The sequence below is a fragment of the Mesocricetus auratus genome, unplaced genomic scaffold (assembly GCF_017639785.1).
Source record: "Mesocricetus auratus isolate SY011 unplaced genomic scaffold, BCM_Maur_2.0 Super-Scaffold_100001, whole genome shotgun sequence".
Lineage (NCBI taxonomy): Eukaryota > Metazoa > Chordata > Mammalia > Rodentia > Cricetidae > Mesocricetus > Mesocricetus auratus.
The window spans coordinates 17,111,450-17,399,807 of record NW_024429187.1 but is presented as its reverse complement, the minus strand read 5'-3'; the positions used below and the strand labels follow the sequence as shown (position 1 = coordinate 17,399,807).

Below are 288,358 nucleotides of genomic sequence, written 5' to 3'. Positions count from 1 at the left end.
GATACATACAACAAATGAAATAAACAGATCAACTCTATATAACCTAGCTAAGCACTTTCTAAATCCCCCTAGACAAAGAGAAGTTTTCAGGATCAGCCCAAGAATTCATATTATAACCTCTCTGATCTTCATCCATCAGGTTGTCTCCTTCTCTGACCCAGAGATAGTGAATCTTACATGACAAGTGGGGTTTTTTTTTTTTTATTCTTTCCAGACAGAGTCTTGAGGAATTGAATGTTTCCACTTGCTAGAAGCATGAACAAAAAGAATGAATTCGTAAAGGGTCAATTCCAATTTCATCAAACCAAAGTATATTCTCTTGGTCATGACATTATCGGGTAATGGAACCTCCTCATGACTTCACCCTGTCAATTACCAAAACAAAATTAAGGGATTCCTTGAATTTGTAAGTATCACAACCACTAGAAGCTGACATTTCCTTTACTGGCTTCTCCTTCACAGTATTTTAATTAGTTCACAAATATGGACCCTTGTCCTGAACAGACTCACTACTCTTAGGACTCTAAATTGTGACAAAGTTTTATTTATACTTGTAATTTAAAAAATCAGGACAGGGCCGGGCATTGGTGGCGCACGCCTTTAATCCCAGCACTTGGGAGGCAGAGGCAGGCGGATCTCTGTGAGTTCGAGGCCAGCCTGGTCTACAGAGTGAGTTCCAGGACAGCCTCCAAAGCCACAGAGAAACCCTGTCTCGAAAAACCAAAAAAAAAAAAATCAGGACAAACATTAGAGATTTTAACACAGTGGACACCAGAGAGCCGTGGTTTATTGTATCTTCTTGAGAACGGGTGTGAGAACAAGAGACTTTGGCCAGAGGCCCACTTCCCCATCAGCCTGGGAGCAGGCAGCTGTAACCAGTGTCTGCAACTGCAGAGAAAAACAAATTTACTAAAAACAATCTGGTGTTGGTAATCACAAAGAAAAACATGTTTACCGGAGCAATAGGTTCCTGATATTGTCAGAAGGTCTCGCCCACAGGAACACCCTGATCCTGGGCTTTCTGATGACTAACCACCTCTTCCTGGCCCCCAACCCCTGCCTCTGGTGTCAGGGTATATAACCAGCCAGGGTAAGAATAAAGCAAGCCTTCTTTCACCACCGACTGGTCTCTGTCATCAATCCCAACACCCTTTGCAGATTCTCGGCCCCAGGCTGCGCAGGCGCGGCAAATGGGTTCCAAATGTATAAGAACAAGCCCAAAAAAAAGTGTGGGAACAACAGACCTTGGCCGGAGACCCACTTCCCCATCAGCCTGGGAGCAGGCAGCTGTAACCGCCCACAGAGAAAACATGTTTACTAAAAACAATCCAGTGCCCATAAGAAAGATGCTTTCTTGAGGTTTTCTTGGGGCCTTCTCGAAGCTTTTTTTGCACCACTGACTGGTCTCTGTGTCATCAATCCCGACACCCTCCGCACATTCTCGGACACAGGTGATGCAGCGGGCACAAGAAAAAGACTCTTCAGCTCAGTGAAAATTTGTGGTATGAGACAGTGGTCAACTAAGTCATTCTGACCAGCATGCTGTTTCTGCCAAGTCCTTGGCATCTTTTAAAATCCATTTCCCATACATGTCAGCTTGTTCCTAGAACATCTAATGTAAGTGAACCATGGCAAATCAGCAATCTCCCCGGCACACACATATTTTTGTTTATGTGTGAGTGTGGTGCATTGTTGGCACCCTCCCCCCATGGGGGTCTGCTGCCCAGTTTTGTGACTAGGAGCTTCTAGCAAAATACCTCGTGTCCCCTCCTCCCAGTATAGTCTGAATGCAAGTTCCTGTTTTTCACCCATCCTAATTGTCTAAATTCAAGTTCCTGTTGTCCGCCCCTCCTGTGCCAGAGAGCCTGGGAATGTGAGCTCCTGACCTTGGTAGTTTTCCACCATGCCTGCTATTGGCATGTAATGCTCCACTCTTGTTAAAATAAATGCCATTCTCCTTGCAAGAATGAGCCGCTGTCTTTGTCTTCATTTGAATCCTTAGCCCTTCACAGTTGTGATGTGTTATATCCCCAAAGCACCAAAGCACCAAAACACCGTAACAGTGAACCTGTCGCTACAGTGCATGGCACAGCATGCATGTAGAGATCCAAGGGCAACTTGCAGGAATCTGTTCTCTTTCCACTACGTGGATTCTAGGGATTGAATTCAAATGGTTACATTTGACACCAAGCACCTTTACCCACTGAACTATCTTGCCAGCCCAATTTCTTTTTAACCAAGGTAACTGTCTAAAATGACTTGCTACTGAAAGACCCTGGCCCAGTCTAACAGGCAGCTGAGGCTTATGGAAAATTCCGCTCCTCCACAGCTGCATAATCATTGCCTTTCAGAAGGGAGCTCAGCCCAAGGACGCAGGCTGCCTGGTGCCAAACAAGATATCTGCGGGCGGCCAGATGGCCAGCTCAGCAAGGTTAAACAAACACAGAGATATCTGCGGGCGGCCAGATGGCCAGCTCAGCAGGGTTGAGCAAACACAGAAACCGATTGTTCCTCAGACAGGGCCAAGACTTGAGTTCCAAGAAAAACCTCAATTGCCCGCGCTCTGAACCCTAGCCTCATTTGAATTGTCCAATCAGGGTCCTGTTACTAAGCTTCTCGATTCTGTCCCGCGCTTTTTGCTATAAAAGAACCCGAGTCCCCAGCTCGGCGGGCTCTCAGTTCCCCGAGACTGAGACGCCCGGGTACCCGCGTGTTACCAATAAAAGCCTCTTGCTGTTGCATCCAAGTTCGTGGTCTCGCTGTTCCTTGGGTACGGGTCTCCCTTCCGTGAAAGTATCCCTTTTGGGGTCTTTCACTACAATGCAACCACAAGCTCTTTTTGAAAACAGCCTCACAGGCACCATTTTGGAGCTCTTATCCTATACAGCTAGAAGACATGGTGCCCGAGTGGCCATCGTTATCGAAATAAACATTTTGTTTGCAGTCAGTATGCTTCAACTTGCCTTTTAAGTTGACATTGTCATTTGAACCCTTACAAAAAAGCCTTACCTTTTTGTTTGGGTGCAATGGCAATAGCCACAAGAAGCCAAGATCTCTGCCATATCACCATTCGACCTCATGGTTGGTAACGCCACCAAAATACCACTAGACTGACTTTAAAAAAAAAGTGGGTAGGATCCCCTCCTTTTCACAAATTGTCTACATTGCAGAAATATGCTAGATCCCACCACTCACACTCCTTGACACAAAAGGTCCAGTTGAGATCTGGGACCTCTTTCCTACTGAGAGGTCCCCTAAACCCTGCCTAGAACAAAAAGACAGTTTTGAGGTTGTGCTGGCAAATTGTCCTGTGATATTTAAGCTCACTGAGAAGCTGGGTATGGAGATGGGATTTGGTCAATTTACTTCAGATTCAAGCATGTTTGTCTCAAAATATCCTCCAAATCCCTGTCCTGGGTCAAGCTGGCCTCTTGACTCTGTAACAGGGAAAAGAAAAACAAAACAATTCAGTAGGTAAAGACATGATGCCATAAGGACAGCTATGGGTAAACTATTTTCACCAGAGGTTACTATTATTTATAGAGAGATGTCCACAGTAAAAACAACTACTGTAAAAGGATGCAAAAAGTAAAGCTAGTCCCCTGACTCTGTGACGGGGAGAAAGCTCACAGTGACTGTTAAACTGCTGCTGGAACTGGACCGGTGACATTCCTTAGGGAGATTTGGAAAGTTATTCACCACCTGGAGACAAACAGGGTTCTGAGTTGGATTGTTTTATTTTCTAAAATCACCTTTATCTCTTCCTCTTTCCCTTGTCTCTTCTTCGAGTGAAAGAGCTCAAGCTGTGAAACTAGTTAGCTATATACTGACTCTGCTTCCTTGAGCTGAGATCACCAGATTCCTTCCTCTATTTATTTTGCTGTTTTAGGCCTACGTGTGTAGAGCATAGGTACAATCTCCTCATATATCCATACTGTGATGGAAAATTAATAACTAAGAGATATAAACATTTAGACTATGACAAAGGAAGAGAGAGAAAGAAAATCTAGCTAGTAGAGATCCCCCTGACCACAGAGTGACTAGAGACCACAGGCTGTTCCCAGAAGAAAACGAGGGAGCCTAAGCCCATCACCAGTTGTATCAACACCTGCCCTTGCCCCATGGTCTCTTAACCCAGGTGGTAAAACCCTTAGACCACAGGATGTGTTAATCAATCTTACCTAAGTGATTGACAGTTACTGCTTTCTTTGTTCAATACCCTTTGTTTCATGATAACCTTGTATGGAAACTTTGTAGGCTAAGAAATCTCTGTAGCCATGGAAACCTTGTGAACTGGTCTCATGACTCCATTCCCCCTTTTCCCTTTAAAAACTGTTGCAATTGTAAGACAGGGCCCTACTCTCCAGATAGAGTGAGGTCCCAACAGGTTTGGTTTCTGATAAAAAACCTTTTACTCTTGCAAATGGGTATCTGTGGCTCCTTGGAGTTTGGGGGTCTCTCGGTGGGCACAACCCGTACCAACCTAAGTGTCTTTTTTTTTTTTTAAAGAAAAGTGTGAAACTATCTACATTTACTGGGTGAAACAGTTGATTCACACAGGTTTGCACCCTGAAGGGGATGGGTTCACTTTATCATGGAGCTGAACTCACCTTAAGCAAAAAGCAACGGGGTGTTTTGCAGCGCTTTGCCCTCTTTAAGGTAGAAACAGCCATGTGACTTGACCATTATCTTGTAAATTAAATCATAAAAAAGGAAATGCCTATGTGACTTTACCTCCATCTTGGTTAATATAACCACAAGGCCTAAGCCAAAACAGAGACATCCATGAAGCTTCCTAGTCCCACTGAACCCTCAAGAGAATGACAAACCCTTTTTATATTAGACTAAGGGAAAAAAAATCAAACATCACAAGTGTTCATTTTGTATCTTTAATGTTTGGTTTTATTTTGACTATTACACAGCTGTCCTGAAATTAGCTCTGTAGACCAGTCTGGCTTTGAACTCACAGAGATCCACCTGCCTCTGCCTCCTGAATGCTGGGATCAAAGGTGTGCGCCAACACTGCTTAGCCATTTACTGACTTCTAAGGGAGACCTGGCAATAAAGGAGTAAATTGCTAAATGCTAGACAAGCTGCTGCCAGCAGATGCCTACTATTTTTGCCTGGTATCTCCAGGCCTATTTTCTCTAACTGATAAAATTCCCCCAACCCCTACATATTCCTTTGACCCACACTTGTTTTGTTGTTCTTAAGACAATCAAGACAACCACATAGCCAGTAACCGATGCAAATACACAGAGGTATATTGATTACAAACTTGAGCTTGGACCCTCAACCAGCACTCCAACACAGAGTGGGGAAGGAGAATGCTTAAGGTAAGGAGCTTTTACACCATCTTTTTAAAAATATTTTACTTATTTATTGTGTATACAGTCTTCTGCCTGCATGCCAGCAGAGGGCACCAGATTTCACTCAAGGTGGTTGTGAGCCACCATGTGGTTGCTGGGAATTGAACTCAGGACCTCTGGAAGAACAGTCAGTGCTCTTAACCTCTGAGCCATCTCTCGAGCACAGGTAAGGAGCTTTTAAAGGGGAAAACCACAACAGGGTGGCATATGCTTTGGAGTTTCAGGATTGGGTAAATGTTTGTGACCTTTAAATTCATTGGCTGGGGTCTAGGGGAATTCTAAAACTGTTACTAACAGTTGCCCACAGGGACATCTGGGGCAAGCAGATGTTGTTTACCAAAGTTAGTCATTGGCTGACCACCTGAGTGGGGTCACTTTGACTGGGGCAGGCACAGTTTGTGGTTTTTCTTAGAACTGTTTATAGTTCCTTCTCTGGAGTTGAGTCAGTCCTGGGCCACGTGTGAAAATGGAGGGTTTTTTTTTTTCTCAAAATGGAGTTTTCTCTGTTCCTTCAGTTTGCCTTTCTTACTTGCCTGACCTTCAATATGTTTAATAAATATCTTTGTCAAGTTTCTCTTTTGCTGGGTCCAAAGGGTACCTCACCCACCACCACCAATAAAAGGCAGACCCACTAACTGCTCCAAAATTGAGTCTAGACCCATCTCAACCTGGACTTTTGGAGGGTTTCTGGTACTTAGACAAAAGCCAGCATTCCTCAGGAACTTGTGAATCCATTGCCAGCTATCAAAAAGAGTCATTTCCCTTACCTCTGTCAAAAGGGATGTGTGGCTTTCCAACTAACATGTAACTGTGGCACCTATCATCAGATCAAGATCCATGCTAGCCTGTAGGCCAGTGGTTCTCAACCTTCCTAATGGTGCAATCCTTTAATACAGTTTCTCATGTTGTGGTGACCTCAACTATAAAATTATTTTTGTTTCTACTTCATAAATGTAATTACTGTTATGAGCCATAATATAAATATCTGTGTTTTCCAATGGTCTTAGGCTACCTCTGTGAAAGAGTTGTTTTGACCTACAAAGGGTCATGACCCACAGATTGAGAACTGCTCTAGGCTCTCTCAGGCTCTACTCACAAATATTTACTATACATTTCAAAGGGCCCCTCCAGCTGACAGGCTCCCCTTCTCCCAGATTCTCCTTATAACCCTTGAGATGCAACCCCCACTCCCCCAGTGAAACTTCTTGTCGCACCTGCTGTGCGGCCTGCATCCAAGAATGTAGCGAGGTGGTCGGGATAGATGACACAGAGACCGGTCGGTTGCTTTAAGAAAACTTTATGCTTCCCAAGTCAGTTTAGGAGGAGACCCCAGTCCGCTTAGGAGAGCTCTCAGGAGAAGTCTCTGGCGAAATCTCTGGAGAAGTCTCTCCAAGAAAAAAGAGCTTCCCTTTTTAAGGACTTTTGCCATCCATTTACATACCATTCTTTCCACTTCTCACCCTCCTGGCTGGTGGTTTAATCTCCGGCCCCAGAATCGGGGAGACACCACAGGGGGCAGGGACAGGAAGAGGCATCTAGCCATAGGAGGTGTGAAAGGCATGGTATTTCAGTGAGCCAGCCCTTATCTGAGCCCTATCAAGCTTTAAAGCACTGAATTGTTTTCAGTAAACATTACATAGATGCCTGCTCCCAGGCCGAAGGGGAAGTGGGTTTCTGCTCAAGGTCTGGTGTCCCCACAACTACTCTCTGCTTTCCACAGCCAGGGCAGTGTTCCACCCACATAGTAGTCGTTTTAGTTTCTTTACTGTGTCTATCAAATATAACTTTCACAACAAGAATGATAAAAATCATAATCAGAATAAGCAAAACATTCAAAATCTTGGTATATTAAAATATATCTGATATATGATTATGTATATATAGAGTATCTGTGTGTGATTTTTTAATGTACTTAGTACCTAGTTAACTTATAATAAGTAAGTACTCATATAAACTACAGTTGATAACTTGACCCAACTTCATTGTGTTCACATTTAAACTAAAATTTTAAAAAACAAAAGAGCAATAGACAAATATACATTAAATTAATGTGACAATATAGATAAAATAAGCAGAGACAGTGGTTAATGATCCTAAAAAATTTCATTGGACAATGAACATAATTCTTTGCATTTTAAATTTGCTTTTAAAGACAAGACATTCACAGTCATACAATTCTGGTCAAAATGTTATCTCTTTGACCCTTATCCCAATTCTGGATCTACAACATGGTCCCATTGCTTGAGGGTAAAAATTAACTTTAAGAAATGATCACTCCTACTTCGGGACACTTTTGTCCTATTGTATTATATGTGTGCTTTTAAATATTTTATAAATAGATGAATGTATATATAAATATAAGCATCTTAAAGTTTTTTTTCTTTTTGATGACTACAGCCTCTATTAAAATGAAATGTTAAAAAATTATAATATATATATCAAAAGACAAAAAATGGGGCCCAAAGACTTAGGGAGCAGACAAAAATTTTCAATGACAAGGCTCTTCTTATGAATGGGCTTCTTATGTCATAGATTTATGGAATAATTTTAAAGCCTCAAGGGAGCTGAGAAACTTTAGACAGGAAAGTTGACACAATGATAACATCTTCTACAGAAGGGTAGGATCTGGGAAGCTCCTGGGAAGCAGGACAACATATCAACCTCCACTGGTATTTACAACTTTGAGACTGCAAGAGAGCAAATCTACAGATGGAATCTTCCACTCTGAAAATCACCTCTTTGTAATAAGGAAATTAAAAAGATCTTAACCAAGCAAGAAACCTCTGACCAAGCAGTTCCCAAAAAGAGAAAAGGAAACTTCAGCACATCACCAACTGTGTAAACACCTGCCCCTAGCCCATTGTCTCTAAGAAAACTAGGAACTATATGGCATAAATCCCCCAGACCACAGGACTGTCAATCAGCCCATGTAGTATTTGCTCAATACCTATTTTCTTGTGATAACCTTGTATAAAAACTTTGTATCTTTGCATGAAACTTTGAGACATGAGATCATGGGTCTCCTGACTCCGCCCTTTTTTTTACTTCCCCTTTTGTCCTTTAAAAATACCTAGCATTTATGGTTCTAGGTTCCATCACTCCTGACAGAGTGAAGCCCCAGCTAGCTGGTTTTCCTTGGAAATAAACAAACCTTCTTGTACTTGCATTCAGGTGTCATTAAGCTCCTTGAAGCCTTGGGGTCCCTCTATTGGTGGGCACAACACTCTTCTGCCTTAGAAAACCACCAAACCCCTTATACCTTGGCACAGTCTCTACCCACTCCCCACCCCATAGATGACTGCACTTCCCTTTTCTAATTAAAGACCACTCTACTTCTGCAGAGGCTCTTTCTCTCTCTCCCTGACTTTCTTTTTAAGACAGGGTTTCTCTGTATGTTCCCAGCTGTCCTGGAACTAACCCTATAGACCAGGCTGGCCACGAACTGGGCTTGCTGAGTGTTGGGATTAAAGGTGTGTGCAGACTATGCCTGGCTCCTCTTTCTTGTAGTTTTATGTTACCTTCATCAATCCTGATCTATCAGTAAGCTATTTCTGTTCAGGGCTGGTTTCTCTTTGTGCATTAGCCAGAACCAAATGAATGATAGTTTTTAAATATTTTGACCCCCTAATTCTCTCTAGTGATTAGAGTAAATTCTCACTGGTTGGTATAATTTGATAGAAACAATCTTGCCATTTCATTGTACACTTATTCCATGATCATTCTAATGGGCTGTGGGTTCTCTCAGCTTTACTATAATACCATCAGTCAAAGTAAGTCACAAGGTGAAGGCAGATGAATTTAAAAGCAGTAGTCTCCAAATGGCAATAACAGTGTGCTTGCATGGAGGAAGGGCATTTACACTGGTCATCTTTTGGAATGTCTACCACCATGCCATTTTGTGTCATCAGCAACCACATTCATCTTGTGTCTACCACTTTTTTTTTTGTATCTCTTTTGCCCACTGTAAGTGCTGACCCTCACAATATGTGTTTGTATAAGCAAACTCTATAAAGAGAGAAATCACTTAATGATGCATTTGCCAAAAACATTCTCTTCATTAAGCACCACTGTATCTAAAACAAAATGATTAGGGGAGTAGAAGAGACAAGGCAAACCTAGACAAGACTCTCCATGCCCTAAGTCATGTCCAGCCACCCATCTGCAATAAGACAATTAAAAGAGCCACATTAAAAATAGAAAGCAGAAAAAAGATATTTATTCAATGTGGCCACATTGGGAAAAGAGACAAAAAGACCAACCAAACTCCTCAAGCATACCTTTGGTCCCAGCACTTGGGTGGCAGAGGTAAGCTTATCTCTGAGTTCAAGGCCAGCCTGGTCTAGAGTGAGTTCCAGGGCTGCCAGGGCTATACAGAGAAAACCCTGTCTTGAAAACCCAGGTTTGGAGGGAGAGGCGTATTTATCTTGATTTAGCAGGAGAGACCAAGAGATATAATTACCCTAATCCAGTACATCTTCAGGGTCCCTAAATAAGTTCAATGTTTAAATAAAGGGCCAAAGATTTGCTCATCTAAGCAGTTCAGGTCTATGTATGTGATGGAACCTCCAACTAACTCCCACCTGATCTGGAAAGCCCCAATCCTCTTTCTTTAAACCCCACCCTCTCTGAGAATCTCCAAGAAAGTAAAGGCACCAAAAAGCCCAGCTCCTCCCCTAAAGTTGCTAGTAGCCCCAGTTCTTACCTAAAGCACTCAGCTTTTGACCATACTTGGGCACAAACCCGGTTTGTGACCTTCCCATCACCATCTCTTGCCTACAGGTATGAGCTCCTTGCTTTTATTCTGCCTTATGACTTCTCCTGTCTGGATCTCTGGGGCTGGAGGAATCACCCAGAAGCTGCTCCAATAAACCTGTTCTTTTAATTTTTCAGTTTGACTTGATCTAGCTTACTGCATCAGTGACAGAGAAACCTATTATCAAGTTAGAGAAATCCTATCAGTGTGGTCCTACCTTTCATTGTTGGTACTGAGTGAAATCATTTTCTGGGAGACAAAATTCCTTTTCTGATTGATGCCTTTCCTTTTTCTCAGCATGAGATTTTAAGGACTCAGGCATTATGCTGGCCTTCCTCTGTTACCTGACAGAATGCACACAGGTGCAAAGGACCCCTTTAAAAGAAAGACCCCCACCCACTTAGGCTCTCTTTACCGGCTCCTCTCTTTCCTCCTTTCTTTCCCAGCAGTTCCCCTGGGGCAGACAGGACTTTTCCTGTCTCCTTCTTCTCTTCTGTCCTCACTCTGTCTCTGTCTCTTTACCTCCTTTCTCTTTCCTTCCCCCTTCCCTCCCCTTTCTAATAAAACTTCTCCCTTAAGCTCTGTCTGCCTGGCATGTTTGTCCCTCTGCCTAGGTCACTCTCACCCCCTCACCTGCCATGGACTCCACCAAGGTCCCCCACATGCTTTATCATAACAAGGTTCATGGAGAATTCCCATGTAATAGGGGTCCATTATTTCAATAGACTGATAAAGTGAGAGATTCAAGTGTCTCTTTAGAATATCTTCATTTTTAGCAGGCCTATTATAGAAATCTCAGAAAAGTATTGAATGATATTGCCAACTGGAAAGCATAAACCTAGTTAATAAATTGTGTTTCTCTTTCTACAGAAAGGAATACTTTTAATGAACAGTCTTAAACTGATCTTTGGGGCATTTTTAAAGGATTATTTTAAGAAATTCTCTTTGAGGTGGGCTGGGAATGCAGTTGCAGTTCAGTTTGAGAGTGTTTGTCTGGAGTGCACAAGACTCTGGTTCAATTTCCAGGAACATGAACACACACACACACACACACACACACACACACACTGTATGTAAAGAAGAAAATTGTATTCCTGCTTCACTTGATCAAGAACTGATAGTGTTGGGAATAGTGATACACACCTGTAATCTCACGGATCAGGAATCCAAAGTCATTATTGACTACAAACTGAACTTGAGGCCAACCTGGCATTCAGGATAATATGCTATTTCAAAATAAACAAAGAAAGAACTGGGCCCCCAACTCCAGCAGGCATTCCCTAGGAATCCATAGGTCACTCTAGCCAAGGAAGCAGAGAAGCTAACTGCAGATCTTCACCTTTTCCTCTGCCCCTCCAAACCCAATTTCCCAGTCTCAAGTCCAGCTCTGCAGTGATCTCCTTTCTACCCTGCACTGATCTCCAGGGGATCATATTTCACTCCAAACTCTACCCCACCCCCACACCCATTACTTTGTCCCAGGCCCCAACTTTAACAGGCACTTCCTAGAAACCCCCAGGCCACTCTGACCGAGAAACAGGATAACTGTAGCTCTTCACCTCCCCCTCCATCCCTCTCTTGCCAACAAAGCTTCAAGGACTGGGTTACATCTAACTGAGCTGATGGTCAAAGAGGTCCCATGGGAATCCCCAAATAACTCAGGCCGTTGCTAAGATGTAGGTTTCTCTCCACAAACTGACAGCAAGATCCCATTGCTCCCTGAAATTTGAGTTACAGCAATTTCCCATGAATCACCGTTAGTCATTGCTATGATTTCTTAATGGCTAGCTCTGACTTAATTATTAACCCAGAATTACCAATATATATTTTATACAGTCTTATCTTACCGAGGATGCAGCCTCATGTGTCCTCTCTTCCAGGGATCACATGGCGACTTTCTACTCTTGACTACATTTCCCATAATCCTCTTCAACTCCTAGTCCCACCTATCTTGCTTTCCTATTGGCCAACAGTGCTTTATTTATCAACCAATAGGACAACATATTCACAGAAGGACTTCCCCCATCAATTAATTTTCCATCACAGTCTCAAGTCAGAGATTTACCTCCTGAGTGCTGGAATTAAAGGGGTATACCACTATCTCCCAACAATTTTATTCTTACTGCTAAGAGAAGGACAACAGCCTTAGAGCCAAAGGGGACTAAAGGATGATTTATGTAGATGGGCATCAAAGGAAGGAATCACAATTACCTCATACCCTATTGAATCCACAGCTGGGAGAGAAACTTGCTTTACTCTCTTCCCTTGTTTCTCATTCCCATTACACAGCCATAAAGAGACTGTCTCATCCCTGTCCCACAGCAGTAAGTGAATTTCCAAAAAACAGACCTAGTGGTTAATTACATCACAGTAGTAACACCATTTTTCCTATTCTTATCTCACAACCATAATACCTGCAGGCCAGTAGGATCTCACAGGCATTTCAAAACAAAGGTCAATAGCTATTAAGTGGTGTCTGGTACCAAGTTAAGTTCCTTAGTCATCATAGAAGAGTCATATATAAATTGTCACACAAACCAGACCACTCAGGAAAAACATTTTTAAAAATTTCATTAATGAATAAGGTAAGAGTGTCCTCCATCCCCCAACCCCCACCCCCGGGGCAAGCAATAACACAGTGCCATCAAGTTAGGACTGACTGTCACATTCCCACACTATCAAAAGAGAAAAGTAAACACCAAGCCAGCCACAAACCCTTTGATTTACAATGGTGTCCTGCCTTCAAGATATGCTAGTGAAATGGGGTTACAACACTTATGGGAGTATTCAATCAATGTCTGATTTGACTTAAGACCCACTCCATGAGATGGAGCTCATACCCAATACTGCTTGGGTGACCAAGAACCACAGACTAAATAGCACAGTAGTGGTAAAATGACTTCTAATAATACGATATACTGCTGTACTCACAGACAGGGCCTTGCTTATCCATCGTTAGAGAAGCTTCCTCCTGCAGCAGATGGGAACAAATACAGAAACCTGCATCCAGGCATTATGCAGAGAGTGAGAGTACTTGGAACACTCCGATCTAAGCAGGATTCTCTATCAAATCTCTTCCCTCAGGGCTCAGAGAACCTTGCAGAAAAGGAGGCAGAAAGAGTGTAGGAACCAGAAGGGGTGGAGGCCACCAAGAAAACCCTTTAAATCAACATGATCAAAGAGACTGAAGCAGCTTGCATAGTGCCAGCATGAGTCTGCACTAGGTACTCTGCATATATATTATGGCTCCCAGTTTAGTGTTTGTATGGGATCCTGAGTATTCAAACCAGTGGGTCTCTGATTCTTGTACCTTCTCTTGGACTCTTTTTCTTCTTTTTGTCTTGTCCAACTCCAATGTCATAGGTTTTATTTATCTTACTATATTTTTTAGTTATATTTTATTATTATCTGTTAGAAGTCTGTTCTTTTTTAATGAGAGAAAGGGAGTGGATCTGTATAGGAGGGGAGGTGGGAAGGAACTGGGAAGAGTAGAGAGAGGGGAACTTATAATCATATATTATATGAGAAAATAATCTACTTTCAATACAAGGAAAAAACATGCAAAGGACTGATTCTAGACGATGAGGATCCTGTCACAGGGGAAACAAGAATGAGGCCATGTCTCACATTCAGAACAAAACAGATAATGTTCATTTATGGAATTTCAATCCTCAGCCAACTCAAGAGGAAGAAATTAAGTACTCTCAGAGTTTTAGGAAGGGCATGAGTCCCAACAGAAGCAGCCTGATCTCTGTGAGTTTGAAGCCAGTCTAGTTGACATATGTTGAAACCAAAACAGTAAAAATATACCTTGCAGGTAAAGGGTTCTGTTTGCAGTTAAGACAGCTAAGAATAAGTTCCTGTTTGTCCTGTGTTAAGTCCTTGCAAGTTAAGATTTTTATTTGTGATTAAGAAGAAGTTTCTGTTTCTTAGATTGATGTAAATTGCAAAACATGTTTTTCAACCTACACTAAACATGTAACTTCATTGGCATGATGCATAACCCTACCCTTGGTCCTTCCCTTTCACTGTATTTTTCTAACAATGTGTGACAGCCAACTCTCTCCCGCTTGTAAACACTTTATCTCTCCCATAAAAGGGACCTCAGAGGCCAGCAGGGCTGCTCTTTAAAATCCTAACTTAGGGAGAGGCAGTCAGAATGACCAGTCCTGGATGCATTCCAAAATACAGCTTGCGGTATGGAGAGATGGCTCAGCCGTTAAAGACTAGGCTCACAACCAAAATACAGCTTGCTTTAATTGGACAATTGTGTATTTGGTCTTTCTCCTCCCAATTTTCAGGTTAACAATAGTAATTCCAGGTAAACCAAGGTTGCCTAGTGAGGCCTTGTCTAAAAGAAAGCCGAGGAGAGAGGGGAATTAAATTGATTTGGAAATGGAGTGGGGAAATGTTTGGTAATTGTCCCTTAACCACATAATTTTATTATTTATTTGTATGTTTGTTTTTCTAGACAGGGTTTCTCTGTGTAGCTTTAGAGCCTGTCCTGGAACTAGCTCAGTAAGTCAGACTGACCTAGAACTCACAGAGACCTGCCTGCCTCTGCCTCCCAAAGGCTGGGATTAAAGGTATGTGTCACCACTACCACCTAGAAACTGCATAATTTCAGAGGAGCTTTTGTTTGACAGGTTTTTGAAACAACGTCCCATTCTGTAACTCAAATTGGTCCTAAACTTGAACCAATCCTCCTGCCTCAGCTTCTTCAATGCTGGAATTACAGAAATGTACTATTATATCTCTCTTTAAATAGAACATCTTGTGTGCAAACATCCTGGCCTTGTACTTGGTAAGCTAATGGGTCGACATCATCATCTTGTATAAATGCACTTATTTGTAGTAAGAGAAATTTAAAGAGAAAGCTGGCACATATATTTCCTAAGTCATTCCTAAATTTTTTTTAAAGATTTATTTATTACGAATACAACACCTTGCCTCCATGTACACATCAGAAGAGGGCACCAGATCTCGTTACAGATGGTTGTGAGCCACCATGTGGTTGCTGGGAATTGAACTCATGACCTCTGGAAGAGCAGTCAGTGCTCTTAACCTCTGAGCCATCTCTCCAGCCCTCATTCCTAAATTTAATGTTGTTTATGAAGTCTCCTGTAAGTCCAAACTGAGCATTGGATATTTCCAATACCGAAATCAGGGTAGGGGGAGAGAGCTGAGATAGAAGGATCTCAAATTTCAGGCCAGTGAAATATATAGCAAGGCCCTGCCTCAAGTGCTGGAGATACAGCTCAGTGGTAGAGTGTTACCTAGTATGTAACTGAATTTGATTCTTTAGCACTAGATAAAAGGAAGAAAAAAAAAGAGAAGAAAGAAGAAAAAAGGAAGAATTGATTTTGTGTGTTAGATAGGCAAAGGATTTTATTACCTAATCTTCTGACCTACATAATGCTATTAAAACTAATTGTCCTGGGTATGGTGTCTAACACTTGTAATCTCATCCCAGGAGGATCTGAAATTACGTTACTCTCAACTACACAGTGAATTGAAATGATGCCATGACAGTCATAGATAGGCATTTGGAAGAGTCCAGAGCAGGGGGAGAAAGTTGTAGTGGTATCTCCTCTGTGAGCCTGTAACAATGGCCACACCTTTTGGGCATGGTTACAAGTTCAAAGCTGGGGATGGAAGCCTCTTGGGTCTTGGAGAGCATCCGGGAGGGGGGAAGGCAGGGACTGCATCCTTGGAGCAGGAATACCACTGTGACATTTATTTATTGTTATCTGTGTAAGTTCATCCCCAATAAACACCTATTTATCATTCATCTTGGATTAGGTGAACTGATTATAATCCCTTGCCTTCAGAGAGAAGTAGACTAAGCTTGGCCATCAGACTGAACTGGGTCAAGAGGACCAAGAGTGGGTGGTCAAAATGCCAGGTTTTGAAAGGAAAGAGAACTGGGAGAAGGGAAGCAAAGCCCATGGGCTGGAGAGGTTTATGGTAGGAGGCAGGGTGGGAAGTGGTAAGGAGCCAGGATAGACTCTGTGAGGCCAGCATGCACTTTGTATGCTAATAGGCACCAGAGTTAACCATTTGTTCTGCGTTTCTTCAGCACTTGACATTGCAAGTTCAGAGCCAGTCTGGGCTTTATAAGAGTCTATTTAAAAATAAATAAATAGATAAATAAATAAATTAGATAATTTGGGCTAGACTTGGAGGTTCCCATCTATAATCCCACCACTTAAGGGATCAATATGATTTACTGGAAATGTGCCAAGAAAAGGGCAAAAGGGGCAGGGAACAATTGAAATTGGTAAATGGACTGAATGTTCATTATTGTAGAGAGCTGCGAAGTACCACACACTTAAGACGGCACTGGCTTCCGCCTTCTGCTAGCCTGACAGCAGGTGCTATCTGTGATAAACAACTCCTTAAGAGCCCCACCTGTATTTGGTTAAGGCTGGATATCAGGCTTGCTTCCGCGTACATGGACCTATCTGCATGTTCCACGTGGCATACTGGGGTTGGCCACCCAAGGGCTTTTAAGCTGTGGGTTGGCGCTCCCCGGGAAAAGAAGATTGTTCAAGGTTTCCTGAATAAACTGCGTAAAGAGTCTGGGTGTTGCGTCTTCCTTGCTGGTCGAGGCAGGTGCAACACATTATGATTTACGTTATTGAATTGTAGTTTTGAAGGATTTTTTTGTTTTTGTATGCATGTGTATGTCTGTGCGTGCGTGTGTGTGTGTGTGTGTGTGTGTGTGTGTGTGTGTGTGTGTGTGTGTGTGTGTGTGTGTGTGTGTGTGCGCCTGCCTGAAGAAGTCAGAAGAGGGCATCAGATACTCTGGAGCAAGAGTTGCAGGTAGTTGTGAACTTCCCAACATGTTTGCTGGAACCTGGGAACTGAACTCGGGAAATCTAACAAGAGCAGGAAGTACTCTTAAATGCTAAGCCATCTCTCCACTTCCTGTATTTATTTCTTCATTATTTTATGCTTTTATGTATATGCTATCTTGCCTACTTATATGTCTGTACACCGCATGCACATCTAGAAACTAGAGAAGGGCATCAGATCTTCTGGAACTGGAGTTACAAACAATTGTGAGTCACTCTGTGGGCGCTGAGAATTGACTCCAGGTCCTCCACAGAACATTCAGTGCTCTTAACCCTGAGTCATCTCTCTAGCTGCCTGAGGTAAGGTCTCAGGCATGCTAGGTAAACACTGAACTCTTTATGTAGCTGAGAAGGATCTTGAACTCCTGACTGCGGGTGCTGTAATTGCAGGTATGTACCACCATTCCTTTTATTATTGTTTTGAGACAGAGTCCCACTTTGTATCCTTGATGGGCCTGGAACTTGCTACGTAGATTAGGCTGGCCTCAAACTCACAGAGATCCCTCTGCTCTGATTCCCCAGGGCTGAGATTAAAGATATGCACCACTATGTCCAGCCTGTACCACCATTCCATTTTATGTGGTGACAGGACTTGAACCCAGAGCCTTGTGCATACTTGGCAAGTACTGTACTAACTGAGGTACATCTCCAGCCAAGCATATAAATTTCGTAAAGCTTTTTTGGAGAAAGAGTTAGTCAACAGATATTTTTTGGGGGGGGAGTTATCAAGATTGTTAGGAGGGACAGGAAGGAAGGGTGGGGTTGGGGCAGGAAATAGTGTCAAAATTTCCTTGATAGGCAAGTCTGTTGAGAAAAAAAAAAAGAAAAAGCTGTGGTTTTATCTCTCCTGAACACAAGGGCTGTTGCGGAAAGACATCATGTTTTGCAATTTATAAGTTATTTTCCATTTTTCAATGCTGAGAGAGATGAGAAGAAATTGTGTTCTTAAAAGAAGAATGGGAGGTTATTTTAGTAAAAAGATAAGCATCCAAAATAAACAAACAAAAAATGAAAAAAATATAAACAGCCAGAAATGTTCACTGTTTTTTGTTTGTTTTGAAATAGGGGCTCCTATGTATTCCTGGCTGGCTTCCAACTTAAAGAAAACCTCTCTATTTGGCCCAGCTGGACTTCTATTCCGCTCTAATCTTTCCTGTCTCTAAAAACAGGATGCCTTCGTTAGATGGACCAGTTGAAACTGGCTGGATATAAGATGTCTTCCAGAATTATTCTATATATTCTAACTTCACTATAATGAGTCCCTATATATGCTAAATGACAGACTAATACCATGACAGTTGACAATAACCATAATAGCAACTGAAAAGGCGTGAAAGGAAGGAGCATTTGAATCCCCATAAAATATCCTTTTATTCCCCTACTCCCTGAAAAAAGAGAATGTGTGCACACTCTTTCCATTTATCAGCTCTTCCTTTAGTCTCTTTTATTTAAGCCTGTAACCTCTCCAGCTCCAGTGTATTGAGAAGTTGATTCATGAGAGTGTTTCCCATTTCTGTTATTGGCCAAAAATAAAAATCTCCTTTACTGAACAATTAGTACTCTTCAGTTCTGTTACTTTTTCTATAAATCCGAGGAAGGAAAATGGTCCAGGTAGAGGTCAAGACATAGCATAGTTTCCTTCAAAGCAGAGGTCATATATTGTTCAAATTTTTAACTCCAAAGGCTCCTGTAGTTATTTCTACACAGGAAATATTCAATGAGCTCTGGATAAATAAAAAATGAGTGAGTGAAAAATGATCTTAAGATCACTTTCAATTCATGTCAAAAGTAAGACCCATACTAATATAGCTTTCTATTATAGTTTACTATCATAATTGTTCTATTTTATTATTACTTTATGTTGTTATCTTATTGTGCCTAATTTATAAATAAAGCTTTATCATAGGTACATATGCATAGGAACACAAAGCAAATAGAGGACACAGTCCTCCCAGTAGCATGAATTCTAATTGGTATTAATAATAAGCACCCAGAGACAGATATTGGGTTAAAGCAGAAGATCAGAAAAGCAAAGCAGCCAGCCGCTAGAGGGTTCTCACCTCTACCAATATTCAGACCAAAAGGGCAAACCTGTCCTCAGATTGCATTTCCAGACTGCACTGAACCCCTGTCACCTCCCACCTTGTATTCCTCTCTAGTACTAGGATTAAAGACAGGGGATTCCGAGTGCTGAGATCACCTTTGTGTGAGCTCTGTTTCTCTTTCAGACTGGATAAAGTTTGCGTAGCTCAGGGTGGCCTTGAACTCACAGAGATCCATCTGCCTCTGTCTCCTAAGTGCTGGGATTAAAGGTGTGGCTACCACCCCTGCCTGGCCTCTGCAGCTAACTAGTGTGGCTGGCTCTGCACTCTGATCTTCAGGCAAGCCTTATTTGTTAGATCATAAATAAAATATCATTGCACTTTCCAGTCAGTCCGTCATTGAGGGACTAGGGATGTGGCCAAATTTAATTACAGAAATCCTCTGTGTGTGTGTGTGTGTGTGTGTGTGTGTGTGTGTGTGTGTGTGTGTGTGTGTGTGAGTGAGTGATCATTGGAGTTGGTCCTCACCTTTCGCTCTGTTTGAGACAGGTTCTCTTTGTTGTTGTCCACTGCATACACCATGATAGCTGCTTCCTGAACTTCCTAAGAATTTTCCTATCTAATTCCCATTTCCCAATAGGAGTATTGGAATTATAGACATTTGTGCTACATGTCCATCTTTTATGTGTGTTCTAGAGATTCGAACTTAGGTCCTCACGCTTTTGCAGGAAGAGTGCTACCTCACTGAGCCATCTGCCTAACCCACTGGAGGTATAGTGGTTTTTAAAGAAAATGGCTCCCAGGAGGGGGTAAGGTGGAGGGAGAGGGAGAGGGAGAGGGAGCTGGGACTGACATGTGAAGCAACATTGTTTCTAATTTATATTTAAAAATAAAAAAAAATACTTTAAAAAACAAGAAAGAAAATGGCCCCCAAAGGGGGGTGACACTATTAGGAAGTACGGCTTTATTGGAGTAGGTATGGTCTTGTTGGAAGTGTGTCACTGTGAGGGTGGGCTTTGAGGTCTCTTTTTCTCAAGTTCCCTCAATCAATCCACTTCCTGTTCCTTGCAAGTTGTAGTTCTCAGATCCAGCCACACATCTGCCTTCAAGCTGTGATGCTCCCTGCCATGATGTTAATGGACTGGACCTTCAAAACTATAAGTGAGCCACCCTCAATTAAATGTTTCCTTTATAAGAGTTGCCATGGTCATGGCGTCTTTTCACAGTAATAAAACCCTAACTAAGACAGGAGATAGTACCAAGGACAGGGGTATTGTGATAGGCATGACCATGCTTTCATTTGGAGGAATTTGGATTTTTGGTACTTTGGGTTAGGAAACCTGTGGAATGCTTTTTTTTTTTTTTCTTGCTGTTTTGTTTTCCACACAGGGTTTCTCTGTGTAACAGCTCTGGCTGTCCTGGAACTAGCTCTATAAACCAGGCTGGTCTCAAACTCACAGTGATCTGTCTGCCTCTGCCTCCCAAGTGCTGGGAATAAAGGGCATGTGTCACCACCACCTGGCTAGCAGTGGAATGCTTTAAGGGCTGCTTAATGGGTCATACTAGTAGGAGCATTGAAGACAGTGGTGCTAGATGTGATTTGAACTATCGGGAGCTTTTCAAAAGCATATATTACAGTTGACAGGTGTAAACTTTTGTGGTCAGGTTGCTAAGGGTAATGACCTATTGATTCAGCTATCTCTCCTTTCTGCTTTAGAGCCCCTTTCCAGGTCATTGTGTTCCAGGTAGCAAGGTGAAGTCATGTTTGGCAGTAAGCAGTATAAGTAGTACTTACATAAATCAGTAAATAATAAATCATTGTGTTAGTCAGGGTTCTCTAGAAAAACATCTGATAGAATGAATATACATATACATACATATATACATACTGGAGTGGCTTACAGGTTATGATCCGACTATTCCAAAAACAGCTGTCCCCTGATGGAAAGTCCAAGAATCCAGTAGTTGTCCAGTCTATAGCTGTCTGAGCTGGTCTTCAGTATACCCTGCACTCTCAGAAAAGTAGCCTCTAATACAAGTCAGTGAAGGAATGAACTTGCCAGCTACAGTGAGGACAAGCAGGCAAAGAGCAAGTGCTTCCTTTATCTATGTCCTTTATATAGGGTACCACTAGAAGATGTGGCCTAGGTTTAATGTGGCTCTTCATACCTCAAGAGATCCAGATTTAGGGTGGGTCTTCCCACTTCAAATAATTCAGTCAAGAAAAATCCCTCACAGGTGTACCCAGTAGTTTGTGTTAATTCCAGATGTAGCCAACCAAGTTAACAAACAAGGACAGCCATCACAATCAGTATCTAATAACTGGTCTCTTCTACATTACTCTACTACAACAACTTTGTACATTCATCTAAAGCCATCTTTGCTTCTGTTTATATGGCTTTGTCAAGGGTGGAACTACCATTCAGTGTCTAAAACTAAAAAGATGAGTTTGGAATTTGCTAAGGAAGAACTCAACTTATCAGGCATGATATTCTAGAGGAAAGCAAACCACTGTCTTGCAACGTTTCAGAACTTGTTTGTTGAGTGACTATGTTGATTGTAGAGATGCAAGTAGATCCACATGAGCTTTCAAAATGTGGCTGTATTTCTGACAAGACTGTTTCTGGATATTGACTTTCACATACTGGGGGATCTAACCAGTTTGTTTTGGAGGCTCTTTCTGTCTCTGTCTTTCTTTCTGTCTTCCTTCCTTCCTTCCTTCTTCTTTCTTTCTATCATTTTTTTCTTTTCTTATGGAATTTTGAGACAGTGTTTCATGGAGCCCAGATTGGCCTTGAATCTATAATCCTTGTGCCTCAGTCTCATTGATATTGTGTTATAGATGTATACTACTACGCTTGTCTTAGACCTGAACTTTTAAACAAAACTAATTCTCTTGGGCAATAAATTTCTATCACATTTTATTTGAATAATCCTCCACTTTTTTTGGTATTAATTCGGTGAACTGGCAGTATTGAAGTTTTTGTTTTGTTTTGTTTTTGTGAAAATCATAGTAAACTAAGATGGCTTAATTGCAAAAACTGGCCACATAAAAAGAGTCCCTAACAAGTGAACTTGATAAATCCCAGAAGAGAGTCAGAAACATGAGGACCCAGGTGGTAGCTTTACTTAAAAAGTTATTTGTGAACTTAGTAGACAAAAATAACTGTAATTAGCATGCTTATTCCAGGGGAGTTGCCACAGGTGCATAAATCCCCAAGATATATATATATATAGGATACCCTAAGGGTAATCAAATCAAAGCTGAGAAATCTGGAGTAGGAGCTTAAGCCGGAACTGAAACAGAAACCATGAAGGAATGCTGCCCAATAGCTTGTTCTCGCTCTGACTTCCTCGGCTAGCTCTCTTTTACAGCTCAGGCCCACATGCCTAGGGATGACCCTGCCCCAAGTGGACTAGGCTCTCCCCATCAATTAGCAATTAAGAAAATGCCTCACAGGTGTGACTACAGGTCAATCAGAAGAAGGAGACAATTTAATCAAAGTTCTCTGTTCTCAGGTATGTCAAGTTGACTCCCAAGATTATTCAACACACAGGGCACAAGTTAAAATGAGACAAGTGGTAAGAAACACATGCTTGGAAGAGTGTCTTAGTGTTCTGTTGCTGTGAAGAGACACTATAACTCCTTCCCCCATCACATCCGCACCTGTGACCATGCCCAAACGGGTGGGTAAGAACATACACCATTAAGCAACAGGAGCAAATGGCAAGAACTACATATCCAGTCCTAGGGCAAAAGAATAACAGATTGCTATAGAGTTGTCCTATCTAGGAAGAGAGAACAATAGTTGTGACAGTCTAATCTTCAACCTCATCAAAGACCTGAGAAGGAAGACAACAATACCAGGGTAGGCGGAAGTGCAGGCGAGTAACTTCCAAAAGGTGCAGCAAAGACAGAAATAGCAGGCTACCTGGACAGTCACCCAGAGTCTCACAGCAGTGTAGGGGCAACCAGGCTGTCTTACCCTGACTTGGAAAGGTTCAGCAGTTTTCTAAGTTTATCTCCTGCAAGCACAGTAAGACAGCATGTCCAAAGTCATCAGTGGAGGTGGAGGCAGTTCTTTGCCCAAGAGGCCATGAGCCAAGGAGGTAGGAGCATTTTTTTTTTGCCCAAGAGGCTATCAGCCAAGTAGAGGATGGACTCCAGGAGTGCCATCAGTGTCCAACATACATTCAGGAATAGCTTGGTGCTGTCAGGAGCAATTGTGTCTCGTGTCAATGGAGTACTAATAGTAAAACATTTAAATGCCATATTCTGCAGGTTTGTAAAGTGTTTGAAGATTAAACATCAATGTCTGACTAAACTCATAGGTATAAGAAACATGGGTGATGATAATCTGTAATATACTCAGGATCATAGCTGTACAAATAGCTGAAACTTCCCAAAATAATTTTAGCAAGGACCATGATTTCAGCAATATAACTACACACACACACACACACACACACGTAAATCTCTAAAACAGAGGTAGAATTAAAATGTCTTGACCAAAGGTAGAACTGTATAATGCAACACGATAAAAACACCCTAAATTGTGTCAATATACAATGTGGCGTCTGTGCCACGAACAAGTCCAAAGTATCAGGAAATGAAAGACAAGACATCCAACTGTTTGTGCTGAGAGAATGTGTCTGCCACCTTTATTGCCAGGAGAGTATGTGTGTGTATATGCCATACCTGTGTGTCTTTATTGCAAGTGCCAAGATGTCTCTCTCCCCTTTCTGCCCCCCACTTTCTCTCTCAGAGAGGGAACAGCTTTATATACAGGCTTACAGGACAGTGGAAAAACCCCAGGTGGAAGAGATCGTGTTTTCCTCGTGCTAGATGTTGATGTCAGTGGGACAATGCGGGGACAGTAAGCCAGGACTAGAAAACAGGATGCACCTGTGGCTATCAGCTGACAAACAACTCAGAGACCCTGTTGGGGCTAGGGCCTGACAATACAAAATATCTTAAACATATGTAAAAGCATACATACATAGAATATAATAAGGATATTTGCGCACAAAACATTGTAAACAGAAAGAAGACCTTACACAATATGAAAAAATATCTCACTACACTCCCCCATCAATCAGTAATTTTAAAAATGCCTACAGACTTATCTACAGCCAGATCTTATGGACATGTTTTCTCAACTGAGACTGTCTCCTCTCCAATGACTAGTTTGTGTCAAGTTGACATAAAACTAGCCAGCACACCTCTTCTACAGATCAGAACCTGAATCCGTCCCAAACTCCCAGTCTCACTGGCTTTGGTCTCAAAGCCTCGTATAATCAAAAGTTTGAGGCTTGAGGCTACCCCTCCCCACTTCAAATATTTGGCTCAGTCATGTAGAACTTTCTAGCTCTCAGGGTCCTGAGACAAGCAAAAGTCAGCTAGAGGGGACCTAGTGCCTCCTGTAACTCCAGTAAATTCTAAACCCATTTTGTGATGGTTTCAATGAGAATGACTCCCATAAGTTCATATATTTAAATTCTTGTTCCCCAGGTAATAGAATTATTTTGGGGAAGATTAGGAGGTGTGGCTTTGTTAAAGACTAAAAATGGAGTTCTTAATTGGTCTAGATAATAAAAACCTGGAGTCAGATATAGAGAGAAATGCTACAAGATCAGAGAGAAGGAGCAAGCCACAGCACACTTTACCTCCTTAGTATCTCAGCAGACGAGAGAGCAATTTCCTGTTTTTCTCTGCTTATACCTTGTTTCTGCCCAGCTATATCACTTCCAGACCTCCAGACCTCTATGGTTAGCTAGTGGCAAACTTCATTCTCTGACCCACCCCCACACACACAGGCTTTATTTGTACAAGCAAGATATCACCACAAAAGACCACTGGAGGTAAGCTTTGAGGTTTTAAAAGCTCAAGTCAAGCCAAGTCTTTCTCTCTGCCTCCAACTTGTAGATCAGGATATAAGTATTTGGTTGCTGCTCTAAGGCCAAGTCTACCTGCCTGCTGTCATATTTCATGCCATGATGATCATGAACTCTAACCTTCTGAACTGTAATCAAATCCCCAGTTAAATTCTTTCTTTTATAAGTTGCCTTGTTCATGGTATCTCTTCACAGCAATAGAAAAGTAGCTAAGACATACCTCATATAGAAAATTAATCATAGTAATCTACTTCTTACAGCTTAAGTTTGTTTCCACAGCCAAATGCTCTTTACATTCCTGAAACGAATGACATTTGTGCCCTTTCATATTATCTTTGCACTTCTTCCCAATTATATTTCTTGGCATCTGAACTCTGGCCCTTCTCAAACCACTGAGTGTGGTTAATGTCTACTGGTATCAACTCTTTGCATTCATCCAAGTGTCACTTAAGCTGGAAAGATAACTCAGACCAAATATAACACTAAGAATATGCTTTCTGTCATATGGAATACTAAAATTATCCATGCAACCTCCCAGTCTCTATTGATTTCTTATGACCTGAGGACAGCAGGCAATATGGGTATGGTGGCACACAAATGTAATCTTATCACACAGAGGCAGGAGCAGGAGGTGAAATACTCAACTAGTAATTTACAGACTACCAGGGATATAAGGCCAAATAAAAGTCTTTTATTTAAACCAGTAACCAAGAGTGAGCTCCCACCGCAAAGAACTCTTTGTCACAAAGCAAAGCAATGCAAGGTTTAGAAAGGTAAAAAAACAAGCCTGGTCTACAGAGCGAGTTCCAGGACAGCCTCCAAATCAATACAGAGAAACCCTGTCTCAACACCCCCCCCCCCAAAAAAAGAAAGGTAAAAAAACCAGGTAAGGGCTGTTGTGCCCACTCAGAGAGAACCCCAAGGCTTCAAGGAGCTTAACAACGCCAAATGAAAGTACAAGAAGGTCCATTTATTTCCGGAAAACCAGCTAGCTAGGGCTCAACTCGGTTGGGAGAGTTGAAGTCCCTGCAGCAAAAGCAAGGCACTTTTAAAGAAAAAAAAAGAAGGGGAGAGGGGAGTCCCAAGTCTGCAAGTCCCAGTCTGCTGGGTTCCCATAGTTACAGAGATTACTTAGCATACCAAAGGTTATCAGAAGAGAAGGCCTTGAGAAGAAGGGAGGAAAAGTCCTGAGGCTGCAAGTCTCAGTAGGGTTCCCATAGTTACAGTGATTATTTAGCACAGTAAGTCTTTATACATAGTTATAGCATACCACATTTTCATACAAAGTTATCATCAGATAAGTTATAGCATAGAACGTTTTCATACAAAGTTATCATCAGACAAGGGCCTTGAGATGACAATAACTGGCTTTGGTTAGGTAGAATTAATTGGCATATCTGTGCTCTGGGATTCCACGGCCAGAGCACATCATATGATTTTTGGGCTAAGCTAAGGGAGTAGCTGCTGATGCTTTTGCAGCTGCTCGTGGGTCTGGGTTTCTGGCCACATAACCTCACATAAACCCCCTCACTTAGTTGGGAACTTTTATTCTCCTTTGTTTTTTCCTATCCATTTTCCTTAGTGACCCAGAACACATCAGGGCTAGGGGAAATTTACAAGTACCCTTTCTCTGCAATGAAGGAGGAATTCTTTGTCCTGTCAAACATTTAACAGGCATCATTTTTCAGAAGGAAGGAGGGACCATTTGTTCTTGTCAAGAAGGAAGGAGGCATGAAGTCAGTTACGGGTTCAGGAACAGCCTGACTTCTCCTAAGCCATTTCAGAAGATTTGTGAACATTTAAGACAGGCTGGTTTATACTACATGGTTTTCGTAGGATTTTTCCTAGAGAGATGGGAACAAATGTCTGTCCATCCCAGATATGGCACTAGTTACAAATCATGTAAATGATCCCATCCAAGTCTAGTTCAGTGAACCAGTGAGTTTATTGGAATTACTTACAGGAATATGGGCAACTCAAAGGCCACTGCATCAAAGACTATCCTTGCATGCATGGGTGACCATTCACAAAAGCTGCGTCCCAGGAATTTCCTGAAAGGCTTGTAAGGAGTTGCACCAGCTGGTAAATTTTTTCTTCCTCATAATTGTTACTGCTTATACAACTTCAGGGAAGGCCTTATGAATCTTGTAACTTTCAAAATCTTCCTAAACTCGTGTACATGTATGCACCTACATACCATGGTGCACATGTGGAGGTCAGAGGACAACTTGTGAGAGTCAGTTCTCTCCTTCTACCATATGGGTCCCAATGATTGAACTCAGTTGGTAGCAAGCACCTTTACCCGTTGAGCCATCTTGCTGGTTTCATGACTTTTCTGAGTCTTATGGGCCTTCTTCCTTCCTTAAGGAAAGAATGTTTCAATTTGGAGGAAAGGGCTATACAACAGTAAGGAGGCCGGTCTTGATAAATTAATAAATGAAGAAAGACTTTAGAATATCATGAACCAAAGGTGGTCAGTTAAAAGGTTAGGGGAAAAAAATGAGGAAAAAGACAAAAATAGCACTCTGTCCACTTTGTTGGGCTTATATTCCATCAGTCTTTTAGAGCAGATCACAAAGCTGAGGGAAAGACCTGAATTCCATTTGTTGCTTTATAATAAAGGATACACATAAAGAGCTACAGAGGATAAGTTATACCCAAATATATCCTTACTAGACACCCTACCTTCCAAGAACTTCCATGTGTTCTGCCACTTGGGGTTTCTTGGAACTCTAGTTCTTGTGTGTTTTTATGAAATCCTTATTACATAGATATTACTAAAGAAATATCTGACCAAATTTAATCAACAGCCTCTCTCTTTTTGGGGGGAGGCCAAGAAGTAGGTCAGAAAGATTCTAACCCATTACCCTGTTTTAGTCTTTCTTGTGAGCAGCTCATCCTGTGGCTCTGCGGGGTCTGTCAGCCATCAGCCCAATGAATAGCACTGTGGTGGCTATTTTTGTACCAGGCATCCATTTTAGTAGTCCACTGACCTAAATTCCTGAAAGATAAACTCCCAGAAACTGGTCCTCTCCCTAAAATGGTGTAACTGTTATGAAGTGATTAACCGCTTACTCTGGGTTTTTTTTGTTTTTTTTTTTTTGTTTTGTTTTGTTTTTTTGTTTTTTGGTTTTTCGAGACAGGGTTTCTCTGTATTGTTTTGGAGCCTGTCCTGGAACTCACTCGGTAGACCAGGCTGGTCTCGAACTCACAGTGATCCGCCTGTCTCTGCCTCCCGAGTGCTGGGATTAAAGGCGTGCGCCACCAACGCCCGGCTTTACTCTGGTTTTTGTAAACCTGTCTATCACTGTGGGCAGTGGGAGCGAGTCAATCCTTCATATAGCTGTAAATTCCCCAGAAATGAAATAGTTGTGGTTTTTGATTTTAAAATTCCTTCCCTCAACTCCTTCTGTGAGTAATGCCTTCAATTTGCCATAAGGTTGTTATTCTGCTACCAATAATTCATCTGATTATACTTGAATTTATATTGGTCTTTTTCCCAATGGTCTTGAACTCTGTAACAGCACACACACAAAAACATATCATTGTGAAAAGTGCAAAGAGCTGGGGAATTATATGTGTGGAAACAGGGAAGAAGGCCCAAATATATATTATACAAAACCACTGTAGACAAGTATCTTAGTCAGTGTTCTGTTGCTGTGAACACCATGAGCACAACAGTTCTTATAAAAGAAAGTGCTTAAGTGGGGCTGGCTCACAGTTTCAGAGGTTTAGTCCATTGTCATCATGTCAGGGAGCACAGGAGAATGCAGACAGACATGGTGCTGTGGAAATAGCTGAGATTTCTACATCCAGATCCACAGGCAGCAGGAAGAGAGAAAAACTGGACCTGACTTGAGGTTTGGATACTCCAAAGCCCACCCCAGTGACACCTACTCCAACAAGGCCATACCTCCTAATCCCTCTCAAGTAGTGCCACTCACTGATGACCAAACATCCAAATATATGATTCCATGAGGACCATTCTTATTCAAACCACCAAAACATATGTGGGAGTCTGTGCAAGGAAGCTATGAACTATGAGTGGGTCAGAGTACAAAATGTTCTTCCCATGAGGTGTTCTTCTAGAAAGAATTGCATCATTTACGATAGTTAAATGCACTTGAAAGCAAGGACATGAAAGGGAATGACCTGACATATTCACATTATTTCTATGGGAAAGGTGAAGTCCTGGGAGGAGTGCTCTTAGCTCTTTCACATGACCAAAGATAATATTATAAGGCATAATGCCAGGTGTATTCCTTCACTGTGCTTGTATTTGCTTAAGCTAACTGTAAGTATCACCTCATGTATTGCTTGCTTTAATAATGAAAATGAGAATTGTTCTATTTGAGCTTCTTTTGTGTTCAAATGACTTAAGCCCACTGATACCCTGCTCCCGTTCAGATCATAGACTTGGTGGCAAGGGTAGGTAGACAGACACGGAATAAAAAAAGAAGGAACAAAGAGTTTAGCCAAGGGTGGGGCTATATGATTTCAGTCTCAACACTCAAGAGTGCAGGATGCCACAAATTCCAGCTTACCCTGGCCTATTAGGTGAGACCCTGTCTTACATCCCATCTCCAAACATACACAGAATAAAAAGGGAGTAATGGAACAAGGGGAGAGAAAGAAAGAGAGAATATTAAGTATCCTAATGTTAGAAGTATAAATGAACCAAATTGAAGACCCAGACATAAATCCATACACCTATGGACACCTGATTTTTTTTTAAATAAGAAAACCAGAAATAGACAATGGAAAAAAGAAAACATCTTCAACAAATGGTACTGGTCTGACTGCATGCCTGCGTGTAGAAGAATGCAAATAGACCCATATTTATCACCCTGTACAAAACTCAAGTCCAAGTCAATCAAAGACCTCAACACTGAACCTGATAGATGAAAAAACAGGGAATAGCGTTGAACTTATTGACACAGGAGACAACTTCCTAAATGGAACCCTGATAGTGCAGACACTACAACAGACAATAATAGGGCCTCTTGAGACTGAAATGTTTCTGTAAGGCAAAGAACACTGTCAATAGGACAAAATAGCAGCCTACAGATTGGGAAAAGGTTTTTACCAATTCTACATCTGCCAGAGAGCTAATATCCAAATATATAAAGAATTCAAGATACCAGACATCAACAAAGCAAATAATAATATTTAAAAATAGGGTACCTGGAAACAGGGAGATTCCCAAGAGAGATGCATAATACCCCAGAGAAGTGGAATGAGGCAAGATCTCCTGAGCAGATTGGGAACATGGGGGGGGGGGAGAGGGAACCTGGAAAAAGAGAGGGGGATAAGAGAAGGGGAGAAGAAGGCATGGGGGAGCAGGAAGGTTGAGTCGAAGTAAGAACAGAGGAGAGCAGGATGAGAGATACCATAATAGATGGAGTCATTATAGGCTTGAGGAGAGAGCTGACACTAGTGAGATCTCCAGAGATCTACAAGGATAACACCAACTGGCAAACTAAGCAATCGTGGAAAGACTACATTAATAGTCCCTCCTTGATGATAAGGTTGATGACTACCTTATATGCCATCCTAGAACCTTTATCCAGTGACTGATAGAAGCAGAGACAGATACCCACAGCTAAACACTGAACTGAACTTCTGGAACCCACTGACAAAGATGGAAGAGTGATGAGCAAAGGGGTCAAGACCATGATGGTGAAACCCACAAAGACAGCTGACTGGATAAGGAGGAGCTCTTGAATCCCAGACTGATGGCTGAGAGGCCAACTGGGGACTGATCCAGACTCCATGAATGTCAGTGAGGAGGCCACAGAAATCACTGGGGCCTTGGGTCGTAGATCAGTGTTTACCATGGTGTATGAATGATCTTTAGGAGCCCATTCCAAATAGAGGGGTGCTCTCTCAACCTGGACACATGGGAAAGGTGCCCTGGATGAAATAACAGACTTTGGAGATCCCCCAAGGAGGGCCTCACCCTCCCTGGGGAATGATGTGGGGGTTGGGTGGGGGGCTGGGGAGGCTAGTGAAGGGGCAAGGGAGGAGGGTTGGGAGAGGGAGCTGGGATTGACATGTGAAGCATTCATGTTTCTAATTTAAATAAAAACATATATTGAGGAAAAAATAGGGTACAGATTTAAACAGAGAATTTTCTATAGAGGAATCTCAAATGGCTGAGAAATACTTAAAGAAATATTCAACTCCTTTGCCATCAGGGAAACGCATATCAAAACTGCTTTGAGATTCCATCATACACCTGTCAGATGGCTAAGATCTATAACACAAGTGACAGCTCATGGTTATGGTTCTGCAGGAAGCAACAACTCTTGCTCCTGCAAAAGCTCCATTTCTCTCTCCAAACCTGTCACGACCACCTCGACCAGCAAGGAAGACGCGACTCAGGAATCCTTCTCACAAGCAGTTTATTCAGGACCTTGAACAAATCTTCTGACCCCAGGGAGTGCCCGCCCACAGCTTAAAAAGGCCCTTGGGCGGCCAACCCCGGTAAGCCATGTGGCGACAGCAGATAGGTCCACATACGAGGAAGCAAGCCTGATATCCAGCCTTGACCAAATAAGGAGTTGTTTATCACAGAGAGCACTTGCTATCGGGCTAGCAGAGGCGGAAGCCAGCACCATCTTAAGGGTGCGGCATTTCGCAGCTCTCTACACAAACCCTGCCCTCTCAGAGAATCTCCATTGGAGAAAAGCTGCCAAAAACCCCAGTACGGCATTCTTGGTGGCTAGCAGCCCCTCCCTTGAATTTGCCAGCAGCCCAAGATAGCACCTAAAAGCATACCATACTTGGACACAAACCTCCTCACCTACAGGGTACATAAGCACCCCACCTTAGATGGGCCATGTAGTTTTCTCCTGCCCCTTTCCTTGCCTCCATCTCTGGGTGCTGGTAGGATGACCCAGGAGTCGCTTTGCTCAAAAGGTACCTGTTCTTTTAATTTCCCATTCTGCTTGATCTGACTTACTGTGTCAGCTGAGAAACCTATTATTGGAGCACAGAAAACCTATCAGTTCCAAAGATATGGAGTCAGGGGAAACACTCCTCGTTTGCTGGTGGGAGTGCAAACTTGTATAGCCACTACGAAAATGAATATGACAGTTCCTCAGAAAACTGAGAACTGATCTACCTCAAGACCCAGCTATACTACTATTGTGCACATACCCGAAAGACACTCCACCCTACTTAGGGGGGTCCCTGCAGGTTTCATATCAGAAAGCAAACCATGTGAAGAGATAAGAATGAGAAATTGGTGCAGACTGACTTTGTCTACCTGGATCAGACTTTGGAGAGTCTAACAACAGGTGGTTTATTCCCAATGTATTAAGCCCAATATGATTTAGAAAAAAAGTTTCCTGGTAAAATACAATCCCTGTTGCACAAGGGAGTATAATTACATTGCAAATCAACTCAGGGTATACAGCATTTCTTCCAAGAAGATGGTTTCTAGAGATTGGCTATCTGTACTACCTTAAGAGCCTAAGGGCCTAAGGTTCTGGCCTGGCTGTTAGCCACTTCTGGCCTGGTTATGGGAGCTTGGATGAGCCTCTGGCTATAAGGGTCATTTAGATTACTAGTTACCTCCAGTCTTGGTTGTAAGAACTTGATATAGTGTAGCCCAACAGATAATACTGATCACCAGCCAATCATTTCCAATTCTCAGCTTTCTGGATGGAAGAACTGATTTTTTCATCTTTCTCATTGGAAAGACAATCCTGTGTGTTTAACATTCCTGGTTTCTCTGGAGATCTGTATGCACTAGGACCTTTGTGCTATGCTCCCAACACCCTACTACAAGGGCACTTGCTCAAATATATTCATGACAGCTTTATTCATAGTAGAGAGAAACTAGAAATAATCTAGATATCCCTCAACCAAAGAATAGATTTTTAAAATGTGGTACATTTACACATTGGAGTATTACTCCACTATAACAACAACAAAATGACATTTGCAGCAAATGGGTAGAACTAGAAAAAAAAACCATCCTGAGTAAGGTAACCCAGACCCAGAAAAACAAACATAATGTGTACTCACTTATAAGGGAAGGGGAAATAGTATAGATTTTGTGGATGGACTGGGATCTGGTAGGGATGGGAACAGGAGGGATCAATTGGGGGATGGAGGGAGGGAGAGAGTATGGGGAGAGGTGATTGGAATAGGGGGTAATTTAGAGGTGCTATGGAAACAGTGCAGTGGAAACTTCCTGGAACATATTAAAGTACGGACTAGCAAGGACTCCTAGTCATGGAGTCTGTACCAGCCATCTTCTGTACCAGGCAAGGCTTCCATTGGTGACACTAGAACACCAATCCAGCCACAAAACCTTTGACCCACAGTCTGTCCTGCCTGCAAGATGTGCTAGGGAGAAGGTCGCTCAGAGGTTGTGGAAGTGGCCAACCAATAACTGGTCTAACTTGAGGCCCAAGCCACAAGGGGGAGCCCATGTCTGATCGTGCCCTGATGGCTAGGAACAGGAGGGAAACTGGCTAGCCCAGAGGCCTAGGGTAGAACCAAATATGACAAAACAACCAAACAAACAAAGAACCAAAACCAACAACAACAAAAATGAGATGTTTCCTAATGATGTTCTGCTATACTCGTAGATCAGTGCCTAACCCAATTGTCTTCAGAGAGACTTCCTCCAGCAGCTGATGGGAACAGATATAGAGACCATAGCCTGTTAATCCTGAAATTTTCTAGAGAAAAACAATCCCACCATGTTGAACCATATTTGAAGCAAGCCTTATTAAAATACTAAAAATTGACCAAGATGGACATTTATCAGGACCACTCCCCTGGAGCTTCCCACTTTAGTGGCGCTACAGAATTACTTAAGGAAAAACCCACATGGCCACTGTATTTTCCCATGAGGCTTTGTTATTATTTTCCAAGAACTACAACTCTCAAAATCTCAGGACGTTATCTGGTTCCTGGACAGGTGGGGCTTACAGGTTAACTTGTGGTATTACAAGTCAAACATTAGGCAGAGCTCAGGGAACCCCAAGAAAGGAAAGGAGGAAGGATTGTAGGATCCTGAGGGGTGGAGGACACCATGAGAACACAGCAGGTAGATCATGGAGCCTGCACGGGTTTGTTGGACCCCATGCCCCATGGGGTCTCTGTGAGTTGCTTGTCAGCCAATCACCACAGGTGCATCCTATTTTCTAGTCCTGGCTTATAGCCCCAGCCTTGCCCCACTGGCGTCAACCTCTAATTATGAAAACAAGAACTCTTACACCTGGGGTTTCTCTACAGTGCTGTAAGTTTGTCTATAAGGCTGCTCCCCGCTTGCAATAAACACACACACACACACACACACACACACATTCTCTTAGCACAAACATCTTGTCTTCCATTTAAATCTCCAGGCTTTTGCCCAATACATTAGACTTGCTCGTGGTGCGGGCGCCACACTAGGCCCTCTGTATACCTGCTGTGGTTGTTTAGTTTTTTGGGGTTTTTGTTTGTTTGTTTGTTTTGTGGGATTGAGAGTGTCACTGTCTTTTTTGCTTGCTTGTAGGACCCTTTTCCTCCTGCTGGGATGCCTCATCCTGACAAGGGAGGTCAATGCAATATGGAATATAATATATTTATTTACCAGAGAAAGAACTTACACACAAGCTGAAAGGTCAGAAGCATGGCAGGCTTCCAATAGAGAGCTTACTTTTTCTTTCACTTCCTTTCATTCTCACCTTTGTCTACGCCCCAAAAGAGGGCATGGACTATATTGTGAGCTCACTCCTACATTGTCCAGCCTTGATCTCAGGGATTGTGCCTGGTCTTGTTGCATCTTGTTATGCTGTGCTCAGTTGATGTCCCAGGGAGACCCTGATCTTTTCTGAAGGGAAATGGAGGAACAGAGGACCTGGGGCAAAGGGGAGGTAATGGGGGAGGCTGGGAGGAGTGGATGGAGGGGAAGCTGTAGTTGGTATGTATTAAATGAGAGAAGAATAAGTAAAAAAGAAGAAAAAGAAACTTAAGTGTGAAAGACCCCCAGAGTGGGGAGAACCTCACTCAAGTCTCGGGATAAGCCGATGCCCCAATAATTCAAGAGAGACTGTTCTTGTTGCAAGCACACGAGGTTTATTCGGGGAACCAGTGCACTGGGGCCGAGCTCATTACCCTCACAGGGGCAGAGGAGTTAGACCCCTAGTAACTGCAGTTGGGGTTTTTTTAAAAGAGAAAACACCCAATGGGGGAGTTAGGTAAACAAGATAAACATAAAGGATGAGGAAGTTAAATGATAGCTTATGTCTTAACAGGAAGGTTATCTCAAGCAAGCATTCTTTGGGCATTGTACAGTTAAACATGGAGCAGGAATGTGGTGAGCTAGTTCCTGGATAAGGGAGGGTTATCTTTTAAGTTTATCTTGAGGTCTCCGATTTCTCAGGAGAGGGCAGAAGGGCAAGTCACTCTGTGATGGGCTAGTCACTAGGGGTCTAAAAATGTTGAGTTGGGATCTCTCAAGTGAAACTATTTTATGTGAAAACCACCCTGTGTTACTTGGAATAATGTAATGCTTGGGAGATATGTTAATGAGCCAGCCTCAAGGTGGCTCTGACATGTTTGATATATTAATGAACCAACCCTAAGTTGTGAACCTTGATATCACAAAACTAATGCCCACTAGACAATACAAAAGGAGGGCGCTGCTGTGCTCCCAAGATAGAGCATCTCAAGCCTCTTACTGAGTTCACACATGCCTGCTTGTCAGCACTAGCATCTGCCTGATGACCTCAAGAACCTTCTGGAACTTCCAAAGAAAACTCTAATTCCCCAAACTTCAAAAGGCAGTGAATATGTCCAGAAATGACAGTCTTGACATTGCTAAAACTGCCCTGCAGAAGGACTGCTAAAAACCAACAGCCAGCAAAATGGGTTTCTGCCTACCAGAGAGGGCCATTTCCCTTGGCATTTATCTGTGGTTGCATATCAAAGCTCATGCTGGCCTCTAGGCTCATTCAGTCCCTGTTCACACATACTTGTTATACATTTCAAAGTTCATGCTAGCCTCCTGGCCCTTTTCATCTCCCAGACTCTACTTCTACTATGCTAGCTCCAAGGCTGTTGCAGTTCACAGGCTTTCCTCCTCCCAGATACCTATTGATTCTCTATATAACATCAAGGGGTTTCCAAATCTGATATTTCACTTCTTTTGAAAGACCCCGGCCCAGCACAGGTGGCTGAGGCCTATGGAAAATTCCTTTCCCCCACAGCTCAGCCGAATAGTCATTTTTTTGATCAGAAGGAAGCTCAGCTCAAGGTCTTTACAGCTGCATAGTCACTACTATCTCTGTCCAGATAGGGGCCCAGGTGTCTATGGTCTGCACAGCCATCCCAGAAAGATTGGGCAGGCACAGAAACCTTTGTTCTTCAGATAGGGCCAAGGCCGAGAATTGAGTTCTGAGAGAAACCTTAATTGCCTCTCTGTCCAGATGAGAGAAACCTTAATTGCCTCTCTGTCCAGATGAGAGAAATCTCGTTCTGAGCCCCAGCCTCATTTAAATTACCCAATCAGGGTCCCGTAACTAGGCTTCTCGCTTCTGTACTGCGCTTTTTGCTATAAAAGAACCCCTGAGTCCCCAGCTCGGGGCTCTCAGTTCCCGAGACTGAGACGCCCCGGGTACCCGTGTATTATCAATAAAGCCTCTTGCTGTTTGCATCCAAGCTCGTGGTTTTGGTGTTCCTTGGGTTCGGGTCTCCCTCCCGTGAAAGTCCCCCGCTTGGGGTCTTTCACTTTCATAGACAGTCCTGGCCATGTCCAGACTGTTTTTTTCCCCCCCTCTATTGTACTCTTCCAGATGGCTCTGGATATTCTCTCTCTTCTCTACAATCAAAACTCTCCACAAATCTTGGAGCTACCACCTCCATGATTTCTTACTGCACCCTCACTAACATTCCCAGCTGCCACAGATAAAAGACCTTATAGTGGATGCACATTGCTCCCAAAGCATCCTCACTAAAAAAGGTTCCCCAGAAGCCTGCAGCATTTCTTGCCATTCCCTGCTCTGGTTAGAGGTCTGTTTAGATGAGATTGCCATAACCTTTAGGATAGTGTGGTATTTTAAGGAATGTTTTTGTGAATAAACCAAGAATATTCAGAAGGCAGATATCATGTGGACATCCTAGTTGCCAAGATCCTCAAAGCCCACCAGTCAAGCTCACAACCTAACATATATGAAGCCCAAAGTTTGATCCTTGGCAAGCATGGTGGTGGGGAACCAAATAGCCTAGAAATAAAAAGGCATACTGTCTTAGTCTCTGTTCTGTTGCTATTAAGAGACACCATGACCACAGCAACTCTTGTAAAAGAAAGCATTTAACTGGGACTTGTTTATAGTTTCAGAAGTTTAGTTCATTATCATCATGGCAGAGAACATGGCACACAGGCAGAGATGGCGCTGGAGAAGCAGCTGAGAGTTCTACAGTCAGATCCACAGGCAGCAGGAAGCGATACTGGGTGTGACTTGGGCTTTTGAAACTTCAAAGCCCATCCCCAATGGCATACTTTCTCCAACAAGGCCACACCTCCTAGTTCCTCTCAAACCATAGTGGCTTACCCTGATGACTAATCATTCAGATATATGAACCTATGAGAGCTATATTAGTCAGCATTCTCTAGAGTAACAGAATTTATGGAATGAATCTCTCTCTCTCTCTTTACACACATACACACACACACACACACACACACACACACACGAATTTACTGGAAAGACCTACAGGCTATCCTACAGACTATAGTCCAACAATGGCCAGCTGTGAATGGAAAATCCAAGAATCTAGTAGTTGCTCAGTTCCATGAGGCTGGGTGTCTCAGCTGGAATCCCAAAGCAGGCTCCAATGCCAGTGCAGGAATGGATGTTCTGACAAGGTAAGGGAAGCAGGTGAAGAAGAACCCTTCTTTCTTCCATTGTCCTTATATAGACTTCCATCAGAAGGCATGGCCCACATTAAAGGTGTGCCTTTCTGCCTCAAGATCTGGATCACAAGTGGGCCCTCTATTTCTGGATTGTAGTTCATTCCAGATATAACCAACTTGACAACCAAGAATAGCCATCACAGGGGCCATTCTTATTCAAACTACCACACATACCAAATGGCCTAACAATAGAAAAGAAGATATGAGCCGGGCGTTGGTGGCGCACGCTTTTAATCCCAGCACTTGGGAGGCAGAGGCAGGCGGATCTTTGTGAGTTCGAGGCCAGCCTGGTCTACAGAGCTAGTTCCAGGACAGTCTCCCAGTCTCCAAAACAATACAGAGAAACCCTGTCTCGAAAAAAAAAAAAAAAAAAAAAAAAAGAAAGAAAGAAAAGAAGATATGACTCTGTGTCTCCTTTGAGGTTTTAAATTAATTATATAATTCTATGGTTTTTCTTACTGAACTTGGGGTCATAATCTGTACTCCAAGGAGCCAGATTAAGTCACTTTTTTCTAGAGAAAAAAGAAATCAATTGAAATAGCCAAATTGATAGAAAAACAAAATCTGAAAAAGGAGACAGTGCCCACACTGTTAAGAGACAAAGAGATAGGGAGGGGGGTGCTGGAGAGATGGCTCAGCACTGACCGTTCTTCTAGAGGTCCTGAGTTCAATTCCCGGCAACCACATGGTGACTCACAACCACCTTGAATGAGATCTGGTGCCCTCTGCTGGCACACAGGCAGAAGACTTTATACACAATAAATAAAGTATTTTAAAAAGAGAGAGAGAAAGAGACAGAGAGAGACAAAGAGATCTAATAATCCTTTCCAGTCCGTCTTCAGGGTTCTGAAGTGAGATTAAAGTTAAATAGGGGCTTGGGATATGACCATCTAAGAAGTTCTTGTTAATGTATGGTCCTGCCCACCATGAACCTGTCAGTTTCTTGGCTCCTGTCTCTCCAGCAAGGTGGCCTAACAAGTTTTTATTCTTGTGTGAAACCTCTTTCTGAAAGAAAAGTTTCTATTCTGACTGGCTCCGTGCCTCAGCATTTTCCTCTCCAAGAATGAGATTCTTGGGGAAAATGAGGTTACTGGTGACATATCCCCCATCCATATAATGGATACACCTTAATCAAATGTATCCCTCCTCCCTCCATCTAAATCATATAGCATCGCATCTTAGATTATTTTTTTAAAGCAGCTATAGAGAAAGAGAGGACAGAAAGAAACAGAAGCTTAGCCTGACCTTATGAGGGCCGTGTGTTTTCAGGACAAGGGAGCATCTTGTTCCTCACACGTGAGGATGCCCAAAATGTCTATAGTGGAAAATGGGATGCTGCCACTTATTGGAGTGGAAAGTAGTCTGCAAGGTGAGCTGGGAAGTGTAGTCTTCCAGTAGGAAACTATCCAGAACTACACAGAGAAACACTCTCTCACTGCCCGTCCGTCCGTCCCCCCCCCCCCACAAGAGGGAGGTAACATAAGGAGGAAAGCTTGGCTCTCCTCTCCCTGTTTCCTTTTTACGTTTTTAAAAAATTTCCTTCTTTTCTCACCCCATTCAGAAGACTGGACCTAGAGACTTGTACTTACCAGGAAGGAAGCACTCTATCATAGAATTCTGTTCCCAGGTTTTTTGTTTTGTTTGTTTGTGAAAGCATCTCACTATGTAGCTTATTGATGCAAAAAACACAGCTCTCATCTTCAAAAGGAATAAGTGGTAGTTTATTCTGGAGCCATTTGAATGATCATGATTCAGGAACACACATTAGGTTACCCCGAATTTTATGTTCCAAAGTGGAAGCAGTTTTATAAAAGTTTTTATAGTTTAACAGAGCAAAGAAAGTCCTAAACCAAGGTGTAGTGATTCCCTTGCAGGCTTTACAGCAGGCAGGGTGAGAAAATGATCCACAGAGACAAGAATGAAACTCAGTATAATTTTATTGTAACCAGTGCTGGACCAGGACTTCTAGACTCTGGCCCAGATAATTTTACTTTAGTCATATTTAAGCACAGCACAATTTTGGAAAAGGTATTCTGATAACAATTAACTCAGTCCCAAGTACACAAAAGTTTACAACATGTTCACATTGAGATTCCTTACAAAGTACATCTGGTTTCTTTTGTAAGAATGGGTACTGTTGACTCAGAGACAGTGCCCAAGATTTAGGGTCTAGGGAGGTTGACTGAGGTAAACATAATGCCAGTGAGTGTTAGGATTGACCTGGCCCTAAAATAACATAGCAGTCACTTAGGCTGTTGTAAAGTACAAGTGACCTCACATACAAGAGTGGGTTTTATGGTCTAAAAGCAATGTTCAAAATCTAGGGAAAAGGATTTTGGATAAATAAAAACATAAATTCTAGAAGAGACAGCACAGGATCACCAGGCTGTAAAAGGACATAATTCCTAGCAGCTCCCTCACCTCATTCCATTGAAGAGGCAAGCTGTGTGTTAAACTTTCCTGGCTTCTCCAGTGTTTTTCTGTGTGCACAAGGCTCTTTGTTCTCTACACCAATCATCAATGCATGCCTCGCCCTGCTGCACAGCCTGTGTCCGAGAATGTGCGGAAGGTGTCTGGATTGATGACACAGAGACCAGTCAAGAAAGCTTCAAGAAGGCCCCCTTTATTCTTATCCAGGCTGGTTATAAGTCCCTGACATCAGAGTCAGCGGGGGAAGGGGGGAGTGTCAAGGGGGTGGAGTGTCAGGAAGAGGAGGTTAGCCATTGGAAAGATCAAAGTCAGGGTGCTCCTAGTGAGCGACCCTTATCTGGAACTTATTGCTCTGGTAAACATTTCTTAGGGGCACTGGATTGTTTTTTAGTAAACATGCTCCCAGGCTGATGGGAAAGTGGGCCTCTGGCCAAGGTCTGTTGTTCCTACAATTGCAAGTTTAAAATGAATTAATGGGTACACCAGAAAGGCATGTACAACAAGACACGGGGAGGTATTTTATGGTCCCAAGAAGCTATCTGATGATAGTCTTAATGTGATGGCTAAAGAACTCCATTTTATCCTAAGCATCCTTTTTGGTACCCATTAGCCCCAGAAGATGAGTTCCCAGTAACCCTGACTCAGTGACTCCCACCCAAAAGTGTACAGCTATGACTATCTACTTATGATATGACTAATTACTTTTTGACTTCTATCACCTGCTAATACAGACAGTCAAGGACTATTTTGAGATTGCCCAGCTACCTAATCTTAATAGAGCTGAATATCTCTTGGTTTGCTTGTACAGATACTCAAGGTTTTCTTGTAGTTTTTTCCTTTAAAAATCCTTCCCTTATCTCAAGCTTAGCTCAGAGACTCTTGTCCTGATAGCAGTATTCAATATATCCTTTAATTGCAATTGAATTGAGTCTATGGTCTTTTTCTCAGGGGTCAGGAACTCCATAACATCAGGCTTTGGATGGTAAAAGCTAGATGCTTGCTAAGTCAATTGATGCTACAAAGGTTTTTATCTATCATCACAAGGTGTTAGCTCTAATACAAAGGTGGGCAAGGATTTGCTGTTTTGAGGGCCAGAACTTAGATAAGGTAATTAGTAACATTCCAGTCTCTCCACAGCACTGAAATTCTAATCAGTCAAAGTCTCTGCAGACAGATTCCTTTCAGGAGTTTTTGTTTGCAGCCAAATTCAGCTTCTTTGCAGAAGTTTTCATTCACAAATCCAAGCTAGTTTTGAACTTACATCAATAATCCTACTTGAGTGTTGGAATTACAGTGTTTTGTCATGTCAAAAAGTCAGAAACCTGTCCCTCCTAGGAATAAGCACAACCAGCTAGTCTCTCCTAAGTGAAGAGGGCTACAGGCAAGACAATAATCATTGTCACACCACATACTAGTTCTGGTGGGAGCACGCTGGATGTCCAAAGGTTCTGGAATAATTTCTCTCTGAGGACCCTGCCCCCTTAGAAAGCCTGCAAAGAGTTAGCCCCTCATCAGGGCTGCTCCAGACCAATCCTTGGGCCTTTTCAAACACCTGTCTTGATCCAAACAACACACAAAAAGTAAAATAAGTAGTCTCTTTGTTTAGTTTGGTGATGTCAGTCAGTTTTGGACCTTTTTTTTTTTTTTTTTTTGAGTGTGAATCAGGATGGCTACCTGTTTATTGTGGAGGAAAGGCTATATCTTTTATACTCTATAATTTCACAAAGAATTAGAAAGGGGGCTTATGAACTGGGGTGGATTTTGTTAGCAGGAATTGAAGGAACTAGCATTGACCTTGACAAGGTAATAGGCATAAGCATTTCGGGTCGGATCGGGATCGAACAGGAGTGAGTCAGGTATTCTGGCACTCGGGAGTCACAGAATACTGATTGTTACACAGCTCGGGTGGAAAGGTATCCTGGAACTCGGGGAGCCAAGGACCACCACAGGTTGCAGTAAGCTTAGCTGCTTACAGCCCAGCCTCAGGGAAAGGCTTCCCCAGTGTATCTGCTCTGCTCCGGCAAGACAGGGTCTTCCAGCTAGGCATGCTCACCTGGTGGAGCAGTTTTGCTCTGCAGGAGGTTTCTCCGGTGAAGTTGCTACAGTTCAAATCTGCTCCCGGAGAGCAGAGCACTGAGTGTAACAACTCCGCTCTGCCAAGGGAAGGTTTCCCGGGCAAGTGTTAGAGCCCTGCTCGCTCTGCTCTGCTCTCCTCTGCTCTGCCCAGGGTCGCCTCTGCTCCGTGGCTGCCGCAAAAGAAGATCTTCACCCAGAGTGGCAGAGGACTGCCTGGTAGCGCAAACAGACACAAGCTAAACAGACACAGGGTTTATATAGGGCTTCCAGGGTGGGGATTGGTCAGATTTTAGTGCTGAGCTCAGATTGGCTAGAGCTCTGCTCAGGGATTGGTTAGTTTTCTGCACAAGATTAGGGTCAGATTTGGCTCTAGTTTCAGAGCCAAAGTGTGTTTCTTTCTCTGGCCCTTTTTAGCCTTTTGGCTCCAATTTTAGGGCCAGAGTGCATTTCTTTCACTGACTCTGATTCCAGGGACAAAGTGTGTTCTTTTGGCACTGGTTTCAGGGTCAGAGTACATTTCTTTAGTTCTGGTTGCAGGGCCAAAGTGTGTTTCTTTGGCTCTGCTCAGGGTGTGTTTCTTTGACTGGCCCCTTTTCCCTACAATAGGCACCACAGTCACCTCTTGACAGAAGGGCGGTGAGTTCCTCTTCCCAGAGATAAGGAGAATGACTTCCTTTGCAGCAAGCAGAAACTCTCTTAGGATGTTAGAGACAATTCTGGGATACTTTTAAAGTATTCTTTTTCACATATGTTCCTTTATTCACCTCATCTTTTGTTCTAAAGAAGAAGGTTCTAATCCTAACATAAAACTATCTACAATAAGAACAACTGTCAAGTATTGCACAGAAAAAAGAAAAAGCTAATAACATAAGCAAAGATGACACTACAACCAACACGAACAACATCAAGCAAGAAACACATTCTTAGTGTCCAGGCCATAGGTAACTGGCAAATTACAGAGATTATTCCAACAGTGCATCTATCCTGGAGAGTCTAAGTCTTCTACCTAACATGCCTTAGCTAAGATGTGAAAGAATTGTAACTGTAACTATCTAATCTTTAAACCCATCAAAGACCTGAGAAGGAATATAATATTACCTGAGCAAGCAGGAAGTACAAGCAAGCAACTTCCAAAAGATGCAAGAAATGACAGAAATAGCTGGCTGCCTGGCCAGGCACCCAAAGTCTCTCTGTAACATTGGGGCAGCCAACTTTGGCTATAGGTCTAGAATGTCTGACAGATCATTTTCAGAAGGAGGAAAATTCGAAAGACTTTCCTACCATGTCTTGGCAAGGTTCAGCAGTTGCTTTTCCCTGAGTCCTGCTTATCTGTATTGGGCAATGTGCTTACTGTCAACAGTCAAGTCAAGGGCAGTTCTTTGCCCAATAGGCCAATTTGCCAAGAGGAAAACAAGCTCCAGGCGGAGTATTTCTGTGCCTAACATCTCTTGGGAGTAGTTTGGTGCTTCTAGGAGCAGTCATGTCTCATATCAACAACTGTAAAAAGCTGTTTCATTTAGAGACATATGCTGGATAATTGTCAGTCTTAATTTGTACAGCTATTTCCATGATGGTCATGACTTCTAACAGGTGTGCAAAAACAGAATCAGCCTTTTCAGAACTCAAAACAGCTGTCCATTGAAATATTGAAAATGTATCTATTGTATGGTGTACATATTTTAATTTTTCAAATTCTGTAAAATGAAACCTACTTCATTTGCAAAATTCCATTTCTTGGCATACCATTAGGATTACTCCCTATTGGCAATGGAGTCTGATTATACAAGGAACAAGTAGGACTTTTTTTTTTTTTTACAATTTTCTTGGCTTGTTGCCAAGTGATAGAAAAATCCTTATCAAACCTTTCCTGTTAGCATGGTGTTTTTTATGAAATTTTGAGGCCTCCAGTACATTTCCTATTAATAACTGATTGATTGCATCATTACCTTGTACGAGAAGACCTGGCAGAACTGTATGGAATCTGATGTGTGTTATATACATCTGATGATTCCTATTCCTGACTATTTCCTGTAATTGTATAAATAATTAAGTTAATTCTGACTCATCAGGAATAAATTTAGTGGTTTTTATATATAACTCTTTCTGAATATTGAGGGTCAGTTTGTAAAATTCATGAATATCATGAGAATGCCATACAATTTTGACTTTTGCACAAAATTGTAATGGTTTTGAAACATTTTGCTTAAGTTTTCTTATTTGTAACCAACTTTTTCTGGTTTATTTGCATCAATATAGAACCTAGGGTACCCAGAGATTGGTGTTCCTCATATAAGTCAAGGAAGGATCCAACCGGTTCTTTTTATGTATTTCGGTTTCTCACTTTTAAGATAACTATTGTTAATCTCTCCTAAAAAATTGTTGTAAACTCTTTGTCAGTTTTCATTTTCTGCCCATAAAGAGGAAATTTCCTCTTTAGCAAAAGGTACTATGATTTCTATTGGGTTCATTCCTGTCAGTTGACAAAGTCTTAATTTTCCTTTTAGAATCAAGTCACATATTGTGTGGTTTAAAATATCCATTTCATGATAATGCCTTCCCTCTTCATTAAAATCCCTGTAGGGGATGCTTGGAGGGCAATATGACCAGAGAACAGTTAAGCTTTGGATACACATGATTTACATGTGCATTCTGTAATTTTTCTTTCACCAAAGCCAATTTTCTCTCAGCTTCTGCTGATAATTTCCTGGGACGATTTAAGTCCTTGTCACCATCAAAGGTATGGAACAAAGTATGCAGTTCATTAGTTTTTATCCCATTAGTGGGCCAAAGTTTGGAAATGTCTCCTAGCAATCTTTGAAAGTAATTAAGAGTCTGCAACCGATCTTTCCTGATTTATACCTTTGGGGGTCAAAATTTTTGTAGGCATAATTTGATATCCTAAGTAATTAATAGAACCTCCTCTTTGTATTTCTTTAGGTGAAATTTGTAATCCCCAATGAGGCAAAACTTTCTTATTTCTTTAAACATTTTTTCTAAATTATCCACTTTTTTTTTTGGTTTTTTTACGATACAGGGTTTCTCTGTATTGTTTTGGAGGCTATCGGCCCAGCCCGACCTCGAACTTACAGAGATCCGCCTAAATTATCCACTTTTGAATCAGCTAAAAAGATATCATCCATATAATGGTAAATTATAGATCACAGAAACTCTTCAGGGATTATTTCCAACAGTTTTTGCACAAAATATTGGCACAGGGTGGGGCTATTTAACATTTCCTGTGGGAGGACCTCCCATTGATATCTCTTAACTGACTAAGAGTTGTTATAAGTAGGTACTAAGAAGGCAAAATTTTTTCCCTATCCTTTTCTTGTAAAGGTATAGTAAAGAAACAGTCTTCTAATTCAATAACTATAATAAGGCATCCTTTAGGTAATAGAGAAGGCAAAGGAATTCCAGACTGTAGAGAGCCCCATTGGCTGTATCACCTTATTAACAGCTCTTAGATTTGTTACCATTCTCCATTTTCCAGATTTCTTTTTAATAAGAAATACAGGAAGATTCCAAGGGCTTGTTGATTTTTCAATATGTTGAACATTTAGCTGCTCCTGAATCAGCTGTTTTAAGGCCTAAAATTTCTCTGATGCCATAGGTCATTCCCCAACCCAAACAGGTTTATCAGTTAACCATTTTAAAGTTAGGGCTGTTGCTACCTCTGAAAGATCAATAGTTGCTGTGCCCTTTTAGCTTGGGAGGCAGAGGCAAGTGGATCTCTGTGAGTTTGAGGCCAGCCTGGTTTACAGAGTGAATTCCAGGACAGTCAAGGCTACACTTAGAAACCCTGTCTTGAAAACCAAAAAGAAAGAAACAAACCATTTAGCAATATGAGAGTTTAACTCTATCCTGAGTCATTTTAGTGCCTAAAAAAAATTAATAAATAGATCAGGCATGGTGGAGCACACCTTTAATTCAGTACTCAGGAGGCAGAGGCAGGTGAATCTCTGAGTTTGAGTCAACCTGGTATATATAGTAAATTTCAGGTAGCCAATGTGAGAGACTATGCCTCAAAATAAGTAACTAACCAAATTGTAGGAGGAAAACAATGCCACCATTAACCATGTGACTTACTAGAGGAGCACACAGATGAGGTAATAAAAGGGCAGTTTACCACACCGCTAAACACACCCACTTTAGGCATGACTAACGACGTATACGGACGTAGGCGGTAAACTACGTCACTAGCCAGGCCCAGTTTTGGGCATGGCTAGGGGCGTTACGGAGGAAGGTATGAAAGACTGAACAACGGAAGTCTCGGTCTCTTTTTCCAGTTTTTGGCTTCCAGTTCGGCAGCGGAAAACTACTCAGCTCATCTGGGTTACTTGTTTGGTCTCTTGTGAGTAATTTCTACAATAAATACTTATTTTTACTTTCAGTAAGTGTGCCTTTTATCGTTGCAGCATCACCAAAAAATAAATAATACATTGGTATGCCTCAAAATATGAAATCTTAAAGAGTATCGAATTAAAAGTATTCTGGTGTGATGATATATATGCCTATAATCCGAGCACCTGGAAGGTAGAGGCAGAAGGACTGTCAGGAGTTCTAGGCCAGCTACAGCTAGACCAGTGAAACTCTATCTCAAAAAACCAACAACAAAAGTCTCATTCCCAACTCCACAACAACTAGTGTCATATAATGCTATATAAAAAGATACTAAGTGGACAGAATGGCTCGCAACTGTAATCCCAGCACTTACAAGGCTGAGATGGGAGGATTGCTCTGAGTTTGAGGACTTCCTGGGTGACAGAGTGATAACCTGTCTAAAATCAATACAAATTGGGCATAGTGGTACACACAGTTCCTGCAGAGGCAGGTAAATGTCTGTGTGTTTAAGGCCAACCTGGTACATGTATTGAGTTTCAGGCCAGCCATAGCTGTACAGTGAGACCATTTCTCAGAAACAAAACACTTCAAGTCTTTCTACCAATCTCACTGACATGGAGTCAAAAGTAGAAGAATTACTTGAGCCTAGAAATTGTAGCCCAGCCTGGATAGTCCCTGTTTTAAAGCAATTTTTGTTGTTTAAATTTTAAGCCAAGGTCTCATGTAGCCCATTTTTGGCCTTAAACTCACTATGTAGTTAAGGATGACCTTGGGCTTCTGATTCTCTAGACCCCACCTCCCAAGATCACAAGCCTGTGCCACCATCATTGGCTAGCATTGTCTGTTTTTAAAGACACCAAAACTGGGTAGCATACTGTCTTAGTTACTTTGCTATTATTGTGACAAAACACCATGACCAAAATAACTTACAAAAGAAAGACCTTAATTTGAGCGCATGATTCCAAACGATTTGAGTCTATGATGTCATAGTGAAGGCATGGCGACAATCAGGAACTTGATCCACAAGCAGGAGGCAGGTAGAGTACACCTCTTCCGATAAGACCACACCTCCTAATTCTTACCAAAGAGTTCCATCAACTGTATTCCAAGTATTCCAACATATGAATTTATAGAGACTGTTCCCATTCATCCCATCACACATGCAAGCCTTTAATCCTTAGAAGTCTACGAGTCAGCGGATAATTATGCTTCAGACTTGGGCTTAGCAATTTAGTTCTAGTATAGCTGTTTTAAGGCTCCGGCTGAAGGATCCATGCTTTGGGGGGCATGTTGTGTTGTTCAGTGATCTGACCACAAAAGCAAATAAAGCCAAGAGGCAAGGCAAGTCTACTTAAGGCCTCCGCTCACATTCATACCCATTCTCAGTACTTCACCGGCCAAAGCACACCATAGGGCCAGGTCTAAGCATTACCTGCCTACAGTAAAAGGGGAAGAAGAGTCAATATTTACTGAAGAAAAAGCAAGCCAATGCCCTAACCTATCATACAGCAGTTTACCATAGACAGCTGATGATCTTGTTGTTGTCATTACATACAATGTTATCAATGCACAGGAAATTATACATGTTTCCTCTACACTCCCTTTTCCCACAAAAGGGTAATAAGCAATTTAAATTCCTGTTGTAATGTGGGGGGTGGGGTGGGGGGTCATATATTGGAAATCTATTCCATCCTGCCAAGTCACTCCTATTGTCTTTAAGATAATTAGCTTAAAAGTTACAGGATGCCCTGGCTTCAGTGATGAATGGCTTCTATCTGAATAACAATAGACCTTGGGCCCAGCCAAGTTTATACTCAACCCCAAGGCTAGGTGATACACTGCTATGGAGCATCTGATGACCTAGTAGTACTTCAGTACCGAGTGTCTTTAGGATTAAGGGAAGTAATTGCTATTTGCCCTTTATACATGATAATAGAAGTCTTCTGCCATTGTCCCCATCCTTGGTTGGTTACTTAAAATTGAGGCATGAATAAACTGGACGCATTCAGTATTAACTGATCTGCCCTCCTGATATTATCCACGTCTTTATCTTTTTTTTTTAACACCTATAGCTAGCCTTCCCTCATCTACATTCCCCCACTCAGGAAAGGACCCAGACTGTTTGACTGATCTCAGTCACAGTCCCATAAACACCGTCTGTGACAGAATGGGTATTATCGAAAGACCCCGAATTTATAGAAATAAAATATAAGCTTAAACAGGGAGGGCACCCCACTAGAGAACTTGGGAAGTGAACAAAGGACCCCATCCCAGGAACCGGCCATACCACAGAATGGAATGTATGGTTTAGCAACCTTAATTGCAGAAAGGCTGTAAATCCACAAAAGGCCAATTATGGGCTGCCGACCATCTATGAAGAACTGACCAGGGCGTCAGAGAAGGGCAAACAAGATTAGTGGGAAACAAGGAGATAACACTATTTACTTAGGGAGAGATAATTAACTCATGCCAAGGCTTGAGGAATTTACAACATGTAGGTCAGGAAGACATCTACTTCCCTGGGTCGGGAGTTATGTACCCCCTTCCCCCATCATGAGATAGGGACCCCTCCCAAAAGCTTGTGGTTTTTGTCTTTAAAAGCTGATTGTAACTGAACCTCAGGGCCAATCGGTCTAAAAGCTGACTGAGAGGCCCATCTGCAGATGCCTAATTAAAGGCTCTTGCGTGTTGCATCAATTGGCGCGTGGACTTTTGATTCTTGGGGTGACGAATCCAGCTTGGGGACCCCTCCTCAATTTGGGGTACCCCAACATAATAAGTTTTGAAATTATTCCAAATATTTGCCTGATTTGCTGTAATAAAAACCTAGAGTGTTCTCTTTCTCTTTGTGAATGTGATTTTTCTTTTCTTTTTCTTTCTTTCCTTTCTGTTTTGTTTGTTTCCATGCTGGGGATTGAAGCTAGGACCTTCTGAATATTAAGCAAGTTTCTATCACAGAGCTACAGCCCCAATTTCCTCTTTTAGCAGACTCCGTATCTGAGAACTCAGGGTAAACTCATACTTAGAAATGCAGTGTTATAACATGTCAGACCCAATATGTGAGCTACTAACCTTAACAGTGTAGGCTTGAGTAACCTCATTTTACAACTTGTTTTTAACCTCTGTAATTTTATGACTCACATGCCTTAAAAATTGTTTCCATTGTTCTGAACCATCCCCAGGGAACTGACTAACCACAACCCCACAAATCAGAACAATTCCCAGGCTTGCTCAAAATAGCTAACTGCCAATTTCCCACTTTGTATTGTACTTATATCCAAAAGGTCCGTTATCTCCAACTCCTGTAAGATTCTAAGTCAGATCAGCTGTAATAAACCAATTTGCATTGCAGCTTCTTGGTGTGAACTCATTTGGTTCTAGCATCATAACAAAAAACTTCATTTGAAAGTGCCTGTGTTGAATGGGCATTTGAAGTACATAAGCTATGATAACATTTATCCTTTTTGCAGAGATTAGCAATGTTTTCCAGGCACAATATGACTATTATTTTTGATTTATACTTCCTCTTATTACCTTAGTTTTATGTTTTAACTTGGACAAACATTAATTATGTTGGTTAATATATCTGGACCATTAGTGTCTCAAACAGTCCCAAAAGCATTGCCAAGGTAGATGTGACTATTAGGGAGTAGAAGGCTGGAAACTGAATCAGGACAAGACTAAGGTATTACCTTAGTCACTTCAGTGATCTACAACCAGTCATTTGCTTCTCAGAAGACACGTGGCACGGATCGCTGCAGACCACACCTTGTTAGTTTTCCAGCTAATCTCTGATGTCTTGTCCAGTGCACACCAACACTTGCACTGCCCTAACTCAACAGAACATCATCAGACAGAGTTTTTGCAGGGGAAAAAATTTAGGGTGAGAGCATTTTCCATGCATCTTCAGTGTTCCAAGATCCAGGACTCTCTTTCTAGGAATGCTCACACAGGCAAGAAAACAGACAGAAAGGAACTTCCCTAGAGCAAATGAGATTGGATTCGTGGTGGTTTGAAAGAAAGTGGAGTGGCACTATTAGGAGATGTGGCCTTGCTGGAGAAAGTGTGGCACTATGGCAGAGAGGGCTTTGAGATCTCTTGCTCAAGATTCCCTCAGTTCGACAGTCAGTTAGCTTCCTGGTGCCTGCAAGATGTAGCACTCTCAGCTCCAGCACCATGGCTGCCTACACACCACCATATTAATAATCATCATGGTGATAATGGACTGAACCTCTGAAATTGTAAGCAAATCGCCCCAATTAAAGGTTTTCTTTCTAAGAGTTGCTGTGGTCATGGTGTCTCTTCACGGCAATAATAACCCCATGACAGCATTCCTTGGTTAAAAAAGAAAAACATCAAACAATGGCTTTGCTAGGACTTGATAGCATAACCTTCAGAGGCTGATGCAGGAAGATTAAGCGGAAGGCCCATAGCTTCTCATGGTGACACATATTTGGAATCCCAGCAATTGGGAGGCAGAGGCAGGAGAAGCAGTAGCTGAAAGTCAGCCTCAGCAGTAAAGCCAGTTTAAGTTTGAGGACAGCCTGGTTTCATGAGATCTGCCTCAGAAAAGTTTCCATAATAGTAACTGTAGGCAAAACTGTGTATGTTTCACTTATGAGACTACTTTTAACTTCCTCTTCACATCTTAAAATACGGTCTCCAGGAAACAATAGACTCCAACTTTCTTGGTGCCCATGAACTCTCTAGGCATGTCCATGGCCATTTGGTGTCAGATTTCAAATCTCCACTGAATGATATTGAGTTGGTAAACTCTCTTCATGATATCTTTTTTACTCTAATGTTCCTAAGTAATTTAAATGTTGACATTGTTGTGAAGGGTTGTGTAGCATGATAAATAAAAGACCCAGAGACTGATATTAGGGTTCAAGCTTCAAGCTGAAGATCGGAAAAGCAAAGCAGCCAGCCAGTAGCTCTTACCTCCACCACTCTGGATGGTTGATTACCTATTGAGGATGAATCAAATGTACATGGAGGAAACAAAAAACATCTATTTTGGCAAACTTCTGTAAATGACCAATGACCTAAATTAAGAGTACAAATAAATAGCAGAATGATTAAGGCGCTCATTGATATGGAAACTGATTTTGGGGAAGATTTTGTTACAATATATAAGCTGTAGAGGAAAAATAAAGAAAAAGTACAAAAGAAGAATAAAGAAACAGAAAGAAGTCATCAAGTGTATGTGTGTGTGTTTTGCCCTTATTCCCTCAGTTAAAAAAAGTCTTAGTATGTTGCCAACTCCGTGGATCCCCATTGAGCCCTACACTGATGGAGACTGGTCCTCAATGCATCGGTAGACTTATTTATGCAGTTTATTGGTGAAAGCAAGTCGCAAGACTGACCCAAGATTCAAGAAAGGGGTTTCTGGTTAGCTCACACCTATGTTCTCAAGACTCAGGGGACTAAGCAGGGAGAGTTCAATTCTAGTCTGGGCTACACGGTATATTCCAGGCCACCCAGAGATACAGAGTGAGACTCTGTATCAAAACATGCTTATGTTCCTTTAGGGGAAAAATATAAGATTCTATTTCAAGAGGCTATATAAACAGTTGGTAGACTTATTTAATCCTCCCAAATTCTAACACATATATACCTCCTGTCCTAGAAATACCATTTGTAAAAAACTGCACTGGATTAGAGTCCAACTTTTTTAGATATCATATCCTTTTAATTTACCTTAATCTGGAATGGCTCTTATCTTTACCTTTTCTTATGTGAGGCTGAGTTCTTGTTATTATTATTGTTATTAGCTATTGCTACTATACTATTATTACTACTATATTGCAGCCTTTCAAGTTTGATTTGTCTGATGTTTCCTTATTAGATTCAGATTATTCTTTATTAATTTGTTTTTATTTATATTTTAATTTTTAAATTTAAATTAGAAAAAATCTTATTTAACAAATCAATTCCAGTTCCCTCTCCCTCCCATACTCCTATGCCCTCCCCAGCCCCCCCATCTCATCCCCCTTCTGTTCCCCAGGGAGGGTTAGGCCTTCCATGGGGGATCATCAAAGCCTGTCACATCATTAGGGACAGGGCCTAAGCCATTCCCTGTGTTTCTAGGCTGAGAGAGTATCCATCTTTGGGGAATGGGCTCCCAAAGTCCATTTATACACTAGGAATAAATATTGTTCCACTGGTGGGCAGATCCCCTGAAGTCAGTTGCCATCTGCAATTCCTTTGACATGGCCACCAGCACATGACCTCTATACCTCATCCTCCAGAGATTTTTTTGTTTCAATTCTCCTTTACCTTTACCACCTCAAGATGCTCTGGCAGACCTACTAGAAAGCATGACTATTGTAAAAAGATACCAATGAGAAGCCAGGCACCATCCAGAGAGTTGGAGAAGTCATTCCGTTTTACGATGCTAGCAGATCCAACTTGAGCAAATGATATGAGAAGATGGAAACTGACCCATAATTTTTTTTACAACATTTTTAGGTAGTGTCATTTCTGATCTTTTCTGTCATTGATGACCTACACTTTCACCCTACATAACTGAGGTCCATGCTCACAAGTTTCTCCTCAATGAGCATAATTACTGATGTAGAAACATTGGCTGTATTTTGCCTGTTTCTAAAGATATGGAAGGGGGTTTTTAGCCTATGGGGGCTAATGTCTGTTTTCTAGAGATAAGGGAGGAATTTTAACTGATACAGGAAGTAAGAAAGAAGGAGAAAATAACACACATTATTTTTTCTATAAGTTTAGTGCTCTCTCTCTCTCTGTCTCTGTCTCTCTGTCTCTCTGTCTCTCTCTCTCTCTCTCTCATCTCTCATCTCTATGTAATCCTGACTGTCCAGGAGTATACCATATATGCCAGGCTGGCCTTGAGTTCACAGAGATCTTCCTGCATTCCTGCATCTGCGCTGGGATTAAAGACCTATGCTTATGCATATCAGGTCCTTATACTTTCCTACAGTATCAATTCCTGTGACTTTTAGGTTGATAAACTAACATTTGAAATTTCATGGCCTCTATATTGGAAGAGGGAAGCAGACAAGCAAATTAGGGATTCAGGTGTTGGGCCCCAGCCCCCACGGGGTCTCTGTGAGGGGCTGGTTAGCCAACAAGTGCATCCTGTTTTCCAGTCCAAGTGCATCCTGATTTCTAGTCCTGGCTTACTGCCCCAGCCTTGCCCCCACTGACATCAACATCTAGCACCAGGAAAACACTATCTCTTCCACCCAGGGTTTTCCCACTGTGCTGTAAGCCTATATATAAGGCTGCTCCCACTCTACAATAAAGAAGAAACCTCTTAACACAAACAACTGGATGTTTTGTCTTTCAGTTCAGGCTTTCGCCCAATATATTAGACTTGCTTGTGGTGTAGGCACCACATTCAGGGACCAAACAGGAATGTCATAAAAAATCTTGAGGAGAGGGTCAATTAACAGAAGTAACCAGGTTGTCTAATTCAAAATCTTATTCCAATAACTCCAGGAATCAAATACATAGAGGCTATCAAACTTCAATGGAAGACCCAAGCTTTTTTGAGCATTAGCTCAAGTTGGGTACTCTGCTCAGAAAGGCTGAGTTCTCCATTCTCCAACTACTGCTTGGTTTCTCCTTGTTCAACCTAAGTATGCAACAAGGTAGATGAAGAGAAAGAGTTCAAAGTCACCATTAGCTATGAACGGGTTCAAGGTCAGACTGATAGAGGGGACTAGAGAGATGGTTCCAGAGTAACAGCACTTTCTCTTGCAGAGGACCTGGGTTCCTTTCCCAGTACCCACATGGTGGTTCATAATCACCCATGACATCAGTTTCAGGGAATCTAACATTGACTTTCTGAATGTTAAGGGCACTAGGCATGTGCATAGTCCACATAGATACATGTGGGCCAAACACTCATACACATAAAGTAAATAAATCTTTAAAAACATAATTTTTAAAAATTAAAAGGAGAAAGAGGGGGGAAATAAAGAGGATAGAAGGAAGGAGGGAAGGAAGGGCAGATAGACAGAGGGAGGGACAAAGGCAGGGAAGGAGGACAAAGATAGGAAGAGGGAGGGAGCGAAGGATGAAGGAAGGGCAGAGATGATGACACAGGCCTTTAGTTCCAGAAAGTGGGAGCCAGCTAGCTGGAAGGCAAGTTCCAGGCCATCTAGATCTACACTATAAGACCCTGGCCTCAAAATATCACCACCACCACCATCATCATCAGTAAAAGAAAGAAATGAAGGAAAGAAAGAGAAAGGAAATAAATGAACATCTGATGGGCCAGTGCTTATATGTTTTGAAATCACAGCCATTTGTAAACTCTAGTTCCAGGAAATTCAGTATTTCTTTTGACCTCCTTGGGTACCAGGTGTACAGTGGTCTAAACAAGGATATCTTTTTCTTTGAGGGATGGCTTTAATGTATATAGGGATGTGATACTGTAACAGAGCCCCAGACCTTAGTAGACCCCTGGACTTTAGTGCAACTGACTAAGTGACATTAGTGCCATTCAGGCTGCAAAAATCAGTACATAGGCAGCACCACATGACAAAAAATGAAAACAAAGACCCAATCCATCAAAGTCCATAGTCATGGGAAAGTCTCTGGATGTACTAACCTTGCTTTTTGGCTTCTGGAGTAATGCTTCTGGCTAACTGTTCTAGTTAACTGAAGTGTGTCATCCTCAGAATGCTATGCATCGTGCTACTCTGGGATCCTGAACACCCAGTGTAGTTTCTGGTGGGCTAATAAAGACTTTCTATTGGCTTAAACCTCATGCCAGTAGTCTTCTCTAGTGAATATCCCACAATACATATAACTTAGATTGATAGGGAGGGAACATAGAAGAGAAAACTGTGTGATAAAAGTGTTACTGATTGTTGCTCATCTAGTGAAGGTACCAGAGCTTGTTTTACTTTTCTTGTAACTTTTCCCTAGTTTAATGTTTGTTTTTCATGCCAGGTGAGGTAATGCTGTAAGAAATGTTGAATAATCAATCTATCCTGTAAACCACTGTTTTTAAATTTGTTATGCTTACCCCTTCTCTCTTCCTGCTGTATACTTAGATTCCCAGACTTGTTTGCTTAATTCAATGACCGCTTCTAATGAGATTTTATCTCTTCTAAAAAACAATAGCATGACTACTTCCCTTTACTAAAAGAAGGAATGTTTGTTTAGCCAGATGTGACCATCCTGAAATGATTAAACTGCTCTCATTCTCTCTCTCTTCCTTTCATCCTTTCAAGTCATTTTGCAAACTATCTGATCAGGTGTAGATGGTGAGACTGAACCTTAGACAATGAACGAGGAACAACCAAGTTCCTCCTGCATTAAGAATAAAGGTAATGATACTTTGACCATGTGTGCTCCTATTTCACTTCAGTGTCTTACATATCTTTTCAATATAAGTACAGTTTGCCTTGTTGAAATACCTTAAATGGAATGGGTGATGGCATCTCATTTCTTTCTCTGCAACACAGAATTTTTCTAGCAATGTACACCTGTAATCCCAGCTATAAGGAGGTAGAGGAAGGAGTATAAGGAGCTCAACACCATCCTTGACCACTTGGCTACTTGGAGGCTAGCCTGGAATACAGGAGACTTTGTCAAAAACAAAACAAAAGGGGTGCGTGCGTGCGTGTGAGTGTGTGTGTGTGTGTGCACGCGCGCGTGCGCGCATTCATAAATGAAGATTGCACAGATTATATCAAATACCACACAATTTTATCTAAAGGACGTGGACATCTATGGGTTCTGATATCTTTGGGATGTCACAGCAACAGGAAACACAGTTACAGGTGGGACAACCTATGAAGACCTCTCAGAGACTCAGAGGCTCTACTGAGCGGCTCACAGTGGAATTCTTGACATAATTTCACAGACTTGCAAGACCAATCAAAGTGAAGCCAAATCAATGAATTTATTGATTAGGGGAAAGGATGAATAGATGTACTTGAGAGTCAGGTGTGGGCTTTGGAAAAGGAACAAACCTTGGTGCTGAATTGGTTTGGAACTTTTGGAACAATACCTTTAAAAGGAAGCAATGGCAGGGCACCACCTCTCCCCCTCCACAATGTATTGGTTTCGTCATTTCATTTCTGATTCATTATTTGTGGTGATATATTGTTTGTGATCTAATAAGGCTTACCTGATGATCAGAATGCAAAGCTAGCCACAGCTATAGAGGCCAGGCAATGGTGCTACACACCTTTGATCCCAGCAGCCACACTAGTTAGTCATAAAGGCTGGGTGGTGGTGGTGTATGCCTTTAATCCCAGCAGTAGAGAGGTATATACAACAGGAGCCCAGGGTCCCATGTGATATTCAGACTGCAGTCATGCTGAGGACAAGATTGCCCCAGCCCTGATAGAGGCACGAACTCTCTAGTAGTTAGCTGCTTTGCTTTTCTGATCTTCAGCTTAAATATCAATATCTATCTCTGTGTTTTTATTATTCATGCTGCAATTGTTATATTTTCACACAGATCTTATTTTTTGTTTGTTTGGTTTGGTTTGGGTTTTTGAGAAAGTGTTTCTCTGGGTAACAGACCTAGATGTCCTGGAACTGGCTTTGTAGAACAGGCTGGCCTTGAATTCACAGAGATCCACCTGCTTTTGCCTCCTGAGTGCTGAGATTAAAGGTGTGCGCCACCATTCTTAATGTTTTGAGTCAGGGTTTCACCATGAAGAACTAGGCTTGTCTCAAACTTACAAGAATTCTATTGCCTCTGCCTCCCAAATGCTGTGATTATAGGTGTGTACTGAAAAGTCCCAACAATATTATTATTAACTCAAAAATGGCTTCTCTTGGGAACTGGGGAGATGGCTCAATCGCCAATAGCCCCAGATTCTCTTCCAGAGGACCTTTGGTCAGTTCCCAGAACCTACAAGGTGGCTTACTACCATCTGTAACTCCAATTCTAGGGGATCTGACATCTTCTGGTCTCCTCTAGGACTAGCACAATTGAGGTGCACAGACATACAAGCAGGGGCAAAACATCCATACATATAAAGTAAAAATAAATAAATCTTATTTATTTAGGGATTAAAGTTTTTGTTTTTGAGACAGGGTCTCACTTTGTAATTCAGGCTGTCCTGGAACTCACTATGTAGATGCTGGCCTCAAAGAGCAGAACTGCTACATTCCTGCAGGGAAACCAACCCCCACAGAATAGAGTTGTAGGTATTGCCTGGCTTCCAACAACCAGGATACCTTTCCCTCCAGAGCTGTAACACTTACAATTCTCTCCTTCTCCTCGACCATACATAAACCCTAGCCCCTAAGTAGGGAGAGCAGACATTTTCCTTAAGTATTGGCCCATCTCTTGAATAAATTTCTTTGATTTTTGCCACCTTGGTGTTGTTGGGCCCCAGCCCCCATGGGTCTCTGTGAGTTGCTTGCCAGCCAACAGGGGCATCCTGTTTTCCAGTCCAAGTGCATCCTGTTTTCTAGGCCTGGCTTACTGCCCTGGCCCTCCCCACTGACATCAACATCTACCTGAGAACACACGATCCCTTCCACCTGGGATTTTTTTTTTTTTTTTTTTTTGGTTTTTCGAGACAGGGTTTCTCTGTGGCTTTGGAGGCTGTCCTGGAACTCGCTCTGTAGACCAGGCTGGCCTCGAACTCACAGAGATCCGCCTGCCTCTGCCTCCCGAGTGCTGGGATTAAAGGCGTGCGCCAACAACGCCCGGCTCCACCTGGGATTTTTTTCCACTGTGCTATAAGTCTGTATATAAGACTTCCCTCTCTATGATAGAAGAAGAGACCTCTTAGCACAAACAACTGGATGTCTTGTCTTCTAGTTAAATCTCCAGGCTTTTGACAGATATATTAGACTTGCCACATGGTGTAAATATCTAATATAAGAGTTTCAGTTTCCACCTAAGATAAACCACCACACTAGTTCCTGCTTTCTTTCTTCATTTCTTTCTTTCCTTTTCTTCCTTCCTTCCTTTTTTTCCATTCAAGGAATAGGTTGAAAATGAGACACAGACATTGTTGTGGACCTCGAGACTACCAGAAAGATCATCTGGACTCTATTGAGTTTTAATCAGCTAAATTTTTGTCTCTACAGATGGGCTTAAGTTGGCCTTTTTGTTCTACAAGTAGTATGAAGTTGATAGAAAGCAGATTGAGGAGGATATTTTTTCCTATATTGAATTAAATTTTTTCCTTTTTTTTTAAACATATGATATTTTGCTTGAATGCAGTCTGTGCCTAGTACCCAAGAAGGTCAGAAAAGGTTATCAAACCCCCTGGAACTGGAATTGAAGACTGTTGTGAGCCACTATGTGGGTGCTGGGAACCAAACTTGGGACTTCTGAATGAGCAGTCAATGCTCTTAACCACTGAGCCATCATTCCAGTCTCTTTTTCAGACTTCAAGGTCTCTCACTGTAACCCAAGATGTCCGATAACTCACTCTGTAGCCTCAACTCATAGCAAGCCTCATGCCTCAACCTCCTGAGCACTTAGGTCATAAGCTAAACCATTAAGCCTAGGGTGTTTTTCTTCTGTTTGTTTGTGTTTTGCTTTTGGTCTATTTTAATATTTATAACTTAGGATTGTTTGTGATTGAGAAAGAGGAATTAAAGAGTCTGGACCCCAGCAGGCAGAGTCCATGCCCCACCCTGCCTGGATGCTTTTTTTTGAAAAACAAAAGACTGCTGGGTAAGGACCACCCAGGACTGAGACCTAAATCCGGGTTAGGTTAGACCCTGAAGAAATCGGTGTTCTTTTCAGCCTGAGTAAGGGAAACTTGGGCTCTGTCATGTAGAAGGTTCCCTTCATAGCGGAACCCACTTAGTGATGCTTTGGTAACAAAGGAGTCCTGTCATAAAGGGCAGGGCAAGGCAGCCACAGTTGCCAAGGCTCCCTGAGATCAGGGACCTTTCCTCCGGTTTATCCCCTGCCAGTACACTGCAGCACTGTGGATCTCCTTGATATTGCATACCATGTCCTTACCACATGTCATTATTCCACTGGGCTTCTGCTTCTATGCCCCAGGTCTTCTCACTAGACAAGTTTTGCTGGTGATAACCCAGGTGTATCCCGTTGGTGATGAGGGAAATCCTTCTGTGTATATGTTTGTCTGATTGGTTGATAAATAAAGCACTGTTGGCCAATAGAGAAGCAAGATAGGTGGGACTAGGAGTCGAGGAGGATTCTGGGAAATGTAGTTAAGAATAGAGAGTCGCCATGTGATCCCGGGAGGAGGGGACGTGTCAGGGTGGCATCCTTGGAAAGATAAGTCCTTAATTATGGGTTAATAATTAAGTCAGAGCTAGCCATTAAGAAACCATAGAAAACGCCCAACAGCTTCATAATTCATATAGTGTCTTGTGTATTTGGGGGCTGAGGCAGCAGTGCGATGCAGGCAGTTGGCAGGAAAGAACACACATTACACATTGGGAAGTGGGTCTAGAACCCAGTTGGGTTGACTTCAGAGCCTTGGGTGCTGACCAAGCTCTGGTCTTGGCACCCCTCTAATTATCTGCCCAAATCCCTGCAAACTCATAAATCCCAGGCAGGTACAGAGGGCTTTGATTACCTGGGGTCCTCTGCTTCCTCCCAGATGTTCTCCCCACTCCGGGGAGTTGATGACAGTTTTCTTTTATTCGGAGATACCGATACCTCTGTGCGGCCACACCCAGAGTCACATCAGTTCACTGTTCCACATAAGCATCTGACCAACAAATTGACTCCACAGAGAGACTCTGCAATCCCCAGGAAACAGAAAGGAGCCTCCAGAGCTTTCAGAGCAGATAGAACCTCCTGAATACCATCTGGAGGTACAAAATCAAAATTCAGAGAATCTTGGTTTGGTCCAAGAAGGCCCAGATCATCTCCCACCGCTCCCTGAGGAAGATGAACAAAAGGAAGAGCCAGTTCATCAGTTTACTTCTGAGGAGGGGGCTGCAGTAGTAGAACAGCCGGAAATAAATGTGCCATCTCCAGATTAAAATGAAGCACAGCACTCAACTTGCCAAATGTCACAGTGAATCCTGTATATCTGAAGGTTACGGTGATTTCAGAACCAGATAAGGACACTCAACAAACTCTGAGCCAGCAGCAGGCCCCCAGCCATCTTCTAGAGAATACAGAGGAGGTAGGACCTTCATTAGTCCAACAAGAGGCCCCAGGCCAGCTTTCAGAGGATCCTGAGTAGGTAGCACTTCCATTAATCCAACAAGAGTCTGCAGTTCCAACTCCAGAGCTCTCTGAGGAGTTAGAACCTTCATTATCCCAACAAGAGACCATATCTCCAAACGCAGAGCTCTCTGAGGAGTTGGAACCTTCATCAACCCAACAAGAAGTTTAGAGCTTCCTGAAGACCTTGAAACTTCTGGTAGCCAGCTAGAAGTTCTGGCTCTACCTACAAAGCTCTATGAAGAAGGATACAGTTCCAACTCCAGAATCCTCCAAGCAGAATATAATTGAAACTCTAGCAGCAACAACTCCACATCCCAGTCTGGATCAAGTTCACCATTATACTTTGCCCATGATTACAGTCAAACCTGCAGATGTGGCAGTTACAATAACTTCTGGACTTTAAAAGACATTGAGATGTCTCCAGTCAGGTGGAGACTCCAACTCAGACTCCAGGTCCTCTTGTGCAAGCTGAACATTTTTACCTACCCTGGAACAGCAGCCAGCAGAACTTGATGAATCTCCTGGGGAGGTTGAATCATCTGAAAGTGGTCTGGAATCCCAAATTCAGCCCCCTGAGGAAGCTGAGGAAGAGGAGGAGCCTTCTCCAATCCAGCAGGATGTCCCATCACAGCATCCAGCCCTCTTCTGGAGGATGAGTCTTCTATCAAACTAGAGCAGCCAGCTCAACTTTCTGAGTCTCCTGAGGACATAGGATTAGGCCTTTAGAAACCAGCCAGAAACCTTAGTTACACCTGCCAAGCTCCCTGAGGAAGCCAAGCTTCCAATGGAGCCAGGGTCTTCTCTTCAGGCTGCTAAGTCTGCTACAGAGAATATAGTTGAAAGTCTACCAATTCAACTCGTGACAGTCCAGACAGCTCAGAATGAAGAGCACCATTATCTCTTGCCAACTGCTACCTGTGGATGTGGCACTTACCATATCTTCAGAGCCTACCAAAGAGATGGAATCTTCTCTGACCCATCAGGAGTCACTGATGTATCATCCAGAGTATACTGGAGAGGGGGGACCTCTTCTCAGTGAACAGAAACAGCCAGCTCAGCCTTCTGAGCTGGAAATGCCAACTCAACCCTCAGAACATGCTCTGGTTCATAGTCAGCTGCATCCTCCAGCATCATACAATGTCACAGCAAAGCCTCCAGAGTTGATTAATGAGGTTGAAACTTCAATCCAACAGGGGTTTGAACCTTCTAAGCATCTCGGCAGAGAAGAGCTTCTCTTCTGTTTCTGTGAGTGTGTGTACACTTAAAATGGACACAATCACTCTGTATATTTACAGTTAAAAATATATTTTACATGCCCACATATATGTAATACATACATCATATGTATTACACTGAGTAAATTGCATAATTTTAGAAAAGTAGTTTTTAGCTGGGCGTAGGTGGCGCACGCTTTTAATCCCAGCACTCGGGAGGCAGAGGTAGGTGGATTTCTGTGAGTTCGAGGCCAGCCTGGTCTACAGAGTGAGTTCCAGGACAGTCTCCAAAGCAATACAGAGAAACCCTGTCTCAAAAAACAAAAAGAAAAGAAAAGTAATTTTTATCTTATATAACCTAGTAGAACAATAAAGTATAATAATTTTCTTTTCATTATTAAGAGTTAAAAGTTAAGCCAGGTGACGATGGTGCTCGCCTTTGATCCCAGCACTCAGAAGGTAGAGGCAGGTGGATCTCTGTGAGTTCCAAACCAGCCTGGTCTACAAAGTGAGTTCCAGGACTGTCAACTCTACATAGAAAAACCCTGTTTCAGCCCCCCCTCCCAAAAACAACAATTAAAAGTTTTGCTGGAGCCGGGCGTTGGTGGCGCACGCCTTTAATCCCAGCACTCGGGAGGCAGAGGCAGGCGGATCTCTGTGAGCGCGAGGCCATCCTGGTCTACAAAGCGAGTTCTAGGAGAGCCTCCAAAACAATACAGAGAAACCCTGTCTCGAAAAACCAAAAAAAAAAAAAAAAAAAAAAAAGTTTTGCTGGGCTTGGAGGATCACACTTTTAACCCTAACACTTGGGAGGCTGAGGCAGGAAGATTTCTGTGTGTTCAAGGCCAGTCTGGCCTGGTCTACAAAGTGAGTTCATCCTGTTTAAAATCATTCAACCAAATAAAAAGAGTTTAAGCATTTTCACAAGCACAGATTAAACCACATCAGGTTTCACTGATACTTTCATACATGTATATAACAAATTTTGATCATTTTCACAACCCCAACTCCTATTATTCTTTCTTGTCTCCTACTCCCTCTGATGCCCTTTGTCAGATCATGTGATGTTAAGATCAGATCCACTACCCTGTTGGGTCTGTCCCTTAACACAAGGAAATCAGCTAGCCCCTTACTGCTCTGCTTCTACCTCCTAGAATGTAACAGTAACTTGCTTGTAAACAAATATGCTTCTGTTGGGGGCTTCTGGGGGGCCCTGGGTCAAGGTCAGAGAGGGTAGAGTCCACTATTCGCCAGCCCCGCAGACTCCCTGAAACTCGGAGACAATCAGACACAAGGAGTCAAGCAAGATCTCTTTTATTGTTTAACAGTAAAGCCCTCTTAAAGTAAAAACCTGCAGGGCAGGAAAAGTATTACCCCATAATTTTAGAGGTATTCCTATTATGTACCTAGGGTCCTATCCCCTCTCTGGCGCGTTCTGCTAGGATGATGACCTCATCTGGTGTGAGTTTGGGCAGCCAATTGTTTTTCTTAGGAAACACTTGAAGCCTCACCTCCATGGCTTCCTCCCAGCACCATCTTGTAATGATGTCATCATCTTTGGACCACTCCTCCTCCTGGCGGGACTTGTTCTGTGCTCTACCACCTGCTCCTTATCTCTGACAAACCGGCTTTGGGTTGTGGCCAGGCTCCCCATCCTTTTATGCCCCAAAGAAGCCATACAATAGTAAGGGATTCCTGTCTCCCTTGCTCTCTACTTCTCTGGTTGGATACACTGTTGCACTCCCCCTTTTGCAGGTTCCCCACCGCACTCGCTGTCCTGACAGAGATGACTTTTACTTCCACCCTCCTCCCCTTTCTTTTTGTAACCAGTGAGTTTAACTAGGGTTGCTTGCCAAGTGTTGGGCCCTTCCCCCATAAGGATCTGCTGACCAGCTTGTGACTAGCTTACTTCTCGTTGTTTCCCTCCTTCGGTTGAGTTCCTGTTATCTACCCATCCTTATTGCCGGAGGGGCCTGGGAACACGAACTTCTGACCTTGGTAGTTTTCCACCGTGCCTGTTCACTGATATAGAAGACTTTTCTCCTTTTTAATAAATGGCATTCTTCTTGCACGAATGACCCACTGTCTCTTGTCTATCTAAATTCTCTGACAGGGACCCTATCTAGCAAGCTGACTCAGCAGCCTCCAGAGGGAGTGAAGTTCCCTGTCTACTACAAGGTTTCAAAGATAAAAGTTACAGGATTACAACAGTAGGAACAGGTTGGTTTCTGATTGGTTGACATTTGGGAATAATTAGAAGAATTTTTCAAAGTCACATTTTGGCATGAAATACCTGTATACCAATTATTCTCATTGGTCAGTACTGAGAGGGAACATTCTGTGGTTTCTATGGCATTGTCTTGTTACTTGCAGGTGGCCTGTTGTACGTAGATACCAATACTTTTCAAAACTATATCCTGGAGACTACAGGGGAGGTTTTGGTTCCCCCCCTGGAGTTTCTTTTGTGACCAAACAGTTCCCAGGAACCAAGCATCTAGGAGGTTGGGTAGGGAGGTGGGGAGGTGGGGGTGGGGGGAAGTCTGGAGTTTCTTTGTGTCAGAGGCCTACGTGTCTTTTCTGTAGCCTGTCGTGGCTATTAAAACAGGGGGCTGAGTGAGGGTCTGGTCCCTTTATTTCTAAATTATTTGAGTTTAGGTTATCCCTTTCAAAAGGTTATTCAGGAGCATTGGCAATGTACCAGTAGCACACCACAAGAGAAAATGTATCTTCTTCCTCTAGCAACCAGTAATCATCTATAGATATAGTTTAGGCAAGATCTACCTCAAACCCAAAACACACCTGTCTCTTACACCTCCTTCCTGAGTACTAAGATTAAAGTATGCACCCACACTCAATAAAGTTTTCTTCATATTGTACCAGTTGTAGGAAATAGAGAAGGTTCAAAAAGCAGAAAGAAAATACAGCAATATGAGCCAAGCAGAGTGAAGAAAGGAAAATTGACATGTTAAATAACAAGTCACTAAACTCTAGAAAATTTCTAATAACCTTATATTCCAAGAAAAACCATGCATGGATTTCCTAACATCTTCCACTAACAGGAAATAATCTAGAGACTACCCACAATAAACAGGACACCCTGTTTTCTATGCCAAAAGACGGGCATATCTTCTTTTTATACAATCTAAATTGTTAATTTTCATCTAAACTGTCGCGTCTGCCGTGCAGCCTGTGTCCGAGAACGTGCGGAGGGTGTCGGGGATTGACAACACAGAGACTCGTTCAACGATGTAAGGAAAACTTTAAGCAGGCCCCAAAAAGGTTCAAGAAAACTTCCTAATAAAGGCTCCCACCAGAGAAGCTTCTGCTCTTTCCTCTACCCTGGCTGGTTCTGCTCTGACACCAAAAACTGATCTGGGCGTGTCAGAAGAGGCAGTTAGTCTTTGGACAAGGTCGAGGTCAGGGTGGTTTCGTGGGCAGGCCTTTTCCAGGAACTTATTGCCCCGGGCATTGTATTGTTTTTAGTAAACATGTTTTTAGTAAACATTGTCTTACAGCTGCCTACTCCCAGGCCGAAGGGGAAGTAGGTCTCTGCTCAAGGTCTGGTGTCCCCACACTAAACTATAAACAAGTCATTCAATTTGATGAACCACTTCTGAGACATTTTCTGGAAGTGATAGTAAAAATGTTTCCTTGAGTGGACCAACAGAATTGTACCGAAAACCCTGATATCAACCCACACACCTACGAACACCTGATTTTTGACAAAGAAGCTAAAACTATAAAATGGAAAAAAGAAAGCATCTTCAACAAATGGTGCTGGCATAACTGGAGGCTGACATGTAGAAGAATGCAAATAGAGTTGTATCTGTTGCCATGCACAAAACAAGTCCAAATGGATCAAAGATATCAGCATAAAACCAAACACACTGAACCTCATAGAAGAGAAACTGGGAAGCAGCCTCGAATGCATTGGCACAGGAGACCACTTACTCAATATAACACCAGTAGCACAGACACTGATATCAGCAATTAATAAATGGGACCTCCTGAAACTGAGAAGCTTCTGTAAAGCAAAGGACATGGTCAAAAAGACAAAGCAGCTACCTACAGAATAGGAAAAGATCTGCGCCAACCTCACATCTGACAGAGGACTGATCTCCAAAATATACAAAGAACTCAAGAAACTAGACATCAAAATACCAAATAATCCAATTTAAATATGGGATACAGATCTAAAGAATTCTCAACAGAGAAATCTCAAATGGCCTAAAAACACTTAAGGAAATGCTCAACATCCATAGCCATCAGAGAAATGCAAATCAAAACAAATCTGAGATACCATCTCACACCTGTCAGAATGGCCACGATCAAAAACACTGATGACAGCTTATGCTGAAGAGGATATGGGGTAAGAGGAACACTCCTCCACTGCTGCTGGGAATGCAAACTTGTACAGCGGCTTTGGAAATCAGTATGGCAGTTTCTCAGAAAATTGGGAGTCAATCTACCACAAGACCCAGAAATACTATTTTTGGGCATATATCCAAATAATGCATTCTCATACCACAAAGATATTTGCTCAGTTGTGTTCATTGCAGCATTATTCGTAATAACCAGAACCTGGAAACAACCTAGATGCCCCTCATCCAAAACATGGATAAAGAAAATGTGGTACATTTACACAATGGAGTACTCACAGAGATTCGCCTGCCTCTGCCTCCCAAGTGCTAGAACTAAAGATGTGTGCCACCACTAACAAGCTTCAAATCTTTCTCCAGAGTACCCTTTCCTTTCCTTTGCTTTCCTTTGCTTTCCTTTGCTTTCCTTTCCTTTCCTCACCTCCCCTCTGGTTTTGGTTTTGGTTTTGGTTTTGATTTTGGTTCTTGAGACAGGGTTTCTCTGTGTAGCTGTTCTGGAACTCACTCTAAACGAGGCCGGCCTGGATCTGATTGCCTTTGCCTCCCAAGTGCTGAGATTAAAGGTTGTGTACCACCACCGCCCAGCTCATTGTAGTATTTTCAACCCAACATCTCTTTTACAAAACTTTTCTCCTTCAGAAGAGCAACCTGCAGCCTACGACATTCAGTGATTTTTTTTTCCTGCTCTTTACTCTTCTGCTCTGGTCCACTGGCTGTCATTTTTTTCCAAGAAGTAGAAAATATTGAAGCAACAGCTCCAGTGTACCTTTTTGTCTCTGAATACTACACCTGTACCCAAAGGATTGGTGCTCTCAGTGAATTAGTTCCTTCTGAGGTCTAATTCTAATTGTGCTTTTCCTTGTCTAAGGGGAAGTGTGCACACTGAAAGACCCCGAATTTATAGAAATAAAATATAAGCTTAAACAGGGAGGGCACCCCACTAGAGAACTCGGGAAGTGAACAAAGGACCCCATCCCAGGAACTGGCCAAACCACAGAATGGAATGTATGGTTTAGCAACCTTAATTGCAGAAGGGCTGTAAACCTACAAAAGGCCAATTCCAGGCTGCTGACCACCTGTGACGAACTGATCAGGGCATCAGAGATGGGCAAACAAGATTTGTGGGAAACAAGGAGATAATAACCACCATTTACTTAGGGAGAGATGATTAACTCATACCAAGGTCTGAGGAATTTACAACAGGAAGACACCTACTTCCCCTGGTCAGTAGTCACCTACCCCCCCCCCCCCCCCCGTCACAAGATAGGGACCCCTCCCAAAGGCTTGTGGTTTTTGTCTTTAAAAGCTGATTGTAACTGAACCTCGGGGCCAATCGGTCTAAAAGCTGACCGAGAGGCCCATCTGCAGATGCCTAGCTCTTGATTCTTAGGGTGACGAATCCAGCTTGGGGACCCCTCCTCAATTCGGGGAACCCCAACACACACAACCCAATCCTGTGCCCTCATTCAGTATTTAATAAACATGTGTTAGCTAGTTAGCATTGTGCCCTAGATTCAAGGCTCAATATCACAAACATATATATATATACATGTATATATATATATGTAATATATATATTAATAGTTATAGTTTTCTTTGTTTACCAGACTCAGAAAAGAAACTCACTAACGATATGTGAAGTACATATACATATGTGCGTGTGTGTGTTATACTAAGCAGCATTCTGAGGAGATGGCTATAATGGTTTTAACGTTCAGGGTGATACAAAGGAAGCTCTGACACAGGACCACTAATTACTCTAAGAGAAAGAATGAAAAATAGCATTTAAAACGATTCTACAGTAAAGCCATTAAAAGGGAATCCTGCTTGGGGGGGGGGCAGGCACCTTCACGAACCTGTCTCTTGCACGATGACATTCTGAGCTTATGTGTTGGTATGGAGTGTCCTCATCTGAAAAATAGGCTAAACAATTTCAGTTTAGCAAGGTTACAAGGAATATGGACCATTCCTGAAATCATACAAGAGTGCATAGCTTAGGTCTTGCTTTAAGCGTACTCAATACTGCCATCCTGTAAAACGTGCGTTTGAAGTTGGTGGCGTCCGTATCTGACCCGAGTCTCTGTGTGTAGCACGAAGCCAGGCATCCCACTAGCAAAAGCCTTGAGTTGCCAGCAACCTTTGCCGGGACAGCGGCTTAGGGAGCAAGGTTGGCACGGGTAGCAGACCTGGGCAACCGCGGACAGGAAGAACTACAAGTTCCAGGGGACGTTTCGCGCAGCTCTCAGAAACTCCGCCCCTTCTCCGAATGTGGCCAACACCCAGACCCGACTCCGTGTGATGTCATTTAGGCTTCCGCGTCCTGCGCGGCCGGAAGCCGGGCGTGGAGTCCCGCGGCTGTGAGCCAGGCTTCCGAGGGCGGCCGCGATGCCTTCATCGCAATTGGTCGGTCAGCTGCTGGAACTGTGAGTCCGCCCCTGTCCGCCCCCCTTCGCGTCTCCCCGGCACCTCCGTCCGTCCGTCAGTCCGTCCGCCCGCCCGTCCGCGCCAGCTCCCAGCCCCTCCCCTCATCTGCTTCGCCTCCGCCGGTCCCCATTCCCTGGCCGGGATGGGGGCCTGGTCGCTGAGGACCGTGGCGCACCGCGGAGCGGGGGCTCCACCCGATGGCCGGGCTCTGATGGGCGCCGTGTACCCAGGCAGAACAAAAGCACTAGTCGGGCGGGACAAACCTCGGCAAGTGCGGGCGCGGTTCTCCATCTTGGGACCATGGACAGTAACATTCTCTCAGGGCGGGAGCGCTTCCTAAAATTCGGTAACTGCAGGGCATGGCAGTTCACGCCTGCGATCCCAGCCCTCTGGAAACCGAAACAAGAGGGTTGCCTCGAATCGAGGCTAGCGGGGGTATATGTTGTGAGACACGCCCCTCCCGAAGCAAATAAAAACCAATTTGAAAATTCGCGTAGTAGTACCTATCTCAGGGAAATCCTTGTGAGAATCAGCTTAATTTATGTCAATCCCTTAGGAAGACACTGGGCATGGTGGTAGCAAACACCACTTGAGAGATGAAGGAGGGTCAAAAGTTCAAGGCCCTCCGCAGTTATCTAACGAGTTAGAGGTAGGCTTCAGTGTTACTGTTTCTGTTTTTTGTTTTGTTTTGTTTTTCTTAAAGGAAGCTGGGCAGTGGTGGCACACACCTTCAATCCCAGCACTCGGGAGGCAGAGGCAGGCTGCAGACGTTTTCGAAGCCAGCCTGGACTACGGAGTGAGTCCCATGATAGGCTCCAAACCAATACAGACAAACCCTGTCACGGAAAACATAAATAAATAAATAAATGAAAGGAAAATTCTTAAGAAAAAAACCAGTAATGGTTAAAGAGTGGAAGCTACGCCGGACAGTGGTGCTTGCACACTTTTAATCCCAGCGCTAGAGAGGAAGAGGCAGGTGGATCTCTGTGAGTTCGAGGCCAGCCTCGTCTGCAAAGTCAGTTCCAGGACAGCCAGAGCTTTTACACAGAGAAACCCTGTCAAGAAAAAACAAAACAAAACAAAAAATGGAAGCTACAAAGACAGACTACTTTGGTCCTATTGATGGCATCTAACATTCCATGAGCAAATCTTATTTCTTGCCTAGCTTCCAGTGTTTTCTTCTGAATTTCTTTGTTGCTATTTTTCGCCATGAGACATTCCCATGTAGCCCTTGCTGGCCTCGAACACACTTCTCTTTCCTGAATGCTGAGATTAAAGAAATACACTACTGAACACGGTTTACCTAGGCCTTCTAGATACTAGATAAAGATAACAACAACTCAGTTACATCCCCAACCCTTTTGTTTTGAGGCAAGATCTCATGTAGGCCTCAGACTCACATACCAGACTGACTTCAGACTCTTGACTCTTCTGTCCCAACTTCCAAATGCTGAGATTACAGGCTTCAGTTATTACTACCACCTTGTGTTTTTACTTTTGGCTTTTCGAGGACTGGGTCTCGTGTAGCCCAGGCTGGCCTCAAGCTCACTATGTGGCTGAGGATGACCCTGAACTTCAGGAATTACAAATATACATTGACACACTTGACTATGTGGGACAGAATTTAAAACACTATTTAGTGGAAAGGGAATAAAGTAAGAGTCTAGAAAAATTACTGGAAACTTGGAACTGAAACAAAAGGATGAGCGCATGATTTACATTGTCTTAACTGGATTTTGGTCCATTTTGTCGTTAGGTCTAGAGTTTGTAACCCATTGCAGGAGGAACTACAGCCTGGAACTAACAGTTGGTTGAGCAAGTTGTTTCTGATTTGTAACAAAGTAAGGATCTCAACGTCAGAGTTGTCAGGTAGTTTTCAGCTATGCCAAAAACACAGAAGTCCAGCAGATGGGGCTGTCTATGCAAGAAACAGGGCATGGTTTACATCCTGCCTTCTGCCCCTTACCTCCTCCCTGACTAGCACCTTGACAAGAACTACCTAAGAGAACCCATTAGATCTGGCATCTAGTGATGGTCTTTGAGTAGAGGCACCAAGGAAAGAGAAGAATCAAGTCACCATGCCTTCTACTTACAGCCTATATAAAGGGTATGGGAGAGGGAAGCTGGGTCTCTGTCTGTTGCTTGTACTTGCTCTTGCTAGCAAGTCTACTTCTTCACTGACATTAGAGCCTTACTTCAGGATTCCAGAGTATACTGAAGACCAGCTGAGATGTCCACCCTCATGGACTGAACAACTACTGATTCTTGAATTCTGTTGATAGACAACCATTGTTGATCTAGCTGAGCCACAACCTGTAGCCATTCTAATAATTTCCATGGATATGTTCTATAAGTTCTGTTCCTTTAAAGAACCCTGACTGCAATGGGTAGGTTTTGTTTCTCAACTTGACACAAGCTGGAGTCATCAGAGGAAGGAGCTTCAGCTGGGTTGAGCAAGCTCCATGGCCTCTGTATCAGCTCCTGCCTCAAGGACCCTGCCCTGTTTGAGTTCCTGTCCTGACTTCCTTCAGTGATGAACAGTGTGCTGGAGTGTAAGCCAAAGACCTTTTCCTCCTCAACTTGCTTTTTGGTCATGATGTTTTGCCACAGCAATAGAAATCCTAAGACACTGACTGACTAATAAGATTTTGATGCCAGAGAGTGGGATATTACTGTGGCAGGCCTGATCATACTGTTTATTGGAGAAGTATGGAAGACCTTGGGACTTTGAGCTAGAAAAGTGGTTGGACACATTAAGTGGACCTTACTGAGCTTACTCCTAGTAGGAACATTGAAGACAGAGCTCTTGAGGGCAGTTTGAACTCAGGGTGCCAGCAAGAAGTTTCAGAGGGGAAGGAGATTAGTAAGTAGTCTAGAGACCATTCTTAGGATATTTTGGCAAAGAATGTGTCCCTTTTTCAAAAAACAAAAATCTACCTGAGGCTAAATTGAAGCTTTTTTTTTTTTTTTTTTTTTTTGCAGAAGAGGTTTCAAGAGAGCCTAGTAGTATTGACTCTGTTATGTGGCTATTAGTAATCATTTTATGTGTGCATCTATAATGAAAAAGGACCAAGCTGAACACAGTGCTCAAGATAGAAAAGTTTAAAGAAAAGCCTGGTGCTGAATAAAAAGAGTGCTGACCTTAGGGCAAGACCCCACCCAGCTAAGCATCCAACTTATGAAAAGGACTTAAAGGAAAGCTTAAGCAATGGAGGAAAACATCAACAACAGAAAGCCCATGCAAATGTCATTGAAGTAACCATGTTCTAACCCCAGTAAGCAGAAGAACTTGGCAGCTTTGGCCACTTGGCTTCCAGCTGTAGAGTCAAGGATACAAGAAAGAAGTTATGGAATCTCCCTCTGTGGCTAAGGCAATCCATTAATGCCCGGGTTGGCCTTCTATGGAGGCCCAGAAAGTCATTCTGTGAAACTGTGAAGATAAAGCCTGGATTGTCTTGGAGACCCCAATATGTTATGGGACAAATGACAAATTTGTGGGATACCTGCCAAGGAAAGCTGTATACTGAAGTGTGGAACCAGCCCAAGAAACAGAAGTATGATGCAGTCAATAAAGCTGAATTTGGAGTTGGCCCTGCTGGTTTTGGTCTTGATTTGTTCAGTATTTCCTCACTATGCTCTCTCTGTCTTCCCTTTTGGAATGATAATGTATGTTCTGTGCCATTGTTGGAAGTTTCTGATCTGCCTTTTAATTTTGATTTTACAGGGGAGTTACAGTTATGAGAGTGCCATGAGTCTCAGAAGAGACTTTGAACTTCGAACTTTTCTTTTTTTTTGGTTTTTCGAGACAGGGTTTCTCTGTATTGTTTTGGAGGCTATCGGTCCAGCCCAGCCTCGAACTCACAGAGATCCGCCTGCCTCTGCCTCTGCCTCCCGAGTGCTGGGATTAAAGGCGTGCACCACCACCGCCCGGCTCGAACTTTTAAACAGTGTTGATAAACTATGGGGACTTGTGGAATTAGACTGAATGCACTTTTACATTATGATGTGGCTACAAGACTTTAGGGGCCGGGAGTAGAAAGAATGTAGTGGTTTGAATAAGAATGATACCCCCCCATAGGCTCATAAATTTGAGTGTTTGGTCACAGGAGTGACACTCTTTCTTTGAAAGGATTAGAAGGATTAGAAGTTGTGGTCTTTTTGGAGGAAATGCTGTGCTGAGGGGTGGACTTTGAGGTTTCAAAAGCCCAAGCCAGGCCCAGTGACACTCTCTCTCATCCTACCCATGGGTCAGGATGTAGCTCCCAACTACTGCTCCAGCAACTGCCTACATGCCGCCATGATAAATGGATTAAATCTCTAAAACTGTAAGCAAGCCCCTGTTAAATGCTTTCTTTTAGGAGCTGCCTTGGTCATGGTATATCTTCACAGTAATAGAACAGTGACTAAGACAGTGCTGAAAATATAGATTAGAAAAAAAAAAGACAGTCTTTTTGGCAGCAGATTCTGGGAAAGCATTTAGAAATAAAACTATATCCCTACCTTCCCATATAAACATCAACTTAGAGTGGATCAAAGGCCTTAATGTAAGACCCAGAGCTCTGACACTGTTAGAGGAAAGCATAGGCATATGAATGGACTACCTGAAAATGAGTACAGTGACTCAAGAGAAATAGATCAAGGAATTGGCAGGTAGAATTGAGTGAAATTAAAAAGAAAAAGAAAAAAAGACCTTTGCAAAGCAAAGGAAATTGGAAGAAATATTTTGGGGAGAGATCTTTGCCAGTTATACATCCCACATCTAGATTAATATCTAGAACTCAAAAAATGAAAATATCAAGGGCTGGATTGATGGCTAGTGGATAAAGACAAATGTCTCCAAGCCAATTTAATTCCCCAGACCCACACAGTGAAATGAGAAGTGACTCCGGTAGATCAGCCTCAGATTTCTACCTGTGTACCGTGACACACATATATTCATGCTGACACATGTGTGTTAAAAATTTTTTTGAGAATAAATATTTTATATACTAGCCAGGCAATAGTTATGCAGGCCTTTAATCCCAGCACTTAGGAAGCAGAGGCAAGCAGATCTCTGAATTCAAGGCCAGCCTGGTGTACAGACAGACTCCAAAGCTACACAGAGAAACCCTGTCTCAGAAAAACCAATATCAAGGAGATAGTGAGAAGTAAATGCACTGGGATGAAGTTCTAGGAAACTATCATATCTCCTTCCACAGTACCCCTTTTATGTGTTCCTGTGGGGTTGTGTATTCAAACATGGAGGAAGAAAGACTATGTCCTAGATTAACATAAAACACTAATGGAGGTTGGACAACGGCAGAAAGGGGAGGATGGAAATATTCAAAATAGGAAAGAAAAAATAAAGGTTGCACTAAAAGTGATAACAAGTATATGATCATTATCATTCATGAGTAAAATTCTGCATATATAGTGGTATTTGTAGACAGAATTTGTGATTACTTGACACAGGTATAAGTTTATCAGATAGCTATAATTTGAAGCTATAAGACATGTAAGTCATGTTGTTCTAAGGAGTCTTTATTCTTTCAGAGAAATAGCCAAAGTGGAAGACTTTAGCACATTTCTGACAAATAGCAATAATGTGTGAAGGAATAGTAGGACAGGGGTTTAAGATAGGCAATAAACTCTAGAGCTGACAGTGGAAACTATAAGGAGGGGTGTGAAGTTTGTATGGCCTTTGGCATCTACACTGCCCAGGCTCTAGGGTTAAGGTTATTTCTGGATATGGTTCAGGGAAGGCATCCTGCTCAAAGGGTTTTCTGTGGCTTGCTAGTGTAGGAAAGAATAGGTCAGAGAGTCCTTCCTGCAAGCTGCATTTACGAGGTGCATTTATCCTGAAATAATCAATGTGCCATAATTAAATCTTGATTAAGTTGTCCTCGACTGCTTCAGAGTCTTAGTGGTTACCTCATCTCATAATTGCATATGCAGGTAACTGATTTTTACTCTCCATAGAATATTTGTGGTCATAGTTTTTTCTCTAGTCATTCATTGCCCACATAAATTTTTTTAAAAATTGTTTTATTTTATATGTATTGGTAGGGTGGGCTGAATGTATGTATGTCAATACACCACATGCATAGCTGGTGTCTATGGCTTCCAGAAGAGGGCACAACATTGCTGTGATATATTGTTTATGATTTAATAAAAACTTGCCTGGGGATCAGAATGCACACCTAGCCACATTAGTTAGCCATAGAGGCCAGGCAGTGGTGGTACACATCTTTAATCCCAGGACTCAGGAGACAAAGGCAGATGGATCTCTGACCACCCAGAACACGAAAGTGAATTAGTCTAAAAGAGTAACAGAGCTCATGTTTTTAAACCCAACACTGGAGTGGTATATAATGAAGAAACAAAGGGTCTCTTGTGAGATTTAGTTTCCAGTCACAGGGAAGACACGATCTCCATTTTCAGACTTAGTAGAGATAAGAGCTACTGACTGGCTGCTTTGCTTTTCTGATCTTCACTGGGTTTTTATTATTCCTACTACATAAGATCCCCCAGAACTATAATTACAATAAGCTGTCATATGCAATTTGGGAATCAAACCCTTGTCTTCTGGAAAAGCAGCCAGTCCTTTTAATGGATGAACTATCTTTCCAGTCCTGGTTTTGTTGAGACGGAATCTGATATAGCTCAGGTTAGTCTCCAACTCACTGAGGATAGCTGTGAACTCTTGATCTCCTGCCACTTCCCAGGTGCTAGTATTACAGGCATACACTACCATACTCTCCTTAAAATGTATTTTAATAAAGTCAAGTATGGTGGCAACATGCCTGTATCCTAGAATTCTAATTGTAAGGCAGGAGGACTAGGAGTTCCAGGTCATCCTGTGCTACAGAATAGTGGGTTAGAGGCAAACCTAGGCTACAAGCAACTCTATTTCAAAGCAAAATTTTAAAATGCATATTAACAATGGGTATACAGAGGGAAAGTGGTAAAGGAAATGTCATCTATGTAACTTTACATAGGCAGTGATTATGAATCTTGTCAAGCTATATTTGTAACTGTTAATAAAAATACTGTTTTAAGAAAGGACTAACTGCTGACAAGCAAATTGATAAGTGTTAGATACCAGTGTAGATACAGTGTAATCTACCATATTGTGTTTGTATTTCAGATGTCTTCGGTGCCTAATAATCAATATTTCCAGATATATCTCAGATATTAAATATTTGCCTCCCAACATCAAAGATAGACTGATTAAAATAATGAGCACGAGGGGCCGGATAACAGATTCCAATATTAATGAGGTAAGAATATATAACTATAAAATTATGCTTCTGTGTGGAAAGAATGGGACTGACCCAGACCCCCTCACTGCCCAGGATGGCCTTGAACTCAGAGATCTGCCTGCTTAGAAATGGGGCCATCATTTATTGGCCTCAAGGAAATACTGAACAGTAGCTCCCCAAAACAATGGCCAGTGAAAGACAGTTGGACATGGCAGATTATATGTATAATTCCAATACTCAGGAGTCAGAAACAGGAGATTTGCCATGAGTTTCCAGTCATTCTGGACTACATAGTGAGTTCTAGGCCAGTATGTCTCTTAAAAAAAGGAGAAGAGCCGGGTGGTGGTGGCACACGCCTTTAATCCCAGCACTCGGGAGGCAGAGGCAGGCGAATCTCTGTGAGTTCGAGGCCAGCCTGGTCTACAAGAGCTAGTTCCAGGACAGCCTCCAAAGCCACAGAGAAACCTTGTCTCAAAAAACAAACAAAAAAAAAAAAAAAAAAGAAGAAGAAGAGAAAAAAGAAGGAAATGGAGAGATGGCTCGGCAATTAAAAATGCTTGCTACTTTTCTAGAGATCCAGAGTTAAGTACCCAACTTCCACATTAGAAGCCTTACAACTGCATGTAACTCTAGTTCCTAGGGATCCAATGCCAAGCCTCCTTAGTCATACACACACACATTAAAAAAAAAATCTTAAAAAGACATCATGAGCATGGTGAGGCCAGGCATGATGGCTTGCATCCTCAATCCCAGCATGCAGGAAGCAAAGACAGGCAGATCTCTGTCAATTTTGAGGCCTACCTGTTTAGATAATGAGTTCCAGGATAGCCAGGGCTATATAGAGACCCTGCCTCAAAACAACAATAGAAAGGCATGGTGGTGTTTACCTATAATCCCAGCATTTGGGAGGCTGAGGCAAGAGGATCAGGAATTCACGGCCGGCCAGTCTTGTCTAAATAGTGACTTTGAAGTTAGCCTGAGTTACATGAGAGTGTTTCAGAAAATCAAAAAAGATCCTGGGATTCAGAGGGGAAAACACTTGCCAGGCAAGCCCAATGATCTGAATTCAGTCCCCAAAACGTACAGTTGAAGAAGAGAATTGACTCTCTAGAGTTGTCTCTGACCTCTACACATGTACTATCACACACACACACACACACACACACACACACTAATAACAGTAATAATTATTTTTAAACAAAATACTGAAAAACATGTTTAATACTAGGCCCAGGCATGGTGGTACAAGCCTTTAATTAAAAAGACAGAGGCAAGTGGTTCTAAATGAGCTCAAGGCCAGGTGTACATAGAGAGCACCTGCCTCCCCCGCTGCGCAGCCTGGCCGAGAATGTGGGGAGGGTGTTGGGATTGATGACACAGAGACCAGTTGTTGATGCAAAGAAAACTTCAAGGAGGCCCCAAGAAAGCTTCGCTTTATTCTTACCCGGGCTGGTTATATGCCCCTGACACCAGAGTTGGTGGTAGGGGTGGGAGGGTTAGGAAGAGGTGGTTAGCCATTGGAAAGATCAAAGTCAGGGTGTTCCTGTGAGCAAGCCCTTATCAGGAACTTATTGCTCCGGTAAACATTTCTTATGGGCACCAGATTGTTTTTAGTAAACATGTCTTCTCTGCGGTCAGTTACAGCTGCCTGCTCCCAGGCTGATGGGGAAGTGGACCTCCGGCCAAGGTCTGTTGTTCCCACAATTCCCCCTTTTTTATTTTCTAATGAGGCACTCCTATCTTAGGTCAAGTAGGGTCACCTTCCCTTATCCATCCTTGGGGGATCTGGCGACCCATCTTAGGCGGGATGTCTCTTCCCCACAGGTTGCCCATCATCAGAGGGATTGCCATGGGCTAAGCTGAGCAATACTTGGTGACGGATCTGTTGCCTATGGACCAAGGCACGTTTGAACTCAGGAAAGCATTTAGAAGGCACACTTGCACAGATACATTACATACACTCACGATAAAAATGTGAACAAGAGGCTTGTTGCACTATCCACAAAGCATCAATTTGCATGGTCCATACCGGTGTCCAATTGTTTTAAATGGGTCCTTTTTTTTTCCCAAAGGGAAAACTGGCAAAATGAATTCTGTTGTTTCAAGGTGTGTCAAGAGCAAACTACTAATCTTCCAGTTCTTTGTTGGCTTCAGGATGAAAACTCACAGGTTCGGGAGGTTGATGCAGCAGGCATGTTGAGAAACTGGAAATCTCCAAACGATTGTTTTCTTTCTTTCTCGGGCTGTAGATTCGATGACATCAAGGGTCAGGAACACTGATTTAGGAGATCTCGAACTGGCTTGGGCAGGCTCCCACGATCTCAGGTCCAGTTTTTCTCTGTTCCATGCATCTCACCAAATGGTCTGACAGCCGCCAAGCTTTATTCTTTTCCTGCAAGAAAACACAAACATACCCTCAACCCCAAATTAGGGCAGAATCGGGTCTTCTCCACTGTCTAGTGCATGGATGTCTCCATTTGACCTGAGCAAAAGTCGATCAAGTTCCATCATGCCAGAACCTCTCTGCAGCAGATTGCTCACTGGCATCCACATTTTAAAATTTTTTAAATGAGGAGTGGATTATTTAGTGAATCATGTGGGGACTGGGGACATTACTCCCCCTTTTTTATTTTTTGAAAATTTTGTTTGTACTGTTTTCTAACATCTGTTGATGCTGGACTATAATAGCAGAAGGATTTGTCTACCCTCCTTAGTTAACTATCTAGGTGAATTGGGATCACTATCTAGATTATTAGTAGATGCCCTTTAAAAAGGACATAACCACTAAATATTTCCCAAAAACTTCTGAGAATCATTCAAGGATTGTAAACTATACTATGTCCTAAATAACTTTTGAAAATTATTTGAAGTCTGTGAGCAGTCTTTTCCAATCTAACCGGTAGAGCTCTCACTAGCTGACAAGGCCTCATTTGCATCTACACAGACACCTTTGGGGGTGGGGCCTGACCAAGTGGCAGTTCCCTGAAAAAACATTTTATTTTTATTTTTTTGTTCAAAGAAAGCTTCAAGAAGGCCCCTTTATTCTTACCCAGTTGGTTATATGCCCCTGACACCAGAGTTGGCAGTGGTGTGGTCAGGAAGAGGCAGTTAGCCATTGGAAAGATCAAAGTCAGGGTGTTCCATGAGCGAGCCCTTATCAGGAACTTATTGCTCCGATAAACATTTCTTATGGACACTGGATTGTTTTTAGTAAACATGTTTTTAGTAAACATGTTTTCTCTGCAGTTGGTTACAGTTGCCTGCTCTCAGGCTGATGGGGAAGTGGGACTCCAGCCAAGGTCTGTTGTTCCCACAAGCACCAGGCCAGCCAGGGCTAGTACCCTATAACTAAATACCTTGACTGTAATTATCTAGTATCTAAGAGACAAATGTTGGAACACAAAAATTTATTCAGTGGCTAGAGAATGGAGAAGTGGGAGCTTTGCTCACAAATCAACTTCTCGCCTGCAAGGGATAATAAGAGGGTCTGATAAATGTATTTTCTAGGAATAGACAAAGATCTTCCAAGAACTCAGGTGCCACCTCTTCCTATTCCTTTTATGATCTGGGATTTCTGGTCATGGTGGCTGGTAGGCATCTTTAGCCCTAAGTGGGTCTGAGAAAAGACTAGACAACTCTAGGTCAAGTTAACCCTGCATTTCTCAGATGTTCAGCATGTCTACATATAAAACTGTAAGATTTAACCCAAAGATGGAGGCAATAAAGGAAACAAACATAATCTGGAGACAGATGTCAAGTGTTGCTTTCTATTCCACTCACCCATCAGGCATTTGTTAGCAGCAATAATTGTCAAGTCCCTGCACTGTAATCTAGGTGAGTGTTAATACAACCCACAGGCAGAGAGAGGTGTTATCTTCCTCAAAGCTAGTGGTGTTGTCTACCTTATATTGCTCAGCTGTGTACCTCCAAAATTGGGATTTTATACTCAAGTAAGAGCTGGAAATGCTATAGGAGTTGCTTAGGTTTTTTTCAGTGACAGTAGAGATAAAGGGATTGGTTATCCCTGTACAGACTGCCTAACATCCAGTGCCAAACAGAAGCACTTAGGTCCAATTGAGTGTGTCAGAGATGCCACTAGGAGATAACCAATACCGTGGTCTCCTGTGTGCCCTATCCAGCAGGGCACAATGGGATTCAGGCCCACAGGAACCTGGAATGAATGAGACAAGAGACAAGAGGAGGTGACAGCAAGACCGACCTTGTGATCAAGCTGCCGTTTAATGAGAATTCTGTACAGGCTTAAATAGGGGAATGTGGCATTGACTATGGGGCGGAGGTTGTTAGACCAAGACTAAGTGAGGCAGCAGGGAGCATTTGATATGCAATGGGCAGGAGATCTCACCAGGGAGTGCAGGTGTTAAAGAAGTATTGTTTTGGGAAGTACCTTGGAGCAAGATTCAGTGACCTGGTCCTCAAGACAGGGTTCTTTCTCTGCACCAGCTATTTCAGTGTTGAAGACTTTAAGCACTGAACATTGAAGTTCCAGCTAGAAGCTAACTTGTATTTTGTTGTTTGTTTGCTTGTTTTTCCTGCTTTATCTTCTCTACATGGATTAAATGCTACATTCTTGGCTATATTTCTCATCAACCACCTGTTACAACCACCAGATAAGTAACTATGGAATACATGCTTACAGAAAACTTGATTTGGGGGCTAGAGAAATTACTTAGAGTTGTAAAAGACTTTTTCTTTTAATTTTTTTAAATCATGTATTTGTTACAGGTGTTACATCCTGAAGTCCAAAGACTAGATCTGAGGAGCTGTGAAATCTCAGACTTGGCTCTCCAGCACCTGTGTAAATGCAGAAAACTGAAGGCACTAAATCTAAAATCCTCCAAAGAACATAGGAATAGCATAACTTCAGAAGGTATGTTTATAATCATTGAGTACATGGGCACCTGATATAATTTTGGAGCAAAGAAGAAAAAATATCTTAGAGGAGGATGTAAAGGCACCAGCAAGGTGGGGAGAAGGGAGAGGTTACTATGAGCCAGGCATATAACTGTAATTCCAGTACTCAGGGAGGCAGAGAAAAGAAGTTCATTGCAAATTCGAGGCTCTACATAGTGAGTTTCAGGTTAGCCTGTACCTACATAGCAAGAGCATACGAAGAGTTAAAATATATACATACATAAAATTTATATATAGGGGCTGGAGAGATGGCTCAGAGGTTAAGAGCACTGCCTGCTCTTCCAGAGGTTCTGAGTTCAATTCCCAGCAACCACATGATGGCTCACAACCATCAGTAATGAGATCTGGTGCCCTCTTCTGGCATGCAGACATATATGGAGGCAAGATGTTGTCATAATAAATAAATAAATCTTTAAAAAAATTTATATATATTACATGTATAAATTATCAGTAAAACTATTCGGACTAAAAAAAAAAAGAAATCAGAGTAAGAGGAAAAATAATTCAAATTAGAATTCTTGTTGATAACCATTTAAGAAACATGTTAAGTCCCTGCCTTATATTTTAAATAATACTACAGTGTTTTAAACATTTTGCCTGTTATAGTATAAGACATGACCAGTTGATATTTGGTTAAGGTTAAGGTTTTTGTTGTTAGCCAGGTGTGATAACAAAAGCCTGTGATCTCTATTTTTGGGAGGTAGAAGCAGGAGGATCAGGAGTTTAAGAACAGCCTGAGCTACATAGCCAGTTTGAGGTCAGCCTGAAATACAATGAAACTATTACAAAAAGAAAACAAAAACTATTGTTTTGATTTTTAGGGTTGGGTCCTAGTATGTTGCTGTTGGCTGGCTTTGTATTCACTTTGTAGACCAGTTTATCCTGGAACTCTTAGTAATCCTCTTGCCTCAACCACTGGTGTGGTAAAGGCACTTTGCTTGTTATTTGTTTATTGATGCAATCTCAGCACATCCCTGGCTGGCCTCAAACTCATAATCCTCTTGCCATCTGCCTCCTAGGTGCTGGAAATAAAGGCTTTTACCACTACTTTTTTGATGCAGTATTAAAAACAATCATCAGATTAAGATGGGTGGGGTGGCTCTTCCTTCTAAACCCAACACTTGAGAGGTGAAGGCAGATAGATCAAGAAATCAAGGGCATTCTCAGCTACATATTGAATTTTAGACTTGGTGAACTACATGATACCCTATCATCAAAGACCAAGATAAACCAGATAAACTAAACAATTTCTATATCTTACTCTCCGTATACCAGCTGGGTTGTTTTTGCCTTTTAATTTATTTCCTGGCTGTGTATGTCCCTGTGGAGGTCAGAGGACAGCTTGGGAGAGTTGGTTCTTTGTTCCCACCATATGAATTCCAGGGATTTCGTAGTAAGAACCTTTGCTTACTGAGCCCTCTTGCCAACCCCAGATGCGTTTCTTACTGTTTAATTCACTTCTGTCATTATCTACTTGGAGTTAGTATCACATCCCACAGCTAAGTCTCCTTTGCAAGACTGTCTCCAGTTCTTATGCCAGTCCCTAAGACCTAGCATCCAGTAGGTACTTCTGACTAATCAGCCAAACAAAATTCCTGCAACTTATTCCTTATGACAGGGCAAAGTTTCCTCCATGTTGTCTCAGCTGGAGCCATCTTTGGTTTAACTGACTCTACCCTTTCCTATCCCTGTAGTGAAAAGTCCCATGGGAAAGTAACCAACCCTGTTCTATAAACTCAGAATCAAAAGCCCCAGCTAACTGTATGTTTTTTGCTATTAAACTACTTGCTTTACTTCCCCCTGCAACTGCCAGCCAGAGTTTGGTTTTTCTGTGAATTTTCCCCCCCTTTAAAAGCTCCCTGTTGGGCTGGAGAGATGGCTCAGCGGTTAAGAGCACTGACTGTTCTTCCAGAGGTCCTGAGTTCAATTCCCAGCAACCACATGGTGGCTCAAAACCACCTTGAATGAGATCTGGTGCCCTCTACTGGCATGCTGAAGATTGTATACATAATAAATAAATAAAATATTAAAAAAAAAAAGCTCCCTGTTAAATGCATTCAAGGCTGCTCTGCTTTGTGGGACTGTTTCTCTCCAGCTAAATGAAGACTCTCAAATTCCATTTTGGTGGTGCTGAGTGATCTCTGGGTCTCAATCCTGCAACATTCCTTAGGATTCAATAATTTGTCACTGTAGCTCACAAAACTCAGAAATGCACTTTTGCTTTGTTATAGTCCATGTGAGAAAGTTATAGACCACCACTAGTATAAGGTCAAATAAGAATCCTTTATATAAGCCAGAGCAGGCTCCTGTCACAAAGAATTCCCAGTCAGAAGTTCAGAGATGCAGCATTTATAAGGATAAAAAACACAATATTTAGGGAACCGTGTAACATTGGTTTTGACAGAACACAGTAGTTGTTTTGGTTATACATTTAGCAGTTATTTTGGTTAAATGTTGGGGTTTCTGGGGGCCCCCTGAGTCAAGGTCAGAGAGGGTAGAGTACACTGTTCTTCTCGCAATCTCCGGGAACCAGAGACAATCAGATGCAACAGGGAGTCAAGTCAAACAAGATCTCGTTTATTATTTAACAGTAAAGCCCTCTTAAAGTAAAAAGTCACAGGGGGGGGGAAGTATTACCTAATAATTTTAAAGGTATTGGGCATGGTCTTCGAATTTGATAACCTCATCTGGTGTGAGTTTGAACAGCTAATTGTTTTTCTTTTTTTCTTTTCTTTCTTTTTTTTTTTTTATGATTTTTTCAAGACAGGGTTTCTCTGTGACTTTGGAGGCTGCTCTGGAACCAGCTCTTGTAGACCAGACTGGTCTTGAACTCACAGAGATCCACCTCCCTCTGTCTCCCAAGTGCTGGGATTAAAGACAAGTGCCACCACCCCCCTGCTTGTTTTTCTTAATAAACACTTGAAGCCTCTCCTCTGTAGCTTCCTCCCATCTTTGGGCCACTCCCTAGCCCCTGCTGGGACATGATCTGTGCTCCTCCACAGTTGAACATCTGAGCTATGGTCGTGGAAATGAACTGCCAAGATAGATATAGTCATTCAAGGAGTGGGTTTTCAGTTGAAAGAATACCTCAACCAAAATGGAGTCAAGTTAAAATCAGGACAGGATGGTCTTACCTTAGTCACTTCAGAGTATGTTTACTGGTTGATTTAAAAGACACAAATAAGGGGCTAGAGAGATGGCTCAGTGGTTAAGAGTACCTTCAGCTCTTCCAGAGGACCTGGGGTTCAATTCCCAGCACCCACATGGCAGTTCACAACTGTCTGTAACTACAGTTCCAGGGGATCTGGGACCCTCGCATGCAGGTGAAACACCATTGTACATAAATAAGAATACATAAATATTAAAAAAAAAAGACACCAATGAACAGCCATACAAAGAGAACATAGGGGAGGGTCTAGAAGGATCGCCAGGACAGGAGCTTTTGCCCCAATAGATTTGGAATTTAGGTCAGTAGCCCAGCTCTGGCAGCCCTAGAAATCTAGAATCTGTCACCCATACCAAATTACCAATGAAGAGAATGAGTAATGATGAAAACAAGAGAAAAGAGATTTAATCAGTGTACAGAGGAGCAGATAAAGAGGTCCAGTGATCCCAAGTTCACGTTTGGGGGTTCTGACACAAGCTTTATGCTTAAGTAGAGAAAGATTTAAGGCAGGATAGCAAGACAGATGCCTAATTAAGTAGTAGTCCTGGTCAAGATAAGGTTCCTCCTATCACTGACCAATTCTGCTCTGATACCACAAAGTAGTTGAATGGTTAATTCTGCTATAACCTAAGGGAACCAATCTGTTTTCTACAACATGTATTTTTACTACAGAGTGAAGCCTCACCTTCATGAGTAATTCTCCTATTCTCAAATAGTTTTCCCTCAGAGATTTGGCTCTTTAAATCAAAGATGGGTATAGGCTAAAGGCAATTACTTATCACTGTACTTTCAGTCAGTTTCAAGTAGGTCAGAGCCAAAGGTTTCTAGATTCTTGCCTTTTAATTCAAAGAACTAGAAGTGGGAGGGGGTACTCACAGATTTGCAAAAGAAGTATGATAATTTTATTCAGCATGAAATCAAAGCACAGATTATAGAAAGATACACTCTCAAGATTGACTATGGACCACTCAAGAATATTTAAGGGACCCAAGCTACAGCCTGGGGTTTCTTTTTATAAAGTTGTAAGGGAAAGTTTAGGAAGAGCCACACCTTGCATTGAACCTTCTGAGACAATTATTAACTGATTAGAACTTCAGTGATTGTGCAAAGTTGGAATGTTGTATGTCCAGAGTCAAATTACAATACTTTTAGCACTCTTAATAGATATTTATTGCCTTCCTCTGTGTGCGATCTAAAGATAAATCCTTTGGAATGTAAAAACAAACTCCTTGTTTCCACCAATCCAAAACTGAGAATGCCAACAGATAGCATCTGAGGCCTATAGGTATGATTTCCTTTTTTTTTTTCTGTAACCCACCTACATAATGTGCCCATCAATGTATTTTAAAAGTGCCCTAATTCAGGATTTTCTTAGTTTTGTTACTATAAAAAATACTATGAAACTGTTAACTTGGAATTTGGAATTGGGAATAACCTGAACCAGTGTTCAGGGTCATGGTCATTCATATCAGACTCTAGAATAAACTATTTCTTATCCCTTTCAGGTAAGAATGGTGTTTTTGCATCAGTTAAATCTAAAGAAGGGCTGACTACTAAAGGGCATAGTTTAGGTGGTTTTCTATTTTGATTGCTAGATTAAGTCATATATTAATTTTTCCATTGTGCATGTTCCTTCCCATAATTTCCTTTCTGTGCCCAGTTATGCATAGGCACAAAATGGTAAACAGGGGATTCTCCCTGAAAGTTTACTAAAGGATATGGTTTTCCTTGTGGTGATGTGCCCCAAACCAGTGCATCCTGAATTAACCCTTCTATTCTTTGTACCTGGATTCACAGGAAATACACTTGCTACTGGGGTCCTGGATAGGGTCTGTACTACTTTTCAGAGGTAGCCTGATGGACATCAGAGGGTTAAAGAGTTCTGAGATTGCTAGACATATTTGTGCACAGAACATGCAAATGGAGGACCTCGGCTGTGTAAGAGGAAGATGTGTGTACAATCAAAACCAAATAGAGTCCCTGACTGAACTATATCTCCTATGTTGCCTGCCTCAAAAGTAAAAGTTATAGACATAAAACAAGGGCAAAGGCCGGGCGGTGGTGGCACACGCCTTTAATCCCAGCACTCAGGAGGCAGAGGCAGGCGGATCTCTGTGAGTTCCATGCCGGGCTCCAAACAGCCTCCAAACAATACAGAGAAACCCTGTCTCGTAAGAAACAAAAAACAAACAAACAAAAAAAAAAAAAACAAGGGCAAAGATGTCAGGCTTACATGAATCTTGTCAATCCAAGTGAATAGGCAGTCCTTTTTTAACAAAAGCGTTTTAGCCAGGCGTTGGTGGCGCACGCCTTTAATCCCAGCACTCGGGAGGCAGAGGCAGGTGGGTCTCTGTGAGTTCAAGGCCAGCCTGGTCTACAGAGAGAGTTCCAGGACAGCCTCCAAAGCCACAGAGAAACCCTGTCTCGAAAAACCAAAAAAAAAAAAAAAAAGCAGTTTTAACAGAAGCCTATATCAATATCACTAGAAAAATTAGTATATCTTCATAGGTGATGGGAGATGTCCTTCTGTATTCTGTAAATATGTTTCTCTTATTGGTTGATGAATAAAGCTGTTTCGGCCAATGGACAGGCAGGATATAGCCAGGCAGGAAATATAGGCAGGGCTACCAGACTAGAAGAATTCTGGGAAGAGGAACTCAGAGAGTGAGTCTCGAGGAAAACACCATGTAGCTGCTGAGGCTGAGCAACAGGCCTGGGTATCACCAGTAAGCGAAGACCATGTGGAGATACACAGATTAATAGAAATGGGTTAATAATTAAGAGACAGCTAGCTAATAAGAGGTCTGAGCCATCGACCAAACAACTTATATTAATATAAGCCTCTGTGTGTTTATTTGAGACTAAACAGCTGCAGGACCAGGTGGGACAGAAAACTTCAGTCCACAATAGGTATCTAATGGGGCTGTTCTGTTGGATTTGTCCTCTGCTTCTTTTCCCTTTTGTCTATCTATTCATCTTATCCTTTTGCTGAAAAGATGGTAACTGCCAAATGTTTTTTTAGAGCCATAGAACCCAGAATATCTAGCCTTTATAATGCCCTTCCTTAGTTTTTAGTTAGTAGCTACGAAGCTTAACATGCAAAATATGTCTAAGACAGGAAACCAGCGATGGTGACTCGTAGTTGTAATTCCAGCTCTCTAGAAACTGAGACAGGGTGATTTTTGTGAGTTCAAGGCCAGCCTGGACTAACCAGAGGAAGAGTGGGGTGGATAAATGTATAAATAAAAGAAATAGCTACAGAAGGTCTATGTCCATTGTGATGTTCTAGCAGAGAAAAAGAGAGGAACACAGGGTGATGCATGATGGCAAACTTTTCATCCCTCCCCATAGCCCTTGCCTACCAAGAAAAGTTTGTAAGTTATGATGCTTTCTTGAGAATCCTACACTCTGTGTAGTAGAACTTCTTCCTAATTTCTTACTTGATCTCTATATTCTTTGCCAGTGACAGGAACTTGGAAATACCTAGTAAAAGACTTCATCTAGGCTTTGTACCTCTACGAATTCCCCCACGAGCCCACACTACTAACAAAACTGCTACCTCCATAAATCTACACCTTGTCCTGATTATACTTGGCCTGTTGTGGGATGGACTACTTTGAAAATGACTAACATACAGTTGGAGATTGTTAAAATGAAAATCTTCACACCTTTAATTCCAGCACTTGAGAGGCAAAGGCAAGCAGATCTTTGAGTTTAAGGCCGCTCTGGTCACAGAGCTAGTTCCAGGAAAGCTAGAGCTGTTACACAGAAAAACCCTGTCCCAAAAAAGGAAATCTGTCTTGGTCATATTTCTTACACACACACACACACACACACACACACACACACACACACACACTACAGCTTAGTGGTAGAGCATTTGCCAGTTTTATAATGATGCAAAATAGTGACGTCACTTGAAGGAGGTAAATTGTTTACCTACCTAGGATACTGATTCCAATTTCCCAGAAAAAAAAAAACTAATATAAAATTACTGTAAAGCATTGTATCCAGTGACTACATTTGGTGGGCATAAGTCATATCTCCATTTTAAGGTAAAACAAGGAAACTCTGACCATTGGACTTAGATAGCATCTTACTGAGTTCCTAGTGTGGTAATTACTACAGTCAAGTCTGGAGTCTATTCTTTGTCAAGTTATGTATGTTTAACATGCATCCACAGAGGCTACCTTGTCCAACTGATGCTTGAAAAAATTCTATTCTGATAATTTTGGGGCATTTATAAATTTGTAATATACATTTATGACCATATAATTCACTGATTGTAATTGTGTTTTCCCCTAGGAATAAAAGCTGTAGCTTCATCCTGTTCCGACCTTCATGAAATTTCTTTGAAAGGATGTTGCAATGTCACTGATGAAGGAGTCCTTGCTCTTGCACTCAATTGCCAGCTGCTAAAGATCATTGATCTGGGTGGCTGCTTAAGTATTACTGATAAGTCCTTACATGCATTAGGAAAAAACTGCCCATTTTTGCAGTGTGTTGACTTTTCAACTACTCAGGTAAATGAGATATAAACACGATGCAAACTATGTGCTGCCTCAGTTGTTATCCATGACTAATCAGAATATCATAATTAGTTCTTTTGTTATTATTCAAATTGTTGACCATCTCTTGGTATAGGTGGTATGAGAATGATTTTTCTGGAATGCCTCATGTAACTTGTCTTGAGAAATAGAACATTTGCCCAACTTGTAACCAGCTTAATCATATGCTTTGAGATCATTTAAAGCTATATACTGTGTATTAAGCTTGTTTAAATATAAATTACCTTTAAGAAAAACAACATAATCTTACTATACTTTGTATTCTCCATGTAAATCAACTTCTAAAAGCTAAGGTGAACACATAGCTTTGATCTCAACCTACATTCCTTATTTCTTACTCATAACCATTCTGTGCCATGACTCAGGATAAGGTAAACAATGTGTGACTGTGTATAATGTATGATAACATGTTTTGTAGTTTTGCTTGCTGTTCTAGGACTATGGGGTCAGAGAAATTACTTCTTCCTTTGTGAACTCCTATAAAAGATCAAACAAAACTGACTCCTTTCCTATATCATGCTTGATATGCTTTTCAGTAAACAAAGTGTGGTCCTTTGTTAGGACACATCAAGCTCACTTGGTTAAACAACTCCAGGAGTCAGTTTCTTTCATGCTACACTGCCGCAGGGTGGTTAATAGTTGTACTAGAATTTACATATTTCTATTCAGTATTTTAAGTATCAAAGATGGGAAGAATATATGGCTAAAATGCTCAGTTTGCCGAATGGGAGGCAATCATTCTTCATGATTAATGCACTTTAGAAATTCTCTTGTCTCCATCACAGGATATTTCTTTTCTCTTTTGCTCAGGTGTCTGACAGTGGTGTGGTTGCACTTGTTAGTGGACCATGTGCCAAACAATTAGAGGTAATTTTTAAATGTCTATGAAAATACTAAGCTTTATTTTATCCTCAAGAAAAAAATATGATTATTGGAAGTCAGGGTCCCAGAGAACAACTTTGTACATTTGGTTCTCTTCTTCCATCTTTACATTGGTTCTGAAGAATTCAGTTCTTTAGGTTCACATGGCAGGCCTCTGTCTTCTGAGACATCTTTTCCCTCTGGCCCTTTTATCTTTTAGAGGTTTTTGTTTGTTTGTTTGTTTGAATTTTTGATTTTGCTTTATATTTTGAGCCCAGACTAGCCTAGAACATGCAGCAGTCTTCCCGGCTCAATCTCCCCATAGTTAGAATTACAGTGATTGTAATTCCATACCCAGATCTTAATCCTATTTTTTTTCCCCCTTTTTAAAAAAGTATTCCTGTTCCAGGGCTGGAGAGATGGCTCATTGGTTAAGAGCATTGGTTGCTCTTGCAGAGAACCCAGTTTCAATCCCCAGCACCTACATGGCGGCTCACATTGTAATTCAAGTTCCAGTGGATCCAACTTCACACAGACATGTAGCAGGCCAAACACCAAATGTACATTTTTAAAAAATAAAAATGGTTTCTGGTGGCTCATGTGCTTTAATTCCAACACAGAGAGGCAGAGGCAGGCAGATCTCTACAAATTCAGGGCCAGCCTGGCCTATACAGTAAGTTCCAGGACAGCCAGAGTTACGTGAGGATATCCTGTATAACAACAAAAAAATTTATTTTTATTTCATGCAAATGGGTGTTTTGCCTGCATATGTATCTGTGTACCACATGCATGACTGATACTTGAGGAAGCCAGAAGGGGATATCAGATCCCTTGGAACTAGAGTTAAAGACAGTTATGAGCAGTTATTTTAGTTTACATTTAACATAAACATGTTATTTTGGTTAATGTGTTGCCAAAGCAGACATGGCTATCGGTGGGGTAGAGGACTGAGAAGTGTCTACACAGACACAAAGTGAACTCAGGACAAGATGGGGTTAGTTACCTTAGTTCTTTTTTATATAAATTTTTTTCCAAACTTTTTTGTGCTGTTATTATAGGTCTAGTTTAATTTTTTTCTTTTGTTTTCTACATAGGAGGTTAACATGGGATATTGTATAAATATAACTGATAAGGCTGTAGAAGCTGTCCTGACTGCCTGTCCTCAGATATGTATACTTCTTTTCCACGGCTGTCCCCTAATAACAGGTCAGTATGACAGGTTGCTTGTATTTAAATCTTGGCTTTATCTTGTACCAACTGTAGAACCTTGAGAAAAATCCCTTAGTCCTTCAATTCCATTATTCATTGTACTTATCAGTAAAATGATGTAGTGTTGTACCTCCTTCATAGGCTTTTACTTGTGATGATTATCTGATCTATTCGGATCCCAAAGCAGGAACTAGCCATGGAAATGGTGGTTTAAGGCTCAATGCTACCTACATAAGGGTAATGGTGCCAACAGTGGTCGTGATCATAGTGTTAAGATGATACTTTATGCAGACAATAAAAATGTTAAGTTTATTACATCTATTAAATGTGCTAAATGTTTACTCGAGATGTAGAAAGTGAGATCAAGAACAATTTAGTAGCCAGGTGTTGTTTTATCATCAGCACAGAGGCTGCACCTGAAGACTACTGTTTCTGCTGTTGACTGCAGCTCCACAATCACTGCCCTGCTGCTCAGGTTGAGGCCTGGCAGAACCATGTCTGCCTCTGCAGCCAAATAGAGTTTTTAACTAAGTCCCTATCATTCTGTTTTACCAATAAAGACTTAGCAGTCGGATTCTGGGGTGAAAACCTGCTAGCTCAAACCAGTTGACCTTCCTCCTTAGCTGTTAACCAAGCAAGAGACTGTCTCTTCCACAATCCCAAACCAAAAAGGACCACCACACTCAAAGTTCCTCCCTACTACTTCCTGTGCATTTGGCTATTTTCCAGATTTCTCAAACTATCTATGAGCACTTCCTGTCAACTAGCCGTTGGCTCCACCTCTTGACCCAAGGTTTTATTTAATTAACACAAACTTGGGGTCCACAGTGTGATCAAATATCCCGAAACAGCAGGGGTGGGTGTGGTGGTAGCTGTGGAGCACATTTTTAATCCCAGGACAAAGGAGGCAGAGGCAGCTGGATCTCTGTGAGTTCCAGATCAGCCTGGTCTACAAAGTGAGTTCCAGGACAACCAGTACTACACAGAGAAACCCTGTCTGGGAGGTGGGGGGGGGGCACTTATACGCAGGCATCATGACTCATCCCTGTAATCCCAACACTTACAAGGCTGATGTAGGGTGGATGGCTTCTTGCTCAAGGTTAACCTGAGCTACGTAGTAAATTCTAGGCTATCCTAGGCTTCAAACACCGTCTCAGATACCACCATTGAAAGCTGAGGAGATGACTCAGCAGCTAAAGCTCTTGCTATACAAGAATGAGGCCCAAAGTTTGGATCCCCAGACTCCACCTGTAGTCCTAGCTTATGTACCCACAGGAGGCAGAGAATGGAATCCCTGGAAGAAACTGGCTAGCCAAACTAGCTAAAATGGCAACCTTCAGGACCAGATACATAAGGCAGAGAGCAATCAGGAAGACATTCAATGTCAACCTTAGGCTTCCACACACATGTCCACATACAGACACATACCACATATGCAACAATAGCAACAAAAAAAATCAGTCTAGTCATTATGTATGCACTTAACCCATATAATAAATAAGTGAAGGTGCTTATAAAGTAACTCTTACTTTTCTTGTATATTATTATCATTACTATGATTATCATTGAGCCTAGGCTACTCCAGAACGCTAGGCCTGGGGACAAAAGAGTAGAGTGCATTCTTGAAGCCATCAAAGATTAAGGATTTGCTACTGAGGCTTACTATGTAATGTGACAACTCCACAGCAGTTCCCTGCTGTCTAAGGGAAATCTATGCTTAGACAGTAAGAATATAGGTATTTCTCAACTTTGGTCCTCTCTTCAGCTTCCTGGACAGCTACTGTGTCTCAAGCTCCAAGGACATAACTATACTCTCTAAGGGAACATAAGAGCCATTCTTAATAGACATGAGGTGAAATAAAAAACACCTTCAGAATTCTTACTTATACTCCAATCACAGCTGTCCCAAAAGAAATGCTTTGATTTCTAGTTTTCTAACCTTTTTTGTTTTTGTTTTTCGAGACAGAGTTTTTCTGTATTTCTTTCAAGGTTGTCCTGGAACTCGCTCTGTAAACCAGACTTTGAGGGTTTTTTTGTTTTGTTTTGTTTTGTTTTGATTTTTTGTTTTTTCCAGACAAGGTTTCTCTGTATAACAGCCCTGGCTGTCCTGGAACTTGCTATGTAGACCAGGCTGTCCTCAAACTCAGATCTATCTGCCTTTGCCTCCCAAGTGCCAGGATTAAAGATGTACACCACCACCACCCAGCTAGGCTTTGAGGTTTAAAAGACACCACTCCCAGCTTTTCTCTCTCTGTCTCCTACTTGTGGGTCAAGAAGTAGGCTCTCAGCTATTCATGCTACCATGCTTTTGCTCTGCCATCATGGATAGATAGACTAACCCTCTGAACCCATAAGACCAATTAAACACTTTCTTTTATAAGTTGCCTTGTTTTGTCACACCAATAGAAACATTAACAAATACACATCTTACCAATAAAGGACAAGATCATTCAAACAGAAAAACCATTTGAGAAAAATCTAGCACACCCAATGCTCCATATCCTGATATGAGCAACTGTTAAAAACCCAGTTAACAGCCTCACCTACAGAGAAACCCAATCTCAAAAGACAAAAAAGAAAAAAGAAAAAAGAATCAAAAAACAAGCAAAATTCCCCATTTAACAATGCGACAGACCCATAGAAACCGTTATTGCTGAAAAGCACTGATTCCTCAATTGGGCCTATACTTACCAAAAGCAGAATGAACCCTGGATCTCAGCCTTCATTTTACATTTGTAAATTTTTACATTCCTTTACTTTGGGTTCATCACCTGTTTAATGCCACAGAGTTAAGTGTGTGAATGCCTATCTGAAATCTGATGACCTCTGTGGTAGTTTGAAAGAAAATGGCCCCCCAAGGGAGCGGCACTATTAGAAGGTGTGGTCTTATTAGAGGAAGTGTATCACTGTGGAGGCGGGCTTTGAGGTCTCATATATACTCAAGATACTGAGCAATGTCTCAGATCACTTCCTGTTGCCTGTGAGTCAAGATGTAAGAATGTTCCAGGTTCTTCTCCAGTACCATGTCTGCCTGAATGCTGCCTTGCTTCCCGCCATGATGATAATGGGCTAAACCTCTGAAACTGTAAACATGCCACCACAATTAAATGTTTTCCTTTATAAGAGTTGCCATGGGTACGGTGTCCCTTTGCAGCAAGAGAAACCCTAACACAACCCCTAACAGTGGTGAGAGTAACTGAGACATCATCTGTCAGCTTGTATCATGTCATATTCTGTTCTTCCAAAGGACACCTGAAGGTTGCCAGTTATTATCCCAAACCTCCAGTCATCTTGAAATCCAAGAAAAACAGATATCTAAAGTTGAAAGGGTTCTTAGTGAATTCTCATTAGAGCCTCCAAAAGGAAGTTCAGACAGGCCAAACCCTAATTTTGGTCCAATCAGACCCATTTTAGAATTCTGTCCTTTAAAACTGTACAGTAATAAACTTGTACTGTTTCAAACCACTGCATTGGGTGCTTGTTACAGCAGCACTGGGAAACTAATACAAGGTAAATACATTGATTGAGTTTCTGATGTTAAAACCCAAGCAATCATAATATCATTTTGCAGATGCTAGATTTGGGTATTGCAGGTTTTGTTGAGAATTTTTGAGCCTGTATTCATACGAGGCCTTGATTTGTTCTCTTTTCCTCTCTTTCTTCCTGACTTCCTTTTTTTTTTTTTTTTTTTTTTTTGGTTTTTCGAGACAGGGTTTCTCTGTACTGTTTTGGAGGCTGTCCTGGAACTCACTCTACTGTAGACCAGGCTGGCCTCGAACTCACAGAGATCCGCCTGCCTCTGCCTCCTGAGTGCTGGGATTAAAGTTGTGTGCCACCAACACCAGGCTTCCTAACTTCCTTTCTTTTATGTTATCTTTGACTATATTTGATGTCAGGACAGTGTGGCCTTCAACAGAATGAGCTGAGAAGTGTTTCCCTTCCTTCTACAAAGTCTCTCTAGCTTTGAACAGTAGTTCTTTGTGTGCTGTATCTTTGTCTGTCTCATTACTTTTAACTTGTGATTTTGTTTTTTGGGGTGCTGGAGTTGTACCCAGGATCTTGCACATGCTAAGCAAGCATTGTGCCATTAACTTAGACCCCTAACCTGAAATCTGTATTTTTTTTCTTTTTAATTTACTTTTTTAAAATGTTGTATATTCCTGTGTTGGGGGTGGTAATATGTACATGTTTGTGTGCCTTTGAAAGCCAGAGATAACATTAGTTGTCCTTCAGGAATCATTCACGGAGACTCATACCAGCACTAGAATTACAAGTGTGCAATATCTTACTTTTCTTTTTTTTTTGTTTTGTTTTGTTTTGTTTTGTTTTGTTTTGTTTTTTTTGAAACAGGGTTTCTCTAGCTTTGGAGCCTGTCCTGGAATTCGCTCTGTAGACCAGGCTGGCCTTGAACTCACAGAGATCCTCCTGCCTCTGCCTTCCAAGTGTTGAGGTTAAAGGCACATACCACCATGTCCAGCAAAATAAATAATTTTTAATGTGCTTTATAAATTACATTTGTTTGTGTGTAGAGGGGTGCATGTGTCATCTAGTGTGTGTGTAGAGGTCAGACTAGTCATTGACCAGCCCCATTGTGCTTTATATTTCATGTTTTTAATTCTTCCAATAACCATGTAATAGATATCATCACACCTAGATTTTGTTTCTTCTTTATGCCAAGACAGAATCTTATGAGCTAGGTCAGCCTTAAATTCCTCACTCTCCTACATATACTTCCCAAGTACTAATATTACAGACATGCATTATCACACCCAGCTTACATCCAGTTTACATATGAAACAACATTAAATATATTTTATTATTATAAATTAATATATTGTTGTTGCTCTCTTTTATAGATCGTTCACGAGAAGTCTTGGAGCAATTAGTAGGATCAAGAAAACTAAAACAAGTGACTTGGTCTGTTTATTGATGTTTACTGAGGCTGATCTCAGGAACCTGTCCAGAATATGCTCTATAAATAACTTGTTTTTCACTTAACACTAATTTATTATTTTGTCTTAGTTAAGCTGTAACTCCCAGAGAATCAGTTCAATCTTAATGTAAATGTTTGTGCTTTTAAGTTAACCAGCCTCAGCATTTTGACATTTCTATTATCCCCTGTTTGTTTGATGAGCCATCTATTTATTTTAATGGTGATCCTGGTGTGTGTGTGAACTGTACTTGATGGAGAGTAGGCTGGGTTTGTTTCTTTAATAGCAAAAGTTCAAATAACTTATTTTCCCTATAGTCCTTTCTCTGGTGTAGGTATTTGAGCTGTTGTAAGAGACATTATGGGTAGAATTCTAAATAAAGATGCTCTTAAAAGTGTAATTACCTTCTGAGTTGATTTCTGGCTTTTACCTTCACAAAATGTTCATCCAAAAGCAAAGTGGAACACAAGCCCTGTTACCTCTTTACAGAAACAGATATACTTGTTTCTCTGAAATCAATGGTAATAATTTGCCCACTAAAATGAAACAGTCAGCAGCAAAAGTGGCTCAATGCTAGAGCACTTGCCTCACTTGAGTGACACTAGGGTTGGATTCTCAACACCAAAAAATTAAAATTTACAAAAAAAGGGGTGGACGGCCGCTCAACATATTCACAGTACGGAGGCTTTTGCTCAGACACTCATTTCATTGATTCTTACCCCGCTCAGTTCTAGGGCTTGATCTCAGGACCTCATACATACTAGGCAGGCGTGCTACCACTGAGCTATATCCCTGTCACGCCTGCTGCGCAGCCTGTATCTGAGAATGTGCAGAGGGTGTCAGGATTGATGACACAGAGACCCGTTGGTGGTGCAAAGAAAACTTGAAGGCTTCCAGAAGGCTCCTCAAGAAGGTTCTTTATTCCTACCCCGGCTGGTTATATATACCCTGACACCAGAGGTGGAAGTGGGTGGGTCAGGAAGAGGCGGTTAGTCTTTGGGAAAAGGCCAAGATCAGAGGATTCCCGTGGGTGAGCCCTTATCAGGAACTTATTGATCCAGGCACCGTATTGTTTTTAGTAAACATTGTCTTACAGCTGCCTGCTCCCAGGCTGATGGGGAAGTGGGACCTCGGGTCAAGGTCTGTTGTTCCCACATATCCCAAAGCAATTTCATTGGGTTTTATGGCTGCTCTTTCCAAGTACATTTTGTTTATCTATGAGCTTCTTCTTTGGCAAAAATGGATTCATAGTGTGTGATGTTTTACTGGGTATTGAACCTAGGGTTCCATGCATGCTAGGTAGGTACTGTACCATTAGACTATCTCCAATCCCAGAAGTGTGTAAAAATTAAATATGAAATGCTATTATAGAGCTGGATGTGGTGGTTACACATCTTTAATTCTAGCTCTCAGGAGGCAGAGGCAGAAGCAGGAAGTTATCTGTAAGTTTGAGGCCAGCATGTTCTAGGCCAGCTAGAGCTACAAAGTGAGACCCTGTTCTCAAAAAAAAAAAAAAAAAAAAGGAAAAAGGACCATTATAGGGATTGTTTACTGAAGCTCTACTAATTTCACAGAAGTTCATTCCTAGCAGTACTCTAGCAGACAATAACCAGATCATCCTTTGTTTGTTTGTTTTTAACCAATTAGAGTAGTAATCTGTAATGACTGCCCAAGACTTGAATTGAAAGCTAATCTATCCCCCATGCAGTAATGCTCATAAGTGGATCATGAGGTCTCTGACCTCACTAATGGATTAGTTCACTAATGGTGCGGCTTTGCTGGAAGAAAAAGTCAGTCCAGTTATGTCCTTGGAGGGTTTAATCTTATTCCTGGTACCTGGCCACCTGCTTCCTGGACACCATAATGCGAGAAGCCACTTCTATTGCATACTGTTGTTGCCAAAATATCCCACCTTGCCTCTGCACAAGACAATGGAGCCAGCAAAGCAAGGATCAAAGCCTAATAAACTGAGCCAAAATAAATCAGCCCTTTTAAAGTTGATTTTGTGAGCGATTTTGTTACAGTAACAGAAAGGTAACAATTCCAGTTCCTTATCTTTCTGAGATATTTTATTAATTCTGCAGCAAACTGTGTATATTATATCCATACATATAGAGACACACTTTATATATAATCAGTTGTATATTATACATACTATTCACATTATTTTTGTTTATAGTACAGTGTTTTGCTGTTATAAAATCCTGACAACCTGGTATATGAAATGGGAACATAACCATTACAAACTTTAGTAAACCATATAGAGTTATCCAAGGTGTTACAGCAAAGGAAGGAGGAAATTTCTTTTTTCTTTTTCTTTCTTTCTTTTTTTTTTGAGACAGGGTCTCACTGCATAGCTCTGGCTGTCCTAGAACTCACTGTAGACCATGCTGGCCTCAAACTCACAGAGATCCACCTGCCTCTGCCTCCCAAGTACTGGGATTAAAAGTATGCACCACTATGCAGGGATGCACAGAGGAAATTTCAAATAACTTTCTCCGTGAGATAGGGTCTCACTATGTAGCTCTGGCTGTCCTGGAACTAATTCACTATGTAGACCACTCTGGCTTCAGACTCACAAAGGTCAGCCTACCTCAGCTTCCCAAGTGGTAATATTCAAGCCTCAAGTCACCACATCCCACTGAATTGCATTCCTTAAACTATACCTCCAACAAAGGAAATGTTTAAATTTTAATACAAACAGAACTACACTCATACTTGAAAGTACTCTGACAAATCAGGGATGAAAATCCCACACTGCGCTTGTGGTCAGTCCATTATTATCCTGCTGAGTTGGCTCTGGAAGAGTGTATTCTTCTAGTTGGTGCAGCTGATGCCGAATGCTATGTCCACTGAATTGGGGCCTCCCAGGGTCACCAATCAATACTCGGGTTCTGTAGGTCCAAAAGTAGTTCTCCAGCCACAGATGCAGACTGTCTGCAAGATCTTCATCATAAAACATATCTCCAAGTACAATGAGATCAAACTTACCTTGTTGGGTATTCAAAATGTTTTTGGTTAAAACGGGAAAAGGATTCAGTCCATTTAATTTGCAATTTAGTGTAATCGCCATTCCTGCAACTTAAAAACATGATAAATCAGTCTATAAGCATGTATCAGTAGGCTATTTTAATATCTTATTAAGGTGTTTAAAAACATATTTTTTCTATTTCAGCCCAAGATTTCTCAAAACAGAAGTATTTATCAACAATGATTAATATGAATTCTACATAAAGAGTTCTTTAACATATAAACAATTTTATTCTCTTTGAGTGAGATAAATTTAACAGACAATGTGCCTCTTTCTCTACTCAGGAATAGTATTTAGAAATTTTTCCAATTTAGTAATTATGTATTAATTATTAAAATTTCACAAAAACATCCTGTAACTCCATGACATGTAAGCCTTGTTTATATAGTCTGTTTCATTTGCTATTTAGAACTCTTGACCAAGATCTTAATTCTGATGAGGAAATAATTTGTTACCTTTTTGGGAAAGAGTTATAATATCTCTGTAATATTATGCCCACAAACCTTGCATAAATATGTCCTTCCTAGAAAATGCCATTTTTGCAAATTGGAAAAGTCAGTGGGGGGGATATAGTCTGAGTTTCTGTGGTTAAACACCTTTTTTAACCTAACAATAGGGGCCAGTGAGATGGCTCTGCAGGTTAAGATGCTTGCCACTAAATCTAACAAGAGTTCAACACCTGAAGGCCAGGCATGGTGGCATACAACTTCAATCCCAGCACTCAGGAGGCAGTGACAGGCAGATCTCTGTGAATCTGAGGCTAGCCTGGTCTATATAAGGAGTTCTAGGACAGCCAGGACTACACAGAAAGAACCTGTCTCAACAAACCAAACAACAAACAAACAAAGAGTTTAATGCCTAAAGCAGACATGGTGGAAAGAGGAAAACTCCCCCATGGAATGTGCACTGTGACACACACACACACACACACACACACACACACACACACACACACACACACACACACACTGTAAAAATAACCCAATACTTAACCTCCCTTGTTAAAAGGGATTTTGTCGTTGAATTTAACTTCATGTGCATTGGTGTTTTGTCTGCATTAATGTCTGCGTGAAAGTGTCGGATACCCTGAAACTGTAGTTACAGACAGTTGTGAGCTGCCATATTGGTGCTGGGAATTGAACCTGGGTCCTCTGGAATAGCAGCCCGTGCTCTTAACCACTAAACCATCTCTCCAGCCCCTATTGTTGTTTTTTAGGGAAAGAAGTTCAAAGTTTATGTCAGTATAAACTATATACTGGCTGGGCATGATGAGGCATACCTGTCACTTGCAGGAAGATTCCTACAAGTATTAGCCAATCTGGGCTACAAAGAGAAATACCAAGCCAGCTGGGTCTATAGCTTAATACCCTGTCTCAAAAAACAAAACAAAGAGGCTGGGCATAGTGGTACATGCCTATAATCCCAGCACTTGAGAGATGGAAATAGGAAGAAATCCAAGGTCATCCTTAGCTACATAGCTAGCTGAGGCCATCCTGGGCTATGTGAAACTCTGTCTCAAAAAAAAGGGAGGGAGGGAGGGAGGGAGGGAGGGAGGGAGGGAGGGAGGGAGGGAGGGAGGGAGGGAGGGAGGGAGGGAGGGAGGGAAGAGGAATTGGTCTAGGAGAGAGATAAGGTTATCCTGACTCCATACCCATCTCCCAGAACTACATCCTGCTTGACAGAACAGTTTCTCCCTTCTCAGAAATGATGCTTGTAAAATGTTTAACACACCAGTGTTCCTCCTCCCTTGGTGGGAAATGATCCCTTGTTTAAAGTAAAAACTGCCCTAGCCTGCACCTGTTATGATTTAATTGTGGTCTTTTATCTTTATAAATTCTGGGGTATTTAATCTAGGGACTGAGAGTTCATTGTGACAAAAGCCTACTCTCAGTCTCTAGCTTAAATAAAGGACTCTTATTTGGCCTTATAGTCATGGTGGTCTATAACTTTCTCATGTGGACTATAACCAAAGAAGGAAAAGTTTTAAAAGCTATATATTGAATATAGAACAGCAATGGTGGGATTTTTAGGACCATTTTCTGGTTATTTTTTGTATGTTTGTTTAATGTAGACAGAAAAACAACTGTTGGGCTTGATTAAGTTACAAGTGAAACCTCTTAATAAAATAAGACCCCTGGAGTGCCCTACCCTAAATGAAGGTAGGATCAGAATAAAAAAAAATCAGATGAACTCTGGAGTCTACCTGCCTCTGCATCCTGAGTGCAGGAATTAAAGGTATGGGCTGTCATACCCAATACAACTTGGGTCTTAATGCAGTAAAAATATCCACTAAAGACACAAAGTTATCTTTACTTGGATTTTGTGTCAATAAGCATTCCTTACACATTTCAGGGAATTCTCAACCCAGAAGCTAACATGCATGCCCCAGGTTTGTATCCCTCTGGAATGTCTGACAAACAAATCAAATCCTCTTGGGGATATGCACCATCAATTCAGGCCCCAGATAATGTCCCACTGAACATCTCACAGTATCAGATTACAAAACAAGGCAATAAGCTATCATGATGTATATAACCTGAAAGGGGGGGGGGTGTGCTGTAAATGCTTTGAAATATGCGGTCCTTACTGGGGTCTATGTCGTTGGCCAAGACCTTTGATGCTCCGCTCATCTTAGCAGCAATTGCTGTAGCCCCACATCCACTCCCAAGATCTAAGACAGACTTTCCTCTGACAACATCAGGGTTATCCAAAAGATACCTAAATTAGAAAGAAAAGAGAAAATACCTGAGGTATAGAAAAACACAATGAGAAATATAAAAAACAATTAAAAATAAACCAAAACTGTGGGAACAAGAGACCTTGGCCAGAGGCCCACTTCCCCATCAGCCTGGGAGCAGGCAGCTGTAACTGACCGCAGAGAAAGCATGTTTACTAAAAACAATCCAGTGCCCGTAATCATAAAGAAAAACATGTTTACTGGAGCTGTAAGTTCCTGATAAGGGCTCAACGACGGGAACACCCTGACCTTTCCAATGACTAACCGCCACTTCCTGGCCCCCTGCCCCCGCCTCGGGAGTCAGGGTATATAACCAGCCGGGGTAAGAATAAAGTGAAGCCTTCTTTCACCACCGACTGATCTCTGTGTCATCAATCCCAACACCCTCCGCAGATTCTCGGTCCCAGGCTGCTCGGGCGCAGCACAAAACAAGCAAGATGCTTCAGCAGATAAAGGTGCTTGCTGCCAAGTCTGATGACCCAAGTTCAACAAAATGGAAGGAAAGAACCAATACATGAAAGTTGTCCTGACCTTCACATGCACACTATGGCATACCTGAGTTACCACACACAAACACACAAAGCAATTAATTAAAGGTAAATTTTCCCCCGTGGTAGAGAACCTAACTGACCTAGACTATCAGTAATACTATTCCTGGGGAACAAGAATACCTTTTGTTTGACAGCTATATATACCCTTAAGACATAACCAGATGAAATCATGACCAATGCTAGAGCAAAGAGTACACGGACATGTTAAAAGTACTTGCCTTATGCCAGTCAGTGGTGGTGCACACTTTTAACCCCAGCACTCAAGAGGCAGAGGCAGGTGGATTCTTGAGTCAGGGCAAGCCTGGTCTACAGAACTAGTTTCAGGACAGCCAGGGCTACACAAAGAAACCCTGTCTCAAGAATAAAGAAAAAAGTACTTGCCTTTGTTTCAGCTACTATTTCTTAAAAAAAAAAAAGTATAGTTGCAGCTATATGAAAAAAACAAGATGGACAGGAGAAAATTAAAAATACAGAATCAGGGCTGGAGAGATGAATCAGAGGCTAAGAGCACTGGCTGCTCTCCCTTAGGTCTGGAGTTCAATTCTCAGCAACCATAAGGGCTCACAACCCTCTGTAGTGAGATTGGATTCTCTCTTCTAGTGTGCAGACATACATGCAGATAGAGCACTCATATACATATAATAAATAAATCTTTAAAAATTGTTTTTAAAATACACAAGTCAAATGCAGGGTCCACCTAAGATGTCCTGGAGTTGCCACAGAAGAGAAAATCCCAAATGACCACTCATATTTCTTGTGTGCTGAAAAGGTAGTCTTAGGAGAGGGTGGAATTTACAGTATTAAAAGCAGGATCGTGGAAGGGCTGGGTCTTTAGGATCCATCTAAGAACTCTGTACTGACTGTTGATAATGTCCATGAACTTGAGCACAAAGACATATGAATCTTTCATGGTCACATAGGTTCTTTAACAGCTGGCATTAGTTTCTCGTGGGGTAGAAGCTTTATTTATGGATATGCCTTAAAAATCTTGTGTAATGGGGATGAAACTATGCAACACAACACCAAAGGTATGACCAAACTGCTATCAAAACAAGACTTTGGGGGTGAGGAGTATGTTACAAAAGTTAGTATGAGGGCTGGAAAGTTGGCTCAGCGGTTAAGAGCTCTTGTTACTCTTGTAGAAGATCCAGGTTCAAGTCCCAGAATCCACATGACGGCTCACAGCTGTCTGTAACTCTTATCTTCATGGGCACCAGGCAAACAAGAGGTATACAAACATACATTCAGGCAAAATACTCATTCACAAAATAGACAAATCCAAAAGAAAGCTTAAAAGAAAAAGTTGCTTAATGGCACACGCCTTTAATCCCAACACTCAGAGGAAGAGGCAGGTGGATCTCTGTGAGATCCAGGCCAGCCTGGTCTACATAATAAGTTCCAGGACAGCCAGAGTCTCTGCCTCAAAAAACAAAAAGTTAATATGACTCATTGCTATAACCAAATACCTGACAAGAAATTTTTAAGGGAGGAAGCATTTACTTTGAAGGAACAGTTTGGAGATATAACCTATCATGGAAGGTCTGGCAGTTGGGGGCTGTGGCAGCAGATGTATGAGATCGTTTGCTTGTCAGTATAAATTACGAAGGAAAGAATTCTAGGACTCGCCGGGCATTGGTGGCGCACGCCTTTAATCCCAGCACTCGGGAGGCAGACACAGGTGGATCACTGTGAGTTCGAGACCAGCCTGGTCTACCAAGTGAGTTCCAGGACAGGCTCCAAAACAATACAGAGAAACCCTGTCTCGAAAAACCAAAAAAAAAAAAAAAAAAAAGGAAGTCCAGACTCTTTTCTCCAGTAAGAGAAATACTTAGATAAACAATTATGGAGTAAATACTTAAGTCAGAGCTAGCCAGTAAGAAACAAGCAAGGCCAACAGCTTCATAATTAATATAGCCTGTGTGTTCATTTGGGACTGCTGCGGCTCTGGAACCAGGCTGGCGGGAAGGCTTCCCTCAACATTGGCTAGTGTTTGGTTTTAATTGTTTTGTTTTGTAAGTGCCTCACCAGGTTGGCCTGTGAGCCTATGAGACATTTTCTTTTTTTTTGGTGGGGAGGGGAGCATTTTCTTGTTTAATGATTTGCTGGAGTTCAACACCAGGTCCCAAAGAGGAGGTGTAGAGTCGGTGAGGTAAAGGAACAGACTGACAGGATCTGAGGGTGAATCTGGACAGCTGCTACTTTACTGAAAATAACTTTTATAATCTGTAGTTGCACAGAAAATTAAATGGGTGAAAGAGGAAAAGAGAGTTGGGGTGTGGCTTGTGATCAGGGACTAAGGAAGTTAGAATTGACCTTGACAAGTTAATAGTCACCACAGTCATATGTTAATGAAAGAGCCACAAGTTCCTCTTGCCAGAGATAAAAATGACTCACTTTTTAGCAAGGAGGAACTTTCTTCAAGACCCTGAGGGAATAGGGGCTGTCTTAGAGTTTTATTGCTGTGAAAAGACACCATAGCCATAGCAACCCATATAAGGAAAACACCCAATTGGGGTGGTTTGATTATAGTTCAGAGGTTCAGTCCATTATCATCATGGTGGGGAGCATGCAGGTAGACATGGTGGTGGAGAGGTAGTTCAGAATCCTACAGATTACAGCAGCAGGAAGTCAACTGAGACACTGGGTGGTACCCTAAGCATAGGAAACCTCAAACACGGCCCCCACAGTGACACACTTCCTCCAACAAAACCATACCCTCTCCAGCAAAGCTACACTTCCTATTAGTGCCATTCCCTATAAGATGGGGGCCAATTACATTCAAACTACCACATTCTATTCCCTGACCCCTATTAAGCTTGTAGCCATTATCAGGATGCAAAACGCATTTAGTCCAACTTCAAAAGTCCCCATGGTCTATCACAGTCTCAACAGTGTTTAAAAGTCCAAATTTCATACCGGGCGTTGGTGGTGGCGCACGCCTTTGATCCCAGCACTCAGGAGGCAGAGGCAGGCAGATCTCTGTGAGTTCGAGACCAGCCTGGACTACCAAGCGAGTTCCAGGACAGTCTCCAAAGCCACAGAGAAACCCTGTCTCGAAAAACCAAAAAAAACAAAAAACAAAAGCAAAAAGTCCAAATTTCAGCTGGGCATCGGTGGCACATGCCTTTAATCCCAGCACTCGGGAGACAGGCAGGCGGATCTCTGTGAGTTCGAGGCCAGCCTGGTCTACAAGAGCTAGTTCCAGGACAGCTGCAATACAGAGAAACCCTGTCTCGAAAAACAAAAAATAATAAAAATAAAAATAAATAAAAGTTCAAAGTCTCTTCTGAAAATCATACAATCTCTTTATCTGTAATTACCTATAAAACTCAAAGTAAAAAAGCAGATCACATATTTCCAACATATAATGGCATAGGATGAAGAACCCAGGCCCTTGCCCAGACTCCTGTCTTGGCCATTCCCACCCATAGCAGGCTGCAGAAAAGACCCAGCAGGATGTACTGTATCCTGACCTTGTCTTCATTGGTAAAAAGAAACTCGGATATATCCCATATATGATAAAGAACCAATTAGGAGCTAACAGGCTCTGAATGTGCTTCCCTGATAAAGATGGAATTAGTAACCACAGCATCTGCCCAAGAGATAGCAATCTCCCTGCAGCTGCAACTAACCAATTAACCAAAGTTAGGTGCCCCCGGCTCTAAGGTACACCAATCCTGAGTCTGTTCCTATGCAGTCTGTAGCCCCCTAAACCCTCCTTGCTTTACCCCCCCCAATATATTTGCTACTCCATTGCTACTCAGGGTCTCTCCTACTCCACCACTGTGACGGACAGACAAGAGACCAGGTTCCAACTCACAATTAAGATTCTTTGCGCTGGGTGGTGGTGGTGCATGCCTTTAGTTCCAGCACTCGGGAGGCAGAGGCAGACAGATCTCTATGAGTTCGGGACCAGCCTGGTCTACAAGAGCCAGTTCCAGGACAGCCTCAAAAGTCATAGAGAAACCCTGTCTTGAAAAAAACAACAAAAAAATATTCTTTGTTTTTGCATCAGATTTGGTCTTCAGACTGGGCATAGCAAGGATATACAATACCACTCCAAAATTAGGGGAAGGGCACACAGAGGGGAAATACCAGACAAAAGCAAGGCCAAAAACCAGCTGAGTAAACTCCAAATTCTTCATTTCCATATCTGATGACAAATCGCTCTTCAGGTCCCCAACTCCTTTCAGCTTTGTTGACTGCAGCACACTTCTCTCTCTTGGGCTGGTTCCACTCCCTGTTAGCAGCTCTCCTGAGCAGGTATCCCAAGGCTCTGACATCTCCAACATCTCGGGTTCTCTAAGACAATCCAGGCTTCAATTTCAGTGTCACACAACAGCCTCTCTGGGCCTCCATTCAGGGACACCCCTGACACATGCCTGAGCTCAGAGGCTTTCCTTAGTCTCAGGGGCAAATTCTATAGCCCCTTTATTCTATCCTTAACTCCAGAAGCTGCCAAGTTCTGCTGCTTACTGGGGCTGGACATGGTCTCCTTGTTCAGTTACATCTTCACCAATTTTCTGTCCTTTATTGCCTAAGCTTGGCTGTCCTGAGACTGGATCTCTAGACCAGATCTCAAACTCAGAGATCTGCATGCCTCAGTCTCCTAGTGCTGAGATTAAAGGTGTGCACCATCACAAGTGGCTCTAAGCTTTTCTTTAATTCTTTTCCACAAGTTGAAAGGTTAGATGGGTGGGGTCTTATCTGTTATTTCATTTAATATTCTGCTCTTCTTTAATCTGTTGATCTGCCTGAACATAGGACTTAGCTCCATTCTACTTCCTGGTGCCCCTTTTCTCCTTGAACTACATACATTTTGCATTTTTTTCCTTGCTCAGCTTGCTCCTTTTCATCATAAATCTTCATCAGAGTTAACACTAATAACCATACAACAGTCTGTATTAGGATGTTTTCAGATTTCCTCTGCCAACAGAAATTAGCCACAGGCCGACTCTTTGCACAAGGACAAAAGCAGTCGCGTTCTTCACCAACATATCTCACAGACTATTTCTAGGCAATGTACTAAAATTCTTCTCTGAAATCTCTTGATCCAGTCATGGACAACTCAAATCATTATCATCCCCACTGTCTTCCATGCTCCTAGTATGTATGACCCATTAAGCAATGCTTAAAGCATTCCACTGCTTTCCTAACCCAAACTACCAAAGCCCAAATCCCTACAAACAAACCATGGTCAGGCCTATCACAACAATACCTCAGTCTCTGGTACCAACTTCTGTCTTAGTTAGGGTTTCTATTGCTGTAAAGAGACACCGAAACCACAGCAACTCGTATAAAGGATAACATTTAATTAAGGTAACAGCTTCCAGCTCAGAGATTCAGTCCATCATCATCATTCACGGGGAGCATGGCAGTGTGTAGGCAGACATGGTGCTGGCTACATCTCGATCAGGAGGCAACAGGAAGTGGGCTCTGACACTGAGCAAAGCTTATGCAAAATAGACCTCAAAGCCCGCCCCCACAGTGACACACTTCCTTCAACGAGGCCGTACCCCTCCAACGAAACCTCACCCTCTAATAGTGCCACTCCCTATGAGATTATGGGGGCCAATTACATTCAGACTATCACAGGGTCTTTTGTCTAAATGCCTGACCTCGGGAAAAGGACTTTCTTGGGGGACTAGACACTCCATTACAGAATATTGCAGTTTTTTACATATGGCTTAATTTATCCAAATAGCTAAAGCTTAAAGTAAGCAAAGACAAAGCTAGACAAATGTTACTGTGAACCTTAGGAATTTATATATCCTGATTATCAAATATACCTTATTTATCAAGCATATTGTCTAAATTTTCTAGCAGCTTAGTGTTAACTCGTATGGGAGCAGGCAGAATTATCACACTATATAGTTCTACAGTGGCAGGGATTTTTTTTCCAAGAATCATTTTGTTTACAGAGGTTGCCACTTTATACATTTTCATCCTTCAAAGCCCACACAAAATTTCCCAAAGGGAAAGGCAATAAAGTAACTCTCATAGCACACAGTTAAGAATCATTAAAAATGAAAGTGAAAGGGTGCTTGAGAATTGTGACCCACAAAGTTGAAATGCTGGAAGTTTGCCAAAGCAGCAATGGTCCCCATGTGGTTCACACCAATGATCGATGTGGGAGGGTCCAGTTCACTGGGGACAATGCACTGGGGCAGGCGATCCTGTAGGGTATTAGAAAGCAGGCTGAGCAAGCCACGTAGAGCAAGCCAGTAAGCAAGGATCCTCCACGGCCTCTGCTTCAATTCCTGCCTCCAAGTTCCTGACTTGAGTTCCTGCCCTGATTTTCCAGTTGATGGACGTGACCTCAAAGTGTACAATGAAATAAACCCTTCCCTCCCCAAGTTGCTTTTGGTTGTGGTTTTTTTTTTTATTACAGCAATGGAAACCCTAACAAAAGCACACCCTCACAGCCATGCCCAGAGGTGTGTCCTGTAGGTAATTCAAAGTTCAACTGAGTTGACAACAAAGGTTACCCATGACAGGTGTGAAGACAACTATTTTGTCACTACAGTATCCACATCTATGACTTTTGTGGAGCCCAGCTAAAGCAGCAGTGACCAGTTCTGGATGCAGCTACAGCCCTCTCTGAATTTTTTAGTTGACAATCCTCGTCTTCTCTCCTGGTCTCAGTTGAAAACCTAAAAACCTACCTCAAGAGGCCTCAACACTCCAACGCCCCACCACCACCACCACAGCAAGTGCCAAAGCCAAGCATGTAAGTACACAGAGACTATTTAAATTTTTTAAAAGACACCATTGGTACATAATCCCAGGATATCTTCAAACTCCCAACCCTCCTGGCTCAGCTTCCAAGTGCTAAGATTACAAGGGTACACACACACACACACACACACACACACACACACACACCATCATGGCCTTTTAGGAGATGGCTTTTTCTTCCCATAGGACAAACCGTCTTCTATTTTAGGAGAAGGAAAGCAACCCAAACCATATACAAGTTGGGACCTATGAGCCCCAGTGACTTCCTGGTTTTGCTGTTCGAGGTGGGGTGAGTGCTGAAAAAATTACTCTTCAATAGCCATTAGTCACATTTCAACAAGACATACCTAGACAGGGCCTGGCCACCTGGCCAGTAGATTGCCCAGTAGGGATCACTGTAGGGCCACAGCTCAGCCCTTTCCCACCAGAACTTGCACCTGGGGGTCAAAAGCCGTAACTGGATTTCAGGGGTAAGGCTACCACTGCTGGTGACTTCAGTATTCTCCTCCAAGTAGGCTTTCATCTCAGGGTCCAAACAGCCCCCTGCTGTCCTCCAGGAAAACAGGGGGAACCCACTGCTCACAGCCTGCAGGAGACTCCAATGGCTTCTTGAAGTTTTCCAACCCAGGCTGAAAGCCATCAGACTTCTCCAAACCTCAGGCTCTGTCAGTGTTGCTGTTAGCAGATAGGAGGGTCTGTCTGCCTCCCCACTTAGTTGACACTGGAATTTTGGATCTCTGCAACAAACAAGCAAACAAACAAGACTGAAAATTCTTAGTCCATAACCTTCCACATAGCAAGAAAATAAACACGTGTATGCTCTAACAACTCAGAAGTACAAGTTTGTTTCAGAGGACAGCTTTGGCTTATCAATTTGGGTAAAGAAATCCAGTTTTTGGTTTATTTTACTGTGAAATCCTTTTAGTAATTCACTATGACAAAAATGCACAGACATTTTATTTTGCTACAATCTTCAAGAAAATGAGATAAAGTATACCTTTGTGTTTGTTTTGTTTTTAGGATAGACTTGTGTGGTGATATATTGTTTATGATTTATTAAAACCACTGGAGATCAAAATAGCAAAGCAACCACTCTAGTTAGCTATAAAAGCTAGGTGGTGGTAATATACACCTTTAATCCCAGGACTCAGGATTAAGAGGTAGATGAATCTGTTATTTCAAGGCCACATTGACTACACGAAATTGATCCAGTCCTAAAAGACACAGCTCACACAAAGGTGATCTCAGCACCTGGGATCACACACCTTTAATCCCAGCACTAGGAGGTGAAGACAGGAATAATATGGCTGGACAGTGAAAGGAATATAAAGAGGAGGAGACAGGTCTTCTGAGTCTTTTGCCTCTGAAGGTTTGTGGAGACAGGATTGCCATTTCAGCTGGGTAGAGGTAAGATCTACTGGCTTGGCTGCTTTGCTTCTCTGATCTTCAGCTTGAAGCTTGAACTCTAGTATCTGTCTCTAATTCTTTTATTTTTTCCTGTTACAGATTTGCTGAGGCTAAGCATCTCACAATTATAATCATAACTCCAGCTCGAAGGAATCTGGTGCCCTCTTCTGGCTTTGTTGGGCACCAGACACAGTCAGACACACAGGCAGATAGGCAGGCAGGCAGGCAGGCAGACACAGAGACACAGACACAGACACAGACACACACTCACACACACACACACACACACACACACACGGTACATTTATACACATGCAGGCAAAATACTCATACCCATCAAATAATCATATATAGACTTGGACTGTAGTCCAGGCTGCACTGGAATTCACTATGTAGACCAATCTGACATCAAGCTTGCAGTAATCCTCTGGCTTCTGTCTCTTGAATGCTGGCTGAGACTACAGATATATGCCATCACACTCAGCATGGATTTCATTATAAAAGGACACCAACTTCTAAGTTCCTATCAATATTGACTCGACTTTACCAAACCTAAACTTAAAATAGTTATAACCTAACGTACACCTGGTAAGGAGGAATGAGGAATACCATCTTTTGTTTGTTTGTTTTCTGGAACAGGGTCTCTCTACTATGTAGCTCTAACTGTCCTAGAACTCATGCTAACAGGCCGGGCAAGGTAGTGCATACCTTGCCTTTAATCCCAGAACGTGGGAGGCAGAGACAGGCAGATCTCCTTGGAAGAAAGAAGCAGTGATTAAAAAAAAGGGGGGGGAGGAACCGAGTGTTGGTGGCACACGCCTTTAATCCCAGCACCTGGGAGGTAGAGGCAGGCGGATCTCCGTTCCAGGACTGCCTCAAAAGCCACAGAGAAACCCTGTCTTGAAAAAAAAAACAAAAATAATAATAATAATATAAAATAAAAAAGGGGGGTTGAATTCAAGCCAATTCTGAAAGTTAACCCAGTAATACCTGACTGAGGTAGGGTTACTGTCTAGAAGGTCTTGATTGGGCTCAGTATTCTCTGCCAGTTAAAGAATTAAAAAGCAGGAAAACTTTCAAGCTCAACAGAACTGTGGTGAAATCTCAAACACTAAAAACAGGGGCAGACAGAATCAACAGTTTAAGAAAGGAAATACACTTGCAGCAAACACACTGAGAATAATACCTTCCTCCTCAAAGTAGAAGGGAGATTTGAGAAGCTGAAAATCCAGTCTCTTCTTGAGGATTAAGGTGTTTTGGGTCTCTGAAGTGTCTTCCTTCCCTAATTTCATGTTGATCATTTTACAGAAAGACAGGAATGGCTGGTTGGACAACTAATTGTGAAAACATGTCCTGTTCTGGCCTTGAGCTTACTGAGCCAGTCCATCAGTAAGGAGAAAAAGCTCACAGAGCCTTTGTTTTAAGTTGTCAGGCTTCTGTCTCAGGTCAGAACCATGAGGAAAACCCACCCATCTTGGGAATTTCCCGCCTTTATTACCCAGGCATTGCCTCTCCTAATCCCTCAGTAGGTGGACTGCCCTCCCTTTACAATAAGACAGACGGACCGAATGAACAAACCGCCTGGAGAGAAGGTGCGGCATTAAAAGAGCTTGCTTCTCTTCTGCAGGACCAGGGTTTGGTTCCAAGTGCCAAAGTCCCGAAGTGTGTACTTGAAACTTTAGCTTCTGGTGACACACATTCTAGTCTCCAGTCATTCACGTACACGTACATGTACACGCACACGTACACGCACACACGCACCTGTGCATACACGTGTGCACACACAAATAAGTAAACAAGCTAGTAAATAAGAAGGTTAAATTCCAAACAGTGCTTGTGACCACGTTACTTTCCTAAGGGGGGAGGGGGACAGGACTCTACTTTTAAAGGGGTAGTGCTGTGCGGTTCTTGTGGCCTTACCTGATTTTTTTCTGGAGCCTCACGGGCAAAAGAAAAAAAAAAAATAATGCACACGGCGTTTCCTTTCTCGGGAGAGGAAGACAGAATGCAGCGGCCCCTGGGAAAACACAAAGCAGCCGGAACCTGGAGGCGGAGAAACGCGGAACGCGCAGCCGCCGCCAGCACACACCAGCTCCGCCCCTCTTCCTAGCTGTGCTTTGTTCTGGGGCTCTCTGACTTCTCCAGGCTGCAGGGAAAGTGAAAGCTCTTCTGTAACCTTGAGGAGACTTTGAGACTAGGACCGGTGTCCCCAGATGAGTCCCTATAGACCTGGAACGCAACTGCACAGTTTGTGTGCGCCGTGTCTGGCGAATCCTGATTTATAAAACCTCCTAAAGAACTGTAGGCAGCAAGCACGGCATGCCATGCACTTTTAAGAGTGGGTAAACCTTTTATGACACATTCAGTTGCGATAAATCATAATATGTGACTCCCCTATTGTAAAGTCACAGCCTAAGGCGATTTTTCAACCTGTGGGGCTCAGGTTCTGAATCTCTTATATCCACTTAGATTTCCCACTGGCCCCTCAACTCACGACTCCAAAATTAACCCATCTCACTTTCATTAATGAAAATATGCTATGATGTACAAGAAAAAAATCCCAAACTAAAAAAAAAAATGACAAGCTATGTTTCTGTATCTAAATTTACAATTTGAGAAATGCTCTTCAGATGCCTGGTCAAAATCTGAACAGAGCTCTGGCTCAGTCATTAAGTTTTTAATGTAACAAGAGACCCTGGGAACACTCAGGAGTGGAGGGAAGAGGTTAAAGGTCATACGGAGCAAGCTAAAAGTCAGCCTGGGCTGCCTGACACGAAATCTCAAAAGAAAACAACAACAACAAAAAGCTGGACCAATCTAGATGACTCCATGTGTCGGGTCCACTGCCTGAGTTGCACAGAGCACACACCACAAATAAATAAATGAAACAAAAACTTTAGAAATCTGTATTTAGGGGTTGCAAAAATGGCTCAGTGGTTGAACATGTGTAGTGCTTGCAGAGGACTGAACTTTCCTCTCATACATCCCCCCCCAAAGAGTGGTTCACAATTGACTGTGATTCCTGCTCAAGGGGACCCAATGTCTCTGGCCTCCCTGGGCATCTGCACTCATGTATGCAGACACATACAGATGCACAGAATTAAAAGCAGAAATGAATTTTTTTAAGTACCATGTGTAGTGATTCATGCCTCTAATCACACCACTTAGCCAGTAGAGGCAGGCGAATCGCTGTGAGTCCAGGGCCAGCCTAATCGACAGAGTGAGTTCCTGTCTCAAAAAAAAAAAAAAAAAGGAGGATTTAAAAAATAAAAAAATCTGAGTGGTAATGGTGATGGTACATGCCTTTAATCCCAGCACTCAGGAGGCAAAGGCAGCTAAATCTTTTTGAGTTCAAGGCCAGCCTGGCCTACAGAGTGAGTTACAGGACACCCAGGACTGCACGGAGAAACCCTGTCTCAAAAAAAAAAATAAAATAAAAAAATTTAAGAGTCTTGTCTTTCTATGCTAAATGTGCAGTTGTAGTGTTATGGGTCTTCTGCTTGGATCTCAAACAGCTCAAACAACAAGTCAATGAAAAAAAGGTTATTGTAATCAATTCCTCTACTGATCCATAAGGAACACAGAACAAAACAAAACAGAACAGAACAGACTTGGGAGCCAAACTGTGACCCCAAGCCAGAATACTACAGAGCTTTTAACACAAAAAAACGCAAATCATAATTTCATCAATCAGGATTCAGGAATTGGGGATTCAGCTAGGGACATTACTTTGTTGTTCACTTCCCCTATTCTCATTGTTTTGTTTGTTCACCTGTGGCTGTGTGGCTTGCCCCACATTCATGTCTCAACTTACCAAACAGGATGTCAGTTACCCAGGGAGGTCTTGGGAATTTAAACTTTATTTGACCTCTATTCAAAATGGAAGTCTTACTTAAAATGATTTACATCACCCCCTTGTCTTTGTACATTATTCAAATCCTTGATTATCTGTTTCAGAGCATAAGGGATTGTATTGGGCCCTTAGGACCATGAACTTAACTGAGTCAACTCTAGATGGCCAAATTTAACTAAGACATTGAGGATGCGAGGCTCTATGAGAAGCAGGAAGAAAAGGAGGGCCGATGGTCTTGGTAAGGTGGTGAGCAAGGGGATCAAAGAGATCCTGGGACCAATTACTGGACAGTCTCCTTTGTTCCTCCCTATCCATCAGTTTTGTTTTTACTTTGGCTAAGGTGTCTTGAACAATCCCAGAATGGTTGTCATAAAAACAACAAGTTTTAGTCTGGAGAGATGGCTCAGAGGTTAAGAGCACTGGCTGCTCTTCCAGAGGTCCTGAGTTCAATTCCCAGCAACCACATGGTGGCTGGAAACCATCTGTAACAAGATCTGGTGCCCTCTTCTGGCAGGTAGAACACTGTATACATAAAAAGTAAGTAAACAAATCCTTAAAAAAAATATGGCCTGTAAGATTTGTTCAAAGAAAAAGCTGTCAATCTCAAGCAAGTTCCTATACTCTGGATATCCCCTAATGTAATAGACACATGAATGGCCCAAAGCCATTTATCATCTACCTGGCCTAAGGTTATCATGATGATATATGAGTCTTTTCCTGGAGTGAGTATAGTTACAGTCCCTACATTGTGGTGATATATTATTTATGATTTATTAAGGCTTGCTGGAGGGTTCAGAAACTGAAGGCAGCCACAGGCCACAAAAGCTAGGCATATACAAAAGCATCCAAAAACCTTTAATCCTAGGACTCAGGATTAAGAGATAGATGAATCTCTGCATGTCGAAGGCCACACAGGGATACATGAAATTGAATCAGTCTAAAAGAGTAATGGATCACATGCCTTTAATCCCAGCACTAGAGGGCTATAAAAGAAGCAGAGTATGAGTTATTCATTCTCCAGTCACACTGAAGATAGGAGCATTCATTCTCCAGCAACGCTGAGGAGAGGCAGCAATTTGAGACTTGGTGAAGAGCTCCTGCATGGATCAGCCCTTTCAGCCTGAGCTAGAAGTGAGAGCTAGTGGCCAGATGCTTTGCTTCCCTGATCTTCAGCTTGAACCCCAATATATGTCTCTGGGTCATTTATTAATTCATGTTATACTACATAATAAGGGGGCTTAGGGTCCAAGCATAGCCAATACTACCAGAGCCAAACCATTAGTCCAAGGCTTTTTGCCTTCCTTTTAATGGTTCTCCAAGTATAATTAGGAGCCTCCAAGAAGAATAACACCATTATACCAAGCAACAGCCCCAAATGTATCATCATTAGCCTCAGGTGAATGGTGTGTTTAATCCTACTAATACCACCCACACCCTGAAATTCCAGAGTAGTCTTAGATATCTTCTATGGTAACCAATATGCTTTAATGGCCTACATTAATTATTATGAATAGTTTGTATGTATATGATATATACATGTGCATGTGGTACACTTGTCAAAGATTGTAGAGGCCAGTTGTCTTCCTTAATTCCTTCTCTAACTTTATTGTTTCATATTGGCTTTTTCTATGAACTTGGAGCTCCCTGTTGCAGCTAGACTGGCTGGCCAGCAAGCCCTGAAATCCACCTGTCTTCTCCTGCTCTCCTGTTCTGCACCCCTCCCCCACCTTCATAACTGAAATCCTAACACATGGTTATGTGTCTGAGAGACAGGTAGAAGGAATGCTGGGCTGGAGCTGGGGAATATGTCTTAGTAGCAGAGAACATGCCCAGCATGAGTAAGAACCTGGTTCCATCCATCCTGAACCACCACTGAACAAATAAACAAACAAAACCTACCCTTGAGAACTTAGCTGTCCCCAGCACATAGCTTCCCCTGAGTATACCCAATAGAAATATCATTTAGCACTGCCATTGCATTTCCTGTACACCTGCCTTCGTGAAGGCAGACCATCTTAAACTCTCCTACCTTTTGGCACAATATAGAAGAGCTAGAAATTCTATTAAGTGAAAGTTGAGAGTGGATATATGCTTAGGTTATCCAACATTACCAAACTAACTACTTTCCTGTTCCTGTGACAAAACATAACAAAAAACAACTTATAGAAGATTGTGGGGTTTTTTTTATTATTATATTTTCTGGCATACGGTTCCTGAGGGAGAGTCCAAAATAGCAGGGGAGGCATGACAGAAGATGGTCACATCTTCAACAACAAGGAGAAAATGAAAAGAGCTAACTGTAAGTGAAGTTGGGATACTGTCTTAGGGTTCTGTTGTAAAGAGATGCTGTAACCATGGCAACTCTTATAAAAGAAAACATTTAATTGAAGCTGGCTTACAATTTCAGAGGTTTAGTCCATTATCTTCATGGCGGCATGGAGGCAGACATGGTGCTGGAGAAGGAACTAGGAATTCTACATTTTAATCTGCAGGCAGCAGAAGCAACAGTATGCCACACTAGGCATACCTTGAGCATAGGAGACCTCAAAGCCCTCCTCCACAATGACACACTTCCTCCAACAAGATCACACCTACTTCAACAAGGCCACATCTCCCAATAGTGTCACTTCCTAGGGGCTAAACACTCAAACACCTGATTCTAAGGGGACCATACCTAGTCAAACTACCATATTCCACTCCCCAGCCTCCATAGGCTTCTAGCTATAACATAATGCAAAATTAGTCCAACTTCAAAAGCCCCCATGGTCTGTCACAGTCTCAAGAATGTTTAAAAGTCCAAGATTCAAAGTTTCTTCTGAGATTCATGCAATCTCTTAACTCTATAAAATCAAAATAATAAAAACAGATCACATACTTTCAAGATATAATGGCACAGGATATACATTACCATTCCAAAATGGAGAAAAGGCAACACAGTGAGGAAATACTGGACCAAAGCAAGACCGAAAACCAGCTGGGCAAACTCCATGTCTGATGTCAAAACGTTCTTCAGGTCTCTAACTCCTCTCATCTCTGTTGACTGCAACACACTTCTCTCTCTTGGGTTGGTTCCACTCCCTGTTAGCAGCTCATCTTGGAAGGTATCCTGCAGCATGAATAACAAAAACCCAGAGACAGATTTTGGGGTTAAAGCTGAAGATCAGAGAAGCAAAGCAGCCAGCCACTAGCTCTTACCTCTACCTCAGACCGAAATGGGCAATCCTGTCTCTACAAATCCCCAGACTGCTCTCTGAGACTGTTCTGAGCTCCTTATATTCTCTCTAGTGCTGGGATCAAAGGTGTGAGTTCTGTTTCTCTTTTAGACTGATTCACTCTCATGTAGCCCAGTGTAGCCTTGAACTCACAGAGATCCATCTCCCTCTGTCTCCTGAGTGCTGAGATTAAAGGTGTGGCCACCACTGCTTGTCCTCTATGGCTAACTAGTGGCTTAGTTCTCAACTAGGTTGTGGTTAAACAGTGACTTAGCTCTGCCTTCTTTTTTTTTTTTTTTTTTTGGTTTTTCGAGACAGGGTTTCTCTGTGGCTTTGGAGGCTGTCCCTGAACTCACTTTGTAGACCAGGCTGGCCTCGAACTCACAGAGATCCGCCTGCCTCTGCCTCCCGAGTGCTGGGATTAAAGGCATGCGCCACCAGCGCCCAGCTTAGCTCTGCCTTCTGATCTCCAGGCAAGTTTTAATAATATATAACTACAGTATCCCACAGCTCTGGCATCTCCAGCATCTTGTGGTCTCCAAGGTGATCCAGGCTTCACCTTCACAGCTTCACACGATGGCCTCTCTAGGCCTCCATTCAGGGACACCCCTGACACATGCCTGGGCTCAGCAGCTTTCCTTGGTTGTGGAAGGGAGATTCTATAACCCCTTTCTTCTATCCTTGACTCTCAAGCCAGAACCATATGGCCGAAGCAGCCAAGTTCTGCTGCTTGCTGGAGTTGCAATATGCCTCCCTTGTTCAATTACATCTTCACCTACTTTCTGTTTTTTATGGTTTCCTTCACTGCCTAAACTTGGCTGTCCTGAGACGAGTCTATGGGGGTGAGTCTATGGAGATGAGTCTATGAGGGCCATATGTAGTCAAACCACCACAGGTGCAAACTTCCAAAGCCTGCTTCCAGTGATATTCTTCCTTCAGCAAGGCTCCATCTCCTAAAGGCTCCAACCCCCCCCCAAACAGCACCAGCTGCTGGGGAACCAAGTGTTCAAATATGTAGGGAATGTTTCTCATTCCAACCACCACAATTACCTTACCATTAAAAATATTTTTTTTTAAAAAGATGTAGCCCAAGCTGACCTGAAACTTGCTATGTAACCAAGGATAGTCTTATGCTTCTGCTATGCCTGCCTCGACTTCCTGCTTGCTGGGACTACAGGTGTGTATCACGACATCCCATTTTTTAGAGTGCTGCAGACTGAGCTTCTTCTATGCATGCTAGGCAAACATTCTACTAACTAAGCTAGTCTTAGCTTTTAGATTTTTTTGTACAAATGCAATTATCCATTACAAACTCTTTTTTAAATATTATTTTTATTTTGCATATGTGTGTTGCCTGTACTTCTTTCTATGTACCACATACATGTGTGTTCTTAGAGTCCAAAAGAGCATGTTGGATCCTTTGGAACTGGAATTACAGACAGTTGGGAGCAGCTATGTGGGTTCTGGGAACTGAACCCATGTCCTCTAAAATAACAGCCAATGCTTTTAGCCAAACCACTGAGCTGCCTCCCTAGCCCTGAAGTCCTTCTTGTTTATTTTTTTATTTTTATTTATTTGGTCTTGTTTCTTTCACTCAGCATGATTATCACATATCTATGATATTTAATTTATTTATTGATAATTGTATAGCATTTGTGTGTGTGTGTGTTTTGTTTTCATTTTCTGTAATTCTGGAGATACAACTCAGGGCTTTGTGCATGCTGACCAGCTCACCAGAGAGCATGGTATACATCAACGAGGCCCTGAGCTGTATCTCCAGAATCAGCCTCAGCTATCACTGTTTTTATTATTAGGATTTCTTGGGGCTGGTGAGATGGCTCAGCAGGTACAGGTACATGTTGCCAAACCTGAGGACTTGGCCTGAGTTCAGTTCCTAAAGCTCACATGATAGAAGCAAAAAGCTTACTTCTTCAAATTGTCTTTTGACCTTTACACATACACTGGTGGCAGGAACCATGTGAATTCTTTGGGGAAAAAAAGGCCATAGGACGCCGGGCATTGGTGGCGCACGCCTTTAGTCCCAGCACTCGGGAGGCAGAGGCAGGCGGATCTCTGTGAGTTTGAGGCCAGCCTGGTCTACAAAGTGAGTTCCAGGACAGCCTCCAAAGCGACAGAGAAACCCTGTCTCAAAAAAAAAAAAAAAAAAAAAAAAGGCCATAGGACAAGGGTTAAACAGTGCCAATTATTAAGAGTAAGCTTCCAAGTTATATTGCCTACAGGATAAAAGGAAAAACCCAGTATAATCCCAGATGAGACAAAGCAGTTCCAATGTAGAGTGGATTGACCCAGCTTTGGCTGGTGAGTTATTTGTTAGGACCCAGACCCTGCCAGGTACAAATATTAACCCCTAGAGACAAAACTGTCTCTCAACCTGCATGAGGCTGCAACCGAATATGCTGCCAACTGGACACACTATTCTACCGGTAGTGTCGCACCTGCTGTGCGGCCTGCATCCGAGAATGTAGCGAGGTGGTCGGGATAGATGACACAGAGACTGGTCGGTTGCTTTAAGAAAACTTTATGTTTCCCAAGTCAGCTTAGGAGGAGACCCCAGTCCGCTTAGGAGAGCTCTCAGGAGAAGTCTCTCTAAGAAAAAGGAGCTTCCCTTTTTAAGGACTTCTGCCATTCATCTACATACCAGTCTTTCCTCCTGGCTGGTGGTCTAATCTCCGGCCCCAGAATCGGGGAGACACCACAGGGAAACAGGAAGAGGCATCTAGCCGTAGGAGGTGTGAAAGGCATGGTATTTCAGTGAGCAAGCCCTTATCTCAGCCCTATGAAGAGCTTTAAAGCACTGAATTGTTTTCAGTAAACATTACACAGATGCCTGCTCCCAGGCTGAAGGGGAAGTGGGTTTCTGCTCAAGGTCTGGTGTCCCCACACGGTAGGTGTGCCTAGTTGGGAAACTTCCTGTAATGGGAATTTGTTCTGCCAATAGTTTTGAGGCAGCATTCTTGGGAGTGGCTTCAGTGTGTGTATGTGATCCCTTATAAGGAAGAGGAGGGGTCTCTTTTGCTCTCTCTTGGGTGATTGTCAGAGACCTGATAGCAGCATCCTGTGCCTCCAGGAGCTATTTACCTTCATTTTGTGAGTGTTCCACAAACAAATATGTTATTCTTTTTTTTTTTTTAATTTTTCGAGACAGGGTTTCTCTGTATTGTTTTGGAGGCTGTCCTGGAACTCGCTCTGTAGCCCAGGCTGGCCTCGAACTCGTGATCCTCCTGCCTCTGCCTCCTTCAGCAAATCCTACCTGCATGCGCCACCACAACCGGCTGTTATTATTTTATTCAGGCATTCCTGGACTTCCTTAATCCACTCTCAATTTCCTTTGTAGCTTGCAAGACTGTGTATGCTTCTAACAGTAGAGATGGGAAAGTTGGGGATGGAAGGGGAAACAGGCAAGGAGCAAACTGGTAATTATTGTAACCAGTCTTAGGAAGAAAACTGATTGTAAAACTGTTCATGTAAGCCATTGAAGCTGTATAAATAAAGACAGCCCAGGCTATTCAGGGCCACTTTTTTGAACAACAACTGGGGGTCACAATTTCTTTCTGGCACCAACCTATCTGGAGCAAGGTTCCCAACACACTGGCACTCCCTGACCTCTACAACTGAAAATACACACACACACACACACACACACACACACACACACACACACACAGACTATATAAATAAATATAAAATAAATAAATAAAATTTACTTCTTTACGTATTGACAGCATCAGTACAAAATATTGCTGATACTCCAAAAAGAATAAGAGCTCATTTATTCTGAGCCAAATGTGAAGGACGATGGAATGGGTTAATCTTCGTGACACATTCCACCATGAACATGATTACATGCAGATTCACAGTCACAAAACAAGACAATCTTTTTTTTTCTTTTTTTTTTTTTGTTTTTTTTTTTTGTTTTTTTGAGACAGGGTTTCTCTGTATTGTTTTGGAGGCTATCGGTCCAGCCCAGCCTCGAACTCACAGAGATCCGCCTGCCTCTGCCTCCCGAGTACTGGGATTAAAGGCGTGCGCCACCACCGCCCGGCTAAAACAAGACAATCTTAAAGTAAGGCATTTTCCACATAAGTTGGTGGGCATATCAGGCAGACAGGGTTATAGCAGAGTGAAAAAAAATCTGTTCTGTAATTTCAGATGCTGTCTTATCTACATTTTTAGCCTTTAGGGTGGTCAATGCTAGTGCACTACAAAGTTCATGCACATTCATTCTGAAATAATATATAGACCACACTGGCATATTGAGGTGGATTACCCTTATCTCCTTCAACCAGCAATGTCTGATTATGTTTCCATGCACTTACCAGATGTCTCAGTTAAGAAACACCATGACCTGTCAAAAAACAAAAACAAACAACAACAACAAAAAGTTATTTAAATAAAAATAAAAAGGAATATGCCTTGAGGTAAGGATAGTGGGTGATTGACTATAACTCAGTCAAGGACTTCAGGGATAAGAAAAAGTTTATTTTCACCTGTTATTCTTGCTGTCTGTCAATCTAGACTTGAGGGCAGGTGTCGCTGAGTCTCTTTTGTCCCACCTGAGACCTCTGCTCTAGGAGAGAGCATGGCTTGATGCTTCAGACTATGAATTCTAGTCTTAAAAGGACAAACTTGTGACCTTGAAAGACCCCCAAGTGGGGAGACCCTCACTCAAGTCTCAGGATAAGCCAACACCCCAATAGTTCAAGACAAACTGTTCTTGATGCAAGCACACGAGGTTTATTCGGGGAACCAGTGCACTGGGTCCGAGCTCGTAAACCTTGTAGGGGCAGAAGACTTCGGCCCCCAGTAGCTGCAGTCAGGGATTTTTAAAAGATAAAAATAAAACATAAAGGATGGGGGAGTTTAGGCAAACACCATAAAGAATAAGGAACTTAGGCAAACACCATAAAGAATGGGGAAGTTAGGTGACGGCTCATGCCTTAACAGGAAGATTATAGGTTATCTCGAGCAAGCATTCTTGGGGCATTGTACAGTTAAACATTCAGCAGGAATGTGGCGAGCTAGTTCCTGGATCAGGGAGTGTTATCTTTTAAGTTTATCTTGAGGTCACCAGTTTCTCAGGAGAGGGCAGAAGAACTAGTTACTCTGTGCTGGGCTAGTTGCTAGGAGTCTAAAAAATGTTGGGTTGGAGGTCTCTCAACCTAACAGTAGAAGTCACAACACATGTCTGCCTGTTACACCTGCAAGGTACACTAAAAATAGGAACTTGTACCTGTTTTATTCAATTTGGGGATAAATAATTCAGGAAACTGGTTGTGAAGTCTACTTGTCTGAGAAACTCCCATCATGTCCTTCTGGTTCCTTTACCTTTCCTCTGGAGTCATCTAGATTCCATGACTGACAAACAACCTTTTTTATAAGCTAGATCTCAAACCACCCCCAAGTAACATGAGCCTGCAGGGCCTGCTATATTCAGATGGGGACAATTATCCATGATTGTAAGGCCTTACCCTAGAGTGGAAGCAGTCATCTGAGGAGAACCAGACTGTTCTCTCAGGAGATGACAGAGATAACTTCCTTAAGACCAAACCTGAGACAATGATCAACCACAATGCCGATGTCTTGAAGGTGCTGTTTGACAAAGTTCCAGTGATGAACAGCTTTGACTGACCCCCTCACTGCCCTTTAGTGGAATTTGCTATATAGATTTTTCTTGTTCTGCCTCAGAAACATGAAACTAGTGTGGACAGGAAAAGATTTTGGTTATAAAACTAATGACAAGCTGTTGTGCCCAGACTCTGAATTCCCAAAACCACCAACAGACCAGATCTGATGCAAAAGCCAAGAGTTATTTTAGTTGAATTCAATACAAGCCTAGACAGGAACCTCATCCAGTAAGCTGTTGCAGGAAAAAGGCACTGAGACTCAATTGCAGGGAGTTTATAAAGGCAAACATCACAGAATAGGGTTAGAGGTACGGGTTCAAAGCTGATTGGCTGCAGAGTCCAGGGGGATGGGGACTTTCCAGGAGTTTAACTCTTGTACCATTTGTGTCCATAAAAGTTGTTTCTTCAACTTTTCAGGTTGGTTGCCCCCTGGGGTCAGAGCCATTTGTCTCCCTTCCAGACTGTTCGGGCCATTTGTAGTTATCTCCTCTTCCAGATTGTTAGCTCTTCTTAGGGGAAGGGTTGGGGGGTAGTGTAAGCCATTTGCATGGGTCATGGGGTCAGGTTCTCACATAGTGCTGTTTGGGGCCCCTTTTTCTGTAGAATGGTTCTGGTTTGGCCCTTCAAAGGCAAAGCAAGCTGTTTAGGAATCTTAATGTTCTCCCTGATGCAGGATTGTAATAAAGTCAGGGATCCTATTGAAACAGAAGTTTATGACAAAGACACAAAAGGAAATATGGTGGCTCGATGACTTGTCAGGTCAGGACTTTTCTGATAATGTAGAAAAAATAAACAGCAGAGGACAACATTTCAAATGTCAAAGGGGAGGATAGTGGGCTTACATAAAATATAAAAGAAAAAGAAAAGAATTAAACAAGGCACTGAGGGATTTAGTTTCCATAGAAAGATCAGATATTCATTATAGTACAAGATAAGTTTGGTTTAACAGACGGTAGGAAATAACTTCTGATCTGTTGACTTAGCCAAACTTAGAGACATCCTGTCTAGCATTTCTGTAACTGGAAGGGTTTATGGCACTGATTTTAAGGAAAAAGACATTGAGTTAATAGAATTGATTTTATCAGAAAGTTAGATTTTAGTTCTCATGAAATTTGCTGTTTGCTCATTTTGCTTCTCTTACTTTGTTATGTTTATCTAATCAAGGAAGACTTTAGAAAAAGTAATGTACCATGAAAAGGCTCTGTAATCAATGATTACAGCCTATGAGGAAATGATTTTGTGTATAAATAAAGCCTGTGAGAGGTGCAGGCTCTCAGAGTAGATCAGACCATACTGAGATGTGCTTCCTCTCTGTCTGTCTCCCATAAGACAACTAAAAAGTGTCCCTGTGTCTGATTTTGTCCCTGCCCTGCTGTCTCCTGGAGTTGGATTCCGGGCACTTCATCATGATTACTTGATTGTTCATGCCTCAAGGATTTCTCTACCAAACCCGTATCTCCATTGGTATCTAACTTGCCCCCCAAGTCAGGTCCAGGTATCCACCCTCAATAAGCCAACTGTGGTAGCTCTGAAGGGGAGGGCCAAGGAAAGGGTCACAGCCCGCTGGGTCAGCAGCTTCTCAAGATGGTGTACAGCCTAAAACGGCGTTGGTCTTGCCTGCTGGTACCTGACCTCTCGGCATTACCATGCTTTTGTGTCCGTTGTTAAGCAGTCTGATAGGATGAGAGACACGTTGTCTCTTTAGAATATCTTCTTTCAGGCAATCCAGTACTACTGAACGAAATAATAATAATAATAATAATAATAATAATAATAATAATAATAATAATAAAGACATGACTACTCCTGGTATGGTGGAGGAGAAAGGGAGAAAGGTTATTGTAGATGAAAGGGAGAGCATTCCAGTGAGGTCCACGAGGAAGCTGAAAGAGAATAGTGTAGCCTTAAGAGACAAGGAGGAACAAACAGGAACTTCACTTAAGACAGGGTTCCAGTGTCGTAGAAGCCACAGGGCTTGGCGGATTCCATGGTAGGTGAGGGTGACTGGTCGGGGGGGGGGGGAGGAAGAAGGGGGTAGGACACAACACAAACATGCCAGGCAGACAGAGCTTAGTGAGAAGTTTTATTAGAAAGGGAAGGGTTGGGGAGGAAAGAGAAAACAGGTAAAGAGACAGAGAGACAGAGAGAGGACAGAAGAGATGAGGGAGACAGGAAAAGTCCTGTCTGCCCCAGGGGAATGGGAGTGGGGGCAGGGTAAGTGAACAGGGGTTTTTCTTTTAAAGGGGTCCTTTGCACCTGTGTGCAGACTAGTAGTCATGAAACCCTGGACTGACCAGGGCATTGCCTGACTGCATTCTGCCAGGTGACAGGGGCAGGCCAGCATAATGCCCAAATCCTTACAGAAGGTACAGGACTTCTAGGAGGGAGCTGAGAGACACAAGGGACAAGATTGCTGAGGCCCAGAAGGACTTAAGGAAGCTCTGGGGCTTAGCAGGCAGCTCCTAGAGAGAGGCAAGAAAACTCCCAAGGAGAGAGTAAGTCGGTAGCTCTGAAGGGGAGGGCCAAGGAAAGGGTCACAGACCCAGGAGCTGTGAAGAAGCTCTGGAACTTATCAGGTGGCTCCTAGTGGGAGGTGAGGAAGTTTTAGGAAGGAGCTGAAAGGGGCCATGGGGGAGAAGAAGGGGTAAGCGCTGTGGTAACAAGAATTTCAATCCAGCCGGGCGTTGGTGGGGCACGCGTTTAATCCCAGCACTTGGGAGGCAGAGGCAGGCAGATCACTGTGAGTTCAAGACCAGCCTGGTCTACTAAGCGAGTTCCAGGACAGCCTCCAAAGCCACAGGGAAACCCTGTCTCGAAAAACAAAAAATAAAAAAAAAGAATTTCAATCCAGGATGTCACCAAACCGAGAGGCTTTCCAGAGAGAAATGCCCCAGATCACAGAGGAGAGGCGTCCTTTCCCATGTGATAGGGGCCCAGGAGGGCAAGAGAAGCTTCCTGGCACAGTAGCATGGGTTTCCTAGTAAAAGCAGACAAAGCAGAAAGCTCCATAGCAGCACTTACCCAGTAGAAGGAGAGAGACAGGTGGTTAGAGAAAAACCGGCTGGAGAGGTGCACTGGGAAGAGGGAGGGTTCCAGTAGAGGAAGAGAAGTGTCTTAGTAAACAGAATTTCCCACAAGGTGGGAACCCAAAAGGTGTAGCGAGCTGCGAAGTGCCGCACCCTTAAGATGGTGCTGGCTTCCGCCTCTGCTAGCCCGATAGCAAGTGCTCTCTGTGATAAAAAACTCCTTATTTGGTCAAGGCTGGATATCAGGCTTGCTTCCTCGTATGTGGACCTATCTGCTGTCGCCACATGGCTTACCGGGGTTGGCCACCCAAGGGCCTTTTTAAGCTGTGGGCGGGCACTCCCTGGGGTCAGAAGATTTGTTCAAGGTCCTGAATAAACTGCCTGTGAGAAGGATTCCTGAGTCGCGTCTTCCTTGCTGGTCGAGGTGGTCGTGGCAGTTGGTGGCCCGTACGGGGACGCTCGTACGAAGAAAGGAATTCAGAACTCACAGCGGTCAGGGGGTGCACCAGTAAGTCCCCAGGTAAGGCGGGGATCCGCGAAAAGAGCGGGATTATTGTTCTCACCCGTAGAGAAGGGGAGAACGGTCAGCAGAGCCTCGTCAAAGCGGACGGGATAAAAATGAAAGTAGTAGAGCCACGTCAAAGCGGACGGGACAAAAAGGAAAGTAGTAGAGCCACGTCAAAGCGGATGGGACAAAAAGGAAAGTAGTAGAGCCGCGTCAAAGCAGACGGAGTAAAAGTGAAACAAAGGGTATTATTATTTTTCTTGGCCCTTTGGGTGGTATTCAATTTTATTTTTTGGGTTTTCTTTTCACTGTTTGTTATTAAAACATGGGTAATTCCACATCCCGCCCAATTTTTCTGGCACTCAACGAGTTGCTGCGATCAAAAAATCTTAGACTAAAAAAGGGACCACGACAAGAACGGGGCAAAAAAAGGACTGGGATAAGAGCAGTTGGTTTACTCCTCTCTGTAGGTAAAGAGAGAGCAGGACAAATGGTTCGTGGAGCAGCGAACCAAAAGTAAAAACATTGTTAGCTTGGCTAGCAGGGAACCCAAAGTAAAAGCTAAAAAGAAACATTAGAAGCTTAAAAGAAACATTGTTAGTTTGTCTAGCAGCACACCGAAAGTAAAAACATTGTTTGGCTGTGGGCACTTCTCAGTTGCACCCAATTTTTTGGCTCTGAATGAGCTGCTTCGTTCTAAGAATCTAAGATTTTTGAAAGTTAGGGAGAGATCTTGATTTTACATGGGACTGAGGAACAATATGGAAAATACACAAAAAGTCTGGATATTGTATACTATTGTGTTTTTCAGTTTTTTTGATTGCTCAGGAAGGAACAACTGCTAAAGTACACTTGATGATAAATGCTGCTGAATTATTTCAAACGCTCAGAGGTGGTGTTCGGCCTGTCTGGAGACTAGTAAAGAGTTGCCTTGAGGATCAGAAATGTAGTGAGGCGGTTAAAAAGGGGAGAAATGCTTTAGAACAATTACAAGAGGAGAGATCAGAGCAGGCAAACGGTGAAAAGGAAGGAAAACAGAAAAGAAAGATGTACTCAGCTCTAGAAGACTCAGAGTCTACGGACTCCGAGAAGGATGAGGAGGAACTCCAAGCTATTGTCATGATCCCCATGGTATGAACAGTGCCCCCTTCCAGCAATGAAAAGGTAGATTTGCAAACATGCAGACAGGATATCCAGGACAGGTGTTTGAACAGGTGGATCAGATAGCCATTAAGGCTTGGAAAATCACTGCCAAATTAAGGAGAAGTGAGTGGCAATCTTGGCACCTGGAGGCTGCGAGTGGAAAATGCAAGGATTATATGTGTTCCTTTTCAGTATGCCAATTTCACAAAAGCTACAAATTTGTCCAAGTATTTGTCCAGTTTTCTTTTACAGAATTGGTCACTTAAATTTGAAGATACTTTGAAGGAGTTGAGGCTGGCAGTGGTCCATGTGAATTCCACCAGAGTGGACCTTTCCTTTGCATCGGGATTCTACAATGAACCATCTTAAGGAGTGGCGGGTATAGGAGCATTAACAGGTCTCTTGGTGTTGGTCTCCCTGGTTTGCTTGTGGTTTCTATGTAAGATTAGAGTCACACAAAAAGACGCAATGCAGCCATGATCATTCAGGCCTTTACCACTATTGAAGCAGGACAGTCCCCCACAGGCATGGTTAGCCACCTTAAAAACTAATTAAATACGCTCAGGATGCGAGGCAGAGCACTGCACTCTGAGTCAGCTAATAGTGACCCAGAGAAGAGCATGTCTGATTGCATGCGGGTTGGTACCCAAGAGTCCCGCCTCTGGAAAAAAGGGTATCGGACGGGTCTGATGTTTGTTGGGTGGATGACGCCAAACAAAAATCAGTACAATGTCCCTGTCATTGTCAGAGATCAGACCTCTACTCTTGCCTGTTGCATTTTAAACAAAAAAGGGGGAACTGTAGAGAGCTGCGAAGTGCCGCACCCTTAAGATTATACTGGCTTCCGCCTCTGCTAGCCCGATAGCAAGTGCTCTCTGTGATAAACAACTCCTTATTTGGTCAAGGCTGGATATCTGGCTTGCTTCCTTGTATGTGGACCTATCTGCTGTCGCCACATGGCTTACCGGGGTTGGCCGCCCAAGGGCCTTTTTAAGCTGTGGGCGGGCACTCCCTGGGGTCAGAAGATTTGTTCAAGGTCCTGAATAAACTGCTTGTGAGAAGGATTCCTGAGTCGCGTCTTCCTTGCTGGTCGAGGTGGTCGTGACAGAATTTCCCACAAGGTGGGAACCCAAAGGGTGTAGCAGGGAGATGCCCGTATGGTGAACACCCCAAAGTGAGCAGCAGGGCTCCAGAAGTCAGAGAGAGAATACTTATTAAATAGGCATGGAGAGACGGAGTGGTTAGTTAAGGTGGAGGTGAAGGACCAGACCCTCACCCAGCCCCCTGCTTTGGCAGCCATGACAGGCTACAGAAAAGACCCAGCAAGACATAGGCCCCTGACTCAGCAGGATGTGCTGAACACCCCACCACCACCACCACCTTGCCCTAATTACTAGGAAGCAACTGCCAGATACCCTCCGTGTGGCAAGGAACCAGTCGGAAGTTAGCTGGCGTGCTCTGGATGTGTTTTACTGATAATAGTGGAATTCAGGGTGTAGCAACTGCCCGGAGAAGACCTCTAGGCATAGCAAGCTTTCTGCACTGCAGCTGACCAATCAACTCAGGACAGGTTCCCCCAGCTCAGAAGTGCACCAATCCTGAGACTGCTACTATGCAACTATGCAACTAGCAAACGGCCAGGTACCCCCCTTACTCTACCCCCAATATATGCCCTGCCCCACTGCTGCTCGGGATCCCTCCTACTCTACCCACTGTGTGGGACAGACAGAGGACCCAAGTTAACTTGTAAGTCAAAAAGTCTCTGTTTTTGCATCGGATATGGTCTCTTGGTGGTTTTGGGGGTTCAGCCTCTGGGCACAACAGAGGGAAGAAACAGACTCAAGAATCAAATTTGGTGGGTGGCAAAAGCCAGCAGAAACAAACAATCTGTACATAACTTAAGAGAGTCAGATCGGCAGTTTGGTTTGGAGAGGGCGAGTTCCCCAGAAGGGTGCTCAATATGCCACTCCTGGGTTTTGACACCAGATGAATGAAGAAAAAAAAAAAAGAAATAAGAAAGGAAGGACATGATTGCTCCTAGGTATAGTAGAGGAGAAAGTTTATTGTTGGTTGTAGTGATATATTATTTATGATTTATTAAAGCTTGCCTGATGATTCAGAAAAGCAAAGTCAGCCACAAGCCTTAGAAGCCAGGCACATACCTTTCATCCCAGCAGCCAGAAGCTAAGAGGTGGTGATACACACCTTTGATCCTAGGACTCAGGATTAAGAGGTAGACGGATCTCTGTGAGTCTAAGGCCACCCAGATAAATACAAGAGTGAACCAGTCTCAAAGAGAATTATAGTTCACACCTTTAATCCCAACATTAGGGAAGTGTGTAAGACAGAAGCACGGTCTCAGAGAGGCATTCATTCTCCAGCCACACTGAGGAGAGGCTACAGTCTGAAGCTTGGTGAGAACTCGTGGAGACAGGGCCAACTCATTCACTCTGAGGTAGCAGTAAGAAGCGAGTGGCCGGCTGCTTTGCTTTCTGATATTCAGCTTGAAGCTTGAACCCAAATATCAGACACTGGGTCTTTTATTAATTCGTGTAACAGTTGATAAAAAACAGTACATAACCAGAGGCAGAGAGATTTGGGAAAGTTCAGAGTGAACCTGTTCCTGAGCCATGGAGGGTGGGGGGAACCAGGTGTAGTAGCCAAGAAGACAAAAGATTAAAAAGAAAGAAAAGGGCAGGTAACCAAGATGTCTGGATGATATAGGGAAGAGCCCCTGAGGGAAGAGCAGCCCAGACCCTGAGCTGGAGAGTTCTAGATAGAGGGCAGAGTATGCCAGCCATACCCTGAGTTAATGATGCTGGGAGTACCTGGCCACCAAGTTGGGTTTGATATATTAAATAGACACCTTGGCCATTGACCCAGGGTTTGAGACTTACCTACACTTACCTGTCCTATTATTTGGTATCCAAAGAGAGGCCCAAATAAGTCAAATTACACACACACACACACACACACACACACACACACACACACACACATATATATATTCTCCACCTGCTGTCCCATACAGAGTAGCAAAAAGCAGCCCTGCTTGCATTTATCGAAAAGGGGTACCGTGCAACAGATCTAATGCAAGAGGTTTATTGGGGGAGTGGGGAAAGTGAAAGGCCATCTTGGAGTGGAGACATGAGACAGACGGACAGAGAGACTGGATGACAGAGAGAACGAACTTGACAAAGAGAATGATCTGGGGTGGCCGGGACCTTTAAAGTAGGCACATGTTGCTAGGCAACTCATGTGGCTTTGAGACAGTGGGAATGTGCAGCACCAGACAGTGGGCAGTGGTGACATAACTTGGCCGCTGTCACTGCCCCTGAGCTATTGCTGCCACTGCAGATTGGCCAAACCACAATTATATGTCATACACAGAAAGGCAGCTGTGGCTAGCTGAAAGTGTTGTTTACAGAAGCAGAAAGACAGCAGTTAATTGGTCAGGCTGTTCTCATAACCTTGAGGTCAGGGACATGTTGTATAGAAAGTCATGGCTAGTCTGTGTGACCAGTAGCCAGTTTGCCCAAGATAATTTTAGCTCTTGAAGAAGTTTTTTCTTAAGACTACTTTAATGTGCCGGGCGGTGGTGGCGCACGCCTTTAATCCCAGCACTCGGGAGACAGAGGCAGGCGGATCTCTGTGAGTTCGAGACCAGCCTGGACTACCGAGCGAGTAAAAAAAAAAAAGACTACTTCAATGTAACCATAGTTCAGTAGCCCACTTACATTACCCCAAAGGCAAACTAGGATTCTGAATGGATTTCACCATTAAATGAAAAAAGAAAGGGGGCTGGAGAGATGGCTCAGCGGTTAAGAGCACTGCCTGTTCTTCCAGAGGTCCTGAGTTCAATTCCCAGCAACCACATGGTGGCTCACAACCACCTTGAATGAGATCTGGTGCCCTCTGCCGGCCTGCAGGCAGAAGGCTATATACACAATAATAAAATAAAATATTTTTTAAAAATGAAAAAAGAGCCCAGAGTGAGTATGACCCTAAGTCAGGACATGCAATGAGAAGGGGGAAGATGCCAGGAACGTAAAGGGTAGACAAAAAGGGGCAAGGCAGGCGGATCTCTGTGATTTCAAGGCCAGCCTGGTCTACAAAGTGAGTTCCAGGACAGCCTCCTAAGCTACAGAGAAACCCTGTCTCAAAAAAACCAAAAAAAAAAAAAAAAAAAAAAAAAGGGGGCAAGTAACCAAAATGTCTGGATTATATAGGGAAGGGCAGCTGGGGGAAGGACGGCCCTGGGCTGAAAATGTTGCGGTCCCTCGAATTGAGGAGGGGTCCCCAAGCTGGACTTGTCGCCCCAAGAATCAAGAGTCCACACACCAATTGATGCAACACGCAAGAGGTTTTAATTAGGCATCTGTAGATGGGCCTCTCGGTTAGCATTTAGACAGATTGGCCCCGAGGTTCAGTTACAATCAGCTTTTAAAGACAAAAACCACAAGCCTTTGGGAGGGGTCCCTATCTTGTGTGGGGGGGTGTTAACCAGGGGACCAGGGGAAGTAGATGTCCTCCTGACCTACACATTGTTAATTCCTCAGACCTTGGTATGTGTTAATCATCTCTCCCTAAGTAAATGGTGGCTATCATCTCCTTGTTTCCCATGAATCTTGTTTGCCCATCTCTGATGCCCTGGTCAGTTCATCACAGGTGGTCAGCAGCCTGGAATTTGGCCTTTTGTGGGTTTACAGCCCTTCTGCAATTAAGGTTGCTAAACCATACATTCCATTCTGTGGTTTGGCCAGTTCCTGGAATGAGGCCCTTTGTTCACTTTCTAAGAAGTTCTTTAGTGGGGTGGTCTCCTTGTTTAAGCTTATATTTTATTTCTATAAATTCGAGGTCTTTCAAAGAAATTTAGGGTAGTGGGTGGGGTATGCCAGCCATACCCTGTAACAAATAGGGACTGGGGATGCTGGGAGAACCCAGCATCCAGGTCCGATTTGATATGTTAAACAGGCTCCTCAGCCATTGTTCTGGGTTTGAGACCTAGCAATGATCTGTTTCTGAAATGGCAGAAGCATTTATACCATCAAGAATTCGCTCCAAGTACCCAAAGATAAAGGGGGTTAAGAGTCTTCTTTTTCGAGCTCCTAGTTGTTGCTCAAGGAGGCTTGACTGGGACAGAAATCTTCATACCCAATGCAGGTTTGTGCTATCACTTTGCACTCTTACATAGGAAGCTAGTATATGTAAATTGCCTGTAGGTTCCTGCCCCTAAATTACACTTTGAGCAACTAAACGGGATGTTGTGGCGTTCGAATCCACAGGGAGAAACTAAAGATTTAGGCTCAATTCAAATTTGGATTAAGTGAGTTTGTTCTTACTGCAGAAGGATGGCAGTCTTAGAGCCAAACAGCCTGCAGGTGCGGAAGGGGGATTAAGGTGAGGTTTTAAGGCGGACGTGATAAAGGTGAGCATTACAGCTACCTATGGAGTCCACAGCTAGGCGGGAAGGCTGTTTTACTTCCGTCAGTTGTTTTTTTCTTCCACACTACATAGTAATAAAAAAGAACCATAACAGGCTCGGGTTGCGACTGTGAGAGACAAAGGGCGGGCGGACAGGTGGAGGAGGGAGCGGGGCGCAGCCAGGCCAAGCCTGGGGGCTCCGCATGCTGCAGCTGCCCCCGGGCACCCCACTGCCGACCCTGCGGTGCGCAGTAGGCGAGCTAACCTGGGCCAGTGTCCCGGAGGAGGCAGCGCAGGGAGCAGCCCCGACACCCCGTAGCGTTGGCTCCCCCCCTTTCCCCAGGTGCGCGGCGTTACGGCGTAGGCTGCCCCGCCCTGGGCCGGGCAGTGGGAGCACAAGACCCGGCTCCTACTTCCAGAGTCCCCCTGGGGCTGCAGGCGAAGGCAGGGAGGAGGGAGGAGGGGGCGGGCAGTTGATGATATCCTGGTGAGACTGAAGCGCCTCCACCTGAAGGAGTGGATCTTAGAAAAACTCACTGATCTCTACGACTGCCAGGAAGAGGAGACTCCAGAGTGGGTGAACTCTTGAACATGGAAAGTGGTGATACCCGGGCTGCTAGAGTCAAGGAACTGCCCCGTGTGTACGAGAATGTGCTGAGGGTGTCGGGATTGATGACACAGAGACCTGTCTGGTGCAAAGAAAGCTTCAAGAAGGCTTCCAGAAAACTTCAAGAAGCCCCCCCCCCAAGAAAGCTTCCCTTTATTCTTACCCTGGCTAGTTATAAGTCCCTGACCCCAGAGTGTGGGGGGGGGGGGAAGGGGGGATGGTGTCGTCAGGAAGAGGCGGTTAGCCATTGAAAAGATCAAAGACAGGGTGTTCCCATGAAAGACAGGGTGTTCCCATGAGCGAGCCCTTATCAGGAACTTATAACATTTCTTATGGGCACCAGATTGTTTTTAGTAAACATGCTTTTAGTAAACATGTCTTCTCTGCGGTCAGTTACAGCTGCCTGCTCCCAGGCTGATGGGGAAGTGGGCCTCCTCCAAGGTCTGTTGTTCCCACAAGGAACTGTTAGTTGACTGTTACAAATCCACTGAGGTCTTCATCTCTGGCCTGCTGGACAAGATCCGGGGTATGCAGAAGCTTAGCACACCCCAGAAGAAGTAGGGTCCTGACCCAGATGACCATGGCTTCCACAAGACTATCACTGTCCCCCAACCTCATAGCAACAGCAATACTGGGGTGCCATGAACAGGGATCCCCGTGCCCCTGTCTAGGGGCCACTTCCCTTGCCCTCAGTTTTCCATTTTTGGGGGTTTTATTGTTATTAAATTAATGGGACTTAAAAAAATAACAATTTCAAGTTTTACAGAAGCAAAGGCAGTGGTTAATACCTCACAGCTCATTATCCTATTCTTATCTCACCTGCTGGAGACTCCCCAGGCATTCCAGAGCAAAAGCTCAACAGCCCTTAAGGGATGATGCCTGGCTCCATATTGAGTTTCTTTAAGTCATCACCGGAGACCTTATGACTGAGATAGACCAGTTCATTTCTGGGCAGGCAAAAACACAGTGCCATTGGGTTAGGGCTGGTTGTCACATCCTCATAGTATTTTAGGGACAAAACCTGCAAATGTTGGCCGTTTGGACAAATGGGTAATTGTCACAGTTATCTTGGAACAGTGCAAGTCAGAACTTCGCTTCAGGCCAGCTGTTAACCTGGGCCATACTGTCGGCCTGGCAGAGTTATGCTCTTCCTGATGAGAGAGAGCACTGGGCTTAGTGAGCAGCTGTTAGCCAGGTCATCTTCTCAGAAGTACCAGGCAGAAGCATGGCCCTTTTGAAATGGGAATAGGGCCTAATGCTCAAGCAGTCCCAGTCAAAAGATTTTAACAAAAACATCCTCAGTAACTTTGAAGTCTAATTACCTTTGAAGCAAACCTCCACCTGAGGCCTGCCCCATTCAGGTCCTGAGACAAAGAAGGGGCACTGGTTGGGGATGTGGATCTGACCACGGATGAGTCTCACAGAAGTGGCAGTCCTGAATAGCTCAAGCCATTTATACTTCGAAAACAAACATGCCCCCCCCGCGAGCGCAATTGTTAAAAACAAACATGTGCTTCCCAACTTTTAAATCAAAACAACTTTTAAACAAAAAACAAGGCTTGGTATTTTGCTAGCTTGGCTAAATATGAAGCCAGGATCATCTTGTCCTTGGTGATAGACATAGGCACCCATTCCAAGAACAGTATCGTTAAAAACTCAGCAAAACATATTTACAGAAATGGGGGTGAGGGCCGGGCATTGGTGGCCCACGCCTTTAATCCCAGCACTCGGGAGGCAGAGGCAGGCGGATCTCTGTGAGTTCGAGGCCAGCCTGGTCTACAAAGTGAGTTCCAGGACAGCCCCCAAAGCTACAGAGAAACCTTGTCTCGAAAAACCAAAAAAGAAAAGAAAAGAAAAGAAATGGGGGTGAGGGGGCTGGAGAGATGGCTCAGAGGTTAAGAGCACTGAATGCTCTTCCAGAGGTCCTGAGTTCAATTCCCAGCAACCACATGGTGGCTCACAACCATTTGTAATGAGATCTGGTACCCTGTTTGACCTGCAGGCATATATGCAAGGAGAATGCTGTATACATAATAAATCTTTAAAAAAAAAAAAGAAATGGGGGTGAATTGACATAAACTGCTTGTGTCAAACCTGAGTCAAACGCTGAAGTGCCTGGATCTGAACTCTCCAGCCCAGGGTCTTGGCTGTCTTTCCCCCAGAGGATCTTCCCTATATAATCCAGACATTTTGGTTATCCTTCCTTTTTGGACCATTGGCCTGCTGGCCTGTGCCTGGTTCCTCTCTGCTCCCTTCCCCTCCCCTTCTCTCCAGCTTAGTTACCACTCAATAAGCCTGACTCAATTCCTCATGAATGGAGATTATTTATTACCCATTATTTCCATAACAAGAAAGGACAACCCTGATTTACAACTGGCCATTAAGCTCATCCGCAAGTCACAGAACACGTCTCTAACCCTCTAATAAGGCACTGGGGAGGGGGTGTCTATCACAGCCATGATTAAGTCCTAGTCTGTCACTAAATTCCCTGTGCTTTTACCAAGAAAAGCACATAATTCTGTCAAGTAGGCAAAATGAACCTGGGTAACAGCTATATGAAAAGAACAATACTGGGGTACTTAAGTAATTCTGGCAGTATCTTTGCCCAAGTAGCCAGACTTCTATTGTAGTCTCTATTTAAATTGTTCAAAATGTAACCTGGGGCTGGGTCCTGAAAGAGATTAAAGATGGCAGTGTATGCAGAATGTATAAACTGGTAACATTTTGTATTTAAGACTGGTTCTGTTGTGACCAGTCCCCCATTTTAGCAGCCATTACAGACTAATGTGTGCTTGCAAGGCCTTGCTGCTCCTGTCCTGGTCACTAGGAGGTCAGATGCCCTCCTGGGATGTGCTTTATTGCTCTGGGTGTGCTTCACGGATAGTGCACAACAGTGACATGCAGAGCATAGCAACCACCCTGGGAGGGCCTATGAGCCCTAACAACCAGTTGACCAATCAACACAGGGCAGGTCCTCCAAACTTATAAGCACACCAATCCTGAGACTGTTTCATACTCCTAAACACTCCCCTTACACTGCCCTTTAAGGTCCCTGCCTCAAGGTTGCTTGGGGACTTTCTCCAGCCATTTGCCGTGGTAGCAGGGTGAAGGGCCCGAGCTAATGGGGTTAGCTCATTAAACATCTACAATAAAAGACTCTTTGCTTTTGCATGGAAATGGGCCTCCTTGGTGATTTTGGGGCTCAGAATTTGGGCATGCCAGATCCTTTATTAGCTATTATTAAAGAACCCTTTCCTTGTTACTCTCTAAGTGTGTGCAACAATTTCTCACTGGGAAGGCATCTTAATTCTGTAGCAAAAACTCTACGACACTAGCTTGTCAGTTTTAGTTTTTGTTTTTCCTTCATTCCCAATGTAGCTACATTGGTAACTTTCTGTTTTTCACCATAAATTGTTTTCTTTAATTGATATGTCTGGAGGAGACGTGGATCCTACCAGTTGAGATTGCGAGAGCTGGGACATTTGCCCTCCCCTTCTCCACCCCACCCCTTTTCCGTAATATTACTTATAAGCATTTGGTAAATGCTCATAATTGTACAATAAGTAACTATCTTCTTAATAAATAACTCAGTTCAGTCTTACAACTCAAGAGTTCAGATGAAAGCAATGGATAAATTAAATTCTATCTGTTAAGTCTCAAACCTGAGTCAAACGCTGAAGTGCCTGGATCTGAACTCTCCAGCCCAGGGACTTGGCTGTCCTTCCCCCCCAGAGGCTCTTCCCTATATAATCCAGACATTTTGCTTACCCTTTTTGAGACATTGGCCCACTGGCTGCTGTACCTGGTTCCTCTCTGCTCCCTTCCCCTCCCCTTCTCTGCACACGGTCCAGCTCATACTAGTTGTATCCACTTTGGACTCTTCCAGATGTCCCTGCCTCTGACTATTCGCTTTGCTTTTATCTACAATAAACTTTCTCCTCCACCATACCTAGGAGCAGTCATGTTCTTTCCTTTCCTTTTTCCTTTTTTCAGTACCCAAGCAAGTGTGATTGCCTGTGCAATCCCAGAATAACCTCCAGGCCAACTGCTGCAGGAGTTTGATTTTCTTCTTCTTTTTTTTCTTTTCTTTTTCTTTTTCTTTTTTTTTTTTTTTCGTTTTTCAAGAGACAGGGTTTCTCTGTATTGTTTTGGGGGCTGTCCTGGAACTCACTCTGAAGACCAGGCTGGCCTCGAACTCACAGAGATCCGCCTGCCTCTGCCTCCCGAGTGCTGGGATTAAAGGTGTGCACCACCAACGGCCGGCCAAGGAGTTTGATTTTCTAGAGCATCATTCTTCCCTTCTCTCTCCAATGAACTGCCTCAATGACAAATCGCTAACATGAGCTCTGTGGGTATCTGTGAATTTCCTGTTTGGTTCCTGGTCCCGGTAACAGCACAGGCTCACACCAGTAAACCATTACAGCAGAAAGAGCTAAACCCCACCCAATCTTTAGCTAACTGGTGGTGTGGTGCCACCTAGTGGTAATTTAATGAGCACAAAAGTCCTATCTAAAAAGATTTTTAAAAAAACAAAAACAAATAATGAAACAGTGTGATGTGTAAAGAACAAAGATTCTAACAGGCAAGGGTGCATGTTTCTTTAATTGTAATATATGGCAGAAATACTTATTACTCATGAGTAGATATGCCCTAAAGTTTAAGAGCAATTTGGTATCATCGATAACACATTGTTTTTCCCTCGCCCTCTTGTAAGCACTGAATCAATACAGTTATTCCCTAAACCTTCAGTTTCCACCTTTCTTCCTGAAAGACCTCGGCATCAAAGCGCCGGGCACTGAACCGAACCCTCTGCCCAAGAACCGGGGCCAGACCACTGGCTGCAAATGCAAGAGGTGATTTATTGAGTACACAGGCGCCTGCGGATGCTACTGCAACTCGGGTGCAGAGCATACCGGGCTTTCAGGGAGTACAATATTTATAGAGTTTCAATGGTTACATAAGTAACAGGCATTTCATTGGCTCATCTTGGGGGCAGGGGCAGTTCCCACGGACTAAGTTTCCTGGTATTACTTTATGAAAGACCCAGGCACGCTTCAGCAATTATTATCCAGGTCCCATGACTACTATGGTGATCATAGACACAACTGGGGGAAAGGGTAGTTGCCAAGGACTAGGTGTCCTGGTATTGTCATATGAAAGTTCCCAGCACGATTCAGCAATTATTATCCGGGTCCCATGATTGCTATAGTGATCAGACACAATTGGGGGCCAGGGTAGTTGCCAAGGAGTAGGTTTTCTAGTATTGTCATATGAAAAGTTCCCAGCACGCTTCAGCAATTATTATCCGGGTCCCATGACTGCTATAGTGATCACAGACATCCTGTTTTGAGGGTGAGACACCTGGTCTGGGTTTCTTTCATTAGGCAATGGCCTGGCCTTGCTTTTCTTTTCCTAGGGGGGTCCTGGGTAGGGGTCTTTCATTCCTTTGGTCTTTCCTCTACAAAAAACCCACAACGAGCCCCCCCCCAAAAAAAAGAGTAGAGCCCAGCAAATGGAAGGACAGGCTCAAAGATGGAGACTCGAAGATTAGTCCTGGAAACACAGCAACAGGCGGATCTCTGTGAGTTCGAGGCCAGCCTGGTCTACAAAGTGAGTTCCAGGACAGCCTCCAAAGCTACAGAGAAACCCTGTCTCAAAAAACCAAAAAAAAGAAAAGAAAAGAAAACCAGAGCCACCCTAGAGAAAAAGGGCCAAAAACAGCACTATGTGAGAACCTGACCCCATGACCTGTGCAGATGGCTTACACCCCCTACCCCCCCCCCCACACCCACAGGAAAAGCTGACAGGCAGGAAGGGGAGACAAATGACCCAGACCCAAGGACAACCAACCCAGAAAAACTGAGGAAACAACTTTTTTGTTTGTTTTGTTTTGTTTTCGAGACAGGGTTTCTCTGTATTGTTTTGGAGGCTGTCCTGGAACTCACTCTGTAGACCAGGCTGGCCTCGAACTCATAGAGATCCGCCTGCCTCTCTGCCTCCCGAGTGCTGGGATTAAAGGCGTGCGCCACCAACGCCCAGCCTCCATCTCAAAATTTTAAAATTTATCTCAAAATTTAAAAAATTGTCATTGTTAGGTCACAAAGTAAGTCCCAAAATGGCAGCGCTGTGGATGGTGTCCTAAGATGACAGCCTGCGTCCAGCCCAGCCCAGATTCTTATCAAATAAATAGAAACCTAAACTCAGTATCCTGGGTTTGAAGAGATAAATGACTCAGCAGTTAACAGCACTGATTGCTCTTCCAGAGGTCCTGAATTCAATTCCCAGCTTCCATATGGAGGCTCACAGCCATCTATAATGGGATCTGATGCCCCCTCTGGCATAAAGTTGTACATGCAGTAGAGCGTGTGTGTGTGTGTGTGTGTGTGTGTGTGTGTGTGTGTGTGTGTGTGTGTGTGTAAAATCTTGAAAACAAAACAAAAAACCTATGTTCCACAGAAACCTTGTGGTGGGGGTTTCTGTTTGTCAGGAAAGCCACTACTTCCTTTCTCTGCCCAGCATCTAGTTCCTAATTAACCCAAACAGCCTGCAGCAGGTCAAGAACCACCACTGCCCACCTCTCTGATTATCATTTAAATTCCACTTGTTTTCCCACTGAGCAGCTGCTCTCTATTCCTGGAGACAGCTCAGCAGTTTGTCATCCAACTTACCTAAGGCGTGGTCTAGTTCAGTGGTTTAATTTACAGTGATGCAGCCCTAGCTGTTACTTTGGTATTATAGAAGTCTTTAATTTTTTTCCTGACAACTTAAGAGACTGAATATATCTAAAGATAATGACAAGCCTACATGACAAAGGGATTCTGGCCCATATCTACTGCGTAATGGTAAAAACATCAGGACAAGCTGTCAACTTCCCTAACACTTGCCCCAGATCAAACTGAGAACCAACCAGAGATGCTAAACATACCCCTCAAAGCATCGTCAAATAAGTGCCTCCCTTTAGTAGACCCCCTCCTGATTCCCCTTCTCCTCCCTTCCAGAGCCTGCCAATGATGGTAATGGTGGGGACTTCTTACAAGAACAAACTCAATTAACCTCACATTTATTCTTGAAAGATAGTTGATTTATTTCACTATAGAATGATAAAACAGTCAGACATTGGTGGCGCACACCTTTAATCCCAACCCTTGGGAGGCAGAGGCAGGCGTATCTCTGTGACATTGAGACCAGCCCAGTCTATAAGAGCTAGTTCCAGGACAGGCTCCAAAGCTACACAGGGAAACCCTGTCTCAAAAAACCAAAAAAAGAAAGTTTAGGCCAGAAAAATGGTCCATCAGATAAAGGGGCATGCTTTGAATAAAGTCTATTTCTGGAGTTCAGATCTGAGGAAGGGGAAAACCAATTCCCATTCTGAAAGTTGTCCTCTGACCTCCACACACCTATACACACACACACTAAAATAAATTTTAAAAGAATCACTGATTATATTTTTATGTTATTTCTTTTTTCTTATTACAATAGAATAGTCTGAACTTGCTTAGGGTTTAATTCCTAATGCTTTCTCACCAAACATTTTGCTGACTGAGCCATCCCCCTGGTCCCTCAAATTTTTTTTTATTTTAAGATTTATTTCTTCCTTGCAAGTATGTCTGTGCACCATTCAGTGCCTGTGAAGGCTAGAAGAGGGCATCTATCCTCCAGAACTGAAGTTACAGACATTTATGAATTGCCACATGGATGTTAGAAATCAAACTCTGTCTGGTCTTCTGGAAGTGTAGACAGTGTTTTTAACAGCTGAACAGTCTCTGGAGCCCTTCACATTTGTTTTAAAAGTGCAAACATGATAACATGATTTCATACTCCCACACACACAGACACTCCCTTCAAACCAAGTATTATTTATAACAATGTTTCTGTTTAAAGATGTTCTCAAGTGTTGGTGGCTCACTCCTTTAATCCCAGCCCTCGGGAGGCAGAGGCAGGCGGATCTCTGTTAGTTCGAGACCAGCCTGGACTACCAAGCGAGTTCCAGGACAGCCTCCAAAGCCACAGAGAAACCCTGTCTCAAAAAAAACCAAAAAAAAAAAAAAAAAAAAAAAAAAAGACCTAGACCTTTCTTAGATCTCATATACATACTTTGGAACTACCAAGATTCATGCAAAACATTTGAAGAGAGGGTCTAAAGCCTTACACATTTTTTTCTTCCTGAACTTCCACCCTTAGATAGGTATCAGTAGGTAGCAGTTGACATCTGGGCTGGTAATAAATGTTTTTTTTTAATTATACATCATTTCAGAAGTGGGATTCCTGTCCCCTACCACCCACCCTGCCCCAATTGCCATGTGTGGGGGTGACTCACTATGCTGCCCAGGCTTGCTTGAAACTCAAAATCCTCCTGCCTCAACCTCCTTAGTTCTAGGATTAATCCATGTTTTGTCTTTGATTCTTAGATCATTTGTTTTTTTTGTTTCTTTTTTTTTTTTTTTTTTTTTTTTTGGTTTTTCGAGACAGGGTTTCCCTGTGGCTTTGGAGGCTGTCCTGGAACTCGCTCGGTAGACCAGGCTGGTCTCCAACTCACAGTGATCCGCCTGCCTCAGATCATTTGTTTTAAGACAACATCTCTCTTTGTATTCCATAATGGCCTTGAACGCACACTGTAGCCCAGGATCTTCTTAAACTTGAGGTGATCCTTTATATCAGTCTTCTGAGTGATAGGATTTTAAGTGTTTGCCTCTGTGCAAAGCTCTATGCTTGTTTGTTTGAGGCAGCATCTCACTATGTAGTCCTAGCTCTCTTAGAATTTGCTATGTAGTGTGGTGATATCTTGCTTGTACAAATAAAGCCTGTCTGAAGGTCAGAGAATGGAGCTTGCCACTAGCTAACCATAGATATCTGGAGGTCTGTACAGACAGACAGGAAGTGAGGTCACTGGGCGGAAACAGAATATAAACTGGGAGAACTAGGAACTCACTCTCTTGACTGCTGAGATGCTAAGGAGGTAAGGTGTGGCAGTGACTTGCTCCTTCTCTCTGATCTCTCAGCATTTTCCTCTATATCTGACTCCGGTTTTTTATTATCTAGACCAATTAAGAACTCCCTTTACAATGTAAACCATACTAATTGAGATGTGCTAGTTTCTTCCTCCAAAGTAATAGATTTAAGGCATGTGGGGCTGGGTGGTGGTGGTGGTAGCACACACCTTTCATCCCAGCACTCAGGAGGCAGACACAGGCAGATCTCTGTGGGTTCCAGGCCAGCCTGATCTTCAGAGTGAGTTCCAGGACAGCTAGGGCTATGACACAGAGAAACCTTGTTTCAACCCCTCCCTACCCCAAAAGGCATGTGCCACCACTCCCAGTCCAGCTCTGTGGTCTCAATATACTTCTGAGGGACATGCTGTAGTAAATGGGAAAAATTTCTGAGGGACATGAATGTAATTTAGTGAAGATGGCTACACTGATGATACCCATTAGCTGCAGAGTATAGAGGAAGAGCTAGGAAGCCTGCAGACACCTGGTCAGGAGAAAGAGCACCATGATACCAAAGTATCTCACTAATGGACCAGCAGCCCCACAGATCTGCTCTAAACCTGTGGTGCTACACATTACTACAGATACAGAACCACACTATGCATGTCGTCAATTTTTCTTGAAGACACTATTCTCCAAAGAAATCAAACTAACAAGGAGAGGAAAGGGAGGGCAGATGTATGACATGGGCAGGAGGATATCCACAAGTTTAAAGCCAGCCTGATCTATATAGAGAGTTCCAGGCCAGCTAGGGCTGCATAGTAAAACCTTCTCTCAAAGGAAAAAAAGAAAAATGCTGAAGAAATGTCTCAGTAGTTAAGAGCCCTGGCTGTTCTTCCAAAGGACCTGAGTTCAATTCCTAGAACCCACAAGGCAGCTCACAACCATGCGATTTGATGCCCTCCTCTTCTTGCCTCTGTGGAAAAATGCATACAGGTGATCAGGTGGTGCACAGGTATACATGTAGACAAAATACTCATACATATGAAATAAAGATGATTTTTTTTGCTGTTTTGTTTTTTGAAACAGGGTTTCTCTGTGTAGCCCTGACTGTTGAGGAACTCACTTTGTAGAGACCAGGTTGGCCTTAAACTCATGTTGTTGGTCCAGCTGCCTCTGCTTCCTAAGTGCTGGGACTAAACATGTATGCCACCACTCCCAGCAAATAAAATCCTTTAAAGGAAGGAGGGACTGGAAAGATGGCTCAGCAGAGGGAGGGCACACTGTTCCCGAAAAGGACTAGAGTATGTTTCCAGCACCTGTGTTGGATGGCTTACAATCTACCACAACTCTTTGACACCGGCACATACTCCCACCACACACACACATACACATATTTAAAAAGAAAAATATCAGACAAAAAAAAAAAGAGATGTGGATCTGTCCCCTTTCTCAGAAGTCAACATGACTTAAAAGGAAGAAACCAGAAATATTAAGGGATAGTAGGGAAAATTAGTGTTTGGTAAGTTAGCCCAGAAGGCACTGACATAGAGTTGAATGCTAACTCTCTCCATCTCCCTCCTTCTCCCTCCCTTTCTGCCTCCCCAACTCTAACTCTAGCTCGATCGCTCTTTCTTGACAAGATTTTAAGTCTTTAAACTCACTATCTCTCCCCCCACTCCCCCATCCCCCCACCCCTTGACTGCTAATATTATGAGGTTGCAGGTGTATGTTACGATGCTCGATTCATGAATGCTAGAGATGGAGCCTCAGAGCCAGGCAAGGACTCTACCAACTGAGCTGCATCCCCAACACCTACCTATCTTCTCTCTCCGAGCCTCTCCCTCTCTCTTCCTGACTTTTTTTTAAATAAGGTCTTTCTCTGTCTTAGTTACTCTTATATTGCTGTGAGAAGATGCCATGATGAAGGCAACTTATAAAAAGAAGCATTTAATTGGGGGCTTGTGTACAGTTTTAGAGGATTACTCCATGATCGTCATGGTGGGAAGCAGACAGGCTTGTCACTGGAGCAATAGTTGGGAGCTTGATGCACAGACATCAGGCAGAAAGACACACAGAGGGCCTAGCATGGGGTTTTGAAACCACAAAGCCAACCCCCAGTGGCACACTTCCTGCAACAAACTCACGCCTCTTAATCCTTCTCAAACAGTTCCACTAACTGGAGACCAAGCCTGTGGGGGCCATTCTCACTCAAAACACCACAGTCGCAAAGCTCACAGCAGTCCTGCCTCAGTCCCCCAAAATGCTGGAATTATAGACAGATGCCACTACATGACCTTAAAGTTTCTTTTCCATTATATCTGTAATTCTAGAGAAAAAAGAGAGTCACACACCACCCTCTTCTTTGGTTACCTTTTCTGAATGAATTCCTGCCCAGACCAAAGTAGAAACTGTATATAACAGAGTATACATTTTCTGGTGACTCCAGGTGTGGGTATCTTCACTATTAACAGTGGCAAATGATAGCCTTTGACCTCTGTCTGCAGGAGACAGAAAGTTGCAGAGCATGGCAGGTTACCTTTTCATCTTCCCACAAGGCATCATTGCAACAGAATAGCTTGAGCTTGTTGACAAGAAGGCTTCTCCTTCACCCTCAACAGCACCACATATTTTTGTATACTTTATTATTAGAGCCATTGGATGCTGACGAGTTACTCAACTGCTATTTTCACTTAGCTTCTTCCCTTGATTGTACACCTACCATGACTCTCAATTAAAATTCCTAACAGCCTGGAACCAGCTGGTCTCACCCTATCCATTTCATCTCCAGTTGCTTTGCCCGCAGAGAGATCCACTCCAGCTAGGCCAAGCTCTTTACTCTATCCACAGGGAACCTATGAATTCCTGGGTTGGACTGTGTGCTGGAAATAGCTCTCTCTTTCTCATTACTGAGTTTAAATCCAGTAATGGGATATGACATGCTGTTTAAGTGCATTGCTCTTGGACAAGTGTCATCTTAGCTTTTCCGGGAATTGTTTGAGATAAGACCTCACTATGTTGAACTTGTCCTTGAACTCCTAGATTCAAGCAACCATCCCTGCTGTAGTCTCCATAGCAGCTGGAACATCGGGCTTGTACTGTCATTTCTAGCTTACTGCAAGTTAACGTCAGGCAAATTACTTAACCTCAAACTCAGGTTGTCAGGCTTGGGTGGCAAGTGCCTTTCACCGCTGAGCCATCTTTCCAGCCAATGGTTTCTTATTTATCTTGAAATTTGGCATTTGGAAAAAACAAGGTGGGTTTTAAATGGAGTAAGATTAATAGAAGAAGGCAAAGGAAAGACGCATTTTATTTAAAAGGACATACAGGACTGGGGAATGTAGGCCAACGGCATAGCACTTGCTTAGCAATTGCAAGGCCCAAAATTCAACCCCCAGCATTGCTATGGCAGTTTGAATGAGAACGTCCCCTATAGGCTCAGATGTTTGAATAGTTGGTTTTTAGTTGTTGGTGCTCTTTGGGTAGGTTTAGGAAGTGTGACCTTGCTTGAGGAAGTGAATCATTGAGAGTGGCCTTTAGGGTTTTTCCAGACAGGGTTTCTCTGTGGCTCTTTGGAGGCTGTCCTGGAACTATCTCTTGTAGATCAGGCCGGTCTTGAACTCACAGAGATCTGACTGCCTCTGCCTCCCGAGTGGTGGAATTAAAGGTGTACACCACCACCGCCCAGCAAGAAACTCTTCTATAAGTGGCCTTGGTCATGATATTTATTGGTGACAGAAAAGTAACTAATACAATAGCAAAATTAAAAAAAAAATTCAGTATATATACATGTAGGAGAAACAACCATCTAGATTGGAATTAATGAAGATTTATGGCATAAGGATTAGTGGGCCATAGTGGCATGGTATAATTCCAACTCTTAGGAAAGCTGAGGCAGGAGAATTACCTTGAGTTTAAGGCCAGCATAGGTTACAGAGTGAATTCCAGCTCTGCTGGGACTACAGAGTGAGACAGGGCCTTACTCACCATACCTCTGTGTGTATGTGTGTGTGTGTGTGTGTGTGTGTGTGTGTGTGTGTGTGTGTGTGTGTATGAGTTAGATGAGAGTATATATGAGCCTAGCATGCATAAGACTCTGGGCCATATCCCCAACACTGAAAAAACAAATCACAGGTACAAGATAGTCTCCAAAAGGGCTGGAGAGATGGCTCAGCTGTTAAGAGCACTGGCTGCTCTTCCAGAGGACCTCGGTTCAATTCCCAGCATCCACATGGCAGCTCACAACCGTCTGTAACTCCTGTACCAGGGGATCCGACACTCTCATTTAGACATACTTGCAGGCAAAATGTCAATATACACACATTAAAATAAAAAAATAATAAATTAAACTCCTGAAAAAAAAAAGATAGTCTCCAAAAGGAACTATAAAATATCCTAGGCAGTTCTATACTTTCTACTTGTAGCCTTTGCAACTGTCAAATCTCCATGATGAACCTCGGTGCTAGCAAGTGATAGGCTTGAGTACAGTAAGTTTTGCTAGTCAACAGTACTGCTGAAGATTTTTTGTAATGCTGTTTCTCTAGATAAGTTAATACTTCATTTCCTTTTATTATTTCAATTGAAAAAAAAAAAATGAGAAGGTTTAGGATGGTGGCTCAGTGGTAGAGCACCTACTTAGCATGTTTCAAGTCCTGACTCCAGCACTGCACAATAAGAGAATAAATAGAACTTATAAAAATGAGAAACAAACTTACAAACAAAGACAATATGTAAACCAAGCCCTGGTTTGCAGGCCCTTATTTCACTGATTCCAGCTTCTGAAGCAGTAAAGTCCAAGTGCAAGGCTGACCTGGGCTACTGAAAGACCCTTCAGTGTTTTTCTCAGAGGACCCTCGCCCCAAAGACCACCAGGGAGCTGAAGTTCGCTGCAAAATGAAAGAGGGTTGCTTTTTTTTTTTTAATTTTAATTTTAAATAGCTTGTTTTACATGTCAATCCCAGTTCCCTCTCCCTCCCCTCCTCCCGCACTCCCCCATCCCCCCCAGCCTCCCACCCTATTGCCAATTCCTTCCACATAGGGGATATCTAGAGTCTGTCATTTCACTCAGGGTAGGGTCCAGGCACTCCCCTAAGAGTCCAGGCTGAGAGAGCATCCCTCTTTGTGCTATGGGCACACGATGACTGTTTGTATTCCAGGGATAGACACTGATCCACTGCTCAGGGCCCCATAGGTTGCCCAGGCCTTCTCACTGACACTCACATTGGGGGGGGGTCCAGATCAGTCCCATGCTGGCCTCCCCGCTGTCGGTCTGGGGTCCAAGAGCTCTCCCTGTGGTTTTTATTAAGCCGGCACGCCGGGGTTCACAGCCTTGGGAAGGAGTGAACCTGGAGCAGAAATTACAGCAAGTTTTTAAAGCCTAAAACCACAAACAGGGTGGTGGGGGTACAATGGGGAGTTTGGAAGTTGGTCCAGACCTCCATGAATCACTTACGCTTGTGGCTGTCTGGCTGACTGGCTCATTATCTGTCTTAGGTAACGTCTGTGCCCTGACTGAACTTTGTGACCGACCTGGAACCTTGAGGTCTTGGGGATGTTCCCAAGTCCTTGAGGACTGAGGTCTGGGAAATATTTTCAAGTCCTTGAGGACCACCAGGGATGTTTAAGTGTAGCTGCTCACGTACAAGGACGGGACAGCTTAGCAATTTTCCAACTATTGGGGGGATAACTGTTGGGGCTCTTCAGCTACAAGTAAGTTCAAGGCCAGTCAGTCCAACCCAGTGTGACTTGCTTCAGAATAAAACAATAAGAAAGCCAGAGCTCAACAGCTAAAACGCTTGTTGCACAAACCTAGTGACCCACAGTAGAAGGAGAAAACACAACTCTCTGATCTCTACGTGTGTACCCACCACACGTACACAAGCACTCATATCATGTACAATAACAATAAACAAAATAAAAAGGGGTGAAGCTGTAGTTCACTGGCAAAATATTTACCTCAAATGCTTGACATCCTAAGTTCAATCCACATCTCTCTCTCTCTCTCTCTCTCTCTCTCTCTCTCTCTCTCTCTCTCTCTCGCTCGCTCGCTCGTTCGCTTTCTTGCTTTTTCCAAGACAGGCAAACACCCAGCCAGGCTATGATGGCACATACCTTTAATCCCAGCACTCAGAGGCAGGAGGATCTCTGTGAGTTTGAGGCTAGCCTGACCTACTGAGCGAGTTCCAGGACACTGAGGGTTGTTAAACAGAGAAACTCTGTCTCCAAAAAAAAAAAAAAAATCAAAACAAACATGCAAAAACTCTTAATTCATATCTAGTTTATGAATAAAATTTTCCACTTTTACATTTTCAGAAATGCTATGCATACATGTAAAGGGGTAGCCCTCACAAAGTGAGCTCCACACTGGGGCAGATGACAAGTTGATCACCAGTAACTCCTAGCCTGCCAAGGAATATGTAAACAGGGAGAGCCACATTAAACAGCTCACAACCACCCGTAACACCCATTGCCGTGCCCGCTGCACAGCCTGGCCGAGAATCTTTGGAGGGTGTCAGGATTGATGACACAGAGACCAGTCAGTGGTGCAAAGAAAGCTTCAAGAAGCCCCCCTTTATTCTTACCCCAGCTGCTTATATGTCCCTGACACCAGAGTTGGCAGCTGGGGTAGGGGGGAATGGTGTCATCAGGAAGAGGCGGTTAGCCATTGGAAAGATCAAAGTCAGGGTGTTCCCATGAGCAAGCCCTTATCAGGAACTTACTGCTCCTGTACACATTTCTTATGGTCACCGGATTGTTTTTAGTAAACATGTTTTTAGTAAACATGTTTTCTCTGCAGTTGGTTAGTTACAGCTGCCTGCTCCCAGGCTGATGGGGAACTGGGCCTCCGGCCAAGGTCTGTTGTTCCCACAATTTGTATAACATACAAAGCTGCTGGCTGTCATTTCTCTCTGGTATCTGGCATGATGTGGATGGGTGCAGGAGATCCCTACAGCCTGCCCTGTTTCTCTTAGAAATATCCCGTTCTGCTGGACAGTTTTACCTGTGGATTATTATGAAGATGATTTCCTCCTAAGACGTACTGTTTAACTGAAGCAATGAATATAACAATAGTGTTAGCTTAAATAGGATTTTGATGATTGAGGATTTTTAATGCATATAGTACGGGATTATGATAGAGGTTAGTTTAATGGAAAAATGAACATAGGTGAAGGTAGGATAAAAATGTTTCTCCTAGGACAGCCTCCAAAACAATACAGAGAAACCCTGTTTCGAAAAACCAAAAAAACAAAAAACAAAAAAATGTTTCTCCTGCCTCTGATAAAGCAGGGGCTGCAGAGGATAAAAAATAAAACAAGGAAGTGTCACACATGAGTTTCTATTGAGGAGCCACATAGACTGTGGCTTAGGTTAATGATTAAGAAAAACAATTGAGTTCCAATAGCCAGCTAGATTAAATTTTTGTTTGTTTGTTTTTGTTTTTGTTTTTTGTTTTTTTTTCGAGACAGGGTTTCTCTGTGGCTTTGGAGGCTGTCCTGGAACTCGCTCTGTAGACCAGGCTGGCCTCGAACTCACAGAGATCCGCCTGCCTCTGCCTCCCGAGTGCTGGGATTAAAGGCGTGCGCCACCAACGCCCAGCTGATTAAATTCTTTTAATCTTAATGTTGGGAGATGTGTTCACAGGTTTCAGAGTGCATCATAGCTGAAACAAAGCTTTGAAAAATAACAAGGTCTAAGATTTTTTTGTCAAATAGCTTTGAGGTAAAAAAAAAAAAAGCAAGAAGACACATAGCTGAATGATAGATTCATTAGGTTAGGGGAAGAACAAAGCAGCCCCGTTATTATTAGCTGGCCTACCTTCCTTGCTAGGATTGGTTGTTGATCAAAGATGATGATTAATTCCTTGTACCCATTTCTGCCCTCAATATCTTGATATAAAGAACTGTTATATGCACCCTAAAGATTTAATGTAGAGTTGTTTTTCATATGTAAAGGTTTAGGTTTGTGATTCTTTTAAGATTCCTTATAAGATTACCTTTCAAGGTAAGTAATAAAGCAACTGATTCCTTCTTTGTAACTGCAATATGAAGCCTGCTGGTAAGAAAACTAGACGACAAAAATACTCTGCTTGCTCACACTCTGCTAGTCTATAACAAGTTCCTTGGATGTGAATATGTGTGGGTTCTTGGGATGACTTTTTTTAATCATGTAAGGGAAATGGGAAACATGTTTTTTGTTTTGTCTTGTTTTGTTTTTTACCTGTATTCATTACAATCATTCACTTGGAAAATAGAATGTAATCACATTGTAATTTTTACATTGCTTGAAAGATTCTTCTGGGGTATATAAGTTGTAAAGTGAAAAAAAAATAAAGTGAGTTAGAAGAAAAACATCAAGAATGAATGAAGGAAATCACCAGGAAAGATATGGAGGAAAAATAAGAAAAAAGAAAAAATCAGAAGGAAACAATCAAGAGGGAATGTATGTCTTTTTCCTTACTCCTTCAGATAAAGAAGTCTTAGTTTGCTGGCTCTATGGATCCCCATGGAACCCTGAGTTGCTGGAGGCTGGGCTCCACAGAAGCAGTGTGTATGCAATCTGGAATCAAACTTAGGTTTTGCACAGCAAGCACCATCCCAGTGAGCCATCTCACCTAACCACTTTCTTTGATTGTGTAAAATTTTACTAACAGGAAAAAATAAAACTTTTATCTCCTTGTGAAATCATCAAAACCATTTTAACCTGCTTAAGTATTTTAATCTATATAAAATTCCCTGTCAGGGCATGAAGCTCAGTGGTAGAATACTTGCCTAGCATGCATATTTACACAAGATTCTTAGCAACACTCACACACCCTGGCACACAGTATGTTCTACATAGTAAGTTTAGCTCAACCAAGGCTACATAGTGAGATCCTACCTAAAGAAAGGTGGAGGCAGTCCGGGTTAGGGGGTGGAGGGGTGGGGCTTAGAGAAGGGGGAGAAGTACTCCTGGAATATGCTTGGAATACTTTAGGAGTAATGAATATTCCTTAACTTTGAAGAATATTTTAAGTGTAGAAGTCTCTCCACAGATTGAAGAACACTGGCTCTTTCCCCTACCTCTAGGCTTCAGATTATGTCATAATTAGTACCTACAACTATTTATAGGTTGTACTCTTCCAAGGTTGTAAAACTTTAATCTTCCCATATGCCACAGAATTAAACTATAATGGTGTTTTCAAATTACTGTATGATATCAGTCTTCTATTGTTTTCTTTGTTTTGGGGGGGTTTGTTTGTTTGTTTGTTTGTTTGTTTTTCAAGACAGGGTTTCTCTATGTAGCTTTGGAGCTTGTCCTGGAACTCACTCTGTAGACCAGGCTGGCCTCAAACTCATAGAGATCCACCTGCCTCTGCCTCCCGAGTGCTGGGACTAAAGGTGTGTGCCACCACCTTTAGTTATTATTTTCTTCGTTGAGAGGGGAGGCTTCACTATGTAGTCCAGGCTATCCTTGAGCTCTCGTCAATCTTTCTGCCTTAGCCTCTTGGTTAAGTTATCAATCTTCATGATTCAGATCGAGAAATCAGAATTTGCCAAAATCCTCAGTGATTACAAAACCCGAAAACTCATTTTAAGATACTACAAAAATGGGGCTGGAGAGATGGTTCAGAGGTTAAGAGCACTGACTGCTCTTCCAGAGGTCCTGAGTTCAATTCCCAGCAACCACATGGTGGCTCACAACCATCTACAATTCAATCTGGTTCCCTCTTCTGGTAGGACACTATATGTGTAATAAATAAATAAATCTTAAAAAAAGATACTACAAAAATTCTTCCTACTCCTTATTTTTATGTGTATCTAGAGTAAGTTTACTATCAAGTTTATACTTATAATCCCAGTAGGAAGCTGAGGCAAGAGGACCTTGAATACCAGGCTGGCCCTGGGTATATAACAAGACCCAAGAGGCAAAAGACAAGGTGATAGCAGCTACCAAGGCGTTAGTATGCCTGTAATCCCAGCACCGGGGAGGTGAAGGCAGGAGCATCAGGAGTTTAAGGTTGTCCTCTGCTACATAGCTGATACATTGTCAATCTGGTTTGAGGGATCTTTTCTCAAAAAAAAAAAAAAAAAGTATAAGGAAGGGAAAGAAAACTAAAAGGAATAAGAGGAGGAAGAAAAGTACTAGGAACAAAGAGGCAAGCACTTCCAGGACACATTCAGAGCTTCCGCTATTTCCGGCTACAACCAGCAGTGGGAGGAAAAGAGAAACAAGCTGTGTTGCAGGTTTGCTGACCCAAAATGTTCACAGCTGTCTCAGTAAGGTTTAGCCCCTCCCTGTAGCAAAGCTGGGGAACTACAGCATCTAGATGAAAGGAACTGTGAGATGTTTGTAATAGGAGTCAAGTTTCGCCGGGCGGGCGTTGGTGGTGCACGCCTTTAATCCCAGCACTGGGGAGACAGAGGCAGGCGGATCTCTGTGAGTTCAAGGCCAGTCTGGTCTGCAGAGCGAGTTCCAGGACAGCCTCCAAAACAATACAGAGAAACCCTGTCTCGAAAAACCAAAAAAAAAAAAAAAAAAAGGAGTCAAGTTTGTGCTAGGTGACTGGAGAAAAGTTTGTTGCTTTGAGTACTGACAGAATGTGGGGGCCTTATGGTGGTTGGGTGTCTTTTTAAAAGTGTGTTTGTATTATATATGTCTGTAGTGGGAAGTGAGTTTCCTATGAAGGTTAGAAGGAAACTTGTGGGAATCAGTTCCGCTTTAGAGTTTCCAGGTGGTACAGGTTTGTTCCAGTTTAGGGGTAATCATTTTTTCCTACCGAAAACTTGCTATGTAGCCAAGAGTGATCTTGAACTTGTGATTTATTTTGTCTCAGCCGCCTCAATGAGGGTGTTTCAGGCCAGCACCACCATGCCACTATGACACTGGGCCTCTAAAATACCTAGTCTGTGTGGCAGGGTTCAAACCTAACCAAACCATCAGCAAAGCTTCTGCAATGCTCACAATAGCCAGCAGAGGGAGGTGTTTATTCATTTCTGTAATTCACACTGGTGTTTTTTTTTTTTTTTGGTTTGTTTTTATTTTGTTGTTGTTGCTGTTTTTTGTGATTTCAAGCAGGTCTTTAAAAGTTTTGTTTGTTTATTATTTGTTTACTCTTACTCCAGATCAGTGGCAGAGTGGCCTATCAGCCTCCACAGTTGCATCAGGTCCATGAGATGAGTTATGTTCAGCAGTGGACATGTGCTTTCCTTGTTATCAGTGACCTAGATCCTAGCTGAGCAGTTCCTTTCTCATGTGCTTTTTGTCTGTAGTGATATCATCACCAAATAAACACCCAGGAAAGTCCCTCAGTGCGAATGGAGGGTGTAAATGAGGCAAGATGATTAACTTCTTTTCTTTTTTCTCTCTTTATTTTTGTGGGGAGGAGAGGTGGGGCGTGGTGGTAGGGGTTGCAGATAGAGTTTCTCTGTAACAGCCCTGGCTGTCCTGGAACTCACTCTGTAAACCAGACTGTCCTTGAACTCACAGATATCCACCTGTCTCTGCTTCCTAAGTGCTAGGATTAAAGGTGTGCACCACCACTGCCCGGCAACTAATTTCTTATTTTGGCTGTTGTCACTAAAACATCTTCCTTCACACTCTGATGCCAAGAGGAGATTCGGTCAGTCTCCACTGTGGCCATCTGCACTGTCAAGACCTGAAATAAAAGTAACGAAGATGTTGCCCAACGTTGAACCGATTGTGACCTCAGACTGGTCCAAATTTTCGTCCAACTCTACCATTCACTGGCTGTTAGAGAATGTTTTGAACTAGTCCAGACCTCCGTTTCTACACCTTTAAAACAACTGAAAAATGGCACTTACCTTTTGTGGAAGTTAGGGGAATTAAATGCAATAACACATATGACAGTTGGAAACAGCATATAGGCCATAGTCAGCGTTTAACGACTGCCTACCTTTATCATTTGTCAGAGGTTTTGTTTTTTTTTCTTGGCAAGCTATTATCCCATTAGAAATCCACCCAGAGAAGCCAGGCATTGGTGGCTCAGGCCTTTAATCCCAGGACTGGGGAGACAGAGGCAGGTGGATCTCTGTGAGTTCGAGGCCAGCCTGGTCTACAGAGCGAGTTACAGGGCAGCCTCCAAAACATACAGAGAAACCCTGTCTCGAAAAAAACAAAACAAAACAAAACAAAACAATGAAACCAGAAATCCACCCAGAGGGCTGAAGAGGTCAGTATTAATAATTTGTGCACTAGATGGCACTCAAAAGAAGAGCTGATTGTCTTGTACTTCTGGATCTTTGAACATAAAAACCCAGACTTAGTAAAAGGAGACTGTCATCTAGAAATAATATTTAAAGGTGAGGGAGCCCCTGCAGAAGAAGAGGGTAGCTGTTTCAACAGAGAGTACTGTGATCTTTTGTCAACAAGCACTTTGCGGCTTAAGCAGGTTTTCCGTGGTGCTGAAGAGCCAAGATGACTAGGATATGGGCAGGGTGTGTGGGGTGATCTGAGAATGACCCTGAGGCCAACTGTCCTCTAGGGGACACTTGTTGACTCAAACTGAGTGCGGGCCAAGGTCCAGGGGCCTGGGGAGGAAAAGAGACTGACTGAAGTTTGAGTAACAAGCACTTTGCTCCTGGTGATCAGGGAGAACAAGCAACTGAGCTAATCATTTATCGTTTATCAAGCAAAGAATTGTGAGACCTTGTGTCTGTCCTTATCCTAGGCAAACAAGAAGGACTCCCTGGGAGGCTTGTTAAAGTCCTACGGGAAGGGTGGGCCTTTGTAGGAAGCTCTTTTCCAGAACATGGATTGTGGAGGATTTTTTTAACCGATTTTCTAGAATCACAAGGACTTACAGTAGCAACTTTTCTAATTCATGTTTAATATATTGTATTTCAGATAAAGGATGAAATGCAGGTGTTTGCTGGATCTAGAGATTCTGGGATCTTTGCACACAGAGAGCATGCCATGCTTGGAACAATCTTTGCTTGGCAGCATGGCTTTTATTATTTCTTTCTGACCCTCCGCCCCATGACAAATAAAACTTTTTTTTTGAGTCAGGGTCTCATGTATCTCAGGCTGTCCTCAAATTTATTGTACCCAAGGATGGCCTTGAATATATAATCCTGCTTCCATTTTCCCAGTGCTAATTATAAGAATGCAGTAACACATCTGGTTTAAGAAGTGTCGGGAATAAATCCAGGGCTTTGTTCTTGCTAGAAAAGCACTCAGCCAACTGGGCTATATCCCCAACATCAAACAACACTTGAAATGAGAAACATCAGCACAAATGCTGAAACTTCAATTTAGTCACAAATCAAGCCAGGTGGTGGTGGTGGCACACGCCTTTAATCCCAGCACTCCGGAGGCAGAGACAGGTGGATATCTGTGAGTTTGAAGTTTGAAACCAGCCTGGTCTACAAGAGCTAGTTCCAAAGCCACAGAGAAACCCTGTCTCAGGAAAAAAAAAAAACCAATGAATCAAAATAGTCTTTGATTTTATTTTATAATTTGTGTAGCACTGGGAATTGAATCCCAGATCCTGGATATGTTAGGTAAGTGTCTTGTTCAGTGTTCTGTCACTGTGAAGAGACACCATGACCACAGCAACAGCAACTCTTAGAAAAGAAAGCATTTAATTGGGGCTGGCTTACAGTTTCAGAGGTTTAGTCCATTATCCTCATGGCAGGAAGCCTGGCGGCATGCAGGCAGACATGGTGCTGGAGAGGTAACTGAGAGTTCTACATCTGGATTTACAGGCAACAGGAAGAGAAAGAGAGAGACAGTGGGCCTGACTTTGCTCTTGAAAACTTTTTTTTTTTTTTTTTTTTGGTTTTTCAAGACAGGGTTTCTCTGTGGCTTTGGAGGCTGTCCTGGAACTAGCTCTTGTAGACCAGGCTGGCCTCGAACTCACAGAGATCCACCTGCCTCTGCCTCCCGAGTGCTGGGACTAAAGGCGTGCGCCACCAACGCCCGGCTGCTCTTGAAACCTTAAAGCCCACCCCAACTGATACACCTCCTTCAGTAAGGCTACACCCCCTCCAACAAGTCCATACCACCTAATTTCTCCCAAACAGTGCCATGCCCTGATAACCAAGCATTCAGATATTATGATCCTAAGGGGGCCATTCTCTTGTACCACAGCAAGAGATCTATCACTAAGTCACACCGTTGTTAGCTTCCGACAGTTGATTTCAAACAAGCTAAAATGGAAGATATAAATAATGGATCAGCCATGCACTGAGATATATACATTTATCACAATAGACACCTGAATGCTTATTAGTCTATTATTTGCGTGTGTTTGGAAATTTCTATGACGAAAAACAAGAACGTGTTCAACATTTTCTCAGTGTTTGGGGGTCTGTGGATGGTGTTCAAAACAGCACACAAGATAAAAGCTTGCAAACCGGTTTCCTATTTCATTTGCTTTGGAATGGTTTTTCTTGAAAAAAAAAGTCAAATTGTACATTTAAAGATGAATATAAAAAGTAGTATGTATTTAACCATAACGTCATTTATCTAGATTCTGGAATTCATAAACACTCCCAACCATAGCAAGGAGAGTAAATAATACCCCCTAATTTGGCCTCAACACAAATGCTGTCATAGTAATTGGTACTTTGTGTAGCTACTGCCAGCTTGTATCCAATGATTACATTGTAAAACATTACAAGGCAATATTTCAATGTCTTAAATTCACATATACATTTAGCAATATTTCCATATTTTAGTAACATTTTTAGCCAAAATGTTTAAAATTAATTTGGTTCTTTAATCCAGCCAAGCCATGTGTTGCTTTAGAGGAGTGTCCAAAGTCACTTTGACTCAACTGTGTTGATAAGGTAATTGCACATATTTTTAAGTTTCTAGCTGTAAATTGTATAGTGTGTATCCCTAAGATAACACTAATTCTTTCTACTGGTAATAATTGCAGCTACTATATAAATAGCTCTAATGGGCCAGCATAATGGCTCAGCAACAGATGCACTTACTGCCAAGACTAACGATCTGAGTTTGAGCCCCAGATCCCACAGGGCAAAAAGAGAAAACTCCCAGGGTTGTCCTCTGACTTTCACGTATGTATTGTTTCACATGTTCATCCACACACAGAGACACACACTAAATAATAAATGTGGAGCTGGAGAGATGACTCAGTGGTTAAGAATGGCTTACTGTTCTTGCTGAGTATCCGAGTTCAGTTTCCAGTGCCCGGTCGGGTAGTTCACAGCCACCCATAACTCCAGATCCAGGGGATCCAACACCCTCTTCTGGCTTTCCAGGACACCTTTACTCCTGTGAAAGTGCACACTCTTGCACAAACATACTAAGAAAAGTTTTTTAAAAACTTTGAAAAACCTTATAAAAATCAATGTAAAAATGCATAAAATAAAAAAGTAATTAGTCCCTATGTGTTAATGGGAGGAACATTGCTAAAAGGCTTTAAATGGGCATTTTAAGCATGAGTCGTATTCTCTCTTTTGTTAATTAGATTTATTTATTTTATTTTGTGTGTATGAGTATTTGCCTGTATGCATACATATGATGACCTGTTGTCTGGTGCCCAGAGAGAACAGAAGGTGTCAAATCCCAAGAATTGGAGCTGCTGGTGGCAGATATAAGTCACTGAATGGGTATTGGGAACTGAGCCTGGGTCCTCTGCATGAGCAACAGATGCTCTTAACCACTTATCCATCTCTCCAGCTCTGAACTGTATATTCCTTTTTTTTTTTTTTTTTGAGACCACTGCCTGGCTGAATTGGGTTTTTTTGTTTTGGTTTTTGGTTTGGTTTTTTTTGTTTGTTTGTTTGTTTGTTTTTACGAGACAGGGTTTCTCTGTATTGTTTTGGAGGCTGTCGGTCCAGCCTGGCCTCGAACTCACAGAGATCCGCCTGCCTCTGCCTCCCGAGTGCTCGGATTAAAGGCGTGTGCCACCACCGCCCGGCTGTTTTTTGTTTTTTGAGACAGGATTTCTCTGTAGCTTTGAAGCCTGTCCTGGAACTAGCTCTGTAGACCAGGCTCATCTCAAACTCACAAAGATCCGCCTGTCTCTGCCTCCGGAGATTAAAGGCGTGTGCTGCCACCACCACCATCCAGCTTCTCAATTGTATATCCCTCATAAGAGGATACCAGACCTAAAGGAAAGTATAACAAGCCTACAATCCACAACCCCAGAGAAGCTAGAACCCTCTTCCAGAAACAGATAGAAGCAGATGCAGAGATCTACAACTCTCCATTGGGCTGAGCTCCTGGAGTACAATAAAAATGAGGGAGGAGCAATAATATGAACAAAAAACAGAATCAGCTGACCTGAACTAGTAAGAGATCACTGACTCTGCACTGACAACTGGGGAACCAGCATAGGACTGAACTAGGCCCCCTGAATACAGGTGACAATAGTGTGGCTTGGGCTCTATAGAGAGATACCTTGCTCAGCCTAGACACGGGAGTGAGGGGTGGGGGTGGGGGCTTAAGGGAGTAGGGGGAATGGGGGGTCTTGATACTGCCTCAATGAGGTGATGGGACAGACTTAGTTGACCTCCTAGGGGAGTTCTTACCCTCTCTGAGAAGCGGATGGGAGGTGGCAAGCTGCTGGTTTTTTTTGTTTTTTGTTTTTGTTTTGTTTTTTTTTTTGGTTTTTTCGAGACAGGGTTTCTCTGTGGCTTTGGAGGCTGTCCTGGAACTCGCTTGGTAGTCCAGGCTGGTCTCGAACTCACAGAGATCCGCCTGCCTCTGCCTCCCGAGTGCTCGGATTAAAGGCGTGCGCCACCAACGCCCGGCTTCAGCTGCTGGTTTTATTTTTATTTAGTTCTTATGCTTGTTTCTTGAGAAAGTCTCATGTAGCCCAGACTATGCTCACACTAGCTTTATGGCCCAGGGTGGTCATCAATTCCTGATCCTCCTGAATCTTTCCAAGTATCAGGATAATAAAAGGCACCACAACACTTGGTTTAAAGCTTTTCTTCTTCTTCACTGAGGTACTAGGAACTGGACCCAGGGCTTTCTGCTAAGCAAGCAATGTATTGCTGAGTGAAAGCCAGACATTTAATGGTGTTTTCTAAAGCTGAGAGGATCAGGCAAACATGTAAAACATGCTTAACTTTTCAGTCCTTAGGGAAGGCTTGTAAACCCGGTACTCTGGAGTCAGAGGCAGGAGGATCTCTGAGTTTGAGGACAGCCTAGTCTACAGAGTAATTTCCAGGACAGCCAGGGCTACACAGAGAAACCCTGTCCTGAAAATCCAAAAGACAAGTTTCCTTGGTAGATGAATCTTGAAGATATGGGAATGTGTACCTGAAATGGTTGATTCAGGCTCCTGACATCACCACTAGGTGCTGTTCTTTCTCACCCTTGGTTAATGGCTTGGGTCTTCAGAATTAAGCCTTTCATGTTGCCCTGGGTTCTGTTACTTTAAATAGCCACCTACCAAATTATAATACTGAAGATTGTCAGAGTCTAATATTAATTTTTTTCCTTAACAAAATAACAATGAACAAGCTAGAAGTAAAGAATAGCTATTGAGGATAGTACAATTAACTTGGCTTTTCTCCCAGCATGTTTCTGGCAGCTGTTTTTTTTTTTTCTCCTTAAGAAAGGGTTTATTTTCCAAAGGGATATAGTTCATCTTCAGTGGAGAAGGCATGGCATAGTGGCTGGAGCAAGAAGCTAGCTGAACACATTTTCATCCACATATAAGAAGCAGTGAGCTCTTTATGGCTACTTTTAATTATTGTCTGAAGCTGAAATTAAAGGAAGTAATCATGGAGATAATTTGTGTGTGTGTGTGTGTGTTTGTTTTGTTTTGTTAGGTTTTTCGAGACAGGATTTCTCTGTATTATTTTGGAGGCTGTTCTGTTCTGGAACTTGCTCTGTAGACCAGGCTGGCCTCGAACTCACAGAGATCCACCTGCCTCTGCCTCCCGAGTGCTGGGATTAAAGGTGTGCGCCACCAATGCCCAGCTTCCAACCCACCTTCTTATAGAACCCAGAACCAGCAGCCCAGGGATGGCACCACCCACCCTGGGCTGGGCCCTCCCCCAGTTGATCACTAAATGAGAAAATGCATCTCAAGGACATATTTCCTCAGCTGAGACTCCCTTCCTGTGAATACTCTAGCTTGTGTCAAGTTGACACACAAAACCACCCAGTACAGATCATAACCTTTAAGTTTTCCTCCCAAGGCGATGGGGATATGGCTCAGCTGGTAGAGTGCTCCTTTAGCACGTACAAAGTCCTTTGATTGCCTACACTACATAAACTGGGGATGGTATGTACCCTACCAGTAATCCCTGAGTCTGGGAAGCAGAGACATTATAATGAACACAGGTTCAAGGCCAGCCTGATCCATATATTTACAGTCGGACAGTACCACATAATGAGATCATGTCTCAAACAAACAAAACCAAAAGCAAACAAGCAAAAACACTTCAAGGTCATCCTCAGCTGCCAAGCAAGTTCTATGCCAGTCTGGAATACATAAGCCCCTGCCACAAAAACAAAAGACAGTTTTTCTTCTCAACTTTGCATTTTCTCATACCCACAGTTTACTTTTTCAGGTAATGGATTCACTAAATTTATCCTCAGCTTCCTCAGTGAAGAGTATATATCTAGACTAAATATAAAACACAAATCTTCATGCTCTTCAGTCATAATCAATTCAATATGACTATTCATGAGGCAATTATTTTAAATTTAGCAACTTAGCTACTGTCCCTTTATTGAATTAGGCTTGAAATATTAGAACTTTCAGGGTGTTTATTTACCTCAGCTTGCTTCTGAGCAGTCATTTAACCTCTACGTTAATAGCCCCATCCTCTGGCTCTAGGGAGTAATTTTAGTTTAATGATAGTTTGTGGAATGCATTTTAGAAAGGGTCTCTTTTTTTTTTTAAAATGAAAAATATAAACTCTGTCTTTGCTTCTGTATCTCTCCTAGCCAAGCACCATGGCTTATGCCTGTAATAGTACCTGGGAGGCCCAGTCAGGAAGATTGCAGTGAGATCTGGGCCAGCCTGGGCCACAAAGTGAGATTTTTTTTAAGGTGGGCAGGGGCTAGAAGGGCTGGTGAGATGGTTCAATGGTTAAGAGTACTGTGTGCTTTTCCAGAGACCCAGGTTCAGTTCCCAGAATTCACACAGCAAGCAGTTCACCATCTTCTGTAATTCCTGTCCCAGAAATCCCATGCACTCTTCTGGCCTTTGTGTACATGTATGCAGGGTACAGACACACCTTACATGTATGCAGTCAAAACACCCATACTCATAATTTTGTTTTTGTTTTTGTTTTTCGAGACAGGGTTTCTCTGTGGCTTTGGAGGCTGTCCTGGAACTTGTTCTGTAGACCAGGCTGGCCTCGAACTCACAGAGATCTGCCTGCCTCTGCCTCCCGAGTGCTGGGATTACAGGCGTGCGCTACCAACGCCCAGCTGGTGGGGGAGATTTTAACAGTCCAGCATTGACTGTGTTATTGGTGGTCACGCTTATGTCGCTCTATAATGAGAAGTAACAAGTTGATTAAGGGAAGAATACAAAATGTACAGTTTGAAGAGAAAAGGGGCACCAGGAATGGAGCTAAGTGGTGCAGCGTTGCTGCTTATCAAAGTTCCCTCCTAATTACGCCAAGAACAAGAAAGTTAGAGATTTACTAGACACACTTGATCCCCAAGATGAAATGCCTACAATTCAGATCCAGAGCATGAGGGCCATTAAGGGGAAGAATTCAGTTAATAAATACAGAGAAACAAGAATGGTACAGTATAATGGGAAAAGAGTAAGACTTCAGGACTTGCCCTTTTGAGAGAGTTATGAGGGGGAACAGACCCATAGAATAAGACTAAGAAATTGTAGTATAGGTCTGCTCCCCAGAAGTACTTTTCCCAAAGTCAGACTTTTAGATAAAGGTCTCCATCCCTTGGGAGTGGGGGTCTTGAGGAAAGTCCCTGCTTGATAAAGCAGTCATTCTCCTTATCTCTGGTAGGAAGAACTTGTGGCCCTTCATTAACATACGGCTGGTGCCTATTGTCAAAGCCAATGCTGGATTCCTCAATCCCTATCTCAAGCCACACCCTATCTCATGCGCCCCTTGTCTCCCTTCTCCCATTTAATACTTTGTGTAATACTATATATAGAGAGTATAAAAACTGTAGTCTTTTCAATTAAATGCTGCTAGCAACCATCCCTTTCCTCCTCTCTCCCCACCCACTGCACACATCCTCTTTGGGACCTGAAACACCCACTCACTCCCCACCCCCACTAAAGCGGGTCTTTGGCAGCTAAGTCTTGTACTCAAGGAGATTTAAACATTTTAAAAAGAAAAGCCTGATGTTAAATGGAATCATAGGAGTGGTGACCTCAGAGCAATACCCCACCTGCTCAGCCCCCACCCCTAAGCCTCCAACTTGTGAAAAGGAATTAAAGAAAAACTTGAGCTGGGTGTGGAGGCAAAGGCAGGCAAGATCTCTGCTTTTGAGGCCATTCTACTCTACAGACTTGAGTTCTAGAACAGCCAAGCTTAAGCAGTGAAAGAAACTGTGGAAAACAGAAAGCTGGTGAAAATGTGTTTGAATGAGAGAGCCATGTTTCAACCCCCCCAAAGCAGCAAAATTTGGCAGCTTTCGTCACGCGGCTCTGGCTTTAGAGTCAAGGATACAAGAAAGGGGTTGTAGAATCCTACCCCCACCCCATCACTAAAGAAAGCTGCATGTGTCAGGGGTGTCCCTGCATGGATGCCCAGAGAGACCATTGAGTGAAACTGTGGAATTGAAGCCTGGATTGCCCTGGAGAACCCAAGATGTTGGAAATGCCAGAGTCGTGGGATACCTGCCAACGAGAACTGTTATTAGGGTTCATAACCAGCCCAAGAGAGAAATGTGTTGCTGTCAACAAAGCTGAAGAGAGATGGAGACCTGAAGAGTGCTCTGACAGCAGACATGGAGATGCAGTTTGGAATTTGCACAGCTGCTTTTCAGTCTAGCTTTGGTTCAGTATTTCCTTACTATTTCTCCGTTTTAGAATGAAAATGTATATTTTGAATGTGGGAAGTATGTGATCTGCCTTTTGATTTTGATTTTACAGGGGTTATAGTTAAGAGATTGCCAGGACTCTCAAGGGAGACTATGAACTTTTAAATAGTGTTGAGACTGTTATAGACTATGGGGACTGTCTTAGGGTTTTTTATTGCTGTGAAGAGACACCATGACCACAACCACGGCAACTCTCATAAGTGAAAACATTTAATCGGGGTGGCTCACTTACAGTTTCAGAGGTTCAGTCCATTATCACGGAAGAGTGTGGCTGCATGCAGGCAGATATGGTGGGGCTGAAATAGGTATATCTTGCAGGAAACAGGAAGTCAACCGAGACACTGAATGTATCCTGAGTATAGGAAATCTCAAAGCCCCCCCACACAGTGACACACTTCCTCCAACAAGACTTCCACTCCAACAAAGCCAAACCTCCTAAGAGTACCACTCCCTGTAATATCATGGGGGCCAATTACATTCAAACTACCACAGGGACTTTTGAAGTTGGACTGGATGCATTTCTGCATCATGATATAACTAAGTAGAATATGGTGGTTTGAATAAGAATGGGCCCCATAGGCTCATACTTGAATGCTTGGAAACCGCGGAGTATCACTATTAGGAGGTATGGCCTTATTGAAGGAAGTGTGTCAGTGGGGATGGACTGTGAGGTTTCAAATGCTCAAGCCAGGCCTAGTGTCCTCTCTCATCCTGTAGATCCAGATGTAGAATTCTCAGCTGTCTTTCCAGCACCATGTCTGCCTGCATGCCACCATGCTTCCCAATTGTGGTAATCTGAATATAATTGGTCCCCATAAGCACATAGAAAATGGCACCATTAGGAGTTGTGGCTTTTTTTTGGATTAGTATGGCTTTGTTAGAGGATGTGTATTACTGTGGAGGCAGACTTTGAGATCTCATATATGCTCCGAACCACACCTAGTGTCTCAGACCACTTCCTGTTGCCTGCAAATCTGGATGTAGGACTCTCAGCTCCTTCTCCAGTACCATGTCTGCCTGCACGCCACCATGTTGCACCATGATAATAATGGACTAAACTTAAAAATATAAGCCACGCCAACTAAATGCTTTTCCTTTATAAGTATTGCCATGGTCATGTTGGTGTCTCTTCACAGCAATAGAAACCCTACGACACCAGCCATGTTGTAAAGAACTAAACCTCTGAGCTATAAGCCAGACCTAATTAAATGTTTTCCTTTCTAAGAGTTGCCATGGTTGTGGTATATCTTCATAGCAATAGAACATTGACTAGGACAGCTACCAAATGTCAAGTGATACCGGAAGAAACCAGATGCCAGGTATTAAACAGATTGTTTTCCTAAACCCCCAGCAGGTAACAACCTTACAGGTAGATCTCTGTGTTCAAGGCCAGCATGCTATACATAGCAAGTTCTAGGACAGCCAGAACTACACAGAGAACCCCGTCTCAAAAGAAAGGTTGTATTGTAGGACTAGAGAGATAGCTCAGTAGTTGTGTGTGCTTGTTACTCTTGCATAGGACCTCGCTTGATTCTTAGCATCAGGCATCTCAAACTCTCCACAGCTCCAATTCCAGGGGATCTGATGCCTTCTTCTAGGCAATGTACACACATGGTACACATACAGACAGACATGTAGTGATATATTATTTATGAAATACTAAAGCTTGCCTAAGAATTCAGAAAGCAAAGTCAGCCACAAGCCATAGAAGCCAGGCATACACCTTTAATTCCAGCAGCCAGAAGCTAGGAAGTGGTGGTATATACCTTTAATCCTAGGACTCAGGTAGATAAGATCTCTCTGAGTTCAAGGCCATCCAGGGATACATAAGATTGAACCAATCTAAAAAGAATAACTGATCACACGCCTTTAATCCCAGTACTAGAGGGGATAAAAGATAGAAGCGAGGTCTCTAGTCACACTGAGGAGAGGGAGCAGTTTGAGACTTGAAGAGCTCATGTGTGGATCAGCCCTTTCAGCCTGAGCTAGAGGTGACAGCTAGTGGCCAGCTGCTTTGTTTTTCTGATATTCTGCTTGAAGCTTGAACCCCAATTCTGTCTCTGGGTCATTTATTTTTTGTGTTACACAAGCAGGGATACACACACACAAGATAAATAAAAGCATGATTTTAATTGTATTAGTTAGCAGAAGACAGCTCAGTGAATACTGGCACTTGTCAAGCTTGAGGGCCCTAGTTAGCTTCTCAGAACCCACAGAGAAGGAGAGTACTGACTCTTGATACTTGTCCAGTACCTTCTCACACACACCTGTATTTAGCATCCAAAGACCCTCCAATGCTGCAATGGTTTGTCTTGATATCATTGAGTTGTATGAGTTCTTTAATAAAAGTCATATATATATCTGGCAAGCATTTTAACATCTCCCCAGTGGAGGATACTTGATAATAGTAAACCTATATAAGGTAGAAAACAATTTAAACAAAAATTTAAGTCAGCTGTTATTGGCATAAATTGACCCCTTTTCTAAAACTATAATGGGGCTGGTAAATGGCTCATCGGGTAAAGACACCTGCTGCCAAGTCTGATCCTTCTATTCATTCCCTAGGACCTACAGTGATAGAAGGAAAGAACTGACTCTTACAAAGTGTCCTCTTATCTTCACAAGCATACTCGTGCGCGCACACACACACACACACACACACACACAGAGAGAGAGAGAGAGAGAGAGAGAGAGAGCACCCTCACAAAACAAATAACAATGTTATAAAAATGTAAAAAAAAACTGAACTAATGAGAGATACAGTTACTGGTTTTCCAAATAGCCTTTGTTATGATAAGATTTTCCTAAAAGCCAAAATCTTGGCATAGGAAAATGTCACTCCAGTTTTCCTTGTGGAAACTGAAATTGTGACAGCTTGGCATGCTAATTAGAGGTTAAAGCTGAGATTACTGACTGCCCTGCAGGTTTTCCATTCAGGCAGCAATTTTACAAGGGGACCCCAACAGAAGGGAAGGCAGTGTTCTAACGAGGCCCTGGCTGTCCTGGAAGTCACGATGTGGACCAGGCTGGCATCAAACATAGGGAGATCCACCTGCCTCTGCCTCCTGAGTGCTGGGATTAGAGGTGTGCCCAATCACACCTGGCCTTTGAGAGAACTTTTCTTTAGTAGTGAGTCACTGACAAAATACTCATGCTCCTGTAGAGAACCACTCACCCATTGTCCTTAAGCAGCTTTAATGAAAACTCACAGATCACAAACATGGCTTAGCAGGTAAGGAGACATTTGCCAGCAAACCTGACTACCTGAGTTTGATCCCTAGGACCCACATCATGGAAGGAGAGAACTGACTCCTGAAACCATCCTCTACACACACACACACACACACACACACACACACACACACACACACACACACACAAAATGTCATTTAAAAAATCTTCTAAATTAAGCACAAAGGAACTAATTGACTCACCAAAAAAAGTTAAAGACATGAAAGCAGAAGAAGGGGATCAGAGGGAATGGGAGGGGGACAAGTGAGGGTAATAGAAGGGTATGATCACAATATATACAAGAAGCTGGCTGTGGTGGCGCACGCCTTTTAGCCCAGCACTCTCGAGAGGCAAAGGCAGACAGATCTCTGTGAGTTCAAGACCTGCCTGGTCTACAAAGTGAGTGGTGGGCCAGCCAGGGCTGTTAAACTATGGAAATGTCATAAATTCGGTATTATATATAATATATGCTAATAAAACAAAAAATCTAAGTCATTAATGCTTACACTCTTATAATCAGTTACTGCTCAAATGAACAAAAAGTGTTGTTTCTCGGCTAGCACACACAATAAATTTTCTGCTGTTTGTTTGACGAGTTTAGAATCTAACATTCTACAAGAAGCCACCAACAAAAATAGTAGCACACACTGAGTAAAATATTTTTTGTGCGTACCCTGTTATAATAGAAGCAATAATGTGTAAAAGAAAACGTTTTAAATCCGGCGTTGGTAGCGCACGCCTTTAATCCCAGCACTCAGGAGGCAGAGGCAGACGGATCTCTGCGTTTCAGGCCGCCAGCCTGGTCTACAGAACCTCGAAAAAACAACAACAACAAAAAACAAAACAAAAGACAAAACAACAACAAACGTTCCTAAGCATTACAGATATCAAAGTTTGTTACTTTCCCAGTAACACCAACCTGCTACTAACTGCTACCTAGATTATCATCATTCTTTCATTCACAAATGATCGGCAAAGTGAGACCATGGTTCTGTATATACTGGAATGATAATAAGCCAAGACTACCTCCCACCCCAAGCACAACCCAGCTAAGAAGTTAAGAGAAGTCTTCACAAGGGTTCCAAGAGGATTGTTGAAGGGTACGACAGAAGCTAAGGGTCAATTACCCAGGTTGTTAATTTGCCCTACCCGAGAGCCTCTTTTTCACTCCCTCTCTCCCTCCGTGTTTGAATGTCTGTGTGTCTTGCCTGGTCTCATACTCCGGATCCTCCTGCCTCAGCCTAAGAGTCACCACGCCCCGCCTGGGACTAGGATTTTAAAATGTTTCAAACATCTGCACGCCGGCTTAAGAAGATGGTTCAGACGTTGTGGGAAATGACCTCAGCGTGCTGTCTGCCTTCTCCAAAGCTACGTTATTGTTTAGGTTGGGTTGGGCTACATCCCCTGGGGAAGACAGGATTCCGCTCTGCCGCTCGCTCGTGCTCCGGCCGGCTGACGGGAGGCTGCACCGCGGCGGGAGGGCAGGCGCGCACCACCCCGACGCGCCCGCGATCCCTGCGAACTCACAGGTGCGCGCCCCGGGGCCGCGCGCCTCCGAGCTCTACGCGCGCGCCCTTGGCGCAGCTCCGCTCGGTGGACCCGCGGGCTCCAGACGCTGTGCTCCGGTGGCGGGCGCAGCCGCGGCGGCGGCGGCAGCGGCGGCGAGGGCCTTCCCTGGCTGACACTCCCCCCACCCCGCCCGCCGGGGCGAAATCCCGCCCGCCCGCGCGCGTGCGCGCGCGCGAGTCCGAGGCCGCTTCTTGGGTCCCAGCGTCCGGGAGTCCGGCTGCGGCGACTGCGCGGCCCTGGGCGCGTCGGGGTCGCCTTAGGGTCGGAGCGGAGACCGCAGTCCGGGCGGCGCGGTGGCCTCCTCTGCGGGCGAAGCCTGCGACGCTCCTCGGCCAGGCTTCTCATCGATTCACCGCCGAGAGCCTCCTCCGCGAGCCCCGGCGACGGCCGCCCAGGCAGCGCGGCGGGATGAGCGGCAGCGGCAGCGGCGCGGCGCCGGGCCCGGGCTCGGGGTCCTCCCCGGCCGCCTGTCGCTTCGCGCACTACTTCGTGCTGTGCGGGATCGATGCGGACAGCGGACTGGAGCCCGACGAGCTGGCGGGTAAGGCCGGGCTGGCTGGCTTGCCGCGGAGGCGCCAGGGAGGCGAGGTGCGGGCTCGAGACACAAAGTCGGCTGCTGGAGCCGCACTCGGGCTAGACGGGCACTCGTGGGCGACGTAATGACATTGTTGTTCATTCCGCGCTCTGGCTGGGCCAGCGGGCGCTGGGTCCGCGTAACCGGCGCGGGCCGCCAGAGGGCCGGACCCTCCGCCGCCCCCCACCCCACCCCCACCCCCCCATCCGCTGCTCGCGAGCGGTTCATGGCGCGCGCGGCCGGCCCGGGCAGTGGTTTGCGAAGTTTGGCCCTGCGCGGCCGGCGCGGCGTTAGGCGAGCTAGGTGGAGGTGTCGGGACCGCGGGGCCACGCGGAGGTCCGCTTGGGCGAGAGGCCCAGCGGGAACGGCCGGGACAGATTTCGGTCGGCGCCGCCCCTCCCCCCTGGCTCTGCGATGACGGCGGAGTCACCCTTTGGAATCCTGTGGATTTGCCAGTGCCAGTGCCAGTGCGAGCTGGCGAGGACCTTTGGACGCTCGGGATGCGGCCCGATGCTTTGTTGATCCCCTTGACGTAGTTGGACGATCCTCCCCAAGAGGGGCGCACCGTGAGTCATCGCCGAGGTGTCACTGGAGGAGCATGGCCCCCCCATTTAGACTGGTTTGGTGACGCAGTGCGGGACTGAGCTGGGGAACCTACACTGGGAACCCGGGCAGTTGAATGATGATGGAGGCGGGGGAATGCGCAGTGTGGAGAGCAGGCAGGGAGAAATAACAGATTGCGTTTTTTCACTCTCCTTTCCTCCGTGGGATCTGAGTCGTGATTCTTTTTTTTAAAGGGTGAGACACGTGACACCTACCACCTGAACTTTATCTGTGTCAGTGCTCAACACTTAGGTCATAGCCTTTCAGAGCAGCTTCTTTGGAACAGAGCATCCTTCATTGATTGCACCAGTATAGATTTTTCTCTCTTCCATTGAGGAGACGATTGGGCAGACTGTATTAAATAATAGATGATAGTAAACAAAACTGCTCAGTCTTTAAAAATACAGTCCCACGTTTTAGCTGAGCATCATTTTATTAAGTCAGCTTCACAGCAAGATGAGTAGTTTTATTTATTTATCGAAAAGAGGAATTATAAAGTACCAGGTTTCTTCCATATGTGCAATTATGTAATATACTGTCTCTTAAGCTAAGATGTCACGTACATGTTAAGAGTGGCATTGCTAAGGGATATGAAGTTGGGAGAAATGGTCAGCAGAGTGATTTTGGAGAAAGATTTCTCCTGGGTTGGTAAAAGAATTATCTTTCTTGGAGGCCTTCTATGCCAGGTGACTGATGAAAGAAAAAAAGCCTGTATTCGTCTTTCTCTCTTTGTCTGCTAACACCGAAACAACGCCTTTTTAAAAAGTGTGTCCTGGAACTCTCCAAGTGTAATGCAAATAGCACAAAACATTTTATTTTAATGAAATTTAAACTTTCTCTCTTCCTTTTTTTCTTTTTGTAACAGCTGGATGTGGTAGCTCATGCTTGTAGTGTCAGTACTTTCCAGGCTGAGGCTAGACAGAGTGGTGTGAGTTTGAGGCCAGCTGGGACTATGGGGTGAGAGACCCTGTTTCAAAAACAAAAACGAAGGTCAGGGAAGGTCGGTGAAATGGTGACTGGGGAAAAAAGCAACTCCAGAGGAAGAGGGGGCTATGAACGTTCTAGAAATGGCAAAATGGGAGGCTCGCACACAGGCACAAAGGTTTTGTGCATTTTTATTTATTACTTTGTGTGTATGCCCTGTGTTTTGTGTGTGTGAACTTTGTGGAATCAGTTCTCTCATTCCACCTATATGTGGGTTCCAGCAATTGAACTCAGGTCTCTAGACTTGTGCAAGTGCTCTTACACACTCAGACCTTTAGTGCACTTTTAAAAGATGGGATAGATAGATATACATATGTGCATGTGTGCACACTTACACGTGCCCGTGCAAAAGTGTAGGTGCCAGCATAGGCCAGAAGAGCATATTATATCTCCCAGAACTATAGTTACAGGGGCTTGTGAAGAACTGATGTTAGTTCTGGGAGCTGAACTCATGTCCTCTGGAAGAGCAGCAAGTGCTCTTAACCTCTGAGCAATCTCTCCAGCCCCCTTTGATGTGCATTTTTTTAAAAAAATTGTATTCATTTATGTGTGTAGGGGTGCATGTTTGTTTTCTGTGACATGAGCATGGAGATCAGACACCTCTGAGAATCCACTATGTAGGGTCCAGGGATTGAACTCAGGTCATCATATTTGGCAGAGGGTGCCTTTGCCTATTAAGCTTTCCCATTGACCTCTGTTATAAATTCTTTGGGACACAAATTGTGTTTTCTTCATTTGTGGTAAACATGTAATTGACCTTTCTGCTCACAGTATTTGGAGTGCTCAAATAATAATGTATTTTTGCCTGATTTTGATTATTCAGTCATTCAACAAATGGATTTTAAAAAGCTTGGTGTAGATTGTGAAGAAGCACAGGGGGAACATCTGTAAAGAAAATAAAATCCCTTCCATATTGGATGATAGATCCCCCCCTTTTTTTTTCTTACCTTTTCCTTCCTTCAGTACTGGAGATTGAAAATAGGGCCCCATACATTCTAGGCACTGAACTACATCCCCACCTCTTTAAAGAATTTTATTTTTCAGTCAGGGTCTCATTAAGTTACCCATGTTGGCCTGAAACCTGCATTGTATCCCAGAAAGGCCTTGAACTTGGGCTCCTTCTGCTTCAGCTTCCCCAGGAGCTGATTTTATAGGCTTTCCACACAACATGTCCAGTTTCTATGTCCAAATTAGTAAAGAAATACAAGAAAAAAATGGATCAGGAAAATAGCATCAGAATCACTGTTATTTTATGTTATTGGTGGGGGTCACACCCTGGGAATGCATAGGCATGTGCTCTAATCATTGGGTTACCTCAGCCTTTGATTTTAAATAAGCGGACAGCCTCACAGAGAAAGTGGTGTTTGAACACAGCCTTGAAGAAGGTGCAAAAGCAAGCAGTATGGACTGTCTAGGGTAGTGGTTCTCAGCACGTGAGTAATAACCCCGTGGGTGTCAAAGGCCCCTTTCGCAGGGGTCACCAAAAGACCATCTGCATATCAGATATTTGCATTATGATTCATAACTGTACCAGGCTTTTTTCTTTTGAGCCACCAGCTGGCTCCCATATCATGACACAGAGACTTTTTTTTGACACAGAGACTTCTTATTAGTTATTAATGCTCCGTCTAGCTTAGGCTTGTTTCTGGGGAGCTCTTTTAACTTCAATTAACCGATTTCTCTTTGGCTACATTTTGCCTTAGGCTTTTTACCTTACTTTCTGTGTGTCTTACTCCCTGCCCCCCATTCCTCGCCTGGCTGGCTGGTGGCTGGCTGGTCTCTGGCCCCAGGCATCTCTCTTTTTTTTCCTCCTCCTTCTCTGCCCTCTTCTCTCTGTTCTTAGATTTCTCCTCTTATTCTCTCTGCCTGCCAGCCCCCACCTATCCCTCTCCTGCCTAGCTATTGCCCATTCAGCATTTTTTTTATTAGACCAATAGAGTACATTAGGCAGACAAGGTGAAACAGCAGCAGGGTCTTTTCATAATTAAACAAATGCATCATAAACAAATGTAACACATTCTTAAATAAACAAAATGTAACACTTTTTTTTGGTTTTCGAGACAGGGTTTCTCTGTAGCTTTGGAGGCTGTCCTGAGCTAGCCCTTGTAGACCAGGCTAGTCTCGAACTCACAGAGGTCTGCCTGCCTCTGCTTCCCGAGTGCTGAGATTAAAGGCATACTCCACCAATGCCCGGCGTGTAACACATCTTTACACAGTTAAAGTAATAATCCACAATAGGCAATAACTAGAAGGCCAATGTGAATGGAATGTGCAAGATCATAGAGACAGATTACGAAAAACATTACAGGGCCTCAAAGACATTGCTTTTTACTCTGAGTTGGGAAGATGCAGATTTTTTAACAGAACAGTTGTATCATCTGACACACCTTCTAAAAGGATCACTGTCTGCCAGTGAGACAGCTCAGGTAGAAATGGTACTTGATGCAAAGCTGACAATTTGATTTCTATAACTGAGACTCACATAGTAAGAGAGAACAGACTTCCACAAGTTGTCCTCTGATTTCCACAGGTGTACGTCTGCTCAAGAGCACATGCATCACACACACACACACACACACACACACACACACGGATTAAAATTGTTTTAAATAAAATTATTACTATTTTATACGTATCCCTGTTTTGCCTGCATGTATATCATCGTACCACGTGTGTCTGGTACCCAAGGAAACCCAAGTGGGCATTGGATCCCCTGGAACTGGGCTTATAGATGGTTGTGAGCTGCCATGTAGGTGCTGGAAATTGAACCTGGGACCTTTGGAAGAGAGCCACTGCTTTTTAACCATTAAGCCATCTCTCAGCCCCAATAAACCAAAGCATTTAAAAAAATAAAAAAAGATCACTGTGGCAGCCAAGTTACATGTGAGGGAAAACAGTAGAAACAGTAGAAGCAGAAACTTGTTGTATGTTTCATTATTTGACGTAAAATCATTTGGGGAATTGGTGGTAATGAGTCAGATATTTGTGTGTGTGTGAGACGGGGGGGGAGGGAGGAGAGAGCGCATGCATGTGTGTATATGTGCATGCTGCGCACCATCAGGAGTTACTAATGAAATGGATGATTGCATCTGATTTCTCTTTTCTTTTGAGATGGTTATACTATGCAGCCCTGGATGACCTTGAACTTGTGGCAGTCCTCCTGCCTCTTGAGTTTATAGGTGTGTGTGTGTGTGTGTGTGTGTGTGTGTGTGTGTGCCACAACCACTTATTATGATGAAGTTCTATTGATTTAGTAGTCATAGATGAGGAACATGATCGGTTATGACTGAAAGATTTTTGGTCAGAACAATTGTAAGTTTCTCTATGGAAGGAAGACTAATGGAAAATCAGACTCAAGTTTAGCTCAGTTTCATTTTAGACATGTTAAGGTTGAAGTGCCCATTAGACTTTAATGGGGATACTAAATAAGATATCTCTCAGGGGAAAAGTCCAGACTAGATATAAATTTAAAGCTGTGAAGCCACTTATGTGTTGAGTTAATAGAAAAGAGGGGGAGCCTTGATGATTGAGTACTGGGGAGAGGGTAATCCAACAGGCACAGGTGGAGAGAGTCAGAAAATACCAAAGGGATTAAATAGTATTGACAGGAGGTAGGTGGGTAAGGCAGTATCGTATTTTCAATTGACAGTGTTTTCCATAGAGCTCCATTTGGAGATCAGGAAGCTGTGTATTAATTAGTTTTCTGTTGCTGTAACAAAAATATCTTAGGCTAGGTATGTTGGTAAGATACGAAGCTTACTTAGCTCATAGTCTTGGAAGAGGAAAGTCCAAGATCCAGGTGATCCTTTGGTAAAGGCCACATAGTAGCGTGGCAATGGAGGACGAGTTTACAGGAGAGAACGCATGGCTAGAGAAGCCAGACATTCAGGCTAGTTAAATGTGCTCTTTTTTTTTTTTTTATAACTTACTCTCTCAGCAGTTAACCATTGTAAGGGGTCTTTCTCATCAGACTCTCTTTAAACCGCCAAGCTCCAAATGACGACATGGAGACTTCTTATTAATTATGGAAGTTTTACCTTAGCTTAGGCTTGTTTACAACTGGTTCTTTTTTTTTTTTTTTTTTTTTTTTTTTTTGGTTTTTCGAGACAGGGTTTCTCTGTGGCTTTGGAGGCTGTCCTGGAACTCACTCTGTAGACCAGGCTGGTCTCGAACTCACAGAGATCCGCCTGCCTCTGCACAACTGGTTCTTATAATTTAAATTAACCTGTTTCTGTTAATCTGCATTCTGCCACATGACTTTTTACCCCTCCTCGGTTCTGTACGTCTGACTCCCTCTGTGTCTCACTGGCTAATACCACACACCTAGATTCATCCCCTGAGTTCCTCTCTCTGTCCAGAAGTTCTGCCTAACCTCTCCTGCCTAGTTATTGGCTCTTCAGCTCTTACTAAACCAATCAGGTGCCTTAGGTAGATGAGGCAAATCATAGACACATCTTCACGCAGAGTAAACAAATATCCTGCAACACCATTCCTCAGATAACTGAATTAATCTTTTCTGAGGGCAACACTTCAAATATCCTAATTACCTGTCAGGAGGTCCCCATCAGAGGTTTCATCCATTATCAACATTGCCACACTAAAGACTTAAGCTTCCAGCAGGCATGTTGCCAGAGAAACTGTTGTTTTTGGGTTTTTTTGGGGGGTGTGGGGGTCTGTTTGTTTGAGGCAGGGTCTCCTGTAGCCCAGGCTGCCCTCTACTTCAGTGTGTAGCTCAGGATGATCTTGTAGCTCAGGATGATCTTGGAACTTGTGATCCTCCTGCCTTTGCCTCCAAAGTGCCAGGGATATATAGGCATGAAGCACCACCTGAGGTTATACTGGCTTTATTGATTACTCAAGTTCTACGTACAAATGACACATCTTTAGAGAGGCCTTCTGAAGCTGTGCTTTCCCCCACACTCTTTGTCTTTTTGGTTTTCCGAAACAGGGTTTATCTGTGTAGCTTTGGAGCCTGTCCTGGAACTCACTCTGTAGACCACTCTGGCTTTGAACTCAGAGATCCGCCTGACTGTGTCTCCTGAGTAGAGGGATAAAAGGTGTGTATCACCACTACCTGGCTCCTCCACACTCTTATTAATAATCCAGCTTCATTTGTCATAGCATTCAAAAGACTAATTTTTTTTTAGGGAAATTTTCTTTCTTTTTTTAAAAATGTATTTATCTTTATTTTATGTGCATTGATGTTTTGCCTGCATGTATGTCTGTGTGAGGATGCCAGATCTGGTGGAACTGGAGTTACAGACAGCTGTGAGCTGCCATGTGGGAATTGAACTCGGGCCCTCTGGAAGAGCAGCCAGTGCTCTTAACCACTGAGACATCTCTCCAGCCCCCAGAAGGCTAATTTTAAAAAATATGTTTAAAATTTATTTTTTTTTTACATTTCAATCCTATTTCCCCCTCCCTCCTCTCCTCCACCCCCCCCCTCCCTCCCACTGAACCTCCCATCTGCTCCTTGGAGAGGGTAAGACCTTTAGGAAGTCTACAGTCTATCCCATCATCTCCTTGAGGCAGGACCAAGGTACCTCTCTACCACCCACCCCCAACACCCCTGTGTCTAGACTGAGCAAGGTATCTCTCCATAAAGAATGGGCTCCACTAAGTCAGTTTGTGCATTAGTGTTAGATCTTGGACCCACTGCCAGGGGCCTCACATATTGTCCCAATCACACCACTGTCACCTATGTTATGGGAGTCTAGATCGGTTCTATGCAGGTTCCCCATTTGTCAGACCTGAGTCAGTGGTCTCTCACTAGCTCAGGTCAGCGGATTCTGTGAGTTTCCCCATTACGGTCTTGACTCCTTTGTTTATATTATCGCTTCTCTCTCACTTTGATTGTACTCCAGGAGCTTGGCCCAATGGTTAGTTGTGGATTTCTTCATCTGTTTCTGGAAGAGGGTTCTTGCTTCCCAGGGGTTGTAGATTGTAAGCTGAATATCTTTTGCTTTATGTCTGGTATCCACTTATGAGAGAGTACATATTATATTTGTCTTTCTGGGTCTGGGTTACCTCACTCAGGATGTTTTTTTCTAGTTCTGTCCATTTGAGAAGGCTATTTGTTTTTTAAAAAAAGTGTACATTAATTTTGTGGAAAGAATTGTCTTAATAATTTATCAGCCTATTTTCCTCTTGAAATATCATATGATACGCATGTTTGTATGTATGTGTGTATTTTGAGACAAGGTGTCTCAATGTAGGCTTGGCTGCCCTGGAACTCAATGTGTAGACTAAGCTGACCTTGGAAGATGGCTGAAGTGGCCAAAAGCTCCCCCGCCCCCTGTTTTTATTGTATTACTACGTAGAAAAGAAAGATTCTAGGACTAGAAATATGCTCAGGCATGCACTGCCTTTGCAGAGGACCCAGGTTTAATCCTCAACACCCACAGCAGGTGGCTTATAACCACCTCCAGTTCCACACACACCATAGTAAAGAAATTCTTTTTATATTTATTTATTGGTTTCTCAAGGCAGGGTTTCTCTGTGTCCTGGAACTCGATTTGTAGACCAGGCTGGCCTCGAACTCACAGAGATCCACCTACCTCTGCCTCTCAAGTGCTGGGATTACAGGAGTGAGCCACCACTGCTTGTTTTTTTTTTTAATTTTTTTTTTTTTTGGTTTTGTTTTGGAGACAGGGCTTTCTCTGTGGCTTTGCAGCATGTCTGTAGACCAGGCTGGCCTCGAACTCACAAGAGATCCGCCTGCCTCTGCCTCCCAAGTGCTGGGATCAAAGGCTTGTGCCACCAAAGCTGACTCTTTTTAGTTTTCTGAGGATCAGTTTTTGTGTACAAATGTTTGTGTGCACCATGTGCATGTCTGGTGCCTACAGAGTTTTAGGAGAGGTGTTAGATCTTCTAGAACTGGAGTTAAGTATGGTTGGGATTTCTGAGAACCCAAACCAGGTTCTTTGCAAGAACAGCAAGTGTTCCTAACTACTGAACCCTGTCTTCAGCAAGCACCCCCAAAGAAATCCTTTCTAATGGCAATCTAAATCCTCCAGTTAAACTTCATTGCAGCAGAAATTGGAGTATCTTGGGGCATAATAATTAATATTTCTAATGTCTCTGTACCACGAGAATGAAATCTGACTTCCATCCGAGGAGTCTGAGCACTGGGAATTTACAGACTTAAGACTTAGGAATTGTTTAGCTTTTGGGTGAGTGTTTTATTTTCTAAGCTAATTGCTCTTCACTTTGTTTAACTTAACCTTTAAGGAAATTTAAGTTAAAAAAAATGTTTCCTACCTCCTAAGTGTATTCTTTTTTTTTCTTTTTGGTTTTAGGAGACAGGGTTTCTCTGTATTGTTTTGGAGGCTGTAGGTCCAGCCTGGCCTGAAACTCACAGAGATCCGCCTGCCTCTGCCTCCCGAGTGCTGGGATTAAAGGTGTGCACCACCACTGCCGGCTCTTTTTCTTAATAAATACACTTTCATCTGTGTTTCAGTATCCCCGCATACCTCCAGGAAAATGTACTTTCATATTTGGCTTAACTTTTTTTTATACATTTGTTCACAAGAACAATGACTGTGATTTCATAGTTTATAAAAACATAGACAGTGGTACCCTTGGGATTATGCCATTTTGCTTGGTTCTTCTCACTCTTGTCAGTACTTATTCCTTCATTGGCATCCTTAGCTCCAACCTTGAAAGCTATGTATGCCAGGATAAAAAAAACTTATGTTTTTGTGAATCATTTGTAAACCACCTTGATCCTGGTGGAAGGGACAAGTAGGAGACAGTGAAAGGAGTTAGAAATTGGTGGAAGATGAATTTAAATACCACTTGTTACTCTGCAGTTCTCTTTTGCTCATATTGGTAACTCCACTTCAGCTTGCAATACAACATTTTCACTTAGAGGACAACACATGGTACAGAAATGCCTAGACAAACACTCTAGACCTGAGAGTTCTTGTAACCCCTCTTATTTTTTTTTAATTTACTAAGATTTTAAATTCAATTTCGTGTGTTTGTGTCAGAAAGGCATTTGTGTGGGTGTCCCACAGAGACCAGAAGAAGGTATTAGGTTCCCTGGAATTACAAGCAGTTGTAGGATGCCCAGTATGAGTGCTGGGAACCAAACTTGGGCCCTCCAGGAGAGCAGCAAGTGCTCCTCCCTGCTAAGCAGTCTCGCCAACCCTCTGGGAATATAGTATATAAGTCAAATATTTACTGATAAATCTTAAGGAATTTTATTTTAGAATTAATTCTTTGGTACAATTTTTTCATCTACCAAGAATGAAAATATATTTGTGTGTACCAGAGATCCCTCATGTCTCTGCCTCCCAAGTGCTAGGATTAAAGTTGTGGGCCACCCCCATCCAGCTCATACTTTTTTTAAAGCCAGAGTCTCACTATGTAGACCATAGACCAGGCTGGCTTAGAATTCAAAGAAGCCTCTGCTTCCCGAGTGATGGAATTAAAGGGTTTTTTTGGTTTGTTGTTTTTTCTTTGTTTTTTTCAAGATAGGGTTTGTCTGTAGCTTTAGGGCCTGTCCTGGAACTCGCTCTGTAGACCAGATTGACTTCAAACTCACAGATCTGCTTCCCGAGGGCTGGGATTAGAGTTTTGGGCTGTGCTGGGTATGCCCAAATCTCGTCACTCAGGAGCTGGATCTCTGAGTTCCAGGCCAGCTAGAACTACATAGTGAGACCCTGTCTCATGAAATTAAAAGAAAAAAAGGAGGGGCATGGGGGGCTTGGGCTACCCTGTCCGTGTCATGATTTTCTTTTTTTTTTTTAATTTTTTGTTTATTATGTATACAGTGTTCTGTCTGCATGTGTATGCCTGTAGGTGGGAAGAGGGTATCAGAGCTTGCTTTGTAGGACCTTGAGTTTCAGGTTCTCCTGCCTCTACATCCCCAGTATTAAGATTGCAGATCTACATCACCAAACACATCTTAGTCCTCCCTCTCTTTCTCCTTTCAGTCCTGGGAACTGAACCCACAGTCTTCTGTATACTAGGCACTAAGCCACATCTCCAGCCCCTTTTTACTTTAAGATGTTTTTAATTTAACTTAATGTTATGTGTATGAGTGCTGTGGCCTGCATGCATGTGAAGCTGGTGCCCAAAGAGGTCAGAAGATGGTGTTGGATCCCCTGAAACTGGAGCTGCCTGGGTCCTCAGGAACAACAGTCAGTGCCTCTTAACTGTAGAGTCATCCCTCCAGTCTCACCCACTACACCCCCTTTGTGAGTCAGGGTCCTGCTATATAGCCTGACTGTCCTGGAGCTCACTGTGTAGATCAGGCTGGGCTCAAACTTAGAGAGTTCTGCCTCTGCTGGGATCAAAGGCACTTACTCACCACCATGCCTGGTTTCAGCTCCCTGTTTTTAGTTTTCAGTTTTGAGACAGGTTCTCACAAGTTGACTAGACTGGGCTGGAACTCACTTGGTAACCCAGTTAGGCCTTGACTTTGTGCTCCTACTGCCCCAGCCTCCCAAGTAGCTGAATTACAGGTTTATACCACCAGGCTCAGATCTATTATGTTTCTAAAAGAACAGAAAACGGGGGCTGGAAAGATGACTCAGAGGTTAAGAGCACCTAGTTGCTCTTCCAGAGGTCCTGGTTCAATTCACAGCAACCACATTGTGACTCACAACCATCTATAATGAGATCTGGTACCATCTTCTGACCTGCAGGCATGCAGTCAGAACACTGTGTACATAATAAATAAATCCTTTCAAAAAAAGAACAAAAAACTTCATATGCACAATAAAAACCATCATAATTCATATATATAGTAGTCTTGACTATGAGTGAAGTTGTTTGAGATAATGTTCATTGGTGTCTGGTGGCAAGACATATTGTGCATTGCAAAAAGTACTTGTATTCAGAATGAAGGCTACAATGAAATTGTACAATAGAGCCAATAGCACTTGGATTCCTTATGCATTTGATTTTTAATTAAAATTTGAAATTTAATTAAAACTTTTAGTTGTTGCTTGTTCATAATCCTGTTAGTGTTTACCCAGTTTTTGTGATCTTCCTCATGTTCTGTTGAGTGACTTCTGATAGTGTTAGGACTTAAAATTTAAGTAGCAGAGGCTAGAGTAACAAAAGATGTAATTGCTTGCTAGAGGAGGCAGAGTCAGTTGTACAGACCGAGTCAAGAGACTGCACAGTTTAACAAAATTATGCTTTCTCTTGAAATTAAATCTCAGTCAAGCAGGAGTAAAAATTTGGCGTTTTCTGAATGTGGACATGGCCATTAATAGACATGCTTTGTTGAATCATTAGGGGACGGAGGCCTTGAAATGACATATCTGTTGATGTGTATATATGCACATTAAGTGTTTATTTTTGTGCCTTTTGGAATTCCTTAGAAGAGATGACAGCTTTTTCCTGAAAGCCCTTGAGGAACAACTGAGGCTCTGGTGTATGTTTGAGAGATTATTCAAGTACAGGTGAAAAGTAATTTTAATTTCCTTGCTCTTAATAATAAAGTCTTAATATTAAAGCTGCCTTGAGACTTAAAGTATAAATGATTGTATTGCTTTTGTAAATCCAACTGCATAGCCTTTAGTGACTGTAAAATAATGAGATGGTCCACTCTCAAGTGTGGGAATTACTCTGCACTCTGTTCTCTGTCCTCTGACCTTTGCCTTTTTACCCTGCTGCTTTGTAATGAGATTATGAGCTTTTGAGGTTGTCTCCAGTCTGTTCAGGTTTCCTTGCACAACGTAAAGCTTTAGGCTTCCTCAAAAAGCTGTTTTTAGAATTGAAGAAACAACTTAGATTTAAGTGTAGATATGACTTTTATAAACAATTTTTCTCTAAGAAGTTTTCTTATTTAATGTCCAAACTACCATATTTCTAATAGTGACTTTAGTTTGTTTTATTTGTGTATGACTTAATATGCCCTCTCCCTTTATTTAATAAAATGTTCTTGGAAAGTTTCATAAAATAAAATTGCTTATTTAGGCAGAAGCTAAAATTGAGCTTTCTGGGACACCAGCGCTCAGAAGAAACCCTGCACAGCTTATTCCCATAGTTGTCCCTGTAGGCATGGGCCGTTAGCAAAGATTGAAAGGGGATTGATCACACATGACTAGCAATTGCTTATGGTCAAAGAAAATCACTGCTTTAATCTTTCTATATAATAAGCAAGTTGTACTTTATCAGTTGTTGAAAATAAAGGAAGAATAAAAGAGACGAACTTGTTAGTAATGGAGTACTAGTTATTACTTGTTACTAATAAGTTGCTTTGAGGGGAAAGGGGAAAGTTAGTGACAAATGTTAAGAGTTTTGGGGCTGATGCCTGATGACTTAAGTTCCATTCCCTGGACCCACAAAAAGATGAACGGTGAGAACCAACTCCACAAAGTTGTCCTCTGACCTCCACAGGTACTATTACAACAACAGTAGTAATAGTAATGAAGAATTTCAACTCAGCAGGTGAAGCCCTTGCTTCCAGGCCTAATAACCTGAGTTCAGTCCCAAGCTACACGGTACAAGGAAAGAACTGAACCAAGTCCCGAAAGTTGTCCTCTGACCTCCACAAATGCCTTGGCGTGGATATCCCTCCCTCAAGTCAATAAATGTAATAAATATGAAATCAAAAAGCAGTAAGAATTTGAGGATTATCTGTGTTTTGTTCTTTTGCATCCTATCTCGGGTTTATTTAGAAAACTAAACATTTGTTTCAGTTATTTGCTTCCTTTTTTTGGTTGTTAGAGAGGGTCTGTTGTATGTAACCCATGCTGGCCTCAAAACTCATTAATGGCTGAGGAGATGAATGAACTCCTGGTCGTCTTGCCTCTCAAGAGTGTGCCACACCATGCCCAGTATGTTTCAGTAATTTTAACAGGACTTTCTGAGGAGTGGGTGTCTGTTTTCAATATCATCTGACCGGTACAAAATGAAGCTGTTAGACCTTGGTTCTCATGGCGCCTTCTTATTCTACCAAGAGCACAGACAAATAGAAAAACTGGTTTGAGATAACAAAGGGCAGTAAGTGCTTTTATTTTTATTTTTAAAGAATTGTGGATTTTCAGTAGTAACTAATACTATACTCAAGTCTAAAACTGGAGTGTGTACAAGGATGCCTTAGGGAAATAACTACCACCTGTTATTCCACAGAGACAGAGTGTAAAATAAAAATAGAACTTCTCATTTCCGGTTTTTAACTAGAAGCCAGAGTGACCACTTTATTATTGTTAAGTAAGCTGAGCATTAATCAGGAAAACTCAGTAAGATTTTAAAAATTGCTTTAAAAGATTTTTATACATATATATGCATATATACATATACATACATGTGTGTGTGTGTGTGTGTGTGTGTGTGTGTTAAGCATAGTCTTGCTGCTCATATCCCTCTATCCTCTCTCCCTTTTTTTTATCCTATCCCTTACTATTAGGCCCCTTTGTCCCTCGGACAGTTTACTTCTATTTTCTTTTTCTTTTTTGGTGGAGGGGGGTTTGGTTGGTTTGGTTTTGATTTTTGAGATATGGTCTCTCTATGCAGCCCTGGCTGTTCTGGAACTTGCTATATAGACCAGGCGGACCTGGGACTCAGAGATCCACCTGCTGTTCTCTCTAGAGTGTAAGGGTTAAAGGCATGAACCATCACACCTGGTCCTTCTATTTTCATGTGAGACAAATATATTGTTTTATGTATTTATATTAAAATCTAGGAATGATAAATGAGAGAAAGCATGCTTGTCTTTTTGAAATGGGCATAGTTCATTTAGTTATAATAATTTCTAGTTGCCTCAGCAAAATATTTTGTCCAAATTATTACTATTTAATTTGACATGTGACATTTGTAAAGAATTCAATATATAGTTGTTGATTCAGAGAATATGGAGTTCTCAGTTGTTTACTTTGAGAGGAATCAAAACCTTGGTACTTGCAACACATTTTCTTTTCAGAATTCCTCCATACCATCAGTAATTAAAATACAGTGGGAAAAGAAAGAATAACTTTTAATCTCAGGAGTTTAATACTAAAATAATCTACTCTTTAGTTTTTTTGTATAATGGAAAGGAGAAAAGAAAACACTAATGATAATTAAATGGGAAGGCAGAAAAGCTTAATAAGCAGAATGTAGTGATATTTTGTTTGTAATTTAACAAATACAGCTTGCCTGAATATCAAAGTGCAGAGCTAAGCCACTAGTTAGCCATAGAGGACAGGCAGTGGTGGCCACACCTTTAATCCCAGCACTCAGGAGACAGAGGGAGATGGATCTCTGTGAGTTCAGGGCCACCATGGGCTACTTGAGAGTGAATCTGTCTAAAAGAGAAACAGAGCTCACACCTTGATCCCAGCACTAGAGAGGAATATAAGGCAGAAGCTCAGTGCAGTCTCATTGTAGTCTGAGGTTTGGTGGAGGGCAGTGCAGTCTGTAGCCACACTGAGGACAAGATCGCCCCCCATTTGGTCTGAGCCTTGGTAGAGGTGAGAACTCTCTAGTGGCTCAGCTTTTTAGCTTCTCTGATCTTCATCTGGAACCCCAATATCTGTCTCTGGATTTTTATTATTTGTGCTACAGCATAAGTGGCAATTAAGTGTGGAGATTTATTTGTTGTCACACAGCACAACCATAGCGTGTTTAAATGTTACAAGAAACTTCTGAGGAATACTTGGCTGTCTCTTTCCTTACAGTTTGTTTTTAGACAATGTTTAGGGAGGCTGGATCGTCCAGCAACCGCTCTCCTTAACTCTGAAGATGGGTTATGTAAACATTCACCATCAGTGCTGGACGCTAACTCTAGAATGAAGAGAATGTCTGCAGTTTCCCTTTACATGGAGCAGGAATAAGAACAGAGATGATGTTTTGACTGTTTTGCCTTTTTTTTCTGGCTGTTGGTGCTTTTAAAATTCTCAGACCATATTATAAGCAAGTTCTGATTTTTGATCCATTCTGTGAATGACTTTCCTACTAAAGTACAATATGCGTTTCAGATGAAAAAAAAAGCAAAACAAATCCGTACAAGTTTGTACGCTAGCCTAGAAATTTAATTTAAAGACACTCAAAACTAATCAAGAGTTTATAAAGGTTCATACATAGTGAACTTTAAGCAAATGTAGATGTTTATCATTTACCATAAACCTCTCAGTTCATTTTACTGAAAATTAATGGAATTAAAAAAATTACTTTCTGTTTAATGCATGTTGCCTGCATGTATATTTGCATACCACTTGCATGCCTGATCCTCGGAACTGGAGTTAGAGATGATTGACTTGCCGTGTGTGTGTGGAGACTCCAACCTGGATCCTCTGGAAGGGCAGCCAGTACTCACAGCCACTGAGCCATCTCCCCAGTTCTGGGGGACTTTTTTGAAGGCAGGGTCCCACTTTGTAGCTCTGGTTAGCCTGGAACTCATTATGTAGACCTGCCTCTGCCTACAGAGTGCAAGGATGAAGTATGTTGGTTCTGAATATGATTTGAGTTAGTGTAGCAATGTCTATTGGGGTTTGTTGGCTTTTGAGTAAATGAAGCAAAACTCCTAGAAGAAAAAAGGGGGAGCTGGACATGAATAATCCCAGCTGTTGACAGGCTTGAGATAGGAAACTCAAGAGGTCAAGACCAGCTCTACCACAAAGTGATTTTGAAGCTAGATCGCTTATGTGAGACACTGTCTCAAAAGAAACAAACTAGAGAGAGAGAGGAAGGGGAAGAGAAAATGAACAAACACAGTGGTTAGCTTCTATTTAGAGAGGTAATATTTGCATTTCTTTTTTTTTTTTTTCTGAGAGTAATTCCACATAACAGGTTTTGGGTTTCAGTCGATATAGACACAGTGGTTTGTGTAAGGAAGGAACACAAATAAGTAAGTTTCAGATGGTGCATATTGAAGTCAATTTTGGTTTTGTGATAGCGACAATAGTAGTAATAGACACCCTTTAAGTTTTTTCCTCTTTTAATATGTTTTCTTCCTTCATAACAGTGAGAATTAGGATCATTTTCTCCACATTTGTCTTGATAGTACTGGTAGACCTAGAATTTGATTTTTTAAGATGTATTTATTTTATATGTATATGTGGTTTTGCCTGCATGTATGTGTATGCACCATGTGTGTGTTGTGTTTGGTGCCCAAGGAGGCTAGAAAAGGGCATTGGGCCCCCTGGATCTAGGGTTACAGATGGTTGTTAAGATGTCACATGGGTGCTGAGATCAGAACATGCTCTACAAGAGCATCCATTCAGCGCTCTTAATACCAAATCATCTCTCCAGATCCTAGAATTTTATTTTAATTAAAAACGTCTTGTTTGTTTGTTTTTTGAGACAGTGTCTTACTGTGTAGCCCTGGCTGGCCTGAAACTTGATGTCGACCAGTCTGGCCTTGAATTCACAAAAATCTGCTTGTGTCTGCTTCCCTAGCGCTCAGATTAAAGACAAGCACCACCAGGCCTGAAAATTTGATTTTAAAGTTTAGACCCAGATAATTTCTAGTGGTTTTTCTCTTGTCACACCTACCTTTATGTATTTTTAATTTTTCTTTCTTCCTCCTCTCTTTTCCTTCCTTTTTTGTTAAGGAAACAAAGAATATATACATACTCATTCAAATCTGCTTTTAAGATAGAGCATAAAGATACCATACTTAAAATTATGGAAACTACTAGTACAGACTGAGACTTATTTTTATTTTAGTTAAAGAAAAGTGTGTTAATTATTAATTAGTAAACAATTCATCTGTTTTGTTTTGCAAAGCTTCAGTTTGCAGTTAGAGTACACAGCTGTTTTTATGGCAGACCTTAAAATAGTTTGTTTTTGGAATACATCTGTGTTCTGCATTCATAAGTCAGGGAACCATGCTATCTTTAATGGTGAGTTTATATAACATACCCATCTATAACCAGTTCAAATGATGTCAGATGCTCGAACTGACATTTCTAATGCCTAGATCTCTGGAACTACTCTAGAAGAATGTCTACCATTTATCTGTGTGGAAGAATTTGATCAAATACTTACTGTTGGTTGGTAATGCAGGCATAGTGTTTAGTATGGAGTGGGATATAATTGCTCATAAAAAACTGTATTTTCATTATCATAGTTGAAGTTTACCTCAGGTACTTTTCATGGGGTTTAACTCTTGTGTAGACATCCAAAAGTAAGTTCCTAAGGTTGTGACCATTGTACTGACTCGTGTGTGTGTGTGTGTGTGTGTGTGTGTGTGTGTGTGTGTGTGTGTGTGTAGTGTGATTGTGTTCAAGTGTGAGGTCAAAGTATAACTTTCTGGAGTCGGTTCTTTCATTCTACCATATAAGTGAGGGTTGAACTTTGGCTGTTGTCTTTGGCAGCCCAGGCATGATGGAATATGGCCATAATCGTAGCACTCAGAAGACTAAGGCGGTAGGAAATTGAGTTCCAGGCTAACCTGGGCTACTCAATAACTTTAAATGTATGTCCCTAGCTTTGAGTTTTGTTTTGTTTTCATAAAGAGTTTTTATTTCTAAAATCTGTCATAAACTTTTAGTGAGTGACGAAAGTAACCTCCACATTCTTACTAGGTTGTCTGTGTAAAGCCAGTAGGATCTGGCCATCAGCAGACTAGGCCAGAGAGATACACTGGGGTAGCTCTGCCTTGCTGCTGGTGCTGGTGACAACTTGCTTCAGTTTAGGTCATCTACAGTGATCTTGTCCTCCAGGTCCCAGATCTTGATACAGAGCCAGTAGTGGTTGGAACTGAAGCACAAGGCAACAATGTAGCCTGGCCTCCTTCCCCCCAGAAGCACAGAGCAATCCATCTGGACAGACCGTGTAAACTTTTTTTAAAGTGAGTCTCATATAGCCCAGGCTGGCCTTGAACTCTATGCAGTCAAGGAGCCTAGTTTTATGCAGTACTGGCAGGTGGATCTGAGGCTTTGTACAATTCTAGGCAGTTTCTCTACCAGCTGCTGTAGTCCCCAGCCCTGCTTTTAGAGTTAGGTTAATATGTAGATTTTGAGAAATCAGTCAGTTACTGAAAGTTGATTATCCATTTAAATCTGGAAATCTTAGGATTTTTTGGTTTTACGAGACAGGGTTTCTCTGTATTGTTTTGGAGGCTGTCGGTCCAGCCTGGCCTCGAACTCACAGAGATTCGCCTGCCTCTGCCTCCCGAGTGCTGGGATTAAAGGCGTGCGCCACCATCGCCCGGCAGGATGTTCCTTCTTTTAACACCTGTATTATAAATAAACTTGCCATCTGCGTGTGGTGGTGTATGCCTATCATTGAAGTACTCTGAGGATGACTGATTGCTGAGTTCAGTAGGGCTGCTTTCTTTAACTAGTTTACTATTGCCTTGCCCGATTACTCCAAAATTTAACACTCTCCGGTATATGCTGTAGATAGATATAGTTGAGTGGAAGAATATGTGCCTAGCATGAATGAAGTGTGAGGTTCATTCCTGAACATCAAACCAGCACCTGCAAAGGGGGACCCCTGCATCCCCCCTTGACCTAGTTAGACTTCTCTTGTCCACTTTTGCTTTTGTAAAGACATCTGGAGTCTCATGTTTTAAAAAGCAATTAGGTGTGGGGTTTTTGTTTGTTTGTTTTTATAGTTTATGATGATCTTGAAAGAAAAGTAATGGTAGTATTAGTCTCTAAAAATAAAAATGAGGAAGAGAAAGAATAGGCTAGTAGTGGGAGGGGACTAGGAAGTGCTTGATAAATTATGTAAGGAAAGTGTCTGGCTTTGGTCCGTTTAGTTGCAGTCAGCTGCAAGTGAACCCATCTGGCGTACTTTTTCATTATTCTTCTGAAATATTCATGGGTGCCCACAGGCCCTGCCTTGTTTCCATTAGATTCGTGCACACTCTCCTCTTCCCAGGACTGCTGTGGATTTGCAGTAGGTTGCCCTTGTTTTGTTTCCATGCTGCTTCAGATATAACCGATAGGGTAGACACTCAAGGGAAGGTTTGGGTGTCTAATTTCTTTTGGCCATGGAGCAAAGTAAATAACAAGTGTTTTGAGAATGTAAAACAATGACCAAAGTAATCACCGTAGTTTATTATACTTTAAGGTATGTGTAATACTTAGATATCTCTAAATGAATCTCTTCTGATCATTAAATAGCACTCCTTTTCACTGGTATTCCCTAGCACTACAAAAAAGAATATATAAATAATAATAAATAAATCTGGCCCTCAATGAGTAAATCTGTGCTTTAAAATATACATACTTTTTATCTGTGGACAAATAGCCATTTATATTTGTCACTTAGGCGTCTGGGCAATAAGGAAATAAGGCTGTCCAGGTGAATTAACTTATTTCTAAATACTTTTTAAATATTTTTATTTATGTGTCTCTGTGTGGATACATGTATATGGGGGCAAGTGTCCACAGAGGCCAGAAGTGGGTGTCAGATCCTCTGGAACTGAAGTTACAGATAATTCTGAGCCAACTCAGATCCTCTGGAAAAGTAATACAGGATCTTAGCCACTGAGCCATCTCTATAGTCCTCTGTCTTTCTACCTTCTAAACCTGAAGCCATTTAAAATAAACAGTTTAGCATAATAGTTGTAAATTGGGGTTCTGGAGATGAGCATACCAGAGATCAGATTCTAGTTCTGCCATTTGCAAGTTCTGTATTCTAAAATACTTAATTAGTTAATTAAATTTTAATGTGTGTATCTATGCATCATTTATGTGTTTGATGCCTGCAGAGGTCAGAAGAGCACACAGATGTCCTGGAACTGGGGTTGCCGATGGTTGTGGTGCTGGGAATTGAACCTAGGACCTCTGGAAGAGCAGCCAGTGCTCTTATCTGCTGAGCCGTCTCTTAGGCACACTCATACACGCACGTGCACACACACACACACACACACACACACATACACACACACAGTTTTTAAAAAGAAAATCTGCTGGGCGTTGGTGATGCACGCCTTTAATTCCAGCACTCGGGAGGCAGAGGCCAGCCTGGTCTACAGAGCAAGTTGCAGGATAGCCTCCAAAACAATAAGGGAAGCCCTGTCTCAAAAAAAAAAAAACCAAAATAAATAAACAAACAAATATAAAAACGAAAAAAAGAAAATCTGATAATGGATTGAGGTTTGCCAGCTCAGGCTTATCCACCAAAGTGAACAGCAGTCTGGAGACCAAGAACAGGTATATTAGCACAGCCTGATGTTTACAGAGAAAGCACTGTAGGGCATTGAGATCACAGAAGACCAGTCTGTCTCTTGACTGAAGATAACCTGATTTATCCTCCTCACCAAACAGTGGTATGAAAATGCTTAGATAAGACAGGGTAAAAGAGGGAGCACATCAACTTGGGCTGTAGTGTGGACTCTAATACCAGCAAGCTTCTGTCTGGAGCACTGTGCAGCTGGGCTGTGAAGGCTGCCTGTCTGGCTGCTAGGCAAGTTTTAGGAGTGTAAAGTCTCAGGTGATTCAGAGCACAAGGCAGAAAAATTCTAGTCTCACATTAATACAAACTTCTGAATAAAGTTTGGTGTCTCCGTTTACCCAGAGATGAACAAGAAGTTGGATAGCATGATCAGTCTCCCTGGGAGATCAGAAACAGTTACACCTCAAAATAGGAGCCAAGTACCAGATCTGTGTATGTGTGTGTGTGTGTGTGTGTGTGTGTAGGGGGGGCACTTATATATGCCATGGTGTGCATGTGGTGGTCAGAAGACAACTTTTGGGAGTCACTTGTCTCCTTCCACTTTTACGTAGGTTCTATGGATGGAACCCACCCAGGGCATCAGGCCTGTAATGCAAGTGTCTTTACTCACTGAACCATCTCACTGGCCCTGTCTGGTCTTTTCTGATAGAGTTGCTCTGTAGCCAAAGATAAAAACTCCTGATCTTTCTGCTTCTGCCTCCTTTAATAAGGTTTAGTTAAAAATATCTTCAGAGGATAGTTTGAGAGGGCCTCCTCAATTCCCAAATGTTCAAGTGTATCTTAGCCGCAGAAGTCTTCTCTTACCCTTTACTGTGAAGACCTGATGACTTTGAAAACAAAACAAAAAACCCAAAACCTTAGATGCCCTTCTCTTTTCTTATAAAAAGAGAATGGAGTAAATTCACTGACTGATAGAATAGGTTAGTATGTTATTTACTTGTTTCATAGTTCTAACTTGTTTTAGTTACTTTTCTGTTGTTGTGATATAACACCATGACCAAAGCAGCTTATAAAAGAAAACATTTAATTGTACCTGTGGTTCCAGAGGGTTAAGAGTCTGTGATCACCATGGCAGGGAGCTTGGCATCAGATAGGAAGGCATTGAGCAGTAGCGGAGAGCTTTTTCTGATCCACAAGTATAGGGCAGAAATAGAGAGACTCCAGAATTTAATATTTTTTAATATTGTATGTCTGGGATATAAGAGTTGGTAAATACACAGATGTTATGATATACCCCTGTAATTCCAGCGTTTGGGAGGTGGCCGATGAAGGATCAGAAGTTCAAGGTCATCCTAAGCTATATAGGAATTTTAGGGCCTTCCTGTGCTACATGATACCTTGTATCAAACAAGCAAAAAGACATTTCTGAATATCATGTTAGACCTCTTGATAAAAGGTGATTCAGCTTTGGGGCTGGGGAGATACTTCAGTTAAGAGCACTTAACTTGCAAAAGACCTGAGTTAAACTCCCAGCACCTACCAGGTGATTCACAACCATCTTATCTCTAGTTCCAGATACATTTAGATACCCTCCTTTAATCCCAGCACTGGGGAGGCAGAGGCAGGCAGATCTCTGTGAGCTTGTGGCCAGCCTGGTCTATAAGGGCTAGCTAGTTCCAGGACAGCCCCCAAAGCCACAGAGAAACCTTGTCTTGACCCCCCCCACCAAAGAAAACTTGAATACAATATTGAGACCTAAAAAAAAAAAGATAGAGATCAGTAGTGATAAAAACATGAGGTTGCCATCTGACTTCCACATATGTACACATGTGCATACAACTTACACACACACCTCAGAATATTTGCATGAAATTGGATACTAATTCTTTTACAAATAAATTATTTCTACAGCAAGTCACCAAGTTAGTATGTGAATAAGATTGGACAGAAAAAAGTTTATTCAAAATAGTTAGTTTTGTTGTAGTTTTTTGTTTTAGTTACCCTGTATAGCTAGCCTTGGCTGTCCTGGAACTCGATCCATAGACCAGGCTGGCCTCAATCTCACAGAGATCCACCTGACTCTGCCTCCCAGGTGCTGGGATTAAAGGTGTGTGCCACCACTACCACTGGCTATTTCCTTATTTTATACTTTACTTATAGAGTGTGCCAAGGCCCACAAGCCATGGTGTGTAAGTGGAGGTCAGAGGACAGCTTTTGCGAGCCTGTTCTCTTCTTCACCATGTGGATCCCGGGCGTAGAAGTTACATCACCAGGTTTGGCAGCAAGAGCCTTTGAGCCATCTCATTGCCCCTCCCCATAAAATGTTTGAGTTTTTTCACATATTGTTTAAACACTAATTTTTCATGCTGTATTTGAAAATGGCCAAAATCAGATAGGAAAACCATTTAGCAAATGGGGATATTTGTATGGATGCAATATTTATTTGGGGGGGGTGATAAAAATATTTTCAAAGTTAAATTGTTGGTAAAATTATACTAGAGATCAGGGCTGGAGAGATGGCTCAGTGGTTAAGTTTTGTTAAGAGAAGCTTTTTCCTTTGCTAGCCGCTTTGGTATATCCCCCGCCAGTCGCCTGGGCTCTGCCGCGCCAGCCTGGTTCCAGATCCGCATCAGTCCCAAATAAACACACAGGAGGCTATATTCATTATGAAGCTGCTGGCCTTGTTTGTCTCTTACTGGCTAGCTCTGCTTTAAGTAATTACCCCATAATTGTTAATCTAAGTATGTCTCTTACCAGAGAATAGTTCTGGGCTCCTACCCCCATGGCGGTTACATGTTGACTCTCCTGTGTTTCTCCTACCCAGAATCCTCCTTGATTCCTAGCCCCACCTATCTAGATTCCTATTGGCCAGACAGTGCTTTATTAGCATAAGACTTCCCCAACAGTTAAGAACACTGGCTACTCAGTTCCCAGCACCTAATGGCAATTCACGATTGTCTGTTAACTTGAGCTCCAGGGGATGCAGCACCCTCACACAGACATACATGCAGGCAAAACACCAGTGTACATAAATTAAATTGTTAAAACTTTAAGAAAAAAGAAAATACTAAAGAATCACTGAATTATGTATTTTAAAAGGGTTAATATTAAGATGCATGAGTTATAGCTCAATAAAACTTAAAAAAAAAAAACCTCAATATGTACATGCACATCTGTCGCAGTTACTAACTTTCCAATCATGTAATGGGAAATTATGTAAGCAAACATTTAAAAGTTAACAGAGAGCTCCTAGATCTATCTGGTTGTCTTTTACAGAATCTTAATGGCCTAGAAGTTACTAACGATGTATATTAAGATTGAAAGATTGGCTTGAGAGTTCGAGACCAGCCTGGTCTACAAGAGTGAGTTCCAGGACAGCCTCCAAAGCCACAGAGAAACCCTGTTTCGAAAAAAAAAAAAAGATTGACTTGAGTATTTTATTCTCATTTGAAATGTGTCATAAAGTGATTGTGATATACTGGAAGTTATAGGCTGAACTCAGCAGGTGAGAAAGGAGAACACAATCTCACAAAATATTTGATAATTTGATTTTGAGGAATTTTGTCATTAACAGAGGATTTGGGGTCTTTTTTTGTTGTGTTTGTTTTTTGAGATAGGGTCTTGCTATGGATCCCAGACTGGCCTCAGAAACATCACCCTTCTGCCTCAGCCTCCTAGGCATAATACCTTGTGTGGGTTCTTTAACATACTTTGTAGACAGAGTTGCTTATCTTTATCTACTTTGGATCTTACTCAGTATGTCTTCCGTGTCTGGTGCTTCAGAGTCATCCCATAGAAAAGCTGTACTCTTTGAACTGAAGGATGGCCAGCAAAGGCCATGCAGGGTTTTTAACTTCAGACAGTAGCTCGTTGGCTATGCATGTAGATTTATTATTCTTTCTCATTTGCTGCCTCCTGAAGTAACACATCCTGGCCAGTCTCCTGAATTCAGAAAGAAACACAATACATTTGGTGTGTCTATTTTCTCCTACTAACCTTTGTGACACAGGTTTAATGCTGATTAGTCCCCAAACAATTCTAGATCCAGGCTCCATGCCAGGATAAAGAATAATCACTGGTTTGCACACAGTCCAGCTACAGGTGTTGAATGGAGAGTATGTCACATGAAGATCATATTTTGTTTACTAAGATGGAGTTAAATTAGCATAGCATGAGCAGGAGAGAAGAAAGGGGAAAGTGAGGTAGAGAGGAGCAAACTATATCCGTTAGTTATGATGCAGTAATGTTATTAACAAAGTATCTGATGGGATTGAAAAGTTGACTGAATACTTTATTCAGGTGAGCTTTAAGTCACTTTGCATTGGGAAGATAATATATCGGCCTAAAGGCTCAATTAAAAAGTCACATGAACGAAGTGCTTGCTAATAATTCTAGTAAAAATGGTGTTTGAATAATAATTCAGAACTCAGAAATGCCATTTTAGATACTCTTCTTGTGTGTGCCTGTCACTCAGTTCTGGGTAGACATAAGGTGTAAGGTGGACATTTAACAGAGTAGAACTCTGTCTTTGTGTTTCTGTAGGTTTCATTCAAACCACATTGAAGACCCAGGCTCCTAACTCCTATGTACAAGGCCAAGTTGAGGGTTGGAAACCCTGTTTGGATTTTCTTAGTTTTTGCCTGAAGTGTTTAAAGGATCCTTTTGTTCTATTTGTGCATTTAACTGTCCCATTTCCTTAAGTTCCTCTTGGGTATGGTAGTTTCTCAGGCTTTGTTGTCTCAGGGTTCTCTGATGGTTTTGGTAGGCTGCTTACCAGATATATGAGCCCTCTTGAAATGTGATATTTTACTCATGAGACTAGAGCTCTGGAGTTGTATGTCAAGAGTATGTTTGGTCTTATTAAGCTGCCTTTCACACTGTCAGTTCTGAGAGTTCTTAGCATTTAGCATCCTGAGCATTTTGGGATACCACATCCATTCCAGTTGGTCAGGGTACCATTCTTACCAGCCATTTTGTTTTATCATCATATTTTGTTACCTTTGTCTTAGTATTTTTCTTGAAATCAGTCTTAAGATGTTTGTGCTTTCCTCCTATACTTATAAGTGTTGCAGATGTCTAAGTAGTAGTTATTATGTTAAAATTACTTGTGTTCTTTGCTTGTAAACTATATGTCCCTGAGGTTAAGCAGTGTGCTTGACCTGAATGTCTCAAATTTAATTGCTTTTATTTAAATTTTTATCTTCATTTTCCATTCCTCAGTATCATTTTTGTTTTTTATTTGTTTTTGCTTTGTTCATAAAGATTTTTTGTTTCTATTACATTATGTAGTTTTGTACCAATGGCTAGAAGCAGATCGTCATGGCAAGAGCCAAGATACTGCAAATACGACTTCAGGTAAAAATAGTTTAAAAATGAATGGGGTATTATAAATCATAATTTTAATTCACCCCATGTCCCATTGTGAATGTTTCTTAAATTTGGTTAGACAAAATCATAGGTGATATTTGTATTTTGTTCTCTCATCTGCATATTAATTTTTATAAACATTTCACTTTGCTTTAAGCCTTGAAAAAATATATTTATTAGTCTAAGCTGTCTTGGCATGTATTTCCTATTTCCTTATGAGGAAAGGCTTAATTAAAGTTTAAATTTAGTAGATTACTTGGGAATATTACTTGAAATTAGTCATATATATAGTTAATAGCATATGATATTAACATTGTAGCTATCTTTTGGAAATGGTAAAAATTTAACATAGGTCCCTTACAAATATATTAAACTTGAAAAAATGTATAGCCCTTATTTGTTTCAGGACTATATTTAAAAGATAAGTTTTAATTTAAGGGTGTTTATATACAATTTCTGTTTCATGTTAATCCAAAATCTCAAGCCCAGTCATTTTTCCTGTGAACTTTTTTCTCCCACTGATGTTAGTAAGACTAGAATAACTACAATTGCTAATTTCTGAATCCCTACCAGTGATATCAGATTCCTTCCCTAATTTGTTTCAAAATAATATTTGCCAAGACAGCTGTACATACAGCAGTGATCTTCCTCGTTGCACTTCTTTCTTTCTTCTTTAACAGTGTAAGAGAAACTGGTGCTGGTAGTGCTAGTAGCTGTGGTGGTAGTAGAGTTAAGATGGTGGAGGTGTTACCGAGGTAGTGGTAGAGATCTTAATAACGTGCAAGTATCGGTGGTGGTGGTGGTGGTGGTGGTGGTGGTGGTGGTGGTGGTGGTGGTGTGTTTTGTATTTTTGTAAAATTCTTTATGGGGGTAAATTGGTTGTACCTTGAGAATGTTGGTGGTTCCACAGGCAACAGAACAATTATATTAAAAATAAAACTGTTGGCCAGGTGTAGTGGCCTTTAATCCCAGCACTTGGGAGGCAAAGGCAGGCGGATCTCTGAGTTTGAAGCCAACCTGGTCTGAGAGCCAGGGCTCTTACACACAGAAACCCTGTCTTGGAAAAGAAAGAAAAGAAAAGAAAAAAGAAACTGTTATGACTTCTCCTATTTATCTTCTGTCCCATTTATAACTTGATATCTGAATGAAGATGTTACTATTTTAACCATGCACAGGCAGGAATTCATTAAAAGGTAAGTATTACAAGTAGTTACATCATGGGTCATATTCTGTTTCTTCTGTTCCTGTGATATTTATTGTTATGGATAAAAATAGGCATTTCAGGGTCCTAGATAATAGGCAAAAGAGAGGGTTTCTATAATTTTGCATTATCTGATGGCAAACTTTATGCTGTGACAATAGCTGTCAATAATATAGGTTTTTTTGTTTGTTTGTTTGTTTGTTTTTCAAGACAGGATTTCTCTGCATTGTTTTGGAGGCAGTCCTGGAACTCGCTCTGTAGACCAGTCTGGCCTCAAACTCACAGAGATCCACCTGCCTCTGCCTCTGCCTCTGCCTCTTGAGTGCTGAATTAAAGGCGTGCGCCACCAACGCCTAGCAACATAGGGATTTTTGCTTGCTTGCTTGTTGGCTGTCCTGGAGCTGGTTCTGTAGACCAGGTTGGCCTCGAGCTCACAGAGATCCACCTGCCTCTGTCTTCCGAGTGCTGGGATTTGAGGTGGGCTGAGTAGTGTAGATTTTAGACCAGAGGATCTTTTTCCAGGCTATTTATTTATAGACCAAAAGTGAAGTGAAAGCTAGTCTTTTTCAGACCAATAAAATATAAAATATCTTAGTGTTCACACAGACATTTAGTACAGCTTAAGAACATCATTTATCCAGATAAATCCTGAATTCTGTGTTCCTCAGTCATATTGGCTCATAGTTAACATTTATCTCCTCAACCTTTGGTCATTAGATATCCTAGGAGTAAGGTGTAAAAATTGATGAATTTCCTAAGAAAGCATTTATTTATTATGTATACAGTGTTCTGCCTGCATATATGTCTACAGGCCAGAAGAGGGCAACAGATGGTTGTGAGCCACCATGTGGTTGCTGGGAATTGAACTTAGGTCCTCTGGAAGAGCATACAGTGCTTTTAACCACTGAGCCATCCCTCCAACCCCCAGAAAGCATTTATTTATTTGTCTGTTTATTTATTGAGAAAGAACTCAACTCTGTAGCCCAGGCTGGCCTGGAATTCATTATGAAGCCCAAGTTGGCCTAGTAGTCACAGTGGTCTTCATGCCTCTGCCTCTCAACTGTTGGAATTATAGACATGAAAAACCACACCTAGATAGGGGTGCCTTTGACAGTTTCTCTCCTGGAAGTAGAAGCTCTCAACTCCTAGAATATGAAACTATTTATAGTAGTATATTATTTGTGATTTATTAAAGCTTGATTGAAGATTGAGAAAAGCAAAGTCAGCATCAAGCTATAGAGATCAGGTACACACCTTTTAATCCCAGCAGCCAGAAGCTAGGAGGTGGTGGTATACACCTTTAATCCTGAGAGCTGGTACGTGGATCAGCCCTTTCAGCCTGAGCTAGAGGTGAGAGCCAGTGGCCAGCTACTTTGCTTTTCAGATATATAGCTTGAAGTTTGAACCAGTCTCTGGGTCACTTATTTTTCGTGTTACACTACATACTGGAAAGATACAAAACTATGGTACTTGACTAAAAAACAGAGACTCCAAAGGAAAATGAACATTTGTTAAGGACTTCATTTACAAGCAGTAGTTTACTTGTTTTCAGCAAATACATTTAAATTGCGTGCTTTATAGAAGTTCCTATACATTTAACAGTGTAGTTGGCAATAAAATATCAGTGTGTAACATTCCCTTGTGTGATTTCTTTTTAACTCACACAACTCAAAGCTGTTTTAGTATTTTATCTTTTCATATTTTTATCCCAAGTGGACACTGAGTCAAGTTTCGCAGGATGTCAGTGCCACTTCTAAGTCTGATTGCTTTGCAATTCTTTTAATTGTGCAAATACTGGTAAAATACATTTATATCTTTCCATAATTGTACTTAGTACTTAATTAGAACTGAAAAATAGAAGGCATCCAGTTCTTTAGTCCCAGCACTCCCGAGGCAAAGACAGCTGAATCTCTGTGAGCTCCAGGACAACCTGAGCTGATAATAGTCTCAAAAAGACCAAAGGAAAAAAAAAAAGAAAAGAAAGAAAACCACAAGGGATGGTGAAATTCCTTTGAGGTCTTCTAATTCCTGGATATTAACTTTTTTACACTGAGTGTTTAAGATCCATCTGATCAAGCTTTTTTTATGAAACTAAGCTATTTGGGGATAACAGTTTTATGGAAATTAATTTGGTCAAGGAAATAGACAACAAATCTGATTACTTTCACTAATTTTTTTCCCCCTTTGGGGGTGTGTGGTTCAAGACAGGGTTTCTCTGTGTAGCCCTGGCAATCAAGGAACTTACTCTGTAGACCAGGCTGGCCTTGGACTCAGAGATTAATCTGCCTTTGCCTCCCAGATACTGGGATTAAAGGTGTGTGCTGCCTCTGTCTGCTGTTACCTTTCTAGAAAATTGACAGGTGTTGACTTGGGTATAGAATTACTTATTTCTTTAAAAGGTTAACGTGTTTAGTGTGTTTTACCCATTAGGCAGCTCAGCAATGATGTTTCTGATTTTGTTGATTCAGTCACTAAAAACTTGTATGTAAAGAAAGCCCTGTCTGTCAGACACTTTTGTGGCAACTTAAACAAAATTGTCCACCTGCACTGCAGCATTGTGTTTGTGTGAAAAACTTCAGTATCATAACCTTCAGCTTAAATCAAGGTATTTTTTTTTTCCCGAGACAGGGTTTCTCTGTATCATTTTGGAGGCTGTCCTGGAACTCGCTCTGTAGACCAGGCTTGCCTCAAACTCACAGATTCACCTGCCTCTGCCTCCCCAGTGCTGGGATTAAAGGTGTGCGCCACCAAGGTGTTTCTTCAGTGAAACATTTCTATATAGCTTTTATTATTGTATGTTGAGATGAGGATAATAAATTCATGATATTAGTGTATTTTGCCTGTTAGTGTTAAATATAGCTGTGATTTTAAAATTCAGATTCTAAAGTTTTTAAGTATAGGTTTCTTTTTTTGTCTTTTTTATTTTTCTTTATTTATTACTTTTTTGGGGATTTTGAGACAACGTCTTACCTTGGCTAGCCTGGGATTTTTATATAGAATTTACAGAGATCCATCTGCCTCTGCTTTCTGAGTGCAGATTTTTTATTGATAGTTCTACAGTTGACGAGTATTTTTCAAATAAGGTTATGAAATGTAATTAGTAAATGTTTTTTAAGATACACACCTTTGATCTCAGTACTCAGGAGGCAGAGGCAGGCAAATTTCTGAGTTTGAGGCCAGCTTGGTCTACAGAGCAAGTTCCAGGACAGTCAGGGCTACACAGAGAAACTCTGTCTCCAATAATATTTATATATCTAGTAAATATTTTTAAATTATTATGTCTTTTTAAGTTCCTGTTATTCATTGATTATTAATTATTTGTTGTAGGTGAAAATTTTGACCAGAGTCCTTTGAGAAGAACGTTCAAATCTAAAGTTCTGGCACACTACCCTCAGAGCCTAGAATGGAGCCCTTTTGATCAAGATGCAGTAAATATGGTATATGCTTTTCTTTTTCTTCCCTATTTCTTCAGCACCTTTTATTAGGATATAATGTCTATATTTAATACCACTAATCTTTTAACTTATATGAGAAATAGTATTTTTAAGATTTTACTTTTTAAAGGCTTGTGTCTAGTTTTTGTATGCTACATGTGTATGAGTGCCCACAGAGGCCAGAAGAGGGCATCAGCTTCCCTGCAGCTGGAGTTAGAGGGTCAGTTGAGGTCCTCTGAAAGAATATTCTCTTAAACACCAAGCCATCTCTCCACAGACCCCTGGGACATAATACTGTCTCTTCTTACAGATGGGGAAACTGAGTCTCAGAGAGGTCTCAGATCTCCCACAGCAGTTATCACAGTATATTACTTGTTAGTAATATACAACAGAACCTCAAGTCCATTTTATTTCCTACTATTCAGCTGTGTTTGGGTTTATATTAATACACGGTGCTTGGTAAACAGTGATAAACCACTGTTTGCTTGAGGGAAGGAGCACAATATGTTTCCATATATCAGTGAATAGTGTATAATTGGTTCCTATGTTGTCATGAAGATGGAAAGGAACTCTAAAACTGCTTTATCTAGGGGCTAGAGAGATGGCTCAGCGGTTAAGAGCACTGACTGTTCTTCCAGAGGTCCTGAGTTCAATTCCCAGCAACCACATGGTGGCTCACAACCACCTTGAATCAGATCTGGTACCCTCTGGTGGCCTGTAGGCAGAAAGCTGTATACACAATAAATAAATAAAAATATTTAAAAAACCTGCTTTATCTATCTATCTATCTATCTATCTATCTATCTATCTATCTACCTACCTACCTATCTTTCTACCTACCCACCCACCCACCTACCTACCTACCTACCTATCGTATGTATGTATGTATGTATATGGACTCAGCTATGCCACAGCATGCATATGGAGATCAGAGGACAATGTCTTTTCCTACTGTGTATGTCCTGGTGATCAAAGTCAGTTGGTCAGATTTAGTCATAAGTATCTTTTCATCCACTGAGCCATAGTGCCAACGTGTTTTTCTTTAATAAGCAGGATTTCACTCTAGCCCTTTTGGTAGTCTTTCTGCCTCAGCCTCTCAAGTGGTATGAGGTAAGAGGAGCTTATTGAAATGTCCCTAGGAATTGTTTATTAAAGCATTTGAATCCAGACAATATGTAACCAAGGAGTGATTAGAAGTTTCCTTGGTCAGGGATTTAGCTCAATGGGTAAAAGTGCTTGCCATGTATCCCCAATGACACTAGTTCAGTTCTCAAATCCCATAGTAGAAGGAGAGAACCAACCTGTGAAAGTGGTCTTCTGACTTTGAAACACATACACTTACTTAGCCGACACCCCACACACCATGTGTATGTGCTTACAAACAACAATAGTAAATTTTACAGAAATGGCTCCTTTGAGATTTTTACAAAGGAGAAAGGTAATAGTGTTTTTTTTCTTTCAGTATTCTAGGCAGCACACAGCTTAAAGATCTTGGCAATGTTTTAGACAGTCACCACCTCTATAGCAAACATAATTCAAAAGACCACAAGTGAAGAAGTAAGAGGTTGCACAAGATGGACACAGAAACTACTGAGGACAGATTGAGATCTGTGATAGATGTAGTTCTTGAGAATTTCAAAGGTAGAACCAAAAAACATAAAAGATTCCATTATGCCTTGATTGTCAGGAAAGGAAATCATTTAGCAGATGCCTGCTAGGTACTTGAGGTGTGCTGTTTTCACATATGCATTGTGATGGTTAGTCTCTGCGTGCCAGTTTATCTGGATTTGAAATCACTTAGGAGACACACCTCTAGGTATGTGATGTTTGCGATAGGTTTAACTGGATGCAGGGGGCACCATCCCATAGACTTTGTGTCCCAGACTGAATAAAAAGTGATATAGAGAAGGCATCTGAATTTCTCTCTGTCTGCTTCCTGACAGTGTATACAAAGTAAGCAGCCACCTCATGCTCCCATTATTACATGCCTTCTTTCCATGATAGCCTATAGCTCCTCTCACATGGTAGCTGAGCCAGAGCAAAACTTCCCTGTGGTCTCAGTGTCCTATTGCTGTGAAGAGACACCATGACCATGACAGTTCTTATAAGAGAACACATTTAATTGGGTGCTTTCTGAACAGTTTTGAGGTTTAATCCATTGTCGTCGTGGCAGGGAGCATGGAGGGATGCAGGCATCCTGATCCATGGTCAGAGAGAGGGAGGGTACCAGTGGACCTGGGTTGGGCTTTTGAAGCCCACCCTCAGTGACATACTTCCTCCAATAAAGTTAAACCTTCTAATCTTTCAAATAGTGCTACTTATGGGTGACTAGGCTTCAAATATATGAGCCTATGGGGGCAGTCTTTTTTTTTTTTTTTTTTTTTTTTTTGGTTCGTGGAGACAGAGTTTCTCTGTGTAGCTTTGGAGACTTAGTTCTTGTAGATGAGGCTGGTTTCGAACTCACAGAGATCCGCCTGCTTCTGCACCTGGCATCTTTTTTATTTATTTATTTTTTAAGATTTATTTATTTTATTGACATGTAAAGCTAGCTTGTTTCTAATTTAAATAAAAAAGACAAAGATTTATTTGTTTTATGTGTGAGTGCTCTATCTACATGTATGCTTTTATGGTACAAGGGGGCATCAGATCTGACTAGAGATGGTTGGGAGTCACCATGTGGTTGCTGGGATTTGAACTCAGAACCTCTGAAAGAATAGCCAGTGCTTTTAACCTCTGAACCATCTTGAATAAGAATGTCTGATGGTGGGGGGGGCATTCTTATTCAAGCCACCATGCTTTCTTAGTGTTTATTGTCAGGTATTTGGTCATAATGATGAAAAAAGTAATTAATATACATGTTTATGTATGCCCAATGTGAAGTCTTGTCCTTGTTTTATAGATGTTAGGTAACTTGTCCATAATCATGCAATGAGTATCTGAGTGTAGATCATTCCTTTTTTCGGGGGAGGGGGCTTTCCAGACAGGGTTTCTCTTTGTAACAGACCTGGCTGTCCTGGAACTCATTTTGTAGACCAGGCTTGCCTCTAACTCAGAGAAATCCACCTGCCTCTGCCTCTTAGGTGCTGGGATCAAAGGTGTATACCACCACCACCCAGCTCCTTTTTTTTTTTTTAATAATTCCAAATTTATTTAGAATGTGGGTTTACTTGCCATTAGCAATTACGTTTTGTTATGAGTGCTCTTACATTCTTAATTTTCAATTGGAAATAAATTCTTCTCCCACATAATACCCATTCAACCACAGTTTCCCCTCACTCCATTACTCCCAGTTTCTCCTCTCCTCTCCCCCAGATCTACTTCCCCTCCATTTCCCTTCAGAAAAGAGCAGGCCTCCAAGAGACAACATCCAAACATGGCAAAGCAAGATACAATAAGACAAAGCAAAATCCTCATATCAAGGCTAGACAAGGCAACCCAACAGAAGGAAAAGAGTCCCAAGAGCAGGCAAAAGAGTCCGACACACCCACTCACACTGTTAGTGTCATTTTAAGGTCTGGAGTCAGCTTGGCAGTTAAGAGCACTTGAACTGTCTTACCTTCTTCTGTATACATTCAGTTGTCTGCTTCTCTGGGTTCCTATACATCTGCCTTGGTTCAGGACCAACAAGAGCTCTTACTTTCACTTATTAGTCACTGTTTAATCAGCTTTTACTCCTGTCTATTCTGTTCTTCCATTAGCTTCTGCTTATTCTGATACTTCTCTTAGCTGGAATCTCTTTCCCACGGTGGATTATTTTTTCAAACGTATTTATTTTAGGTTCAGTGATATAACTCAGCAGACGAAGGCACTTACCTCCAAACCTGCACTGTGGAAGGATAGAATCAGTTCCCAGAAGTTATCTCCTGACCTCTACACATACACCATAGCATGGTTGCATACATGTTTTAAGATTGCTTATTAATGTGCATATTTGTGTGGGTATGTCAGTGCCAGTGCCTGTGCAGACCAGAGATATAGGATCCCCTGGAACTTGTGAGCTTCTTGACATGGGTACTGGGAACTGAACTCTGGTCCTCTGCAAGAACAGTATTAATGACTTAATGACTAAGCCGTTTCTCCAGCACCCATGGTAAATTCTTATTGATTCTTAAGATTTCATTTTGAATAGAATGTTCTTAGAGAAGGTGTCACTTTCCACTTGGTCACTCATGGATGGCATTGTCCAGTGTTTGGTTGTAAGACACATCTTATTTTCAGTTGTCAGTTGGAGAGGATGCTGTGAGCAAACTGTGATTTATGTCTCAGGTTTCCTGAGAGACTTAATGTCTTTGTTCCTGGTAATTTATACAATTCTGACTTTGAAAAAGTCATCATACTTTCCAATTCAGGATTCCCAGAATTTAGAATACAAATTTTGCCTTTTTAATTTGTAGAAAAGCGTTTAAAGAAAATTCTTACATCTGTTATCTGTGGCATAGGAAGTCTTTCTTCACTTGAATATAACTTTTGGCAAGCTTTTCCTGTAAATGTTTGAATGTGTGCTCAAGAAAGCTACAAACCCTTAACTGAACTGAATATTTGGCCACTTTTCAAAAACATTGTGAGCTTTTTGATTCTCTGGTTTAGATGGTAGGAAAGCCTGTCAATAAAATTAAGTCTTAGCCTGCCTAGTGACATAATCTTAGCACTTGGAAGACAGAGACAGAAGGATCAGGAATTCAACTTCATTCTTGGCTGTCTACATAGAGAGTTCATGACCAGACACTATCAGCAAAACAAAAACCAAAACCAACAATAAAAACAACAAAAAGCATGAAATAAAAAAAATTTAAATTTGACTTTTCGCAGTGTTTTTGCATGTCACTACATTTCCATATTGTCTACCTGATATAAAAAGAGAAGCCTTGGTGAGCTAAAGACATGTCCCGGCAATTAGGAGCACTTGCTGCTCTTGTGGAAGACCTGGGTTTAATTCCCAGCTCACAACTGTCTGTAACTCCAGTTCCAGGGAATCTGGCACTCTCTTTAGGCTTTCCTGAGTACCAGGCGGGTGCATGGTGTACATAATTATATACAGGCAAAACATTTGTGCACATAAAATAAGAATAAATCCTTTTTTAAAAAATGTAGAGATTAATGAATGAAACACTAATTGGTTGATTGGCCAGGCAGGAAAAAAAATAGAGCCAAGCATGGAAGTTCTAGCACTTGGGGAGGTAGAAACAGAAGAATTAGAAAGTCAAGACCATCTTTGGTCACACAACAAGCCTGATCACATAGATTATGTTTTGAAGACAGTAAATAAGCAAAGTAATTGGCACAGAAATCTGTGGTTTGGGTAGGCTTGGCAGATTCTGCTTCATTGTGCATTAGGATGATTTACAGACTAATGACTGAAGATTGGTACTCACAGGTGTGTTTCCTATGCGAGGCTACAGCTAGGACATGTGTCACCTTGCTGTCTCTTCATCTGATCTTGCCATGAAGCATGACAGCTTCAAGTCAGCCATTTCCCTTTTTCTTTTCTTTTTTTAATCTATGAAAACATTTATTCAGTTTCAAATTAAAATTATAAACACCTATCAACTTATTTTAGAAAACAGAAGACACATGCCTCAGTTTTTCAAAAGGAATAAAATATCTTACTTCCTTCCAACTATTTATGAGAATATTAACAATCTTTTTAGTTTTTAACCCCCAAGTTTCAAGAACACTTGTGAAAAAAAAATTGTTTTAGTGATGTTGTCTCAATACATTGTATTTTTAGCAGTGGGCAGGCTGCTACTCTATCTTGGTAGAGCTCAAGTGGTGCTGGGGAAGGGGAAAAGGAGTTTGTTCTCCATTGCTGTGTGCATGCAAGAAGCAGGAAGACAAGAAGTTACTCCGGCTTATATCTGCTGTGCTCTCAGACAGCTGAAGATCATGTAATGAGTCTTGAAGATTTGGAGTCTTTGAGCTTAGTGAAGGGTTTGAGTTTCCCAGCTGGGAATTCCCATTTGCTGGGCACCCATTACCCTTCAGAATACAGTATACTTCTAATTGTCCATGTAGTAGCTTTCCACAGCCTTACACAGCTGCCATCTAAAGATGCCAGTACTGTTCCTGTTATGTTACAACTTACCTGCCAGACCTGAGAATTACGGTTACCCCACTAAGCCACAACATGGATTCAGATTTTGTTGGACCACCAGAAGTAAGCTCTTTGCTCACAAGGTTTAATGTGAAAATTCTTAAATCTTTGGCTGCTATTGCCAGAGTGTGGAAAGATCTTCCCAAATTTGGAGCAAATGTAATATGAACAGGTTCAGTGACCATCATAAGAGTTTCAGCTTTGCGTTACTCATTGTGTTTTCACTGTAATAAAAACTCTGAGCCAGGCGGTGGTGGCACACACTTATAATAATCTTAGCACCTGGGAGGCAGAGGCAGGCAGATCTCTGGAAGGCCAGCCTGGTCTACAAAGGGAGTTGCAGACAGCCAGAGCTGTTACACAGAGAAACCCTGTCTTGCAAAAATGAAACAAAGCAAAAAATCAAAAACAAAGTCCTCTGAACCTCAGCCATTGTGTAGAGTAGACAGACTACTGTTATCACTTCCCACAGCTAACACGGAGTGAGTGCAAGAGCTGGAAGTGCTCCAGGAAATAGAGCTGCAGCTCAGCTTGCATGAGATCTCACTCTGCAGAGACCACTGGCTGAGACCCATAACATCTGGTGCCTCACATATTCTTACTATACCATCTGTTGAGCAGGTTGCTAACATCAGACCCATATGCACGGGGCAGATTTCACATTAGTAATAGATGCTCTGCTGTCTCCTGGAGTTATCCCCTTCACCCAACGACTCTGTCCCCACAGATTATCATTTGCTTCTCCCGTTTCTTCCCATACCGCAGCTGTTTAGTCAGAAGAACAGGAAGCCCGAGCCTGTCCATGTCCAGGACGAGCCCACGTCACACGCTGTGCAGATCACTGTGTGTCTTCCAGCTAGCAGTGTATTGCCGATCTCCATTTTCACTTTTATCTCCTGAGATGGGGACTGCCTCTCCCTGAGGGCACTGGCATTTGTTCAGTACTGCTAAACCTTGACATTCTGGTCTGTTGCTGGAGCAGTTGGCTGTCTGGCACCTGTGGAAGACAAAAGGCATATCATAGATGATGCCCTTGTGGTCCACTGTGACGCTGCCTGCCACAAACATGGCCATCACCACCAGTTTTCTTTATCTGGTGCTTCAAGACTTCCAGGATGTGTGGCCAGTGGAGCTTCCTTTTTTATTCTTGACAGCTATGTCATTATGTGTCATTTGTCACTGCTGTTGAATCTCATTATAGGGGTGATTGAACATTTCCCCCTGTACAAATCCATCTGTTTATTCCCTTTTAATATAATAAGTTTTAACTGTTTATTGTAGGGAGAGATCTTACTAAGCACCTGTGGCGCTGACCACGCCTATTTGGATGTGGCCACAGGTGTGTACGTGGGGTGTGGGATAAGGACCTGGGGAGAGGAGGTCTCACTCTCTTGGGGTTCCGGTCTGGCCTCGGAGAGCAGCAGAGACTGTCGGAGTGCTAACCCTGGGTTGTCAGTTTCTCCTGTAAGTGATTCTCTCATCAATAAAGTAATTTATTTCATCTCAATCCCGTGTACTGTAATTTGTCCAGCTACATCTTATTCTTATTCAATCATGTTAGAACACAGCTATCCTAAGCCCATGTGTGTTTCACACTGTATGGTGGGGCTGAGTCAGATTCAGATAGTTATCTGACTCTGTAGGAAGTTTGCTGCTAGGTATAGGTGTTCTCAGCAGCCTGGCTGGATCAGGAGAGGGGTAGACTCGACCTCTTAATGTGGGGCATGGCAGAGTCTTGAAGAGTATGTAGAACTAGAAATATTGTTGGATTCATTATAAAAATATAATCTGTCACAAAATGAACCTTATTTGGGCCTCTTAAAATCTGTTACAAATAATTTAAAATACCTTGTTCTACCTTTCTGTTTTAGTAAATAAAAAGGTTTCATTTTAAAGGATATTTTCTAGGATAAAACATATTTGTTCAAAATAGCAAAAGTGATGTCAGTATCTGCAGGGTCTGTCAACCAGAAACACATCTTTTCAGAGATTTCTACTCACAGTAACCTAGGATCCTTGCGAAACAAGGCACCCTATGCGTGGATGTCAGTTAGGAGGCCTGGACAGTCTATGGGACCTCTGGTAGTGGATCAGTATTTATCTCTAGTGTACGAATGGACATTGGGAGCCCATTCTCCATAGAAGGATACTCTCTCAGCCTGGGTGGGAGGGGGCTCTGAGCCGGAGGTGCTAGGCCCTGCCCCAAATGATGTGACAGACTTTGATGATCCCCCATGGAAGGCCTCACCCTTTCTATGAAGCAGAAGAGGGATAGGATGGGGGGGGGCTAGTGGGGGTGCATGGGAGAATGGCAGGGAGAGGGAACTGGGATTGATATATAAAATAAGATTGTTTCTAATTCAAAGAAAAGAAACAAAAAAACCTGGGATCCTTGACTTTGTCCTTAGTAAAAGAGTTTAATGATTGGCCTTTGTGTTGTTGTTGGTTTTTTTTTTAAACCTTTTGCTCTTTTGTGGGGCCCATCAGCTAGCTCCTAAATAAACACACAGAGGCTTATTCTTTCTTATAAATGCTTGGGCTTAGCTTGGCTTATTTCTAGCCAGCTTTTCTTAAATTAGCCTGTCTACCTGTTTTTGGCCTCTGGGTTTTCACCTTTCTCTATTTCTGTATGTCTTTTCTTTCCTTATTCCCTGTCTGGCTGCATAGCTGGGTGGCTGGCCCCTTTCTTCCTCCTTCTCGTCTGTTTTTTTCTTCTGTTTATAGTCTCTGCCTGCCAGCCCCTCTTGTCCTTTCTCCTGCCTTGCTGTGGGCTGTTCATCTCTTTATTAGACCAATCAGGTGTTTTAGACAGGCACAGTAGCACAGCTTTAAACCAATGCAACATAAAAGAATGAAACACATCTCTGCATCATTAAACAAATGTTCAACAGCATAAACAAATGTGGCACATCTTAAAATGATATTCCACAACACCTGTATGAAGCAGAGTTGGAATATATTAAGAGATTTTTTTTTTTTTTTGGTTTTTATGAGACAGGGTTTCTCTGTATTGTTTTGGAGGCTGTCGGTCCAGCCTGGCCTTGAACTCACAGAGATCCGCCTGCGTCTGCCTCCCGAGTGCTGGGATTAAAGGCGTGCGCCACCACTGCCCGGCTACAAGATTTTTTTTAACAGAGATGCTCAGGGTAAGGGTAAAATTACCCAAATATGCATATGGAATCACACTTAAGTATCTTTAAAGTAGACAAATTTGTCTGGGTGAATGATATGCTCCCTTAAACCCAGCATTCAGTAGACAAAGTCAGAACCAAGCAGATCTCTGTGATCTCTTCGAGACCAGCCTGGACTACATTTTGAGTTCTAGAGCAGCCAGAGCTACATAGTAAGACTCTGTCTTAAAAATAAAATAAAGCCAAATGTACATTTTTTGGTATCTTGTGAAGTTGTATCTCAAAGGGTTGCCAACGATCTTAAAAATGAGGTCATAGAGTGATAGCTGTGACAGGCTTGGGTAGCATTCATTACATCTTGATAAAGCAAAGCCACTCTAGGTCACAAGGACTGCAGAGGAAGAGAATTTTTAAATTATTTTATGTACACGGGTGTTTTGCTTACATATGTGACTATGCTCTCTGCATGCATGCTTGGTACCAAGTGAGGGCATAGGGTCACCTGGAACCGGAGTGAACAGATGGCTGTAAACTGTCATGTGGTTAATGGAAATCAAATCCTGGTCTTGTGGAAGAGCAGCGCCAGTGCTCTTAAATGTTGAGCCGTCACTCCAACCCCATATGCTGGAATTCTTGATTTTCACCTAACAGAAACCTCAGCCAGACTCTGGAGTATGGGGACCCCTTTCTTTTCTCATGTCTTCTTAATTTTCTATCTGTCCTTGGTTTTTTTTTGTTTTTTTTTTGTTTGTTTGTTTTTTGTTTTTCGAGACAGGGTTTCTCTGTGGCTTTGGAGGCTGTCCTGGAACTCGCTCGGTAGACCAGGCTGGTCTTGAACTCACAGTGATCCGCCTGCCTCTGCCTCCCGAGTTCTGGGATTAAAGGCATGCGCCACCAACGCCCGGCACTTGTTTTTATTTTTGTTAACTTCTTTTTCACTAATAAAAAAGAGCCTTTATGTTTTCTTTTCTCCCTGAAACACTGTCATAATCACTTTAAAAATAGTACTTAAAGCTGGGCGTGGTGGCATACATCTTTAATCCCAGCACTCCTGAGGCAGAGTAGGTGAATCTCTGTGAGTTCAAGGCCAGCCTGATCTATATAGGGAATTCCAAGCCAGCCAGGGCTCTATATAGACATTGTCTCAAATTTTAAAAAAGTAATTAAGAATTTGTAAAAGGTCCCAGCATGGTCTGTCGTCAAGTCTTGTTCAAGATCAGGGTTTGTTTTTGTTTTCTGAGTTGTTGAGTCCTAATCAAAGATTTCATTCTCTTTTAAAAGTTTAAGGGGCTAGAGAGATGGCTCAGAGGTTAAGAGCACTGGCTGCTTGCTCTTCCAGAGGTTCTAAGTTCAATTCCCAGCAACCATCTATAATGAGATCCTGGTGTCCTCTTCTATCAAGTGTATACATAATAAACAGATTTTTAAAAAATTTAAGTATTTTATGTGTATTTAGTGTTGGATTTTGTGTGTGTGCATGTGTCTGTCTGTACATACTACTGTGTGTGGAAGTCAGGAAACAGCTTCTTTTCCTCCGCTGTGTAGATTCTGGTGATGGACCTAAGGTTTAACAGCAACCCCTTTACCTGTTGAGCAGCCTCTCTGGCTCCAGTCTTCTCTTTCTTAATAAAAACCTGCACAGTGAACATTTTCCCCATGTGTGTGTTTACATCTATTTTTTAAAATGCGTTTATTTATTTACTGTTGGTGGGTGTGCACATGGTGGAGGTAAGAGGACAACTTGTAGGAGTTAGTTCTCTTATTTTCCTGTGTGGGTCCCAGGAACTGAACCAGGGCTGAGAGGTAAGCACTCTAACTGCTGAGCCAAGTGGGCCCCCACGTCTATTTCTCTTGAGAATATTTTATCTACATTTAAGTGAAGAACTTGCACTGTATTTCTGATTTAAAGCTATTGCTGAAGTTAAATATGGATAAAACTTACCCTTTGGATCCTAGTAAAAAGAACCCCCCCCCCCCATTTTTTTCTGGTTTGAATTTATGCCTCATTCTGATGCTCCCCCCTCCCATTTCTTCACAGCTGTGCATGCCTAAAGGGCTGTCTTTCAGAACGCAAGCTGACAGTAAAGAACCTCAGTTCCACTCATTTATAATTACCCGGGAAGATGGTTCTCGAACCTATGGCTTTGTTCTCACTTTCTATGAAGAAGTTACAAGTAAGCAGATCTGCACAGCAATGCAGACGCTGTACCAGATGCATAACGCTGAGCAGTACAGCAGTGTGTATGCTTCGTCCTCTTGCAGTATGGACTCCCTGGCGAGTAGTATTGATGAGGGAGATGCAACCTCTCTCTTGAAACTCCAGCGGTACAACTCTTACGACATCAACAGAGACACCTTGTATGTTTCAAAAAGTATATGCCTGATCACGCCTCTGCCTTTCATGCAAGCCTGTAAGAAATTCCTCTTCCAGCTTTACAAGGCGGTTACCTCACAGCAGCCACCACCCTTACCCCTTGAGAGCTACATCCACAATATCCTCTATGAGGTACCCCTTCCACCTCCTGGGAGGTCGCTGAAATTTTACGGTGTTTACGAACCTGTCATCTGCCAGAGGCCTGGGCCCAATGAACTCCCTCTTTCTGACTACCCTCTTCGAGAGGCCTTTGAACTCCTGGGATTGGAGAACCTAGTTCAAGTGTTTACCTGTGTTCTTTTAGAGATGCAAATCCTTCTCTACTCACAAGGTAGGTGTCCTTCTTACTTTCTCTTCTAGAAACAAGCACTTATGCCCTGAACTACTTTATTTTGTTACAGAATCAATGATCTGGTTTCTTCTGTTCTGCATAAAAAGAATATAGGCTTGGATGAGATGAAACACCATAGGTTGTTTCTGTGTGAAGTGACAGTGGCTGCAGGATAAACAGGAAGGAATTTTGAAAGTGTTGTGTTGGTCAGTTTGATTATTTTTTTCTTTAATGAAAACAACTCTTTATCCACAGCATTAATCATTAGATGCATTAAGATCTGTTACTATAAGTGACTAATAGACTTTCTTTCTTTACAAACTGGCAAAGTTTTACATGAAAATTCAGGTGAGACTTCAAAGTAATAAATGTAATATTTACTCTGCAACTTCCTGAGGCAGACAACTTTGGACATTTGCCTGTCGGGGCATTTCCTGGGTGAGAAAGAGAAGACGTGCAGGTTAGAAACAGACATGGCTGCCCTAGACCTGGCAGCAGATTTGCTAGAGTCATGTGTAGTTGTGTTTTTAACCTCCAAGTCCCAGAAGGTGCTGTCATTTTTTTTTTCCTCTTTTTGTTTTTCGAGACAGGGTTTCTCTATATTGCTTTGGAGCCTGTCCTGGAACTTGCTTTGTAGACCAGGCTGGCCTGGAACTCACAGAGATCCACCTGCCTCTGCCTCTTGAGTGCTGGGATTAAAGGCGTGCGCCACCACCGTCCGGTCAGAAAGTGTTATCTTTATTGTACCTTTTATTCAAAGTTCTCCCAACACAGATTTAGTTAAGGTACTAGCAAGTTGAATTTTGTCTCACTAGTATATTTTTGATGACTAGTATTGAGCCTAGCCAAGATAACCTGTTCCCATCTGAGTATGAATTTACAGAAGAAATAGCGATGTTGTGTCTTAAGAGATACTGGATTGTAGGAGATTGTAAACTAGCCATGTGCTCTGTTAAAACTTTGGAAAATATGGCACAGATACTTGGATTAACATTTTGCTAGTTTGTATTTAGGCTGACAGAATTGTGGAACAGTCTCCCTACTGTTGCTGTCATGTTTATTTTTTCACTTTCCTTTTTTATTTTTCTATTTTAAATTATAAGTGAAACTGAGCCAAGAGGGCTATATTTATGCTTCCCCATCTTGTGTGTGTGTGTTGACACTATTTGTATGTTGACAGCCCTTCGTGAGGTTTCTCAGTTTATCCTACACAATAGTTTTTGATAATGTGTTCAGTGCTGCGCTTTGTTATCAGAGTTCTCTAATGGATGTCTAAGTCCTTAATGTTCCTTTTGCTCTCGTTTTCTCAGTGCTCATTGTTACCTGTTCATTGTCTGCTTGAGGCTTGGTAGAATTGGGGAGCTGCATGATGTCAACTCTCAGTGTCAGATTTCAGACTGTTTCAGAGTTTAGGATTAGAAATTTTTAAATAGGGTGGAGAAATGGCGCAAGGATTAAGAGCACTTATTCTCGCTGGTTTTGCAGATGCCTTGAGTTTGATTCCCAGCACTCGCATTGCAGCTCACAGCTCCAGTTCCAGGAGATCTTGACCTTCTGTTGACCTCCAGGACACCAGGCACATGTATGGAGCACAGACATACATTCGAGTATAGCCCTCATACACATAAAAGAAATAATTTCTTTAAAGCATTTAACCAGTATTGGTGTTAGAAGTTATAAACACCTTAGTTTCAAATCTCTGCTCTATCCCTTATTAACTATAAGTGCTGTTTAGGTGACTGACTTAATTTTCAGAAGTGTTGTCCCTCGCACCCTGTGTCCCTGGGGTGTTTTTGCCACCCACCCCCAGATTAATTGTGAAAGTTAAATGAGAAGACCTATCTAGGATCTTTAGACTATGTGTGATGTTCCTTTTATCCAGGGGGAAACTGGGGCACAGGGGAGATAAGTAGCCGTAGCACAAGTAAGTAAAGTGGTGGTTCCAAAATTTAGACTTAGGTCAGTCTCTCCCCAGATAACTAAACCATGTTGGTAACTGTACTGGATCTATACATAATCTCTCCTTACCTGTCTCAATAATTATTTACTCATTCTTTGCCTTATATGATCAATGTGCCATTACTAATATTTGTAGGTATAAAATGAAAGCTTTGTGTAAATGCAATTTTGGTGTTTTTTTTAAGTGAACAGAGTTTGTGTGTGTGTGTGTGTGTGTGTGTGTGTGTGTGTGTGTGTGTGTGTGTGTGTTTCGAGACAGGCTTTCTCTGTGGCTTTGGAGGCTGTCCTGGAACTAGCTCTGTAGACCAGGCTGGTCTCAAACTCACAGAGATCTGGCTGTGAACAGAGTTTTAAAGGAGCCATTATATTACTTTGTACTCTGGTGCCCTTTTTTGCCCTTTGTGATTCTGCATAAGGGGGTTTTAAGGATATTTGTTACTTCATTTGTTCCATATTGATAAATATATGCTGTAAAATTTAAAGGTGCTTCAAGAGCCAAGCAATTACCATGAACATTCAAAGTGAATCTAAGTAGATGGATTTCAATGATGAAAGTGTTCATTGAACTGATTTGAAATTTCAGTCCACAATTTATGTAGACAGATTGAGTCTATTATCTAGAGAGTATCTCTGTCACGGTCCTTTTTCAGTGAGAGTGCACACGGGAAGACAAGGCTCTTTTCTGGCACCTATGTCAGAAGGCATAAGTCGTAGCCCTGAAGGTTACATGAAGCCAGACATCGTAATCTGGGAGTATGGACCTCTTTTCAAAAGAATAGTGGAAATATAAACAATGGAGAATTTAAACACTAATGTCTGACTTTTGGTACAAATAATTAAAGCCTCCAGAACACTTTTGGGGCTTGCTTAGTTACCTCCTTTCACTCTTCACAAAGGAAATAAGCAGTTACTGACTGCCACCTACAGCAACCCTTATTCCTATTCCCATCTGCCTCTACAGGGCTTCTCTGCCATTCCATCGGGCCTCTTCTCCTTTCCTAGTTGTGAGAAAGTAAAAGCTCCTTGGAGTTTTATTGAAAACATTGGAAGTCTTTTAATTACACGTTGCTAGTCATGCCAAAGTAGACCTCGTTTGTTGGTTGTAGTTTATCAATCATAAAAAACAAACCTAATGTTCTGATAGAAAGAAACTGTTTCCGTGACTTTGATTCAAAAAGCAGTAGATTTTAACAAGCTTTGACTAATATTTTGGAATTACTAGATTTGGGAGAGTGAGGGGCATGAAGTTGTCTCAAACATGTTAGGTAAATGTTCAACCAATGAGCATGTCTCCACCTACTATTAGACTAACTCTATAGACCAGGCTGGCCTTGAACTCACAGAGATTTGCCTACCTGTATCTCTCAAGTGCCTGGGATTAAAGGTGTGTGCCATCAGCACCTGGCATTTGTCCTTTTTTTTTTTTTTTTAAGTAGCAGTAGGGTCTCATGTAGCCCAGGCTGCTTTTGAGATCGCTCTGTATCTGAGGATAAGTTTGGACTCCTAATTTTCATTTCTCTACCTCTGGGCTTACAAACATATGTTACCATGTCTAGTTCTACTTGTGTTGTTTTTAAAGCAGTAAGGAAGATTTTATTCAGGCCAATTGTGATAGATATATGGGACTATCCTGTGCAAGCATGCCTTTAATAATCTGATTTTACACTACCCATCTATCTGACCATATGACAATTGTAAGTTAGAAAAGATTCCGACGTAAAGGTCTTTATCATTGTGTCTGCTCTTTTATCGCTGCTAGAGAAACAGTGTGTGGTTTAGCCAATCCATTAAGCTGATTGGCTTTTAGCTTCCTCAGTTGTTGCAGTGACCTTAAAACAAGACATGCTCATTTGCTTTGGAGCTGCCACCCATAAACCACGTCACCGTTTTTGGCCTGTTGAGAGGTGCCATATCCAGGTGGCAGTGGAACCTGGCAGATTCCTACATAATTCCAATCAGTCCTAAGGAAAGAGATACTCGCATTTATGCCTCTTTTTGCACTCAGGGTTAATGAGATCCATATAAACTATTTCTATTTCCTTACGCAACTTTCCCTGCAGAGAGTTTGTCTGACCTTACAAGATACCATGAATACTTCAGATTCCAAGAGTATTTGATGTACTTCAGTCATGGGGTCTTTTTGCTTACTATCCAATTGCAAGCTCATAGTTGCTCCTCAAATGGAAATTCTGTAGTCCATTGCCTCTGCAGTGGTTACTCGGAAATACAGATGTTTAACATAGTCTCCATAGCTGTTTCATGGAGAATTTGTCAGTATCAGCTTCTGATTTACATTGTTTGCTCAGGAAGTCCTATTCATTCCCCTTTAGCATGTCTCATTAGTATGGCTTGAAAAGTGAATTTATTTAATTTCTGTCCTATAGTAATACATGCTACACAGAGAAAGTGTTCCCATAAAACACTTTAAATATTCTAATTCATAACCCTAACTTTCTATTTGTTTAGTTTTTCAAGACAGGGTTTCTCTGTATAGTCCTTCCTGTCCTGGAACTCAGTATGTAGACCAGTCGGGCCTTGAACTCAAAGATCCACCTGCTTCTGCCTTCTTTTTTTTTTTTTTTTTTTTTGGTTTTTTGAGACAGGGTTTCTCTATAGCTTTGGAGGCTGTACTGGAACTCACTTTGTAGACCAGGCTGGCCTCGAATTCACAGAGATCCGCCTGCCTCTGCCTCCCGAGTGCTGGGATTAAAGGCGTGCGCCACCACTACCCAGCATAACCCTAACATTTTAATATCCTGTCATACAAATTATAGCCTGTTATAACAGATTTTTGGTACCTTAGTATATGAGACGCCTCTGTAAAGTTGTTCCAGAAATCTTTTTCTATCTCTGACCATATATGAACTGGTATATTAGGTCTTAGGCCTCTTATAAGGGGCTATTCCTTTTGTCTATCCTACATATGGATTGTGGCCCAAACAGGCTGTAGTTTATATTTTTATTTAATTTTCAGTTTATGTTTATGGGTGTGGCGCCCGCACCACAAGCAAGTCTAATGTATTGGGCGAAAGCCTGGAGATTTAAATGAAAGACAAGACGTCTGCCATTTGCGCTAAGAGAATGCATGTGCATGTGTCTGTCTGTATCGCAAGGAGAGAGCAGCCTTATATACAGACTTACAGCACAGTGGAGAAACCCCAGGCATAAGAGTCCATGTTTTCCTGGTACTAGATGTTGATGTCAGTGGGGCAAGGCCGGGCTGTAAGCCAGGACTAGAGAACAGGATGCACCTGTGGTTATCAGCTGACAAGCAATGCACAGAGATCCATGGGTGTTTTCTGTGTATATGTATACACATGCACCACATGTGTGCAGTACTCACAGAGGCCAGAAAGGGTGCCAGATCCTTTGGAACTGGAGTTACACAGACAGTATAAGCCACCATGTGGATGCTAGGAATCAAGTCCAGTTGCTCTAGAAGAGTAGCTTGTGCTCTTGACCACAGAGCTGTCTCTCCAGCCCCACAGTTGATATTTCTTATTGAAAACTTTGACTTCCAGCACTTAACTGAGAGAAGCAAGCAAACAAACAACCGAAACTTGACTGGACTCCTTTGTGGTGGAAAATTTCTAATGTTTTTAGTATTAGCTAAATTATCTTAACTAAAATTATATTAAGTTATATAAATTATACTAGCGGAAATAACTTTAGTTAATCTACCTTCTGCAGTGCTGTTAAAACCCTTGTTTAAGAGGTGGCGGCAGCGCATGTCTTTAATCCAGCACTTGGGAGGCAAAGGCAGGCGAACCTCTGTGAGTACGAGGCCAGCCTGGTGCACAGGGTGAGTTATAGGACAAGGTATAAAGCTACAGACAACTCTGTATCAAAACAGAAAACAAAAATGTAAGAAACAAAGTTCCATGAACCAGAGCCATACAGAGAAACCTGTGTCAAGAAGCCAAAAACAGGTCCTTATTTAAATCCCATCAACATATTTTTATTTTACATTTTAATGTATTTATCTCATGTTTTATTTATTCCTTTACAATTCCATACAGTATATAATATATCTTGATTTTTTTAAAGATTTGTTAATTTATGTGTGAGTGTTTTGCTTTTGTATGTTTGTGTACCACCACTGCATATGGAGGCCAGAAGAGGACATTGGATTCTGGAACTGGAGTTACAGACAGTTGTGAGCTGCCATGTGGGAGCTGGAATTGAACTCAGGTCCTTTGGAAGGGCATCCAGTATTCTTAACCTCTGAGTCATATCTCTAGTTCCATGTATCTTTATTAAAAATTGCTTTTACAGCCGGGCAGTGGTGCACTGGGAAGGCAGAGGCAGGCAGATCCGTGCACTATGTGTTTACCTGGTGTCCATGGAATCCAGAAGGAGACGTCAGATCCCCTGGAACTGGAGTTAGAGACAGTTGTGAACTGCCATGTAGGTGCTGGGAATCGAACCCAGGTCCTCTACAAGAGCAGCCAGTGCTCTTCACCACTGAGCCATCTCTTTAGTTCTCAGTCTAACGAACTTGATCTTATCCACTCCCAACTCATTTCTCTATAACATTCTCAAGCAGGTTCCCTTCCCATATTTATATTTTTCTCTCCTTTCCTTCCCCTTCCCTTTCTCTCCCCTTCCCTCCTCCCTTCGTCTCTCACTCTCTCCTCCCGTTGACACCCCTCCCATCTCTGTAACCCAGTGAGTTCAGTTAATGCTTCTTGCTGGAATGTCGACTGATCTTGTTTAGGTAAAATAGCTGCAGTGAGTTCATGAGTTTCCATACCTTGTCTAGGAGACAGCATCCCCAGACTCCTTCACCATCCTCTGGCTTTTATGTTCTTTTCTCCCCCTTTTCCGTGACATTCACTGAGCTTTGTGGAGGTTTATAGAGGTGTCCCGTTTATGGCTGAGCCCTCAGTGGTCACTTATTCTTAGTATTTAGACCACTTAGGAGTTTCTGCATTAATGCTTCCCACTGCAGAAAGAAACTTCTCTGATCAAGATTGAGCTCGGCGCTAACCTGTCATCATATCCCTTTCATTCACCCTTTTGTTTTAACCATTTTAAGTTTCCATATTGAGGTGAGTCCCTTGACTCTCCTCTCACTGCCGTATCCTTTTAAAAAGTTCATTATTTGTTGTGTGTGTCTGTCTATCTGTGTGTGTCTGTGTGACTGTGTGTGTGTATGTGTGTCTATGTGTCTGTGTCTGTCTATGTGTGTGTGTGTCTGTCTATCTGTGTGTGTCTGTCTGTGAGTATGTGCCTATGTGTGTGTGTCTGTGTGAGTCAGTGTGTGTGTGTGTGTGTGTGTGTGTGTGTGGTCTGTGTGTGTGTGTCTGTCTGTGAGTATGTGCCTATGTATGTGTCTGTGTGAGTCAGTGTGTGTGTGTGTGTGTCTGTCTGTCTGTCTGTGTCTGTGAGTATGTGCCTGTGTGTGTCTGTGTCTGTCTGTGTGTCTGTGTCTGTCTGTGTGTGTCTGTGTGTGTGTGTCTGTCTGTGAGTATGTGCCTATGTGTGTGTGTGTGAGTCAGTGTGTGTGTGTGTGTGTGTGTCTGTGTGTGTCTGTGAGTATGTGCCTGTGTGTGTGTGTGTTGGGGGCCAGTGGGACGGTCCTGATGATCTGAGCTCAGTCCTTAGAACCCACAGTGAAAGAAGAGGACTAACTCCTGAAAGTTGATTTTTTTATGTACATACACACAGTAAATAAATAGACAAAAATAAATAATTTTTTTAAAATAAAAGAGAGAGGAAAACTATTCAGAAGTCAGTTCTCTCCTCCACCTATTGCAGAAGGGTCTCTTGTTTCTGCTAGCTGCCCTGTGAGTTTCTAAGTGATTTTCTTGTCTTCCCTTGTTGTTTCCCTGTAGGAGCACCGAGATCACACACATCTGGCTTTTTAAACAGGTTCTAAGGCTCAAACTCAGATCTTTGGGCTTGTGTGGTGTTGGTGTTCTAGTTGCTGTGGCAGATTTAGGGGAGGAAAGGGTTTATTTGGTTTACAATTCCAGATCATAGTCCATCATTGCAGAGAAGCCACTGTATCATTACATCTGTAGGTAAGCAGAGAGAAATGGATGTAGGCATACTCACCCCTTGCTTGCTTACCTGTGTTCAGTTAGATTTTCTCATTCAAGATCACAGTGGCTTGGGTCCTCCTATAACAGTTAACAACCAAGACAAACCCCACAGACATGTCCACAGGTTAGCCTAATCCAAAAAATTCCTCAGTAATGACATTCTTCGAGGTGATTCTAGATCACGTCAAGTTGACAGTTAAAACTAATCAGAACACATGGTAAGAACTTTTATCCTGTCTAACGGACTGGTTGTCCCCTTGAGTGTGTCTGAATCATACGTATCTGTTTCACAGTGGGATATGGCTCCTGTATCAATTCAAGCTTGTCCTACTCTGAAACATTTAAAAATAAAGACCAGTTTTGCTGGCACATGCTTGTGACCCCAACACGTCAGAGGCAGACATGATAGTCTCTGCAAGTTTATAGCCTACCTAGTACACATAGTTGGCATGCAGATCAGCCAGGGCTACACAGCAAAATCTCTTGTCTCCAAAAAAAAAGTGAGAAACAAAGTTACCACCCAGAGTAGACACCATGATAAAGATTGTTTTGAACACTGATATTCCCCAGATGAGGATCCTGTGTGACCTAAGGTCTTAAAAGTACCCTGCTGTTTCCATGTAATTTCACCCCTTGGAGATGGGGTGGTCAAGCTCAGACCATCTGAAATCTGAGCTTGTTCCAGCATGAAGCTCTAACATAACATTCTCCTCTAATTTCATTTTAGTTCTTTAAAAAAAAAGATTTATTTATTTATTACATATAGTGTTCTGTTTGCATGTCTGCCTGCATGCCAGAACAGGGCACCAGATCTCATTATAGATGGTTGTGAGCCACCATGTGGTTACTAGGAATTTGAACTTTGGACCTCTGGAAGAGCAGCCTCTGAGCCATCTCTCCAGCCCCTCACTTTAGCTCTTAAATAACCAGGAGAGTTTATATTTCATTATTTTATTATTGGTTTGCTTCCTTTAAGTGTCTGTAAACTACCTCCCAGGAATTGGATCCATCCCTGCATCCCACTGGAAATTGATGATTGATCCCAGCGGATATTACTCCCTTCCATGGGGACCATGTGACCACCTAGAGCCAAAGGATCTCTACACCTGATTTTCTTTTTTATTGGGTTCAGGTTTTGAAATAGTCTCACTTTGTAGCCCCAGATGACATCATGATACTCCTGCTCCCACATCCCCACACCCCGCACAGTTCCACCCTTTCCTCTCTCCCCACACTTCATGTTTCCACAACTCCAGGCCATTCTAGCAAGTCTCATGTTTTCTAGCACTAACAAATAAGAGGCCTCTTTCTTCTAGCCTCCAGTTCTGATGCTTACTAGGTGCTGAATGGTTCACAACCCAGAGTTAACAACAAACTACAGATTTAAAGGTTTAAGCCTGCTAGACTCTCACTTTTGATTCTAGTCATAAATGGACTCCCTAGGCTACCCACCTTTCTTTCTGGCTGACTATAAATTCAGTTTTCCTGATAGTCTCACCCTTTGGTTTTTGTTTTTTTGTTTTTTATATTGTTTTGGGGTTTAGTTGTTGCCTGTTTGTTTGTTTTTGAGATAAGCTCACACAGGCCTTGCATTCATGATCCTCCTGCCTCAGCTTCCTGAATCCTAGGATTTCAGATTTGTGCCACCAAGCCTGGCTCCTTGGGTATCATAATCTGGTAGAACAATTCATCTAAGTAATAAGAAGCACTTTATACACTTGTAATCAGCTATTAAGAAGAATAAAGCCGGGCGTTGGTGGCACATGCCTTTTAATCCCAGCACTCGGGAGACAGAGGCAGGCAGATCTCTCCGAGTTCGAGGCCAGCCTGGTCTACCTCCACAGCTACAGAGAAACCCTGTCTTGAAAAAAACAAAAAGGGGTGGGGGGGGACAAAAAGCCCAACTCGGAGTGAGCTGTCAAGAGTGACAGAAGCAGAGTGGCCAACCACTAGAGTTCTCACCCCTACCGGTGCTCAGACCAAAGCGGAGAGATCCTGTCCTCAGACTACCTAGATTGCTTCACACTGACTGTTTCAGACTGACTGACTTGACCTCCTGTCTCCTCTCCATCCAACCATATCACTTCCTGTCTCCACCTCCTTAGTGCTGGGATTAAAGGGCATGGGATCCCAAATGCTGGGATCACCTTTGTGTGAGCTCTGTTTCTCTTTTAGAGTGATTCACTCTCATGTAGCCCAGGTGGCCTTGAACTAACAGAGATCCATCTGCCTCTGTCTCCCAAGTGCTGGGATTAAAGGTATGTACTACTACTACCTGGCCTCTGTGGTTAGCTAGTGTGACTACTGAGATTTAAGGTGTGTATCACCATTGCCTGGCCTCTGTGGCTAACTAGTGTGGCTAGCTTTGCACTCTGATCTTCAGGCAAGCTTTGTTAGATCATAAACAAAATATCACCACAAATTTGTGTGTGTGTACATATGTTAACAGCACAATTGTAGAGGTCAGAGGACAACTTTTAGGAGTCGGTTCCACCCTCCACTTTGCTGAGGTAGGGTCTCTATCATTTCTGCTGCTTCAATATGAACTTCAGGATAGCTGGCTCACAAAGAAACTGGTTTGAGTTCCTAATCCTTCTGCCTCTACCTCCCAAGTGCTAGGATTTTACTCTGTTTTGGGAATAAGTCTCATTAGGTCAGACAGGCTGGCTTGGAATTATTTAGTGATCTATTATTATTAATTATTATTATTATTATTAATCATTTAGTGTCAGCCTCCCAAGTACTTGGTGATACAGGCCCATACACCTAACACTTTTGAAATTTTTAACAAATACTTAACCTGATATTAATCAGAATCTTTAATTCAGATAACTGATCTGGGGCTGTAGCTCAGTGATAGAGCACTTGCCTAGAATATGTAAGGCCCCAAGCAGTATTAAAAAAAGGTTGTTGTTTTTTTTTAAATAATGGTCTCACATCTGGTGCTGGCCTTGAGCTTTCTGTTTTATCATGAATGACTTTAAACTTCTTCCTGTTGTACACCCACCTCCCAAGTGCTGGGGATAGACATGCACCCATGCCTAGTGTATATGGTGTTAAGGATTGAACCTGTGGCATGTTAGGCAGGTACTCTGCCAACCCAACTATGTACCCAATATTAGGTGTACAGACGAGGTGAGTACCACCACATGGAGCTTTTCTCATTTGCGTTCCAAGTATAAAACATCATTAAGTTTACATGTCATTCACTTTAGCTGCTGGGCCAACTCACCTGCCCAAGTTTTGTTTAGGATTTGTGGAGAGAGAAAGAGTGTATGAATTAGTGTTAATATCCTTTTGTGTGGGTAAAGGCATCTGTGTGCCATTGTATGCATGTTGAGGTCAGAGGACAACTTTAAGGTGTTAGTCCTTGTCTGATCACTTTGTCTGAGACAGGATCTTTTCTCTGCTCTGCATGCCAAGCTAGCTGGTCTCCAAACTCCTACTGTTCTCCTATCTCAGTCTCCTGTCATCCCACTGTTTAGGCCAATTAATTTTATATTAACCTTTTTTTGATGGTTTTGTACATGTATATAATACATAGTTTTTCAGATTTTTTTTGTTTATCATTAGAGGAAATGTATATGACACAGTGTAAGTGTAGAGGTAAGAGGACAGTTTTTAGAAGTCAACTGTCTCTTTCTACTGGCCGTAGGAATTGAACTCAGGTCGTTAGTCATGTACAGCAAGCACTCTTACACATCTGAGCTGCATCTCATTGATTCTGTAATGCATTCTGGTAACTCATCTTTCCCACCCTCTCTTATCTCCCTTCCCACCTCCAACAACCGCCTTCCTCCCTACAAGTCCCTTTCCCATGTGCATGTATTTTTGTTTTGTTTTGTGACTCACCAAGTTTAAGTTGGGCCATCTGCTTGTCCCTGGGCATACCCACTGGAGCCTGGTGGATATTCTAGGCAAATTTTGAGAGTATGTTTTATTATGTAACAGCCAAGCATAAATTTATCAATATTCAAAGTTGTATTTCATTTTACATTCCTTAGATGTTAAAATATTAATTTCCCAATACATTTATTGGCAAATTACAATGTAGCAGACCCTGGATTTTATTCTGAAAATTCTGAGATTAGAAAAATAGTGGTCAACTTTGTGTGGTAGTAGAAGCCTTTAATCCCAGCATTGGCTGGCTATCTAGCTGGCGGAGACAGGCAGATATCTGTGAATTGAGGCCAACTTGAGGTAGTTTGCATAAGAATGGCTCCTTTGCTGTTTGAAAGGTTTAGGCAGTATGGCCTTCTTGGGGTAGGTGTGACCTTGTTGGAGGAAGTGTGTTACTGGGGGGGGGGGGGTGTCAATTGAGTTCTAATTGGTTTTAATAATAGAAACCTGGAGTTCCATATTGGCGTTAACGCTGAAGATCAGAGAAACAAATTGGCCACACTAGAAAGTTCTTTTTTTTTTTCCAAGATGTATTTATTTATTACATATATCGTGTTCTGCCTGCATGTATGCCTGCAGGCCAGAAGAGGGCACCAGATCTCATTATAGAGAGTTGTAAGCTACCATGTGGTTGATGGGAATTGAACTCAGTACCTCTGGAAGAGCACCCAGTGCTCTTAACCCCTGAGCCTCTACCAGTGCTCCAACCAAAGGGGTGATCCTTTCCTCAGACTGCATCTTCAAACTGCTTAGACTGCGCTGGGCTCCTCAGACTGTGGTCTCTCTCGTTTCCTCCGGCCTTATATTCCTTTCTCTGTCCAGCTTCTGTCTCCATTTCCTTAGTACTGGGATTCAAGGCATGTCACTCCAAGTGCTGGGATCACCTTTGTGTGAGACAGATTCAATCTAAGGTAGCCCAGGGTGGCCTTGCCTCTGTCTTCTGAGGGCTGGAATTAAAGGTGTGTGCCACCACTGCCTGACCTCTGTGGCTAGCTAGTGTGGCTGGCTCTGCACTCTGAGCTTTAGGCAAACTTTGTTAAGTCATAAGCAGATATCACCACATCGGGGTTTGAGGGCTTTGGAATTGAACACTAAGACAATGCTGGATGAGAAGATGGTCAGTCAGTGCTTGCCAGGCAAGCATGAGTACCTGAGTACCACTTATGTAAAGGCAGCTGCAGTGGTGCACACCTGCAGCTTGAGCTCTGAGGAGAGGAGTAGTGAAAACCAGTCTGTGGAGGTCAGGGGCCAGGTAGTGTAGACAAACTGGTGAATTCTGATGAGAGACCCTCTCATAAAATAAGGTGGAAAGCAATTAAGAAAGATGTATTACATCAACCTCTGGCATGCACGTATATAAACACATGCAAACAATGCTTAGAGAAACATTTTGATTTCTTTTTTGCTGTGCTGGTGATTGAATACATGCTGGACAAGCATCCTTCCACACCTTTATTACCAGCTCCTGCTGGTGATTCTTGACTGAGTTAAAAAGGGTTCGACCTATCTCTGCCAAGCAATCTCATTGCTAAAAGTGTGTGACCTATCAACCAGTCTTGTAGAGAATCCAAACCTAAAAAGATTAGACATAGAACATTTCCAAGTGGGAAAATGGTAGTAAAGGAAAAATGAACAGCGTCTCTTAAAGTCCAGAATAGAGAAAAACATGTAGTATATTCTTACTTCCCATGATTTTTTTTCTATAAATAAAGCAAGAAGTTAACCCACTGTACAAACTATCATTACTTGAAGAAAGTATATTTTCCAGGATACTGCATATTTCTCCAATCACAGATTAACTAGCCACCTTGCTAGGAGTTTAGTTTGTTCAAATCCCTTTTCTTTTCAGTTTAGGTTCAACTGGGAGACAGAAACCATAAAGTAATTTAGACTGAGGAATGTAATATAAATTATTTTGGAAAATAAGCTGTAAAGATAAATTCTGAAGGTCACTCAATGAAGCACAAACATTTAAGTGTGAACCCAGACCCCAAAGCTGTAGTGGATTCCTTTTGAAGAAATTCTGTTCATAAGGTATGGAGAAGGCCATACTTGTCAGTATGTTTCTTGGACCAGAGCTGATCCTTGGCCACTGATCTAACAGAAGACAAAGTCCAAAGCCCATGTTGTCTGTGCCTGGAAAACAGACCCACAGGGCTTGTTGGATATCACTGTGGTATGAGGTCTGAGTATGCAGGGTGGTGGAGGACCACGAGGAGTTATCCACTGACTGCTCAGTCTTGGCATGTGGCATAGCAGTGTGCCACACACCCATGCTGCTGGTCCTCCAGGCAGCAAGAACAAGACAAATTGCATACTGGCACCAGGAAACTGTCTCCATGGCCCTCTATTGGCAAAGCTTAGTATTGTATTCATTGTCAAAATGGTTAGAGGCCAAATGACTAGGTGGATTTGGAACTGAGAGGCATTTAATGAATAATTGGCACATAATTTGCTTAAAGCTCCTAGGTAGCCTTCCACATTATATGGCATATGATGGAAGAAATAAAACAGACACTGATTCTTAGAACTGATAGCCCTGTTTCTGTGGACCAATGCGGTCCTCACATCTACGTCATGCTTTTCTGTAGGACTGAAGCAACCCCAAAAGAATAACAATGTTATTATGTGATCCACAAAATACACACACACAGAGAACCAGGGTCTCTGTTGCATACTAGTAACATCTGATCATTTTCCTTAACCTTTTACAAAAGATGGGTACTGAAGCAGTTCCCCAGTTTTAATGTAACCGTGTACACTGAATTCTGTGAAATTCTGTGAAAGTCTACAATCCCTTATCTTCAGTTCTCAAATCTAAAACAGTTCTGAAAATGATTCTTTTTGTAACTGATATGTCAGAAAAACCAGATCAGAACCAAAATAAGCTTATTTATATTTTCTCTCTGTCCTATAAAATGCTCCCATGGTTTGCTCTGAAAATATTATCTATAAGCTGCATCCCTGTCATAGATGATGATCTAAGCATGTTATCACCTTTCAAAGTTTAAAAAAGAAATCTAATTCTTAAACATATCTGTCTGCCTCTGAGGATTTAAGTAAGGATTTTGAACATGTGTAAATGTAAAATATCTAAGGCAGACACCTTAGATGTGAAGAGGGCACCCATAATATTGTGGACAATTGCTAGTTTTGATAAATTACTTCATGTAAAGAAAAGACAATCAGAGGTGGGCATGGTGGCACATACCTCTAATCCCAGCACTTGGGAGTCAGGTAGAGAGATCTCTGTGAGGTCTACAGAGTGAGTTCCCATGTAGCTAGCGATACATAGAGAAACCTGACTGGAAAAAAAAACAAGGCAAGCAAACAAAAATCCTTTAATTACAAGGTAATTATTTTTGTCCTTAGATGTAATATGTAGTTAGGAGTTAAATATAGAAAGGATGACTATGATTGTTTGTGTCTGTTTGTTTTTTGTTTTCTTTTTGGTTTTGTTGTTATTGTTTTGTTTTTTTGTTTGTTTGGTTTTGGTTTGAGACAGGGTTTTTCTATGTAACAGCCCTAGCTGTCCCGGAACTTGCTCTGTACACCTGTAGACTTCTAGACCAGGCTGGCCTTGAACTCACTGAGATTCATCTGCCTCTACCTCTCAAGAGCTGGGATTAAAGGTGTGCACCACCAACGCCTGGCCAGCTCTGACTTTTTTATACTTACAATATAAGTGCTAAAATAATCAGATTATCAAAGCTGTAGCCGTGATCATCTATACAAGAAAAGAAAAATTAGCCTCTGAATTGGAGATTGTGTAAGTGTATACGTATATGAAAGTGATTCATAGCAACAATCTCAAACTTTTTCAAAAGGCTAGGTAGCAAGAACAGTTTATTAGTTTTGATTCCTCCACATTTTAAGAACATGCAGGGCTGCATGTGTATAATGGCACATGCCTTTGATCCCAGCACTGGAAATACAGAGCAGAGACAAGCTGATCTCTCAGAATCTGGTCTGCTTAGGAAGACGCTGGAGAGAGAGGCAGGTGGGGAGGAGAGAGAGAGGACACGAATTACTCACGACTGCTTTCAGGAAAAGTGCTGATGCTGTTTCTTTGTGCAAGCTATTCAGGTGAATTAATTTAACTCTCTAATTATAATAAGCTAGAACCAACCTACTTTCTCCATGGTCATGAAAAAATACTTTTCAATTTTTTTAGAGATTTATTTGCTGGGCAGTGGTGATGCACACCTTTAGTTCCAGCAGAGGCAGGTGGATCTCAAGGTTAGCCTGGTCTACAGAGCGAGTTGCAGGGCAAGCTCTAAATCTGCAAAGAAACACTGTCTTAAAATAAATATTTACTTATGTGTATTACTATTTGTATGCATGGGTATGTGTGCACTCATGCACCTGGTAACCTCAGAGGGGGTCAGATTCTCTGGAGCTGGAGCTACTGATGTTTGTTGGGCATCATATGGGTGCTAGGCATCGAACCCAGGTCCTCTGTGAGAGCAGTAAGTTCTCTAAACCACTGAGCCATCTTTCCAGTCCAAAAATATTTGACAGTATTTTTTTCTGATGTTTTAGTCTTGCTGCAGCACTTGTTTTCACTTGGATTCTTCCCTTTTATTTTTCTTGTTCTGAACAGATTATCAGCGCCTGATGACCGTGGCAGAAGGCATTACCACACTCTTGTTCCCATTTCAGTGGCAGCATGTATATGTACCCATCCTCCCTGCCTCTCTGCTGCATTTCCTTGATGCCCCTGTCCCTTATCTGATGGGTCTTCAATCAAAAGAAGGAACTGACCGGTCTAAATTAGAACTTCCACAAGAGGTAAGGCTAGTCATTAATGATGAAGCCTGCTATTTATTGACTTAGGTCATGGCTGTTACTAAGTAGCATTGTCTTTGGGCAGTAGTTACATCTGAATCTACCACATACTGTTGGTTAGGGCCTGAGCCCAAGCCTGCAAACTGTTTCTTCTGTTACTTGATATAACACAACTACATGTCAAAGAAGGACAATAACAAATTTTCACAACTATACATTTCTGAAGGTGGTTCAATAATAGTTTGATATTTCTGTTTTATTATTCTAAAAGCATTAAACTTTTTTCCATCCTCATGCTATAAATTTTGTTTTTAATTGGTGTATTATTCAGAGTACTCTAGAGTAACAGAATTCATACATAGGGTGAATACGTGTATGCATATATATATATATGTATAGGCTCTAATGCCAGTGAAGGAATGGACTTGCTATCAGGATGAAAGCACAAAGGCAAAGAAAGTGGCTTCCTTCCCCCATGTCCTTATGTGGGCTTCCAGCAGAAGGCATGGCCCAGATTAGAGGATGATGGGGGAAGTCCTTGTATATGTTTGTCTGATTGATAAATAAAGCACTGTTGGCCAATAGGGAAGCAAGATAGGTGGAACTAGGAGTCGAGGATTATTCTGGGAAATATAGTAAAGAGTAGGAGTTGCCTTGTGATCCCTGGAAGAGAGGATGCATGAGGCTGGCGTCCTCAGAAAGATAAGACCTTGTAAAAGTACATAGATTAGTAGTTATGGGTTAATAATTAAGTCAGAGCTAGCCAATAAGAAACCTTAGCAAACGGTCAACAGCTTCATAATTAATATAGTGTCTCGTGTGTTATTTGGGGTTGACATGACATTGAGATCAGGCTGGTGGGAAGAGTTATGGTAACAAGAGGTGGGTCTTCCCACCTCAAAAGGTTTGGATTGTAAGTGGATCTTCCCACTTCAAATTAAGCATAAAGCCCTCACAGGCATGCCCCTCCATTTGGGGGGGTTTTAGTTAATTCCAGGTGTTGACAGGCGTCATAAGCAGGTGTCATAAGCAGGATATAGTCATTTTTATTAAAAGACTTAAATTTTACTTTTCACCTCCATTGAATGGAAAGTGGTATCCCTCAGCAAGCGAGATAGTGGAAACAGCAAGTGCTTTACTGCTTGCCATCTTTAGCCGTAGCCAGTTAGTAGCCTCTCCTCTATTAGCTTGGCCTGGTCTGTGAGACAAAAACGTTAACCCCTAGCTTCTTGGCACTTTAATCTTACTTTCAAATATTTATTAATAAAATAATCAAGAGCTCTTGATGTCATTTTAAATTTAATTTTTAGCTCTCGCTAATGCTGCTCAAAATTGGAATGGAAAGCTTTGAAATGCAATATTGATGAGGATGATGTGGCCTACTTAAAATACACAGTGGTTAATGACATTAGCTATTTAGTTATCACCTTTCTTAATAAAATCTCTCTTACTGAGCTTCACTTTAACTTGTTCTTATTTCTTCTAAGAATTCTCATTTTAAGAAGTGAAAATAAGGGCCAACCAGTGACAGTACATACCTTTCCCCAGCACTCGGGAGGCAGGGGCAGATGAATCTCTGTGAGTTCAAGGCCAGCCTAGTCTACACAGAGAAACACTGTCTTGCTATCGTAAAAAACCAAAAAAGAAGAGGAGGAGGAGGAGGAGGAGGAGGAGGATATAGAATAACACATTAAGCCACACTGAATAGCAAGTCCCGTAATCAGTCATCCATGTTGCCTTGCCAAAATTCAATGTGTCATTCAAGTGAAGAGACACCATGACCACTGCAGCTCTTATAAAGGAAAATATTTAATTGGGGCTGGCTTGCAGTTTCAGAGCTTTAGTCCATTATCGTCATGGTAGGACATGCCAGCATGCAGGCAGATGAGGTGCTAGAGCAGAGCTGAGAGTTTTACAATCCATAGGCACAAGTGAAGACTGAGTCATGAGGCTCAGCTCAAGCCTGTAAGACCTCAAAGCCCTCCTCCACAGTGACACACCTTCTCCAACAAGGCCACACCTACTCCAACAAGGCCACACCTCCTAATGGTGCCACTCCCTATGGGCCAAACATTCAAACACATGACTCTATGAGAGCCGTACCTATTCAAACCACCACAGGAGAAATTGCTTGAATGAGGTCTGTTGTGGGGGCATTGCTCTTTCTTCCCTAATTTATCTTCGTTCTCTATTCTCTGAATTTTCTTGTTTTCTTCTTAGTTATGTTAATGTATCTTGTTGGTTTAAAAGAATTAAAAATTTTTTTTCCAAAGACAGGGTTTTTTTTGTGTGTATCCCTGGCTGCCCTGGAAATCACTCTGTAGAGCAGGCTGACCTGGAACTCACAGAAATCCACCTGTCTCTGCCTCCCAAGTTCTGGGATTAAAGGCGTGTGCCACCTCCTAGCAAGAATTAAACACTTTACATTTTCAAAGGATAAGAAATAGATGAGCCAAATGGATTGTTTTGTTTTGTTTTAAAGACTTAATATTGTTTTAGGTTCTTATTGATTATATAATATTAATTGTCAAATGATGTAAGAAAATGTATTTACATATCTAAGTTCTTTCTGGCTTCTATGAATACTTGTTAAAATATTTTAAGACCATTTAGTCTACATACAATTGGAAGACCTTTCTCTGTCTGCTGTATCATTTGATTCTGGAGATAAGCCAGTTAAAAATTTTAAAAGTCCTCAAATGTCTGTGACTTTTACAACTAAAAGTTTTTTCCCCATTATGAGCTCAACATTGTTTAATAAATACACAAACTCATCTATTCATATAATGGAGTAATATGGAATCACATGAATCAACTGTAAAAGTAAGCAGTGTTTCTATGTAGAAGCCATACATTAAGAGCATCATTCACCATGTGTGGTGGTGCACACCTTTAATCCCAGCACTTGGGGGAGGCAGAGGTAGACAAATCTCTTTGAGTTCAAGACCTGCCTGGTCTACAAATCGAGCTCCAGGGCAGCCAGGGCTATTACACAGAGAAACTCTGTCTCAGGAAACCAAAGTAGATAAATAATAAAAAATAAATAAATAATAAAATAGTCTCTTTTTTTGGTTTTACGAGACAGGGTTTCTCTGTATTGTTTTGGAGGCTGTCGGTCCAGCCCGGCCTCAAACTCAAAGAGATCCGCCTGCCTCTGCCTCCCGAGTGCTGGGATTAAAGGTGTGTGCCACCACCGCCCGGCATAAAATAGTCTTTTTAAAGAGACTTAAATGTGTATACTAGTGAGGCTTCTTTCTTCCCCCTGAAAATTCTGAAATAAAATGACTAAAACTAGCAAGAAAGTTTCTAAAAATAGTTATAAAAATGTCACTTACAAAATTATTATTTTAGGTGAGTATTATTTTAGTTGTTAGGTAGCTAATATAACTTTCTAGGCTTATAATTAACCACCCACTCCCTTTGCTCATGACTTCAAAATGATAGGTGTTAGTAGCCATTTGTTACATTGTCTTTTGGGGAGTATATGGGGAAGGGGAGGGTGGAAGAATGCAGCACTAAGCATTGGTGACGGAGTCTGGTACCTCACCCTCAGCTGTTCTTGCTCATCTTTACTGTTAGGAAAAAAAAAATCAGAGGCTGGAGAGATGGCTCAGCAGTTAAGAGCTCTTCTAGGGGACCCAGGTTCAATTCCCTGCACTCATATGGCAGCGCACACCTGTCTAGCTCCAGTTCCAGAGTTTTTATACCCTCACACAAATATACATGCAGGAAAAACACCAATGTTTATAAAATAAAAATAAATTGTATATTAAAAAAAGAAAGAGAAAAATAAAAAAAAACGCTAGAGCAGACTCTTTTTTGCTACTTTGTTTTTGTTGAGCTTTACCTTATTTTATTTTTGTTTTAGGGTCAGACAGGGTCTCACTGAGTAACTGACCAACCTGGAACTCAGTACATAGAACAAGTTGATCCCAAACTCAGAGATCTGCTTGTCTTGAGTGCTGGGGTTAAAGGTGTGTGACACCGTGTCTGGCATCTGCATTGCTTTTAATTAGAGGTAATGTCATGAAAACGTGTAGGCAAGGTTAATCAGAAATATAGTACTCAAACTGTTAGATTGAGTTGTTAAGTATATTTTTTTTATCGTGTGTACAATACTTCCTGGGCTTTTAGGGCAGATTTCTCTTTTTCTTTTTCTTTTTTTAACTGTAATGGCATCAAAGAGGAAACATTTACCAGAATTCCTTCTGTGTTACATCCTTGTTTGTTTTAGAGGAAGGGATTTTGGGTTTTCTTCAGTGGATTTTCATGGGCTTGCGTTTGTTTGTATTTTGTTGATAGTAAGGCCCCTCTGGGCCTTCTGAGCAAACAGATGAGGCTGTGGGAGGCTTCTGTGTGGAGATGGGCAGGAACTGAGGCTGCCCTGGAACTCATAGTCTGTTTATCTTTACTTGCAAGTGTTCACTGCCACGAGTCATTGGTCTGGCTCAAGGTCTCTGACTTCCACTGTGACATCTATAATGGGCACTCAGTGGAGTTCCTCTTGGTTATCCTGTTGTTGTTCTGTGTGGTGGTGAGCCTGCTGTTTTGGATCTTAAGATTGGTGCATTACCAGGGATATAGGAGATAACATCTAGACCTAGTTATGGAAGGAGGATCTATTTAAATGATCTCCATGCCTGATAACATCCTGTTAGCTACCAACATGAAGGAGGGGCAGTATTTAGGTGATGAAAAGGGAAATGGAGTTAGAGATGGGGAAGATAATGAAGATAGTAACTCGATAAAATGAAAGGCAAATATGACCAAAGTATAAATGTAGCATAAATTAACCTGTCCCTATTAGTCTACCTTCTGCCACATGGTTCGGTTACCTCTGCTCTGTACCATGTGCCCAACTTCTGCAGAGTCTCTGGTGGAATCCATGTGCCTAGCTAGATTCCCTGGAAATCCTTCCTAGCCTCTTCTTCCCAGGTGTTGGCTATTCTGCTCTTTAATAAACCAATCAGAACGTGCCTTGGCAAAGACACATCTTCACAGTGTGCAAATATTCCTGCAGCAACTCTTAACCTTAGGTTGGTGGAAGCTAAAGGGTCTCTTTGGTAAATTCCTAACTTATAAAGGTGTTAGGCCAATCACATGTGGGCAGTAATGCTATTTAGGAGACTAAAAATAGCCCAAGGTACTTTGGCTCTGTCTACAATTGGAGCCCTTCGAAGTCATTTAAGTTTTAATAGTCAACCTTGTACAAGTTCACAAACCTTTGTGTTTTGTTTTGTTTTTTTCTATTTCAGGCTAATTTGTGCTTCGTGGATATTGACAACCATTTTATTGAATTGCCTGAAGAATTCCCACAATTCCCCAATAAAGTAGATTTTATCCAAGAGCTGTCTGAAGTTCTTCTCCAGTTTGGGATTCCTCCTGAGGGCAGCCTACATTGTAGTGAGAGTGCCACCAAACTGAAGAATATGGTTTTGAAAGATTTGGTTAATGACAAGAAGAATGGCAACACCCCCACCAATAACATCAGCATGTATGAGTTAATGAAGGGCAATGAAACCATAGCCCGCCTCCAGGCTCTCGCCGATAGGACTGGTGTGACTGTGGAAAAAATTGACCTCTCAGCTTCTTTGAATGAAAAAGAAAAGGATTTCAAATTACAGTGTGAAGAGGCAGAACTGAGGGACTACCAGCTCAATGTACAACTGCGAGAGGTCTTTGCCAGCCGCTTTATACAGATGTTTGCAGATTATGAAGCTTTTGTGATTCAGACTGCCCAGGACATGGAGTCCTGGCTGACCAACCGGGAACAGATGCAGAACTTTGACAAAGTAAAAAGAACCATAGTTTTCCTCTTTATGATTATTAATGGCCTATATCGCCAGTCTTTTTTTTTTTCAGTCTTTTTAACTTTTTAAATAATTTACTTATTTTTAGTGTATTGGTGTTTTGCCTGCATGTTATGTCTGTGTGAGGGTCTCAGATCTTGGAGTTATAGACAGTTGTGAGTTGCCATTTGGGTTCTGGGAATTGAACCTAGGTCCTCTGGAAGAGCAAACAGTGATCTTAACTGCTGAGCCATCTCTCCAGCCCCTAGTGTTTTAGCTTTTTAAGCACAGGTTTTTATTTCCCTCTTTACATCCTATAAAGTATTTTATGCTAGATAAATAGTTTCACATGAAAGCAAATCCTTGGGAGGTAGAAGCAGAATGGCCAGGAATGCAAGGTGGTAAGTTTGAGACCAGCCTAGGACACCTGAGACCAGTCTCAAAAAAACTGGCCTTTGAATTGTATATTAAATTGCCACACACACACACACACACACACACACACACACACACACACACACACACACACACACACTTGGTTCACAAGTCTACTGCACCTGTAAGAGTTTTATTTATTCTTGTTTTATGACCAAGTCTAGAAAAATTAAGCCTGTTCTTTTTCTAAGAAATTCTCACTGACAGTTTAGTCCTCGCCCAATGATGTAACACCCAATTTGTTCGTGTAAAGGTAACAGTTCTGCCTAATTCATATATCTTTTGTATCTTAAAAGAGAACAAATGAGTGAATTTGGTTTCTCGACTATTAGTATAAGATTATGTTCCAGGCGTTTTAGAAAAGAGGCTAGCAGCTCTTTCTTCACTGTCCACTGGGGCTTTCCGCTCAGGTTCTCTGTGCTCTGTCCAATGCTCTTCATGTACCCCAGCTCTCTCCAACAGACAGAAGCACTAGAGATGTACATGAAGTCCTTAGGTCCTCTGCCTCGGTTAGTGAACAAGCATAATGTTGCTTTTTGAATGTGTCACAAAAGACCTCCCAGAAGAGCTGTTACACTCCAAGATGCTAAGTGTTTAATTTTGGAGCATCTGAAAAATAGGTATTTACTAAATGTTTGTGTAGTGTCAAAGATTATTTTCTGATTTCATCATATTTTTTCTTATGGAGGATAATATGCTATGCACATCACAATTTCCTGGTATACTTTATGGCTGATTAAACATCTTTAATATTAAGAAATCACTTTTCAAATACATTTCTGCTCTGGGATCTGTTCTCATTTTTGCTTAGTTTTTTTCATTATACTTTTTCTCCAGTTTAAGAACTGATCTTATACATAAGCGATCTATCTTTGGGGCAGTTCAAATCCTGATTTAAATTCATATCATAGTACCTTGTTCTTTTTTACTCTTTATGTAGATTCATACTAGAAGTGATTCTTTCTGTATAACCCCTAAGAAAATGAAATTTACATGTTGGATTCCAGAAGGCTAGAATCACCTTATTTTTCACTAAAGAAGCATGCAGGGCATAGTCGTCTTGAAAGTCAAGTTCTGGTTGATTTAAATCTTACAGAACACAAAATCTAAACATCAAAAGCTAGATGTTTGCCCCATTTTCAAAGGTGGGGGCTATTTCTGTTCTATACAAAGTAAGTTTGATGTTTGATCTATGAAGTAACATTAAGGAGATGAACTGATTTCTGGAAACTTCTATAAATCTGGATGTTTGTACTTACATAAGTACATTTAAACTGTGGAAGCACTTAAACTGAAAAGTGGATTCTGTAAAGAAGCTCTTATTAAAAGTACCCTGAAATAATAAAATGGAAAAATTAAATATGCTAGGAAGAAACTTGATAAATATTAAAAATAATAACTTTATTATCCTTCCATCTTTCTCCATTTGGCTCTGACACACAGCATCTGACTTTGAAGAGTGAAAGAATGAAAAACAAAACCAGCCCAGTGACTGGACTAGGAATTCACTTACAAGTTTCAGCTCATCTTAACCAAGATGAGAATTCCTAGATACATCATACATGAACTGAAGAGAACAAAAAAAAAAAAATGTGAACACTTCAGATTAGAAGCCAGTTATAATTTATTGCTTCAAGCAAACTAGTAAGAGGGAAGGACAGCTTGTACATTTTTGAAGATCCACTTGTATGATTTTTTTTTAGGCAATGTTTTTTCTGTCCCTTTTAAGTCTCAAATAATTGTGACTTAAATGGAAGGAGTTTAATCTTGAGTTAACAAGAAGAGTGAACCTAGAAAAACATCTGCTTGAAGACCAAAAAGATTTTACCCAGAATCCGTGTTATTTTTAAGTTCTTGCATAAACATATACAAACTATTGTGCACACACATGTGTGTACATATATATATATATGTATATGTATATATATGTATGAATGATATATAAACAGTTACTCATCTTCAGCCTTTTGGTTAGAGGTTCATTTCCTAGGCTAGGAACAGAGAACAAGAGAGATTACTCACTGGGAAGAAGAATCAAAATGTAATGGTTAGTGAGGTGGATGGCTGGCCGTGCATTATATAGCAACTTACCCGCCATCACTCATTAGTGACGTCCTCTCTCCTGCACAGTGGTCCTCGGGATACTAATGTAAATCAGTTTTGAAAAGGTAACTCCTCAGTGACCTAAAAATCTACAAACTTAGAGGAAAGGAAAAAAAAATAAATTGACAAGACTTTAAATGTTAAGCGTCAGTTGTATGTGTTATAAGTTTGAAAAGTCATAACTTTAACAAACTGTTCTTGTTCATCTTACATAATATTAAGATGACCTCATTAAAGAAATAATTTGCTAATTATCTCATTGCAGGCCTCTTTCCTCTCGGACCAGCCTGAGCCTTACCTGCCGTTTCTTTCACGCTTCATTGAAACACAGATGTTTGCCACCTTTATCGATAATAAAATCATGTCTCAATGGGAAGAGAAAGACCCTCTGCTTCGGGTCTTTGACTCTCGGATTGAGAAGATACGATTGTATAATGTAAGGGCGCCTACACCCACCCTGCGGACATCTATATATCAGAAATGCAACAGTTTAAAAGAAGCAGGTATATTTGCCATGCCTTTGGGGGGGAGGGAAATCCATGATCATTTCTTTTTATAGACTGTTGACTTCTACAGCACAAAATTAATTTCTCTCTCTCTTTTTTTTTTTTTTTTTTTGGTGGGGGGTGTTTTGAGACAGGGTTTTTTTTATGTAGACCTGGCCATCCTGGAACTCACTCTATAGACCAGGCTGGCCTCAAACTCAGAGATCTGCCTGTCTCTGCCTCCTAAGTGCTGGGATTAAAGGTGTGCACCACCACTGCCCTGCTAAAGTTAGCTTTCATTTTGGGACATCATGACTAATCCTGGTATTATCAAGAAGTATTTTTATGCTTTTTTTTCTTCAGATTTCTCTGAATCCCTATTCCTGTGAACATTCAAAAGATACAGATTTTTGCTATTTTCTTGTTAGAAAAAAAAAAGGTTAATCTCTGTCTTGCTACTGATGCTATCAACTTAAAATAGTTAACCCCAAACTGGACATGGTGGTACATGCCTAAGTCCTAGCACTCAGGAAGCCAAGATAGAAGGACCAGGCATTTAAGGCCAGCCTGGGTAATGCAGCAAGATTTTGTCTAAAATAAAAACAAAACAAAAAGGAAATTTAGTTATGTAAATGCTTTCTAGTTTACATAACTTAAACAGTACTTATTGCTCTGTGGTACAGTGAGTTATATAGTTTCATGTCTTGAAATTAAATCTCTGGGTTTTTTTCCATTTAAATTAAAGTTTCCCCTAACCCAATTTCCTTCAAAGAATGACAAATTTTCCTGGTCTTGTCTGGTTGTGAAATACATCCTGTTAAATAAGTGGCCCTACTAATAGCCAACATTTGAGTCTTCCTTATGTGCCAGTTATTATCCCAGTGTTTATTTTGTCAGGCCCTTTTACATGTATATGCACAGGTATTTTTGCTGTTGCTTTATTACTGTTATTCTATGGGTGAGGAAACTGAGGGGTTTAAGAATTTGGCTGTGGTTCTATAACTAGTTCTATAACTAGTTGTTGGTGGGGCCACAAGTTGGATCCAGGTGTGACTGATTTCCAATACCTAATGCCTTATCCTTTAATGGTGGTTTTATTCATTAACAAATATGTAAAACATACCACTTCGTGTAGTTTTGCACATTTATGCCTAGTTCCCAGCGCATTCTTTGCTTAATAGGAATATATATCCTTTTATTTCTTTCCATTCAATAAAAAGTGGCACTTTTGCTGGGCAGTAGTGGCACATGTCTTTAATCACCACACTTGGGGGCAGAGGCAGGATCTCTGTGAGTTCCAGGCTAGCCTGTCTACAGAGCAAGTTGATACTTTTTATTTGAGGACACATGGATGTGTAGCTTCTTTGCTCTGCTTCTGTTGCTTGGTTAGTCCTTTCTTTCCATCTTCATTTAAACAGCTCAGTCACTGGGAGTGATAACATTGCTTTAGCATTTTTTGAGGAAAGAAGTAGTAAATAATAACTTTTATGCAGTATTCAAGGCACACTGTTGTATTCCTACGTAAAAGGGTGATTCTTGGAGCTCCTTCAGGAAATGGCAAGTCCCTCTATGTTTCTAGAAGCTGAGGAGATAGAATAAATGAAGTTGTTGAGAGAATTATGACTTCCAGTACTTTTAACAGTTATGTGAATACCTCATTGGGAAAATCTCATCCCCTTCTTCTTGGATTTTTTTAAAATGGAGTGAAGTACCAGTTCCTTAGCTTAACCTGTGTCTGGGAAATCTTACCAATTAAAATCGATTTTCTCTTTTCCCCTTGGAGCCTGATAATCTCACTCTCATCTCAGAAACTGTGAAGCGCTTTTAAAAATGTACCACTACCCAGTACTCGGGAGGCAGAGGCAGGCGGATCTCTGTGAGTTTGAGGCCAGCCTGGTCTACAAAGTGAGTTCCAGGACAGCCTCCAAAGCTACAGAGAAACCCTGTCTCGAAAAACCAAAAAAAAAAAAAAAAATGTACCACTATAGACTTAGCATGCCTGAAAATTAAGATTAGGTTAAGACCATAGTTACCAGGAATTCTGAAAAAGATTGTTTGTTTGTTTTTTAGTTTTTTCGTTTTGTTTTGTCTTCTCAAGACAGGATTTCTCTGTGACTTTGGAGACTGTCCTAGAACTAGCTCTTGCTCTTATAGGCCAGCCTGGTCTTGAACTCACAGAGATCCACCTGCGTCTGCCTCCCCAGTGCTGGGATTAAAGCTTGCACCACCACCACCCGGCTGAATTCTGAAAAAGTAAAAGGAGACTGTTGTCTATGGCTCTCCCATCTGGCACAAATTAATTTGGGGTGTGTGTGTGCGCGTGCGCGTGTGCGCGCTCAGTACTGGGAGTTAAATGCAAGGCCTTGCCTTGGCATGACAGAGAAGCACACTACTATTTTTTATACTTCTTTGTTTTGAGACAGTCTCAATAATCCATAGGAAAGCCTTGAACCCACAATTCTCCTTCCTTGACTTCCTGACTAGGTGGGGTTACAGCCTGTACCACCAGGTCTGGCTCCGTTGTTTCTTTGCAGTTGAACCCATGAGGCACAGACTGCCTACTGTTGACACTGTGGCTCCAGAGCCTGTGATTACAGAAAAACCAGAAATTGATAGTAATATAATTTTCTTTCTCCTCACCAATCACCACAAATCAATATTGACACAAACCCTTGAAACTTTTTACAGTAGACCCAACCTCTGACCTCACAAAGCAGGCATTTGATAACTTCTGAATATTCAGTATTCCCCAGGGATAAAAGTACTTAAAAGTTACATTGCTGTATGCTTCCTATGGATGTATATCGGTAATATTTCCAATATTTACTTAAATCTAATCTTTCTACATTCATATTTCTGATTACCAGAGACCTGTGTGAGAACCTGTTTCAGGGTGTCAGGATGATTTGAGGTTTCTGTGAGTGTGTGAATATATGATACAGCATTTTTTAAAAACAAAATGCCTCTAATTTATTATAAATTTAATTTGTAGCCCAGTCAATTGAGCAAAGACTGATGAAAATGGATCACACTGCAATTCACCCACATCTACTTGATATGAAAATCGGTCAAGGCAAATATGAGCAAGGGTTCTTCCCAAAGTTACAGTCCGATGTCTTGGCAACAGGACCAGCCAATAACAAGTAAGCATGCGTTTTACCTGAGTGACGAGTTGAATGAAAGAAAGTAAATGTTCCCCAGTGTTACCCAGGCAGTGTAAACATTAAATATCTTGCCTATTTGTATCTTTAAATTCAATTGATCCCTTGTATGCACTTGACTCTTAATTCTGTTGTGTAAAAAGTAAAAAGATTTTTTTTACAGAAGTATAAATAGACACATTTCTTGTGTTCTTTTTTTAAAATATTATTTGTGTTTTGGTTACTGGCATTGACAGAGTCTCAATAATTAAAACAGACTGAACTAGACTTCAGTATATAATCCAAGGCTGGCCTCAAATACATGATCTTCCTCAGCATCCTTTTCTTTTTCTTTCTTTCTTTTTATTTATTTTTGTTTTTGTTCTGTCCTTCATCCCATCACAGTGTTACAGACTGAACCCAGGGCTTTGTGCTTATAGATAAGTGGTCTGCCCCTGTGCTGAGCCCCTATCCTATGGTCCCTGACGTCCACACTGTCTTTTTTTTGTTGGGAGGTGGGGGTGGTGTAGTTTTATTTTGGTTTTTCAAAATAGCGTTCCTTTGTATAGCTTTGAAGCCTGTCCTGGAACTTGCTTTGTAGACCAGGCTGGCCTCAAACTCAGAGATCTGCCTGCCTCTGTCTCCTAAGTGCTGGGATTAAAGGCATTTGCCACCACTGCCCATCTTTTTGGTTTTTCAAGACAGGGTTTCTTTGTGTAGCACCTGGCTGTCCTGGAACTAGCTCAGTAAACCAGGCTGGCCTCGAACTCACAGAGATCCACCTGCCTCTGCCTCCCAAATGCTGGGATTAAAGGTGTGTGTTACCACCACCTGGCAAAACACTGTCTTAATACTAATCAGGAGTGGTGACTTTGCCAGCAACCCTGACTCTTGAAAGGGGGACCTAGGAAAATTTTGAATTTAAGGACAGCCTGAACAACACAGCAGGTTTGAAGATAATGTAGACTATATAGTGACCCTGTGTCATAAAGCAAAACAGATAAACACTGAACTTGAAACGTAGCTAAAAAATGTTGGTGATTATGGGCTCAGTGTAATCACTTTTTAAAAGATTTATGTGTATAAGTATTTTGCCTACATGTATGTTATGTATGCCATATACACACCTGGTGCCAGTGGTAGTCAGAAGAGGGCATCAGATCCAAGTTAAAAGATGCTTTTGAGTCACTATGGGAGCTACGAACCAAATCCAGTTCTTCTGTGAGAGCAATAAGAGTAACTTTGAGGTATTTGTTGATGGAGACATGGTCTGGTATTCTTGGACTAGCCTCAGACTTTGAGTTCAGATTGCTCTGAACTTCTTTTTCATGTGTTTTTTTATTTGTTCTTTGAGATTTTATACACATACACAATATGTTTTGATCACATTCATCCCTTCTTACTCTCCAGCAATCCTCCCAGTGCTCCTGATTCTGCCTCCCTCCCTCCCTTTTTCCCCTCCCTCCCTCCCTCCCTCCTCCCCCTCATTATTTACTTTTACCCACTAAATCTAATTAGTGCTGGCAGTATATGAAAGGGTAGAGCCAGCTACTAAAGCATGGGCAGCCTAGCAGAGGCCACGCGCCCCTGAGGAAAACCAACTCCCTCCCCCAGCAGCCGTCAACTGTAAATTGCTCTCCAGGTAGAAATGGTTCTTCATGAACCTTTCCCCATCCATGCTGAAATTCTGACCATCTTGCTCTTGTGCAGGCAAACGTAGCCATTTGTGAAATGGCCCTGTCCTGGATGGGAATCAATTTCACAACAGTTCTCCTCACCCTCTGTCTTCTGCAGTCTTTTCATTCCCTCTTCTGCAGTGATCCGGAAGCCTCTCGGGCAGGGTGTGATGCAGGTACCCTTAAAGCTGAGGGCAGCTCTCATTCTCATACCTCTGTTTCTAGAGTGCTAAGGTTGCAGATGTGTGGTACAACATCTGCCTTGTGTGATACTGGGGATGAAATTGAAGGTGTGCATGCTACATAAGAACTCTACCAACTGAGCTACATCTATCTCCAGGGCTCAAATTTTCTTTTCTTTTAGTTATAAAATATTCTAACTTTGAATTCCTTTGATATAAGACAGTTTTTTGATAACATTATGGTTTTCATCTATTTGGTAAGTATTCATTGTGCCATTAGTATATATAAGGATTATCCTGGTTAAAGATTTAACAGTGAATCCAGCTTGGTGGTACATACCTGTAATCTTAGTATTTGGATAACTGAGGAAAATTCAAGGCCAGTCTGGGCTACATAGAAAGATAAAAGAACTTAGCAATGAAATGAACATAACAACAAACAATAAAAAACATTTTCAAGCATAAGAAAACAAAGCAGTAAATATGTATAGATAATTTATATGAAGAAAGATGGTTCACAATTATAATCCTTTGTGCTACAAAGGAGTGTGAGGCAGGACTTCAACACCAGGCTGAGTTATATAACAAATATGAGGCTAGAGGCAGCTGAGGACCTTTCTCAAATAAAATAATAAAAAGCAATGAAGGAAAATAGGGAGTTCTTAGAAGAAAGGGTATAACAGTTTGGTTGAAAATGGAAATGATAGACTCATAGGAAGTGGCATTATTGGAAGTGTGTTAGAGGAAGTTGTCACAGGAAGTATGCTTTGAGGTTTCAGAAGCTCAAGCCAGGCCCAGTGTTATTCTCTCTCTTCTTGCTGCTTACCAATTCATATGTAGAACTCTTGACTCCTTCTCCAGCACTGCCTGTCTGCACCATGGTGGTTTGAATAGGTAAGGCCCTCATGGACTCGTGAATGCTTGGCCCATAGGGAATGGCAACATTAGGAGGTGTGGCCTTGTAGGAGTAAGTGTGGCTTTGTTAGAGGAAGTATGTTACTATAGGGGTGGGTTTTAAGGTCTCATATGCTCAAGCTACACTCAGTGTGTTCCACAGTTGCTTCTGCTATGGGCAAGGAAGCTTCTTCTGCAGTGGTATTGATGATTGCCTCATAACTGACAATGGGAGACATTGAAACAACTTCTCTCCCACCAATAACCCCCCCCCCAAAAAAAGAGACAGTCCAGACAGGAAGCTGTTGAAGAGAGTTCTTTAAATTGTAGTAAAGATTCTGAAGTATAGCTCTTCACAGTTGATGGCTTATGGTGTAGGGGTGGGGAAGGACTGTTTTCTCTATATTGCTTTGGAGGCTGCCCTAGAACTAGCTCTTGTAGACCAGGCTGGCCTCGAACTCACAGACATCCACCTACCTCTGCATCCCGAGTGCTAGAATTAAAGGTGAGCGCCACCAATGCCCGGCTAGGACTGTTTTCTTTAAGGGACTGGCCACTGGGAATTTGAGTAGGCTCCAATGAGTATATAGGCAACACAAATTAAATTTGGTATTTTTGTTTTTGTTTCTTGGGGAGGAGGGCAGTGGCTCAGATCATGGACATTAACATTACCTCCGCTGGCAGTGTGGACCATGGAAGTCTTTCAAGGAGACTTAATCCAGAAAATGAACCATTCTTCATCTTGGATATCTTGTTGCTCAGAGTCAGGGTGATAGTGAAGTTGGGCAACATGACTGGGTACAAGACCTGTGCTAGCCGCAGGCATCTGTATATCACCCTGCCCTTGGTAACAGCCACCCCACTGGTACCCCAGGCACAAGCATCGTGTTTATAGCCTGTGAATACTATGGCCCTGTGCTCTCCTCCATGAAGCAAGGTGAGCAACCATTCCATGCTGCAGGTGGCACCAGCCTAGCAGACAGCAATGAGGCAAGGTGGGCAGGTAGTTGACCTGAACCTCCCAGAGGCCCAAACACCAGTCCTACTTGGCAACAACATGCTCCTTTGTCTGCTATGGGGCCATACTGTCATACCTGTTGCTGCCATTGAGTCTCTAAATCTGCTTCTCACATCATCTTTCTGTCTCTCCACTGCATATTCATTTATTAAAGTGGCATTTCAGTGTGCTATGTGTCATGCAGTATTTTGCTTTGCCCAAACAGCTTTACATGCAAATACTTAATGCATTGAGTCACTGAATTGGTTCAAGGTTTCTGAAGCACCATAAATACTGGAATAATTGTGAGACTCCTCTCGGGTGTCCTGTTGTTGTCGTCAAGAGTCAGGGAAATTGTACAGCTGGGCAGTGCATTCGGGGCTGGAGGCAGGACACACATAATCTCCAGGCTGCTACACACCACCCCACCCCACCAGCACCCCAGAAGCATACTAGCAGCACCGTGACCCCATACTCTACTCCCCCATTGATTTTCTTAAATCTCATTTCCCTGTTTTGAAAACAGAATTAAATAGGATATTTGCCCCACAGAACATATTTTTTTTTCATATAACCAGTGTTTATTTGTACCACCCTGCCTATTAACACTAATTTGTTTTGGGATGAGGAGTTCAGACTTTTGGTTGGCTGGCTGGCTGGCTGGCTGGCTGGCTGGTTGGTTGGTTGGTTGGTTGGTTGGTTGGTTGGTTGGTTGGTTGGTTTAGTTTGGGGTTTATCGAGACCAAGTCTTACCAAGGAGCTTAGGATGACCCACAGTACACTGTCCCCTTGTCTTTAGAGGTGGAGTTATAAACATGTATCTCTGTCCTCAGATGAACCCTAATTTGTTCAGTCCCTGTGAACAAATGTGTTAACTATTTTTATGACATTATTTTCCCTTTTTAAAATTACATTTATTGAGGGAATTCACACATGCCTTGGTGCACATGCAATTTTTTATTTTTTAAAAATGTTTGTGTGCCTCTGCATCACTGTGGATGTCCACGGAGGCTTAAAGAGGGCATCAGATCTTTGGAAGCTAGTTACAGGCGGTTGTAAGCCACCCACTGTGGGTGCTGAAACCAAACTCAGGTTCTCTGGAAGAGCAGCAAGGGATCTTAATTGCTGATCTCCCTCTCCAGTCCCTGACCTCAGTTTTTAAAAAGTATTAAATGGTTGTGAATATCCAAAACCCATTATATTGAATGCTTTGAATGGGCAAATCAAATGGCATATAAAATTATAACTTTAAATATATTTTGAAAAGAATTGGTTGGAAGAACTGAGTGTGGTGGATTATGATTTCAAGGCCAGACTAAAGAACACAAGCCTGTTCGAAGAAGAAACAAGGGAAGAAGGGAGGAAAACAGCTGGTTCCTTGTTTTGTTTTGCTTTTTGTAGTTATTGTTTTGGAGGAGGTTGGTGTTTTTGGTTTTTGGTTTTTTGTGATTGTGTTTCTCTATATAGCCCTGGCTGCCCTGGAACTCACTTTGTAGACCAGGCTGGCCTCCAACTCAGAAATCCTCCTGCCTCTTCCTCACAAGTGCTGGGATTACAGGTGTGTGCAGCCAACACCGGCCCATTCTTTCTCTTTTTAAGAAAGTAAAGTTCATGTCTTCTTACTTGGCTAATTTTCTTAATCTATATTGTCTCCGTTTATTTATTTGCCAGTCGCTGGGTGAGTCGAAGTGCCACGGCACAGCGCCGGAAAGAACGCCTTCGCCAGCATTCTGAACACATTGGACTGGACAATGACTTACGGGAGGTATGTGATCAGACTGCCTGGGATGCCACGATGCAGAGAAAAATAACTCAACCCAGGAGCTGTCACTATACATGATCTTTCAAGCTCTTTTAAAAACATTTCAATCATATTTTAAAATACTATTTTTGTGCTAAAATGTAGCAAAAACATTTTCCAGTTTTGTCCCTTTATTTGTCTAAAATAGGGCTTTATTTCTGTGTATTAAGGTTAATAGAAGCTTTATTTAGGGTTAACTTTTGGTAAGTAGGTCTCCTGAAGGGAAAATCATTGAGATATACATGTATCTAAGTTTCAAATATAATTTAAGCTAAGTAAGTAAAGATATAGTAACACATTCTTTGGCTTTGGCTTGCTGACGTCATTTTTTAGAAGTACCAGAGCTGTTTTTTAGATTAAGATCTATATGCTTTATTTGTATTCATTGAAAATGAAATTCAAATTATGTTTAAATAATTATATTTCTTGTGATCAAAAGAAAAATTGAAGCAAAAATCTTGATAACTGTTTTGCAAACTCACACGTGTAGAAATGCAATAGAAAACATCGTTCCAGAATGAAGCCTCCCTTATTCATTGTCTTTCCTTCGCTCCCCTCCCCATGCTGTGGTCCTATCATGTGCATGCAGGTTTTGCTTCTCTTTCTTTTTCCCCCCCTTTTCTACTTTTCTGTCATTGAAACGTCGTCATCATCTTAGCCTTCCGGGGAACTTTTGGTCTGTCAGAACTCCATGGCGTTCTGGGAGTGGGATCAGGGCCCAACTCCTCCTGCACGGCTTCCTAAAAAGTCATTCTCTGAGTGCTGCCTGGTATGTCCTTGGCCTTTTAAGTGTTGCACAAGATTTCCTGAATCTTGCTATTGGTGTTTCTTGAATGACCCACACCTGTGAGTGCATGTAGCATGTTTTGCTCTCTGTTTGCTGCCTGTTTGTGCTAGAATGTGCACACACAAGTAATTCTAGGCTGTTGACAGTAAAACTGACATTCAAGTCCTGAGTCATTGGGGATGTGTGTGTGTGTGTGTGTGTGTGTGTGTGTGTGTGTGTGTGTATACGTGTGTATAGATCCTCCATAACAAATTGCTTTTCTTTTAAGTGGGAGAGAGATGTATTGTAACTCCTTTATTATTTTAAGGATTTCTTTTCACAAATGCTGAAGTAGCTTTTCTTTTGCTAGATGTTTGTCTTCATATCATTTTAATTACTTTCCTGGTCTACATACATTTTGTTTCAGAAAACTCAATCATCACCATAGAATATTAGTGCTAAGAGGAACCTTTGAGGTTGTCTTGTCTAGCTTGACATTTTAACTGACGAGCAATAAATTTGCCCACAGTTAAATGGACATACACAACAGAGCTGAGCCTGTAGCACAGGACCCCTAATGTCCAGGCTCAAGTATCTTCCCACTAATCATGTATACCAGATTGCTCTAACTATTGCTCACCTGAGGACACAAATAGTCTGAGACTCTGACTTCTAACTTTCTCGTTATGTTATTAGTTTACATTTACAGTAGTCTTCCCTTCCAGTGAGTTAGCACCAATTAGAAGGATAGAATATCTATTACAGAATTGTGGGGAAGGCTATATTAAAGAGCACTTACTTCCAAATTCAGTGTTTATTGAACAAGATTGCAATTTCATATATATTCCCTAGTGGCTTATTGGTTTGGTTTGGTTTGGTTTTGGGGGGAGTGTTTTTGGGTTTGTTGTCCTTGTTTTGTTTCTGTTTTGAGACAGGGTATCTACCATGTAACTCTGGCTAGCCTGGAACTCACAGAGTTTGGCATGCCTCTGCCTCCCAAGATCTGGGATTAAAGGTGTGTACCACCACACCCAGCTGCTTTTTTTATTTTGCTCTGTGTGTGTGTGTGTGTGTGTGTGTGTGTGTGTGTGTGTGTGTGTGTGTGTGTGTGTGTGTGTATGTATGTGTGTTTGACTGTCTGTCTGTCTGTCTGTCTGTCTGTCTGTCTGTCGATGTGAATGCCACATGAGTACATTGGATCTTTTGTAGCTGGAGTTACAGGTGCTTATGAACCGCCTGCAGTGGGTGCTAGGAACCATACTCAGGTCCTCTCCAACATCAGTTACCTCTGTCTGCTTTTGTATTTGAGAGAGGGTCCATGTATCCTAGCCTGATCTAAACTAACATGTATTTAAGGCTGATCTTGAACTTCTGATCCTCCTTTCCCATTCCTGAAGTACTAGGATTAAAGACGGCACCACTATACCCAGTTTGGTTTGTTTTTAATAATAATAATAGAATGGTTAATTGTGGTGGTGGTGGTGGTGGCCTTATGAAACAGGGTCTCACTATATACATGTGGTTGTCCTGAAGCTCCCTGTGTAGACCAGGCTGGCCTCCAATTTACAGAAATCAGCCTACCTTGGCCTCCCTGATGCTGGAATTAAAGATGTACACCACCTCACCTGAACTTTATATTTCTTTTAAATTATGTTCATGTGTGTGGGGCTGTGTGCACTTGAGTGTAGGTCCCTGTGGAAGCCAGAAACATTGAATAGTCCTAGAGCTGGAGTTAACTGAGCTACCTGATGTGGGTACTAGAAACTGAACTCAAGTCCCCTGCAAAATCAGCACACACTCAGCACCGCTGAGCATCTATCCAACTCCACCACACTAAGTGTTTATGTGGTGCTGGGGAACAAACCAGGGTTGTGTATATGCCAGGTAAGCACTCTACAGTTGAGCTATATCCCCAGTGGGAAAGCTCTTTCAACATTAAAAATTTATTTTCACCCATCTTTATATCTAGCTTTTTAAATTCTTTCCCCAAATAACAATAGAAAATATAGATGCTGCCTTGTAGCTCAGATTGTTTTTTTTCTAAAACTGCTTTTATTTACTTACTTGAAAATTAACTTCTGACAGGTGGGGCACCCCTTTAATCCCAGTGCTCAGGAGGCAGAAGCAGGTGGATCTCTGTGAGTTCTAGGCCAGCCTATTCTCAGCAAGTTCCAGGACAGGATCCAAAGCTACACAGAGAAACTGTCTTGAAAAAACAAAAAAAAAAAAAAAAAGAAAGGAAATTATGTTTCTATGCCCACTGCTACATTTAATGTCCCTACTGATAATAGTTTTCTCATTTTCAATTTTTCCTTTTTTTTCCTTTGAATTATATTTAAAGCAGAAACATACATTTAAGCGCTGAAGTAACAGTTTCATGGGGAATTCATTTGCTGTTTCAGTGGCTCTTTAAAATTATTAGACTGAGAACAGGCCAATCATCTTGTTAATGTTACCTTTTGTTGGAACATTGAGAGAAACTAATCACTGGGTCGTTAATCAGTGGCAACTTGAGCAGGTGGGTTTTCTTCCAAAGGGGAAACAGATTCTCTTACATTTAAAGAGTGCAAAGGAATTTACACATCTTATTGTATAGTACCAAATTCTCTCCTTAAGATAATAAGAATAGATTTACACCTGTGCCCGTGAATGTGTCAATTCATTAGCATGCAGTCTCCCTCAACAAAATGGTAGTTTTACTATATGATTTAGAGCAGTTCTTCAAAATGTGGTCTTAAGACACAGAATCTTTTGGAGATTATGCCTTGTAATCTTGATGCAAAGTTCTAGATGAGGTTCTTCAGGCAGTGTACAAGCACAGAGAACATAGTTCTGTGCTGACGAGGTGTATGGGGTCTCTTTTGAGATTTGTTCTTGAATAAACCAGCCTGGCCTCAAACTTGCTAAGTAAACACAGATGACCTGGAACTCTTGATCGTCCTGCCTTCGCCTTCCAAGTGCCGTGGTTATAGATGTGCACCACCAGACATGGCGTATGTAGTGCTCAGCATCCATCATACATCCTGTGCACCATAAACAAGCTCTCTACCAGCTGGTTTTGGCTTTTATGGGAAATGACTAAACAAAGTTCAAGAACATTGGAATGGGTTCTCTCTCTCTCTCTCTCTCTCTCTCTCTCTCTCTCTCTCTCTCTCTCTCTCTCTCTCTCTGTGTGTGTGTGTGTGGTGCACGAGCGTATGCACATGTTATCACAGGTGAGGCAAAGAAGGGTTTTTTCTTTGTTTTGTTTTTCATTTTTTACTGCAAAGGAAGGTTTGATTCGACCATCTCAGTAGAGTCGTCCCAGCCCCCTTACCTGGAGCCTATCATGATTTTCAGCCTTTTCTGTGAACTGTGTAGCATGCACCATACAGTGACATGTAGCAACATTAAACATCCATTGATATAATTGATCTCATAAAATGAGCTACAACATGATTCTGGTATTATTGAAGGTTAGTTACAGCCAAGGATTTGGCTGTAGAGCGTACCCAGATGATTGACAGACTTAAGTCTCTGTTGAGAGGAGTGGAACAGAAGAAGCCAGTGACCCGAGAACCACTCCATTTCTGTGGAACTTCAGACTAGACTAGACTGGACACCTAGTTTTTTTTTTTGGTTTTTTAGGGTTTTTTTGCTCTTGTCTGGATCCCAACTAATAAGATTGGTGGCCCCACTAAAAAGACTAAACTCAATGAAACTCCTGGTTTTGAATTTATTTCAACTTAATGTTTCTGTCACTGTCTTTTTCACAAGAGTTAGCTGGTTTCGGGAAGAGTACACATGTTCTCTGCCTTCTATCAAGAGCACTAAAATCTTAATTTCTGATACACACATACACTTATGACCTTTTGTACATCCTGCCTGTTATATTTGTTCATGTAAGTTTTAAGTATAAGAGAATATATGGTGTTTATACATTTAAAATACTCTTGATTTTTAGAAATACATGCAAGAGGCACGAAGCTTAGGAAAAAACATGAGACAACCAAAACTGTCAGATCTCTCACCTGCTGTGATTGCACAGACCAACTGGAAATTTGTAGAAGGCTTATTAAAAGAATGCAGAATGAAGGTATGTATACTGCCGCAGACAGTGTGCATTCATATTTATACCCTGTGTGGATCTAAGAAGAGGTAAGTAAACTCCATTCATGCCTGTAGCCTCTCTCAAAAGAGAGTTATATTATTTCACTTCTTATGAGTATGGGTGTTTTGGGTGTATCCTTGTCTGTGTGATACATGTGGGCAGTGCCCATGAAGGCCGAAAGAGGGTATCGGATCTTCTGGGATGGTTATAAGCTACCATGAGGGTGTTGGAAATCAAACCAGGTCCTCTTCAAGAACAGCCAGTGCTGTTAACCCCTGAGCCCCCTCTCCAAGCTTCAAAAGAAACTTTTTTGTAACATAGACCTGGTAATGCTCTTCACTGAAGTTGTGAACCTCCATGACTCACAGCATCAATGACATTGGGAGCATTGCATAGTTTTTCACATCTTTTTAACTATTGTGTGGTGTGTGTGTGTGTGTGTGTGTGTGTGTGTGTGTGTGTGTGTGTGTGTAGGCACACATGTGGAAGTCAGAGGACAACTTAATGAAGTCAGTTCTTACCATCTACCTTGTTTTGAGGCAGCATCTTTCTTGTTTGTTGTCATTACTATGGCTGTTTGAAATAACAGGCCCATGAACTTCATCCCAGATCTTACATAGTAGCATTGAGATTGGAGGTTTGTGCCACCTTATCAGCCTTTTACATGGTTCCCAGGATCTGAACTCGGGTGGTCAAGCTTGTGCATAAGCACTTTTACTCACAAACCATCTCCCTAACCTTTAGCTGTAGTCTTCCTCTTTGGTGTGATGTGAAACCAACCATTCATCAGTTATAGAAAGTTGCTCTCTTATGTGAAAAGCAGCATATAAGCCTTGCTTGTGTTCATACATGTTATCACATTCACATATGTTCAAGGGAAAGGATCTTAACTATGGTATAGGTCAATGAGTATTAAATAGAATTCTCTCACAGAACTGCCTTTATATGAGGTAGCCATATAAATGATAAACCTCAGTTTTATAAGTATCTTGTGAGCATATTCAATGAAAGTACTGTTTTCAGTGTCAATGTATACATGTAATTAGGCAAGGTACTACCTAGAGGAGCTGTAGCTTTCTCACTTTGCCTGTGCAACACTAGCTAAGGTTGATATGAATTAATTTACCTGAAACTGGTTTAATTTTCTGATACATCCTTGTGAGCAAAGAACAGAGAAAAGAGGGAAATGAGGAGAACCTAGTTCACTCACAAACTAGGAAGTTCTCAAAAAAAAGAAAGAAAGAAACAAAGAAAAATGTAGAGCTGCTCATTTCTGTTGTGGTTTTAGCTTAAGTACAGAAAGCTTTAGCTTGTCGAGATACTATAGTCGGTAAAGGTCAGCTTAGTGACAGGATGAGGTTCTGGTGTCAGAAGGTGCATTTTCAAGATTCAAGGCAATTCCAGAAGTTCTAGGACAATTATACTGTTACAGAAGTCAATTATATGTGGTTTTTTTTCAACATTATGATGCCTTGCAAATATTATTGTTTCATTAGTGCCCTAATATTCTCTGACATAATAGTAAAATATAGAAGATATTACTCCAACCAGCTGGCCACTAGACTAAGATATTTTCTCCATGGTGCCTGAAATCTGTAATCAGAATTGTAATGAAGGGAAGCAGATCTCCTAAACTAGTAATTGATGCCTTGGTTTTGAGTTTCCCTGCTGTGGTAACTTATGATCGATCATAATGTTTTTAGACAAAACGCATGTTGGTAGAGAAGATGGGACACGAAGCCGTGGAACTGGGCCATGGAGAAGCCAACATCACTGGCTTGGAAGAGAATACCTTGATTGCTAGCCTCTGTGACCTGCTGGAGAGGATATGGAGCCATGGCTTACAGGTCAAGCAGGTAACTAACTCAAGAGGCACTGGTGGCATGGCTGATTAAGGGACTTACTCATGTCAAGGGACTGGACTGTTCAAGGTGACACACACCTTAATCCTAGCACTCAGGAAGCAGAGCAGGTAGATCTCTGTGAGTTTGAGGCCAGCCTGATCTATAGAGTGAGATCCTGTCCTAAAAAAAGGAAAGAAGACCAGGGTTACACAGAGACCTTTCCTAAACAGATATAGATAGATAGATAGAGATAGAGATAGAGAGAGAGAGAGAGAGAGAGAGAGAGAGAGAGAGAGAGAGAGAGAGAGAGAGAGAGAGAGAGAGAGAGATACGTATCACAGGCCATTCAGTTCCAGCAAAAGAAACATAATCTGGGCTAGATGTGGCGGCATGCACCTTTAATCTCAGCACTTGGGAGGCAGAGAAGGGTGGTCTTGATGAGAATTTATTTTGTAATAAATGTTTCTTTAAAGTGAACATTTTGTGTGTCTTGTGCTTTCAGGGGAAGTCTGCCTTGTGGTCACATTTAATTCAGTTTCAGGACAGAGAGGAGAAACAAGAGCATCTCACAGATTCACCAGGTAAGAAGGCTCTGGGATAAGATAAATTACTTTAAGTCTCATGTGCCTTGGGCTAACCTTGTACTCTTGATCTTCCTGTCTTCCCCTCCCATGTGCTAGGATTACAGGCATGGGCCACCGCACATAACTTGAGATAGATTGGTTTGATAGAGTGGGCAGTATGAGGCAATGAGAAGAATCAGTTTTGATGGGTGTGTCTCAATCTAAAATTTACCCATGTTACAAATAAGGATAAAGCAGCAGGAGCAATATTACAAGATATTAATCTACGGAAACTCACTTGATCTTCTGTTTTCTCATTATAAGACAGAGAAAATGATAGTAGCTATCCAGAGTGATCATATTGATATAAAAGAACAAACACAATTAATTATGAAGGACTATACAGGTATATTCTCCCAGTACTAGAGTATGGTATGGTATATACTGTTGTTATTGTTGTTTTTCATTATTATTATTATTATTATTATTATTATTATTGAAAAGTTTTGTACCGGGCAGTGAGTGGTGGTGCATGCCTTTGATCCCAGCAGTTGGGAGGCAGAGACAGATGGATCTATGTGAGTTCAAGGCCAGCCTGGTCTATAGAACGAGTGCGAGGACAGGCTCCAAATCTACACAGAGAAACCCTGTCTCAGAAAAAAAAGAAAAGTTTTGTGACCATCACTAAAATCTTTTTTTTTTTTAATTGTTTTTTCAAAACAGGGTTTCTGTGTAGCCCTGGCTGTCCTGGAGCTCACTCTGTAGATCAGGCTGGCCTTGAACTCAGAGATCTGCCAACCTCTTCTTCCCAAGTGCTAGGATTAAAAGCTTGTGCCACCACCCAGCAATAATCTTAATATCTTCTGTTACACCTTACTTATTTTTTTTTTTTTTGATTTTACGAGACAGGGTTTCTCTGTATTGTTTTGGAGGCTGTCGGTCCAGCCTGGCCTCGAACTCACAGAGATCTGCTTGCCTCTGCCTCCCAAGTGAAAGGCGTGTGCCACCACTGCCCAGCTTACTTACTTTTTTTAATGTGGGCATTTGTATATGGAGGTTAAATGACAGCTTGCAGGAATCAATTGTCTTCCACTTTGTGGGAACTGAGAATTTAACTCTGGTTGCTTGGTTTGGTGGTAGGTGCCTTTATCCACTGCTCTGTGTCACTTCCTTTTTTTTTTTTTTTAAATAATGTCAGGATCAAATCCTGAACCATGTATTTCTAGATAAACTTTCAGGAAAAATTACTGAGGCTATTTAAGAGTCAGATTGTTTTTGCTTAACTTGTTTCCTGCTTTTTGAGATAGGTAACTTACTTCGATGCTCAGGCCGGGCCTCAAACTTGGTGTAAGTCCCACCTTAGTTCCACATGTAGCTGGGACTACAGGCATGTATCAGCACACTCAACTTAGGAGTTAGAGTCCTCAGCTTATAGGCAGCATCTCATGGTATTGGTATCATAATTCTCCTGCTAATTAGAATTATACAGGATCCCTTATACCAAATAATACAACTATTACATTATTTTTTTCACAAAGAGCTTGTTTGTTTTTTCTTGACAGTGCTGATAGTCAAATGCCGGTATCAGCCACTGAGTCATATCTACAACCCAGAGCTTGGTTTTCTTTATGTAAGATAACCATCTGTTTTATAAAATGTACAATTAACAGTAGGAAGTTAATAGAATGGTGGCACTTGGCTATAATCCCAGTACTCAGGCTGAGGAAGGAGGCTTATCCTTTCTAAGTCAGTCTGAGTTATGTGATGAGACCTTATCCCAAAAAACCTGAAAGAGGGTAGGACAAGATTTTATACTGAGTTAGCCATTTAGGAACCATTTTTTAAATTATAAATTCTTTGAAGCCGGGCGGTGGTGGCGCACGCCTTTAATCCCAGCACTCAGGAGGCAGAGGCAGGCAGATCTCTGTGAGTTTGAGGCCGGATTGACAGCCTCCAAAACAATACAGAGAAACCCTGTCTCATAAAACCAATAAATAAATAAATAAATAAATTCTTTGAAAATTTCAGAAATAAAAAATTTAAAAAAAAATTTGAGACATGATCTCACTGTGTAGCTCTGGCTGAACTGGAACTCACCATGTAGACCAAGCTGGCCTTGACCTCACAGAGATCCCCCTGACTCTGCCTTCAGAATGCTGGACCAAAGACATGCGCCACTACACTCAGCTGTTTCAGTCAGTTGTATGGCTCAGTGAGTTCCTCTGCCAACTCTGAAAACCTGGGTTTGATCCCCAGAGTTCATATGGTAGGAGAAAATGCCACAAAATTATCTTTTGACCTCCACCTAGAGACCATAGAACGTGTATGTGGTGTGTGTATGTGTGTGTGTGGTGTGTGTGTGTGTGTGTGTGTGTGTGTGTGTGTGTGTGTGTGTGATTTAAAAAATGCATAAGCTAACCACCAACTTAAGAAGTAAAACACAGCCAGTTGAGGATGTAGCTCAGTGGAAGACTCCTCACCTAGCAAGTGTGAGACCCTGAGTTCAATCCCCAGTACTGAAAAATAAACAAAGCAAACAAATGAAAGAAGGGAAGTAAAGGGGTACCCTTGTATTCATCCCCAATTCCTTTTCCTTCACTATCCCTACCCAAGGCAGCACTACCCTACAGAGTTTACTTATAAAAAAAATTCATTTTTAATATATTTTATAAGACAACTAGAAATATGGATTTGATACTACATTGCCCTGGAACTCCTCGCAAGAGCTTGTCAGTGTCCTGATGCCTTTGCCATAACTGTATTTATACTGATTTAGATTTAGATCTCTAATGCCCACCTCTTCTTCCATTTTTGCTTTATAGAAAGTAAAGGTACATTGGTCTATGTCCTGTATCTAACAGGAATTGTAGCTATTGGGAATGAAAACCATGTAAGCAAGGTGGCTTATCTAAATTCACTTGATCATAACTAGAAGGCCAGTAAGTGGTTAGAGAAAGCAGAGCGGAGCATAGTGGTCACCCCAGCCCTTAAGGTATGGGAGCAGGAGGGTCAAGAGTTGGAGGCCATCCTGGTGTATGTATTAGACCCTGTCTAAAAAGAGAATAAGTTCCTAAGAAGAAGGTATTTGTGGGGTGAAATGTTGGAAAGCCAAGTTCAATGAAAATGAGATAGATGTATTCAACTCTGATCCCCAAAAAGGCATGTGAGAATGTTCTAGCTGCTGTTGGGCAACACTCAAAGCTCTTGTGGTTTTCACTGGCCAAATGTTGAGTGGTTCAATTAGAAATCAAACTCCTGACTGTCTTTAGTGACCTCCAGCAAATTCTAAAGTGAAAGATAAATGAAAATGCATCCAAGGTCTATGCAGTTACAATCTCTGCTGCACTGTCAAATTGATGAAGCGCTAATGATGTAAGAGCAAACAGTATGTTAGTGATCTCAGTAAGATTAATGAGAGCCATGTAACTTTTTTCTTTTTTAGACAGAGTCTCACTATGTGGCTCTGGCTGTCTTCAACCTTACGGAGATCTGATAACCTCTGCTTCCCCAAGTGCTGGGATTAAAGGCAGACACCAGCACTTTTCCAGCATAACTTTCAAAATATTCTTTTAATTATATGATTGTATGTGTGTAAATGTCTTTGGAGACCAGAAGAGGGCATCGAGTCTCCTGAAGATATAGCTACAGGTAGTTGTGCGATGCCCAACAAGAGTAATGGCACCAAATTTGGAGTCCTTAGCGATACATACTAAAAAAGCTGAGCCGTCTCACGAGCCCTAAGCCTCAGAGCACTTGAAATCTGAGTTTATTGTTTCAGTAGAAGGGAAGCAGAGGCAGGCGGATCTCGGTAGCTTGAGGTCAGCCTAATCTACAAATTGAGTTCCAGGACCATTACACAGAGGAACCCTGTCTTGAAAAAAATAAAGTTTTAGACTTAAAAATGCATGGCAGAGTAACTTCACCTACTTCAGGGCTGACAGGGAGCAGAGGTGGAGCTAGAACAAAGTACACCATTCCAGTACATGCTCTTAGTGACTTGCTTGATCCATGTAGGCCCAGGACAGAGTATACCCTTAAAGGGCACACACTCTCAGTGACCTACTTGATCAGTGTAGGCCCTACCTCCTAGTTTCTGCCACCTCCCAATGCCATCAGACCGTAAGTCCATCAGTGAATCCATCTACTGATTAGGCTAGAGTCCAGATGATTCATTTGTCTCCCAAATGTTATGCCACATGTGAACACTGTATTAGGAACCCAGCCATAAACACAGGTTTGGGGGCCACATTTCCTGTCCACATTAACAGCCCCTTTACCTATTGGACACCTATTGTGGAAGCTGCAAAGGCTTTGTCTTCATTGCTTAGTGTGTTGGTTTTGGTGGAGGGGTTGTACCCAGGTCTCACATGTAGCTGACAAGCACTGTATTGCTGAGCTGTACCTCAAAGCCACCTGTTGATGATGGGCATCTCATCGGCTCCTTGTTTCCCTCTAGCCCACTTGCTGACTGTAGTTTCAGCTCTTTTCCTCTGCTTCATAATCTTCTCCCACTTGTCAGGGTTTTGTTTTGATGTTGTTATTCTGTTCAGTTTTGTTTGTTGAGCTAGAATTTCTTGTTGCCAAAGATGACCTTGAACTGATCCTGCTGCCTCCACTTTCCAAATGCTGGGAATACAGGAGTGTGCCACTATATTTCTTACTATTTGTATAGCTGTACTTTATGTTGCCCTGTGGAATGAGGAGTCATTCTCGGAGCCATTTGACTTTCTACCCCTAAAGAATAATGCACTTTAATAACATACTTAAGCTAGGATGGTCTCAATAGGAAGATAAACATAGTATATTTCCTGCAAGTGGCTTAACACAGTTTCCTCAGTGTGCTGTGCATTACTTCCCTGAGTATCAAAGAGATTAGTCTTTAAATGCCAGTTTGAAAATTACCTTCCCTAAGCCAGATGTTGTGGCACACACCCATTTAATCCCAGCACTTGGAAGGAAGAAGCAGGTGGGTCTCTGTGAGTTCAAGGACGGCCTGGTCTACATAGTGAGTTCTATGATAGCCAGGCTATGTAGAGAGACCCTGTCTCAGGAAAAAAAAAGAAAAGAAAAGAAAAAAATTCCCTCCCTAATCTGCCTCCTGACCGGCATCTAGAGCCTCCTTGTCAGTCCTGTAAGTGGTCATTTATATCTACTTGACACAAGTCCAGCTTTTTCACCAAGCACCAAAAGCATAAAGATCTAATACACTGAGATTTTCACTGACCCTTCCTTGGTGGCATGGGCAGGAGACAAGCATCTTCCAGTATTATGTCCTGGCTTGTTAACGTCAGTGGATCTAAAAACTGAGAAAAAACAGCTATGATATAATGTAAAATCCACGTTTTAAGTTCCATCAGTGTATTAGCTAAAGATGGTGCTTCAGTTTGGTTTCCATTTTCAGACGAGAAAATGGAAATGAAGAAGGGGTACAGAATTCCATCACATCTCATCAAAAGTGAGACTAAACATGTTTCCACTTCATAGCCAGTGGCTATGTGCTCGATGCTTGCTGTAAGAGCCATTTTCCTTCTTTTATAAACGTTAGTTGTGGAACTGGAGAGAGAGCTCGGTGGTTAAGAACAGTTGTTGCTCTTCTAGAGGACCTGGATTTGATTTCCAGAATCCACGTGATGATTCTCAGCCATCCTTATCTCCAGTGCCTGGGAATTTGATACCCTCTTCTGGCGTCCATGGACCAAACACACGCCGAACATGCACATGGCATTTGAATGTTTTAATAACACGAAATAAACATAACATTTAATTAATTAAAAAATTACTCACCGAGCACGATTGTGCACACCTTTAATTTTAGCATTTGAGAGGCCAATATATCTGTGTGAACTGAGCCAGCCTGGTCTACATAGTGAGTTCCAGGACAGCCAAGTACAGAGTGTGATACTGTCTCAAAATTAAAAAGACGAAAGAAGAAAAGAAAACCATTCATGTATCTTATACTTTTGGAAGTCATTTTAAATACTCACTTTGTATGATATGCATAATGTACTTAGGATTCTAAACCTTGAAGAAATTTACCAGCCTAAAGAGCCAGAGCAGCTATATTAAATAAAAATAATAATAAAATTTACAGGTGTGGGTGGTGCAAGCCTTTAATCCCAGCACTCTGGAGGCAGAGGCCAGCCTGCCCTACAGAGCGAGTTCCAGGACAGCCTCCAAAACAATAAAAAGAAACCCTGTCTCGAAAAAACAAAAAAACAAAAAAACTAAAAAGATAATAATAATAATAAAATTTAAAAAAAGAAAACAACTGGGCATGGTGGCACACCCTTTTAAACCTAACCCTCGGAAGACAGAGGCAGGCCTGGTCTAGGAAGTTCCAAAACAGCACACAGAGATACCTTATCTCAAAAAACAGCAAAAAGAAAAGAAAAAAAAGTCTTCCAAAGTTTAAGCATTAAATGTTTTTCTGGGCCAAGGATGTTCTGGGTTCATTCCCCAGAATCAAATGAACAGGGCATAGAATCACATACATGTTATCCTAGCATTCAGGGTTAGAAGACAGCCTTGAGTACATGAGACATTGTCTCAAAACAGCAAAAAGCCATAAATAGGTTTCCATTTCATAAATCTAAGAATGATGGCTCACATACTACATAGCTTAATTTCTCAACATTGCCTCTCATCCAGCATGATGAGAATGAATGAATAGCTAAATGGCTGGCCCTTGTGGCCAAAATTTGCATAAAATGCATTATTTTTCAGATGTATTTTCACAAAATACTTGTTTTAAATTTACAAATATAGTCACAGCTTGTTTACAAAGAACACACCTATTTACTGTATTAATAAATGTATGGATACTAGGTGGTCAGCCCATACAAGTAACAGTGTGCAGACAGAGCAGGTTGTGTTTATGTATTTAGAAATATATATACATACACATATCCAGTGACAAAGAAAAGGAGGCCATGAATCTGAACAAGAACCAAGGTGTGGGGAGTGGAGGGTACATATGGGAGGGCTTAGGGGGAGGAAAGGGAAAAGGGAAATGATTTATTTATATATATATATTTTTTGAGACAGGGTTTCTTTGTATGTAGCATTGTCTGTCCTGGAACTGTAGACCAGGCTGGCCTCGAACTCACAGAGACTCTCCTGTCTCTGCCTCCCAAGTGCTGGGATTAAAGGTGTGCACTACCACCACCACCCAGCAATCTCAGAAATTTTTAAAAGGTTATTTAAAAAATGTATCAGTAGGCCAAAAATATTGATACACCCTTTCAATACCAATATTTGGGAGTCAGAGGCAGGTGGATCTCTGTGAGTTCAAGATCAGCCAGGGTTACACAGAAAGAACTATGTTGAAAAATTTTTTGAATTTTTACTATTATGTTCCTAATACTTTGCTAATATTTTTCTACATAGTTGCCCTTGGACCAGAAAGAAGAAAATCTGACTCAGGAATTATGTTACCAACACTCAGGGTCTCCCTTATTCAAGACATGAGGTATTTGTTACACATGTTAACGAATGTCGGTGTAGCTTTCACTTGAGTTGCTCAAGTGATTATAACCATACCTTTCGTTTACATATCCTGAAGAAAATATTTTCATAATTATAAATGTGGGTTTTATTTATTTATTTTTAATTTATCTTGTGAGTATTAGTGTTGGGTCTACATTTACACATATGCAAACCATATGCATGCCTGGTGCCCACCAAGTTCAGAGGAGGGAACCAGACCTCTTGAAACCAGAGTTAGGGGTGGTTTCGAGGCACCGTGTGGGCGCTGAGAACTGAACAAGAATGAAGAGCAGTAAGTGCCCTTAACTGCACAGCTATCTCTCCATCCTAAAATTTTTTTTTTGGTTTTATGAGACAGGGTTTCTCTGTTTTGGAGGCTGTCGGTCCAGCCTGGCCTCGAACTCACAGAGATCTGCCTGCCTCTGCCTCCCGAGTGCTGGGATTAAAGGTGTGCGCCACCAAAGCCTGGCTCCCATCCTAAATTTTAATTGCTTACTATTGTGCTGTTTTGTTGTTGGGTTTTGTTTTTGTTTTTTTAACATTAAATGAAAAGGGAAGAGGCAGTTGGGGATAAATGTTCTATAAAACAGCTATAAACTGTAATTTCTCTCTGAAAAAGGCTCTTAAATGCATGTTATCTATAGATACGTAGACAAAAATTATAAATAACAACAGATGGCTTGGCAGAAAAAAAATGGTCTCAGAAAAATAGTTTTTCTTTTTATGTTTGTTTGTTTTTTGAGACAGGGTTTCTCTGTGGAGCCCTGACTGTTCTGGAACTCACTCTATAGACCAGACTGGCCTCAAACTCAAAGATCCACCTGCCTCTGCCTCCAACTGCTAGGACTAAAGGCGTGTGCTACCGCCGCCTAACAAGATACAGCTTTAAAAATACAAATATTAAAATTAACACTTCTTGCCAGGGAGTGGTGGTGGCACATGCTTTAATCCCAGCACCTGGGAAGCAGAGGCAAGTAGAAAGTAGACCGGGCAGGCAGGTCTCTGTGAGTTTAAGGCCAGCCTAGTCTATGAAGCAAGTTCCAGAACAACCAGGGCTGTTACAACACAGAGAAACTGTCTCAAAACAAAACAAAAACAAAAGAATGAACAAAAAAGGTTAGGCTTTTTCTTTTTGGTTTTTTTCGAGACAGGGTTTCTCTCTGGCTTTGGAGAGGAACTAGCTCTTGTAGACCAGGCTGGTCTCGAACTCACAGAGATCCGCCTGCCTCTGCCTCCCAAGTGCTGGGATTAAAGGCATGCGCCACTACCGCCCAGCTTAGGCTTTTTCTTAATAACATTTTAAGTACAATATTTAATCAGCATTTAAGATGTGAGAGTTCAAAATGTGTGTATATAAAATAACTAACATTTATGGCTTTTGTTGTGGGACTGGGGAGATGCCTCAGGGGTTAAGAGCATTGGTTGCTGTTCTAGAATTGGCCCAGGTTCAATTCCCAGCACTCACGTGGCAGCTCACAATTATCTGTAACTCTAGTTCTAAGTGATATGGTATCCTCACACAGATATACATGCAGGCAAAATACCAATGCACATAAAAATAAATTTGAAAAAAAAAAGAAGGGAAAAAAAGATGTGTCTTTTGTGGTAGCATGAGTCTTTGACCTCAACACTTGGAAGCAGAAATAGGGGATTGATGTGAGTTTGAGACCAGCCTGGTCTGCATAATAAGTTCCAAGACTGCCAAGGCTAAATTAAAGAGACCCTGTCTCAAAACAAAAATTACAACTTTCCTTTAAAGGTGTACTTTGTTGGTATAGTGTGTGTGTGTGTGTGTGTGTGTGTGTGTGTGTGTGTGTGTGTGTGTGTGTAGGCCAAAGGACAACTTCTTGTGTCTTTTCTTAAGTGCTATCCATTTTGGTTTTTGATACAAGTTCTTTCATTGCCATAGACTTTGCCAATTGACCTAGTTGGGCTAGCTAGAAAGCCCCTCCTATATCTGTCTCCCAAGCACAAGGATTACAAGCACCTCCGTGTGTGTGTGTGTGTGTGTGTGTGTGTGTGTGTGTGTGTGTGTGTGTGTTTCTCTCCCGCCCACCAGTTTCAAGTATCCAGCAGCTGCTTCTCAAATTACCACACAGAGACTTATATTATTTATAAATGCTCAACTGATAGCTCAGGCTTATTACTAGATAACTCTTATCAATGTTTAGCCTTTTAGCTTGGTACCTTTTCGCAATATAGCATTCTCATCTTGCTTCTCTGCATTTGCCAGTGACTTTCTGACTCTGGCTTTTACACTCAATCTCTTCCTGCCCAGCTATCAGCCAATCAACTTTTATTTAATAATAAGCATAATCCATGGTGCTCATGCTTGTGTGTGTGTGTGTGTGTGTTGTGAAGAATCACACTAACAAAGACTTTTCACTAGAGTTGGGTTTTACTATTTACCTTGTCTTTTTTTTTTTTTTTTTTCTGATCTTCCCTTTCTCTGCTGGGAAGAAAATGACTTAAGAAACAAATTCATTCCTGCTGAATCCAGCATTGACTTCTATATAGAATTCTAATTTGTGTGTGTGTGTGTGTATGACATTCACTTGCTATTGGTCACACAATTTTCTAAGTCTTTCCCTTTTCATGTTTTAAGACTTATCAGTATATTTCCAGGTGTGGTGGCACAACAGCAAGTGGGTTTCTATGAGTTCAGGGCTAGCCTGGTCTGCATCGCAAGTTCTAAGACAGCCAGGACTACATAAACAGACCCTGTCCCCCCAAAACAGGTAAACCAATCAACATAGCACTGCTCATCTCCTCCAACCCTGTATAAAGCAACTAAATCAGTTTCTTCAAATAAGAGTGGAAGGGCCTAGGAAAATGATTCAGTGGTTAAAAGCCTACACTGTTCTTTAAATAAATAAACCAAATGTATGTTGTTTATTTGTGCATTGGCATTTTGCTTGTATGTATGTCTGGGTGAGGGTGTCAGGTCCCCTGGGACTGGAGTTAGAGACAGCTTTAAGTCACCATGTGGGTGCTGGTAATTGAACCTAGGTCCTCTGGAGGGGCAGTCAGTGTTCTCAGCCCCAACCTATAGTGTTCTTGCTGAGGACCTGAATTTGGTTCCTAGCACCCGTGTCAAGGCAGCTTATAATGCCTGTGACTCCAGTAATCGAACACTGTCTTCTGAGATCTTTGAACACCTGCACTCATGTGCAAATATATACCCTCTATTTCCAGGTGCACACATAATTAAATCTTCCAAACTAAACAAAATGTGACTGAACTATCAAATTGTTTTATTTTTATTTTCTTGACTATCCTGGAATTCTCCACCACCCACCCCACCCACCCACCCACACCCACACCCCAGTAGTTTTTTTTTTCCTTTTTTTAATTTAAATTAGAAAAGCCTGGAGCTTTTACAGATCTGCTTTCCTCTGCCTCCTGAATGCTGGTATTACAGGCATATACCACCATGTCTGTTAACATACTAGTTCTGTTGTGCAACTAAATCTCAGATTCAGGTGAAATCTCTGAAACTTTAACCTGCCCTCAAAATGTGTGTAACAGCAGTGGTGGTGTACTCCTCCTTTAATCCCAGCACTCAGGAGGCAGAGACAGGCAGATCTCTGAGTTAGAGGCCAGCCTGGACTACAAAGAGTTCCAGGACAGGCAAGGCTATACAGAGAAACCAAACCCTGTCTCAGAAAACAAAACAAGACAAAAAAATATATTACCCAAGCCATGCATGGTGGAATATGCATTTAACCCTGGCTCTGAGGAGGCTGAGGCAAATGGATCTGTGTGTTTGAGGTCAGCCTGGTCTGCATGATGAATTCCAACCCAGCCAGGGCTACATAGGGAGACTCTGTCTTAAAAACTAAACAGCAACAACAACAAAAAAGTGTGCTACCCATCTCTTCATCTAAATATAAAAACGTTTGTGGGCCCAGCATTGTTAATACTTTTTAAGTTCTTTTCTAGCTTAACGTTACCCTCTCCTAGTCTTTTATGACGGGGGCAAAAGAGCATAGTAAGCAGATCCTTACTAATTTTAGTAGTTACCAGTTTTTTATTTGTGAAAACATGAGTCTAGATGGTATGGTTGCTCCCATAGACTACTGTAGAGATGGTCTGATTCTATACATGAATTTCTTTAAGGATAATTTAGAAATGGGAAAATGGTAACAAATTGGTCAGTTATTTTTGATCTGTCACCTTCACCATGACCTGCTATTGCTTGTCATCCGTGCAACACCAGGACTTAGGACAAAGGGGGACTAAGCTGGGTGGTGATGCCTTTAATGTCATCAATTGGGAGACAGAGGCCAACCTGGTTTACAGAGTGAGTTCCAGGACAGCCAGGGCTACAGAGAAACCTTGTATCAAACCACCCTCTCCCCCACAAAAAAGACAAAGGAGATTGATGTCATTTTGAGCTTTTATTTTGACTGTGATTTATTTGAATCATATGTATTGTTTTAAGAAAAAAATTTCATATAGGTTGTCTAAAAACAATATGTATTTAAATGCAAAAAAAATTCTTCTTTCTCGATGATTTTTAGGCATATTCAAAACATGAGTGAGATCAAAACTGATGTTGGCAGAGCCCGGGCATGGATAAGATTGTCTCTAGAAAAGAAGCTTTTGTCACAGCATCTCAAGCAGCTGCTTTCTAACCAACTGCTGACCAAGTAAGACTCTGCCTCTCACGACACTTGTCCCCATGACTCATGCTTACAGAGGAAATTAAGTAAGCTGACAAGCTAGCACCTTTATTGTGAATCCAGATTCATGAACACATACATTCTTGTATGACAGGTGTGGTTCAGAAAACACCTTTGTGGGGCTGCTGAGACAGCTGAGGGACACTGGCTGAGTTCCGTTCCCAGCAGTCACATGGTGGCTCAGTTCAACCTTCTCTACTGGGATCTGGGTGCCCTCTTCTGGTGTGTAGACAGAGCACGGTATACATTATAAATCTTCAAAAAAGAAAGAAAGAAATACCTTTGTAGAATATTTGCTCATTTCTGGGAGGGCACACCAGATTTAACAGCCAAAGACCAGATTCCTGTCCTGTAAATAGAGAAATACGTGCTCACTAGTCCACACAAGCTGACAGTAATATCCAAAAGATATGTTGAACGTAACATTAGCTTCATTGCATAAAACTCAGCAAGAAGTTGTTGTTGCAGAGCACTCAAAGGCAGGTGGATCTCTGTGAGTTTGAGGCCAGCCTTGGCCTCAGGAACGAGTTCCAAGACAGTCAGGGCTACACCGAGGGACACTGTCTCAAAAAAGGAAGAGTAAAGAAAAAAAATTGCTGGGTGTTGGTGGCGCATTCCTTTTTCCCAGCACTCAAGAGGCAGAGGCAGGCGGATCTCTGTGAGTTCGAGACCAGCCTGGTCTACCAAGTGAGTTACAGGACAGTCTTTAAAACAATACAGAGAAACCCGAAAAAAAGAAAAGAAAAAAGTTGGTACAGGATATTTGATCACACTTTGAACATTGAGATTGTGTTATTTACTGGAAAAAACCTGTTTCTACCTGTAGCACACGCCTTTAAGAGCTTTCTGCTTGAATGTTGTAGACAGGATTAAACAGAATCAACCTTATGTCAAGAGGTGGAGCAAGCAACCAGTAAACAGGAAAGAAACAGAGAGTTAGAGGGAGTCAGGAGGATGGAGAGAGAGGTACAGGAAGTAGAAGGGAGGGACATCCAGTTAGAGGAAGTTTCTTTGTTTTAGGTAGGGTAGCAGAAAGCTCTCTTTCTGGGACAGCCGTGGAAAATGAAGGCCAGCTGGGTGCTTTCTCTGCCTCTCTGAGCTAGCAGGTTTTCACCCCAGCATCTGGCTCCTGGCTCTTTATTAATAAAATAGAACAATAGAGATTTAGATAAAAACAAATAGACTAGAAGAACAGAAAGACAGAGTCTAATAGTTACTTTTAATAGTTTAGATTCAAGAAACCAGTCATTTACAAATCAGTTAATTGTTAACCAGTCGAACAGTTTCTGTCCTTATTTTTTAAAAATCCATTTATTTTTTTATTCTGGAGCTACATAAAGTTTCACTATGTAGCTCTGGCTGCCCTGAATCTCACTATGTAAAGCAAGCCGGCCTCAAACTCTTGGAGATCTACCTGCTTCTGCCTCTGGAGTGCTGGGATTAAAGGTGTGCTTCCAAGCCCCACAAGAAATCCTTCTAAATAATAGGACAATAGAACTTATTTGAAAGCTAAGAAGTTAGAGTTCTCAAGAGCAAAGGTTTACAAAGAACCTGATTTAAACCTTAGACACCATGGTAACCAGTAGTTTGTACTCTTACATTCACATATATCACCCTGGAGCATTTTAGAATGAGTGTTTTGCTTTGTTTTGTTTTGTTTTGTTTGCCCTGGAACTCACTTAGATCAGGCAAACGTTAAACTCACAGAGATCTGTCTACCTTAGCCTCCTGAGTGCTGAAACTAAAAGATACACTACCACTCCAAGCTCAGAATGAATCTTAATTTCCAAAGAGTAAATTAAATAAATAAATAAAAAAATAGAGCTGGGTGGTGGTGGCACATGACTTTAGTCCTAGCACTCTGGAGGCAGAGGCAGGCAGATCTCTGTGAGTTCAAGACCAGCCTGGTCTACAAGACCTAGTTCTAGGACAGCCTCCAAAGCTACAGAGAAACCCTGTCTCAAGGAAAAAAAATAGTGTTAGGGCTTAAGCTGTAACTCACTTGGTAGAATGCTTGCCTAGCATATATGAAGTCATGTGTTTGGTCCCTAGCACCAATTAAATGGGATATGATGGTACATACCTATTACCAGCACTCTAAAGTTGTAGACAGGAGGACCTCCGCAATATAGCAAGTTTGAGGCCAGCTTGGGCTGCATAATTAAGATAAAGTAAAAACGGAAGCTGAGGAAATGACTCTGGTGGTTAAATGCCTGCCGTGTAAGCATGAAGACTCAAGTTCAGGTGCCTGTCACCCACACAGAAAAAAGCCAGGTGTGGTAGCACAAGCCTATAATCCCAACTTGCCATAGTGTGTCTCAGGAGTGGTATCCCTGGAGCTCATTGAGCTTCCATTCTAGCTGAATCAGGGAACTCCAGGTCTGATGAGAAATGCTCTCAAAAATGAGTGAATGAATAAATGAATGAACTAACGAGTGAGGTAAAAGGGACTGGAGAGATGGCTCAGCACTTACTGGGTGCTCTTCCAGCACACCTGAGTTCAATTCCTAGCACCCACATGATGAAGTGAGAGTGTTATTTGTTTTACATGTATGGGTGTTTTATCTGTGTATGTGAATTGCCCTGCATTGTACAGTGCCATAAGGCTGGTATTACAGTTATGAAATGCCATGTGCTAGGGAATCAAATCCATGTCTTCTGGGAAAGCAGCCAGTTCTCTTAACCACCTCGATATCTCTCCAGCCCAGGTTTGAGGGGATTTTTGTTTGTTTGATTGATTGATCTTTAGTTTTTGTTTTTGTTTTGTTTATTTTTTGCACAAATGAATGTATACAAGAGCCACCATGAATGTGTGGAAATCAGAGGACAACCTGTGGGTGTTGTTGGATGTTAGGTTCTCTCCTTTTTTTTTTTTTTTTTTTTTTTTTTTTTTGGTTTTTTGAGACAGGGTTTCTCTGTGGCTTTGGAGGCTGTCCTGGGACTAACTCGTGTAGACCAGGCTGGCCTCGAACTCACAGAGATCCGCCTGCCTCTGCCTCCCGAGTGCTGGGATTAAAGGCGTGTGCCACCAACGCCCGGCTAGGTTCTCTCCTTAGCCAGCAAGTGCTTTTACTCCCTGAACGGGTGCATTGACTCAGGGTATTAATTTGAAGTCATGATTTTTAAGAATGAAAACTGTGACTACCATTTTGTGCTTGTGTTAACCTTTCTCAGGAAGCTATACAAGCGTTACGCTTTTCTGCGCTGTGAAGAAGAAAGAGAGCAGTTCCTCTACCATCTGCTTTCCCTCAATGCTGTGGACTATTTCTGCTTTACCAGTGTGTTCACCACCATTAGTAAGTATGGGGAGTTGACATTTAAGTGAACAGTTTCCAGGTGAGCAGGCACGGTAGCCAATAGTTGTAGTCCCCGACACTCAGAAGGCTGAAACAAGAAAATTGCCAGTTCAAAACCAGTGAGTGTGGCTATGTATCCTGACCCTTTCTCAAAAAAGAGAAAGAAAAGACTAACTTTGGGGTGGGGAGATCCTCAAGTAACTCTTGGAATACAAGTATTCATTTTTCCAAAAATGAGATCTGTCATAGCACAAGAAGGACACTGGCAACCCCTCGATTTCCATTAGGAATGTAGGACACTCCCTAGCTCTCCCATTCCAGCCTGTGCAAATGCCTCACTAAAAAAAAAACTAACCAAGCCAGGTGGCACACACCTTTAATCCCAGCACTAGGGAGGCAAAGGCAGGCAGATCTCTAAGTTCCAGGACAGCCAGGGTTACACAGAGAAACCCTGTCTTTAAATTTAAAAAAAAAAAAAAAAGTCTAAAGACTGGGCATGTAGCTCCTATAATCCCTGCTGAGGCAAAAAAAAAAAAAAAAAAATTAAAAATTCAAGGCTGGCCTCGTCTACACAGGAAAGTTGCATCTCAAAAGAAAGGGAGATCCAGCAAGATAGCTCAGTGGGTAAGGGCATTTGCCCCAGAGCCTGACAACCTGGGTTCAGTTCCCATGGTAGAAAGAGAACCAATTCCCAAAAATTGCCCTCTGAGCTCTACATGTGTGCCAAGGTAACAAGTACAGATATACACACTCTTACACTCACATATGCTCACACACAGACAAATACACACAAATGTTTTTGTTTTTAAGATTTTAAAAGAAAAGAAAGGTCACTTAAGATGGCTAAAAACATGGCCATTCTCAGCTGTTTTCAAGGCCAGAATGGGATGCGTAAATCAAATCTCAAAACAAAAAACAAACAAAAGGACTAGCAAGATGTCTCAGCAGAAAAAGGCAGTTTGCACACAATCTCAGTGACCTGAATTGATCCCTGGAACCCATGAAAAGATAGAAAGAAAACCAATTCTGAATGAGCCATGACACACATGTACCAACACTAACATAGGCATATCACATACATAATAATAAGATGCCTAAGAACCTCTAAAATATTCTTGTATGTGTAGGTTTCTCTTTTTCTGAGAAACTTTCAATTTGAGGAATTGGAATATATTAAAGAAATATTCTGTTATCCTAGTTCCCTCCCTTTGCCATGACAAATACTATGACCAAAAAGCAAATTAAGGAAAGAGTTTATTCCAGCTTAGAGCTTACAGTCTATCATTGAAGTAAATCAGGGCAAGAAACTCAAGACAGGTAAGTTTTTTTTTTTTTTTTTTTTTTGGTTTTTTCCAGACAGGGTTTCTCTGTGGCTTTGGAGGCTGTCCTGGAGCTCACTTTGTAGACCAGGCTGGCCTCGAACTCACAGAGATCCGCCTGCCTCTGCCTCCCGAGTGCGCCACCAACGCCCGGTGACAGGTAAGTTCTTAAAGCAGAAAGAAACCATAGAAGTATGCTGAACTGGGCTTGTCTACCAAGTGGTGAGCACCCTAGTTAACTTTGACTTTACACAGCCTAAGAAGGGAGTCTCAATCGAGGAATTACCCTGCTCAGATTAGCCTGCAGGCATGGCTGTAAGGGATTGTTTTTCTTCTTCTTTTTTTTTTTCTTCCCCTTGATTATAAATTAATATTGGAGAGCCCAGCTCACTGTGGGTGGCACCATTCCCTGCACAGGTCCTGGGCTGTATAGGAAAGCTAGCTAAGTAATGAGCCTGTGAGTAAGCCAACAGTCAGCAGCATTCTTGCGTGGTTTCTGCTTTAAATTCCAAATTTTCTTGGGCTTTTACATTTAGCCAAGGTCTATGGCAGGATGGTGACATCTAGTGGTGAGGTCTTTGAAAAGGCTTCCTATAGATCTGGTCACATCTGGCTCTCCCAGATCCCTGTTGCATATGAGTCACCTCAATAGACCTGATCCTGGCATTCTGTAGGAGTGGGTTCTCTCCTCCCACCATGCGGGTTCCAGGATTGAACTCAGGTTGTCAGGCTTGGCAACAAGTACCTTTAACCACTGAGCCACCTCACTGGCCCTCATGAGTAAATCTTAATAATTGATTATAAAAAAACAAGTAATAGGGGATAGAGAGATGGACTCAGTGGCTAAGAACACTTGTTCTTGCTAAGGACCTGGGTTCGGTTCCCAGCACCCACATGATGGTTCATTCATAACTCCAGTATCCTAACTCCAGTTCCAGGTGATCTGACTCCATTCTTTTGATCTCTGAGGTCACTAGACACAGATGTGGTGTGGATATATAACATGCAGGCAAAACATTCATACATATAAAAAGAAACAAGATAAATAAGCAAAATATATCTTAAAAGCATCTAGTTGTGGATAATAGTGTTTTTTTTTAATTCACTTCTGTGTTTTCTTTCAGTGATTCCTTATAGATCAGTGATCATTCCAATTAAAAAGCTGAGCAATGCGATCATTACATCAAACCCGTGGATCTGTGTTTCAGGAGAGCTAGGAGACACAGGAGTAATGCAGATTCCAAAAAACCTGCTTGAGATGACTTTTGAGGTAGGTTAGTTAATGCCTTTTTAGTTCTACAGAAGAACTCTGGTTTTGTTTTTTCATTTTTCCTTGGAACAATTTAAATAAAGGAACATGTAATCATGTAGAATCATTTTGTTGTTATAACCTTATAGTTGTCTGAAGCAGCTTACACTAGTTTGCTTTTTATTTTCATTTTAATTATTTCATTTTTCTACTTGTAGTAGGCTTTACTAAGTCCTGTTCCTTGATTCCCAGTGCCTAACACAAAACATGACAAACAGAGAATGTTAAATAAAAGCTTTTCCTAAAGTGGTTTCTCCTCAGGACTAGAGAGCTGATGTCCATGCTTATGGCTTTCAAAGCACATAGTGACATTTACAGAATGTTTTTTGTTTGGGTTTGGTTTTTCAAGACAGAGGTTCTCTGTATAACCTCAGCCCTGAATGTCCTGGACCTCACTCCGTAAAACAGGGTGGCCTTGAACTCGGAGATCTGCCTGCCTCTGGCTCCCAGGTGCTAGGATTAAAGGTGTATGTCACCACCGCCCATCTCCTATAAATATGACTTTTTATAGTAACAGTTTTGAGTCCCATCTACTAGAGTATTTCCGTGTATTTGAACCCCTATTCAGGTTGGTTCTGATAGGCGAGGAATAAAATAATCTATTTTGGGAGAGAAATGGTACTAACTGATGTTTTGTTCTCAGTTATGTTCCTTGGGGTCTAGGAATAGCCATTTTCATTTGGAATCAAAACCCATAGCCCAACAGTCCATTTGGCTCTATGCATGTGGCAGACTCACGTCTATTTTTATGCAAAAGTTAAAAACCACCAGGTAGTGGTGGCACATGCCTTTAATCCCAGCACTTGGGAGGCAGAAGCAGGCAGAATTCCTGTTACCATTGCTGTGTTTTGTGCTTGTCCCCAAAGGGCCAGCAATGACATTAATAACTGCAGTTCATTCATAATTTCACTTTATACAGTTGTGGTACCTGCTGTTCATTGTGATCCAAAAATATAAAGCAGAAATTTCCAAAAGCAAAAATTCACAGAAGCTGAGCATGGTGGTGTATTCCTATAGCTTTGGCACTTGAAAAGCAGAGATAGAGTCAGAAGTTCAAGGCATCCTCGGCTACATAGCAGGTTTGAGGTCAGCTGGGTTGCATGAGTTCATGTCTCAAAGAGCAAAACAATAAAAATAAGAAGCCAGGCATGGTGGCACATGGCTGGAGTCCCGGCACTCAGGATAGAAGCAGAAGAATTGCTGTAAGTTCAAAGCCATCCTAGATGCCTAATGAAATTGTCTCACAAACAAAACAAAGATTAAAAATTTTAAGTATGAGAACTGTTTACACATCCATGGTTTTTGTTACAAAAAGGAACAAACCCAGGGCCTTACACATGACCAGCAAGAATTCTACCATTGAACTACACCCTCAGTCCACAATTTCTAAGTTTTTCAGTTGTACGCCATTATGAATAGCACAATGAAATCTGTGCTGTTCCTGTGTCAGCCATGAATTCTGTCTTTGTCTAACATGTCTGTATGTGTGCTACCCTCCCGTTTAGGTTATCAGATTAACTATTTAGGTGTGACAGTGGCTTGTGTCTGTGTAACCTTTATTTCGCTTATTAGTGGCCCCACAGCATAAGAGTAATGTTTCAGAGAAGGGTCCAGACCATAAAACATGGAACAACTCTGGTATATGTAGCAACATTGCAGTGTGTATAGGAAAAATACAGTATGTGTAGGTTTGGTGTTAGGGAAGTTTCATGCACATATTGGGAGTCTTAGAGTATATATCACTTGTAGGTAAGATGATTTTTACAAATAGCCCCTTAAACTTCTCTAGTAGATCAGAGCCTTGAACATGCTAGACAAGCACTCTACCATTGAACTATACCCTAGTCCCCTGTTAAAAAATATAAAACCATATCAGTTAGTGATTTCTTTTTAAATTGGCTGTTTGCTGTAAGTCAATCTAAGTAAGACCCTTCCCCACTTAGTGAAATCCTTTTCACTCTTCAGTTAAAGCATAAATCATTATCAGTGGTTCTGTTTCTGAATTCCCCAAATAGAAATAGTTGTTACTTCTCCAGCATTCCTCTAATACTGGCTTGCATTTCTGGTCAAGCACACCAAGCACTTCACCCCATTTGGTAGTCAGTGTCCATCTCCTGTCTCAGTATATGAAGTTCCCTGAGAGCAAAGACTACATGAATGTTACCTGTGCCATTAAACTTAACACACTGTCAAGGGTAGGTCTCTGTAAGTACTAGATGGAGCCAAGGTCCACTGCCAAAGCTGAAAGGGAATAGAAAAGAATTGAGTACAGAATAATTTGTGGTCCTGTCTCTACAGTGCCAGAACCTGGGAAAGCTCACTACAGTTCAGATTGGCCACGATAACTCCGGACTGTTAGCTAAATGGCTAGTGGATTGTGTCATGGTCAGAAATGAAATCACAGGACATACATATAGGTGAGTAAATGGACTTAGGAGGAGCAGAATTCTTTATCTTAAAGCTCTTTAGGTAACAAAATGTTTTAAATTATCCTAAAGCCTTCCCACTACCTCATGAACTAATTTTTGGCCAGGTGTGATTATGTACACCTCAAGTCCCAGCATTCAGGAGACAGAGACAGATATATCTCTATGAGTTTGGGGCCACCAGAACAGCCAAGGCTACATAGAGAGAATAATAATAAGAAACAAACAGATTGGGGCTGACGAGATGGCTCAGCAATAAGAGCACTTGCTACTCTACCCAAGTTCAGATCTCAGCACCCACCTCAGGTAGCTTATAACTGCGTATAATTCCAGCCTCAGGATATCCAGTGCCTTTGCTGGCCTCCATGGGTATCACATGCATCTGCATATGTGTGTACATAAGCACACACAAAGGCATGCATACACAGACATGAATAAGAAAAAATATTTAATCTTTGGTAGAACAGATTATGAAGGCTGGAGAAATAGCTTGGTGGTTAAGAGGACTTGATGGTTTCAGTTCCCAGCACAGTCATCGGTAGCTCCAGTTCCAGAGATCTAGTACTCACTCTGGCCTCTGAAGGCACAGGCATACACATGGCACACAGATATTCATGCAGACACACACTCATAGATATAAAATAATAAAATTTTAAATTGGTTTGTCTGTATGCTCTCTATATATAGCACTGTATAGACCAAGCTATCCTGGAATTCACAGAGCTCTGCCTCCCAAGTGCTAGAATTAAAGGCATATATTACCACACCTGGCTGTTCTCTACTTTTCTGTATTTTTGAAATTTCTAATGATGAAATGAACAGTCCTCAGATATTAGCATCATGGACTTTACCTGCAACACCATTTTTAAATCTTTAACTAAAACTCAAGGAAGCCAAGAGTGATGTCACTCAGGCCTGTAATCCCAGTACTCCAGAAACTGAGGCAGAAGATTGCCTGGAGAGCTGGAGTGATGGCTGGGAGGTTAAAGAGCACTGGTTGCTCTTACATATGTCCTGAGCAACCACATGGCAGCTCACAACATCTGCAATAAGATCTGGTGCCCTCTTCTGGCCTGTAGGAATACATTCAGGCAGAATACTGTATACATAATAAATCTTAAAAAAAAAAAAAAAGATTGCCTGGAGTTAGATACCATCCTGATAGCCTTCACATAGTAAATTCTAGGATAGCCTTAGCAACAGAGTAAGAACCCATCTCAAAATAAAAACAAGACAAAAATTTTAAAATGTAGATTCATGGGATCTCTGGAGACCAGAGTAGGTTCACAACCACAAAAATAGATTCAAAAGGTTTCAAATCAAAAGATTTTTTTTTTCCTACCCTGTCAGATTCCCATGTGGGCGGTGGCTAGGGAAAGGCATCGATGATGGAAGCCTGGAAAGAATTCTTATTGGAGAATTGATGGCATCAGCTTCAGATGAAGACCTGGGAAAACAGTGTCGGACTCCACCACAGCAGAAATCTCCCACAACAACCAGGAGACTGAGTATCACGTCACTAACTGGAAAGACCTCCAGTGAGTTGTTTTCTAATGTACTGCCTCATTGCAGGCTTGTGTGGCCATCTTCCAGAAAGCAGTTGTCTTAGTGAATTACGATGAGGAGATTTACAAAGATAGGCTGGGGAATACTCAGAAGGTACAGTGCTTTCTTCCCACTCATAAAGATCTGCGTTCCTTTCCCGGCACCCACCACCCGGGTTCTAAGCATTCAAATATATGAGCCTATGGGGGTAATTCTCATTCAAACCACCACTGTGATTCAGGTCCCATTCAGGCAGCCCACCAAGCTCCCTAGAAAGAGGCGTAGATGAACATGCGCTCACTGGGGGAATGGAGCAAGGAGGGTGACCAATCAGGAAGGGAAGAAAGCCTGACCTCTGGTCAGCGCACCACATGGTATCTAGCCTCTTCTGTTTAACCACAACAGCAGAATTTCACATAGGTCACTGAGAGCCTCAGTGCCTTAGCAAATACCTACAAGATTCTTGGCTGGGGCCCTCTGAGCAATGATGAAGGGGGTCTTCCTCCCTTCACTCCTCACATCTGGAGAGTAGTAGCACTTCATGATAGGAACCCCGCCACATGATTGCGTTGAATATCTTGTTCTGTTTTCTCAGGGAGGAGCGTTTGTTTTTTTGTTTTGTTTTATTTTGTTTGTTTTTTGTTTTTTTGTCTTGTTGTGGTTTGGATTTTTGTTTTTTGTTTAGATTTATTTATTTATTTATTTCTTATGTAAAAAATTTTCTGCATACAAGTATGCCTGTGTGCCAGAAGAGGGCACCAGATCTCATTATAGATGGTTATGAGCTACCATGTAGCTGCTGGGACTTGAACTCAGCCGGTGCTCTTAACCTCTAAGCCATCTCTCCAGCCCTTGGTTTTGTCTTTCAATTATTTTCAGTTGAAAAAAGCCAGAGGAAATTAGACTTGTGTTATGGTTTGCAGGTAGTGTGGCTGGGATTTGAGTCTTGGGTCTCTTGGATTATTTTCCAGTGTATCACAAGCCCTCAGACTTGGCCATTTTGTCCACTGGCAAACTCCATGGGGTCTCTGGAAAAGCTAGCTTGCTTGGATGAAGTTTTTCCTGCAGAGACTTACAGTTGAATATCCATAGTATTTTGATTCATTTATTTCTCACAAGAATATAGACACTATTAATTATTTTGCAGAACCCAGTGCTGGACAGATCCAGGAAGGAATTGGAGAAGCTGTGAACAATATTGTGAAGCACTTTCACAAACCTGAAAAGGAGGTATCATGGGGCAGTAAAGCTATATGTATAGTGGGGCTTTTTTTTTTTTTTCTTCTTTTGAGACAGGGTTTCTCTGTATAGCACTGGCTATCCTGGAACTTGCTCTATAGACCAGCTGGCCTCAAAATCCACCTGCCTCTGCCTCTGCCTCAAGAATGCTAGGATTAAAGTCATGCACCATCCCTACCTGGCTACCCTCAGCTTTTGTTTCTCTAGTGTGGTTGTTATTTGGGGGTGGGGAGGTGCTTTATTTCATTTGTATGAGTGTTTTGCTTGCATGTATGTCTGTGTACCACATGTGTGCCTGGTGCCTGGAAAGCTAGAAGCAAGCATTGGTTCCCCTGGAACTGTAGTTAAGGGTGGTTATGAGCCATAGTGTGGGTGCTGGGAACTGAACCCAGGTCCTCTGAAAGAACAGCCAGTGCTCTTTACCACTGAGCCATCTCTATAGCCCCTCTAGTATTGGTTGGTTTTGGTTTTTCTTTGTTTAAACATAGAAGCAGCAGAGTTCCCTTGTTACTGTGTTAACATTATGGTTTGCAGAGAGGAAGCCTTACAGTGCTGCTGTGTGGAGAAAATGGCCTGGTTGCTGCACTGGAACAGGTTTTTCATCACGGGTTCAAATCTGCCCGCATCTTTCACAAGAATGTCTTCATCTGGGACTTCGTAGGTAAATTAAGTAGATGTATGTTACTATAAAGCCACTGAAGTGTTTCTTTAAAACAGCCCCAGAAAGATGGGGCTGGAGAGATGGCTCAGCAGTTAAGAGCATTTGTACACAGATCTGGTCCCCTCTTTATACAGGCAGGATACTGTGTAAAATAAATACGTACATAAGTAAATTTTTTTAAAAAATAACTGGGTGTTGGTGCAACACGCCTTTAATCCCAGCACTTGGGAGGCAGAGGCAGGTAGATCTCTGTGAGCTCAAGGCCAGCCTGGTCTATAGAACAAGTACCAGGACAGGCTCCAAAACAAAACAGAGAAACCCTGTCTCAAAAAACAACAACAAAAAAAATTAAAAAAATAAAACTCAGAAAGCCAATTTTAAATGAATAAAAAGTAGTAATACACTCGTATGTTTGGGGGCTAATGAGGGCTCAACAAGAAGAGGCGTGGAGTTTGGCCCCAGGCACCTATGAGGTGGAAAGAGAGAACTACCTCCCACACGTTGCCCCCCTACATATACACATACAGTGTTTACTAAAATAAAAGAGGGGGCTGCAGAGATGACTCAGCCGTTACAGAGTTAGTGAGCTGTTTTGTGTTTGTGAAGTTGGCCTACATGAACTCAGAACTTTTGAGCAAAGAAAAGAAAATTGGCAAAGCACCTAAGAGTGATTTTGTTCCCCCTCCTTTCTGGAAAGCTTAGAATTTTACTGCTCCTGACTCTAAGGTCTGCATCTCTCTCAGATTTAGTTAGTACTCCACAAGGCCCATTTAGGTCCACTTAATAATCTTACTGAAGGTACCGTCTTAATGGTCAAATGGTCACTGTGTTGATTCCTGGAAGGGTCTACTCTTAGAAGATAATTCCTTTCATTTCTCTCTCTCTCTCTTTTTTTTTTTTTGGAGACAGGGTTTCTCTGTATTGTTTTGGAGGCTGTCCTGGAACTCACTCTGTAGACCAGGCTGGCCTCGAACTCACAGAGATCCACCTACCTCTGCCTCCCGAGTGCTAGGATTAAAGACAGGAGCCACCAACACCAGCTCTCTCTCTCTTACCTTTTGGTTGTTTTTTGTTTGTTTGCTTGTTTTGCTTTTTCGAGACAGAGGTTTTCTGTGGCTTTGGAGGCTGTCCTAGTACTAGCTCTTGTAGACCAGGCTGGTCTCGAACTCACAGAGATCCACCTACCTCTGCCTCCCGAGTGCTAGGATTAAAGGTGTGCGCCAACACCGCCTGGCCCTTTTATTTATTTTTTTTAATGCTAATTTGTTTCATGAAGATATTTAAAAAGAATAAACTTTCCAGCCTTCTGGAATGTGGTCTTGAAAATAAATTACTAGTCAGGCAGTTGTGATGCACGCCTATAATCCCAGCACTCTGGAGACAGAGGCAGGAGGATCTCTGTGAGTTTGAGGCCAGCCTGGTCTATAAATCAAGTTCCATGACAGAAACCTTGTCTCAAAAAACCAAAAAAAAAAAAAAAAAATCATTGCCAGGCGGTGGTTTTGCACCAGGAATCATATTGCTTTGGCATGAACTATATATAGCTCTCTGTAATTCATTCTGAAATCAGTGATAAACTAATGATTTGAATTAGGGGACTGTGATCCCAAGCCCCAGTAGAGTTTCCAGAATAAATTAGATGACATTTCTACATATAACTGTTATAGTGTGTTGTGACTCTGCTTGTCTTCCTCAGAGAAAGCAGTGGCTTATTTTGAAACCACTGGCCAGATTTTAGACAATGAAGATGATGTACTCATTCAGAAATCATCTTGCAAAACCTTCTGCCACTATGTGAATGCTATTAATACTGCACCCAGGAGCATTGGGAAGGACGGCAAATTCCAGATTCTAGTTTGCCTTGGAACAAGGTACAGAGTTAAAGTTATCCTTTCCTTTTTTTTGTTATGTGGGTAACATGAGTCTAGAAAAGTTATACCAGGTTATGGCCATTTCTCTTAGGTTTCTTCTTTCCAACTTTTATTATGAGACTGCTGTTTCCTGGGTACCTTTCTGTTACAGTAGGAACTGATTTACCCATTTCTTAAAAAGGTTTCTGTGTTTTATTTTGTATATAAATGGTGGTGTGCCTTACTTGGTGTGGTAGCTCACACCATCAACCCTAACACTCAGGAAACAGACTTGAAGACCTATGAGTTCAAGGCCAGCCTGGTCTACAAATCAAGTTCCAGAGCTATAGAGAGAAATCTTGTTGCTAAGAGCCAAAAAGTAATAAATAAATAAATGTATGTTCTTTTGCCTGCATGTGTGTATGTGCTAATTTCCTGGTGCCTGCAGCAACCAGAAGAGGGTGCTGGAGTTCAAGTCACTTGTGAGCACCATGTGGGTCCTGGAAATTGGACTTAGATCCTCTGCAAAAGCAGCAAGTGCTATTAAACACTGAGCCATCTCTCCAGCCCCCATGTACCTATTTTATAAGTCAGACAATAGGAATCAGATAGACCCAAATACATTAGCAAAATCACATGGTAAGAAAACAGCCGTTCCTCATGGCACTGGCCTGTAATACCAGCTCTTCAGGAAGCAAAGGCAGACAAATCACAAGTTACTTTGGCCACAGAGCAAGATCAGGACCAGACTAGGGAGTTACTAAGGCACTAATTCAAAATATGAAAAGAGGACAGGGAGTCCAAAACCACAGAGAAACCCTGTCTCGAAAAACCAAAAAAAAAAAAAAAAAAAAAAAAGAGGACAGGGGTGGGGCTTAGAGGTAGCCCTTAACCAGTATGCACAAGGACCTAGGTTAAATCTACAGCACTGAGCAGGGGAGGGAGGGATAAATAAATAAATTAGGTGAAAATAAAAATAATTTTAATGTTTTTTTGTTTTGCTTTTTGTTTTTTGAAACAGGATTTCTCTGTGGAACTTCCTGTGTAGACCAGGCTGACCTTGAACTAACAGAGATCTGCCTACCTCTGCCTCCCAAGTGCCTAGCCCTAGGAGGGGTTTCGAGAGGGACACTGAGATGGATTACCAGGGAATACTGAGTTAATTAGCAAAGTTATTAACTGAACAAAGAAATGAAATAAAAGGATGTTGATATGACTATTCCTAAAGTATGGAGAAGATTTTTACTGTGGATACCAGGGAGAAGGCAGCAGAGGTCAGAATCCAGGCTGATCATGGCCAACAAACTTCACTGGACCATGAGAGAAGAGAAGGGGAGAGAGAGCAAGAGAGAAGCCACCAACCAAGAGAGGTGGCCTGGACCGAGACCCAGAATGGCTGAGTTACAAGGAATCTGGGGCTAGGGCAAAGGAAGCTAAGCCCCTGAGATGGAGCAGTTTAGGGTAAGGGTGAGAAGTGCCAGGAGGAGCCATGAGTGAACTGAGGTTTATCTTGGGTTTGCAACTTAACATTTACATAGTGAACAGACAGAGGAGGCCACTGGGAGAGTTCAGGCCCTTGCATATGCAGACAGCATGGTAGGGTCTCTGAAGAGGGGAACCAGGGCCCACATGGTAGGAATGTTTTGTTCTTACATCTTTGAGAATGGGAAAGTTTTTACATTACAAGTCTGTAGCTAGGCTCTCTGATTCCCAGAGAGGCAGAAGGGTGGGGAACAGGATGTGTGGCTAATACTCCCTTTTATGTAAACTCACTTCCAAAGTGTGCTAACATTAACACAGAATTTGGCTGGGTTGGGCACCATGCAACTCCTACCCTCCCTAGTGTGTGTACATTGTGTATTGTTCATGTCTGACCTGTGGGTCACAGCTTGTACTACAAGCCAGGCTCAGCTACCTGTCCTGGTTAAGCAAAGTAAATGCCAATTAATAATGGAAAGCAGAGGCTAGAGAGATGGCTCAGCGGTTAAGAGCACTTTCTTCTCTTCCAGAGGACCCTGGTTCAGTTCCCAGCACCCTCATCAAGCAGCAAATAACCACCTTTAACTCCAACTCCAGAGGGTATGGCCACCACTTCTGGCCTCCATAGGCATTGTATACACATGGCACAAACAAAATTTTTTAAAAAATAGTGAAAAGCAGAAAAGGGGAAATTTATTCAACATGGCCACATTGGGAAGAGAGACAAAGATATACACTCCTAGTTCAACATAGATGTGGGCACGTAGGGCCCCAACTTGAGGAAACGGATTGTGAATAGTTTCTGCACTCCAATAAGCAAGCCTCTCCACCGATGCAGCAATCCAAATCAGACCAAATCAAATCAAATTAGAAAAAGTCCATGTTTAATGGATACAATGTTCAACGCTCCTGGATGGCCTTCTAGCCCACCAGAGATGAGACAGGAAAGAGGGACCCAAAAAACCACCCATCATCTGTTTTCTGGGGGTGCTTTCTGAGATGTAGCAGGGTTGGAGGGAGATAGGGGAATGGAGCTTGGGTAGAGCTTGCACCAAAGCAGATTGAATGGGAGACAAGATCATAACTACAAAGCTGTTCCACCTGTGTGAATCCACCCATTACTTTGTAAGTTCCAAGTCTCCCCTACAAGATCACCTGACAGGTTTTTACTCTGTCTGCACCCAAGACTTCAGCCTTCTCCCAGAAGATTCGTTGGGGAAACTTTTATCTTATTTTGAGACAGGGTTTCACTATGTAGCTCTGACTTGCCTGGAACTCATGATATAGACAAAGCTGACCTCAAACTTAGAGATCTGCTTGTATCTGCTTCCTAAGTGCTTGGACAAAACAGGTGTGTGCCACCACAGCTGCACCTAGGAGCACTATTAATTTATTGTAGTATTATTGTTTCAATAGGCTGATAATGAAAGGGAAAGGCAGAGGGAGAGATCCAGTTACAATGTATCCCTCACACGCTGTTTCCGTTTGGGTCTATAGGGATCACCTGCTCCCACAGTGGATTCCATTGCTAGCTGAGTGTCCTGCCATTACCCGAATGTATGAAGAGAGTGCACTCCTCCGAGACCACATGACTGTCAACTCCCTTATCCGAATTCTGCAGACCATTCAGGATTTCACCATAGTCTTGGAAGGGTCTCTTATCAAAGGAGTAGATGTGTAAACCAGCTGACAAGAAACTCTTCAGCCTGCCCCTGGCTCCTGAACCTCCCCGGACTATGGGACCTGTCTGCACTGGTCTGACAATTGTGAGCACTGCCTGGGCAGTGCACCGGAAGCCCAGTTTGAACAGTCTCCACTCTGCACACAAGGCAAAGTGCTGTATTGTAGTTCATTTGAACCTGAAATTTAGTATAAAACAGAGTATTTTCATGTGTTAGATGTGTGTAAATATGCTACCTTTAAGAAATTATATTACTCTAATAAGATACTTTTCTTAGATTGAATATTCCTGTGACTTAAAACAAGTAGCTTAAAAAACGTTGGGGGTGGGGAGAGTGGTGCTAGTCAGGAAGAAGCCAGTCAACGTGTAAATTACATGCCCAGTAGGGCCTCTTTTTCCCCTCCAGGTATCTCAAAGAAACCCAGAATGCACTGTTCTGAAGCAGCCATCCTTCCTGGAGTTCCATCCTGTGTGTGGTGAATGTACACAGCTTTACATACTATCAGCGGTCCTCATTGTACCTTTAAGTTATAAACCATTGAGTACGTTTGAATTAGAGTCACTTCTCCAGTTCGGTGAAAATTTTTCAATTGTTACAAGTAAAAGATATAATTAATTTAAATACCAGCCCCCAGCAGGACTTGGTGGTTCACGCCTTTAGTCACAGCACTGGGGGAAGGCAGAGGCAGGTGGATCTTTCTGAGTTGCAGGCCAGAATACAGACAGACACACAAAGCAAATACCAGATCCCAAGAGCCTTGATCATTGGAAAGAAAACAAGAAGCCCTGAGAAATGTGTTCAAGTGTGATTACAGCTTCTTTAATTTGGAAAGATTAGCCTGAAGACGCTTCATTCTTGGAATTTTTGTTACTGTTGTTTGAGAATACCTTGGAGATAACAAATTTCAGTATTAGCCGTATAGTCATAATAACCTCAAAACAAAAACAGTGTGACTCTGCACTTTTCACTTGGCCATCTAAACTCTAACCAGAGTTAGACTAGCAACCCTGCCTTTGTTAGGTTCCAGCCACCCCCTCTGCCTGCCCCATCCCCCTCAGGAAATGGAAGGAATGTGGGAGAAGGAGGAGGTCTCTGTGTGATTGGAATGCTTTTGTGAAAGTATTTGTTGGCCATGATAATGCAAATAACAGGGCCAGAGAGAAAGAATGAAGCCTTTCTGGGTGTTTCAGGGCAATGTTAGGCAATTGGCACAGAAAAGTTAAGAGCCACTGCAGCGGACCGAGAAGTGAAATTGAGACAACAATTTAGAAAGATCTAGAGTTAGAACTTTCTAGTTTGACAGTCTATTTTTTAAGCTACATAAAGATGTTAGCAATTGCATAGGCCTTTATCCTCTGGTAAGTAAAGTCGTAGAACTCTAATTATGCACTGATACCCTGTTGGTAGCAAAATTGCCTCCTAGGAGCTCCAGGTTTATTCCCCGTTGCTGCTGAAAAGCAGAGCCACAGGCTCAGAGGAGCCTTGCACAGTCTAAGGGTCCTGGGCTCTTGCCAACAGTGTTGCTTTCCTTGTTTACTATAGGAAGAGACTAATAGACCAGGGGCCTCAGGACACTGACTGTTGAGCCAAGGAACAGCTCCCGGGAATGTGAACAGAAAGGGGCTCCAGATGACCTGGGTAAACCAGAGGTTTGTTTACCTAAAATAAAAGTGTGTCTAAAGTGGTATGAGACTACTCTAGAAACACAAACCTGCTATGGGAAACATCCAGAAGCTATAAATGGTCCATTCCCGGATTTTATTGTTCTCTTTTCCCATAGGGCCATCATCCTGACACTGAGCACTGGATAGATGTTTAAGTAAGTATGGCACAATTGAGCCACCTAGTGCAGCTTTTTCATTTTATAGGCGGGAACAGAGTCAATGAGATCACATTCTTGCCCTTTCCCCCTTGACAACACAGGGTTTGGAGTTTATGCTTTTTACCACACCAGACTGCATGGAACCAACCTTCAAGGCATTCTTACTTAAGAGTATTTCTTCTCTTGAGTCTTCATTCACCTGTACAGATGTGAAGCAATATTCCTGTTATACTTAGTAAGGACTGATACGTAAATTAAATTGTTTTGTTGTTGGTTTTGTGTGTAAAACAGGATCTCTCTGTGTAGCTCTGACCAGGCTGGCCTGAAACTCAAGAGAATTTACCTGCCTCTGCCTCCTGAATGAGGGGAATATTCAAGTGAGTGCCCTTCCCAACAAACTGTTCTTAACTCTTTGTTGTTGTTTGTTTTTGTTGTTGTTTTGGTGTTTTTTTTCCTTCAAGACATGGTTTCTCTGTGTCACTTTGGAGCCTTTCCTTGCATTCACTCTGTATCACTCTGTAGACTAGGCTGGCCTTGAACTCTTGGAGAGCCTCCTGTGTCTGCCTCCCGAGTGCTGGGACTAAAGTCATGCGCCACCACACCTGACTTATTCTTATCTTCTTAGACATTACATCTGTTGTAAAAACTGCATTCCTGCTTGTGTTTAAAACTGTTACTTAAAACGTAATACCAAAAAAAAAAAAAAGTAACCTGTAAAAGTTACCATGTGGTATCATTTGGATGAATTAGTGAAATGACTGATTAAAACTACCATACATCCTCTCAAAGGCTGGTCTTACCCCTTGGTGTAGCACCTGCTCACAGAAGTGGGCCTTTTGGGAGCTGCTTGACTGGCCCATAAGCTAATTCCTGTTGCAAATGATAATGAAGTAAGACTTAACCATGTGGCTTATAACAAACTGAATCAATATGAGACATATTTACATCACCACAAAAGCAGATTCCTCAGAACAAATGTAAGGATTCAGTCATTATGCTGGCCTGTCACCTGGCAGAATGCACTCCGGCAGTGCCCTGGTGAGCCCAGGTGCAAAGGACCCCTTTAAAAGAAAGATCCCTGCCCACTTATACTCTCTTTCCTGCTGTTCCTCTGGGGCAGACAGGACTTTTCCTGTCCTCTCTGAGTCTGTGTCGCTTCACCTCTTTTTCTCTTTCCTTCCCCCTTCCTTCCCATTTCTAATAAAACTTCTCACTTCTATCTGACTGACATGTTTGTCCCCTACCTCTGTCACCCTCACCTGCCATGGAGTCTGCCAAGGTCCCCCACGCACTTTGTCATAATAACCATCCAAGCTGACTTTGTAAGGACCATACAGCAGATACTCTTCTTGCTGTGCATTTTTGTTTAAACTAGTATTGTGCTTTGGAATCGCCTCAAAGTAAATGAAAATCAAAACTGCTTCTTTTGCATGTGTGATTGTCCAAATCACTTTAAAGCAAATATCTGGGACCATAGTTAATATTCCACATAATAAGTTGGAAATAACTTGTTTTAAAGTTAAATTTGCAAGGCTGAAGTGATGGCCAAACAGTTAAGAGCACTGCCAACTCTTGCAGAGGACCCAGGTTCAGTTACCAGCACCTACATGGTGACTTATAACTACCTGTTACTATAGTTGCAGGAGATCCATGCCTTCTTCTGACCTCTTTAGGCACCCAGTATGGTGAACATAAATACATGTAAGCAAAACACTCATAAGATAAAAACGTTCATAAATTTTTTTTAAATTATTAAATTTGCCATGTCTGGGGATGTAGTTCAGTGGTGGAGTGTTTATGTACTGTGTACAAAACCTGGGGTTCTAGCCTCAGCAGTCAAAAATAAAATTGCCAAAATCTCAACTCCTTCAAAAGCTTATTTGCCAAGTATTTTTCTTGAGTACTAAAACCTCTAAGCTCAACCTTCAAGTCACCTTTATGGTAGCTTTACAATGGTTTGCATGTTACATGTGAAAAGCTTTCTAGAATGCTGTGGGAGGCAGGGTGTTTCTCAGCGCCTTAGCATGACTGAGATACTCTGTGTGAGTAGGAAAAGTAGGTTACCAACCTGACCCTGTTTCCCACTGGGATACCTAAAATTTGCAAAGGTTGAATTTCATCTAAAATTCATTTTAAATGTTTGTACTTAGTGTACCTTTTCTAGCTCTGTGGGGTTTATTTTAACATGACTTTTTAAGAAATTATTCTAATGAGCTTCTATAAGACTATGAGTAACACTAAATTCCTCCTATTTTTTGGACAGTGAGCACATATATATATATGTAATATGTGTAGCATGTGTTAATATCTCTAAGATATTTTAAAAGATGAGGCAGTAGACAAGGACATCAGATCCCCGGGAAAATATTTGACGGCATTAGGAATAGAGCTCTTCATAATGTGAAATATCTTCTAAGAATAGTGGCTTTCCCATAGATTTTTTTAATTTTTTATTTAGGGAATTGTATTTTTCTCTGAGGTCTACAGAGGCTACTCTTTTCATAGTGTTGAAAGGGCTCTCTGAATTCTACTTAACATATTTTAGCATTAGCTCACATTTACGATTGACATCAGAGCTCTCTTCAACTTTGATAGAGTAAATACTGTTTCCAGACCTCTTTTTCTTGTCTGGTTAATTGGTTTGGTTTGGTCTTGGTTTTTGTTTTTCAAGACAGGGTTTCTCTGGGTAGCAGCCTGGCCGTCCTGGAACTCACTCTGTAGACCAGGTTGGCCTCCAACTCACAGAGATCCACCTGCCTCTGCCTCCCACCTGCTGGAAGCAAAGGCATGCGCCACCATACCTGGCATGCATCTGTATTTTTAGAAATATTTGTTTCTTATGTAACTATTTATTGCATTATCATTTAACATAACAAAGAGAAAGATGTCCTTTTTTTCTATTAAATACATATGCAAATCTGCCAGATCAAACTGAATTTTAAGGTTTTTGAAAAGGTTTGCTTTTCCAGTATGATGAAAGAAAGTCAAGGAGGGGCTGGACTGGAGCTCAGTCATCTATGTGCTTAGCATACATAAGGCCCTGGGCTCAGCACCCCAACAAAAGAGAACAATAAATCCAAGGATGATCATACCTTCCCAAATCCAATGCCTCTTTCAAGGATAAGGTCAAAATTCGGAAAGACACACTGAAGTATTTATATTTATATCAGACTGAAAAAGAAATCATCAAATTTCCCCCTCTTTGAAAGGGTTCTGTCATATCCTTAGTTATTTAGGAAGGAGCCATGCCTGGTACAGTTACTTGTGGATTGTATCCAATGTGTATTTTAAACAGATTTTGATATAGAAGGGAATAGTAAGGTCAAATGAGGATGTAAACATAGAAAAAAAAACCTGCTGCACTTGAGCCACATGTAAAGATACCCTGTGTTTGTTTGCTTTTAATTAATATTTCTCCTTTTAAATTATATTGTTTTCCTTTGTATTATTAACAATGTATGTCTGAACTGGAATTTTTCTCCCCCTCCCCCACCTGAACATAATATGAAACCTGAAGAGTATTGTGATATTAAGCACTTTAACATATCGAAAAAACTGACATGGATTTTTCAGGTTTTGGAGTACATTTAAATATGACTTTTCATGCTTTGTTCTTTACAAATAAAACTGGGGTTGATACTTTGTTTTGTTTCATTATTGGATCTTACTAAAAGTTTCACAAGATAAAACACAGAGATGAAACTAAAATCATTATATAGAAAAGGAAGTAAAATTCTGCTGAACATAGGATTATCCATTGTGGTGGTTTGAATAGGTATGGTCCCCATAGACTCATAATTTTGAATGCTTGACCTATAAGAAGTGGCACATTAGGAGATGCAGTCTTGTTGGAGGAAGTATGTCACTATTAGGGCAGGCTTTGAGGTCTCATATGCTCAAGCTGCACCCAGCATGGGACGCAGTTCACTTACTGTTGCCTTCAGATCAAGATATAGAACTCTAGGCCTACCATTCCAGTACCATGTCTGCCAGCATACCACCATAATGATAATGGACTACACCATAATAATAATGGACTACAGCCGGGCGTTGGTGGCGCACGCCTTTAATCCCAGCACTCGGGAGGCAGAGGCAGGAGGATCTTTGTGAGTTCGAGGCCAGCCTGGTCTACAGAGCGAGTTCCAGGACAGCCTCCAAAGCCACAGAGAAACCCTGTCTCGAAAAACAAAACAAAACAAAAAAAATAATAATAATAATAATAATATAATGGACTAAACCTCTGTAACTGTAAACCAGCTTCAATTGAATGTTTTCCTTTATAAAAATTGCCATGCTTGCCAGGCAGTGGTAGCAAATGCCTTTAATCCCACCACTTGGGAGACATAGACAGGTGACCAGCCTGGTCTACAGACAGAGCTAGTTCCAGGACAGCCAGAGCTGAGCTCTTATACAGAGAAACCCTGTCTTAAAAAAAATAAAAAAGGTTGCCATAGTCAGTGAGGCATGGTAGCAAATGCCTTTAATCCCAGCACTTAAGAGGCAGTGGCAAGCAGATCTCTGAATACAAGGCCAGCCTGGTCTACAAAGCAAGTTTCAGGACAGCCTGGCTGTTACAAACCCTGTCATGAAAAAAAGAAAAAAAAGTTACTGTGGTCATGGTGTCTCTTCACAGCAATAGAAACAATAGAAACCTTAAGATATCCAGGAATGGTGGGGGAAAAGTGAGCTCAA

At 42.0% G+C, this 288,358-nt stretch overlaps 3 protein-coding genes across 8 annotated transcripts; 2 read left to right on the top strand and 1 right to left on the bottom strand.

The window, feature by feature from the left end:
- The first annotated feature begins 68,688 nt into the window (after window positions 1-68,688).
- Amn1 (antagonist of mitotic exit network 1 homolog) lies at window positions 68,689-96,135 on the top strand. Its single transcript, XM_005072952.4, has 7 exons — window positions 68,689-68,826; window positions 75,954-76,086; window positions 80,812-80,956; window positions 88,472-88,689; window positions 89,545-89,601; window positions 90,690-90,801; window positions 95,661-96,135. Exons 1-7 carry the CDS (start codon window positions 68,789-68,791, stop codon window positions 95,732-95,734), a joined length of 777 nt encoding a protein of 258 aa, XP_005073009.1. The 5' UTR covers window positions 68,689-68,788; the 3' UTR covers window positions 95,735-96,135.
- Etfbkmt (electron transfer flavoprotein subunit beta lysine methyltransferase) lies at window positions 78,405-112,272 on the bottom strand. Of its 3 annotated transcripts, XM_040743676.1 has the most exons (5): window positions 112,120-112,272; window positions 109,140-109,529; window positions 101,354-101,484; window positions 98,727-98,816; window positions 78,405-78,460 (listed from the first exon to the last, which is right to left on the bottom strand). In XM_040743676.1, exons 2-5 carry the CDS (start codon window positions 109,430-109,432, stop codon window positions 78,450-78,452), a joined length of 525 nt encoding a protein of 174 aa, XP_040599610.1. In that variant the 5' UTR covers window positions 109,433-109,529; window positions 112,120-112,272; the 3' UTR covers window positions 78,405-78,449. The 3 variants fall into 3 exon arrangements, with proteins under 3 accessions (XP_040599610.1, XP_005073008.1, XP_040599612.1); XM_005072951.4 differs by lacking the exon at window positions 78,405-78,460 and having other exon boundaries at window positions 98,230-98,816; XM_040743678.1 differs by lacking the exons at window positions 78,405-78,460; window positions 112,120-112,272 and having other exon boundaries at window positions 98,230-98,816; window positions 109,376-109,499.
- Window positions 112,273-168,713: 56,441 nt separating this feature from the next.
- Window positions 168,714-287,308, top strand: Dennd5b (DENN domain containing 5B). 4 transcript variants are annotated; one of them, XR_005876634.1, is made up of 23 exons: window positions 168,714-168,846; window positions 194,770-194,835; window positions 199,376-199,485; window positions 210,743-211,409; window positions 227,919-228,106; window positions 233,359-233,895; window positions 236,696-236,933; window positions 239,908-240,058; window positions 245,476-245,569; window positions 250,315-250,446; window positions 252,165-252,317; window positions 252,808-252,886; window positions 260,255-260,336; window positions 264,877-265,005; window positions 268,213-268,334; window positions 270,778-270,923; window positions 273,261-273,379; window positions 274,739-274,926; window positions 276,081-276,163; window positions 276,707-276,833; window positions 278,530-278,704; window positions 281,660-283,663; window positions 283,768-287,308. XR_005876634.1 is itself a non-coding variant. In XM_040743673.1 (22 exons), exons 1-22 carry the CDS (start codon window positions 168,714-168,716, stop codon window positions 281,841-281,843), a joined length of 3,903 nt encoding a protein of 1,300 aa, XP_040599607.1. In that variant the 3' UTR covers window positions 281,844-287,308. The 4 variants fall into 4 exon arrangements, 3 of the variants coding, with proteins under 3 accessions (XP_040599607.1, XP_040599608.1, XP_040599609.1); XM_040743673.1 differs by having other exon boundaries at window positions 281,660-287,308; XM_040743674.1 differs by lacking the exon at window positions 194,770-194,835 and having other exon boundaries at window positions 281,660-287,308.
- Window positions 287,309-288,358: the final 1,050 nt, after the last annotated feature.

What these genes read in the sequence shown, in the direction of transcription:
- Dennd5b (XM_040743673.1), top strand. Translation starts at nt 168,714, where the DNA reads ATGAGCGGCAGCGGCAGCGGCGCGGCGCCGGGCCCGGGCTCGGGGTCC. An exon ending in TAAAAGAATGCAGAATGAAG is followed by an intron (nt 250,447 to 252,164) that starts GTATGTATACTG and finishes TAATGTTTTTAG; the next exon opens with ACAAAACGCATGTTGGTAGA. An exon ending in TCCCTTATTCAAGACATGAG is followed by an intron (nt 260,337 to 264,876) that starts GTATTTGTTACA and finishes GATGATTTTTAG; the next exon opens with GCATATTCAAAACATGAGTG.
- Amn1 (XM_005072952.4), top strand. Translation starts at nt 68,789, where the DNA reads ATGCCTTCATCGCAATTGGTCGGTCAGCTGCTGGAACT. An exon ending in GTCGGTCAGCTGCTGGAACT is followed by an intron (nt 68,827 to 75,953) that starts GTGAGTCCGCCC and finishes TTTGTATTTCAG; the next exon opens with ATGTCTTCGGTGCCTAATAA. An exon ending in GAATAGCATAACTTCAGAAG is followed by an intron (nt 80,957 to 88,471) that starts GTATGTTTATAA and finishes GTTTTCCCCTAG; the next exon opens with GAATAAAAGCTGTAGCTTCA.
- Etfbkmt (XM_005072951.4), bottom strand. Translation starts at nt 109,432, where the DNA reads ATGGCTTTCAGCCTGGGTTGGAAAACTTCAAGAAGCCATTGGAGTCTC. An exon ending in GGTGGCCAGGCCCTGTCTAG is followed by an intron (nt 101,485 to 109,139) that starts GTATGTCTTGTT and finishes TTTCTAATTTAG; the next exon opens with GTATCTTTTGGATAACCCTG. An exon ending in GGCCAACGACATAGACCCCA is followed by an intron (nt 98,817 to 101,353) that starts GTAAGGACCGCA and finishes CATGTTTTTAAG; the next exon opens with TTGCAGGAATGGCGATTACA.